Genomic DNA, 243,793 nt, shown 5'->3' on the forward strand with positions numbered 1-243,793 from the left:
TGTGCATAACTGCGTAATCACACAGGCGGTCATGCGCAGTACACAGTGCTTGAAAAAGACCCAAAGCGGGTCGAAACGTTGCAGTTTTATGTCTTGCTGAGGAATAAAGGTATACATAATTTGAAGAACGTTCTGTGTGCTGATACTTTTATTGGAAATCTACGGACTGCAAATCATGTCCTATGAGGAAGTGTTTAATGATCTGGGAATGTTTAGCTTGAAAGAAAGAAGGCTCAGAGGAGACTTAATAACTGTCTACTAGAGATGAGCGAGCATACTCGTCCGAGCTTGATGCTCGTTCGAGTATTAGGGTGCTCGAGATGCTCATTACTCGAGACGAGCACCACGCGGTACTCGTCTCGATTAAACGAGCACTTACCATTGAATTCAATGGAGCTGGCAATACAGCCAGCTCCATTGAAAGCAATGGGCTGCCGGCGAGCGCGGGATGAATTGTCGGGAAGGGCTTAAATATATAAGCCCTTCCCTGCAATTCATCCAGAAATGTGTAAAAAAAAAAAATATATATATACTCACCTTGTCCCGGCATTACGATGTTAGCCCATTGAATTCAATGGAGCCGGCAATACAGCCGGCTCCATTAAAAGCAATGGGCTGCCGGCGATCGCGGGATGAATTGTCGGGAAGGGGTTAAATATATAAGCCCTTCCCTGCAATTCATCCAGAAATGTGTAAAAAAGAAATATATATATATATACTCACCTGGTCCCGGCAGACGGAGTTCAGCGAGGCCAGCGGCAGTCCTCCTGAACTGCTCTGAACAGCTGTGAGTAGTATTCAGCAGCCGGGGATTTAAAATCCCCGCCTGCTGAATGAGCTGCCTCTAATTGGTCACAGCCTGACCAATCAGAGGCAGATCTCACTCACACACCCATTCATAAATTTATGAATGGGTGTGTGACTGCTGCCTCTGATTGGCTCAGCGGGACCAATCAGATGAGAGGCAGCAGAACTCTCGAGCATCACTGAAAGTTCGACTCGAGTAACCAGCACTCGAGCATTTTGGTGCTCGCTCATCTCTACTGTCTACAAATATCTGAAGGGCTGTCATAGTGCAGAGGGATCAGCCCTATTCTCATTTGCACAAGAAATGCTAGAAGCAATGGGATGAAACTGGAAAGGAGGAGACACAGATTTGATATTAGACAGTGAGGGTGATCAATGAGTGGAACAGGTTACCACGGGAGGAGGTGAGTTCTCCTTCATTGGAAGTCTTCAAACAGGCTGGACAGACATCTGTCTGGGGGGATTTAGTGATCCTGCACTGAGCAGGGGGTTGGACCTGGAGGTCACTTCTAACTCTACCATTCTATGGTTCTATACTGTTCAGGGTTGCCAACCTGATTTCGTCTTTTTTCCTGAAGAATGTCTCCAAAAGTTATGGACAGCCAACATTTTTTACAGACACTCTGGAAAATCATAATCTCCAATGTTGATCCAGGGATTACTCTCGCTGCCATTATAGAGTCAGGAAAGAATTTTTCCTCCAAATCAGCAAAATGGCTGCTTGTTTTTTTTTGCCTTCCTCTGGACCAACAAGGATGGGGGTTGAAACAGGCAGAACTAGATGGACATTGTCTTCATTCAGCCTAACATACTATGTTACTATGAAAGCCCTCAGTGACTGACTGACTCACCACTAATTCTCTAACTTCCTGATGTCGTACAAACATGAAAATTGGCACAACCATTCTTTAGGTCCTAAATAGGAAAAGTAAAGGGGGTCTCAACTCCATTATTCAATGCTAATTGCAAAAGTAAGTGCACCCCTATGTAATGTAACTTCCTAGTGTCGTACAAGCATGAAATTTGGCGCGAACATTCTTCAGGTCCTAAGTGAGTAGAGTGGGAAGGGTGGCACATTCTGCAGAGGAACATTGGTACATGCAGCCTGAGGAGAATCTAACGCTGTACCAAATTAACCTCGGGCGAAGCCCGGGTACATCAGCTAGTAATAATATATTTCTTTTCATTTCTAGGAAATCCAGAGTAAGCATACTATGGGGCCCAGTGAGGATGCACCCCGCAGAGGACCTGAGTCATTGCCTGCAGGACACCATGACATCATTACCGACCTTGCCACCTTCCAAACTACACAGGGTTTTATAGTAACTGCATCACGCGATGGCAGTGTGGAAGTGTGGAAGTAAATCAGTCTTAACAGTGGAATGTCTGAATGCAACACTGGAAGCACTCGGCATTCAGTATGGCTTCTCATTCTAGTACCGAGTTGAATGCCTTACTCGCATGACTAAACACTAGGCCATTAGTATGACCCCAGACTGCAGCTTGGACAAACGTTTGACAAGTCTGGTGTGAAAGCTCATAAAAGCACATTTTTTTGTTTTATGGGAAATGTTCTCACATTATTACTCTTGTTCTGCAAAGAACTGTTGCCTCCTTCCCATGTGCACACCAACTGTAAATTCTGGATACATTATATTTATCAATACTTAGCCTATATAGTATTGTAATATCTTGTTTACAAGCACGTATCCTATGCTATGGATATTGCCCTGCTGTTCATAAATTGCTATTAATAAAAAAATAATTTACCTGCCTATCAGATGTATGAAACTTTCATCCACCCGGAGTATCGTGACATGCGGAGCAGTTCAGGGGTCGATGAAGAGAGGATTGTAATAGGCAAATAACCAGTTGTCAAGGAAAACTGATTGCAGATGATCTGGCATGGCACTAGACCTCTTGATTAGAGAATGCATGCTATGCGGCGATTAAATGAGGGGTACAATGTGGGTACATCTGTCACCTTAGGAAAAAAACCTGCATAAATAATGCACGTATACATGTAGCTTTGAAGCCAGAGAGTCAATCGGTAAAGTAAGGGTGCTTTTACATGGAACTATTATCATTCGGATTCCCGCAATCCAGCGAGAAGTTAAACGATTATCGTTCAGTGTAAATGCATGCAGCGACTGCATCACAACTCGTTTGCCTCTTGTTCGTCATTCAGTTTATGCATGCAAGGAAACGGAATGACGGATCGTTCCATGTCAGCAGGTAGTCGGTCACTTATGAACAACTGCCTGCTTACGGTGAATGGAGGCGGGCGGGCCGGAACGATCCTCCTCCATTCAATCAGCGATGCTCAGCCCTCTGGAAAAGCACAGGAACGATTGTCATTGGGCCAACCTGTCCCATATAAAGGAATAAAAGGAAAAGAGGAGAGCGCTTTGGGCAAATTGTTGAGTGCAAAAAAAACTGGCAAGAATTTTCCTTCCCAAAGTGCATATGTAGTGGAGCGAGGCGGGTGCCAGGGTCATGACGTCACTCAGCAGCGACCCTGCACTTTGGGAAGGACTCTAGACCCTGAAACTCTCTTCTTACTTCACGGTTATCCTGGTGTGTTGGATTCTGCCCCGTATAAAGGCACCCTAAGGGTCTTTGGCCGTTGTATAGAAGTTTACTAGATGTTTTTATATTTTAAATAAGCCCCCAGATATGTAGGAACTAAACTGGACCAGGAAAGATGTCAGTCAAAAATGGTGTGCAAGACTGCACAGAATACTAAACTGTTGTGACCTGAGGAGCCAGACTGGTCTTAGTTTATTACTTATTTTGGATATCTTACTTCTTGTATGCAAGGAAAGGTGGGACAATATGCAGATGACACAAAACTCTTTAACAAAGTCGATGAAGCAGATGGAGTAAATTATCACTAGATAAAGTACTAAATGGACTAAAAAGTGGGATTGTTGATACATGAGAGATACAGAATTCTTCCTGCACTTTTGGTGATAATAGAAGAAAAAGAAGTTAAGTCTGTTCATGTGGCCTATTGGGGCATATACACATTATAGAGCAGGGTCCACCATTCGGGAACTCCTCTATGACCCCGAACTGCTGTATGTTCACTGCAGAGCAAATATATGGTTGGCCGCAGCTTCCCCGGCCAATTCGGATGCCAAGAGGTCATTCCCAGTGATCGGGTGTTCGCCCTGGGCCCTGCATACTGGGGGTGGTAGTATATGTAAAGTATGGATGCTAGCAAGCCGTCTAATGAGGATACTAAGTTCAATCCTTGACTTTATAAGTACATGTGTTGAAACCAGCACAATTTATCCAACAATCGGCTTCCCGGACTCCTCCATAAATAAGTATTCGACTGGGCATTTTTATTTGGGGAGGGAATACGTTGCTACAAGGGGTCTCTGGGGGCAAAAAGAATCATTTTGAAACCAAGCTGTACAATCTTTTAGACAATTGTTGGGGAGCAGTCAGGCGGCCCCCGTATATGTTGGATTGTCAGACATTTTGTGTTTACAGATACAGGGTCACAATAATAGCGTCATAAGGTCGGAAAAACCATATTCACCTTCCTGAATGCCAATTTTAGAGCCTCGAGGTTCAGCACAGGAGCAGAAGTAGGGATCGGTCTTCTCAAACAGGAATAAGTGTTAAAAAGAAGTTGCCATCTGAGAAACATCCTACTTAAAGGAGTTGTCCGGCAGATGAAGTTAATTTTTTTTTTGAGATACAACCTGCAAATACAAGCGTATAAAATATACACTAAACCCCCATTTAAGTAGCCCTTTCCGCTTACCTGAACAAGCTTTTTATCTTCTTTGTAAAAATTCTCTTCAAAGATGGCCCGGGGGTCTTCTCCCATGGTGTACCGATGGACTTCTCCTATGGTGCACCACAGTATATGCTCCGACGTGCGCGCTCCCGATGATCAAGGTAGGCGGCAACAGACGAGCGGGTCGGATCCGGCGGAGAATTCTTGCCGCCGCACCCGACCCCAACACATGCAGGCAGGAGCGCGTACTCACCGGCGGCCTCGGCTCTTTCATGTGCCGGCTGCCGGGCAGCCGGCGCATGCGCAGACCGGAGCCGGCGGCCGGGTGAGTGACGTTTCTGTGCGAGGCTCTGCGAGCCGCGCACAGAAATAGGACATGCCGCGGTTTGTTTGCCGCGCGACATTTCGCACGGCCAAACCGCGGCCGCGGGATTTCCGCCCGTCTGCAGACGGGAGGAAGAGCAGGCAGTATACTGCTCCTGCCCGCACTCTCCCTCTTCAGAAGCTGTCAGCAGTGATTTGGGGGATCCCCGAAGGGGTTAGGAAGTAAGGTGGGGGGTCTCCAGGGGGTGGTGCAGTGATTTTGGGGGGTCTCCTGACTGCCAAACCCCTTCGGAGATCCCCCAAATCACTGCATGCCCCCCTTCCTAGAGGCCCCCCCAAACGGACTGCATGAGCCCTTAGGAGACCAGCCAAATCACTGCATGACCCCCTGGAGACCCCCCCCCCCCACCTAAGGGGTCAGGCAGTCAGTTCAGGGTCTCCTAAGGGGTCTGGCAGTCAGCTGGAGGGTCTCCTAAGGGGTCACACTGGTATTTGTGGGGTCTCCCGGCGGTGAAGCATTTATTAGGGGGTTAGGCAGTCCGTTTGGGGTGGTCTCCAGGCATGGGTGCAGTTATTTAAAGGGGTCTCCATGGGTTCCTGAACTTATTTAGGGGTGTCATGCAGTCATTTGCTGTGCTTTTTGAAGGGGAGTGCCAACAATAGGGTGTAGGGTGTGGTCCGCTAAGGTGGAATGAAAAAATTGGGGGTCATCCGCATGGGAAACCCCAAAATAAATGTTGAATACTAATAATTGCATAACTGGGCAATGCATAAACAATGTAGGATACTATAGGGCATGTAAAGAAGGGGAGTTGGGGGGGGTGTTTTCTGCAGCATTCTATGGTCGAAGGGAGGCAATTATTATATTCTATACGTTCAATAAAAATTAAATTTTCATTTTTTTCCGTTTTTTTAGTCCAATCCCAACGCTTACATGGAAAAACAGGAGCGTGAAATGGAATTTGACACAGATTCTTCAAGTGATGCAGTTGGAGTGGTAAGAATTTGCTACAAATTGGATTGTTGTTGTAGAGTTTTGCGTTGAACCAAGCTAACAAAATCTAATGATTATATCGTTCATTGTTTCTGCAGGATAATAATTCGGATGTGGATGAAGCTGAGGATGTACCCCAAACTCGGCAATATTCAGCGGTAGGTGTTAAAATTTAAATCATTGTTTTGTGCGTTATCGAAAAGAAAGGCTGAATGTGTTGTTGTTCCACATCCCTGACGATACATATCACACCTACGTATTTCATGATTTTTATTCACGCTTTGCGCATTCTTTGTGTTTGAAGGTGGTTTCACAATAGCATGTTTTGTGCGTACTTAGGTGTGTACATACGTCTGCACCTAGGTATGAGCAAAAAGCCGGTTGAACACAGCTGCGTGCTTGTTGTCAATGGAGCCGTGGCTGTTGGCGGCAGCTACATTGAAAACAATGCTCTGCCGGCCCATTGCTGTCCTTTTTTAGGGAAGGTCTATACAAGCCCTTCACCTAAAAGGAAACATTTCAGTGCCAAACCAAAAAAAAGGCCCTCCGCCACTGCTGTGACCCACGCGGCCATGAAGAACACATCTGCTGCATGCGGCAGATGTTTCCTTCACTGACGCTAGTTAAAAGAAGTCCCAGCTGCTATATCTGCCACATCTGTGGCAGATGTAGCAAAGGTAATTCTTCCATTCTCCATCGCAGCTATCACACATAACAGCTGTAGTCGAGAATCCTGCTCCCGGCATCCCGTCTATGGCTTTTCAGGGAAGGGCTTCATAAGCCGGTCACTGAAAAGCCATTTAAAATTGTACCAAAAATAAAAAAAAAAAAAATAAAATACTTTCAGCTGACGGGCATTAGCGCTGACTTCTGATGGTGTCCCAGTCTCTGTAGCTCTCAGCTATCATTGGCCGGGGATTTAAAAACCCTGCCTGCTGCTAGCTCCAATTGGGATTAGCTGAAGTGCAAGACATGTGTGAATCATGGCGGTTTAATTTTGTTGACAATTTTCCTTATTATGTGATGGGCTAAATAAAGTAAATTTTCTCTGTCCCACACACAGTAAGGCCGCCTGCAGATGGGCGGAAATCCCGCGGCGGGATTTCCGGCGCTCAAAGCCTGCATAGGATTGCGTTAACAAACGCAATCCTATGCAGACGGCCTTGGTTTGGCCGCGCGATATTTAAATATCGCGCGGCAAACAAACCGCGGCATGTCCTATCTTTGTGCGCGGCTTGCAGAGCCCCGCACAGAAACGTCACTCACCCACCGCCAGCTCCGGTCTGCGCATGCGCCGGCTGCTCGGCAGCCAGCACATGAAATAGCTGGGGCCGCCGGGCGCGGGTGACTACGCGTTCGTTCCTGTAGGCGCTCGGGTCAGGTCCCGCGTCGATAATCCTCGCAGCCGGATCCGACCCGCTCGTCTGCAGGCGGCCTAAATGGAGAAATACATCTTTTTATTATTTCCAAAACTAAAATGATAAGGTGTTCTATTTATGTTATCCTTCCTTAGGTTCAACAACAACTGGCTGACACACTGCATGCTAAGGCGGACATATTTGGTGTGCAGTGCTTCCAAAATGATCCGCAGGGCACACCAGAACACGGTGCATCAGGATCCTCTGAAGATCCAGATGGCAGGCTTTCACATACAAGGTGGTGTCAATGCGGACAGTGCATCGCCATGAATACAGTGGCCGAGTGCTTGTGCTGCAGAGAACAGGAAGTAGTGCTGCAGATATTGCCAGATGACTGCATGTGCGTAACACAGCATCCACTATTTGAGCAGCATGCGCTTTTGCGCGAAAACATTGAACATATTATCAGAGTTTCTTCTATGTTCACACGGAGAGAATATGACATAACCAACAATAGGTATTTATTCAAAGCTTCTGTTACAACCAAAAAGACAAACAGAGTATGATTTTTAAAACGGAAAAAGTTTATTCACGTAAAAATATGTAAGACATGTTCCCAAAAAATTTAGTGTTCATTTTGTGCCATGCGTTAAACTTAAAAACAAGATATTATCCATGTTTCATCCATGTTTGTTTTCTTTATTATTTTCTTTTTAATCAAGACTTTATAAAAAGAGTGAATAACGATAGAAAAGTAACATAGTGCCTTTTTCTTTATTTAGGGTTATGAGAGTGGGCGTGTATCGGTCATATACCGCCTGGATACATGGATTCCTTGGCAAACGCAATAGGATTCCAATACCTGCGTGTGTTATCAATGCAATACGGAATCTTTACCCTGATCCTCAAGGACACTACACAGGTTTCCAATTTTACTTGGACCTCGCGGAAAACAATATGTACTTTGAATTAAATTTATAGTTTTTTTTGGGGGGTGGTCTATTTCCTTTTTAGGTTTAGGCTGGGTTCACACAGGGCGGATTCCCGTCGGAAATGTGACCCTGGTTGACTGCTTTTTATATGTCAAAAGTATTATATTTGAAATAAAGTTTTAAAAGGCATGTGTTTCACGTTTTTTGAACGTCTGATATATTCACATATCTATACTTATATATATCGTATTGCATTTACATACATGTTGTTATATGTATATACAAACGTGTGTGTATATGCAGATAAACATCTTTGTATATACACTGATATTTACGTACTCATTGGTATATACTCACACATATATTCATGTTGAAACACACTAATATATATATAACTATATATATATATATATATATAACTAAATCAGTTTGCAACCAAAGGATTGGCAATAATAACCACCCAGACAACATCTATAACTCTAAGTAATCATTCTGCTGTCACATTTCCATATTTAGGATACCAATATTAGCAAACAATAGCGTAATAAACTGAATATTTTTAGAACTCACAAAGCAGACAAATTTGCTTTGGTGCAAACATACAGAGTGGTGCCGATCAATCAAAATGCATTCATGGTCAAAACACGTTAAACTGTGCCATATAACGCTGAATGTCTTATGCACGTTATTGTAGTCAAAGTCAAAATAGTGTCGATACAGCAGCCGCAGCAGTAAAAGTGTCTAGGTTATCCGGCTTACAAACACCGTGCATCGGAATATCAAAAGTGAGAGGCATAGATCTCTCAGGTGAGCTGATGATTTAAAACCAATTTTTTCTTCCGCTCACCTAGAACAAAACAGTAATGGGATTTGTAACACAGTAAGGTTTCATGACAATGCGGTATTTGGTATGCTTTTGGATACCAAATACCGCATTGTCATTAAACATTACTGTGTTACAAACCGCATTACTGTTTTGTTCAAGGTGTGCAGAAGATTAAAATGTCACAGCTGACCTCCTCCCCTGCCTCCCTGCTGGTGGACGGGATTTCACAAAGCCAGGTGACAAGTCAAGATCTATTGAAGCAGTTCTGTCGCCAGAATCTCACCGTGCTGCTGCAAGGAGGGTAGGAGGTGAGCTGTGACTATCCCGAATCTTGGTTGCAGTGTGAGTGTGTATATATATACACACACAAACACACACGTGTGTACATGATGCAGGATTCATTAATGTCACAGCTGACCTCCTCCACTGCCTCCCTGCTGGTGGATGGGATTTCACAAAGCCAGGTGACAAGTCAAGATCTATCGAAACAGTTCTGCCCCCAGAATCTCACCCTGCAACTGCAGGGAGGGTAGGAGGTGAGCTGTGACTATCTTGAATGTCTGTTGATCCAACATTCAGTAATGACACAGCTGACCACCTCCCCTGCCTGCAGGTGGACACATATTAGCCTTTTACACTGGACTTCTATGAGAGCCAACCTAAACGCACAATGAACCAGAAACAGCCAACTCCAATAACCAAACACCTATAATGAGTACATACATACAAACAATTAGGTTGGATTTTTGAAGTAATATACATATACGGCTGATACATACTGACGGCTTGCACACACCTTAGGGCAGCTGGCATGTAATAGTGGATTGCATGCAGGTTAGGGAGTATAGCTGTCATGTACCGGCGGCTTGCACGCACATTTGGGTGGCTGGCATGTAATGGCGCTTTGCATGCACATTAGGGGAGCTGGCATGTAATGGCGCTTTGCATGTAGGTTAGGGCGTGTGGCTGGCATGTACCGGCGGCTTGCACGCACGTTTGGGTGGGTGGCATGTAATAGCGGCTTGTACGCAATGCTTGCTTTCATGCATGTTAGGGCAGCTGGCACGTACTGCCAGCTTACACTCAGGTTAGGGCAGTTGGCATATAATGGTGGCTTCCTGGCTGGCACGTTAGGGCAGCTGGTTGGTTTTTTACAGTGGCAGGGTTTTTCGTCAGCGCTAATTCTCCCATTTCTCCCCTTCCTCACATTTGTCCCCTTCCTCACATTTGTCCCCTTCCTTACATTTCTCACATTGCTAACATTTCTAACATTTCTCCCCTTCTCCCCTTCCACATACTTTTCAAGCCCCGATGGTGTCTCCTTGGCTCTTCTCCAAGCAGCAGCGGCAGGCAGACACTCACTCCGCTCTGGTATATGAAACCAGGAAGTGAGTGTACTGCGCATGCGCCGACCGGCGGCGCGCGTCCCCTGCAATGATTAGGTAAAGAGCGCGGTCCCGGCGGAAGAACGAAGGACTGCGCATGCGCGGAGGGGAAGAGGCGCGTTCCCACGCCGACGATAGCTGCTGCCGGCCCGACAAGAAAACCAGACGATTTCTTGTCGTAACCAGGGACGACCGAGGGGCAACACAGGGGGGGCAACCCTAAAGGTAAGTGAATAACTTCTGTTTGCAACATTTTCAATGCACAATGTACATTACAAAGTGCATGGAAATGTGCAAACAGAAGTAATGAGATATGATGTTTATGGCCGGACAACCCCTTTAAGCTGCTGCTGCAGGCATCAAGATGTGCGCCTGGGAAAGGGAGGGAAAGCCGTGGACTGCGCCTCTGAGCCTGCGTTGTGACAAGAGAGCAGATTTAATTAGACTGGAATAATATGGACACTTGTGTCTTCTCAGTAGGGCTCTGCCATCTTCATGCGAGGTGCAGCACAATCAGCTTGTACAGTGACCAATATTTCATTGCTCAGTAAACCTCACCTGCAGATGGGTCCATCGTTACTTCTCTACGAACTTCATGAAGGACTCCAATTTCTCATCAAAAACTGCCCTCAAATACATGGTGTGACAATATCAGGCAAAATTTGATACATTCTTGTGCAGACACACAGAGCATAAACAGCGCCCCCCAAGGTAACAGAATTTATTATCCAAAGTGGGTCAGTGCATGTCACTTAGCCAAGAGGAAGGTTAAACATTCCCTCTATAGTTCCAAATGTGCTAAAATCACAAAAGGATTTGTACTTGGCCCTCCTCTGCCCCCACGATCAGCTCTGCCGCCCTGCCATACCCCCAGTGTTTGTTATAGAAGATGTCACCGGATATATCCTGACCGCTGCAGTGCTGTCACCCGTTCCCCTGGCTTCAGCGCTCACATCCTGGGTGCCTTGAGTTCAGAACGGCCCTGCTGCAGCGGTCAGGTGATATCCAGTGACCTCTTCCATAACAAACCCTGGAAGGACAGTGGGGCTGCAGCACTGTATCGACTGTAGTAGTGCAGTACACAGGAGGGTATTCACAGAGATGGAAAAGTCTATAATATTATAATAAAGCCCTTTCACAGTTACAGATTAAAACTTGAAGATTCATAATTAGGGATACTCTAAAAAAACATATATGGGCTGACATACATACACAACGTAGAAAACGAAGGATACACAAATACCCTTTCTCGACAGTAGCCTCCACTTTATTAATATATATATGAAGGAGACTTGATCATGAATGAGTGCTATTAGAAACAGTACTAGGACTTATAGGTTCATTCACCATGCACAGAAGACGTTTTGATGCACGGCCAAACTTTTTTAGGTTTCCTAGCAATCTCAACCCTGGTGGTAATATGATAATGGTAGCAATCAATTACCCTTTCAGAGTGCAATAGATGGAAAATTGCAAATCTATCAGGGTTACTGCTATCTGTTTGATAAAGCAAAATGGTATCCCAGGCTGTTTAAGACAGATGAACACAAGGGGATTTCTCCCACAAGTAAGGATGTCTTATAAGTTTTGAAGAGCTCACAATCGAGGAATCCGTATATGAGAAAAGCTCGACGCGTGGTTCGACTGTGGTTCATCAGGAGCCTAGATAGAGCAGTGAGTCTATGATACAGCACTTGATGATCATAATAGATCCGACATGTATAGAGGATTCAAATACTGTCGTATGGTGGCTCAGATTTGATAGTAAATTTGATAATAAATTCAAATCTTGTATAAACAAGGCGCTATTTGTTCAATAAGAAAGTCACGATAATACGTGGCTGTCGAATAAGAATATATAAAGGTAGTCACTCTTTGTAATCATCTACTTCAGCGGACTATCACCCAAAGGGTCTCTATTTTGTTAGGCTGGAACTGCCCTCTGAGATCAGAGTGTCACAGAGAGTATAAATCGTAGCGTAACCAGATAAATATCCAAAATTGGCTTGGTGGATATATAGCCAAAAATAACCGCTTTGTCCTCTGGTTAAATTTACAGCCCTGGTCCCTGGCTAAATATAAGCCAAGTCGCTTAGGAGTAGCATTTTATGTAGTCACTACTGGACTGCCCCTATGGGAGGTCACAGAGGTACCTAATGACATCTGCTGAACTATTACGATTCTTAATCTAACATTAACGCCTTCTTAATCGTCACTTTAGACACATAATTACTGCGGTCCCGCCTCAGCCCCTTCCGGGTGTCACCCATTGGAGAATCTATCATCCCCCTCCCATAGGGGCAGTCCAGTAGTGACTACATAAGATGCTGACATTCAATCTGGCATTATGCCTATGGTTCACCATCAGAGCCACAGGTCTTAGACCTTTCTGTTCATTTATTTTTTCTTTATTTTGGTGTCTCCTTGGTGCTCTGACCTAATGGCTATTATATATAGCAGATAGATTAGATCAGCGTTTGTTCTCATAGTCTGTCTTCAGCGTAGTATTGGTGCTTAGATATTTAGCTACTACAAATAGAAGCTAGCACTTAGATTACTCCTAAGCGACTTGGCTTATATTTATATATTTTTATTTGGAATGGATGGCAGGTTGGTAGTGGGGCCGTCCAGTGCACCTCCTCCACTCCAGGGTGCGGATAAGCTCAATCAGCCCAGGTGCGGAGGCTGAGCCAATTCTACAAAAGCAGGACGCAAGTGGTGACATATACCAAATTAGATGGTGACCTGGGCACTCCAGGTGAACAGTTTGTAAAGACGTGGACGGTCTGGAAGAAAGACGTCACTTCTGTAAACAAAAGAAAAGTTGTTAAGGTGAGACCTGAGCAAAAGATACAGACTAAACAGACCTCTGAAGTACAAGAAGCCAAGAAGAAGGCAGAAAGTGAAGCTACTGAATCTGAGAAGGTTTCGCAAGTGGCGGCAGAAGTCTTGGAAGAACTGCAGCCAAAGAATTATGACCTAAAGAAGCAAACCCAGAAAGTAAAGAAACAGTTTGTCCAAATGGGAGAAGCCTATCACAAGGATGCTGGCTCCAAGAACCCACTCATCAGGGAACTGCACACTGCCAAGCAAAAGTCAGAGTCAAAGGTAAAGGAACTTCGAAGAATGCTATTCGTTCTAACCGATGACAACACTGTACTAAGAGAAGAAATAGAATTGTTACAAAGGGAGAAAAAGATGATAATTGTAAACCTGAAGGAATTAAAAAACAAAGTGGAGACTGTAATCCGTAGCAAGGCCATGCTGCAGCATAAACTGCAAGAGGAACGGGAAGAATACAGAGATAAGGTTCTTGAACTAGAAAGAGACCCCCGAGCCTGGAGCTTTGACCTGGGAGGTCAACTGGATTGTGAGAAAATCCACCAACATTCATAGATCGGATGAGGCGCTCAAGAACATGTGCAAGCATTGTAGGATCAGCGGTGCTTTCTGGAGACCGTAGATCAAGCCTTCAGGTAAGTCATCTCTTTCCTCGGCTTCCTGCAAATAGAATTCAGAAGATGAAGAATAAATGATTTCTACTAGTCATGGTGTAATTGTCCTACACTTATTCTCCATATGTGGGAATAGCATGCTGTAAGCCGTTAGCTCTGACACCAAAGCTCCATTATATTCAATGAGGGCAGGAAGATGAATGGATGGTATGCACTACTTAGGTTGGTTAGCATCAGGGCCCTATTACACTGAATGATACTCATTAAGTGTAAATGCCTGCAGCGACTGAACAGTGAATGAGAATTCACTCCTCATCCACTTTCTGCAGGCATAAAAATCAAATGACAATTGCCCAGGGGAAACAGTCAGTCATGCATTTATGAATGACTAGTAATTATTGTAAAACTTTAGTACCAGTGTTTCTGGTGGCGCCACACACACACACACACACACACACCTGTGGTACATGGGCGTATGACAGACACACACAGCTGTGCTACATGCCATGCACCCTTACAGACACAGCTCTGCTACATGAGATGCCCATCACAGACACAGCTTTGGTACATGACATGCGCCTGACAAACATGACATGCACATGGTACAAACACAGGTCTGCTACATTATATGCACATGACAGACACAGCTGTGCCACAGTACATGCGCATTTTGCAAACTCAGCTTTTCTACATGACGTCCGTCACAAACACAACTGTGGTACATGACATCCGCATCGTACAAACTCAGCTCTTCTACATGACATGGGCGTCACAGACACAGCTGTGCTACATGACATACATCCATGCTGACTATACACATTACACATACAGCACATAAGACAAACAGCCACTCGCAGCTCTACTACATTTATGCTGACTGAACACATGACACACACAGCTCCTGGAATACAGTGATGAGCCCCTGGTCATGTGATCCTTCACCCACACAGGTGATCACATGATGGTGACCTCATCACAGGTCCTGTACTTTGTCAGCTTATTGCAGTATGGCATCCAGCATACAGTACGACCAAACTCCAAAATGCTCCTCCCACAGCAGTGATATCACCACAGGTCCTTCAGCTCGCCGGATCTCTGTGGTGACGGTAGGTCGGTGTCTCTTGTCAGGACCGCTGAGTTGTGTCTGACATAATAACAGCTTAGTTGTATTCACAGTGTGTTAGGATCTGCCATAACGGCAGCAGGGGGTGGGGCTATAATGGCCCCAGAGGTGCGGCTATGATGTCGCCAGGGGCAGGGCTATGAGACTCACTCACTCATATACAAACAGACAAGTAGTCGTTAGTAGTTTGACTGCCTGTTTACTGTGAATGTAAGTGGGCGGCCAGCGCAATCCCTGACACACTCCACCTCCATTTACTAAGGGAGTCCTGTGTAAAAACAGAAGAATTACACAGATCTGCAACTAAAAAGCTGTTTGATTATTTTCAACTAATTTCCATGTGTTTTGGTGTGCTGAAAAAAAATTGAAAAAAATCCTAGATGTCAGGATTTACCACAAAATGCAAAATTCTCTTCAAATTTAGCACATTTTTCTCAATTTTTGGTATTTTTTTTATCTTAGGTTTTTAACTAAGTTTAAAGTCAAAATTACTATTAATTAATTCACAGTGCATTTAAGATATACAATGACAAAAAACATAATTTAAAAAAAAAAGAACTTTCAGAGTGAGCATTAATGGAAACCAGCATCAACGTGTTGCAAGCTGACCGCGCAGGCTCTGACATACAAAGGCTTGATTCCCTTTTTTTTCTTGGTTCTCGCATGTGGTACTATTGTATCTTGACGCCACTGGAAGTATGGGTGGAGACAAGATACAGAGTCCTCACAGGGCGGTGACGCCCCCAGGAGCTGATTCGCTGCCATGAGCAAGGTCGTAGCACGCCGCAGCTATCGCTCTCCCCGGAGCAGCCATTCCCCTTCCTTCTCCCCGTTGCGTACCTCTAGGCGACACCTGTGTTGACCATGTGATATTGCAGCCGCTCTAGGAATCCCCCTGCTGTGAGGCTGTGCCCTCCCATCTCCCCTGGTGAAGCCTTTGCGCTGTGACTTACGACATCTCCCCTGGCCATCTGCTCCCTCACAGCTCCCTCCGCAGACGTGTCTGTGCCACTATGCCGCCTCTCAGCTCTGTCCCAGACGCTGGCTCTCTGCTGCTGTGGCCGCTGACAGCTCGCTCCCCCGCTCAGTGTCTTCCACTGCTGCCAGTGATGTCGGCTCTCTGCTGCTGTGGCCGCTGACAAACGGAAAGCAAGGGAGTAACTCCCACAATCTCTTCATGTTAGCTCGTCATTCTTAAATCGTGTTTCCCTGAGTTAGCGTTATGGCTCCGCGGAAGTGTATTAATTCGCCTGTTTCTGTTTCATTGGTGGTGAATATACAGTGTTGAAGCAACAGCTGAATATTACGGACTTTGTAAAAAAAGTATACTTTGCATACTTCGGACTAAAACTTGCAGATCAAGATAAAATTTGGGTGTCTCATAAAGTGTGCAAACAATGTGTTGAGGACCTCGGAAATTGGTTCAAGGGTAAGAAAAAAGCTTTTCATTATGGGATTCCTAGGGTAAGGCGAGAGCAAAAGAACCATAGTGAGGACTGTTACTTTTGTTCATGCGATGTGAAAGGGTGTAATTCCAAATGGATTCCATTTCATATCCCAATCTTCACTCAGCAATTCGTCCAATCCCCCATGGCACAGATATACCAGTACCCAAGCCCCCTGCTATCTTGGAAGAGATACCTAGCTCCAATGAAGGTGGAGTCATACCTGAACCAGATAACAAATCAATTTCTGACTTTGAAGATGATACAAGACCAACATTTTTTTCCCAGGAGGAGATGAATGATTTGGTAAGAGACTTGAATCTTCCCAAAGATGACGCTGAGTTATTCGGTTCAAGGCTCAAAAGCAGGAATTTATTATTGCCAGGATTGTCTTTTTCATGGCTCAGACATCGTTAAAAGGAGTTCGTTCCTTACTTTGCCCAGGAAGCAAGTTGGTTTATTGCATCGATGTCGGAGGTTTAATGGGTCAAATCAAAATTCTAAATCCAATAGGATTCAATACAATGGCGTTGTTTCATGGATTCTTCAAAAAGAAGTCTTAAAGCAGTTTTGCTCCACAACAGCGTTTTTTACGCTTCCATCCCTGTAGGTCATTCCGTACACTTGAAGGAAACATACGAGAACTTGGAATTGGTTCTTTGTAAACTTAAATATGAAGACCACGGTTGCAAGTGTGTGGGGATTTAAAGGTCTTGTGCATGCTGATCGGGGCAACAAGCTGGATATACCAAATACCCTTGTTTTCTGTGTCTATAGGACAGTCAAGACTGACAAATCACTGGACCAAGAAGAGTTGGCAGCCGAGGGTGCTCACAGTTGGTGAAAAGAATGTCCTCCGAGAAACTTTGATACTTTGATACTTCCACATAAAGTTCTTCTACCACCTCTCCATATAACATATAACATTGGGATTGATGAAGCAATTGGTGAAATCACTTCCAAGAGATGGAGAATGCTTTAAATATTTGGTCACCAAGTTTCCAGGCCTTTCAGAGGCAAAGTTGATGGAAGGTGTGTTCGTCAGACTAGACATTAGAAGTCTTATAGCTGATCAAACGTTTATCAATACCATGACGGATTCTCAAAAAGAAGGGTGATTTCATTTAAAGAGGTCGTAGAGAAATTTTTAGGCAATAAGATATATCCTGACTACAAAAAAATCGGATGAATGCTGAAAGCATTTCAAGCTTTAGGTTCCCTGATGAGTTTGAAAGTACATTTCCTCCAATCCCACCTTGACTACTTTCCTGAAAATGTGGGAGCTGTGAGTGAAGAACAAGGTTAACGATTCCACCAGTAAAATGGAGCATTACAATGATGGCAGACTACTGTTGGATGCTTCAGAGAGACATTCCAGATGCTTCTCACAAGCGTAAATGTACCAAGAGGAGCCTCACAGGGAAGAAGAAACGATTTTACTGTGTTTTAGTGGCTCATTTCAGTTCAAAAATGATTTTCATGTAAAATTTGTAATTAAAAATAAATTTTATGTCTATTTTCATTTATTTTGATGTATTGCCTTATTTAACATAGATAACTGAATTGTCAGCAAATGTGATGTCCTATGACAAAACGGAGGTCATTTTCGGATTCGGCATACCGAGAAATATAAAGATTATGTGGAATAACCAAAACAGCTCTTACATTTTTTTTCCGCAGACTTATGTTATTGATGACCTATCCTGAGGATCGGTCATCAATAGTTTCTGCCTGGAAAACTCCTTTAAAGGGGTTGTCCCGCGCGAAACGGGTTTTGTTTTTTTTCAAACCCCCCCCCCCCCCCCCCCCGTTCGGCGCGAGACAACCCCGATGCAGGGACTTAAAAAAAAAAAAAACGCACAGCGCTTACCTGAATCCCCGCGCTCCGGTGACTTCTTACTTACCGGTTGAAGATGGCCGCCGGATTCTTCTCCCTCGGTGGACCGCAGGGCTTCTGTGCGGTCCATTGCCGATTCCAGCCTCCTGATTGGCTGGAATCGGCACGTGACGGAGCGGAGCTACACGGAGCTACACGGAGCCCCATTGAGAAAAGAAGAAGACCCGGACTGCACAAGCGCGGCTAATTTGGCCATTAGACGCCGAAAATTAGTCGGCACCATGGAGACGAGGACGCCAGCAACGGAGCAGGTAAGTGAAAAACTTCTTATAACTTCTGTATGGCTCATAATTAATGCACAATGTACATTACAAAGTGCATTAATATGGCCATACAGAAGTGTATAGACCCACTTGCTGCCGCGGGACAACCCCTTTAAGCAAAGTTAGGTTACATTTATTACATTGGATTACAAAGCGAAAATAGCTGTTTTTTTTTCTATTTCTGCCCACTTTTCCAATATAAAATGTAAATGCTGGTTCTGTAAGCCATAAAAAAGAAGTTAAAAGTAGAAAATAATCACCATTAAGATGGATCTTTACAAAAGATATTTACTGAAGAACTTACACTACAAGAAACAACAATACCACAAAACTAATAGAACACGGGGAGCTTTAGATAAAGGACTAAGGAAGACCACATAAGCTTGAGTGTATTACGGGGCGAATGTCCGTCCTCAGCTACAGAATAGGGGGGAATCTTTTTGACTTTTCAGCTGGACATTAGGAATATGATGCTGAATAGTGATGAGCGAGCATACTTGCTAAGGGCAATTGCTCGAGCGAGCATTGCCCTTAGCGAGTACCTGCCCACTCGAGAGAAAAGGTTCAACTGCCGGCATGGGTGACGGGTGAGTGGCGGCAGTGAGCAGGGGGAGCGGGGGGGGGGAGAGAGGGAAAGAGAGATCTCCCCCGCAGCTCCCTGCCGAACCTTTTCGCTCGAGCGGGCAGGAACTCGCTAAGGGTATGCACGCTCGAGCAATTACCCTTAGCGAGTATGCTCGCTCATCACTAATGGAGAAGTATAAACCTGGCAGCAGCGCTGCTAAACCAAAGTCCAAAAGCTTAAGGCTGAATTCACACAAGTGTATGTGCGACGCGTTTTTGCGTATCAGAGATTGCACATTTGAGTGCAGAGCTGCGTTTTCTATTGTATTTTTTGCGCACATAAAAAAACCCGGCAGCCATGGTCCCGTACATCAAAATGGCTAATTATCCTGGTTAGTTTCATATTATCTATTTCCCTGTGCAAATAAGGGGGTCAATCCCGCACCAAAATAAGCAGGATTTTTCAGGATACTTGAAAATATAAGCCCTACTCCAAAAATAAGCCCTAGTTGCAGTTCATGAATAGTGTCCAGGAAACTATACATGGAAAAAAGTAAAATCAATAGGCAAGAGAAAGCAACAAGACAGCCCCTTCACCAAGAAAAGCAACCCCCCCCCCCCCCCGAAAAGAATCCCACTTAAAAGACCCCACGAGTCCCAAACCAATAAGGACTGTCAGGTGCCGGGCTCCCACCCATAGATCAGGTAGTCCTGCTAGCATCACTCCACTCCCGAGCTCATTATATTACAGTGTTATGGCTGCTTCCAGTCACCAGGGGGAGCCAGCCATAACACTTAGCTGCAGTGAAACATGTCAGCAGCCCCTGGAACGCCGAGGGACCGGACCGAACATTGATTGTTTGTTCAAGAATAAATGTAGATTGTTGTTCCTTTAAGATAATACATCCCCTAAAAATAACCCCTAACTCATTTTTGGAGCAAAAATTAATATGGAAGCCTCTCTTATTTTCAGGGAAACAGGGTACGTGATTTACCAACCTACCATAGAAGTCTTTGAGAGGTGCGTAAATATGGGCTTTAAATGTTAAATACACTGCGCAATTTTGTGAAAAACACCACATCTGGAGCTCATTAGGCTAAACAGCCTTTTAACTCAGGGCGGGGGGGGGGGGGGGGTTGCACATGCATGTGAACTGGCCCTGCGTGTGTAAAAAGTACAGTACTTTGCGCCAAAACTGCGCAAATGTACCTCATCAACCTCATTTACTACACAAATTGTGCTGAAGCGTGCAGAATTGCACTTACAGATGTCTGAAGAAGTCCTTATTGCGCATTTTGGCTAGTGCAGTGTTTAAGGCCAGCCTCACGGGATGGGTGCGTTCACATGCACGTAACCCCTGCGCAAAATACAATAGGAAATTAATTCGTGAAACACTGTGTAATTATGCAGGAAAAGGAAACACACCTTGAACTCATTAGACCCATTAGTCTCTTCAATGGCTGGGTGTTTTTCATTCTTGCGTGCACAATTGCGCACAACTTGCACATGCAAAAAGTATAGTAAAATATGCCGATGCGTGCACAAAAAAAAACTAAGTTCCTTCATGCAAATGCGCGTACGGTTGTGTGAAGCCGGCCTAAATGTTACATTGTAGGAAGCAGAACCTTGAAAACTCCAGTTGACGCGCTTCCACAAAGCATTCCTTGGCCTTCGGGTGGCGCTGCAGCTCTTTAGCTTCCGGTTGTCTATATTGCAGTTATGACTCATTGACTTCAATTGGAAAATAAAAGCACAACATGCAAAACCTTCTGTTAAACCACAATCACATTTTCAGGGCGGTCTTCACAGAGGCTCTGTGGTTGGCACAGGGGGCTTGGTTTGGGAATCTAACCAGGGGAACATTAACATGTAGTAAAGGGGTTGTTCCTGCAATTCCTTCCATTACCTACTCTCCTATGTAAAAATCCTGATTGGTCCTAGAACAGGACGCAAAATACATAAATCCACTAATCTACTGCACATTGACTGCCATGGCTCACTCCTGGCTCGCTTATGGAAAAGAAGTTCCTTAACTCTTCATGACCAAGGGGCATCGATGCGCTGCGTCCGGGTCACATTCTGCAGGTCTCGTATCTCTACTTTCAAATATCATCATAAGTCTGACGAAACGACCAGGATGGATTCCGCATGCGGGAGCCCGCAACAGAATCTGACCCAGTGCCCAGCCGGCATCCGCGCATACCTGCTTTTCTTCTTTTGCTGTACTGTGGATGGTCCGCACAGCGAGCCGTTGGACATGTGCAGGACCGTTTTTAAAAAAAATGTGGCTAGGACATGATGTGGAATTTACGACCTTTACGTAATGTCATTGCGGAAGGGCCCCAGATCGGACGGTTTCTATTGACTTCAATGAAAGCCATCCATGCGGAATCTGCACAGAAATAGAGCATGCTGTGATTTCTCCTCCATAAGTGGAAAATCGCAATGGATTTCCGCTCGTGTAGAGGAAACCCTGTTTTGCCATAGCATGCTATGGGCGGTATTTGCTGCAGAATCCGGAGTCGGGCGCCCATACTTTTACAATGTAAATCCGCCCATACACAACCGGCCTAACTTTTTAATTTTTTCAGTAAGAGCTACATGAGGGCTTGTTTTTCTGTGAGATGACTTTTAAACATTTAGGCGAGATGAAAAAATTTCACCATTTCGCCATCTTTGTGGGGGAGGGTCATTTATAGTGCTGTAAAAATGATGTGTTATCTTTATTCTGAGGGTCAGTGGGATTATGACAATACCAAATTTATATAGTTCTTATGTAATATTACTTTAAAAAATAAAATACCTGGTTTAAAAAAAATTGCTTTCTGTAGCCATGTCATTTTTATTTTCCCATTGATGCAGCTGTGTGAGAGTTTTGTTTTCTTGCAAGGTGACCAGGTTGCTGTAGGGGACTTGAACTTGCGATTGTCTGATTGCTCATACAGCATAATGTAATACTATAGTATTGCATATTACTGTATTTTAACAGGCATCCTATTAGAACATGCCACAGACATGTCTTTATAGGCGAACAATCATGGCAGCCCTGGGGGCATTCAGAAGGCCCCAGGCTCTATGACACCCAGACAACACCCCATGATCTCATAGCAGAAGGGCCATTCAAAATAATTAAATGCCACAGGCAGAATTGACAGCCGCATTTTAAAGGGTTAACAGCTGTGATCAGTATTATCTGTGGGTAGGTGTTAGCTGTCAAAATTAGCTGACATCTGCCATGTAGCTTGTGAGCCTGCTCTATACACAGTACATCTTGTAGACATCTATATAGTCCTAATGGCGCGGGGCATTGGCAGGACGTATATGAGAATATGCTGCCTTATTTAAAGTTTTCTAGACTCTTATACCAAACAACAAAAAAAAAATATTGTGCTACTTGGTTAATAGCCACCAAGAAAAAACTGAGTGAAGCCGGATTCACACAAGCTCATTTGCCTGCATTTTTGCATAATGGGCCTTGCATATTTTACCACGGATATCTGCGACATAGACGCCATTGTTCTCTATGGTCCCGGATATACCTGAAGCTCATACGCAATTACATTGCATATGGGCGTTGAGTATCAGCGTCATCGCTAAGCGACGGTGTGGGATATATAAACAAAAGATAAAAAGGTTGTACTGCACATGACCGCCTGCGTGATTACACGGTCAAGCGCAGTACAGTTTTAGAGCTTATTCAGATGAGCATATATCGGTCGGGTTTTCATGTCCGGCAGATATATGCTGCCCCTCTCTGCAAGGGGAGGAGGCAAGCTAGGAGCTTGTGCATTGAGCTTCTGCCCCGTCTACGGCCCTCGCCACTGTTTGCAATGGGAGGTGCCAGAACGGGGCGGAAATTAGCTACGCCTCTGTCCCACCCTCCCATTGTAAGTAGTGGCGAGGGGCAAAGGCAGAGAGGGGGCAGGAGCTCAGTGCAGTAGCTCCCGACCTGGCTCTACTTCTTCCTTTTACAGAGAGGGGCAGCGTATATTGGCCGGGCATGAAAACCCGACCGATATACGCCCATCTGAATAAGCCCTTACGGCTGTGTAAGCCCGGCCTAAAAAAGTTTTTTAAAAATGGCAGAATAGTTTTTTTGTATTACCAATAGAGATGAGCGAACGTACTCGTTAAGGCAATTGCTCGAGCGAGCATCGCTTTTTTCGAGTACCTGCCTACTCGGGCGAAAAGATTCAGGGGGTGCCGGGGGGGGGGGGGGGGGGTGGAGAGGGGGGTAGCAGTGGTGAACAGGGGGGAGCTCTCTCTCCCCCCCCCCACTCCCCTCTGCAACCCCCCGCTCACTGAATCTTTTCCCCTGATTATGCATTTACTCGAAAAAAGCGATGCTCGCTCGAGTAATTGCCCTAAACGATTACGTTCGCTTATCTCTAATTACCATATTTAAATACTAAGCTAAAATGTACAACAAATCTATGTTGTTAAAAAACACCCCCTCCTGCTATAAAACCAGGCCATATATGCAGGGTGTTCATGATTGAAGTACAGCATTCCTATTCAGAGATGTGTAGAGAGACTTCTACTGGGCGTAATTGAATGAAACTTGATAAAACTATCCAGGACGTACTTAGCGCAACAGGGTGAACAGTTATGCCCTGGGGATAGTGCAAGATCATAGGAGATCTCATGCTATCTGGCTGCGGGAGACAGCTGTCACTGATAGCCGGGCTCCCCCTGCAACAGTGGGGGTGCATCGGAGCAGCGACCCCTGCTGTTAACCCCTTCCCTGTAGCTATCTATGTAGATCACGACATGAGAAGGGTTCACAGAGAGAGTGCGCTCCCTCTGTGACGTCATTGGACTCTAGCCATATAATTGCGGAGAGCCCGACGGATTACCATGGCAACAGGACACCAGATATCGGCATCCTGTATTGCCAGTGATTGCTGTAACGAGTGATAAGGCATTGCAGGACCGATGTCAAGCAATGCCTTATCAAAGCGATCAGAGTTGGTATGGTGCAAGTCCCCCACAGGGACATAACACGTGAAAAAAATAAATAATGTACAAAAAAGAAAAATGTAAAAAAAAAAAGTAAAACTGCTTTTTCTCATATTAGCATACATTTTTTTTTAAATTAAAATCCCACATATTTGGGAACATTGTATCCATAACGACGCATACAATAAGTTGAACACGCTTTTTATCCTGCATGTCAAAAAGCGCAATAAAAGTGATTAAAAAAAAAACAGATGTACCCCAAAATGGTAGCAATAAAAACTACAGCTCGTCTCACAAAAAACAAGCCCTCACAAAGCTCCGTCTATGGAAAAATAAAAAAAATTATAGGACTGTGAATGCAGTGATTTAGAACAAAAAAAATCATTTCCAATAAAAAGGGTTTGAGGGTGCGTTCACACGAGCGTGTTTTTGAGCAAAAACACGCATGTACACAGATGCGTGCTTGTGTTCAATGGAGCTGCTCTGCTCTGCTGGCCCCCTGCATTCTTTTTCAGGGAAGGGCTTTACATATAAGCCCTTCCCTGAAAAAGAAACATTTCAGTGTAAAATAAAAATCAAAACCTTACCTCTCCGCCACTGCTGTGACCCCCGCAGGCATGAAGAACACATCTGACGTGTTATTATATCACATCTAAAGTTTCATGCTATAAAGTCCTACAAATAAACAGGAGGCTAAAGGAAAGCAAATTGTAACATCTTCTTACCAGAAGTCCTGGTAGTCCTGATCCAGGTCCTCAGCGTTCTCCAGACTTGGACCTTCCTTCATGTTGGGGGAAGTTCATAGTCCTTCATGGTTGATGACATGTTAAAGCTGATGGTAAAACTAAGGAGAGAACGGCAGGCAGAGATTAAAAAGGGAATTCTGTTTCCAGCTTGGACAATAATGGGGCTTTAGTATTAGTGCAGATCCCTTACCTGGAATGGAAGGTGTTCTTTTTTATTTCCAGCAGCTCTTTTTTAGATGTTTTTAAGCTGTTGCATCAATGGAGGAGATCCTCCGGCACAAGGGGCAGTGAGGGTGCGAGCAGAGCCAGGGATGGATGCATTCGTGATGGAACTCATGATTGCATGGAAGGATGGTGACCTCTTCCCCAATCCCGTATTCGCTCAAGCGGGTGGTACACGACTCGCCCACCTCCTGCGATGTTAATGCCCTCCTTTGCAGGTTCAGTATCTCCATCGCTCTCCAGTACTCCCTCCATCTCTCCTGCAGATATGGATCACGGGCAGGTGACTGAGCCCACGCAGGTGTTACAAAATCTATCCATTCTACCTCGATGACAAAGGAGAGTAGATGGACTTCAGGAGCAAGGTGCACTGCAGGGTGATGTACTGGAGAGCGATGTACAGGAGGGCCGCTTGTACCAGAGGGCTCCATTGGGACGGCTCTTAGAGGGGAGCGGCTTCTATCTTCGATGCGCCTGTGTGGCAAAGAGCCTCTACGCCGTCTCCCTCTCTGCTCAGTGACTCCATCACTGGCAGTAGGTGTTCAATGATTTCTTTGCCATGGCAGATTTATGGTATGACCTATAAAAAAAAAAAGATAAATTATTAATGAAAAATATATAATTTTGGGCTATGGGCCTAGATCCTGCTTAGGTAAAAGAAATGCCAGGCATACATTGTCCTGAAATATTACCCAGCAGACCCCAGGGGTAACTCCTCCCAGAAAAGCGTTTGCAGTAAGAAATGTTGCTCCCCTAATATTTTACTTACCACGATTTTCTGGCCGATTGAGCCATGTATCATTGTCCTCAAGAAGTTGTCTCAACTCACGGGAACTCATGATGCTGTTGTATTCGGAGTCTGTCCTCGATGCAATGGAGCGGCTTTTTTCTCGAATGGCCCTGTGCGGCAAAGAGCCTGTAGGCCGTCTCCCTCTCTGCTGGGTCACTTCATCAGTGGTGGTAGGTCCTCCCGATTTCTCGGCAGAATTATGGTCTGACCTATAAAGAAATTATACATTATTAATAACAAAACATACAATTTTGGGCTTTAGGCCTGGATCCTGCTTTTGCTATGGGGTTTAGGCAGAGGAGTCCGCGTGGCAAGAATAGCAGGTGAAATAAGCAAGAAGTACAACACTAGATGTATAGAACAAGCTAGATGTCTCTTCTGCAACCAAAAATGGCACTGATGTCACGGCGCTCACAGATTACATAGCCGCATAACCTTCTAGAATCATTATGACATGACAGTATGTTTATTTTTTCTTTTTGCCCTGTTTTTTGAATTCATGTCAATAAAGTATCATACAGTTGTGTGTTTAGTTTTTTTTATAGTCTCATAATAAGATCTTTTTAAGGCACGTAAGGGTAAGAAAAGTGAAAAAAGCACATACAGAATGGGAGGAATTGGGCTAAGCAGCACATGTGAAAAAGCCTTGGGTATACTAATAGATCATAGACTGAACATGAGTCAACAATGTGATGCAGAAGCCAAAAAGGCAAACACAATTCTGGGATGTATTTAGAGAAGCATAGAGTCTAGATCACGTGAGGTAATAATCCCCCTCTGCTCTTCCTTAGTCAGAACTCATCTAGAATACTGTGTCCAGTTCTGGGCACCCCAATTTAAAAAAGACAGACAAACTGGAGTAAGTTCAGAGAAGGGCTACCAGGATAGTGATTGGTCTGCAAATCATGTCCTATGAGGAACGGTTAAAGGATCTGGGAATGTTTTGCAAAAAAGAAGGCTGAGAGGAGACTTAATAGCTGCCTACAAATATCTGAAGGGCTGTCACAGTGCAGAGGGATGAGCCCTATTCTCATCTGCACAAGGAAAGACTAGAAGCAATGGGCTAAGCTGAAAGGCAGGAAACAGATTAAATAATAGACAGTGAGGGTGATCAATGAGTGGAACAGGTTACTACGGGAGGTGGGGATTTCTCTTTCAGTGAAAGTCTTCAGAGGATGGACAAATATCTGTCTGGGATTATGTAGTAAATCCTGCATTGAGCAGGGTGTTGGTCCCAATGACCCTGGAGGCTCCTTCCAACTCTACCATTCTATGGTTCTATGATCTATACATACCGCGCTCCTCCCAGTAATCTGTCAAGCTGATCCACGATGTGCTGAATTCGAGCGCTAGACAACACACCATTCGACGATCCCAGTCTTTGTCAGTCATGGAGCACATTCTAAATGGGGATGGTACAGATAGATTAGATAAGAGTAGTATATGCAAAAAGTAAACTAGATAAACAATAAATAAATACAAGTGACTCTTCCAAAGTCCCTGAATCCAAAGCCCCTAATCTCAAGTCACACACTTAAGAAACAATATACTTTAGAAGACAGCTTGCACACTCACTTAGCTCCTACACACTTGCGTTTGCGTTTTTTTCACAACGCGTTTATCAATGGGACTTTCTAATGTTAAAAATGCAACACAACGCAACTGCGTTTTTGGTGCATTGCGTTGTGTTGTGTTTTTAACATTAGAAAGTCCCATTGACAATCGCATTAACAAAAAACGCAAATGCAAGTGTGTGGGAGCCCTTATGGTTGCTTTGTATAGCTCTTATCTGTAATGCTCTGGTCCTCCTCTGTCGGGAAAGGGAAACGTAATAATACATTCATGAGATGTGATTTGCACTGTTATGGGCCATTTAAACAGGACAATTATTGCTCAAAATGCGTTCAACCGTGCAGTGTAAATGCGAAAAAAAAACAAACAAAAAAAAAAACGCTTATTATTCGTTCACAGGTTCTTATTGATGACTTTCAATCAGCATAAAAGCCATCGCTGGATCGCTGACTTGTCGCTCAGTGTATACATTCCGCACGAGCGCTAATAATGACCTTAGCGGTGACGTCACCACTCGTGCAGTCGTTTACCTGACTGACGTCCCGTGTAAAAGGGCCATTACACGCTTGTCAGTTGTTTGCCATGACCCTTTGAATATGTCCTTATTGTCTACAGTAGCCAGGAAGAAGGACTACAGTCAGTTGAGTCTCTTAGCACAGCTGTAAATAGATACTGGAAAGCGTCTCTTCCTTCCACAAGGGTCTCTTCCTTCCACAAGGGTCTCTTCCTTCTGACGTTGCACCTTACTATAGTTGAATTTATAAATATTCACTTTTAGGAGAAAAAGTAAGACAAAGGTATAGTTATCCAGAAAGAGGATTTTGACTGATAAGTCTGCCATCTTGTGGTCACTGAACGTAATTCAGCACATCCAAGTTGGAACCATAATGATAAGACATTAATGGGAAATTCAGTATACCGTATTTTCCGGACTATAAGGCGCACATAAAATGCTGAGAATTTCTCAGAAATAGAAAGTGCGCCTTATAATCCGGTGCGCCTTATATATGATCCCGGTTCATACAGGATCCTTTACCTCTATCGTGGGCGGCATACCACAGCACACACCATGCTCCGCCCCCCCCCCCCCCCCGTTCGCAAGTCAAACAAGTAGTAGTATGGAGCGGGATCGCGGGTGGATCCCGCTCCATACAACGTCGGGTGCCGGCTGTTCTTACAGCGGGCACCCGGCGGCAGCAGTTCCGACGAGCCGTGCCGCTTGTCAGAACTGTTAACACTTTAAATACCGCTCTGACAGCGGTATTTAAAGTGTTAACAGTTCTAACGAGCGGCGCGGCTCATCAGAACTGCTGCCGCCGGGTGGCCGCTGTAAGAAACAGCCGGCACCCGACGTTCAGGGGGCCCGTACAGCGTCCCACGATGAGATCGCGGGACGCTGTGCGGTTGCTAGGCAGCCGGGGACCTCCTGAAAGGCCCCAGGGCTGTCTATGCAGAGTGCCCATCTAGCGCACGACTTGCATATCTGTGCTTTAGCGTTAACTATACCCACTACCCCAAAAAATGCCTCCTGTTAAGAGACATGCTTATGATGCAGGTTTCAAGCTTAAAGCTATAAGTTATGCAGTAGAGCATGGAAATAGGGCAGCTGCAAGAGAATTCAACATTAATGAATCCATGGTGCGCAAGTGGAGAAAACAAGAAGATGTCCTCCGCCAAGTAAAGAAGACCAAAATGAGTTTCCGAGGAAACAAAGCAAGGTGGCCACAGTTGGAGGACAAAATAGAACAGTGGGTTATGGAACAGAGAAACGCAGGTAGAAGCGTCTCCACTGTCTCTATTCGACTCAAAGCCACTGCTTTAGCACGTGACATGGAGATCAAGGACTTTCGAGGAGGTCCTTCATGGTGCTTTCGTTTCATGAAAAGGCGTCATCTCTCCATTCGCACCAGAACTACTGTGTGCCAGCAATTACCAAAGGATTATGAAGAGAAGCTGGCCATTTTTCGCACCTACTGCATAACCAAGATAAATGAAAAAAATATCCAGCCAGAACACATTATTAACATGGATGAGGTTCCCCTCACTTTCGATATCCCCGTAAACCGTACTGTTGAGAAAACAGGGACCAGTACGATATCTATACGTACCACAGGAAATGAGAAGTCATCTTTCACTGTAGTTCTCGCTTGTCAGGCTAATGGCCAGAAACTACCACCCATGGTAATTTTCAAGAGGAAGACTTTGCCTAAAGAAAATTTTCCTGCTGGTGTCATCATTAAGGCTAACCCAAAGGGCTGGATGGATGAGGAGAAGATGAGTGAGTGGCTGAGGGAGGTCTACGTCAAGAGACCGGGTGGCTTTTTTCACAAATTCCCATCCCTATTGGTCTGTGACTCGATGCGCGCCCACGTGACCGATACTGTCAAAGCCCAAGTGAAGAAAACTAATTCGGAGCTTGCTGTCATCCCTGGTGGATTAACCAAAGAGCTCCAGCCACTAGATATCAGCATCAACAGGTCATTTAAAGTTAAATTGCGAGCTGCATGGGAGCATTGGATGACAGAAGGTGACCACACATTCACCAACACAGGGAGGCAACGCCGTGCGAGTTATGCCACTATGTGCCAGTGGATCGTGGATGCCTGGAAGAATGTATCAGTCTCCAGTGTCATCCGAGCTTTCAGGAAGGCTGGAATCACCACTGAAGAGCCTAGCAGCAGCAACGAGACCGACTCGGATAATGAAGAGGAGGACCCCATGCTTGATGCCGAAATCGCCCAACTGTTCAACTCCGACACTGAAGATGACGGATTTGATGGATTTCTGGTGGAGGAATGAACTGAAAAAGTACGGTAAACGTTTTGATTTGCAATTACAGCTGAACCAGTTGCAAGTTATTGTTAAAAAGTGTAATAAATTTTGACTTGCAGTCTGAGCAATGGTTTATTTAACGGTAATGTGCTGCGCCTTATAATCCACTGAAAAGGGCTGTGGAGCCCTTGGAGGGAGAGGGAACAGCTCTGATTGCAGCATCTCTTCACCGTTCCACACACCGGCATTCATACACGGCGGATCAATAAACACTGGACAAGTGTATCGTACCTCGGGTCCTCAGGAGCGGTTGAGGCCCGGTAAAACTTTACCTAGAAAAACTTTTCAAAACAGGTAATTACAGGCACATTTACGGCGGTAGTTAAGGCAGTAGTTACAGGTGGAAGCTCAGAGGTTGGAAGGCAAAAATGACACAGGAGCAATACGGCTCTATAGGCCACGTTATCTATATGTCACCGATCCTGGACATTCTATATATACTCCGGAGGAGGTAAAAACAAGACAAGTACCTCTCTACATACTCTCTGGCAAGACTTAGCTTAAATGCACCCTGCGTATTCTCCGTGTGGGTGTGAAATTCTCATACTTCTGTGTGGTGAGCCTATTGTCAGACGGCCACACAAGAAAAATGAATGCTGTAATATGAACGGGTACCCATTTTCAGTAGCAATTTGGGTTTGATGGGCTCTCTTTCTTTCTGGACTGAACTCACTCCTCTACATCCACACTCCATGCGCTACGGGATGTCTTTCCTTCTCCTCCATCTTCGCCAACATGGAAGCTGATGGTGCTTCCATGCGGCTCTGTATTAGCACTCCAGGCAAAAAACTAGAAGGACCTCTACAGAACTCTCAGATGGAACTCCTTTCCGCTCTCAGACACTCACATTTATCACCTCACTTGTACCACATGACACAGTAAGAAAGATACATTCAGCAGCAGAACTGACAGGCAATGATTGTAGCACCGTTAACCCTTCAGACGCTGCAGCTGTGCAACACACATTCAGCAGCAGAACTGACAGGCAATGATTGTAGCACCGTTAACCCTTCAGACGCTGCAGCTGTGCAACACACATACAGAAAATAGACATGATAGTTTTGCACAGTGCATGTACATAAGACAATACATGTATGACAAATATGGAGGGGACCAGGATGATGTTCTGGGATACTATAGTAGCATTTCCTGTGACCTGCAAAATGATGGTGATTACATTCACAATGACCCACAGAAGCTCCCTCCAGCTTAATAAAAAATGGTCACAACTTTTTTCATAGGCAGTAAAAAAATAGCCTATTTTTCTAGACTGTCCAGTTGTTACGATCGTGTGGGCAAACTAAGCACGGGGCCCACACGATCGCGACCAAAGCGGAGTGGATGCACACACACACACACACACACACACAAAGTTGCAAGCAGCTGGCCCTGGCTATAGAGAGGTTAGCATGGCCCTACCTAAGCGGAAACATTGCCCCAATAAGGGCAGCCCAGTGATCTTCAGATCTGGGCCCTAGCTGATCCTAGGAGCCACGCACCAGAACAGGATGCATTCACATGCCACATGACAGACCCAGAATACACCGCATACAACCACTAGTAACAGATTGGAAGCTGAATATAAATAGCAGGTATTGGTTGATATTTTGTACAAGATGTTGAAAGCTAGCAGGCCACTTCACGGCTCCTGGTTATACTGCTAGTCCCTACATTAACCAGGAGTCCAGCAGAACCGGACACAGTTCACACCGCACGCTGATACAGGACCCAACACAGATTGCAGGACACACAGCAAGCTAACACAAAACTGACAGAATTTAAACGTACAAACGGACATGAACCAAGTCACACTGCAATACTCACCAGGCAAGCATTCATGACTACTCACCTGAGGGCCATACAGAGACTGACCAGGAGCTGGGTTTATATGTGAGCACAGATCCAGGGGATTGGTTAGCAGGAAGTACCACACCCAGCCAGCTCTGTCATTAACCCTGAGAGTGCTGTGCTGCTGGAATCACAATAGTACAACATGTTCCAGCAGCACATGTAACACCAGTGTTACGGATGGTTGGCACCCGTGACACTGTTGTTTGCAGTGTCCACATGTCGGAGAACTACTTCAGCTTTATTTGTATCCGTAGAACTGATATGAAGTGAAAAAGTTTAACTTCATCCTAAATGTTGTCTGTTTGTTCCCATACTTGAGTTGAAGATGCAATAACTTCACTGCAGTGTTCCCCCTTTCGTTTCTGAGATGTGATGTTGCTCAATTTCTTTTCTGTAATCTTAGCATTGTGTTCATGTGCTCACTGTACTCTGCATATTTACTCATTACCAGGAAATGTTTCTTAAACCCTCAGATTCTATATTCCCTGCTTTTAATTCAGCAGTTTAATTGCTGATCTCTCTTGCTAGAACGTTGCAGTTCTCTGAACAAGGCTATTGCAGCAATAAGTTGACCTTACTGATTAGCACCCAGCTGCTTTACCACCATGTATAGTTGCCACCAGTGGTGTAGCTGTACGGGTCACATCAGATGAAAAATGTGGGCAGGTCCCTATGCTGAGGTGGGATTAACAGGCCCTCCTCACAACACCAACTTTTAGTTGGCATAGTTAATGCCAAAAATTGCCCTAAAAGTTAGTGGGATTCATCATAATTTGGCACAACAAGCCCCGTGTTATTAAGGAACACCCCTTTGTCAGACACAGCAAAAAAGTGTCCAAGAGTGTCTAAAACACATAGTAAATGTGGCTTAATGTATGTTTGACAGTTTTCTAGCGCAGTTTGCACCAGAAAACTGTTGAATGTTTAATAGTAAATAAACTCCATTAACTTTAATTGGTCCTCGTTCTAGCCAAGTTTTGTTAGCTTCAAACTCCGATGTTAAAAATCGACCATGTAGGGGTGTGGCCTAAGCATGGCGCTGTGAAGAAACACTGCTAAGGAGCTCCTGATCTGGTCATCGCTGCTTCCCAGCTTATTGTCTAATTATCTCCAAAAGGAAGCATCTCACATCACAAATTTGATAGGGAAAAAAACTGCTCGCAGGGGAACGACCTCCACCAAACCCAGAGAGTGGTATAACAAAATATCTACACTCTCCATGTATCTCCTCACCTCAGGACTCTCAGGAAAAGATGGCGCTTCTGCACCGGTTCACACAATGCTCCACCACACATGAACTAGAAGAGCCCCAGGACAAGCCAACATCCTGCTTCCCAATGGCTGCCTTCCCTAACCAGAGGAAGGAGTCTGAGGCCCGAGGACTTTCACAACTGCCTCAAGCAGAAGCCTAGGGATTTGAGATCAGGTGCCGTGGAGCCCAAGATAGCGCCGATACAGAGCTTACCGGAACAAGCTGCTGGCAACTCGATTCCAGAGTTTTCTGCCAGCCAGTCATCTCGCGGGCCTTGAGGTAGGAAGAGATGACAGCCACATAGAGCCATCACACCCCGCACCTCAGATCCACTCCTGCAGTCAGGAAATGTGCTCGTGTAAGCGTGAGTCCGCACCACTGCAATGACCACTGACTTCCTTCTCCACGGAGGGGGAGGTGGCAGCCCCTAATTTATCGCTGCAGTGATGATCACCAGAGAGACCACGTCTGAACCCAGGGGTCAGAATCGTCATTCGCGGCACTGCACAACGTCGCCAGGCAACAAGCGATGCTGCAGCTCCAGAGGAGGGCATGAGGGAGCACAGTAGAACGCTGCTGCACCATACACTGAAGGTCTCTTTGCTAAGTGAGGGGAAAGGGACAGATGCCTGCAGTACACTAAAGACACTCTGTGTGTGAAAGCCTCTCCCTAGCATTCCCTGTAACGGGAATAGAGAGGACGACCACACCACTGCCTCCACCACCCCTTGACCGGGGATACAGTCCAAAGCTATGCCAGGCGCACGCCAGCTCGCAGCCCCGCATGACAGGGTGTCAGTGCTGGGTCAGGGTCGACAGAGGAGGTGAGGGAGTCAAATGGTTCCTGGACGGGTTTTGGTGGAAGCATCTCTCGATCTCCCAGCGTCCATAAAGGGCCACTGCAGCCAACAGAAGTAGATGGTTATGAGGAACTCCCAATATGGGCCAGTGGCTCTCCTGGCTGACCTGCACAACCCAGAGCCACAGGAACAGATGGCCGAGAAGATTATAGCCTGGGGTCCTACCCACCAGCCCTACAGATACGCTACTAGACTAGGTCATTCCTTCCCAAGCATACCAAGGTTCGACCGGTCCTGCACCTGACTCTGAAGATCTCTGGTCACTTCTGCACACATTACCCACTAAAAAAGACCTAGAGTACTTAATACAACATGTCAAAGCCAAACAAGAAAAAGCTATTGCAACACTCAAAACAGAGCTAAACTCTATAATGCAGAGAGTCTCGACTACTGAACAAACCACGTCGTTGACAGAGACACACGGGATCAGATTAGAGGAAACATTAGCTGCACAAAGTGACTATCCTACTACAAGTCGACAACCAAGAGAATAGAAACAGCAGAAATAATATCAAGCTGTGCGGAGTCCGGGAAACCGTCCTCCCATCAGACCTAATCAAAGTGGTTACAGTCATCTTTAACAAGATCCTTGCATGAGCAGATTCTACAGAGGGTCTGAGTCGTCCCAACTCCACCATTCCAAGAGATGTCTTGTGCAAAGTCCACTTTTTCAGAAAGAAAGAGGATACAATACAGCAGGCCTGGTGTCTGGGACCTATAACCTTTCAAAATACCACCAAACAGATAATGCCAGATGTATCTCGCCGGACCCTTGAGATGAGGTGCCTGCTGAAACGCCTTCTTAACCAACTCTGCAAAATGGGAGCCTCCTACAGATGGGGTCATCTGTTCCACCTTGTGATATGGAAGGGTGGAACCACCTTCAATTTGCACTTCACAGATCAAACAAGAGCACTAGCCCAATTCTGGTGTGGAGAATTCATCAATCCCAGACTGGTTGGAGCAGAACTAATGTTCAAAGGAGTGAACTCTAATCCACCTCTTCTCACTTCCTATCTGCTTTAGGAATTGAAGTAGGACCACGCGTTCTTTGATACTCCTCGATTCAAGTTAGAGGAGACTTTTCTCTCTACTGTAGGTAATCTCTATTCCCCTTATATAGGGAAGCTTACCATGCACTGAAGCTGGGAGGCTCGGGGCTGGCCCAGGGAAGGTCTCTGACTTCGGCTTATCCACTTCGCTAAGTAGTTTGGTGTCTCGTGGGCTGCCTTGGCTATAGCGGAGATGCCTAGGAGTCACTATAGTGAGTGCTCTCCTTTCATTTCTGATATCCCCTCCAGAAAGCCTACCACAGAGGTTACTATAGGACAAAAGGTGTAAGCATACTAATCTCCCGGTGTTTACTATGGGAATAGCTAGTCCAACGCACTGACAGAGAAGGGCAATTCCTATATGTGAAAGGTAGACTGGCAGGCCAACGTATACCTACAAAACTCTAATCATATCATAGCCTTAGATGGTATTCTAGTCAGCTTCTGCAAAAGCAAATAAAGTCTTGGGGTGCATTAAAAGATTTATAGGGGCGAGGGCCAAGAAAATTATTCTTCCAATATATAAGGCCCTTCTCAGGCCTCACATGGAATACTGCGTACAGTTCTGGTCACCGGTGCTCAGGAAAGATGTTACAGTATTTGAGGGGGTTTAAAGAATGGCAAGAAAATTAATAAACAGAATGAAAGTACTGGAATACCCTGAGAGGCTATCAAAATTGGGATTATTCACCTTGGTTAAGGGGCGACCAAATAACTATGTATAAATACATGAGGGGACAATACAAGGATCTCTCCCATGATCTGTTAATATTCAGGACTGCGACGGTAACAAGAGGGCATCCTCTACGTTTAGAGGTACAAAGTTTCATCACCAACATAGAAGGGGGTTCTTTACTGTAAGAGCAGTGAGACTGTGGGACTCTCTGCCTGAAGAAGTGGTGATTGCAAAATCGATGGGGGAGTTTAAGAGGGGACTAGATGTCTTCCTAGAATGCTACTATATTACAGGATATAGACATTAGGTGACCAGCGGGGTTGATGATCTCAAATGTTGATCCAGGGATTACTCTTGCTGCCATTATGGAGTCAGGAAGGAATTTTTCCTCCAAATGAGCAAAATGGCTGCTTCTTTTTTATTTCTCTTCCTTTGGACCAACAAGGGTGGGGGTTGAAACAGGCTGAACTAGATGGACATTGTCTTCATTCAGCCTAACATACCATGGTACTATGAAAGCTCTCACTGACTGACTGACTTGCCACTAATTCTCTAACTTCCCGATGTCGTATAAACATGAAATTTGGCACAACCATTCTTTAGGTCCTAAATAGGAAAAGTAAAGGGGTCTCAACTCGATTATTCAATGCTAATTGCAAAAGTAAGTGCACCTCTATGTAATGTAACTTCCCAAAGTCGTACAAGCGTGAAATTTGGAGCGAGCATTCTTTAGGTCTTAAGTGAGGAGAGTGGGAGGGGTGGCACATTCTGCAGAGGGACATTGGTACATACAGCCTGAGAAGAATCTAACGCTCCTCTATGTGTATACATATTGTATTCCTCGGGTTTCTCTAAAGTAACCACGACTTCATAAAGTTTTTCATGCGAACAACATGTAAACACCTGTACCAAATTAACTCAGATGAAGCCGAGTATATCAGCTAGTAATAATATATTTCTTTTAATTTCTAGATAATTCATAGTAAGCATACTATGGGGCCCAGTGAGAATGCACCCCGCAGAGGACCTGAGTCATTGCCTGCAGGACACCATGACATCATTACTGACCTTGCCCCCTTCTGAACTACACATGGTTTTATAGTAACTGCATCATGCGATGGCATTGTGAAAGTGTGGAAGTAAATTAGTCTTAAAAATGGAATGTTTGAAAGCAACACTGGAAGCACTCGGCATTCAGTATGGCTTCTCATTCTAGTACCGAGTTGAATGCCTTACTCGCATGACTAGACTCTAGGCTATTAGTATGACACCAGACTGCAGCTTGGACGAATGTTTCACAAGTCTGGTGTGAAAGCTCATAAAAGCACATTTTTTTGTTTTATGGAAAATGTTCTCACATAATTAACCCTTTCCAATCTAATTTCCATCCTGTTTTTCCTAGGGGGGTTACTCTTTTTCTGCTGTTATAAAACGGCGCTATCTGCTGGCTAAAACCAGTACTGCATGGGGTGACACATTGGATAGGTTCCAAAAGCAGAGAGGCTGGCAATATACAGTAAGAGAACCCAGACAGATGTCTTCCAACATCGGAGCTGTATAGCCTTGAATCATAATGTCTTCAGAGGTCAGACAGTGGATTGGAAAGAGTTAATCTCTATCTGCAAAGAACTGTTGCCTCCGTCCCATGTGCACACCATCTGTAAATTCTGGATACACTATATTTATCATTAGTTAGCTTATATAGTATTGTAATATCTTGTTTACAAGCACGTATCCTATGCTATGGATATTGCCCTGCTGTTCATAAATTGCTATTAGCCTTTTCCAATCCATTTATTTTTTCTCACCCATTCTCCCCAGCTCCAAATAAATTGGAGCTGGGGAAAATGGGTGAGAAAAAATACATTTTCCCTGCACCCTCCTGAACTGACAGAGTTCAGGAGGGTGCAGGTGCTCACTGCACCGTGGAGGGACCTGCTTACCTGTCAGGTGTCTTCCGCATTCTCCTTCTGCCTCCCGGCTCGGCGATCATGTGACCGCTGGGGTCAGATGGCACATGGCGGTCACATGATCACCGGGCCGGGAGACAGAAGGAGAATGCGCAAGACGCCGGTGAGGTAAGCAGGTCCTCCCACGGTGCAGGCTCCCGGCTCGGCGTTAATGTGACCGCTGGGGTTCAGGTAACTCCGACGGTCACATGATCACCAGCCGGTATCTCTATGCATTACATAGCGCTAATTGAGCGCTATGTAATGTGTAAAGGAGAAGGCAGAAAGGGTTAAAAACCCTTTCTGCCTTCTCCTCGGGGGTCCTCGATGGGGACCAGTGCACAAGTGTATCTGCACCTGATGTGTCTGACAATCGGGTGCAGATCCACTCCTGCCCTGCATTGTCGGGCCTGCCCCGACATCGGAGCTGTGGAGGGAAAAGGGAAAAGGGTTAATAAAAAAATAATTTACCTGCCTATCAGATGTATGTAACTTTCATCCACTCGGAGTATCGTGACAAGCAGTGCAGTTCGGGGGTCAATGAAGAAAGGATTGTAAATAGCAATTAACCAGTTGTCAAAGAAAACTGATTGCTTTATGTAAATATAACGGTAGAAAGAGCCACTTACTCAGATGGGGGTCTCCAAGATAGGAGACCCCTCGCAGGAAACTTGTACACTAGGATGATGGATAATCCAACCAATGCGGCTGTAGTCCAGGAGTAAACATGGACTAGAGTCCTTCCCAAAGTGCAGATGTAGTGGAACGAGGCGAGCGCCAGGGTCATGACGTCACTCAGCAGTGACCCTGCACTTTGGGAAGGACTCTAGCCATTGAAACTCTCTTCTTACTCCACGGTTATCCTGGTGTGTTGGATTCTGCCCCGTATAAAGGCACCCTAAGGGTCTTTGGCCGTTGTATAGAAGTTTACTAGGACATTAGATGTTTTTATATTTTAAATAAGCCCCAGATATGTAGGAACTAAACTGGAGCAGAAAAAATGTCAGTTAAAAATGGTGTGCAAGACTGCACAGAATACTGAACTGTTGTGACCTGAGGAGCCAGATTGGTCTTAGTTTATTACTTATGTTGGATATCTTACTTGTTGTATGCAAGTCGATGAAGCAGATGGAGTAAATTATCACTAGATAAAGTAGTAAATGGACTAAAAAGTGGGATTGTTGATACATGAGAGATACAGAATTCTTCATGCACTTTTGATGATAACAGAAGAAAAGGAAGTTAAGTCTGTTCATGTGGCCTATTGGGGCATATACACATTATAGAGCAGGGTCCACCATTCGGGAACTCCTCTATGACCCCGAACTGCTGTATGTTCACTGCAGAGCAAATATATGGTTGGCCGCAACTTCCCCGGCCAAATCGGATGCCGAGAGGTCATTCCCAGTGATCCAGTGTTCGCCCTGGGCCCTGCATACTTGGGGTGGTAGTGTATCTCAAGTATGGAGGCTAGCAAGCTGTCTAATGAGGATACTAAGTTCAATCCTTGACTTTATAGGTACATGTGTTGAAACCAGCACAATTTATGCGACAATCGGCTTCCCGGACTCCTCCATAAACAAGTATTCGACTGGGCATTTTTATTTGGGGAGGGAATATGTTGCTATAAGGGGTCTCCGGGGGCACAAAGAATCATTTTGAAACCAAGCTGTACAATCCTTTTGACAATTGTTGGGGAGCAGTCAGGCGGCCCCCGTATATGTTGGATTGTCAGACATTTTGTGTTTACAGATACAGGGTAACAATAATAGCGTCATAAGGTCGGAAAAACTATATACAGCTTCCTGAATGTCAATTTTAGTGCCTCCAGGTTCAGCACAGGAGCAGAAGTAGGGATCGGTCTTCTCAAACAGGAAGAATTATTAACAAGAAGTTGCCATCTGAGAAACCTCCTAATTAAGCCGCTGCTGCAGGCATCAAGATGTGCGCCTGGGAAAGGGAGGGAAAGCCGCAGACTGCACCACCGAGCTTTTGTTGTGACTGGAGAGCAGATTTACTTAGCTTGGAATATTGACACTTGTGTCTTCTCAGTAGGGCTCTGCCATCTTCATGGTGCAGCACAATCAGCTGGCACAGTGACCAATATTTCATTGCTCAGTAAACCTCACCTGCAGATGGGTCCATCGTTATTTCTCTTCAAACTTCATGAAGGACTCCAATTTCTCATCAAACAAATTTGATACATTCTTGTGCAGACACACATAGCATAAATAGCGCCCCGCAGTAATGAAATTTGTTATCCAAAGTGGGTCAGTGCATGTCACTTAGCCAAGAGGAAGGTTAAGGATTCCCTCTATAGCTCCACATGTGCTATTGTATAATATCACAAAAGGATCTGTACTTGCCCCTCCTCTGCCCCCACGATCAGCTCTGCCGCCCTGCCATATTCCCAGTGTTTGTTATAGAAGATGTCACCGGATATATCCTGACTACTGCAGCGTTGTCACACGTTCCCCTGGCTTCAGCGCTCAGATCCTGGGTGCCTTGAGATCAGAATGGCGCTTCTGCAGCAGTCAGGTTATATCCAGTGACCTCCTCCTCCAAACAGCGGGAGGACAGTGGGGCTGCAGCACTGGATCGCGTGGGATCGCAGAGCAGAGGCCGCTCCTTTTGTTATATTAGCCCAGTTGTTGTACAACACTTTCTGCACTTGCAGGCATCTTATTTATATGTTTGTTATATAACTATCCTAGAAAACTACTTTTTCCAAAAATGGCGAGAACATTGTTCTTCCTCTTTACAAGTCACTGGTCAGACCACACATGGAATATTGTGGACAGTTTTGGGCACCGGTACTCAAGAAGGATATATCAGAGCCCGAGCGGGTACAAAGGTGGGCAACTAAAGTAATAAATGGAATGGGCAGACTACAATACCCAGAGAGGTTATCAAAATAGGGGTTATTTAGTTTAGAAAAAAGGCAGCTGAGGGGCAACCTAATAACTATGTTTAAATATATTAGGGGACAATACAGAGATCTCTCCCATCATCTATTATACCCAGGACCAGAGGCATTACTTAAAGCCGCTGGGCCCCAGTGAAAAATCTGGAACTGGGCCCCCAACTATAAAGCTTTACTGATAGTATTGGTTTGGAATATGGGGAAGAGAGACTTTATCGGAGACCGCACCCCTTGTACCCACTATTTGTATGCCCATGCCTATTACTGTGACTGTAACAAGGGGGCGCCCTCTACTTCTAGAGGAAAGAATGTTTCTACGGAAACTCTCTGCCTGAGGATGTGGTGATAGTGAACTTACTAAAAGAATTCAAGAGGGGCCAGAAATGCCTGTTTGGGCTGAGTCAGGAATTATTCTGATTGCCAGATTGGAGTTGGGGAGGAGTTTTTTCTTCCTTTTTTGCCTTCCTCTGGATCAACATTGGGGGCTAATAGGCTGACCTGGATGGACATGTGTCTTTTTTTTCAACGTTACTTAATATGTTACAAAAGCAGAACATGAAATGAGGATAGCTCTTTAATATCTGCTGCGGCGGACACACTTATCAATAATGAAGTCCTGGAAAACTCCTTCAATGGTATCATTTGTGGCCGTATACTGCAGTGAAGAGGTCTATGTGAAACTGGGGAGGTGAACGTATGATTACATTTCAGGCTACCTGATCTATACAGATTTAGACCGCCTGCAGACGGCTGGGTTGGATCCCGCTGCAAGAATTCTCGCAGCGGTATGCAGATCCGTGCCCCTGCAGAGACTTGCGGCTCTCCCGCTCCTGGCATCTTCCATATCTGCTATGCGCGAGCTGCCGGCCAGCATGCGCAGAGTGCAGCCGGCCCGTTACTACTGATGTTTCTGTGTGGGCCTCGCAGATAGAACATGCCGTAATTTGTTTTCCGTGCATATTTTCACGCAGACACATCACGGCTATATGCATAGGATTGTATTTTCTAATGCAATCCTATGGCAGCGGGCACAGGCGGAAATTCTGCAGGAAATCCAGTTCCAGAATTTCCGCCCGTGTGCAGCGGGCCGTCATTGTAGTTCAATGAGAGCCGTATAAATCAGTGTGCAATGAGCCCCCCTATTAATGGCTGCAGATAGTCAGAAGTCCGTGTTTAACTCTTTGGCTGGGAGGTTTGTGACTACAATAAGTGTTCTAGAGCTAGACGGGTCCAAGTAACAGGAATACACACAAATTATATATGCCCCTGCACAATGTAAGTTTTATAATTGACTAAAAATGATGCACTTTTAATTAAAGCTTTTTGACAATACGTGTTTTAGAAATACCCACTTGAGAAGTTTTTCCCATTTTTACATTAACTCACATTTAACAGAATTGAGAAATGTCTGGATAAATCTGGTGGCATATGCAAAATTAGGTTTGTAAACTTGACCAAGTTGCAGCAGGTGACTTTCTGTCGGGGTGCTCGGAAGTTCCATCAGTTCAGTATTATTATATGTTCTACCAATGAAAAGTACAAACAGAGCAAAGCCTTGACACTTGGCTTGCAAAGAAACTTCCCTCAGAGTTTCTTTATCCCACTCGCTTGTCTCTCCAGATAATATCATGATGATGGCTTTATTTTTCTTCAGGTCTGATGTTTTAGACATGATGTTTTCTAGCATCAACTTCAATGAAAATCCAAAGATAGGCGGATCTTGCAGTTGATGGGTTTTTGCCCGGAGGTGTCTCTTCATGCGCTCTGGACTATTATATGTTGAGAAATCAAACTCCAGGTAAGGCTTCCCTTCATCACCTGGGCTAAAGCCGGGGGCCGGACTACTGACCACGGCCACTCGCGCACCAGTGTTCGAAATGTCAAGCCCATCAATCACTGTACTGATGACGCTTCTTGATGCTTCATATTCATCAAGGTTCATGTTGTAGGAACTATCCAGTAGAAAACCCACATCCATAGCTGCCTTTTCGGGGGTAGATTTACTTTCTTCACACAATGGTACTGGCTTACACATAAATGGAAGCAGAAGCAAAAGTTTTGGAAGAATAATTGGAAATTGTGGCAAAAAGAGAAATACATAATTGTGCTAAAACTTGTTTTTAAGGAAAAGTCTGGAAAAGAGTCTAACAATGCCCTTTGAAAGCAGCATCTAGTTGCTACAGTGTAGGAACCTCAGTTTGGACCGTGGTCAGACAGCAGTGGTGCGGACGGCAGAACCATTACAAAAACTTACACCATGGCAAATATTTACTCAAAATGAAAATATGTCTCGGCCTTTGTTGGGTTACACATAGAAATAGCTTTTTGATTTAGCTACTTCTTGCCCAACATTGTATTACAGCAGCTTCTGTCTACTGATGGTTGTTTTCTATCCTGTATTGACATCTATGCTTATATGAGGGGCTGTGATCGAATTAAATATATTTGGCGGAATTAATCTAAAACTGGTATAGAAAAGTTGCAAAACTTGGTGCAAGCCTTCATCACACAAAATGTTGTGACTGTTTACATTTATACCAGCATACAGCAGTTTTTTCAGTTTTTTTCTTTAAGCAAGCATGGCTTGTTGGAAGGCGGTGCGGCTGTCGATCTCAACAGATTTAAGTACAATTTATGGCAGAAACTAGCATAAAGTATGCCAGAAATCCACTCCAGCTCATAGATGGCATAGATTTCTTTAGGCGAACGGACCGCCTGAGATGCACCTACATGATGTAGGTTTTCTTTACAGAACAGAAAAGTATCAGATTGTTATTATATATAGTAGTCAGTATGAAAACTGCAGGGTTTTAGGATTTTTTATTTTAAATATTGATCATAATATAAAAAAACATCTTAAAAACGTAATTTAGACAACAGGTGGTTTTGTGATGCCTCAGTCCCCCATTTTATGATTTACGCCCCTGAGATTGTATCTATGTATTATTTTTCCATTGTAAGGCTGGAGTTTGGAGGTTGGAAGTGGGCTCTATTAGCGCTGGATGGGAGGGGGTTGTTTTTTCTCTTAATTGCTATGAAAATGTGAGAAATAATCAAGTATTATCCTGTTAAAGGCAATCTGTCAGCTTGAACATGCAGTCCATTCTGCAAGAACTATGTTATAGAGCAGGAGGAGCTGAGCAGATTGATGTATAGTTTTAAGATTCAGTATAACTTGTACTTTATTCATTTATAGCTCTGCTCATTCTGAGCTGAACAGTCCAATGGGCGGAGCTATCAGTGATTGACAGGATCCTGTGTATGTACAGTCTTGCACAGCTGTCAGTCACTGATAGCTCCACCTATTGGACTCTTCAGCTCAGAATGAGCAGAGGTATAAATGTATAAAATACAAGTTATACTGAATGTTTCCCCATAAAACTATATATCAATCTGCTTAGCTACTCCGGCCCTATAACATCATGCCTGCAGTTTAGACACCATGTTCAAGCTGACAGACTCCCTTTAACACCAAAGGTGCCAATTAAAAGAGAAGACTTTGCTCACAGGAACTTGATAAATGTAAGGTATAGCTCCAGTTATAAATGAAAAGCTATATGCAGCAGTACTTAATATAAGCTTTATGCATTCAGAGCCTCCGTCGCAGATGTGGTCCACAATCAGAGACAATATAGCACAGTGTGCGCTGCAATCTTGTCCAGTACAAACCTAACCAACCCCATTATATTGTAATTAGTGCTGTCCATTGTGCAACTTGCATCTCCAGTCGTGATCCTGATGCAGCAGTTATTTTACAGGTCCTATAGCAGGGCTAAACAATGGAAATACAAAGCGTATATCTGTACAAAGCCTGTAAGGAAATGTATCTGCTAGGGTGGCCCATAGAGATATGGCAAAAAATAAAGTGGCAGCTACACAGCAAGACACCTTCCCACATTGTTCAATCTGCTAACAGTAAAGTTAGGGGAAAGTTTTAGCTTTAAATTCCAACTTTAAGATGGTGCTCAAAACTGATGTATGTTATGAGAAATGGCGCTTACACGCAGGATTTCCACTTACACAAGTTACAGCGTTAATATTAACAATTTGCTGTTACAAAACAACCACTAGACTTTAAAACATTAAGTATTGACAACGGCATTTTGTCCTGACAATCTACACATTTGTGCTGTTCCTACAAAAATACCTCCAAATATATGAGAATAGTCAAAATTACGACACAAATGCTTGTCAGTCAGCGCTTAAGGACTGAACAGCAGACTTCTTGGAAGTTTGTGTTAGAACAGCCTTGCAATTTGCTTCTACGACTTGAGGCAAGTTGCTTTTCTTCTTCGTCATTAGTAAAAAAAGTCTGAAAATTCCTGGTCTTGTAGCGCAACCTTGTGGTAGACAGAAGAACCTGAAACTCTGCCCCAAATAAAGGGTCGTTAAAAGTAAATAAAATGAGAGGGTATCTTGCTTTGTAGTTGAAAGTTTAGTTTTTTGGGCCACCCTCTACCTCTTATGTACTTTTGCAAATCAAAACCAGATACCGACACACATTCTTTTTTTTTAAATGTTTTTATTTTTTTTTGCTACAATGCTCCTTTTAGTTACTTCAGAGGAGGTGAGCTGTGACCAGCAACTACTGTAAATGGTTATCTATATATAGGTGTCACCTCCTGTCATTATAATCCTGCCTGTGATGATAATCAGATGACTTCTGAAAAGAACAGGAATTGCCGGACTGTTATTAGGCTTAGTGGTCAGTGTAAGAATGGCAGGATTTCAGGGTTATTACACGTTGTGCTGAGCTATAGGATAAGCCGACACCTGACAAATGTCTAATAACAAATAATGATGATCATCTATCTTACGGCTCGGTCACACAAGTGATTTTTAAGCGCATGTATGGGCGCGTGTAAAAAAAAAAAATCACACTTCGTGCGTTAAAAAATTGTGTGACTGCGCCCATTGACACCGATATGTTCTATCTTTTGCAGGTGCAAATTTTAGACGCATGTAAAAATCGCACATGACTGCTTCCATTGGCAACCATTGGTTCTATATAGATGCGATTTAAAATCGTACCTATACATACGTGAAAAAAAATCGCTCGTGTGACCAAGCCTTAATGGCGAGAGTAGACCACCAAGCTGCTGTCGTCCAGCTAAATCGTGTCAATCTGTATTGAACTTCAGGTAAAGTACCCTAAAATAACAAAATTATATCATTTTCTCGCTTCCAAATCTTTCTCCAAGTCCGCATAAGTGTTTTCAGAATCACTAGATCTAATTTCTTCTGACTTTTTGGCTTTCCCTAAATCTTAGATAAAAGTAATAATATATATAATAATATAAACTGCGTGGTATGTCACTAAACAGGGGTAATTCCGGAGGCTTGCCAATATCGCACTTGCCAACGTACGTTTTTCATAGCATTTTTGATTAAAAACTGCATTGTTTCTGTGAAAATACAATCTCATGGGCTGGTGAGGATCACAAGTGTTTCCCATTGACTTCAGTGGGAAACATCGCACTTGCATGCACATCGCGCGGCATGTGCTATGTGATGCCTTTTAAGGTCCTATTAAAACCTATTGGCGAGGATTAGATGGAATGTGCAGTGATCCTGCGAGGGTAAGATCACTCTATCAAATCAATTCACGCAAAATAATCTATTTCATATTCATGCGAGTTTTGTCGCAACGCTAAATGAATAAGCCCTAAGGGAAAGCTATCTGCAGCCTCATTCCTGAGCCTAAGGCGTGAGTGAGGTGCCAGATACTACGTTGTATGAGTCTTCCCAGAATCCAGTGGATAACCTTTATAAGCTGGCTGTGGTGTTGTCATAAAGCCATGACCAGAGTGTGGAGCTATATATATATACTATATACTGATGTCATGCAGCTATATAATCTGTGAGTGCCGTGACATCAGTACCATTTTTGGTTGAAGAAGAGTGAGCTGGTTTGTTATACAAATCTAGTGTATTACTTCTTGCATCTTTTACAGAAGCACTATATGATCATCATGAGTTCTCGGGAGTTGCGACAGCTGCTTGATGATAACGATGCATGGCTCAACCGACCAGAAGAGGCCCTCCTGCACATCGCTCTCCTGTACACACCCCTCCTGAAATTCTTCTAGTCTCCATTGACATCGAGGAGCAGAGGACAGATGTGGTACCAACACCTCCACAGGCTGAGCCACCCACCTATGATCCATATCGGCAGGAGAGGTGGAGGGAGTACTCGAGAGCGATGCAAATACAGAGGCTACCAACAAGGGTAACATCGCAGGAGGAAGCCGAGTCATGTGCCATCTGCTTGGCTGAATACGGGATAGAGGAAGAGATCACCATCACCATTAATAATTTATCATTTCTTTATTGGTCATACCATAAATCTGACATGGCTAAGAAATCATTGAACACCTACCACCAGTGATGGAGTCACAGAGCAGAGAGGGAGACGGCGTAGAGGCTCTCCGCTGCACATGCCTATTCAAGATAGAAGCCGCTCCCATCTAAGAGCCGTCCCAATGGAGTCCTCCGGTACAAGCGGCCCTCCTGTAGATCGTCCTCCTGTACATCGCTCTCCAGTACATCGGCCTCCAGTACACCCCTCTCCTAAAGTCCAGCTACTCTCCTTTGTCATCGAGGTGGAATGGATTGATTCTAGAATGTTATGTGGCTATATAATCTGTTAGCGCAGAGACATCAGTGCCATTTTTGATTCCAGCAGAGTGAGCTAGTTTGTTCTGCACATCTAGTCTTCTACCTCTTGTGACTTTTTTCAAAGCACAATAACATCCATGCCCTGTGAGAACTTAGTTCTCAGATATTCTTTCCATACGGACTCCGGAAACAACACCACCATGAGCTCCCGGGAGCTGTAACAGCTGCTTGCTGACAACGATACATGGCTTAACCGACCAGAAAATCACGGTAAGTGAAATATTAGGGGAGCAACATTCCTTGCTTATATACACTTTTCTGGGAGGAGTTACCCCTGGGGTCTGCTGAGTAATATTTTAGGACAATGTATGCCTGGCATCTCTTCTGCCTAAACGGGATCCAGGCCCATAGCCCCAAATTGTATATTTTTTTTATTACTAATTTATAATTTCTTTATAGGTCGGACCATAATTCTGCCGGGGCGGAGAAATCGGGGAGGACCTACCACCAGTGATGTAGTCATCACAAGGAGAGGGAGACGGCCTAGAGGCTCTTCACCACACAGGGTCATCCAAGAACAAAGCTGCTCTAAGAGCCGTCCCAATGGAGTCCTCCGGTACAAGTGGCCCTCCTGTACACCACTGTCCTTAAGTCCATCTAGTCTTCACTGTCATCGAGTTCGAAAGGATAGATGTGGTACCAACAACTCCACAGGCTCAGCCACCACCTGCATATAATTCACATCTGCAGGAGAGATGGATGTGGTACTGGAAAGCAGTGCAGATACAGAGCCTACCAACAAGGGTAACAAGATTGCAGGAGGGCAGGTTGTGTGCCATCTGCTTGAGCGAATACTGGATTGGGGAAGAGGTCACCATCCTTCCATGCAATCATGAGTACCATCAGGATTGCATCCATCCCTGGCTCCACTCGCACCCTCACTGCCCCTTGTGCCGGAGGATCTGCTTCCATTAAAGTAACATCTAAAAAACATCTAAGCTGACTGGAAAAAAAGAACATCTTGTACTCCAAGTAAGGGATCTGCACTAATACTAAAGCCCCATTATTTTATAAGCTGGAAACAGAATTCCCTTTTTAATCTCTGTCTGTTGTTGTCTCCTTAGTTTTACGGTGAGCTTTAACATCTCATCAAGCATGAAGGACCATGAACTTCCCCAACATGAAGGAAGGTCCAAGTCTGGAGAACGCCGAGGACCTGGATCAGGACTACCAGGACTTCTGGTAAGAAGATGTTACAATTTGCTTTACTTTAGCCTCCTGTTTATTTGTAGGACTTTATGGCATGAAACTATAGATGTGATATAATAACATGTCGTCTTCTCTTTCCAAAAATCTGCAAGAAGTTCCAGGTCCTTTGCATCGTGATTCATAGATTCCTCATCTGCTTCATAAGAAGAAAGAGCTAGTTTGTTCTACACATCTAGTGCTTACTTCTTGCGTATTTTACCTATATTCTTTCCATACTGACACCGGATATTACACCATCATGAGTTCCCGGGAGCTGCGACAGCTGCTTGCCAATAATGATACATGGCTCAACCAACCAGAAAATCGCGGTAAGTGAAATATTAGGGGAGCAACATTCCTTGCCTATATACACTTTTCTGAGAGGAGTTACCCCTGGGGTCTGCTGGGTAAAATTTCAGGACAATGTATGCCTGGCATCTCTTCTGCCTAAGCGGGATCCAGGCCCATAGCCCCAAATTGTATATTTTTTTTATTAATAATTTATAATTTCTTTATAGGTCGGATCTAAATTCTGCCGGGGCGGAGAAATCGGGGAGGACCTACCACCAGTGATGTCGTCATCACAAGGAGAGGGAGACGGCCTAGAGGCGCTGCTCTAAGAGCCGTCCCAATGGAGTCCTCCGGTACAAGTGTCCCTCCTGTGTATCGTCCTCCTGTACATCGCTCTCCGGTACACCACCGTCCTTAAGTCCATCTAGTCTCCACTGTCATCGAGTTCGAAAGGATAGATGTGGTACCAACAACTCCACAGGCTCAGCCACCACCTGCATATAATCCACATCTGCAGGAGAGATGGATGCGGTACTGGAGAGTAGTGCAGATACAGAGCCTACCAACAAGGGTAACAAGATCGCAGGAGGAGGGCAGGTTGTGTGCCATCTGCTTGAGCGAATACTGGATTGGGGAAGAGGTCACCATCCTTCCATGCAATCATGAGTACCATCAGGATTGCATCCATCCCTGGCTCCACTCGCACCCTCACTGCCCCTTGTGCCGGAGGATCTGCTTCCATTAAAGTAACATCTAAAAAACATCTAAGCTGACTGGAAAAAAAGAACATCTTGTACTCCAAGTAAGGGATCTGCACTAATACTAAAGCCCCATTATTGTATAAGCTCGAAACAGAATTCCCTTTTTAATCTCTGTCTGTTGTTGTCTCCTTAGTTTTACGGTGAGCTTTAACATCTCATCAAGCATGAAGGACCATGAACTTCACCAACATGAAGGAAGGTCCAAGTCTGGAGAACGCCGAGGACCTGGATCGGGACTACCAGGACTTCCGTTAAGAAGATGTTACAATTTGCTTTACTTTAGCCTCCTGTTTATTTGTAGGACTTTATGGCATAAAACTATAGATGTGACATAATAACATGTCGTCTTCTCTTTCCAAAAATCTGCAAGAAGTTCCAGGTCCTTTGCATCGTGATTCATAGATTCCTCATCTGCTTCATAAGAAGAAAGAGCTAGTTTGTTCTACACATCTAGTGCTTACTTCTTGCGTATTTTACCTATATTCTTTCCATACTGACACCGGATATTGCACCATCATGAGTTCCCGGGAGCTGCGACAGCTGCTTGCCAATAATGATACATGGCTCAACCAACCAGAAAATCGCGGTAAGTGAATTATTAGGGGAGCAACATTCCTTGCCTATATACACTTTTCTGAGAGGAGTTACCCCTGGGGTCTGCTGGGTAAAATTTCAGGACAATGTATGCCTGGCATCTAGAGATGAGCGAACGTGTTCGTCCGAACTTGATATCCGTGCGGATATTAGGGTGTTCGGGATGTTCGTTATTCGTAACGAACACCATGCGTTGTTCGGGTTACTTTCACTTCCTTCCCTGAGACGTTAGCGCGCTTTTCTGGCCAATTGAAAGACAGGGAAGGCATTACAACTTCCCCCTGCGTCGTTCAAGCCCTATACCACCCCCCTGCAGTGAGTGGCTGGGGAGATCAGGTGTCCGCCTAATATAAAAGTCGGCCCCTCCCGCGGCTCGCCTCAGATGCCTTGTGAGTTAGTGAGGGACAGTGCTGTTTGTACCGGAGCTGCTGTAGGGAAAGAATTGGTAGTTAGTGTAGGCTTCAAGACCCCCAAAGGTCCTTATTAGGGCCACTGATAGCTGTGTGTTGGCTGCTGTTAGCAGTGGCAATTTTTTTTTTCTCAAAATCGGCTCTGCAGAGCGTTGCACCCGGCATTAGGGACAGAAGTGTTGTATAGGCAGGGAGAGTGTTAGGAGTGAGTGTAGCCTTCAAGAACCTCAACGGTCCTTTCTAGGGCCATATTTATCCGTGTGCAGTACTGTGCTGGCTGCTGTTAGCTGTGCTGCATATTTTTTTCTTCTCAAAATCGCCTCTGCAGAGCATTGCACCCTCCATTGATACTGCAGGGAAAGAATTGTGTAGGCAGGGCCACAACACAGTTATTATTCATTGAATATACGCAGTGCGGCCTTTTGCTTGTAAAACAAGTGAAAAAAATTCTATTTGTACTGCCTCTGTCCGTCCTAATGCCGGTGGACACGTGTCGGCTGCGTGTGCAACGTTTAAAAATCAGACGCACCCAGCTACGTTTTACTCCTGGCTTCGCCATTTGCTTTCCTTAATTTGGAAAAAAAATACCTGCTCTGCCAGAGTTATAATAACTCTGCTACCCTCACGTTCTGTGCCACATTAGCAGGGCCACAGCACAGTTATTAAACTTCTCATGTTCATTGAATATACGCAGTGCTGCCTTTTGGTGGAAAAAAACTGAAAATAATTCTATTTGTCCTGCCTCTGTCCGTCCTAAGGGCGGTGGACACGTGTCGGCTGCGTGTGCAACGTTTAAAAATCAGACGCACCCAGCTACGGTTTACTGCTGGCTTCGCCATTTGCTTTCCTTAATTGGGAAAAAAAATACCTGCTCTGCCAGAGTTATAATAACTCTGCTACCCTCACGTTCTGTGACACATTAGCAGGGCCACAGCACAGTTATTAAACTTAGATTATTCATTCACTAGAGGCAGTGGGGCCTTTCGTTTTCAAAAAAGGGAAAAAATTATATTTGGCCTGCAGTCTTGCGCCAATTTATTTCCTGCCTGTGAAATCAAATCACTGGTAATACAGCATGCTGAGGGGTAGGGGTAGGCCTAGAGGACGTGGACGCGGCCGAGGACGCGGAGGGCCAAGTCAGGGTGTGGGCACAGGCCGAGCTCCTGATCCAGGTGTGTCGCAGCCGACTGCTGCGCGATTAGGAGAGAGGCACGTTTCTGGCGTCCCCACATTCATCGCCCAATTAATGGGTCCACGCGGGAGACGGTTATTAGAAAATGAGCAGTGTGAGCAGGTCCTGTCCTGGATGGCAGAAAGTGCTTCGAGCAACCTATCGTCAACACGCAGTTCTGCGCCGTCCACTGCTGCAAATCCGAATCCTCTGTCTGCTGCTCCTTCCTCCCAGCCTCCTCACTCCACTACAATGACACCTGCTCAGGAGCGGGAACACTCCCAGGAACTGTTCTCGGGCCCCTGCTTAGATTGGGCAGCAGCGGTTCCTCTCCCACCAGAGGAGTTTATCGTCACTGATGCCCAACCATTCGAAAGTTCCCGGGGTCCGGGGGAAGAGGCTGGGGACTTCCGCCAACTGTCTCAACAACTTTCTGTGGGTGAGGAGGACGATGACGATCAGACACAGTTGTCTTGCAGTGAGGTAGTAGTAAGGGCAGTAAGTCCGAGGGAGCAGCGCACAGAGGATTCGGAGGAAGAGCAGCAGGATGATGAGGTGACTGACCCCACCTGGTGTGCAACGCTTACTCAGGAGGACAGGTCTTCAGAGGGGGAGTCAAGGGCATCAGCAGGGCAGGTTGCAAGAGGCAGTGCGGTGGCCAGGGGTAGAGGCAGGGCCAGACCGAATAATCCACCAACTGTTTCCCAAAGCGCCCCCTCGCGCCATGCCACCCTGCAGAGGCCGAGGTGCTCTAAGGTCTGGCAGTTTTTCACAGAGACGCCTGACGACCGACGAACAGTGGTGTGCAACCTTTGTCGCGCAAAGCTCAGCCGGGGAGCCAACACCAACAGCCTCACCACCACCACCATGCGCAGACATATGATGGCCAAGCACCCCACAAGGTGGGACGAAGGCCGTTCAGCGCCTCCGGTTTGCACCCCTGCATCTCCCCCTGTGCCCCAACCTGCCACTGAGATCCAACCCCCCTCTCAGGACACGGGAACTACCGCCTCATGGCCTGCACCCACACCCTCATCTCCGCTGTCCTCGGCCCCATCCAGCAGTGTAGTTCAGCGCACCGTCCAGCCGTCGCTTGCGCAACTGTTGGAGCGCAAGCGCAAGTACGCCGCCACGCACCCGCACGCTCAAACGTTAACCGTCCGCATAGCAAAATTCATCAGCCTTGAGATGCTGCCGTATAGGGTTGTGGAAACGGAGTCCTTCAAAAGTATCATGGAGGTGGCGACGCCGCGCCACTCAGTTCCCAGTCGCCACTACTTTTCCCGATGTGCCGTCCCAGCCCTGCACGACCACGTCTCCCGCAACAGGCGGGACAAGCACAGGCGGGCAGGGCCACTACATCTCCCTGACGGCACATTGGGTGAATTTAGTGGAGGCTGGGACAGAGTCAGAGCCTGGGACCGCTCACGTCCTACCCACCCCCAGAATTGCGGGCCCCAGCTCGGTGGTGGTATCTGCGGAGGTGTATGCTTCCTCCACTAAAGCACCCTCCTCCTCCTCCTCCTCCTCCTCTGTCTCGCAATCAAGATGTGTTAGCAGCAGCATGTCGCCAGCAGTTGGTGTCGCGCGGTGTGGCAGCACAGCGGTGGGCAAGCGTCAGCAGGCCGTGCTGAAACTACTCAGCTTAGGCGATAAGAGGCACATGGCCCACGAACTGCTGCAGGGTCTGACACAGCAGACCGACCGCTGGCTTGCGCCGCTGAGCCTCCAACCGGGCATGGTCGTGTGTGACAACGGCCGTAACCTGGTGGCGGCTCTGCAGCTCGGCAGCCTCACGCACGTGCCATGCCTGGCCCACGTCTTTAATTTGGTGGTTCAGCGCTTTCTGAAAAGCTACCCACGCTTGTCAGACCTGCTCGTAAAGGCGCGCCGGCTCTGCGCACATTTCCGCAAGTCCCACACGGACGCTGCCACCCTGCGCACCCTGCAACATCACTTTAAGCTGCCAGTGCACCGACTGCTGTGCGACGTGCCCACACGGTGGAACTCTACGCTCCACATGTTGGCCAGGCTCTATGAACAGCGTAGAGCTATAGTCGAATACCAACTCCAACATGGGCGGCGCAGTGAGAGTCAGCCTCCTCAATTCCTTTCAGAAGAGTGGGCCTGGTTGGCAGACATCTGCCATGTCCTTGGTAATTTTGAGGAGTCTACCCAGGTGGTGAGCGGCGATGCTACAATCATTAGCGTCACCATTCCTCTGCTATGCATCTTGAGAAATTCCCTGCAAACCATAAAGGCAGCTGCTTTGCGCTCGGAAACGGGGGCGGTGGAAGACAGTATGCCGCTGGATAGTCAGGGCACCCTCCTGTCTATTTCTCAGCGCGTACAGGAGGAGGAGGAGCATGAGGAGGATGAGGAGGAGGGGGAAGAGACAGCTTGGCCCGCTGCTGACGGTACACCGGCTGATTGCCTGTCATCCTTTCAGCGTGTATGGCCTGAGGAGGAGGAGGAGGAGGAGGAGGATCCTGAAAGTGATCTTCCTAGTGAAGACAGCCATGTGTTGCGTACTGGTACCCTGGCACACATGGCTGACTTCATGTTAGGATGCCTTTCTCGTGACCCTCGCGTTGCACGCATTCTGGCCACGACGATTACTGGGTGTACACACTGCTCGACCCACGCTATAAGGAGAACCTGCCCACTCTCATTCCCGAAGAGGAAAGGGGTTCGAGAGTGTTGCTATACCACAGGACCCTTGCGGACAAGCTCATGGTAAAATTCCCAGCCGACAGCGCTAGTGGCAGAAGGCGCAGTACCGAGGGCAAGGTAGCAGGGGAGGTGCGGAGATCGAGCAGCATGTACATCCCAGGCAGTGCAACAGTCTTTAAGGGCCTGGCCAGCTTTATGGCTCCCCAGCAAGACTGTGTCACCGCTCCCCAGTCAAGGCTGAGTCGGCGGGAGCACTGTAAAAGGATGGTGAGGGAGTACGTAGCCGATCGCACGACCATCCTCGGTGACGCCTCTGCCACCTACAACTACTGGGTGTCGAAGCTGGACACGTGGCCTGAACTAGCGCTGTATGCCCTGGAGGTGCTTGCTTGTCCTGCGGCTAGCGTCTTGTCGGAGAGGGTGTTTAGTGAGGCTGGGGGAATCATCACAGATAAGCGTACCCGCCTGTCAACCGACAGTGCCGACAGGCTAACACTCATCAAGATGAACAAAGCCTGGATTTCCCCAGACTTCTCTTCTCCACCAGCGGACAGCAGCGATACGTAAGCAATACGTAGGCTGCACCCGCGGATGGAAGCATCGTTCTCTATCACCATCCAAAACGGGGACATTTCTGCTTCATCAATCTGTGTCTAATATTCCTCCTCCTCCTCCTGCTCCTCCTCCTGAAACCTCACGTAATCACGCTGAACGGGCAATTTTTCTTAGGGCCACAAGGCTCACTCAAATAATTTTTCTGAACAATTTTTATAAGTTTCAATGCGCTTAAAAGCGTTGGAACTTTAACTTGAACCAATTTTTCGTTACACTGGGCTGCCTCCAGGGCTAGTTACCACTTAAGCCACATTAACCAAAGCGATTCACCTGCCATCTTGGTTGGGCATGGCCAATTTTTACTGAGGTACATTAGTACTGTTGGTACACCAATTTTTTGGGGCCCTCACCTACAGTGTAATCATAGCAATTTGTATGTTCTTCGCCTGCACTCATGGTACAGAAAGGTGTGTGGGGTTGGCCTACACTTTAGCTACATAAATGTAACTTGGGCCTTGGCTATACTAAGGCTACTGAAATGGAACTAAGACTGCGCTCCCGCTATAATGCTGCTTCGGAATTGTTACTGGGGCCTGTCTTGAGTGCTACTATTGCTGACATGGAACGAAGACTGCGCTCCCGCTATACTGCTGCTTCGGAATTGTTACTGGGGCCTGTCTTGAGTGCTACTATTGCTGACATGGAACGAAGACTGCGCTCCCGCTATACTGCTGCTTCAGAATTGTTACTGGGGCCTGTCTTGAGTGCTACTATTGCTGACATGGAACGAAGACTGCGCTCCCGCTATACTGCTGCTTCGGAATTGTTACTGGGGCCTGTCTTGAGTGCTACTATTGCTGACATGGAACGAAGACTGCGCTCCCGCTATACTGCTGCTTCAGAATTGTTACTGGGGCCTGTCTTGAGTGCTACTATTGCTGACATGGAACGAAGACTGCGCTGCCGCTATACTGCTGCTTCGGAATTGTTACTGGGGCCTGTCTTGAGTGCTACTGTTGCTGACATGGAACGAAGACTGCGCTCCCGCTATACTGCTGCTTCGGAATTGTTACTGGGGCCTGTCTTGAGTGCTACTATTGCTGACATGGAACGAAGACTGCGCTCCCGCTATACTGCTGCTTCGGAATTGTTACTGGGGCCTGTCTTGAGTGCTACTATTGCTGACATGGAACGAAGACTGCGCTCCTCCTATAATGCTGCTAGTGATATGTTAGTGGGGCCTGTCCTAATGCTACGGCTGAAATGTTACGAATTCTGGGCTCTGCCTATACCGCTGCTAATGGTATGTCTCTGGGGTGTGGAAACAGAGGCTTCCCAAAGACATGATGGCGGCGAGGCCATTTCCCACCAACGCGGTTACTGTTAAGGTGCATATAACCACGGACACGTGGAGAGGACACGTAGTGCCTCAAAAACATCCCCCTCCTCCTCCAACAGGGAAAACATTCTTGGCAAATGCCTTTGCATTGGTTCGTCTGGTGGCAGTCCAAGAATTTCACCTTTACCGACACAACAAGAGAGCCCCCACACCATCCCCCAGCCACGGCCCACTTAATCCTGGCCGCATTCCGAAAACCAACAAAATACAACCGTGCTACTAGGTCCGCAGTCACCACCACATTACCACCAACGCGGTTACTGTTAAAGTGCATATAACCTCGGACACGTGGAGAGGACACGTGGAGAGGACACGTAGTGCCTCAAAAACATCCCCCTCCTCCTCCAACAGGGAAAACATTCTTGGCAAATGCCTTTGCATTGGTTCGTCTGGTGGCAGTCCAAGAATTTCACCTTTACCGACACAACAAGAGAGCCCCCACACCATCCCCCCGCCACGGCCCACTTAATCCTGGCCGCATTCCGAAAACCAACAAAATACAACCGTGCTACTAGGTCCGCAGTCACCACCACATTACCACCAACGCGGTTACTGTTAAGGTACATATTACCAGTCTGACTGGGGCATGCAGACACCTTGACAGAATGAATAGTGTGTGGCACATAGGTTCCCCATTGCTATGCCTACGTGTGCAGCTCCTGATGGCGGTGGCACAGGATTATATTTCTCATTGCTTCTGTACAGCATTGTGGGCTATCGCCCCGCCCCTTTTAAAGAGGGTCGCTGCCTAGCCGTGCCAACCCTCTGCAGTGTGTGCCTGCGGTTCCTCCTCATAGCAGACGCACTTCTAAATAGACATGAGGGTGGTGTGGCATGAGGGCAGCTGAAGGCTGCGCAGGGACACTTTGGTGTGCGCTGTGGGGGGAGGGGGGGGCGGTTGGTCAGCATGTAACCCAGGAGAAGTGGCAGCGGAGTGTCATCCAGGCAGTGATTGTGCTTTGTTATAGCTAGTGTGGTGCTTAGCAAAGGTATGCCATGCTAATGAGGGCTTTTCAGAAGTAAAAGTTGTTGGGAGGGGGGGGGCCCACTCTTGCCGGTATTGTGGCTTAATAGTGGGACCTGTGAACTTGAGATGCAGCCCAACATGTAGCCCCTCGCCTGCCCTATCCGTTTCTGTGTCATTCCCATCACTTTCTTGAATTGCCCAGATTTTCACACATGAAAACCTTAGCGAGCATCGGCGAAATACAAAAATGCTCTGGTCGCCCATTGACTTCAATGGGGTTCGTTATTCGAAACGAACCCTCGAACATCGCGGGAAGTTCGTTTCGAATAACGAACACCCGAACATTTTGGTGTTCGCTCATCTCTACTGGCATCTCTTCTGCCTAAGCGGGATCCAGGCCCATAGCCCCAAATTGTATATTTTTTTATTAATAATTTATAATTTCTTTATAGGTCGGACCTTAATTCTGCCGGGGCAGAGAAATCGGGGAGGACCTACCACCAGTGATGTAGTCATCACAAGGAGAGGGAGACGGCCTAGAGGCGCAGCTCCAAGAGCCGTCCCAATGGAGTCCTCCGGTACAAGTGGCCCTCCTGTGTATCGTCCTCCTGTACATCGCTCTCCGGTACACTAGCGTCCTTAAGTCCATCTAGTCTCCACTGTCATCGAGTTCGAAAGGATAGATGTGGTACCAACAACTCCACAGGCTCAGCCACCACCTGCATATAATCCACATCTGCAAGAGAGATGGAAGCGGTACTGGAGAGTAGTACAGATACAGAGCCTACCAACAAGGATAACAAGATCGCAGGAGGAGGGCAGGTTGTGTGCCATCTGCTTGAGCGAATACTGGATTGGGGAAGAGGTCACCATCCTTCCATGCAATCATGAGTACCATAAGGATTGCATCCATCCCTGGCTCCACTCGCACCCTCACTGCCCCTTGTGCCGGAGGATCTGCTTCCATTAAAGTAACATCTAAAAAACATCTAAGCTGACTGGAAAAAAAGAACATCTTGTACTCCAAGTAAGGGATCTGCACTAATACTAAAGCCCCATTATTGTATAAGCTCGAAACAGAATTCCCTTTTTAATCTCTGTCTGTTGTTCTCTCCTTAGTTTTACGGTGAGCTTTAACATCTCATCAAGCATGAAGGACCATGAACTTCCCCAACATGAAGGAAGGTCCAAGTCTGGAGAACGCCGAGGACCTGGATCGGGACTACCAGGACTTCCGTTAAGAAGATGTTACAATTTGCTTTACTTTAGCCTCCTGTTTATTTGTAGGACTTTATGGCATAAAACTATAGATGTGACATAATAACATGTCGTCTTCTCTTTCCAGAAATCTGCAAGACGCTCCAGGTCCTTTCCATTGTGATCCGTAGGGCCCAGTGGATAACCTGGATAAGCTGGCCGCGATGATGTTATAAAGCCATGACCAGAGTGTGGGGCTCCTTAGTATAAGAGCTGTCATCACAATCACTTGCATTATGATGTCATAAGGATTCTTGAATGTCATGTGGCTATATAATCTGTGAGCGCCATGACATCTGTGCCATTTTTGGTTCCAGAAGTGTGAGCTAGCTTGTTTTATACAACTAGTCTTCTACTTCTTGCGTATTTTACCTATTCTTTCCATACCGACACCATCATGAGCTCCCGGGAGCTGCGACAGCTGCTTGCTGACAATGATGCATGGCTTAACCGACCAGAAAATCGCAGTAAATATTTGGGGAGCAACATTCCTTGCTGCATACACTTTTCTGGGATGAGTTACCCCCGGGGTCTGCTGGGTAATATTTCAGGACAATGTATGCCTGGCATCTCTTCTGCCTAAGCGGGATCCAGGCCCAGAGCCCAAAATTGTATATTTTTTTTACTAATAACTTATCATTTCTTTATAGGTCAGGCCATATATCTGCCACGGCTTAGAAATGATCGAAGACCTACCGCCAGAGTCACCGAGAGGAGAGGGAGACGGCCTAGGGGCTCTTCGCCACACAGGCCCAACCAACATCGAAGCCGCTCCCCTATTAGAGCCGTGGCAGTGGAGTCCTCCAGTACAAGCGGCCCTCCTGTAGATCACCCTCCTGTACATCGCTCTCCAGTACAGCACCATCCAGTACACCCCTCTCCTGTAGTCGATCTATTCTCCTTTGGCATCGAGGTGGAGTGGATACATTTGGTTACACCTGCACGGGCTCAGTAACCTGAGCGTGATCCACATCTGCAGGAGAGATGGAGGCAGCATTGGAGAGAGATGGAGAGACAGAACCTGCCAAGGAGGCTATTAACATCGCAGGAGGAGGGCGAGTCGTGTACCATCTTTTTAGCCGAATACGGGATTGGGGAAGAGGTCACCATCCTTCCATGCAATCATGAGTTCCATCACGATTGCATCCATCCCTGGCTCCGCTCGCACCCTCACTGCCCCTTGTGCCGGAGGATCTGCCTCCATTGAAGTAACATCATAAAAACATCTAAAAATGAGCTGCTGGAAAAAAAGAACATCTTGTATTCCAAGTAAGGGATCTGCACTAATACTAAAGCCCCATTATTGTATAAGCTGGAAACAGAATTCCCTTTTTAATCTCTGTCTGTTGTTGTCTCCTTAGTTTTACAGTGAGCTTTAACATCTCATCAAGCATGAAGGACCATGAACTTCCCCAACATGAAGGAAGGTCCAAGTCTGGAGAACGCCGAGGACCTGGATCGGGACTACCAGGACTTCCGTTAAGAAGATGTTACAATTTGCTTTCCTTTAGCCTCCTGTTTATTTGTAGGACTTTATGGCATGAAACTATAGATGTGACATAATAACATGTCGTCTTCTCTTTCCAAAAATCTGCAAGAAGTTCCAGGTCCTTTGCATTGTGATTCATAGATTCCTTATCTGCTTCATAAGAAGAGAGAGCTAGTTTGTTCTACACATCTAGTGCTTACTTCTTGCGTATTTTACCTATATTCTTTCCATACTGACACCGGATATTACACCATCATGAGTTCCCGGGAGCTGCGACAGCTGCTTGCCAATAATGATACATGGCTCAACCGACCAGAAAATCGCGGTAAGTGAAATATTAGGGGAGCAACATTCCTTGCCTATATACACTTTTCTGCGAGGAGTTACCCCTGGGGTCTGCTGGGTAATATTTCAGGACAGTGTATGCCTGGCATCTCTTCTGCCTAAGCAGGATCCAGGCCCAGAGCCCAAAATTGTATATTTTTAATTCATAATTTATCCTTTCTTTATAGGTCGAACCATAAATCTGCCACGGCTGAAAAGTTTTGGAAGACCCACCGCCAGTGATGGAGTCACTGAGAGGAAAGGGAGACAGCCTAGAAGCTCTTCGCCACACAGGCCCATCCAAGATCGAAGCCGCTCCCCTCTAAGAGCCGTCCCAATGGTTTCTTCCGGTACAAGCAGCCCTCCTGTACATCGCCCTCCTGTATATCGCTCTCCAGTACACCACCCTCCTGTACAGCACTCTCCTGTAGTCGATCTACTCTCATTTGTCATCGAGGTGGAATGGATATATCTGGTAACACCTGCACGGGCTCAGCCACCTACTCATGATCCAAATCTGCAGAAGAGATGGAGGCAGTACTGGAGAGCGATGGAGATATTGAACCTGCCAAGGGGGGAAACAACATCACAGGAGGAGGGCGAATTGTTGCTTTCTTTACAAACAAGTTTAAAGACAATGAAACATATAGGGATAATTTTACAATCGTTGTTGCACCGGAATTTCAGCATCAATAGCAGCAAAAGTTTCCCTCAAATGATTTCAAATGAAATTTAATAAAGGTATTGTGCCAAGTTATAAAGTTGCCTCTCATCCACAAGATAGGCGATAACATTAGGAAAAGTGGTGGTCTGACCGTTGGGACCCCCACCAATCCTGAGAACATAGGTTCTGCTCGGTCTACAAGTGAATGTAGTGAAAGTCGCCCAGGTACACCACTGTTCCATTCAATGACAGAGCCAGAGATTACTGAGCTCAAGCACTTCAATAATCCTTGGTGCGGTTATTAAAGTGAACTGAGCAGCAGCACACCTACACAAGCTCTGCTCTATTCATTCAGACATAGATTGGACCCCCCTGTCTTTCTCAGGAATGGTGGCGGTCCAAGCAGTCAAACCCTAATCATAAGGTCATCCCCTATCTTATGGATAGGAGATAACGTTATAACTTGGAAAACTCCTTCATGATTTGCTCCAAAGAGAACAGATGGTTGCAGCAAGGCATCCTCTTCAGTTTGGGCAAGGTAAAACTCGTGACAGGTTCCCTTTAAGAAACATTTGGTGGTGGGGGTTACCAAAACTAATTTAATGAAAAGTGGAGTGCCTATTAGAGATGAGAGAGCGTACTTGGCCACACCCCTTTTTCGCCCGAGCGCCGCGATTTTCGAGTACTTCCGTACTCGGGTGAAAAGATTCGGGGGGCGCCGTGGGTGAGTGGGGGGTTGCAGCGGGTAATGGGGGGGGGAGAGGGAGAGAGAGAGGGCTCCCCCCTGTTCCCCACTGCTACCCCCACTCCGCCACGCCTCCCCCCGCCCCCCGGCACCCCCCGAATCTTTTCACCCGAGTACGGAAGTACTCGAAAATCGCGGCGCTCGATCGAGTAATTACTCGAAACGAGTAGGTTCGCTCATCTCTAGTGCTTATCCATGACAACGAATTAGGATGCTGCTCTCCTTTTTCAAAGAATAAGCTGCTATTGGCAACTATTCCACTTCCACTTCACTTTGTGTTAGTTTTATAAATCTCCATTGTGCGCCCGTTGAAAAAAACGTTGTATACAAATTCACCAAACAAACAAGAAAATCACCCTAATGGACTGAAGTAAAGATGTGATGATTGTCTATAGCACAGTTCCTTAACTCCAGTCCTGAATTGCCCCCATCGAGTCAAAGGTATCCCATGGTGAGAACATCCGTGGCAACGTCTGGTGCACTGACATAAATTTCATATATATTATACACAGTACTATTTAGAAGTTTTAGGCAGCTGTGGAAAAAATGTTTGGGAAATGGATTGACAAAAATCAGTAATTCTGACATTTTTTTATGTTCTTTTTTTTTTTTTTAGAGTTTACTATAAGTAAGTGATAATTTTACAGTTTGGGTGGTTACAGATATGGCGATACTAATTATCCATTTTTGTATTATTTCGTTTTTTTCCAAAATAAAGGAATTACATCTGAGCCAAACCAGACTTAATAATTGTCCCAAAGGCACGGATATATACACACACATCTAAACTGTGCCTGAATAGTGACAAGGAGGTGACAAAATGCAGATGTAAATAATAAAAGTTGCCACAATACAATAACCACCAAGTAATAAGTAAAACACCAGACCTATCTGTGAATAAGAGGTCACCAGGAGGATGCAGACCAGAACTCCACCTGGCAGAGGAATAACCGGCGCCCTTTAAGAGGATGGACCAGAATCTACAGTTAGGGCCAGAAATATTTGGACAGTAACACAATTTTCGCGAGTTGGGCTCTGCATGCCACCGCATTGGATTTGAAATGAAGCCTCTACAACAGAATTCAAGTGCAGATTGTAACGTTTAATTTAAAGGGTTGAACAAAAATATCTGATAGAAAATGTAGGAATTGTACACATTTCTTTACAAACACTCCACATTTTAGGAGCTCAAAAGTAATTGGACAAATAAACATAACCCAAACAAAATATTTTTTTTTCAATATTTTGTTGCGAATCCTTTGGAGGCAATCACTGCTTTAAGTCTGGAACCCATGGACATCACCAAACGCTGGGTTTCCTCCTTCTTAATGCTTTGCCAGGCCTTTACAGCCGCAGCCTTCAGGTCTTGCTTGTTTGTGGGTCTTTCCGTCTGAAGTCTGGATTTGAGCAAGTGAAATGCATGCTCAATTGGGTTAAGATCTGGTGATTGACTTGGCCATTGCAGAATGTTCCACTTTTTTGCACTCATGAACTCCTGGGTAGCTTTGGCTGTATGCTTGGGGTCATTGTCCATCTGTACTGTGAAGCACCGTCCGATCAACTTTGCAGCATTTGGCTGAATCTGGCCTGAAAGTATATCCCGGTACACTTCAGAATTCATCCGGCTACTCTTGTCTGCTGTTATGTCATCAATAAACACAAGTGACCCAGTGCCATTGAAAGCCATGCATGCCCATGCCATCACGTTGCCTCCACCATGTTTTACAGAGGATGTGGTGTGCCTTGGATCATGTGCCGTTCGCTTTCTTCTCCAAACTTTTTTCTTCCCATCATTCTGGTACAGGTTGATCTTTGTCTCATCTGTCCATAGAATACTTTTCCAGAACTGGGCTGGCTTCTTGAGGTGTTTTTCGGCAAATTTAACTCTGGCCTGTCTATTTTTGGAATTGATGAATGGTTTGCATCTAGATGTGAACCCTTTGTATTTACTTTCATGGAGTCTTCTCTTTACTGTTGACTTAGAGACAGATACACCTACTTCCCTGAGAGTGTTCTGGACTTCAGTTGATGTTGTGAACGGGTTCTTCTTCACCAAAGAAAGTATGCGGCGATCATCCACCACCGTTGACTTCCGTGGACGCCCAGGCCTTTTTGAGTTCCCAAGCTCACCAGTGAATTCCTTTTTTCTCAGAATGTACCCGACTGTTGATTTTGCTACTCCAAGCATGTCTGCTATCTCTCTGATGGATTTTTTCTTTTTTTTCAGCCTCAGGATGTTCTGCTTCACCTCAATTGAGAGTTCCTTTGACCACATGTTGTCTGGTCACAGCAACAGCTTCCAAATCCAAAACCACACACCTGGAATCAACCCCAGACCTTTTAACTACTTAATTGATTACAGGTTAACGAGGGAGACACCTTCTGAGTTAATTGCAGCCCTTAGAGTCCATTGTCCAATTACTTTTGGTCCCTTGAAAAAGAGGAGGCTATGCATTACAGAGCTATGATTCCTAAACCCTTTCTCCGATTTGGATGTGGAAACTCTCATATTGCAGCTGGGAGTGTGCACTTTCAGCCCATATTATATATATAATTGTATTTCTGAACATGTTTTTGTAAACAGCTAAAATAACAAAACTTGTGTCACTGTCCAAATATTTCTGGCCCTAACTGTATATACTATAATAAAGGCTGATAGGCCAGCTGGGAAATCAACCTCCCTGCCGACCAATCATGCCACACAGAAACTGACTGATGTTATCACATCAGCTCCGAGTGCTGAACGGCAATATGTATGCCCCATTGACATGGTCACATGGGCTGCGCTAAGAACATAATGTCAGCCTTGATCCACTTCAGTGGTACGGCCATCGTACTGTGACAGTATCACGGCCGGCGTGCTGTGTCAAAATGTCTTTGTAATCCAAAAATGTGAGTTTTTCTTTGTTTTGTAGTGGGGAGTTACATATAATTTTTTTTTCATTTTACAAAGCACTGTAACTTTTTAAAAAACTTTTTAGTTAAAGTTTAACTTTTTATTCCCATTAGGGGTTCTTCTGATCATTTATATAATATTATATAATACAGTGCAATACATCTGTACTGCATTGTTTTACAGTTAGGGCCAGAAATATTTGGACAGTAACACAATTTTCGCGAGTTGGGCTCTGCATGCCACCGCATTGGATTTGAAATGAAGCCTCTACAACAGAATTCAAGTGCAGATTGTAACGTTTAATTTAAAGGGTTGAACAAAAATATCTGATAGAAAATGTAGGAATTGTACACATTTCTTTACAAACACTCCACATTTTAGGAGCTCAAAAGTAATTGGACAAATAAACATAACCCAAACAAAATATTTTTTTTTCAATATTTTGTTGCGAATCCATTGGAGGCAATCACTGCCTTAAGTCTGGAACCCATGGACATCACCAAACGCTGGGTTTCCTCCTTCTTAATGCTTTGCCAGGCCTTTACAGCCGCAGCCTTCAGGTCTTGCTTGTTTGTGGGTCTTTCCGTCTGAAGTCTGGATTTGAGCAAGTGAAATGCATGCTCAATTGGGTTAAGATCTGGTGATTGACTTGGCCATTGCAGAATGTTCCACTTTTTTGCACTCATGAACTCCTGGGTAGCTTTGGCTGTATGCTTGGGGTCATTGTCCATCTGTACTGTGAAGCGCCGTCCGATCAACTTTGCAGCATTTGGCTGAATCTGGGCTGAAAGTATATCCCGGTACACTTCAGAATTCATCCGGCTACTCTTGTCTGCTGTTATGTCATCAATAAACACAACTGACCCAGTGCTATTGAAAGCCATGCATGCCCATGCCATCACGTTGCCTCCACCATGTTTTACAGAGGATGTGGTGTGCCTTGGATCATGTGCCGTTCCCTTTCTTTTCCAAACTTTTTTCTTCCCATCATTCTGGTACAGGTTGATCTTTGTCTCATCTGTCCATAGAATACTTTTCCAGAACTGGGCTTGCTTCTTGAGGTGTTTTTCGGCAAATTTAACTCTGGCCTGTCTATTTTTGGAATTGATGAATGGTTTGCATCTAGATGTGAACCCTTCGTATTTACTTTCATGGAGTCTTCTCTTTACTGTTGACTTAGAGACAGATACACCTACTTCCCTGAGAGTGTTCTGGACTTCAGTTGATGTTGTGAACGGGTTCTTCTTCACCAAAGAAAGTATGCGGCGATCATCCACCACCGTTGTCTTCCGTGGACGCCCAGGCCTTTTTGAGTTCCCAAGCTCACCAGTGAATTCCTTTTTTCTCAGAATGTACCCGACTGTTGATTTTGCTACTCCAAGCATGTCTGCTATCTCTCTGATGGATTTTTTCTTTTTTTTCAGCCTCAGGATGTTCTGCTTCACCTCAATTGAGAGTTCCTTTGACCACATGTTGTCTGGTCACAGCAACAGCTTCCAAATCCAAAACCACACACCTGGAATCAACCCCAGACCTTTTAACTACTTAATTGATTACAGGTTAACGAGGGAGACACCTTCTGAGTTAATTGCAGCCCTTAGAGTCCATTGTCCAATTACTTTTGGTCCCTTGAAAAAGAGGAGGCTATGCATTACAGAGCTATGATTCCTAAACCCTTTCTCCGATTTGGATGTGGAAACTCTCATATTGCAGCTGGGAGTGTGCACTTTCAGCCCATATTATATATATAATTGTATTTCTGAACATGTTTTTGTAAACAGCTAAAATAACAAAACTTGTGTCACTGTCCAAATATTTCTGGCCCTAACTGTATGTTTGTCAGTTCTTTAGACTCTACCTCAAGACCTATTAGTCTTCTGTACATGGTAGACCTGAAGGCTATTGTTAGGTCACTGGCCACCATGACAAGCCAACAGCACAAACAGGATCACATTTCTTGGGTGCAGTATGGGTCAAGGTGCCTCTGTCAAACAATTAGATGCTATGGTAACCTCTTAACTGTGGCATCTAAGAGGTTAAACAACTGGGATCAGAGTTATCTTCTATCTTGACAGTTAGAACAGACGCCTGGCAGTCATTAGACAGATGATCACCCGCTATACTAAGCATTGGACACTCATGCCAGGTTTGTGACGCAGTACTGTAAAAAGATGCATGCATCAGAATAAGGATGCTTAGTGACAGCTGTAAAAAGGCATATTGTCAATTGCTAATGAGTGACATTTGTCACTGCACCAGATACATGTTCATCAGAGGGATTATTCTGTTCATTCTGTACATGTTCATCAAAGGGATTACTCTGACTGCCATTATGGCGTCGGGGAAAAACATTTTTCCCCCAAAATGGGCTAATTGGCTTCTGCCTCCTTGGTTTTTTTTTTTCTTCCTCTGGATCGACAAGGGGGTGGGGGGGGGGGGGGGGGTGGAAACAGGCTGAACTAGATGGACATTGTCTCCCTTCAGCCTAACATACTATGTTACAATGTATCACAATAACTCTCTAAGGCAATACTGATAGGAAGTAAATTATCGATGGAAATCCTAGTGTAAGGAATCATTCTTGTGGCCAAATTACAACCTTGTTTTGTATAGGCCTTCCACGGAGGTGTACGCAGCTTATATTGTCCCTCCATTAAGTCTCCAATTTCATACAGATGCATATAGAAGTTTTATTTCCTATTGGATTCTGTGGAAATTTGACAAAAACTTGGCATATTTCCACTGGACTCTGCAGAGATATTCTCTGCACTTACAGGGTTGGATGGCTCTGTGCACAGGGCTCTGCCGTCCAATCCTCCTTGCTAGTGAACTCCTTTAATACCATTCAAGCCAGTTTTGAATCTGGAAGATATTTAGCTGCACCTGATAGTTTTATCTAAGTGAATCGCATCTTAGCTACAGACCAACTCTGGAACCTCCACAAATAAGTTAGATGACATTGTGAATTTCAGGAAGATTTATAGCAGTGTCAGAAGAGAAAGATCTTATTATTGGGGAAAACCAAACAAACCTTTGAGAAAGGTCTAAAATAGGATTACATTTCCCCAATTGAGGAAAGCCTGCTGCCAAGACGAAAGGTGGGAAAGCAGATGTTTCACGAACAAAAAACAAAAGGTAATAGAGACAGGCTGCAAGTCTCGAGCAACATCCTTCTAGTTTCCTGCTGTCACTAACGCTGATCATATACACCAAAGTATCGCCGGCCAGATAGTTTAATTGGCACAAAACCAGTCAGCGAATTTAGAAAGAACATGTTTCCTGGTCATGTTAGGAAGGGTATCGTTTCTCCTTAAGGAGAGCACCTAGGAGGTGTAAGGTGACTTATAAGGCCATGCATGCTCCTCTGGGAGATTTATGCAAATAAGAAGATGGAACAATGCCTATACATCGCCACCTTTAAGAAAGCAGCATTCCTGCAGGTCATTCGCAGACCTTTTTCAAACTTTGCTACAAAATCTAAAGGTTTTTTCTGGATATATCTATGTGTTACCCGAAGATGGTTATAAATGGTCCTTTTAGGGCTACTTCTCTCTTTCAGTTGTTTCCAGTGACAGTAGAAGAATCAAAGGAGTCGCCACACATGTCTCTGGACAAACTTACACCCTTAGGGCTCATGGCCATGACAAGGTTTTCACTGCGTATTACGTGTGTGATCTGTGAGCAATGGAGTCAGTGAAAGTCAAGGGACTTTCATTGACCTATGCAAATGTGCAAGTAGGCGCTGCGTATCGGTACGCACGAGAATTAGTCCCCAGCATCCTCCATTTCTCTGCATACCACGCAGCGTGAGCCATATACATTTGTATAGGCAGCACATGATACGCTGTCCACGCGCAATACATTTCCGTATTTTGTGGGCACATTTTGGTTGGACCAAAAAAAAAAATAGAACATGCTCTATTTTTCTGCGTATTTGTGTATCATAGAAGTCAATGGGGGGTGGGGGGACAAATACATGAGCAATATGCAAGAAGATCTGCTGGAAGAAGAACACATCGAGAATTAGCCATTACAAGCGATGTGTCTGTTTGCCATGCGCAAATGAACATGCCTTGCAGGTGCAAAATATACAGCAAAATATACCAATACATGCACAAAAGAGCATAGTTCATTCCACAAATAAACAGCACCCAGGCGCACACAAAATGCTTCCACTCCTGTGAAGGGGCCCTTAGGGTGCGCCTGCGTACAGGATGGAGATAATGCAGATTTTCTGTCCAGAATGGTTTGCTAAGAAGCAGTTTCACACGCTTGAATGCGGCCGTTTCTGTAATATGTGCGTGGATTTCTGCAAGCCCAATTTAGGCCAATGAGAAAGTTGTAGAATGTCTTCTGCAGGAAATCTGCTGCATGTGAACGTACCCTCAAGTCTACCCAAGGGGAAACTGTAAAGAGTGCGAACAAGGAGGCGTTGCATTTAGAATAAAGCTTATGGGGTTTTCTTTGTAATATTGGGATATTTTACCTTTTCCACAAGAGACAAGAATATAAACCAAGCTGTGGAAAGCATTCTGCGCCATAAGTTATATTTTAGAGCAGCGTGTAAAGCGGATATTATCCAGACATACTCCACCTCACATAATTATCATCCTTAATGAATGGTCAGAATATCTGGGATGTATAACAGAAGGTCACATTGCACTTTGTGGACCTGGAGCCGAAACCAAAGTCATGTAAACCTGCTTGTGGCGGTGTCTTTAATTATATATGCAAACATTAAATGGAGGTTTCCAACATAATCCGACTCAAACTATTAATAACTCTTAATCCAAGGAAAGAAATATGTGGTTCACTTTAAATACAACATTTTCACAGCCTCTTACTTCCTCCTAGAAGCCGACTTTGCTGACAGAAGCATGGATTTGTGTTGTGCAGCCGTGTCTATAAACAACTGTGCGAGCTCCAGACTCGGATCAGATGGGACTAAGCTCATACAGAAACCTCTGATTGACACTAATGGATTTCATTTAAGGTGGACCAGACAGCAAAACCCGAAGATGAAGACCATCTATATACTCCATCATATACAACTCGTAGCATCGACGGATCACTACAAGAGTCATTGGGTTCTGGGAGTTCTTGCTACTCCATGGACGTATTCACACTAGCGATATCCTTGTGCAAGTTTTCTACTTTGCGTATGAATATGAAATCCATTCATTTAGACAATAATCCCAGCACGTTCTATCTGTGGGCATTCGTGGATCGCTTCGCCCGTTGTTTTCAATGGGACCTTATAAGCCATCACATGGCACTTGCATGCAGTGGGATGTGCATACAAGTGTCATGGGATGTTTTTCATTGAAGCCGATAGGAAACGCTTGTGATCCTAACATGCTGTGGGCTTTCTGCAGCGTAAAACCCACAGTAAATACGCAGTGGTCAAATCTGCGCCATTTAGACCACAGATTTAGTTTCTTATAAATTTTATTGAATTTTGTAATAATACATTAAACCAAATATAAACAAAGCAGTCACTGTCTGATAAACATCAGATATAGCGTACATCAATGAAATGTATAATCCCAATAGAAGGTCATGCGTATCAAAATGTACAAAACAAACAATTTCCTTTTCTCCAATTCAGAAATATAATCATTAGAAATAATTATCCAGAATTAAGACTGCCGAAACAATAACAAAAAATGTGGGAAAAGGAAAAAAAGGATGGGGGGGTTATTGAGGATAAGACACAAGGTTTTATGTGGGGAGAGGGGATGGTTAGAGGTTGGGCACCTTCCTATCTGACTGGTCTATAAAGCTCTTCCAATGTCATGTTTCACTTGAGCTACTTCCCGTTAATCATGGGGTGTAGAGGAGGCACTAATAGGCTGCCTCAGATCGCAGGGGTAGTCTGGGCAAGGGCCGTGGGGTTCCAGATCCGCATAGTAAGGGAATATTAGGCCTCCTGTCCGCGGGCGATTTGTCAGTGCGTTGTCCGTGGTGATAATCCGGCCACGGGTAACGAAGTGAACGCTTCACATAGACTTTAATACGGAAAACGCAGCCCAACATCCACAAGCGGAGAATCATAGCGGTTCTCCACTCACGGGATTCAAATCGCGGCATGCTGCAATTTGTCACGATTCTCCGCGGTGAGCCTATTGAGGCACTGTGTTTTGTAAACCATGCAGAAATGTTGAATCAGTGCGATTTAAACTTAAAAATTGATTGATTTTCATAGCCCTTTTTCACGATTAATAAAAATCTCCTTTCTCCCTTGTGTAATCGATATGCAGCATTTACAGTGGTTTATATTAACCCAAAAACACCAACCACCGATCCTGCTGCCGGTTCATTCCCATATTTCTTTTCTGGGTTTGATGGCGCCAATACATTTTGAAGTCTTCTGTTTCTATGGTATACAATCCTAGGTTTTTTGTGAATCTCCTTCTATAAAAATGGGTCTCTTTTGAGTGAACTCCAATTTTTCTTTAGTATTCCTTCAATTGCATTGTATTGGGTGTTATATTTAGGTATAAACTATACATTTTTACTAAAATCATTCTTATTTTCTTTTTTAATTCCAGCTGGATTCATTTCATGGGGAGTGGTTTCAGAAACTGCTTTCTCATATGCTAAATCTATTAAGCTGGATGGGGGTCCCTTCTCTTTAAAACGGTTTTTAAAAAGGAGATTTTTATTAATCGTGAACAAAAAGCTACGAAAATCAATCAATCAATTTTTAAATTGTAGCTCCTCTTTTGTTATTAGAATGTCCTTGCGTGTTACAATACATTGGGCTAATACCCTTAGGGCCCGTATTAACCGGCACCGATCCAACATTTCTGCAGGATTTACAAAACGCAGTGCCTCCTGTCATCTTCTGGAGGAACACCATAAAGTCTATAAACAGTTCTTTACAATGGATTGTCTGCAGATCATTTTCCCGTCTACAAGGGAAATGTTTTGGATATTTAGAATGGATACATTGGCCCCAAAAGGTCTAACGGGATTTGAGAGAAAATTAAAAAAATATATATAATGATGATTTTATATTAGATTATATTCAAATTTAATAACAATTGTTTTCGACCAGGCGGGGGGTTTTGTGTCTATTTATATATTTCATGTTTATATATATGTATTCTTCGTGTCTATGTATATATATTTTATTGGTTAAGATGGTGCAGTAGAAGTAAGATTTCTAATTAGACTGGGTGGAGTGGGTTTGCACTGTGATGTAATGATTTAACAATCTATTAACATACCGACATAGATATCCAGTGCACTATATATATATATATATATATATATATTTAGGATTTTACATAATGGTTCTTTTAAATATCGGGAAATTGATTAGTTTGGAAAATGATAGAGACCGTATGTATTTACAGAATGTAGAATTCTCTACCAGCTAACAGGCAAAGCATTAATTTTGGAGTCGCAGTCTCCTAGGTAACGAACGGGATAACGTCATCACGTTGATAAGTGAGACATCGATATGGAACGCTATGTGCGTCCCAAGTACCAGGTATTAGGTACACGGAGGAGTACGTCGCATCATCAGCGTCATGATGTCATTGCGCTGGCACGCGAGACGTCGACGTGGAATGCTACGTGTGTTCCAACTATGAGACACTCGGACGCAGGGGAGTGTACGTCACACGTTCAGCGCCAGAGCTCTACACAGCCGACACTAAGATGGCGATTCCTCCACAAGGGAACGCATGCTATGTAAAAGGGGTATATATAGATGTATTAATGAGTTAGAACTCATGCTTGATAAGGGCGTATGTTAAGCTGAAACGTGTTGCAGAGTATAGGACTGTTGTGTTTTATCTGTTATGAGAAGCTAGCACGCTTCTATGGATTTTATATTTTCTGGATAATTAATACTGTATTTTGGATTGGATCGACAACCTCTTTATTCATGGATGAACAACACAGAACTGATAGGAGAGCGCTCAGGCTAAAGCTGTCCGTCCTTAAAATATGTATAATATATGAATAAAATATTGCACCATCGGTGTTATCCACTGAAAAATGGAGAGCTGCTAGGCCCAAACAGAAAAAACACCCCTCACTGTACGGTGCCCTGGGTATGTACAATGAATAGTGGTTAGTCCCACACAACTGTTTGGGGTAACTTAAACAACATGCAGTAGGGCCTGCGCTACACCACACCTAGATGCTGAATATCAAACAAAAAAAATGGTATTACATAATGTCTGATGGCATATTTTCTCTGTTCTAGAGTAAATGTGGGTAGGTGGTGTATGGAAAACATACACCATACACTCTAGATATACTTTTGATTATCACCACAAAAATCAAAAGTATATCAAAAGACATTTTGATTATAAAAAAACAGCCTTCTACCCCAGGTGGACTGGAAACACCACCATAGTAGTAAATAGAACTAAAACAACCATCGGTATGGTGGACTCAGTACCAAATATAAATAAAAATATCCCGATAGCAAGGCAAGAAAAAAAAGAGAACATTGTATGCACACCCCACTGAGAAACATCACCAGAATATTTCCTCTAACATCCATCCATCCAAGACACCACCAGTTCACTCACCTAGTTCATCTTCACCACAGCTTTTGTCTCCTAATCATGTTTTCCATACACCACCCATATACTACCCACATTCACTCTAGAATCAGACATTATGCAATAACATTTTTCCCACCACATCTGGGGTCCATACCAGCCCAAGGCAAGATAGAAGTAAAAAACTTTTTTTAGGGTCAAAAAAGTTAGAGACCAACATTGCCTTGGAGAACACACCTCAGGAGGCCACAAACAACATCCAGCTTTAAGTTTAACGCCCTCCTCCCTGAGCAAAGTTCAGCTCACACCATTACCCACGATAAATTCCAAAATCACAAACTTTCATTACCCCATTTTCACCATAACCAAATCGCAAAAAAAGGATGGAAAGGGAAGAAGGGGAAAATGAGGAGGAAGAAGACGAAATACTAAAAACCAAAAAAACTGGAGTCTTTCCCCCCTACAATAATCATTAACAGAGAGGAGTGTCGTGCTCTGGGCATATATAATCTGTCTAAGTATGACCGTAATGAGTTAGAAGTTAAACTGTTATGTAAAGGATTGTCCTTTTGTCCATCCAGAGCCCCTAACTTCTATCAACTATTTGTAGATCCTTATAAGTTTATTAGAAGGTTGACACTCCAACGTCATTTTAAATCGTCAAATATGTTATTACCACCCACAGTACACAATGAGATAGAATTGTTTGTGTTAGAAGACCCCATACCATCGGGCCTAAAACCCACGAGGACTTTCTATCCTGTTGAGAGTAGAGGTAACCACTTAGATGCATTTTATAATCTGGTATTACAAGATTCCACTAAATTATGTAATGATTAGAGCTGAGCGAGCACCCAAATGCTCAGGTCCGCGGTATTCAAGTCGAGCTTTTCGCAAAATTCGAGAGCTCTACACGAGTAACGAACCCCATTGACTACAATGGGAGACTCAAGCATTTTTGTATGTGGAACGCAGGGTCCCGAGCTTTTGTTTTTTTCTTCGTTCATGTCTGTCTGTCTCTCTCTCTCTCTCTCCCCCTCTCCCCCTCCCCCTCCCCCTTCCCCTCCCTGCCAGATCAAAAATTTTCAAATGACACGCGCTGCGGCAGGGAGGGGCCAAAACAGGCACGTCACAGCGGGGAGGAGCCAAAAGCTGTGGCGGGGTCGAACGCGATTTGATGCTCGTTTGAGTAATGAGTATCAAGCTCGCCAGAGTATGTTCGCTCAACTCTAGTAATGATCAGAGTAACACTAATACGAATTTAAATCTAACTTTGAGACAAACCTTGAAAAAATTGTCAGATAATAGGGAAATAGTCATCAAAAATGCTGACAAGGGGGGGAGCAGTAGTTATACTGGACAGATCCTCATATGAAATGGAGTCCCTTAATATTTAATCAAATTAAAAACAGACCCTATAGAGGATATAAAAAGAGGACTACATGAGATGATGAATGTAGCCCTACAAGACAATTGTTTATTAAAAACGCAAAAAAGAATTTGCGTTAAAAATACAAGTACACCATATTTTTATATAGTTCCTAAGTTACATAAGGACCCGGTTTGCCCACCGGGACGCCCGATCATTTCGGGCATAAATTCCATTACAAGCAATTTGTCAGAATTTATTGATTATCATTTACAACGGTATGTCCGGAATTTACCGACCTATTCACGGGATACAGGCCATGTGTTGAATGTTATCAAAGAAGTAGTGTGGAAGGAATCATATATGTGGGTTACACTCGATGTTAAGTCTTTATATACATGTATCCCCCATGAAAAAGGATTAAAGGCAATAGAGATATTCCTTGAAGAGGATCCCCTAATGCCTAAACACCAACCGGAGTTCCTTTTAAGGGCGATTGAATTTACACTAAAGAATAATTATTTCAAGTACCAGAATGATTTTTAACCCCAAATAACTGGTATGGCTTTGGGGGCTAAATTTGCGCCGAGCTTTGCCAACCTATATATGGGGGCCTTTGAAAGACTGATTAAAGATGAGCATATAATATTTTACTGTCGATACACCAACGACATTTTAATGATTTGGGAAGGAAATGAGTTAAGCCTCAATGGCTTTTTACATAACCTCAATGATAATGGGTGGAGTTTAGAGTTCACTAGCACGATAGATAGGGTCAATATAGTCTTTTTGGACTTGGAATTGTATATCCAGAACAATAGCATCCATAGCAAAACACGCTTTAAACAGGTGGATGCTAATAGCTACCTCGAGTTTACTAGTAGTCATGCCTGTAGTTGGAAGACTAATATCCCCTTCGGACAGTTCTCACGTATACGGAAAAATTGCACAGATATAGAAACATATAGGGATCAATCTGTGATTCTAATAAAAACGATTTAAAGAAAAAATCTACCCCAGTGCCCTTGTACAGTCAGCCTTCCATAAGGCCCTGGACATGGGAGGTCAGGAAAAAATAAAATACAATTAAACAAATGAAAATTCCAAAAAAGAAGAAAAGAGTCAAAAATGTAAAACTCCATTTGTCACCCATTTCAATATAGCGCATACCAATATACAAAAAAATGTTAAGAAACATTGGGGTACTCTCAAGAGAGACCCGTTTTTAGGTGAAATACTTCCTGAATACCCAACATTAATTTTTAGAAAAAAATCAGTATTCTGGCACCATCTTGCCCAAAAGAATGGCTAATGAAGAAAAATATAGTGGCATCTGGACCGGTGGGTCCCCATCGTTGCGGATCACAGAAATGTAAGTGCTGTGAGATAATACAGCATGGTCACACAGATATATACATTTTCCCGGGCACTTCTAGTATTAGACTTAGAGAACATTTGAGTTGTGAGTCTAAATACATTATATATCTATTGGAGTGTCCGTGTAATTTACGCTACATAGGCCGAACCACAAGGTGTTTGCGGGAAAGGATAAACCAACATAGGTTTAATATCAAGAAGTGTTACCCCAAACACAGTGTGTCTAAGCATTTCAATATAACACATGATATAAATCCGGATACCCTACGGGTAACTCCAGTGGAGAGAATTCAATATGGAGATTTTAACAGGTTAAAGCAACGTGAAATGTACTGGATATTTAGATTAGACTGTCTGGCACCAAGGGGTTTGAATGAGGTTTTAGAGACATTTTAGTTTGGCATAGAGGTATAGGCTTTCATTTGACACTTATATGAATATGATTTTATAGATAGCAGGACCCAGCTTTATATATATTCAAGCTATTTGGTTTTATCCGTCATTATGTTATATGTCATTATACGGTATATTCATCTTATAATAGCATAGTACACTGTTAGAATTTCATTCAACATATATTGGTAATTAAATATTGCTGATCATCATCTACATTGTGGTAGCACACTGATATATGGATTGTTCATAGCCAGCGATTCCACAGGTATTAGGTTCTATGCGCATGCGTAAGAGGTTGTGCGCAGCATAGGTTTCTAGCAGCGCACCGTTACCTTTTAGAGGAGGCGTACTTTTTTGGCATTCAGTCACGGCCCACCGCCATGACACTCTTGAGCCACTAGGAGGCATGGCCTCCGGTGCTGTATCAAGTTCTGTGTTGGAACGCACATTGCACTCCAACACAGCGAGACAAGTGACTCCCGACGTACAGCGCCCGATACCGGTGACGTCACATCAGCGACCGGTATGGGCAGAGGGAGATGTAAGTGGACTACATATAAATATAGGTTGTAATGGGAAATATGCCTGAAAAAGGCCTCATAGCAGGCCGAAACGCGTTGCAAACAATGGGTTGTTTTACTTGCTCGCACTGTATAGTGCAGGTCTAGTTGCTTGTTTGTTTTATCTGCAATAAAACGTTGGTGAAACTTCTGACAAGCCTGGAGACATCCTTGGGAGGTTCCTACCCGATAGAAGAGTCTCAAGATCTTCTCATTCTATAGGCCATTCACACATATGAGGGATCTCCAGGAAGGGAGGTCCCTCCTCAAGTAAGCAATATTCTTGTCTCTTTGTTTGATATTCAGCATCTAGGTGTGGTGTAGCGCACGCCCTACTGCATGTTTTTAAGTTACCCCAAACAGTTGTGTGGGACTAACCACTATTCATTATTCCTGGATGAGGGATTTTCATGTGAGCGCAGGAAGCTTTTTTTCTTTTATACATATTTGATTTCCCCGTTTATTCGGGGTACTTTTGGACTGCAGCTCTTGTTAAGGTACTAGTGGGGGGCCTCCCTGATCTTCACCCACACCACTGTCCCTTCCTGGAGATAGCCCTTATGGTGGACACGTCCAGGCCACCAACTCTGACCCTACTCTTCCTGGGGGGGGGGGGGGGGGGGGACAGGGAGGGACCGCCGTACCTATGCAAGACAATACTATCCACTAGCACCGACAGGAAAGGCAGAAGACAAGAACCCACACAAGCAGTACAAACAGGACAAAGGCAGATGGTAAAGCCCTGGCTGATAACAGCAGGGTCTAGCGGACAAGCTAGCAGAAGCAGGATACCAAACTAAGGCAGACAAGCTAGCGGACTGAAAAGCTGAACACTGAACACAAAGTACAAGACACTGAAAAAACCACAAAGTACAAGACACTGAAAACTGAACAAAAGGTAGCAGGGCCTGACTAGCTAGCAAACTGAAGACTGAACAATAGGCAATAATTGGCAACTCCCAAGCAGCCAGAGCTGGATCTTATAGGGAGGTGGGAGGAGCCGATAGGTAGATAGACCTCTCAATCACCAGCACACTACTCAGACACATAGCAGGGTAATTAACCTGACTGAAAGGCCCAGGAGCTGTTAACCCTGTCTTGCCTGGACAGAACAAGGTGTGCTGGCAAAATAACTATGAGCTGACAGGCGTAACAGCTCTCCACTTCGGTGGATTATGGAGGACCTCTAAAGAAACCTTAAAAAAGTCTGCCTGGACCTATGGTGCAAGCAGGTTTGTCCTATCTGGAGACCCGCTGAGCACCAGGGGAGCTGAATCTACGGCTTCTCTTTATTTCAGTATAGTATTCACCATAAGGCGCTCTATTGTAAATCATTTTTTTCTCTCTGCTTCTTCTGTGAGCTGTCTGTCTCTTTCTCTCTCTCTCCCTCTCTGCCATCTGTCTCTCTCTCTGCTTCTTCTGTCAGCTGTCTCTCTATCTCTGCTTTTCTCTGTGAGCTGTCTTTTTCTCTCTCTGCTTCTTCTGTCAGCTGTCTCTCTCTCTCTGCTTCTTCTGTCAGCTGTCTCTTTCTTTGCTTCTTCTCTGACAGCTCTCTCTCTCTCCGTGCTTCTTCTCTGACAGCTGTCTCTCTCTCCCTGCTTCTTCTCTGACAGCTGTCTCTCTCTCCCTGCTTCTTCTCTGACAGCTGTCTCTCTCTCCCTGCTTCTTCTTCTGTCAGCTGTCTCTTTCTCTGCTTCTTCTGACAGCTGTCTTTTCCCCTGCTTCTTCTCTGACAGCTGTCTCTCTCTTTGTTTCTTCTCTGACAGCTGTCTCTTTCTCTCTGCTTCTTCTCTGTCAGCTGTCTCTCTGCTTCTTCTGTCAGCTGTTTCTCTCTGCTTCTTCTGTCAGCTGTGTCTCTCTCCGCTTCTTCTCTGTCAGCTGTCCTTTTCTCTGTTTCTGCTGTCTCTCTCTGCTTATTCTGTCAGCTGTCTCTCTCAGCTTCTTCTTTGTCAGCTGTCTCTTTTAGCTTTTTCGTTGTCAGTTGTCTCTCTCAGCTTCTTCTGTGTCAGCTGTCTCTGTCTGCTTCTTCTGTCTGCTTCTTCTGTCAGCTGTCTCGCTTTCTCTCTTTGCTTCATCGCTGTCAGATGTCTCTTTCTTTGCTTCATCACTGTCATTTGTCTCTTTCTTTGCTTTATAACTGTCAGCTGTCTCTTGCTTAGCTTCATCTCTGTCAGCTGTCTATTTCTTTGCTTCATCTCCGTCAGCTGTCTCTTTCTCTGCTTCTTCTGACAGCTGTCTCTCTCTCCCTGCTTCTTCCGTCAGCTGTCTCTCTATCTCTGCTTTTTCTCTCTGCTTCTTCTGTGAGCTGTCTCTCTCTCTTTCTCTGCTTCTTCTCTGTAAGCTGTCTCTCTTTCTGCTTTTTCTGTCAGCTGTCTCTCTATCGCTGCTTCTTCTCTGTGAGCTGTCTCTTTCTCTCTGCTTCTTCTGTCATCTGTCTCTCTCTGCTTCTTCTGTCAGCTGTCTCTTTCTCTGCTTCTTCTCTGACAGCTGTCTCTCTCCCTGCTTCTTCTCTGACAGCTGTCTCTCTCCCTGCTTCTTCTCTGACAGCTGTCTCTCTCCCTGCCTCTTCTGTTAGCTGTCTCTCTCTTTGCTTCTTCTCTGTCAGCTGTTTCTCTCTATGTTTCTTGTCAGCTGTTTCTCTCTCTGCTTCTTCTGTCAGCTGTCTCTCTCTGCTTCTTCTGTCAGCTGTCTCTCTCTCTGCTTTTTCTCTCTCAGCTGTCTCTCTGCTTCTTCTGTCAGCTGTCTAGCTCTGCTTCTCTGCGAGCTGTCTCTTTCTCTCTCTGCTTCTTCTGTCAGCTGTCTCTTTCTCTCTGCTTCTTCTGTCAGCTGTCTCTCTCAGCTTCTTCTTTGTCAGCTGTCTCTTTTAGCTTTTTCGTTGTCAGTTGTCTCTCTCAGCTTCTTCTGTGTCAGCTGTCTCTGTCTGCTTCTTCTGTCAGCTGTCTCTGTCTGCTTCTTCTGTCAGCTGTCTCGCTCTCTCTCTTTGCTTCATCGCTGTCAGATGTCTCTTTATTTGCTTCATCACTGTCGTCTGTCTCTTTCTTTGCTTTATAACTGTCAGCTGTCTCTTTCTTAGCTTCATCTCTGTCAGCTGTCTATTTCTTTGCTTCATCTCTGTCAGCTGTCTCTTTCTCTGCTTCTTCTGACAGCTGTCTCTCTCTCTCTCCCTGCTTCTTCCGTCAGCTGTCTCTTTATCTCTGCTTTTTCTCTCTGCTTCTTCTGTGAGCTGTCTATCTCTCTTTCTCTGCTTCTTCTCTGTAAGCTGTCTCTCTTTCTGTCAGCTGTCTCTCTATCGCTGCTTCTTTTCTGTGAGCTGTCTCTTTCTCTCTGCTTCTTCTGTCAGCTGTCTCTTTCTCTGCTTCTTCTGACAGCTGTCTCTCTCCCTGCTTCTTCTCTGACAGCTGTCTCTCTCCCTGCTTCTTCTCTGACAGCTGTCTCTCTCCCTGCTTCTTCTCTGACAGCTGTCTCTCTCCCTGCTTCTTCTCCGACAGCTGTCTCTCCCTGCTTCTTCTGTCAGCTGTCTCTCTCTTTGCTTCTTCTCTGTCAGCTGTTTCTCTCTCTGCTTCTTCTGTCAGCTGTCTCTCTCTCTGCTTCTTCTGTCAGCTGTCTCTCTCTCTCTGCTTCTTCTGTCAGCTGTCTCTCTCTCTGCTTCTTCTGTCAGCTGTCTCTCTCTCTGCTTCTTCTGTCAGCTGTCTCTCTCTCTGCTTCTTCTGTCAGCTGTCTCTCTCTGCTTCTTCTGTCAGCTGTCTCTCTCTTTGCTTCTTCTCTGTCAGCTGTCTCTCTCTCTGCTTCTTCTGTCAGCTGTCTCTCTATCTCTGCTTTTTCTGATTCGTCTGTGAGCTGTCTCTCTCTGCTTTTTCTCTCTCAGCTGTCTCTCTGCTTCTTCTGTCAGCTGTCTCTCTAGCTCTGCTTCTCTGCGAGCTGTCTCTTTCTCTGCTTCTTCTGTCAGCTGTCTCTTTCTCTCTGCTTCTTCTGTCAGCTGTCTCTCTGCTTCTTCTGTCAGCTGTCCCTTTCTCTCTTTCTTCTGTCTGCTGTCTCTCTCTGCTTATTCTGCAGCTGTCTCTCTCTCAGCTTCTTCTTTGTCAGCCGTCTCTGTTAGCTTTTTCTTTGTCAGTTGTCTCTCTCAGCTTCTTCTGTGTCAGGTGTCTCTGTCTGCTTCTTCTGTCAGCTGTCTCTCTCTGCTTCTTCTGTCAGCTGTCTCTCTCTCTTTGCTTCATCGCTGTCAGATGTCTCTTTCTTTGCTTCATCACTGTCATCTGTCTCTTTCTTTCCTTTATCTCTGTCAGCTGTCTCTTTCTTTGCTTCATCTCTGTCAGCTGTCTCTTTCTTTGCTTCATCTCCGTCAGCTGTCTCTTTCTCTGCTTTTTCTTACAGCTGTCTCTCTCTCCCTGCTTCTTCCATCAGCTGTCTCTCTATCTCTGCTTTTTCTCTCTGCTTCAGCTCTCGCTCTCTCTCTGCTTCTTCTCTGTAAGCTGTCTCTCTTTCTGCTTTTTCTGTCAGCTGTCTCTCTATCTCTTCTTCTTCTCTGTGAGCTGTCTCTCTCTCTGCTTCTTCTGTCATCTGTCTCTCTCTGCTTCTTCTGTCATCTGTCTCTCTCTGCTTCTTCTGTCATCTGTCTCTCTCTGCTTCTTCTGTCATCTGTCTCTCTCTGCTTCTTCTGTGACAGCTGTCTCTTTCCCTGCTTCTTCTCTCTCAGCTGTCTCTCTCTTTGCTTCTTCTCTATCAGCTGTCTCTCTCTTTCCTTCTTCTCTGTCAGCTGTCTCTCTCTTTGCTTCTTCTCTGTCAGCTGTCTCTCTCTTTGCTTCTTCTCTGTCAGCTGTTTCTATCTTTGCTTCTTCTCTGTCAGCTGTTTCTCTCACTGCTTCTTCTGTCAGCTGTCTCTCTCTTTGCTTCTTCTTGGTCAGCTGTCTCTCTCTTTGCTTCTTCTCGGTCAGCTGTCTCTCTGTTTGCTTCTTCTCTGTCAGCTGTCTCTCTCTTTGCTTCTTCTCTGTCAGCTGTCTCTCTCTCTCTGCTTCTTCTGTCAGCTGTCTCTCTATCTTTGCTTTTTCTGATTCTTCTGTCAGCTGTCTCTCTATCTCTGCTTCTTTTCTGTGAGCTGTCTCTTTCTCTCTCTGCTTCTTCTGTCTTCTGTCTCTCTCTGCTTCTTCTGTCAGTTGTCTCTTTCTCTGCTTTTTCTGTCAGCTGTCTCTCTGCTTCTTCTGTCAGCTGTCTCTTTCTCTCTCTGCTTCTTCTGTCTCTCTCTGCTTCTTCTGTCAGCTGTCTCTTTCTCTGCTTCTTCTGTCAGCTGTCTCTCTGCTTCTTCTGTCAGCTGTGTCTCTCTCTGCCTCTTCTCTGTCAGCTGTCCCTTTCTCTCTGCTTATTGTCAGTTGTCTCTCTCAGCTTCTACTGTGTCAGCTGTCTCTTTCTGTTTCTTCTGTATCAGCTGTCTCTTTCTCTCTCTCCTTCCTCTCTGTCAGCTGTCTCTTTCTCTGCATCTTTTGTCAGTTGTCTCTCTCTGCTTCTTCTGTCACCTGTCTCTTTCTCTGCTTCTTCTGTCAGTTGTCTCTCTGCTTCTTCTGTCAGCTGTCTCTCTCTCTCTCTCTCTTTGCTTCATCTCTGTCAGCTGTCTCTTTGCTTCATCCCTGTCAGCTGTCTCTTTCTCTGCTTCTTTGTCAGCTGTCCCTCTAGCTGCCTCTTCTGTCAGCTGTCTCTCTAGCTGCCTCTTTTGTCAGCTGTCTCTCTCGCTGCCTTTTTTTCCTGTCAGCTGTCTCTCCCTCTCTCGCTGTCTGTTTTCCTGTCAACTGTCTCTCTCGCTGCCTCTTCTGCCAGCTGTCTCTCCCTCTCTCGCTGTCTGTTTTCCTGTCAACTGTCTCTCTCGCTGCCTCTTCTGCCAGCTGTCTCTCTAGCTGTCTCTTCTGTCAGCTGTCTGTCTTGCTGCCTCTTTTCCTGTCAGCTGTCTCTCCCTCTCTCGCTGTCTTTTTTCCTGTCAACTGTCTCTCTCGCTGCCTTTTCCTGTCAGCTGTCTGTCTTGCTGCCTCTTTTCCTGTCAGCTTTCTCTCTTTTGCTGTCTCCTCTCCTGTCAGCTGTCTCCTCTCCTGTTAGCTGTCTCTCTCTTTTGCTGTCTCTTTTCCTGTCAGCTGTCTCTCTTGCTGTCTCTTTTCCTATCAGCTGTCTCTCTTTTGCTGTCTCCTCTCCTGTCAGTTGTTGCACTCTGACTCCATCTCCTAACTGACACCGTACGCACACTTAAAATTACTGCCATCACTAGACCCCGCCCCCTGCTCTGACATCACCGGACCCCGCCCCCATGCTCTGCCATCACCAGACCCCGCCTCCTCCAGTTTCACAATGGCCACAGAGCCTAAGATAAACCTAATAGTGGCATAAACCAGGGGCTATTTTGTAGAGCACGTTGCTCTACCAAATAGATGAAGGTATAATGGCGCCATTTATACCCTGATGCACAACATATCCCATTGAACAAGATCATAGGGCTACACGACAAATGTGTTGCATGTGACGTCACATCCAATGATTGTTAATAGTGTCACACTGCGACCTAATGCGACTGCAGCTCAACAGTCCCAACTCAATGGGATTTTAGTCACAGTTCGCAAGCCGCATGCGACTTTCTGCACCATAGACTTCAATGTAAGTCCCATGTGACAATGACTTTCCTGCGATTTAGTTGGTCTTTAACAGCAAAATCGCAGCTCTGAAACAGCTTGACTCTCCGTGTGACCTTTATGCAACTTGCTGTTGTAGCCCCAGCCTACATGATAAACTACACTCCAGTAATCTCTGTAGGGGCTTTTTCTGTAGTACTGGCGCTACTTTTAACCACAGTGCTATGACTTGAGCTTCCCTATGTGTGAACAAGGCCCAACCGCTGTGTATTTAGTAAGACTAGATTCATAAATGAGGTATTGTAGATTCTGCACTGAAAATGAACTATAAAAGTGGAGTACAATTACTTCAATGCAGAATTACAAACCCCCTTCATGCCCTGCGGGAAAGCAGAAGTGGATTGTGTTGTGGATTTAAGGCCACCTCTAGAGCTGAAATTTCTACTGCAAGGGATCCGTACCATTGCTACGCTATAGAATACATCCAGGAATGTTACCCTGTTCCAAAACCGTCCCAGCCTCCATATCTGGATGCTTGGTTAAAAAATTGTGAAAAATAAAAATATAAAACATCTTTTCAAACGTCTCCATCGGAATCTCTGCATCTGGTAAAAGTTAGCCTGATCTCAATAGTACGAATGGCAATTAGATTATTGATGAAGGTATAATGGCACCGTTTATACGCTAATGCACAAAATATCCCATTGAACAGGATCATTACCATGAGGCTAAGCCCAGTTTAAAGTAATGCATTCCAATAAGATTAATTTCTTCTGTTATCCCTTATGCTTTGCATAAACCAAACTTTTTAAACACCAGGGAGCGACCCTCTATGACTGTGAAGAGGTTAACTAGCAGATTTATGATGCTGGCTTTACCTAATGAGCTGATTAATTCATAGTCTAAAAGACTGCAACTGATGCAGTGCTGCGCCCCGGTAACAAATTATACCGCTAACACTAACCAAGGCCACACATTAACCCACCCACTTCCATAGACCACTGCAAGACAACCTTACGGTACTATTGATGCCACCGGAAGTGGTGGGTGTCCCAACATATCCCATTGAAGAAGATCATTACCATGAAGCTAAGCGCAGTTTAAAGTAATGCATTCCAATAAGATTAATTTCTTCTCTTATCCCTTATGCTTTGCATAAACCAAACACCAGGGAGCGACCCTCTATGACCGTGAAGAGGTTAATTGGCAGATTTATGATGCTGACTTTACCTAATGAGCTGTTCAATTTATAGTCTAAAATAAAATACTATAGTCTAGTATAACAGAGACCCGACACAGCGGCCCCTGTATAACAGAGACCCGACACAGCGGCCCCCAGTATAACAGTGACACGACACAGCGGCCCCAAGTATAACAGTGACACGGCACAGCGGCCCCCAGTATAACAGTGACACGACACAGCGGCCCCCAGTATAACAGAGACCCGGCACAGCGGCCCCCAGTATAACAGTGACACGACACAGCGGCCCCCAGTATAACAGTGACACGACAGAGCGGTCCCCAGTATAACCGTAACACGATACAGCGGCCCCCAGTATAACAGAGACCCGACACAGCGGCCCCCAGTATTACAGAGACCCGACACAGCAGTCCCCAGTATAACAGTGACACGACAGAGCAGCCCCCAGTATAACAGTGACACGACACAGCGGCCCCCAGTATAACAGTGAGATGACAGAGCAGCCCCCAGTATAACAGTGACACGACACAGCGGCCCCTAGTATAACACTGACACGACACAGCGGCCCCCAGTATAACAAAGACAAGACACAGCGGCCCCCAGTAATACAGTGACCCGACAAAGTGGCCCCAAGTATAACAGTGACACGACACAGCGGCCCCCAGTATAACAGTGACCCGACACAGCAGCCCCAAGTATAACAGTGACACGACACAGCGGCCCCCAGTATAACAGTGACACGGCACAGCGGCCCCCAGTATAACAGTGACACGACACAGCGGCCCCCAGTATAACAGTGACACGACACAGCGGCCCCCAGTATAACAGTGACACGACACAGCGGCCCCCAGTATAACAGTGACATGACACAGTAGCCCCTAGTATGACAGTGACACGACATAGCGGCCACATACCAGTGACACGACACAACACAGCAGTCCTCAATATAACAGTGACACGACACAGCGGCCCCCAGTATAAAAGTGACACGACACAGCAGCCCCCAGTATAATAGCGACCTGACACAGTGGCCCCCCAGTATAACAGCGACACAACACAGCGGCCCCCAGTATAACAGTGACACGACAAAGAGTCCCTCAATATAACAGTGACACGACACAGCGGCCCCCAGTATAACAGTGACAAGACACAGCGGCCCCAAGTATAACAGTGACATGACACAGCGGCCCCCAGTATAACAGTGACACGACACAGCGGCCCCCAGTATAACCGCGACCTGACACAGTGGCCCCCAGTATAACAGCGACACAACACAGCGGCCCCCAGTATAACAGTGACACCACACAGCGCCCCCTAGTATAACAGTGACACGACACAGCAGCCCCCAGTATAACAGTGACAAGACACAGCGGCCCCCAGTATAACAGAGACAAGACACAGTGGCCCCCAGTATAACAGTGACACGACACAGCGGCCCCCAGTATAACAGTGACATGACACAGTAGCCCCTAGTATGACAGTGACACGACATAGCGGCCACATACCAGTGACACGACACAACACAGCAGTCCTCAATATAACAGTGACACGACACAGCGGCCCCCAGTATAAAAGTGACACGACACAGCAGCCCCCAGTATAATAGCGACCTGACACAGTGGCCCCCAGTATAACAGCGACACAACACAGCGGCCCCCAGTATAACAGTGACACGACAAAGAGTCCCTCAATATAACAGTGACACGGCACAGCGGCCCCCAGTATAACAGTGACAAGACACAGCGGCCCCAAGTATAACAGTGACATGACACAGCGGCCCCCAGTATAACAGTGACACGACACAGCGGCCCCCAGTATAACCGCGACCTGACACAGTGGCCCCCAGTATAACAGCGACACAACACAGCGGCCCCCAGTATAACAGTGACACGACACAGCGCCCCCTAGTATAACAGTGACACGACACAGCAGCCCCCAGTATAACAGTGACAAGACACAGCGGCCCCCAGTATAACAGAGACAAGACACAGCGGCCCCCAGTAATACAGTGACCCGACACAGTGGCCCCAAGTATAACAGTGACACGACACAGCGGCCCCCAGTATACCAGTGACCCGACACAGCAGCCCCAAGTATAACAGTGGCCCGACACAGCGGCCCCCAGTATAACAGTAACACGATACAGCGGCCCCCAGTATAACAGTGACCCGACACAGCGGCTCTCGGTATAACAGTGACATGACACAGCGACACCCAGTATAACAGTAACACGACACAGCGGCCCCCAGTATAACAGTAACACGATACAGCGGCCCCCAGTATAACAGTGACACTACACAGCGGCCCCCAGTATAACAGTGACACGACACAGCGGCCCCCAGTATAACCGCGACCTGACACAGTGGCCCCCAGTATAACAGCGACACAACACAGCGGCCCCCAGTATAACAGTGACACGACACAGCGCCCCCAGTATAACCGTAACACGATACAGCGGCCCCCAGTATAACAGTGACAAGACACAGCGCCCCCAGTATAACCGTAACACGATACAGCGGCCCCCAGTATAACAGTGACACGACACAGCAGCCCCCAGTATAACAGTGACAAGACACAGCGGCCCCCAGTATAACAGAGACACGACACAGCGGCCCCCAGTATAACAGCGACATGACACAGCGGCCCCAGTATAACAGCGACACAACACAACGGCCCCCAGTATAACAGCAACACAAGACAACGGCCCCCAGTATAACAGTGACACGACACAGCGGCTCTCGGTATAACAGTGACACGACACAGTGGCTCTCGGTATAACAGTGGCACGACACAGTGGCCACCAGTATAACAGTGACACGACACAGCGGCCACCAGTATAACAGTGACACGACACAGTGGCTCTCGGTATAATAGTGACAAGACACAGCGCCCCCAGTATAACAGAGACACGACACAGCGGCCACAAGTATAACAGTGACACGACACAGCGGCCCCCAGTATAACAGTGACACGATACAGTGGCCCCCAGTATAACAGTGAGAAGACACAGCGCCCCCCAGTATAACAGTGAGAAGACACAGCGGCCCCCAGTATAACAGTGACACGACACAGCGCCCCCCAGTATAACAGTGAGATGACACAGTGGCCCCTAGTATAACAGTGACATGACACAGCGGCCCCCAGTATAACAGTGACACAACACAACGGCCCCCAGTATAACAGCGACATGACACAGCGGCCCCCAGTATAACAGCAACACAACACAACGGCCCCCAGTATAACAGTGACACGACACAACGGCCCCCAGTATAACAGTGACACAAGACAACGGCCCCCAGTACAACAGCGACACGACACAGCGGCCCCCAGTATAACAGCAACACAACACAACGGCCCCCAGTATAACAGTGACACGACACAGCGGCCCCCAGTATAACAGTGACACGATACAGCGGCCCCCAGTATAACAGTGACCCGACACAGCGGCCCACAGTATAACAGTGACACGACACAGCGGCCCCCAGTATAACAGTGACACGACACAGCGGCCCCCAGTATAACAGTGACACGACACAGCGGCCCCCAGTATAACAGTGACACGACACAGCGGCCCCCAGTATAACAGTGACACGACACAGCCGCCCCCAGTATAACAGTGACACGATACAGTGGCCCCCAGTATAACAGTGAGATGACACAGTGGCCCCCAGTATAACAGCGACACAACACAACGGCCCCCAGTATAACAGTGACACTACACAGCGGCCCCCAGTATAACAGTGACACGATACAGCGGCCCCCAGTATAACAGTGAGATGACACAGTGGCCCCCAGTATAACAGTGACACAACACAGCGGCCCCCAGTATAACAGTGACACGATACAGCGCCCCCCAGTATAACAGTGAGATGACACAACGGCCCCCAGTATAACAGTGACACGACAAAGAGTCTCTCAATATAACAGTGACACGACACAGCGGCCCCCAGTATAACAGTGACCCGACACAGTGGCCCCCAGTATAACAGTGACACGATACAGTGGCCCCCAGTATACCAGTGAGATGACACAGTGGCCCCCAGTATAACAGCGACACAACACAACGGCCCCCAGTATAACAGTGACACGACACAGTGGCCCCCAGTATAACAGTGACACTACACAGCGGCCCCCAGTATAACAGTGACCCGATACAGCGGCCCCCAGTATAACAGTGACACTACACAGTGGCCCCCAGTATAACAGCGACACAACACAACGGCCCCCAGTATAACAGTGACACTACACAGCGGCCCCCAGTATAACAGTGACACTACACAGTGGCCCCCAGTATAACAGCGACACAACGGCCCCCAGTATAACAGTGACACGACACAGCGGCCCCCAGTATAACAGTGACACTACACAGCGGCCCCCAGTATAACAGTGACACGACACAGCGGCCCCCAGTATAACCGCGACCTGACACAGTGGCCCCCAGTATAACAGCGACACAACACAGCGGCCCCCAGTATAACAGTGACACGACACAGCGCCCCCAGTATAACCGTAACACGATACAGCGGCCCCCAGTATAACAGTGACAAGACACAGCGCCCCCAGTATAACCGTAACACGATACAGCGGCCCCCAGTATAACAGTGACACGACACAGCAGCCCCCAGTATAACAGTGACAAGACACAGCGGCCCCCAGTATAACAGAGACAAGACACAGCGGCCCCCAGTAATACAGTGACCCGACACAGTGGCCCCAAGTATAACAGTGACACGACACAGCGGCCCCCAGTATACCAGTGACCCGACACAGCAGCCCCAAGTATAACAGTGACCCGACACAGCGGCCCCCAGTATAACAGTGACCCGACACAGCGGCTCTCGGTATAACAGTGACATGACACAGCGACACCCAGTATAACAGTAACACGACACAGCGGCCCCCAGTATAACAGTAACACGATACAGCGGCCCCCAGTATAACAGTAACACGATACAGCGGCCCCCAGTATAACAGTGACCCGACACAGCGGCCCCCAGTATAACAGTAACACGATACAGCGGCCCCCAGTATAACAGTGACCCGACACAGCGGCTCTCGGTATAACAGTGACATGACACAGCGACACCCAGTATAACAGTAACACGATACAGCGGCCCCCAGTATAACAGTAACACGATACAGCGGCCCCCAGTATAACAGTGACACGACACAGCGGCCCCCAGTATAACAGCGACATGACACAGCGGCCCCAGTATAACAGCGACACAACACAACGGCCCCCAGTATAACAGTGACACGATACAGCGGACCCCAGTATAACAGTGACACGACACAGCGGCTCTCGGTATAACAGTGACACGACACAGTGGCTCTCGGTATAACAGTGGCACGACACAGTGGCCACCAGTATAACAGTGACACGACACAGCGGCCACCAGTATAACAGTGACACGACACAGTGGCTCTCGGTATAATAGTGACAAGACACAGCGCCCCCAGTATAACAGAGACACGACACAGCGGCCACAAGTATAACAGTGACACGACACAGCGGCCCCCAGTATAACAGTGACACGATACAGTGGCCCCCAGTATAACAGTGAGAAGACACAGCGCCCCCCAGTATAACAGTGAGAAGACACAGCGGCCCCCAGTATAACAGTGACACGACACAGCGCCCCCCAGTATAACAGTGAGATGACACAGTGGCCCCTAGTATAACAGTGACATGACACAGCGGCCCCCAGTATAACAGTGACACAACACAACGGCCCCCAGTATAACAGCGACATGACACAGCGGCCCCCAGTATAACAGCAACACAACACAACGGCCCCCAGTATAACAGTGACACGACACAACGGCCCCCAGTATAACAGTGACACAAGACAACGGCCCCCAGTATAACAGCGACACGACACAGCGGCCCCCAGTATAACAGCGACACGACACAACGGCCCCCAGTATAACAGTGACACGACACAGCGGCCCCCAGTATAACAGTGACACGATAGAGCGGCCCCCAGTATAACAGTGACCCGACACAGCGGCCCCCAGTATAACAGTGACCCGACACAGCGGCCCCCAGTATAACAGTGACACGACACAGCGGCCCCCAGTATAACAGTGACACGACACAGCCGCCCCCAGTATAACAGTGACACGATACAGTGGCCGGCCCCCAGTATAACAGTGAGATGACACAGTGGCCCCCAGTATAACAGCGACACAACACAACGGCCCCAAGTATAACAGTGACACTACACAGCGGCCCCCAGTATAACAGTGACACGATACAGCGGCCCCCAGTATAACAGTGAGATGACACAGTGGCCCCCAGTATAACAGTGACACAACACAGCGGCCCCCAGTATAACAGTGACACGATACAGCGGCCCCCAGTATAACAGTGACACTACACAGCGGCCCCCAGTATAACAGTGACACGATACAGCGGCCCCCAGTATAACAGTGAGATGACATAGTGGCCCCCAGTATAACAGTGACACAACACAGCGGCCCCCAGTATAACAGTGACACGACACAGCGGCCCCCAGTATAACAGTGACACGATACAGCGGCCCCCAGTATAACAGTGAGATGACATAGTGGCCCCCAGTATAACAGTGACACAACACAGCGGCCCCCAGTATAACAGTGACACGATACAGCGCCCCCCAGTATAACAGTGAGATGACACAACGGCCCCCAGTATAACAGTGACACGACAAAGAGTCTCTCAATATAACAGTGACACGACACAGCGGCCCCCAGTATAACAGTGAGATGACACAGTGGCCCCCAGTATAACAGCGACACAACACAACGGCCCCAAGTATAACAGTGACACTACACAGCGGCCCCCAGTATAACAGTGACACGATACAGCGGCCCCCAGTATAACAGTGAGATGACACAGTTGCCCCCAGTATAACAGTGACACAACACAGCGGCCCCCAGTATAACAGTGACACGATACAGCGGCCCCCAGTATAACAGTGACACTACACAGCGGCCCCCAGTATAACAGTGACACGATACAGCGGCCCCCAGTATAACAGTGAGATGACATAGTGGCCCCCAGTATAACAGTGACACAACACAGCGGCCCCCAGTATAACAGTGACACGACACAGCGGCCCCCAGTATAACAGTGACACGATACAGCGGCCCCCAGTATAACAGTGAGATGACATAGTGGCCCCCAGTATAACAGTGACACAACACAGCGGCCCCCAGTATAACAGTGACACGATACAGCGCCCCCCAGTATAACAGTGAGATGACACAACGGCCCCCAGTATAACAGTGACACGACAAAGAGTCTCTCAATATAACAGTGACACGACACAGCGGCCCCCAGTATAACAGTGACACGATACAGCGGCCCCCAGTATAACAGTGAGATGACATAGTGGCCCCCAGTATAACAGTGACACAACACAGCGGCCCCCAGTATAACAGTGACACGATACAGCGCCCCCCAGTATAACAGTGAGATGACACAGCGGCCCCCAGTATAACAGTGACACGACACAGCGGCCCCCAGTATAACAGTGACCCGACACAGTGGCCCCCAGTATAACAGTGACACGATACAGTGGCCCCCAGTATAACAGTGAGATGACACAGTGGCCCCCAGTATAACAGCGACACGACACAACGGCCCCCAGTATAACAGTGACACGACACAGCGGCCCCCAGTATAACAGTGACACGATACAGCGGCCCCCAGTATAACAGTGACCCAATACAGCGGCCCCCAGTATAACAGTGACACGACACAGCGGCCCCCAGTATAACAGTGACACTACACAGCGGCCCCCAGTATAACAGTGACCCGATACAGCGGCCCCCAGTATAACAGTGACACTACACAACGGCCCCCAGTATAACAGTGACACTACACAGCGGCCCCCAGTATAACAGCGACACAACGGCCCCCAGTATAACAGTGACACGACACAGCGGCCACAAGTATAACAGTGACACTACACAGCGGCCACAAGTATAACAGTGACACTACACAGTGGCCCCCAGTATAACAGTGACACTACACAGCGGCCCCCAGTATAACAGTGACACTACACAGTGGCCCCCAGTATAACAGCGACACAACGGCCCCCAGTATAACAGTGACACGACACAGTGGCCCCCAGTATAACAGTGACACTACACAGCGGCCCCCAGTATAATAGTGACACTACACAGCGGCCCCCAGTATAACAGTGACACGATACAGCGGCCCCCAGTATAACAGTGAGATGACACAGTGGCCCCCAGTATAACAGTGACACAACACAGCGGCCCCCAGTATAACAGTGACACGACAAAGAGTCTCTCAATATAACAGTGACACGACACAGCGGCCCCCAGTATAACAGTGACACGACACAGCAGCCCCCAGTCTGAGTGCGCAAAATTTGCCTCTTGCAAAATGCGATTGAATACGCCAATGCAAATCAGTTGGTCCGCTGCGCCGCTTGTTCTACCTGTAAAACGCAGCGAAATGCGCTCCTGGGAATTAGCTCTTGCGGTACGCTCACACTACTGATCCCTCTGTCCTTAAAAATTGGGCCGGAATCAGGTGGAAATTAGGCGCATTATTTCACGTGGTTTTATTTAGACACGCGTTTTTTTTAATCGCACGAACAGCAAGTCATATTTTGTTGCAGTTTTCGGACACAAACTACCGATTCGGTGCTACGGCCGCGATGTAAATAAGCGAATTACACGCGTTGGATGGTCTGATTACAATTAATTTTTACTGCATGTAACCAAGGTAACCGTAAAAGAAAAAAAAAGTTTGCAGAATCAGGAAGTTGGTAGAACCCATCATACATATTTTTTACGCAGATTGAATGCAATAAGTATAAAAATTGTACAAAAACTCCACAAAAAACTACTCAGAAATGTGTAAAATATTCACACATAAAATTGGTCTGTTTTTTTTCTGGACTTAATAAACTTGGCAGTGGGAGAATATGCAGAATAGAGATGAGCGAGCATTGTCCTTAGTGAGTATCTCCCCGCTCGGGAGCGAAGATTTGGGTGCCGGCGCGGGTGACTGGTGAGTTGCGGCAGTCGGCAGGGGGGAGCGAGAAATCTCCCCTCCGCTCCTCCCCGCTCTCCCCCGCCGCCGGCTGTCGGCAGCCGAATTTTTGCTCCCGAGCGGACAGGTACTCGAGCTACGAGAAAACCTACGGAAAAACGAAATGCTAAATGGGCATGCTGGGTCTTGTAGTACCACAAGAAGTTACGATGCCAGCCATAGCTACATAATGGCATTTAAAGTTATAGTTCAGTCATGGCTTACGCTGGGGCTTGTTGTACTACAGTACTGAAGTAACCGGGAGGTAAGGAAAGTTACGGTACTGTTATTAACTGAGCAAGTAATGCTGGGGCTTGTAGTACTACAAGAAAGTTACGAGGATACTTGTCGTCCCAATGGTGTGCAAAGCTGTAGTTTAGTAATGTCTGAAAAGGCAGGCTGGGTTTTGTAGTACTACATCAGGTGCAAGAGCTAGGCCAGGCTCACACAAACGTGTGGTAAAATGCGTATAAAACGCAGTGTTTTACCGCGGTGTGGACCGGAGTGTCGCTGCATATCCAGCGTTTTTTTGCCTGCGCAGGACCGTATATCTCGCGCACGCTGTCGCACGCAGTTTTCGTGGTTTGATTTTTTTTCTTATTTTTAATTTCACGCTCTGTTGCTTGCCAACGATGCAGATACACAATTAATTGCGCATGTACAGTGTTTAGTACGCACCCGCAGAGAACAATAGGGCTCTATAGCGTGTGATATGCGGTAAAATAGAACATGCTGCAGCCTTCTTTACACGTGTATTATGTGTGATGAATAATCACTAGTGTAACAGCGAAAACCAATGCATTTTAATTGGCGCGATGTATCAGGTGTGAGCCCGGCCTTAGAGCCGCACAACAGCAAGAAATATGGAAACTAGAGACTTTAAATGATAAGCAGGGCATGCTGGGTCTTGTACTTACAGAACAGCATGCAGCAATTAGAAATCAGGTAAGTTCTAGTACTGCGATAGCTGAGCAGGGCATGCTAGGACTTGTAGTACTACAACAGCTTATCATGAGCGTTCCAGTCTTACAGTAGCATGCAAGAAGGAATAAGCAACCTAGAGTTATTTAATCCTTAAAGGGGTTGTCCCGCGAAAGCAAGTGGGGGTATACACTTCTGTATGGCCATATTAATGCACTTTGTAATGTACATCGTGCATTAATTATGAGCCATACAGAAGTTATTTACTTACCTGTTCCGTTGCTGGCGTCCTCGTCTCCATGGTGCCGTCTAATTTCAGCGTCTAATCGCCCGATTAGACGCGCTTGCGCAGTCTGGTCTTCTCCCTTCCGAACGGGGCCGCTCGTGCCGGAGAGCTGCTCCTTGTAGCTCCGCCCCGTCACGTGTGCCGATTCCAGCCAATCAGGAGGCTGGAATCGGCAATGGAACGCACAGAGCCCACGGTGCACCATGGGAGAAGACCCGCGGTGCATCGTGGGTGAAGATCCCGGCGGCCATCTTAGCAAGGTAAGTAAGAAGTCGCGGGAGCGCGGGGATTCGGGTAAGTACTTGACGGCTGTTTTTTTTAACACATGCATCGGGTTTGTCTCGCGCCGAACGGGGGGCCTATTGAATAAAAAAAAACAACGTTTCGGCGCGGGACAACCCCTTTAAATGGGTTTTTCTTAGGACCCCTAAATATTGGTGGTGGGAGGGAGGACAGGCATCTCCTGCTGCGCACTGCTCCCCCCGTTGTTTACCCACATGAGCCAATGGGAGGCTGGCAGGGATGTCATCGGTGACTTCTCGTAAATGTGCCTACACTATAGGTTTACTGGACATCCCCTCTTCTTCTGGCTGGGTGACGTCACCTGTCAGACGCCATGGCGGCGGTCCGGTGCCATAGGGAGTATATTACTTTTACATAGTTTTGGGCATATGAAGGGGACGAAACTATAGAAAAGAAATAACTCTGAAAGCCCCGTAAAGGACGCGGCTCTCTTCTCTTCTTTCATTTTCGTTTTGTCCTCCCCACTCTTTTGCAGGAAGGGTTGTATTTGTTAATAGTAATATTTAATGTACTATATATTGTACTGAAAAAATATCAACATAGAGTGAAACGGAAAAAAAAAAAGTTTTTTGCCATCTTTTTGGAGGGGTCTTGTTTTTTCAACGTTCGCACTGTAGCAAAAGTGATATGTAAACTTTATTCTGTGGGTTAGTAGAGTCGCAATTCTGGTGTTTGTGTATTTTTTTCTAACGGCGTTTACTCAGAGGGATAAATAATGAGTTACTTTTATAGATTGCACTTTTTAAAGTTCGGGGGGGGGGGGGTATTTAGATTTTTTAATTATACAGCAAGAGGTGTTTGTTTTTACACTTTTATTACTTTACATTTTTGTCTAATAAGTAAAGGGGGTTGTCTGAGCTATGTAAAGTGCTTTACAGGCTGCTAAACACTGTCATTGGCTGCAATGGACGTCAACATTGCAGGTCTCTTCTGCATAGTGTTAGAAACGTGTGTCGGAACTTATCCGATAGCAGAGGTATGCAGGGAAATCTTAATGTTGGATGAGGTCCAAGACTGGATTGGAAAAGGTTAAAACAGGCCCACCGGTAACTTACCGACTTCTCGGTCAGCACCCTCTCATTGGCCTTATCTGGTATAATTAGTAGCTTCTATTTTTTAACACAAAATAATGATTATATTGCAACCCAAAAAGAGACAGACACAAGGCTTGACATTTTTTTTTCCCCTAAAAGGTTAATGACGTATTGGTTTATATCATATGCAAACAATTTATAATTAATTTAAACACGTATTTAAAACAACAAGAAATATTAGGAACATAGAAGTTCATCCATTGAATATTTTGGTCAAACTTTATAAGCTTGCAGGCCACGTTGAAGGTCCTTATTGTCTTACGAGTCCCTATCTAAAAAAGAAAATACTATTCATAAAAAAGAAAAAGCAAATTAAAAGAAAAAATGACAAGGCTGGAGAGCCCAGATCATCGGACATAATATCAGGACCCTGAGTGCAGCAGCTTCTTCACATAAGTGTGTTTACACTCCAGTGCCCCTATGCAACCTGGAAACTGCGCGGCAGTATGGAATGTGCAGCCAGCCTCAATGAAGAGGCGAAGCCACAACCATCATTTTCGGAGGCTGCCAAATGACACTGCAGGTCTTCCCGATGATCCCCGTTATCATGCAGATTTGAAACAGGAAATCAAAATGTAGCAATGCAAAAGAATTAGCGATGGCGAGGAACCTAAAAAGAAAGATATGCAAAAAAAGATTAGAATAAAGACCCCATACTACCCCTTTAATGAGCCCTAGTGGAAGGACACAGCGGTGAAAAAGCCAAAACTACACTACAGGAGAAATATATCAACACATGTATTGGTGATCGCACCTCCTCCAGAAGCATATCGAATAAGCTGGCTGACCATCAACAGAAGGCGGTGAACTTCTCCAGATGGTGTCTCAAGTCTGTGTAAACGCTATGGAAATGGCCCTTATGTGCACGCTACAACACCAAGGGTGAACCAGAGGCATGACTTGAAACGTCTGCAAAATCTCTAACAGGGCCCCCTAATATAATGCTTTATTCATAGTATTGGGCTCCCTATACAGAGAAGAGAGGCCTTATGGACCCCCTATGGCTCCTTGGCCCGGGTGCAACCGCATCCCCTGCATCCCTTATAGTTACACCCCTGCCCCAGAACCTTCTCCTCTTCCTCCTAGGTCCCTCCTTCAGCATCTCACATGGCTCTCCAAATCTGTGAGACAGCAGCCAAGAATATCATCCTTATCAGAAGACATGTCCCAAAGCTCAAGAACTCTCACATAAATCTAGAAAGCACTAGAAGCACCACAGAATGACGTCTGGCTGCTCACGTGACCATTTTTAGTAGTGTGTTCTGTGGGTTGGGACATTTCTGACATCCTTTGGGCCTGCTTACATTTTTTGCATGTGTAAACATGCACTGCATATGCGCGTGCAAAAGAATGCATACACAATAAAGTACGCAAGAAAAATGCAAGACGCAGGCCGTAACAGCGCTGCGTATTTATGTGACCGCATACGTCAGTGTGAATGAGGCCTTACGTTGAGAACACATGAAACTTAAATAGAGTTGGTCAGCATTGAGATCACATGATCAACGGAGGAATAAGAGGCCAAGAGGTTCAGACCATCGTCTTTGTCTTTCACCATAGACTGTTCCTGTATAAATCAGTTAAGGTGATTCTGTGACACTTTGAGATTCTGGACTGCGGATGCTGGTTATTAAGCTTGCAGCATTTTTACTGATATGCAGCAGCTGAGGTGTGCATTATAATGTTCTGTCGTAGCTGAGTTGTGTACTATGGTATCCCACTACAGCTGAAATGTGTATTATGAGGTTCTGCAGCAGCTGAGTTCCCGAATCAGGATGTTCCGCAGCAGCTGAGGTGTGTATTACAAGGTTCTGCAGCTGCAGATGTTGTGTACTATGATGTTCCGCAGCCGTATTACAGTTCTACAGCACCTGATTTGTATGCTATAACGTTCTGCAGCAGCTAAGTTGTGTAATATGATGTTCCACAGCATCTGAGTTGTGTACTATGATGTTACGTGGCAGCTAAGTCATGCATTATGATGTTCTTCAATGTTATTGGAGGTGATGGTGGGGGCGGCAGACTAGTGGTTAGCACCCGTTGACCTACAGTTGTGAGGTCTCAGCTTCAAATTACCATCAAGGTCAGATTTGAATCTTCAGCTCCATTTCTGCAAGGCAGCAGCAGTAAGCCAACACATTAGTTCTTTCTTCGCCAAGCTGATATTTTTTGGTAATTTTTGATAAAAAGTGTTTTAGACTTATCTAATTTGGTGAAAATTGGCCCAAATTTATCGATCAAGTCGACCCAGTCGATCAAGACGAGCAACACTAATCACATGACCAGAAAAAAAACAATGACAATTTTTTTTGCAGTTTTTAAACCAAAGTCAGAAGTGGATTCCAAGGATGCAGTAAATATGAAGGAAGGACTTCTACTTCTCCTTCCTGTTGGATCCACTTTTAACTTTTGGTCAAAATCTCATAAAAAAGATTGCAGCTTAAAAAATTAAAAATCCTGTGTGAAGCGACCCTAAGAGCTGACACCCACTGGTGTTTTTTGATTCTCTCTTGCGCTGCAAGAGCAAGTGAAAACACTCGCCTCGCGGCGCAAGAAAAATGCTGTAATATCACCAGTGTTTTCAATGGGGCCAGCGGCAGCAGTGCTAACCCCATTGAAAACATAGGGAGAATACTGTGGACTTCTGTCACAGCTGTGACAGCTGTGGCAGAAGTCCTGCATGCTAGCCCATTGCTTTCAATGAGATCGGCGCTGTTGCCGACACCATTGAAAGCAGTGGTGTGTGGCAACCCCCGCAGTATGATTTTCGGGGAAGGGCTTGAAATATAAGCCCTTCCCTGAAAATCATCATTAGCTGGATTTAAAAAAAAAAAAAAATACTCACCTCTCCGCCGCTCAGACGCGTCCTCCGGCTGGCTTCCCGACACTGCTGTCCAGCAGTTTCAGCAGGCGGGGATTTAAAAATTAGCTTAGCTCTTCATGAATGAATTAGTCCTTATTGGAAGTCCTTATTGTGCATTTTGGCTAGTGCAGTGTTTAAGGCCGGCTTCACTGGATGGGTTCGTTCACATGCACGTAATTCCTGCGCAAAACACGACAGGAAATTCATTCGTGAAACACTGTGTAATTATGCAGGAAAAGGAAACACACCTTGAACTCATTACACCAATTAGTCTTTTCAATGGCTGGGTGTTTTTCATTCTTGCGTGCACAATTGCGCACAACTTGCACACGCAAAAAGTATAGTAAAATATGCCGATGCGTGAACAAAAAAAAACAAAGTTCATTCTGCAAAAACTCTGCATATATGTACGGTTGTGTGAAGCCGGCCTTAAAGGGGTTGTCCCGCGCCGAAACGGGTTTTTTTTTTTTTCAACCCCCCCCCCCGGTCGGCGCGAGACAACCCCGATGCAGGGAGGTAAAGGAAGCTTACCGGAGCGCTTACCTTAATCCCCGCGCTCCGGTGACTTCAATACTTACCGCTGAAGATGGCCGCCGGGATCCTCTGTCTTCGTGGACCGCAGCTCTTCTGTGCGGTCCATTGCCGATTCCAGCCTCCTGATTGGCTGGAATCGGCACGTGACGGGGCGGAGCTACACGGAGCCTGCATTCTGCACGAGCGGCTCCATAGAAGACAGGAGAAGACCCGGACTGCGCAAGCGCGGCTAATTTGGCCATCGGAGGGCGAAAATTAGTCGGCACCATGGAGACGAGGACGCCAGCAACGGAGCAGGTAAGTAAAAAACTTTTTATAACTTCTGTATGGCTCATAATTAATGCACAATGTACATTACAAAGTGCATTAATATGGCCATACAGAAGTGTATAGACCCACTTGCTGCCGCGGGACAACCCCTTTAATGTTACATTGTAGGAAGCAGAACTTTGAAAACTCCAGTTGACGCACTTCCATAAAGCATTCCTTGGCCTTCGGGTGGCGCTGCAGCTCTTTAGCTTCAGGTTGTCTATATTGCAGTTATGTCTCATTGACTTCAATTGGAAAATAAAAGCACACTGTGCAAAACCTTCTGTTAAACCACAATCACATTTACATATAATTCACAGAGGCAGAGGGATACAAAGGAAAGGCTTTTTCAACAAATATTCACTGGGTATATCCCTTAAAATATAACTTTTATTAACAAATATATATAAAATGTTTGGGCCTCACAAAAAACAGACAAAACAAAACAGAAACAGAGCAGGAGATAGAACCCTGGAAAAGAACCGAGAAAAAATCTACGAAGCTGATCCCTCCAAGGTAGTACGGGAGTGTACTGATGGATAAGACACTACCGACTCACTATATCAACCGCTCCAAAATCAATTCAAATCTATTTAGAGGACCATATCGAGGTCTACCCTTATAGAAAAGATGGAAGCGGAAAAAATTCCACCAAATGGGTGGTTTACAGTCAGCTTCTAGTGGTGGCGAGCCCCTGGGTTCGCCCTATGTCCCATAGGCTAGACCAGGAGCAAAAATGAGCAAGTGACCCAGTAGAAGCCCCAGAGCTCTGAAAATGACGTCTCGGTAGGAGACAAGTACGGTTCTATCCAGAGGAATGCCCTGTTTAAGTAATAGTAGCGGGCAAGAAATAATCCCAGAACGAGAAACCAGCAGAAGTCTATGATTGGCTTCTATCCGCAGAACTAGATGAAAATTAGTTCTGAATACAAGGACACCAATCAATGCTTCCGCTGAGTACCTCCGAGAGATAAACACAAGTGGCTGATAGACTATAAGCCACAGGTTATCAATCCAGAAATACAATAGATTCTAATGAAACAGCAGGAGAACCCCATTCAAAGATATGATGGGTTCTCATGCAATGTGTGGTTTCAAAGACCAAAAAGACAAGTTCAGAACACCAGTGGACAATCAGACTGGGTTCTCCTAGCAAAAAAAGGATATTTTGAAAAATTGTTTCAAGATTGGTTCAGACTGGTTCAACGCGTTTCTGTCTCATACAGACTCATCAGGAACCTTAATGCTTGATAGTGTCATAAGACACGGAAAAAGAATAGTTGTCCTTGATAGTAAAAATATCTATCTCATGTATAATTGGATTAACCTAAGCAGATGCCCTATGCTGTGAGCTATGCTGTTATATGGTAAAATAGGTGGTACCTATCCGTATGGGCAAATAAAAAGATGATAAATTGCCCATAGCAGAACAAATGTACCAAAATACCACTTCCCCCAATAATAGAAAAACTCCCAGAAAAATAAGGAGTATGCTCATAAAAATAAAAACTAACCAGGCTGATTGAAACACCTATGGAGAAATGAGCGTTACAAATGTTGCACTGATTCCTCACTAGAAGGTGCTAGGATAAAGTAATATCCTGGGAACAATATCCCAAACAGAACAGAGTCTCCACAATACATGGAGAGTGCTTCAAAACAAAAGGTTAAAAAAAAAACAATCCGGTTAGAGATAGAGCAAAGTGGGAAGAAGAGAGAAAGAACAGCAACTCCTGTCTTGATGGTAGACAGGAGGGAAATGAAGACTCACAGGAGTAGTACGTCTTAAATGAGGCAAAGAGGCTAACGCCCCACTTAGGGGTATGTCCCTGTTAACCAATGAGAAAACATGTTTGAAAAAATCCAACCACTGTCACCATAGTGGGGAGGGGGGAGGGAGGGATCTGTAACACCTCCCACCAGCCGTCCGTTCATTCGTGTTCCCCAAAGAGAGGGAAGTATGGAAAATGGCTTTTAAAACTTTTAAAACGTCTGGCCGGCATACAAATGAATAGTAGTGCCTATCTGCGGGTAGGATCGCTAAAAAGATTGGTGATGATAATACTCCTCGCAAGGCACATCAGCTTCCCTGTGTTGCCAGGGTGACGTGACGCCCACTGGAGGAGTGGCCGGATAGTGCCATGATGACGTCACTGAATTAGGTGGAGCCGAGGGCGGCAGTGCCGGGTAGCGCTGCCACGCCCACCCAACATGTGACAGAGCGTCGATGTAATGACGTAGGGGGGAGGAGTTATCCCACAGAGAGGAATTCATCCTACCAGCTGATTGACTGTCAAGTATCCGTAGCCATGGAGACCTGGACGTTATATATGTTGGTTACTAGGTGCCAATAGACTATATGATGAAAGTCAAATAGGCAGCAGTTCATGCCGGTCGAGGTAATAGATGATTAAGATATTAGATAAGTAATTACTTATGATAGGTGACAAAGATGCCAAATGTGAAAAATATGCATTGAATAAATTAATGGCTGCAAATACTGCAATGATTTTAATAAAACAGTTGATTATATTTGATGCTGTGGATAGTATTGCAACAATACATATAAAGATCGATGTCAACTGCATCAGTAATCTGATGTAATGCATAGCTCAAAAGATGACAGATGGAAAGTAGGGAGAATGCCTAAATTCATAGAAAAAGCTGCCTAATGCATATTTAACAATTCATTGAGTTACCATGTAAAAACAGGGACAGCGGATAAGACCAAAACAGAAAGCTGAATCGACAAAGGTAAAGAATGTATAATTGAATAGGTTCAAAGGAAACATCCAAAGGGTAGCACCTCGTTTATACCCCTTGGCGACACAGAATCCATCCGATAAATCCACTGTGATTCCTTCTGTAAGACTTTACGGTTGACGTTACCCCTTCTTCCATAGGAGCGTATACATTCCACCCCTTGGAACTAAATACTGAGTTCATCACCCGCATGTACCTCACGCATGTGGTTTGCCACCGGGGTGCTCTCTCCCCTGCTGATATTGCCCACATGCCCCAAGATACGTCTGCGAAATTGCTGGATTGTCTTACCAACGTAATTCTTGGGGCATGGGCATGTGGCAACATAAACCAAATGAGAGGATTTACAGTTTATGAAATCCTTAATCACATACGAGGTACCTGTTGACACGCTATGGAATTTGTCGCCTTTTCCAATAAATGTGCATGCTTCACATCTTCCACACGGAAAGGTGCCTCTAGGTCGGGCCTGGCCTAACCAAGTGCGTGTATTGAGAGAGGAGTCCAAATGGCTTTTGACCAAGTGATCTTTGAGGTTCCTTCCCCTCCTAAAAGTGAAGAGGGGCCTGTCTGGAATGATGTCTCTAATGTCTGGATCTTCTTTCAGGATGTACCAATATTTTTGCAGCAAACCTTGCATAAATGGTACTCCGTCATCATATGTTCCGATTACCCGTACTTTGTTGTCTGGTGTTTTAATTCGTCGTTTAAGAAGGACTGTTCTGTCTTGTTTTGCAGCGAAATCGAAGGCTTGATCAACCACGTTTTTGGGATAGCCTCTCTGGAGGAATCTGTCTTTTAGGTTGTCGCTTTCCCTCCGAAAATCAGACTCCGAAGAGCAGTTTCTTCTTAATCTTAAGAACTGCCCTTTCGGAATTCCCCGACGTAGGGGAAAGGGATGATAACTCTGCCACGACAAAAGGCTATTAGTAGCCGTTTGCTTCCTAAAAAGTGTCGTGGAGAGATATCCCTGTGGGGATTTGGAGATACTGATGTCGAGGAAAGCCAGGGATTGCTCCTGTAATTCAGAAGTGACTTTCAAATTGATGTCATTATCATTTAATCGCTGGACAAAGACAGAAAAATCGGTTTTGGTCCCGGACCACAGCAAAAAAACATCGCCGATGTATACCAGACTAGTATGTCTTTTGTCCAGTTGCTGTTGCCCTCCGAAAAGACAAGATGTTCTTCCCACCAGCCCAGGAACAGGTTTGCGTAAGATGGGGCAGCTGGACTCCCCATCGCGGTGCCCCTGAGCTGGTGGAAGATCTTGCCATTAAACAAAAAGAAATTATGGGTAAGAACATAATGAAGAAGATCCAGAATGAACTGGTTGTGTCTGATGAAATCACACCCCCTTTGTTGGAGGAAATGAAAAACCGCCTTAAGACCAATGTCGTGTAAGATGGAACTGTACAACGACTCTATGTCCAGGGAAGCTAGAAAAACTCCTTCAATTTGTATGCCCTCGATGTGACGAAGAACGTCAGGAGTATCCTGAACAAATGAGGGTAAAGATAGAACAAACGGGCGCAGTACTTTATCTAAATAGATGCCACAGTTCTGTGATAAGTTGTCCACCCCGGAAACTATGGGCCTTCCCTTGAGGGGGTGCAGGCCCTTATGCACCTTCGGTAGAGAATAAAAGGTGGCTACCTGTGGACTCGAGGGGAGGAGGAAATCGTATTCAATTTGATCAATGCAATGATTATTTAGAGCTTGGTCCAGGAGGGATCTCAAAGAGTTTTTGAATGGATCTGTCGGATCATGGGGTAAGATTCTATATGTGTCCCTGTCATTTAATATTCTATTACACATAGCAATATAGTCATCTCACGATAGGACGACTATATTCCCCCCTTTGTCCGATGACTTGATTATTAGTTCATTGTTAGTCTCGAGATTTTTTAGAGCTCTCAGTTCATTGGAGGACAGATTGTTCTTTTTTATCGGAGATACCGAACTATTTTTTATTTCGTTCTGAATAATTTTCTCGAAAATATCGATGTGTGGCGACTGTCCCTGTGGTGGAAATTTCTCATTGGTTAACAGGGACATACCCCTAAGTGGGGCGTTAGCCTCTTTGCCTCATTTAAGACGTACTACTCCTGTGAGTCTTCATTTCCCTCCTGTCTACCATCAAGACAGGAGTTGCTGTTCTTTCTCTCTTCTTCCCACTTTGCTCTATCTCTAACCGGATTGGTTTTTTTTTAACCTTTTGTTTTGGAGCACTCTCCATGTATTGTGGAGACTCTGTTCTGTTTGGGATATTGTTCCCAGGATATTACTTTATCCTAGCACCTTCTAGTGAGGAATCAGTGCAACATTTGTAACGCTCATTTCTCCATAGGTGTTTCAATCAGCCTGGTTAGTTTTTATTTTTATGAGCATACTCCTTATTTTTCTGGGAGTTTTTCTATTATTGGGGGAAGTGGTATTTTGGTACATTTGTTCTGCTATGGGCAATTTATCATCTTTTTATTTGCCCATACGGATAGGTACCACCCATTTTACCATATAACAGCATAGCTCACAGCATAGGGCATCTGCTTAGGTTAATCCAATTATACATGAGATAGATATTTTTACTATCAAGGACAACTATTCTTTTTCCGTGTCTTATGACACTATCAAGCATTAAGGTTCCTGATGAGTCTGTATGAGACAGAAACGCGTTGAACCAGTCTGAACCAATCTTGAAACAATTTTTCAAAATATCCTTTTTTTGCTAGGAGAACCCAGTCTGATTGTCCACTGGTGTTCTGAACTTGTCTTTTTGGTCTTTGAAACCACACATTGCATGAGAACCCATCATATCTTTGAATGGGGTTCTCCTGCTGTTTCATTAACTCCAAGGTAAGAATGAGAGGAGGGGCGGGCTCTCGTGGGGGGGGAGGGGGGAGGATGGATGGATGGATGTATGCAAGTGGCTGTCAGAAGTCCCGGGGGGGGGGGGAGGGGTGGGAGGGGGTGGGGGGGCGCTGCAGTGATGTGTGTGTGTGTGTGTGCAATGTCAGGAGACCCGGCTGTCAGAAATCCCGGGGGGAGGGGGCAGGGGGGAGGGGGGGTGCTGTTAGTGTACTTGTGTGTGGGCACTGTAAAGGGGGACTCTGTGGGGGAGGTCACAGGGGGGGGGGCACTGTATAGGGACGCTGTGGATGGGGTGGCATGTGTAGGGGGCGTACTGTGGAGGGCACTGTGGGGGGGGAATACTGGGGGGGCACTGTTGAGGGGGGACTGTGGAGAATGCTGTGGTTGGGGGGAATGAGGGGGGCTACTTTGGAGGGCACTGTAGGGGTGACACTGGGGGGCATGTGTAGGGGGTACTGTAGAGGGCACTGTTTGTGGCACTGTGGGGGATCATTAGGGGGGCACTGTGGGAGAGTGCACTGTGGGGGGGGGGTCATTGTGAGGGGGGGTCGCTGTGGGAGGGGCACTATGGGGGCATGTGTGTGTGGGGAAATGTTTTGCTTCACTTTAGCAGGGTGGGGGGGCAGTAGGTAGCCTTGCAGTGGGGGGCTGCAGGAGAGTTGTCTCTGGGCTCTCCCCTGCCCCTCTCCATTCACTATCTACACTGTGCTGCTATTTACACTCATGCCAGGATTTCATCCTAACATGAGTGTATAACGCAGTCTCCCCTGGCCACACCCCCTCTGAGTATAGTATGCAGCAGGGGGCGGGGCCTGGGCGGGGAGAGACTGTAGAGCAGTTCAATAGAGGTGGGCGTGTCGTGGGCGGGGCTAGGACGTGAGCTGAGGGAAATCCTGCCTTTTCATGTCTCTTACTACCATCGGGAGCGCGCACACAGAGGAGGGAGAGCGCAGAGCATGTGAGAAGGCAGCACAGAGGCGCCATCTTTGAAAGCTGCAGTGAAGATCAGATTCTAAGGTAAGAAACTGACATTGCAGCTGATCTGCCGGCCGGTTTGAGCCCCTGTATGCTGTCTGTTACTATCCTTACTGAAAGGAAAGCAGCAGCATTATAAAAATTTTTACCCTGTGTGGCCGGACAACTCCTTTAACTCTTCATGACCAAGGGGCATCTATGCGCTGCGTCCGGGTCACATTCTGCAGGTCTCGTATCTCTACTTTCAAATATTATCATAAGTCTGCCGAAACGACCAGGATGGATTCCGCATGTGGGAGCCCGCAACAGAATCCAACCCAGTGCCCAGCCGGCATCCACACATACCTACTTTTCTTCTCCTTTTGCTGTACTGTGGATGGTCCACACAGTGAGCCGTTGGACATGTGCAGGACAGTTTTTCTTTTTTAAACCCGGCTTTTCCCAGTCGTCGCTAGGCGATGATGTGGAATTTGCAACCTTTCCGTAATGTCATTGCGGAAGGGCTGCAGGTCGGACGGCTTCCATTGACTTCAATTAAAGCCATTCATGTGGAATCGGCACAGAAATAGAGTATGCTGTGATTTCTCCTACGTGAGCAGAAAATCGCAATTGATTTCCGCTCGTGCAGAGGAAGCCACGTTTTGCCATAGCATGCTATGGGCGGTATTTGCTGCAGAATCCAGAGTTGGACACCCACTCCACATTCCGCAATGTACATCCGCCAATATGCCGCCGGACTAACTTTTTAATTTTTCCAGTAGGAGCTACATGAGGGCTTGTTTTTCTGTGCTTTTCAGTGGTACCATTTAATATACCATATACTGTATTGCAAGACTTTTAAACATTTCTAATTGGGGCAGGTAAAAAAAATTGACATGTTTGCCATCTTTGTGGGCATGGGAGAGGGTCATTCATAGTGCAGTAAAAATGATGCGTTATCTTGAGGGCTTATTCAGACGATCGTATATTGGCCGTGTATTCACGCCAGCCGATATACGGCATCCCTCTCTGCAGGGGGAGGAGGCTGGAAGAGCTGGTAGCAGTGCTCTGAGCTCCCACCCCCTCTCCACCCCCGCCCTGCCTCCTCTTATTGCAAATAGTGTCGAGGGGTGGATAGGAGAGAGAGAGGCGCGGGAGCTCAGTGCAAATTCGCAAACGCTAGTGGGTAGTCACCCTAAAGCCGGATTCACACAAGCTCATTTGCCTGCGTTTTTGCATAATGGGCCTTGCGTATTTTACCACGGATATCTGCAACATAGAGCCCATTGTTCTCTATGGTCTCGGATATACCAGCAGCTCATACGCAATGAAAACCCGACCGATATACGCCCATCTGAATAAGACCTTATGGCTGTGTAAGCCCGGCCTAAAAAAGTTTTTTAGAAAAGGCAGAATAGTTTTTTTTTTGTATTACCAAATTTAAATACTGAGCTAAAATATACCGCAAATCTATGCTGTTAAAAAACACCCCATCCTGCTATAAAACCAGGCCATATATGTAGGGTGGTCATGATTGAAGTACCGTATTCCTATTCAGAGATGTGTAGAGAGTAGAGATGAGCGAGCGTACTCGGTTCGGGTGTTTTTGCACTCGAGTACCGCTTTTTCCGAGTAACTGACTACTCGGTCGAAAAGATTCGGGGGGCGTCGGGAGTGAGCGGGGGGTTGCAGAGAGGAGTGGGGGGGGGGGAGAGAGAGCTCCCCCCTGTTCCCCACTGCTACCCACCGCTCCACCACGCCGCCCCCTGAATCTTTTTGTCCGAGTAGTCAGTAACTCGGGAAAAGCGGTGCTCGAGTGCAAAAACACCAGAACCGAGTACGCTCGCTCATCTCTAGTAGAGAGCCATCTACTGGGCGTAATTGAACCAAACTTGGTAATAATACTATCCAGGACATGCGAATGTGATCCATGTGAAAAAAAAAAAAAAACAAACACAAGAGGTCACTACAGCGCTGCGGAATAAGTTGGCGCTATACAAATAAAGATTATTATGTTATTATTATTACAGCTGTTGGGGAGAGGTCTGTAGAGAATCTACAATGCACAAGCAAAGCACATGCTGTTTCAAGAGAGTCATGGCCCTTTTACACGGGCACTGACGTCACTGCTAAAGTCGTTAGCACTCGTGCAGAGCATTTACACTGACAGACTTCACTGCTGGATCGCGGACTTCTCACTGGTCTCCTGCTCAGCGTTCTTAAGCAGACTGAAAAGTCAACTTCAAAACCTATGAAGGGATGGTGAGCGATAATCTTCCTGTGTAAATGGCCCAGTTGACAGTGCTGAAAATCTTGTTAGAAGATCCATAACAAATCTTTGTGTCCCATGGATCACTTCCTCATGTCCTGGATATTATTATTACCAAGTTTGTTTCAATTACGCCCAGTAGATGCCCCTCTAAATATCTCTAAATAGGGATTCTTAAACCCCTTCCCGCAACAGAGCGTAACTGTATGTCCTGGCAGGTAGGTACTTAGTGCAACTGGGCAAACAGTTATGCCCTGGGGATAGCGCAAGATCATAAGAGCTCTCAGGCTATCCGGCAGCGGGAGCCCGCTGTTACTGATAGACCCCTGCTGTTAACCCCTTCCCTGTCGCGATCTATGTATTTATGTAAAAACTACAGCTTGTCGTGCAAAAAACAAGCCCTCACAGAACTCCGTCCATGGAAAAAAAAATAGGACGTTGAATGCAGTGATTTAAAAAAAAGAGATTTTCAAATAAAGGGTTTTTTTTGTGGAAAAGTGGAAAAACCTAAAAAAAAAAAATTTTGCTATCATTGTAATTGTGCCGGCCTGCAGAAAAAATATATTGTGTCATTTATGCTGCATGATTAATGCTGTTAAAAAAAAAAATTACGGCAGAATTGATGCGTTTTCTCTTCCTGCGATCATAAAAAAATGTATAAAGTTTTAGAATATAGTTTATGTAGCCAAAAATGGAACCAATAAAAACTACAGTTTGCCACGCAAAAACAAGCCCTTATACGGCTGCGTCGATGGAAAAATAAAAAGGTTATGGCTATTGAAAAATGGAGGGGAATATCTGCCAAAAATCGTTGCGTCCTTAAGCCCAAAATAGGCCATGTCATTAAGGGGTTAATTAAGATCACCATGCTAAAATTATTATCCTTAAGGAATTAAAGAACTGCAGCACAAAACCAGTTGATAGCGTAAGGGGGGTTTCTTATGTAGTCTGTTGTTTAAAAAGCTCTTTTTTTCTGGTTTTAATGCTGATCTATTTGCCACTTTTTTTGTGACAAAAGCGTTACAAGCGAATTATGAAATGCGCTACGAATGGTGCGACTTTAAGGTACGTTTACATATAGCCGAAAATGGTGTAGATTTCTCAAAGTGTGAAATCTGCACCGGAATTTTCTGCATTAAAAACTGCATTAAAATCTGCACCATTTTTATGCGGAATTTGGTGCGGATCTGCAGCAGAATTTGCCACTACTGAAAGGATGAATTCTGCTGCGGATCTGCAACAATAGTGCAGGTTTTGAAGTGTTTTTTGACACTAATAATTTGCAAATTTGGTGCAAATTTTATGGTACGTATAAATATATCCCCAGGTGCGTTTTTTGGCTTCATGACATTTTTTTTTAATTTCAGCATGCTTTGGGGATGCAGCTTTTTCCCCCCATAGGGTTTCTATAGGAAAAATATGCAATGTGTGCGTAAGAAGAAATTCTACCCAATAAAGGCCTCTAAAAAATGCGTGTACAAGTTAAAAGACCTTTGGCTTTTTTAACGTATCTTTTTTAGGGGTAATAAACACTAAAAAAGTATGTGTGAAAGAAGACTTAAGGTTTCACAGAAAGTTCTAGCCTATTGTTAACAAATGCCAACCACTTTATGATTGGTGGAGGCGCAACTACTGAAAACCGATCCTAAGAATAAAGCATTGCCACTAGAGATGAGCGAATGTACTCGTTTCGAGTAATTACTCGATCGAGCACCGCAATTTTCGATGGCTTCAGTACTCGGGTGAAAAGATTCGGGGGGCGAGGGGAGTCGTGGCGGCGCGGGGGGTAGCAGCGGGGAACAGGGGGGAGCCCTCTCTCTCTCGCTCTCCCCCCCACTCCCCGCTGCAACCCCCCACTCACCCACGGCGCCCCACGAATTTTTTCGCCCGAGTTCAGAAGTACTCGAAAATCGCGGTATTCGGGCGAAAAAGGGGCGTGGCCGAGTACGTTTGCTCATCTCTAATTGCCGCCCTTCACAGCCTTCTAGTAAAAATATCGGCCAGGCCAGTAACTTACCGGCCTTGCAACCCTACACCGAACCACCAATGTTATTTTCTGTCATATCTCAAACTCACAAGATGGCCACGAGTAGAAATTCCATATAATTATACAGGGTGGGCCACACCAGACAAAATTACCTGTGGCAAAGCATTTTTCTATTCACTGACACAATATACAACATATAAGAGTTATTATACTTAGGCCGCCTGCAGACGGGCGGGTCAGATCCGGCGGCGAGAATTCTCGCTGCGGGACCCGACCCCAGCGCCTGCAGGCAGGAGCGCGTACTCACCCGCGCCTGGCGGCCCCGGCTCTTTCATGTGCCGGCTGCCGGCGCATGCGCAGACCGGAGCCGGCGGCCGGGTGAGTGACATTTCTGTGCGAGGCTCTGCGAGTCCCGCACAGAAATAGGACATGCCGCGGTTTGTTTGCCGCGCGACATTTCGCGCGGCCAAACCGCGGCCGTCTGCATTGGAGTGCGTATTGTAATGCACTCCTATGCAGGCTTTTAGTGGTGGAACTCCCGCGGATAATCCCGCCGCGGGATTTCCGCCCGTGTGCAGGCGGCCTAAAAGACAATTTTAAGTTCCAGCGTCACATAAGGATTTGGGAGTATAAGTTTATAACCATCTTTGATGCTATTAGAATCGGTGTGACTGTCGGAGGGGGGTTGTACATTAGTGGGGATTATGAGATATGAGAAACTCGGAGCAAAGGTAACACGTTAGCCTGGTGTTAAGCCCCTAACATCAATTTAGAGACTATAAAACAGAGGCTGGATTAATATCTGTCTGGGATGATTTAGTGATCCTGCACTGAGCAGGGGGTTGGACCCGAAGACCCTGGAGGTCACTTCCAACTCTACCATTCTATAATTGTATACTGTTCAGGGTTGTCAACCTGATTTCTGCTTTTTCCTGAAGAATGTCTCCAAAAGTTATGGACAGCCAGCATTTTTTACAGACACACTGGAAATGCATAATGTAAAATGAAGACTATAAATAATAATAATATTAATAGATGGAATGGGAGGACTGGAATACCCAGAGGGGCTAACAAAACTGGGATTACTTACCCTGGAAAAAGGACGGCTAAGGGGTGATCAAATAACTATGTATAAATACATGAGGGGACGATACAAGGATCTCTCCCATCATCTGTTTATACCCAGGACCGCAATGATAACAAGGGGGCATCCTCTACGTCTAGAGGAAAGTAGGTTTCATCACCAACATAGAAAAGGGTTCTTTACTGTAAGAGCAGTGAGACTGTGGAACTCTCTGTGAAAGACATCTGAGGGACTAGATGTCTTTCTAGAACGCTATGATAATACAGGATATAGACATTAGGTGACCAGTGGGGTTGATGATCAAATCTTGATCCAGGGATTACTCTGGCTGCTATTATGGAGTCAGGAAGGAATTTTTCCTCCAAATGAGCAAAATGGCTGCTTGTTTTTTGTTTTTTACCTTCCTCTGGACCAACAAGGGTGGTGGTTAAAACAGGCTGAACTAGATGGACATTGTCTTCATTCAGCCCCACATACTACATTACTATCTTTGACTCAAAACACTGATATGAACACATTAGTAGTGTAATACACACACATTTATCCTGTGAGTGACTCCAAAAAATAGCAACACCCACGCGTGGGATATTGCAGGGAATGGCTCTCTACCCAAGCATACGGCTGGAGTTGAGAGGGTGTAGTGCATGGACCCGTCACGGTAGCACTTACCAACTCCTGGTCCTGAAAGGAGTTACTGCAGCTGAGGATAGGCCAGTAGTCCTCAGGATGAGGGGGGTAGTTGTTGTCAGGTTCGTGACACCACCATTCCACACACCGGCATTCATACACGGCGGGTCAATAAACACTGGACAAGTGTATCGTACCTCGGGTCCTCAGGAGCGGTTGAGGCCCAGTAAAACTTTACCTAGAAAAACTTTTCAAACAGGTAATTACAGGCACATTTACGGCGGTAGTTAAGGCAGTAGTTACAGGTAGAAGCTCAGAGGTTGGGAGGCGAAAATTACACAGGAGCAATACGTCCCTATAGTCCATGTTATCTATATGTCACCGGTCCTGGACATTCTATATATACTCAGGAGGAGGTAAAAAAAGACAAGTACCTCCAGGTTCAGCACAGGAGAAGAAGTAGGGATCGGTCTTCTCAAACAGGAAGAAGTATCAGCAAGAAGTTGCCATCTGAGAAACATCCTACTTAAGCCGCTGCTGCAGGCGTCAAGACGTGCGCCTGGGAAAGGGAGGGAAAGCCGCAGACTGCGCCTCCGAGCCTGCGTTGTGACCGGAGAGCAGATTTACTTAGACTGGAATAATATGGACACTTGTGTCTTCTCAGTAGGGCTCTGCCATCTTCATGCGAGGTGCAGCACAATCAGCTGGCACGGTGACCAATATTTCATTGCTCAGTAAACCTCACCTGCAGATGGGTCCATCGTTACCTCTCTACAAACTTCATGAAGGACTCCAATTTTGATACATTCTTGTGCAGACACATATAGCATAAACAGCGCCTCCGCAGTAATGGAGTTTATTATCCAAAGTGGGTCAGTGCATGTCATTTAGCCAAGGCGAAGGTTAAATATTCCCTCTATAGCTCCAAATGTGCTAAAATCACAAATGGATCTGTACTTGCCCCTCCTCTGCCCCCACGATCAGCTCTGCCGCCCTGCCATACCCCCAGTGTTTGTTATAGAAGATGTCACCGGATATATCCTGACCGCTGCAGTGCTGTCACCCGTTCCCCTGGCTTCAGCGCTCACATCCTGGGTGCCTTGAGATCAGATTGGCGCTTCTGCAGCGGTCAGGTGATATCCAGTGACCTCTTCCATAACAAACCCTGGAAGGACAGTGGGGCTACAGCACTGGATCACCGTGGGATCGCAGAGCAGAGGAGCTATAGCCCAGTTGGAGCTATAGGGGCAATGTTGTCCAGTAACCGGACAACCCCTTTAAGGAAGGACACATGTACTGCTGTCTTTGGTTCTCCGGCCAGAGTCTGTCTAGTTACACACATACACATCCCTCTCTGTCCATCTTACTCCTACACAGAACTTCTTTCTTGCTCCGTACACGGGATCAGATCACTGCATATCTGCGGTCCGTGCCTACTGAAGGAATCTTTCTTTCTGCTAAAGGGATGAAGATCAGCAGTTCCATATAGATAGTATTGTTTTTTTTCAAAGTTGCAAGTTTTTATTCCGTAGGACATTGTATGTGTTTAATCTAAATACTAAAAGCATTATCCAATTAGCATGCTCCTTAACAAGATCTCCCAGTATAAACCAGTTCTAATAATCCCCCCCCCCCATGTCACTCAGACACAACAAAAAAGACAAATAATAATTCTTAATCCGTTTATTCCAAATATTTGTGAATACTTTTTTTTGTAAAGATGAGCATAAATATCTCCAAGTGCATGATGGGGATTGTCCTCTGCAGGAAATCCACACCAATTCTGTAATATGTGAATGTACTATAAGGCATTTTTTAAATTAAACATTTATGCTTTAATGAACATTTTTAAAGACCTCGCTGTCACATACTGTGCATTACAACCGCAAAGCTTTATGTTAATAGATATTGTGTAAGTCTGTTTGATGGGATTCTCGCTGCTGAAATCCCCACCGATCCTCCTCACCGCTTGATTGCTACATTCCCCGCAGAGAGTAAATGGAATGGTAATTACATGCGGCCTCCACTCCTTTCATGCGGGCTGACGGAAATGGCCAAGTACATGTATTCGGCTATCCCCAGCAGTCCCATTGAAGATGAATGGACTGGCAGTGTGCATGCTCGACCGCCGCACTATTGAATCTCCCTCTCGCTACAGGTGTACAGAGCCAGCAGTGAGGAGGAGAGAGGGACCTGTCCTAGGGATCGGAGGGGATGTGAGAGAGAGGGGTAGGGGTCTCAATTTGGAGATAACTATTAAAAGGGCAATGGGATTATGAGAAAATCCACCAACATTCATACATTCATAGATCGGATAAGGTGCTGAAGAACATGTGCAAGCAGTCAAGGATCAGCGGTGCTTTCCGGAGACCGTAGATCAAGCCTTCAGGTAAGTCATCTCTTTCCTCGGCTTCCTGCAAATAGAATTCAGCAGATGAAGAATAAATGATTTCTACTAGTCATGGTGTAATTGTCCTACACTTATTCTCCATATGTGGGAATAGCATGCTGTAAGCCGTTAGCTCTGACACCAAAGCTCCATTATATTCAATGAGGGCAGGAAGATGAATGGATGGTATAAATATGAATTCTATTCATATGATTGGGGTCATACGCATGAGCGATGTTTTCCTGCATGGCACCATGATGCTATGCGGGAAACAAATCGCAGCATGTCCTATCTTTCTGCATGCCCTCGCATCGCAGCGCCCACTGTTTTCAATAGAGCCAGCACCAGCATTGCACCACACGCGATGACTCCCATTGAAAACAATGGGAGAAACTCCACGAACCTTTGCCACGGCGGAGGATTGCTACTTCCCCGTAATGATGCGAGGCTGTTGACTGATTATCGTTCAAAATCACATGATCCAGAAACATACTTAGTAGCAACATAATTGCAAACAACAACTTTGATCCCAGCATGCCGTGCTCCCGCACATGCCCCAGACGTAGTCCCTCTACCTGAACTGCTCTCCGGCTTCTACACTGAGCTGCTCCACAGCGCCTTCCCATGGCTCTGGTGGCCGTAGCATCCAGTTCAGAGACTAATACAGCCTCACTCAGAGCAGGGAGCGGGAGCAAGCCATGCCAGGATCAAAATTCTCTATTAGGGTTCAATTAGGCAGGTAATTTTCCTGTCTGCGCGCTGTCCGTATATTTCACGGACCGTACTCGGACCTATTAGGCTATACAAATGGTCGGGGTGTAAAAAATTGCAGCACAACATGGCCTATTTTGGTCCAATGCACAAATCAATATCGTACATGCCCCGTCACGGGGTGTTGGGCAGCAGACGGATGAGAGTATTGAGCACAATTTGCACTCGGCCATCTTAAAATGATGTCGCTAACAGCATGCTTACAAGTATTTTCAAAAAGCCTTCTCCTGCTTCTACCTAGCACGGTCAGCAATTAGCAGGGGCAAAACTGCTACCTTAAAATACATGTCTGTGCAGGGGTTTGGGGTTCTGTATGAGAAAAACTGCTCCAACTGCTATTATGACACATGAAGAAATTTAAAGGGCTTTTAGAATATTTTTTTTAAAGTAGCCAGGAACAGATACAACTATAAAAGAAAGTAAGTCCCACCGCTCTGGTCTCAGAATCTCCTGCAGCATTCCAAGCTACTCATTATACATGTGGCTGCTGCAGCTAATCATTGACCTCAGTAGTCACCTGCTGTTCAATGCACACATGACTACTGAGCTCAGTGATTGGGTGCAGAAGTCATGTGATCAACGAATGGCACATGATCGCTGCAGGAGTTTCCAGCACTGAAGCAGTAAGCCCACTGTAAGGTGAGCTATAAGTTTTGGCTTTTTTGTAGTTTTTTTTTTCTAAATATATATATACCCTGGCAAATAAAAAAAAAATAAATAAATAAATAAATATATATATATATATATATATATACACATATAGGAAAATCCCTTTAATGGGCTTATTAATAGAGGTTTAAACCTAAAACCAAATAATTGAAAGGTGGCAATACACTTTAATGTTCACCAATGCTAGGAAACCTTAGTCGCTAGTACATTGCAAGGTGTAAACCTAGCGTATCCGCTTACCAGCAAAGGTATCCTCTTCATTATAAAACTTGACGGAACCTGTTGTCAGTAGGACATTCTTCGAAGTAGCAGCCAGCTTTCCAGTAACGCTGGCACTCTTATTTTGGGGTTTCCGACTTGACATTTTGGAAGGAGCTGAGTTTTTGTTTTTTTGACTTAATCTATAAAATGAAACCACAAATAGAAAAAGATGTAAAGTCATTGTGTGGTGTGCGCCTTATGGGAAGTATGTAGGAGTCATTAATGGACGTCTGTACAGTGTATGCATACAAACCGTATACACAAAGATACTGGATTAAAAACTAGACAATTTCAATATAAATGTCATTATTCCCTCAGCTAGTGGGTAGAGACCAGCTGCTATGATGTCTCTCATATACAGGCAGGCACACATGGTAACAGCACTCAAATACATAACTCTAATGTATATACTAGTCACAATAGGTTCTTAGTATATAGTTTGATCAAAGTATATTGGCCCATCCACCAAAGTCCAGATGACTATTCTTTCAGATGGGTTATAATAGTAAGGGCTCATGTTTGAATTCCGGGATCCACGTGGGGCAGCCACCACCCCCACCCCCACCCAATCAACTATTGAGCTGGGTCATCAATAGTAAATTCCTGGAAAACCCCTTTAAGGAATGAATACTCACATCAGTCGTTTCTTTCTGCTTTTTAAACTGGAACATATGGCTTGGAGCTCTGGCGGTGGATATTTGTTTATTGATACTGCCAAGATACAAAATGAAACATATGATAGGAGTATACAATGGTATATGTATGCTCTACTACTCATTCATTCCAACACACCCCTAAATTTGGGGATTACTCCCTAAAGGATGAACAGGATCCGTGTGTTTTGCATAGAATGGGTGTAGCTGGTGTTTTACAACACTTTCCGCACTTGCAGGCATCTTATTTATATGTTGGTTATATAACAGCCCTAGAAAACTACTTTTTGCAAAAATGAGGCCATGAAAGCTGTGTAAAAGAGAAACTGTGTTTTTTCCCCCAAAAGCAACCAGTCACAGTGTTCATTTTTCACTAAATGGGAAAGGTCATGGGGTGCATTAAAAGAGGTCTAGGGGCACACCTCTTTACAAGTCACTGGTCAGATCACACATGGAATATTGTGGACAGTTTTGGGCACCGGTACTCAAGAAGGGCATATCAGAGCTTGATCGGGTACAAAGAGGGCAATAAAGGTAATAAATGGAATGGGCGGACTACAATACCCAGAGATGTTATCAAAATAGGGGTTATTTAGTTTAGAAAAAAGGCAGCTGAGTGACAATACAGAGATCTCTCCCATCATCGATTTATACTCAGGACCAGAGGCATTACTTGAAGCTGCTGAGCCCTAGTGCAAAATCTGGAACTGGGCCCCCAACTATAAAGCTTCATTGATAGTATTGGTTTGCAATATGGGGAAGAGAGCCTTTATGGGCCCCCCAGGGCTCCTGAGCCCAGGTGCGACCGCATCCCCAGTACACACTATACATACGCCCATGCCCAGTACTGTGACTGTAACAAAAGGGCACCCTCTACTTCTAGAGGAAAGAAGGTTTCCACACTGACATAGAAGTGGGTTCTTTACTGTAAGAGCAGTGAGATTATGGAACTCTCTGCCTGAGGATGTGGTGATGGTGAACGCACTGAAAGAGTTCAAGAGGAGCCAGAAATGCCTTTTTAAGTGGTTCAATATTACATTTAACATCACTGATTACTTCAAAAGGGTTGGTGATCCAGGACTCATTCTGATTGCCCGATTGGAGTCAGGGAGGAGTTTTTTTTTTCTTCCTTTTTTGCCTTCCTCTGGATCAACATTGGGGCCTAATAAGCTTAATGGATGGACATGTGTCTTTTTTTAACCTTACATACTATGTTACAAGAGCAGAATATGATATGAGGATAGGTCTTTAATATATGCTGCGGTGGCCACACTTATCAATAATGAAGTCCTGGAAAACTCCTTCAATGGTATCATTTGTGGTCGTATACTGCAGTGAAGAGGTCTATGTGAAACTGGGGAGGTGAAAGTATGATTACATTTCAGGCTACCTGATCTATACAGATTTATTGTAGTTCAATGAGAGCCGTATAAATCAGTGTGCAATGAGCCCCCCTATTAATGGCTGCAGATAGTCAGAAGTCCGTGTTTAACTCTTTGGCTGGGAAGTTTGTGACTTCCATAAGTGTTCTAGAGCTAGACGGGTCCAAGTAACAGGAATACACACAAATTATATATGCCCCTGCACAATGTAAGTTTTATAATTGACTAAAAATGATGCACTTTTAATTAAAGCTTTTTGACAATACGTGTTTTAGAAATACCCACTTGAGAAGTTTTTCCCATTTTTACATTAACTCACATTTAACAGAATTGAGAAATGTCTGGATAAATCTGGTGGCATATCCAAAATTTGGCTTGTGAACTTGACCAAGTTGCAGCAGGTGACTTTCTGTCGGGGTGCTTGGAAGTTCCATCAGTTCAGTATTATTATATGTTCTACCAATGAAAAGTACAAACAGAGCAAAGCCTTGACACTTGGCTTGCAAAGAAACTTCCCTCAGAGTTTCTTTATCCCACTCGCTTGTCTCTCCAGATAATATCATGATGATGGCTTTATTTTTCTTCAGGTCTGATGTTTTAGACATGATGTTTTCTAGCATCAACTTCAATGAAAATCCAAAGATAGGCGGATCTTGCAGTTGATGGGTTTTTGCCCGGAGGTGTCTCTTCATGCGCTCTGGACTATTATATGTTGAGAAATCAAACTCCAGGTAAGGCTTCCCTTCATCACCTGGGCTAAAGCCGGGGGCCGGACTACTGACCACGGCCACTCGCGCACCAGTGTTCGAAATGTCAAGCCCATCAATCACTGTACTGATGACGCCTCTTGATGCTTCATATTCATCAAGGTTCATGTTGTAGGAACTATCCAGTAGAAAACCCACATCCATAGCTGCCTTTTCGGGGGTAGATTTACTTTCTTCACACAATGTGACTGGCCTACACATATCTGTAAGCAGAAGCAAAAGTTTTAGAAAAATAATTGGAAATTGTGGCAAAAAGAGAAATACATAATTGTGCTAAAACTTGTTTTTAAGGAAAAGTCTGGAAAGGAGTCCAACAATGCCCTTTGAAAGCAGCATCTAGTTGCTACAGTGTAGGAACCTCAGTTTGGACCGTGGTCAGACAGCAGTGGTGCGGACCGCAGAACCATTACAAAAACTTATGTCAAGCTAAATATTTACTCAAAATGAAAATATGTTTCGGCCTTTGTTGGGTTATACATAGAGATAGCTTTTTGATTTAGCTACTTCTTGCCCTACATTGTATTACAGCAGCTTCTGTCTACTGATGGTTGTTTTCTATCCGGTATTGACATCTATGCTTATATGAGGGGCTATGATCGAATTAAATATATTTGGCGGAATTAATCTAAAACCGGTATACAAAAGTTGCAAAACTTGGTGCAAGCCTGAAGGCTCAGTCACACGGGCATAGATCCGCCCGTGTTTCTGGACGATCAGATGGCCTGCACTGCAGGTGTGGACAACACCGGATGGAAAAAAGAACATATGGCTAGCAATGGAGCCGGTTATGCAGGGATTCTTCCACACGCGGCGTGGCCGTCTTATCGTCCAGAAACACGGGTGGATCGTCACCCGCGTGACTGAGCCCTAAGGCGACAGGCACACAGCCGGGTCAGATTCTGGATGCAGGATCCCGCACCAGAATCGTCACCTGTGCCCCGCCAGCGACCCCTGCACACCTGTCATTTTTCTCTTCTTCTGTGCTGCGGATGTGCCAGCCGTTGTGCCACTGTACATGCGCAGTACAGATTTACCCTTGCTGTCTCTGACACGGATCCTGCGACCCTTCTGCAGTGCTCAATGCGGAAGGCCATAGGATGGACGGCTTCTACTGATTTTAATGTAAGCTGTCTACACAAGGCCCACACTAGACTAGAGCATGCTTTCCCCCGCGAGTGGAAAATTGCAGTTGATTACCGCTCGTGGGCAGGAAAAAGCGTTTTTGTATAGCATGCTAGGGCAGACACCGGCCCCGAATTCTGCACTGCAAATACAGCCGTGTGCATTGGGCCTTACTCGCACAAAATGTTGTGACTGTTTACATTTATGCCTTCATGCAGCAGTTTTGTTTTTTTAAAGCAAGCATGGCTTGTTAGAAGGCGGTGCGGCTGCCCATCTCAACAGATGTAAGCACAATTTATGCAAGAAACTGACATAAAACATGCTAGAAATCGACTCCAGCTCATAGTTGGCATAGATTTTTTTTTTTTTAGGCTAACAGACCGCCTGAGATGCACCTAAATGATGGATCCTGTATTATCTAGACATAGGCGTCAGCGTTCGTTGTCATCCTGCTTGTGATGATTATGAGATGACTGCTAGGTTTTCTCTACAGAAGAGAAAAGTATCAGATTATTATTATTATGCATAGTAGTTAGTATGAAAACTGCAGGGTTTTAGAATTTTTTTTTATATCAATCATGATATATAAAAAAAATCTTAAAAACTATGCTTTTAACATAAAAACGTGATTTATACAACAGGTCATTTTCTGATGACCCAGCGCAACCTTATCGTAGACATAAGAACCTGAAACTCTGCCCCAAATAAAGGGTGGTTAAAGGGAAAAAAATGAGAGGGTGTCTTGCTTTGTACTTGAGATTTTTTGGGGTCACCCTGTATCCCCTATACACTTTTGCAAATTAAAACCAGATACCGACAAATATACTTTTTTTAAAATGTTTTTATTTTCTGATTTGTAGTTTTTTTTTGTTTTTTTGCTGCAATGCCCCGTTTAATTACTGCAGTAGCAGCATACGGATGGCTAGGAGGCAGAACACGGGGCTCTATCTGCTGCTGGAGCTGTTCTGCAATCAATCAGTATTGACACTTTTTCATTATAGCTTAAATGGCATTAATCTGTTCTGGAATAATCCTTATTTTCATATGCTCAGACACATTCCTAGCGGCACTTTTGGACTCACCATAACAAAGCATGCATGTAAGGAAGGGTTGCACTTGTGTTTTAAAATCATTTCCCGAAATCTCAAGTAATCGAAATGTTCCTGAGTCATCAATCTGTTGAAACATTAAACAGATGATTTCAATGTCAAAGCTGATGTTTAAGGGCTCTTTTACATATAATACCGTGTATCAACCTGCCATAGGCTCCCATGTTGCAGCATATTGTGCAAAATATGTGCGCAGGAAAGATTGCAGCATGTTCTATCTTGGTGCGTATTACCCGCACATACATGCCAAGATAGTGCACAGCCAAGTGGCGGCCAACAGCAAGTATGCAATGTCATTGCGTACTTGCTGCGTGCCGCACGCTGGACTCTCGCTGATGTGAATTACGCTGATGTGAGTCAGGCCTAAGAGGGCACGGGGTATCTGTTTGAACAGCAATTTACACTTAATGTTTAGTATCCTCCAGAAGTTTGGAAATGGCAAGTCACTAGTCAGAAACAACTCTGGGAGGTTTTCCACTGAGAATGGAAACGTATCCCGACTGAAATACTTAAACGCTGAGAATATACAAGGCTGTCATACAGACAGTGGGTGGAGACTTCAAGGAGTCCAAAATTTGAAGTTCTTTCCAGATTCCAAGCTCTGAGCTTCAGTCCAACAAACATCTATATTCCAAAGCATCAAACTTTTTGCTATTTTTTCCCCCAATTTCACACTTTTAAGTGGTGTTTCCAAACTTATGGATGGTACTGTATGGTAATTACAGTCTGTATTATTACGTAGAACTTCATTTACAGTTGCTGGTTGCCATAAAATATCACAATAGCGTTCCTATAATGTAATAAGAGGTTTAACTACATTAGATTGTACTTTTAAATAACGTAAAGAGGACACCCAAATAAAAAAAAAGACGCAAGATGAAGCTCTGTGCATACATGGAGTAAGAAAGGATATGGCTTTCCACTCTCAGCACCCCCACTGATCTTCAGAATGAAATGGCCACCATGCTGGTTACACTTTGAGGCCCCTTTTAAACTTTTTGTTCTTCCACAACTCTCCTGATCATTGGCTGTGTAAACACTGCAACATAGGTCATCAATATCAGATTGGTGGGGTCCGTAGCTTGATCAGCTATTTAAAGTGGCCGTGGTGCTCAGGTTAGCACTGCTGTTGCTTCAGTGTTCTACAGACACAGTGCCATACATTGTATAGTGGCTGTGCTTGGCATAGCAGCTCAGTCTCATTCTCTTGAATGGGACTGAGCTACTCCTAGGTCATGTGGCAGATGAACGTGAGGTCACCAGCCTGGGAAGAGGCCGCTGTACTCTTGTTAGCACCATGGCCTCTTCAAAAAGTTGACTATTTGGGTCCCAAGCAGTTAGTCCCTCATTGATATGATAATGATGGATGACCTGCGCTGATGATAGGCCATCAATATCTTAGTTATGAAAAATCCCTTTAACCATTTCCAATCCAGTGTCAGACCTTGTCCGACATTGAGGTTTCCCTGCATATCCCCCATGTCAGGCGAGGTCCAATACATGTTTCTAACACTATGCAGATGAGAGCTCCGATGTTGTACCTCTCTTCTTCATAGTGTAAGATACATATGCAATATATATATTACATATTAACTTGCGTTTAATTGTCAAAAAATTGCTAATAAAATCATCATGACGGGTTAAGTACTTCTGTTGAGTAATTCCAAGGAATCCACAACACGCCTTCCCATCCAAAATAAGTAAGCAGGGTAGTGTGTGGGTGGCAGGGAAATTGGATTGGAAAAGGTTAATTGTAGCACTGCAGTTGGCAATTATGGATAAAGCAATGCATGGATCTTATGGATTGATCATCCCTAAAATAATAAGAAGATACATCCTTACCGAAAAGGCCCGTTTGATTGCAGGTGCGGCAGAGAAGGCAATAACTGCAGGTATAATCCCAAGAGCATTATATTCCATGGCAGCGGTGCTGATCGCAGCAGGGTCATCGGTACGACCATTGATGAAGAATACTGCAATTCTCCTCACAGTGGCTCCTTGCAGAGATCTTTTGTAGACATTTCTGGCTACAAATCTCATAGCCGCTCCAATGTCCCGACCTTTACTAGAACTTTCCAGAGATATGTTCTTCACTGCACTCAGCAATTTTTCTTTATTTTGGAAGTCGGAAAATCTCACCAAATAATTAGTATGTTTGTTAAAGGACATCACAGTCACTCTTGCCCCAATAGGACAGTTACCTCCCCTGATGGTCACATTGGTCAGAATATATGTGACAATATTGATCATTCGTTTGAACATTGGTGGTTTTACATCGCTTGACATATCCAATGCAAACACCAATTCCGTTGGGTAGACTGGGCAGGTGGTTTGTCCTAGGATAGCAAAAGTTTGGTCTTGATAAATGCGGATTCATACAAGCATTAGAGATGTTCAGTCATCTTTATATTGCTTCTTAACCAAAAATGAGAACAAAAACATCCCAAGCAGAGCTTCCCTATCCAGGAAACAATCTCAGATGGTAAAAATATACATGGTGCATATGGAGTTAAATGTTGTAGACCCTTCAGAGTTTGTCAGATTTCTACTTAGGCTTGACCTTAGACTACATCACATATTCACACAAGTCCTACAAGTAGATAAAGAGAACCAAATCAAACCAGTCCAAAATATTAGACTTGGTCATTTATTTATTGAGGAAAATGATTGAGCACCACATGATTATTGGGCGCAACTAGCATTGGACAGCAGTCGGACCTCCCACTAAGTGTGCTGTCCGATGTGCTGAGCACGGCACATTGACATGATATTCTCAGCCGAAAATCAGGCAAGAAGAGGACATGCTGTGATATTATTTTTGCACTTGGACTATTCATTCAAGTAAAAAAAAGCCTGTGTGTATACTCCCATTCAAATAGCCGGGGGGCTATTTTTGTCGGATTTTTGGACCAAATTAGCTAAATTTCCTGCAAGATGATGTGCAGGTTTAATCAACAGCTACCGGAAATGTTTAGATGCAGTTAGTGCTACACAAAAGGGTCACACCAGATACTGAAAGCAAAGGTTCACATACTTTTGCCACTAACAGACATGTGATATTGGATCATTTTCCTCAATAAATAAATGACAAAGTCTAATAGCCTTTGTTTGAGTTGGTTCTTTGTATTTACTTTTAGGATTTGTGCAAAAATGTCATATAGTTTTAGGTCAAATATAAGCAGAATTATGAAAACATTCTGAAGGGTTCACAAACTTTCAAGCACCACTGTATTTCTACCCATGGGGGAAAAAAAGAATGGGTAGGGGATTTTTGTAAGTACTAACCGAAGAATATGGATTCTAAATAATGCTATTGAGTATTGATTATTTTTACACCTATCCTTTATTGAATGCTATTTTTTCATTTTTTTGTATAATATAATCTAAGAAAAGGAGGTGTATCTAAACACACAGCATCCATGCGTTGCCTGCTGAGATAGACAATTACCGACCAATAGTGATATTGCTAGTTGATTTTATGGTACATAATGCTACAAACAGTAGTGAAGCTGTAGAGCAGGGGTACGAGGCTACTTTTTGTAAAGGTCAACTTACCTGGGTTTGCGTTTAGGTGAAGGTCCAGCAAACTCGGGTAATGAGTGTTAAAAAAAGGCAATTAAATTAAAGCATTTCAATATGAGCGATACCAAATATCTTTGGGTTTTTTCTTACTACTTTAACCCTCCCTATAGAATAGTTCAATAGCAACCCTCTTTGCCCCTGTTTTTTCCTAATAATGGTCCTCTGTGTTCCTGCTTCGTAACAATAATGACCCTCTGAGTCCCTGCTCCCCCCTCCCCAAAAAAAACAAAAAAACTGTGGCCCTCCATGCTCCTGCACCTCCTCATCCTCAAAAATGGTCCTGTGCAGTCCTGCTCCTCCCCCAATAGTGGACATCTGTGCCCCAGCTCCCTCCCCCAATAGTGGTCCTTTGTGTCCCTTTTCTCCAGTACGGGTCCCTGTTTCTCTAATAGTGGTCCTCTTTGTCCCAGCTTCTCCAATAGTGGCCCTCTATTCCCCTAATTCCCCCCCCCCCCCAAAACATTGATCCTTTGTGCCCCTGTCCCAACAATCCCCCCCAAAAACTGTGGCCCTCCATGCTTCTGCACCCGCTCATCTCCAGTAATGATGGTCCTGTGTGCTCCTACTTCCGCCTCCCCAGTAATAATTGTCTACTGTACCTCTAACTTATATAGTAGTGCTACCTTTAGATCTGTACAGTTCCTCATGTTCTTTACACAATGTGCAGATGCCACTGGATGCCACACTTGTGCAGCATGTATCCTCTTTCGCTGCCTCCTCCACTCAAGCACCGATAGATTAAAAAACTTATGGAACCAAGTGGATGAGTAAGGTGAAGATTATCTAGGCTGCACACAATCGCCATGTGCCAGCGGCAGCTAGGCGCTACGTAAAGAAAAGGCAGCAGTGCCAGTATGGCGGTGAGGGCTCCTTCTACAGGTCTGGACAACTGGTGGCTGTGGTCCTCCTGTTGAGTACCCCTGCTGGAGGGGATGCAGAGGTAGTAGTTACCTCCAGGCACTGGTCACTGAGGGGGCCTGAAGGGGGAGGGGGCTGTTATAGATTTAACATTGAGTCAAGGGGCTTGCAGTTACACTTCTGACTTGAAAGTAGACTACTGTAATATAATATTGTGCTTTTTTGATACCATACTGCTAGTTTTTAGCTTACATCACATATATTTTCACTGTTGCAACTATTCCATCAACAGCAAGATTCATCTTACCTTGGCAGCATGCTGTAAGGGAAGGCATAAAAGTGTATTAGTACAGAGAAGATGCTTCATTACAATATGGTCTACAGTTATTATTCATAGACTGTATAACAGTCTACAAGTAGAGCTCCATTGTTACTTTTGGTTGTAGTGAGGTTTTAGATAACCACCAGTGAAACACAACCTCAATGATCCCCTAGGATAAAAGAATGTCACATGTCTCCTGATGACCAACAATGTTGGACTTGTTGTGATTATCGTGTAACTGTTTTCTCCATAGGAAAAAAAATGAGGTTGCATTAACCTGTGATTTTACCGCCACCCAAAAGTCACCCTGAAGCCTTATTATGACATACTGTATATAATGGCCTAGTCCTAATGGATCAGAAAAACACTGCCTTAAGTTTAGGAAGTGCGGTAGCATGCAGACCTTCCGTTCAGCTTGAGTTTTCTTTTAGATTGGAAAGATGACCCAAGAGTCCAATTGCCATCATTTTGCTGAAATGCACATGGACCTGCTTGTAATGCGAGGACAGGCCCCTACTGATGCCTTTTGCAGACATGCTTCAAAAATTAGGGACTTCTATATATGTATAAAACCTGGAGGAGTTTCCTGTAGCTTTCTTGTTTTCATCTACATAAGGGGTGCACAACTTGTTTTGGTCTGATGGCTACATTGCCATACTGAACCTCTTCCAAAGGCTGCAAGAGTATTCCCATCTGATACATTTATCGTATATCATAGGTATATACCATATTAAATTAAAGTACATCCCACTTCCAGGACTCCCACCTACTGGGAGAATGGGGGTCACCTTCCCCTCAATCAGCACTCCAGAGAGGAGACAATTCATGTGGCTCTCTCCATTGTAGATGATGGATGTCAAGGTAACGGCCTGGCACTTCATAAGTCCTATAAACTACAGTGGAGAGAGCTGCATGTATATACAATGCCTCTAACTCATATACTCATTTCTGGAGTGCCAAATGGGTAAAGAGACTTTATTCTGCCAATACTTAGGGGACCCAGACATTGCTTCACAGTGCACCCTTAGCAATTATCCTAATATATAGGGGGCAGACATGGGTACACAGTGCACCCTTAGTACTTGTTCTAATATATAGATGGCCAGACATGGGCTACACAGCTCACCCTTATTACTTGTCCTAATATATAGGGGACCCAGGCATGGCTACACAGTGAACTCTTTGTACTTGTTCTAATATATAGGGGGTCCTGACATGGCTACACAGTGCACCCTTAGTACTTGGCCTTAAATATAGGAGATCCAGACATGGCATCACAGTGCACCCTTAATACCTGTCCTAATATATAGGGGACCCTGACATGGCTACACAGTACACCATTAGTACTTGCCCTAATATATTTGGGACCCAGACATGCCTACACAGTGCACCCTTAGTACTTATCCTAATATGTAAGGGGTCCAGACATAGCTACACAGTGCACCCTTAGTACCTGTCCTAATATTAGGGGGGGGGGGGGCAGACATGGCTACACAGTGCACCCTTGGTACTTGTCCTAATATATAGAGGGTCCAGACATGGCTACACAGTGCACCCTTAGTACTTGTCCTAATGTATAGGGGACCCAGACATGACTACACAGTGCACCCTTAGTACTTGTCCTAATGTATAGGGGACCCAGACATGGCTACACAGTGCACCCTTGGTACTTGTCCTAATATATAGAGGGTCCAGACATGGCTACACAGTGCACCCTTAGTACTTGTCCTAATGTATAGGGGACCCAGACATGACTACACAGTGCACCCTTAGTACTTGTCCTAATATATAGGGGGGCCCAGACATGGCTACACAGGACACCCTTAGTACTTGTCCTAATATATAGAGGGTCCAGACATGGCTACACAGTGCACCCTTAGTACTTGTCCTAATATGTAAGGGGTCCAGACATAGCTACACAGTTCAGCCTTATTACTTGTCCTAATATATAGGGGGTCCAGACATGGCTACACAGTGCACCATTAGTACTTGTCCTAATATGTAGAGGACCCAGACTTGGCTACACAGTGCACCCTTAGTACTTGTCCTAATATATAGGGGACCCAGACATGGCTACACAGTGCACCCTTAGTACTTGTCCTAATATGTAGGGGACCCAGACATGACTACACAGGGCACCCTTAGTACTTGTCCTAATATATAGTAGACCCAGACATGACTACACAGTGCACCCTTAGTACTTGTCCTAATATATAGGGGACTAGACATGACTACACAGTGCACCATTAGTACTTGTCCTAATATATAGGAGACCCAGACATGGCTACACAGGGCACCCTTAGTACTTGTCCTAATATATAGGAGACCCAGACATGGCTACACAGTGCACCCTTAGTACTTGTCCTAATATGTAAAGGACCCAGACATGGCTACACAGTGCACCCTTAGTACTTGTTCTAATATATAGAGGACCAGACATGGCTACACAGGGCACCCTTAGTACTTGTCCTAATATGTAAAGGACCCAGGCATGGCTACACAGTGCACCCTTAGTACTTGTTCTAATATATAGAGGACCAGACATGGCTACACAGGGCACCCTTAGTACTTGTCCTAATATATAGGAGACCCAGACATGGCTACACAGTGCACCCTTAGTACTTGTTCTAATATATAGAGGACCAGACATGGCTACACAGGGCACCCTTAGTACTTGTCCTAATATATAGGAGACCCAGACATGGCTACACAGTGCACCCTTAGTACTTGTCCTAATATATAGGGGGTCCTGACATGGCTACACAGTGCACCCTTAGTACTTGTCCTAATATATAGGAGACCCAGACATGGCTACACAGTGCACCCTTAGTACTTGTCCTAATATATAGGAGACCCAGACATGGCTACACAGTGCACCCTTAGTACTTGTCCTAATATATAGGAGACCCAGATATGGCTACACAGTGCACCCTTAGTACTTGTCCTAATATATAGGAGACCAGACAAAGCTACACAGGGCACCCTTAGTACTTGTCCTATTATGTAGAGGACCCAGACATGGCTACACAGTGCACCCTTAGTACTTGGCCTAATATATAGGGGTTCCAGATATGGCTACACAGTGCACCCTTAGTACTTGTCCTAATATATAGGAGACCCAGACATGGCTACACAGTGCACCCTTAGTACTTGTCCTAATATATAGGGGGTCCTGACATGGCTACACAGTGCACCCTTAGTACTTGTCCTAATATATAGGAGACCCAGACATGGCTACACAGTGCACCCTTAGTACTTGTCCTAATATATAGGAGACCCAGACATGGCTACACAGTGCACCCTTAGTACTTGTCCTAATATATAGGAGACCCAGATATGGCTACACAGTGCACCCTTAGTACTTGTCCTAATATATAGGAGACCAGACAAAGCTACACAGGGCACCCTTAGTACTTGTCCTATTATGTAGAGGACCCAGACATGGCTACACAGTGCACCCTTAGTACTTGGCCTAATATATAGGGGTTCCAGATATGGCTACACAGTGCACCCTTAGTACTTGTCCTAATATATAGGAGACCCAGACATGGCTACACAGTGCACCCTTAGTACTTGTCCTAATATATAGGGGGTCCTGACATGGCTACACAGTGCACCCTTAGTACTTGTCCTAATATATAGGAGACCCAGACATGGCTACACAGTGCACCCTTAGTACTTGTCCTAATATATAGGAGACCCAGACATGGCTACACAGTGCACCCTTAGTACTTGTCCTAATATATAGGAGACCAGACAAAGCTACACAGGGCACCCTTAGTACTTGTCCTATTATGTAGAGGACCCAGACATGGCTACACAGTGCACCCTTAGTACTTGGCCTAATATATAGGGGTTCCAGATATGGCTATAACAGTTGAAGAGCTCACGGAATGAATAATCAAAGTCCACTTTTACTAAAAGTTGATCATTTTGATTTATAAGTTTCACAACTCACTAAGTCTAAAGTATACGATGGACTGGACTTTTGCACATTAGTACATGCATGGAATATTTCTAAAGCTGAAAACATGGCTTTAATCATCATCCGGAACATTGCCTGATTGTGGAAAATTGTCATAGTAATCATTGGTATTCCGTTGGCACAAATTGTTTTAGAACCTGCAAATCATTGCATCTCTCCAGATGTCATGGGAGACGAATAGAGTACAGATTATTCAGTGTTCCAACATCTTTGCAATTATGTTTTATGAGTTTTGACAATGTTCAAGGTCCACAGTACGCATTGTATAGGAGTGTAGAAAACAAAATAAAATAAAATCCAGCACTCAATATGGTTAGAATTCACTGCTATGATCCAATTAGTAAACTATGAGATACTCACTTGAAAGGGAGGAAGGTTCTGGAAGTCATCGAACCCACCCTCCCTGGTATCCAGAAATGCCAAACAATTAAAAGTCTTCTCTAGAATCACTAGACTTGATCCAGCGACGTATGAATTAAAATAATTTATTACAGTAAACACAATTGGTAAAAATATGGTGCAACGAGTTTCGGAGATATAGTTCTCCTTTTTTAAACACAAGTTCATGGACTCAATGCGTGCACCATCTTTTTACCTATTTTGTTTTGTTTACTATAATAAATTACTTTAATTTATACATCACTGGATCAAGCTTAGTGTTTCCAGAGAAGACTTTTAATTGTTTGGCATTCCTGTGTAGTGGCCCGAAACACCTATTTCTGGCCCCTTCATAATTGTCATAAATGTCATGTCTTTTATGTGGATGCACTGTGCAAAGTGTCTTGTCTCCTGTTATGTGTATTGCACAGCTGCAGCATGTAAGAGGTTAATGTCTGAAAGTGGCTGGGATATGTCTGGGAAAGTATCAAGTCCGTCTAGTCATGTGGTGTCGTGAGTATAAATATGAGTGACTGAGAGCTAGATGTGGTCTTCCGTCTTCTGTCTTTGGTCTTCTGCCTTCTTCTACGTTTGTGAGAGGAGTGAGAGTGCCGGCCACATGGGGGTATCTTCAACCCCATGTGGTGATCAGATGGAAGAAGAAGAGAGGTATCTTGAGGTCCCCTATTCCAGGGATCACCTGTGAGGAGAGTGGGAGAGAGAGAGCGAGAGAGAGGAGCAAGAGTCCGCAGTGCAGAAATTTACCTTCTAAGTCTCAAGTGAGTGTCTGCGGAGTGTTGTGTCCCCCTCTGGTGTTATTCTGTATCCCGGAGTGTGTGTGTCCAGGAGCGGAGCCATACAGAAAGCAATTGTAGGCCCGGGTTCATCCCGTGTCCTTCCTCCCTGACTGTCTGCTCAAACTGTCTTTACCTGCATGAGTGAGTAAGCTGTATTCTACAAAGCCTGAAGTAAAGTTTGCCAGTCACTGCCGGTTCCCAGTGATTTGAGTTTCTCAAGTTTAACCATGTGTGGACTCTCTTTATTTCTACCGCTGAAGAGATCGCCGGTGAGAAGGAACGGTGGGGTCACGAGTGACAACTTTTACAGTCCACTACACATCTATACAGGTAATTGCTGACTTAATATTGCCTGGAAGAGGCCTAGCAGTGCCTTGGCCGACGCTCCATGCATCCCTCTGAGGAGAAGTCTAGTAGAGCCAGCATGACAAGTGCCATCTCTACCCCCGCCAGCTCCTCAGCCGTGTGTTTCGATCACTGCACCTGGATGCCAGAGGAAGGTTTTTTGATGACTTCCAGTCCACCCTCTTCCTTCTAGTGAGTATCTCAAAGTTTACTAATTGGATCATAGCACTGAATTCTAAGCACTTCGAGCTCAATTTTATTTGATCTTATTTCTACACTCCTATGCTTTTATAACCAAGTCTTTCAAAAGTCTTGGCCACGTCCATTGCTCTCTCCTCTTGGGATGTTCTAGTAACGAAGTGTTGTTGTTTAGACCTATATGTCTTTGTGGACCACGGGTGTGACGGCCAGCCAGAAGGCTAGGCCATTTATACCAGGTGAGTCCTTTCTTTTTTATTTGTCTTTTTTATCTCCTTATGCGCTGTCCTGCTTTTACATGATTGTAGGCATTGTGGGGCTGCACTATAATGGGGTGCTACAGACATCATTTTCAATTGCCTTGTTCTTTGAATGTGTAAAGGACACTGACACAGGGCCAGTGTGAAAGTTCAGCTTGGTGCCCCCCTTTGCAACTGCCCTTTGTGGCTGCTGAAAAAACCCTGCTGAGAACTTTATGCTGCATCACTGGGGCTTTTAAGTGACATATCGATGCAGCAATAGCAGCCACAGATGGTGCTAGTAGTATGTCTTGCACCACCTGTCCCTCCTAAAAAAAAAAAAATTCTATATACATACACATGAGGCCTCCACCACACTTCCCGTGAGTGCAAGTAACTCACAGCAGACAGCACACAGACAACTGTCCATCTGCTATCCGATTTACACCAAGAAGGCATGTTTCTTATCTCTGAAATGGACAGCAATAGGCCATGCAGTGAGTTTCTTTTCGGCGAACCATCCGTCCGAATGAAATAATGTCAGTGTGCAGGTCCCCATAGCCCTATAATGGGACCACGTGCAGTCAGTCGATTAACATGGACAGCTCATGGCCTGAAATATGCCAGTGTTCCAGGGGCCTAAGATGGCTTTTATAACACGGCGCACTAAGATACAGAGGTTCCGCCCTAGTATACCTCTAAAAAATGCAGTGACAGTATAATAGTCAGACACTACTTCTGCACAGTGATAGTGATTACAGTGCAGTTACCTCCAGCGATCACAAGTGACGTCTCCTCTGACTGGTGTCATTAACTTTCCCTCTTATTTTTTATCCAGGTTCTGACTTTTAGCAGTGCTAGAAATTGGGCTAGCAGAAGCATGATGAGACTTGTAGTTCTACAACTAATTATCGTTGAACATGAAGCTCTAGCATACCCTGTCATTTACTGTACATTTAATACTGCAAGAAATTGAACACGCTGATACTTGTAGTTGCACCAGCTGCATGTTGCCCCAGTCCTTCTTAGCTGGTGCATAGCACATACACTGTACTGAGAGCAGGGGCTGGTCTGTGCTATGTTTCTACCAATGCTGTGATAGGCTGCCGCAAAACTGCTGGAACTTCATGGGGAACAGCAATTGTGGCGAGGGGAGCCTTTGGGCCCCCCAGGCTTAGGGGCCTGGTCACAATTGTGACCCACTATAGCTACTCCCCTGCTATAACATCAGTCTACAAAATCCCAGGTTTTGTTTAAAAATGGAAAAAACTGACTTTGATTATTCTTTCACCAAGCCCTTCAGTTATACTATTGAAACCTTTAGAGAATAGGATCATACTTACGGCAATTCTCCCGAATAAGCCCAATAAATTCACATGGCTGTACAGCAAATACAAGAAAGGGTATTTTTTTTATTGGGAAAATTGTAATTTTATGGATTTAGCAGTGTTGAGTTTGTTTTATATAAGAAAGGATTTGTTCACATTAGACCTCATGCACACAGTCACATTATAAATCTGTGTTGTGTTGTACTGTACGTAGTTGTATCACAGCACCCATAGCTTGCTATGAGCCCATACTGTACTGCTGTATGCCTACAATTTGTTACTATTAGGGTTCTTTCCCACGAGCATATATCGGCCGTCGTTTTCACAGTCAACCGATATACGCTACCATCTGTGGCGTTTAAGCTCATGAACGGGCTCACAAATCTAACGTTTGTGTGCCCATTCACACGGCATGGGCCCCGGCGCATATATGCCAAGGTCACCATGCCGTCGCCCCTTACCTCTCCCCCCTCACAGGTTCACCTCTGCTCTCCTCCCTGCTCGCTCTTTGCATTTGGAGGGGCAGTGGCAGAGCTAAGCACCACCCCATCCCGCCTACTCCCATTTCTGGCTGTGAGCAAGGGGTGGGGAGTTGTGGAGCATAGCTCCACCCCAATCCCAGCCCTTGTCCATAGCCCGCAATAAGAGGAGGCTGGACTGGGTGACACTTAGCTCCGCCCTTGCCCTGCCCCCTCAAATTGCAAAGAGTGAGCGGGAAGGAGAGTAGAGGGAGAGAGTTTAGCAGCCACATTGCTAAACTCCTTTCCACCGCCGGACGCAGCCACGGGCTCCCATAGGAGCCCATTCAGCGGCAGACGTATCCCTGCCCAAAAGATAGTTCCAGGACTATCTTTCGGGTCCGACGTAAAAACGCCCGGAGATATATTGGCCTGGCCAGGCGCTTTTACATTTCAGGAATACGGCCATGTGATCTGATGCATTGGAATCCAATGCATCAGACCACGGCGTATATTGAACGGCCGTGAAAATGGCCAGCCGATATATGCTCATGGGAAAGAAGCCTTAGTATAAGGTTTTCTGCTGCTCCATTATCTCCTAATTTATATGTAAGCTATGCAACTGCTCCCTCAGTTGACCTGTTGTAAGAGATCAGTTGACCACACTACTTAGTTGAAGCCTCGTTCATAGAGGAGTGTCTGATTGATTAGGCTCTCTTTAAGTAGTTATGGTTTCAGCAGTGTGGTACTGTTGATAGCTGTGACAATGTGTGTTTAATCCTATATTCCTTGTTCGAGTTTTAAGTACCAGTCAATTTGTCTTGTCCTTTGAGCTACCTTTACCAGGGATGACTGTCAGGAGCATAAGCGCCGGACAGCCACCCCATGGACTACCGGACGACTATTACTCCTGTGTTTTACATAGGAGTGATAGCCGTACAAGTGAATAGAAGCAGAGTGGCCAGGGTTTGAGCAGCTCCTGTTTTTACAGCTGAACAATCGCTTGATTTTTAGTTCTGCTCAAAAACAAGCAATTTCCACAGGTGAGCGATTTCTTGCTCAGTGCCCTGTCGGCGGCCGTGTGGACACAAGATGATTATTACGCATATTCGCGGTTTCCAGCAAGAATTTGGGTGATAATTGCCCTGTGTAAAGGTACCATGTTACATGAGTAGTTGCTGCTTATCTAAAATTCCCATAGCCTATATTGGTGCATATTAAGCGCCAAAATAGGACATGTCGTGTTTTTATTCATGCTAGTAAAAAAACGCAGGTGTGAGTGGCCTAAAAGAAATCAATGGGATTTTAGTACCGCAAATTACATGCGTAAAAAATGCACACGTAGTATGTAGGCCAAATATGCTTTGTAAGTGAGCCATTAATGCAAGCTTTATATCAATATTTCTTGGGATTTTTGGTTGTTACACTATTTAGCATCACTGTAATTCCTGGGGGTATCTGGGTATTGGAAGGCACAGTACCCAGGGTCGATAACTGCTAAAAGTGATGTTGAGTTTTGTTTAACGTCCACCCAGAGTGGATATATTATTAACTACATCACACTGCCGAAACCATAAATACTTAGAGAGGCTACCCAATTGGGCGCTCCTCTCTTAATGAAGCTTAGGCTGAGCAGTGTGGTCAGCTGATCCTCTCCATTTTGTCATAAGTGGTACAGCAACTGTCCCAACAACAAACTAAGGGCGCTTTTTACCACCTACAGTTAGGGCCAGAAATATTTGGACAGTGACACAAGTTTTGTTATTTTAGCTGTTTACAAAAGCATGTTCAGAAATACAATTATATATATAATATGGGCTGAAAGTGCACACTCCCAGCTGCAATATGAGAGTTTCCACATCCAAATCGGAGAAAGGGTTTAGGAATCATAGCTCTGTAATGCATAGCCTCCTCTTTTTCAAGGGACCAAAAGTGATTGGACAATGGACTCTAAGGGCTGCAATTAACTCAGAAGGCGTCTCCCTCGTTAACCTGTAATCAATTAAGTAGTTAAAAGGTCTGGGGTTGATTCCAGGTGTGTGGTTTTGGATTTGGAAGCTGTTGCTGTGACCAGACAACATGCGGTCAAAGGAACTCTCAATTGAGGTGAAGCAGAACATCCTGAGGCTGAAAAAAAAAGAAAAAATCCATCAGAGAGATAGCAGACATGCTTGGAGTAGCAAAATCAACAGTCGGGTACATTCTGAGAAAAAAGGAATTCACTGGTGAGCTTGGGAACTCAAAAAGGCCTGGGCGTCCACGGAAGACAACGGTGGTGGATGATCGCCGCATACTTTCTTTGGTGAAGAAGAACCCGTTCACAACATCAACTGAAGTCCAGAACACTCTCAGGGAAGTAGGTGTATCTGTCTCTAAGTCAACAGTAAAGAGAAGACTCCATGAAAGTAAATACAAAGGGTTCACATATAGATGCAAACCATTCATCAATTCCAAAAATAGACAGGCCAGAGTTAAATTTGCCGAAAAACACCTCAAGAAGCCAGCCCAGTTCTGGAAAAGTATTCTATGGACAGATGAGACAAAGATCAACCTGTACCAGAATGATGGGAAGAAAAAAGTTTGGAGAAGAAAGGGAACGGCACATGATCCAAGGCACACCACATCCTCTGTAAAACATGGTGGAGGCAACGTGATGGCATGGGCATGCATGGCTTTCAATGGCACTGGGTCACTTGTGTTTATTGATGACATAACAGCAGACAAGAGTAGCCGGATGAATTCTGAAGTGTACTGGGATATACTTTCAGCCCAGATTCAGCCAAATGCTGCAAAGTTGATCGGACGGCGCTTCACAGTACAGATGGACAATGACCCCAAGCATACAGCCAAAGCTACCCAGGAGTTCATGAGTGCAAAAAAGTGGAACATTCTGCAATGGCCAAGTCAATCACCAGATCTTAACCCAATTGAGCATGCATTTCACTTGCTCAAATCCAGACTTCAGACGGAAAGACCCACAAACAAGCAAGACCTGAAGGCTGCGGCTGTAAAGGCCTGGCAAAGCATTAAGAAGGAGGAAACCCAGCGTTTGGTGATGTCCATGGGTTCCAGACTTAAGGCAGTGATTGCCTCCAAAGGATTCGCAACAAAATATTGAAAAAAAAATATTTTGTTTGGGTTATGTTTATTTGTCCAATTACTTTTGAGCTCCTAAAATGTGGAGTGTTTGTAAAGAAATGTGTACAATTCCTACATTTTCTATCAGATATTTTTGTTCAACCCTTTAAATTAAACGTTACAATCTGCACTTGAATTCTGTTGTAGAGGCTTCATTTCAAATCCAATGCGGTGGCATGCAGAGCCCAACTCGCGAAAATTGTGTTACTGTCCAAATATTTCTGGCCCTAACTGTATTTTACGATTGTGCTTTTCCAAGTATTTCTTTTTGCATTCACTAAACTTATACAACAAATTATTCAAATGAGCAAAAGTGAACGATAATCATTTGGTCTAAACGAAAGCCATCGACTGAATGCCGAACAATAATCGTTCATTTTTCATTCGTCCATTCTAGTCAGGTATAAAAAACGTTGGCTCGTTCACTTATTGTTCTGTTTAAGCTGTGCTCATTCAGTCCTTCTCATTCACTTATACAGCTGAACGATTCTGAATGATTTCTCATTTGAACGAGTCAACGATGTATCTGCCTATCTAGACAGACTGCATGAGTGAATGAGCAAGCGATGACGTCACTCGCTCGTTCAAACGATAAATCGACTCGTCTAAAGGGGCCCTTAGAAAGCAGGAGATAACGATGCAGCATGAGATCTCCTCCTGATCGTAACTTTATTAATTTATTTAATCATTTAAATAGTACATACGGATTGCTCAGTTTTGCCTTCATTTCCTTTTCGCCCCTGACAGTGGAATAAAGAATATTTAGATACATGATTAAGCATTCTACAAAATGGAAATATCTGTTCAGTATTCATCTCTCATTATAGTATTGTAGCCTATAGTTAAACATTAAAGAGGCTATCCAGCCTTTAAAACTTGATGGCTCATCCTTAGGATAGGTCATCAATAACTGATCGGTGGAGGTCTGTTGCTCAGGATCCCTGCCGATCAGATGATTGAAGGGACCATTGTGTTTTTGTGAATGCCACAGTCTCTTCAATGGTTTCATCTGAGCATGATCTTTTTTTTACTTAGAACGCCATATAATTTATGATGACCATTGACCATTCTAAGTACTACTGTCGAGACTTGAATCTGGGACTTCCTGCGTTTCAGGCGACGGCTCTCCCTAGTCATCTATTAGCCTGTTGAACAGCTCCTCTGCTGAATCTTATCCTTGTTCCCTGCTCCTGTTCCTGTTTGCCTTATTAGCTCCACCCTGTAGCTTGATTGGACTCACTATAAAAACCTGGTCTTGTCCCTTCTTCCAGTGCATGTTTATTGTGCTCTGAGCCCTCAGCCTTCAAACCAGCTCCTACCTCTACCTGCTCCCTTATAAGAAGATTGTTCTTGTGTACCGAGTACTAGCTAGTTCCCGACTACATCACCCTCTGTTCTGCATCACCCTCTTTGTGTACTAACCCCCAGCTTGCCTGACCACATTACCCACCCTTGCAGGCTACCACCTAAAAGTCCATTCCAGTACCAGAACATGACAACTACAGGTATGTCCCATTGAAGTTTGTAGTACTCAGAACGGCTGCTATAAATTATATGGCATTCTGACCAGAAAACATTGAAGGGGCTGCAGCCTCTTTATTCAGCTGATCTTAGAGGACCCGTGTGTTAGACCTACACGACCAGATATAGATGGACTATCCTGAGAATAGCCCATCAATTTTTAAAGACTGCATAACCTCTTTAAACATATAAGTACAAATTTTAAGGTAAGTTTGGAAAAAGAACAGTTAATATTCTCACATATGTATGTAAATGTTTCTAAGAAGTGGAGAAAAATGAAGGCCATGGCTTAGAGGGTTAGATATGCCAAAAGGGATGCCAACACGGTACTCTGACTTGGCCAGGATATTTAGATACAGGGCTAGAACAGCAAAACTGAATCTTTGCCCACGAAGAAGGAAAGCTTTGGTACAACTCTGGATACAACAGTGCTCATGGCATCAGACATTTTTCTGGACTTCCTGTCCATTCAACTCCATGATAAATGGAGATAAGATAAAATTAATGCATCAGTCAAAATGATAACATCCAATGTGGTTGGCCTATATGAAGATAACTTTTTAAGGTTTACTTAATGTAAAAGCAATATTTATGTACACCAACTGTAAGCCCCTTCTGCCTCAAATTGCCCCCCATCGCCCCAAAAAACTGTCACAAATGCCTAATTGTAATTTTTATAAAATTCACCTTTATGGTTCAGACTGTAGGATAGTATGTTGAAAAATTGGCATGTTAGTAAGGATTAACAGTAAGCTCCCTTTTACTGTATATTATACGCACATTCTAGCACTCTAGTTGTGCAGCATCAGAGATTATGATGCCGCTATATAAATCATTCATAATAATGAGAGAAGACTGGAATACCTATTAGAAGTGACGGTCGTAACTAAAACTTACCCTGCGACCAGGGCCTCCTGGTGTTCCTGGATCTCCAATTGTACCTTTATCTGGAATGAACTATGGGAAAATAATAAGTCAGGTATGTTTATGTGAAATGGTAGCTAGCTTTTATATTAACCCTTTAGCAACCCTTATATTTCAAATGTATATGTGCATTAATTGACCTTTCTGCATATTATTTATGAATGTCATTAAGGGTGTGCAAGATACCTGGGGAAATTGTCTAAGCAGATCCCAAGTGGATGTCATGAATTTAACGATCCTATTTCCTCCAACCTTGCTCCAACACCAGCAAATTTAGCCCCTTACCCCATTGAGCATGAAAAGACGTAACTCTAGGTAATTTAAGCTGTTGACCACCATTGTAAACTAAGAAACCCCACTGAACACCAGGGATTTAAAAAAAATTTTCCCACCTTGAATCCAAAGATTATAAGCCATTTTCTCACTCTTCCACTGGACACTAGTAGTATATTCAACTTCCAACCCTAGATAATTAATAGAGATGAGCGAGCATACTCGTCCGAGCTTGATGCTCGTTCGAGTATTAGTGTGCTCGAGATGCTCGTTACTCGAGACGAGCACCATGCGGTACTCGTCTTGATTAAACAAGCACTGACCATTAAATTCAATGGAGATGGCAATACAGCCGGCTCCATTGAAAGCAATGGGCTGCCGGCGAGCGTGGGATGAATTTTCGGGAAGGGCTTAAAAATATAAGCCCTTACCTGAAAATCATCCTAAAATGTGTAAAAATAAAAATTTATGTCAGCATAAAGGTCATTCTCCTCTGCCATAGCTGTAACAGCTGTGGCAGAGAAGAACGATGTTAGCCCATTGAATTCAATGGAGCCGGCAATACAGCTGGCTCCATTGAAAGCAATGGGCTGCTGGCGAGCGCGGGATGAATTTTCGGGAAGGGCTTAAAAATATAAGCCCTTACCTGAAAATCATCCTAAAATGTGTAAAAATAAAAAAAAAATGTATACTCACCTTTCCGCTGCAGCCGGAGTTCAGCCGCGTCTGGCCGGCAGTTCTCCTGAACTACTTTCTGGAGTATTCAGCAGGTGAAGAACGATGTTAGCCCATTGAATTCAATGGAGCCGGCAATACAGTAGTATACAGTAGTATTCAGCAGCTGGGGATTTAAAATCCCCGCCTGCTGAATGAGCTGCCTCTGATTGGTCACAGCCTCACCAATCAGAGGCAGCTCTCACTCACACCCATTCATGAATGGGTGAGTGCTCCTCTGATTGACTCAGCGCAGGGACCAATCAGGGGCAGCTCTCACTCACACCCATTCATGAATTCATGAATGGGTGTGAGTGAGAGCTGCCTCTGATTGGTGAGGCTGGGACCAATCAGAGGCAGCTCATTCAGCAGGCGGGGATTTTAAATCCCCAGCTGCTGAATACTACTGTATACTACTGTATTGCCGGCTCCATTGAATTCAATGGGCTAACATCGTTCTTCTCTGCCACAGCTGTTACAGCTGTGGCAGAGGAGAACGATCTTTATGCTGACAGTGCAGGGGGGGGGGGGGGGGGATCTCACTCCTGCGCTCGCCGGCAGCCCATTGCTTTATGCTGACATAAATTTTTAGTTTTATTTTTACACATTTTAGGATGATTTTCAGGTAAGAGCTTATATTTTTAAGCCCTTCCCGAAAATTCATCCCACGCTCGCCGGCAGCCCATTGCTTTCAATGGAGCCGGCTGTATTGCTGGCTCCATTGAATTCAATGGGCTAACATCGTTCTTCTCTGCCACAGCTGTTACAGCTGTGGCAGAGGAGAACGATCTTTATGCTGACAGTGCGGGGGGGGGGGGGGGGCGGGGGCACTCTTGCCGCTATTGTGGCTTAATAGTGGGACCTGTGAACTTGAGATGCAGCCCAACATGTAGCCCCTCGCCTGCCCTATCTGTTTCTGTGTCGTTTCCACCACTTTCGTGAATTTCCCAGATTTTCACAAATGAAAACCTTAGCGAGCATCGGCGATATACAAAAATGCTCGAGTCGCCCATTGACTTTAATGGGGTTCGTTACTCGAAACGAACCCTCGAGCATCGCGGAAAGTTCGACTCGAGTAACGAGCACCCGAGCATTTTGGTGCTCGCTCATCTCTAATAATTAAGTAACATACTCTTCCTTAACTATTTGCTGATGGACGTTTTCCAGCCATCTGTATGCCAGGTCCAAACAGACTGCCAACAAAAATGGTTAGTTTCCCTTTATGTAGGACACCGTTGGCATTAGCAAGAACCACCGCCAATCATGCTTATTAAAAGTTTCCTTCTACCACTTGCTCATAACTGCAGAGTGTATAAACTTCCATATGATAAAAAGAAAAAAAGGTTTGGTACCTTTGTAGCCAGTGAAGAAAAGCTATTGCTCTCAGTGAGAGAAGCAAAATTCTACCCTGATGAAGAGGCTTAAGTAGTCCCGAAAGCTTGCACTATTAACATCATTTTATCTGCTAGGGGCTCACCACAGTGTTTTATGTTGCCTCCGTTTTATATACAGAATTTGCTAGTGTGTTTTGGACTGACCGAGAGTCTTCTGAACTGAACGTCAAGCATATCAGACGAGCATAGGATACTCGGAGTTCGGGTCAGGAGACCCGCAGTCAGGTCGGGACACACTTTTGAATTTCATACTTAAAATGGAGACAACATAAGACCGTGTGGTTAGTCCCTTAGCCATTAACAGATACCCTATCTACAAGATGATTTTGCTTCTCTTACTGTGACTAATAACATTTTGTATTGAAGAAACATTCAATGTTTGATACTTACGCTTTGCCCCTTTTCACCATTTTTCCCACGTTCTCCTACCACACCAGGTTCTCCATGCTCTCCCTGCAGAACAGTGTGCATATTATTAAAACTAAAACCATATAAATTTGAGAGTTATAAGATAAGATTGATCATTTTTCTTTTTGCCCCCTATTTTTTTTATTTGTGCTTTTCCAAGATATTTAGTGTGTTTTTGTATTCACTGAACTTAATATAATTATACTGTGAAATTACTTGTCTTGTTTATCATTATAAAAAAGACTGCTAACTAGAGATGAGCGAGCGTACTCGCTAAGCCAAATTACTTGAGCGAGTATTGCCATTTTCGAGTACATGCCCGCTCGTCTCAAAAGATATGGGGGGTGGCGGGGGAGAGCGGGGAGGAACAGGGGGAGATCTCTCTCCCCCCGACTCCCCCATGCTCACTCCTGCAACTCACCGCTCATCTTCGCAGGCCCCCGAATCTTTTGAGACGAGCGGGCATGTACTTGAAAATGGCAATACTCGCTCGAGTAATTTGCCTTAGCGAGTACGCTCGCTCATCACTGCTGCTAACATAAAATAGATAGACTATAATTTAGGAAATTCACCAATCCTGGAATTGCAAACCAGAACTCATACTTTATGGGCTTCATAGCCAACATGAAGTGATCGGTGCTCCATCACTATGGAGAGTGACATCACTGGAGCTTCCCGAAGCACATGTTTAACGGAAGACTGTGGCATATATGGAATAGTGTAGTTTGCTTTGTTTTGCTATTCCATACCTTGTAGCCTTAAGGCTCTCTCACATGGGCATATGTCACATGCATATGTTTCATGTACGTAATACGCAGTGCTGAAAGTCCATAGATTTCTACTGGGGCATTCAAACCTACATTTTTTTCAAGCGCATGAAAAAAAAGGGCAGCATGTCCTATTTTGGTGCGTAATATTACGGGTAATATGTAGCATAGAGCTGACAGGTGAGTCGGCACTTGCTGTCCTATCTTTTTTTGCCAGCACAGATTCTACGCTGGTAAAAAAGCTCTGTGTGAGCGCTTCCATAGCAACTAGAGTTGAGCGAACATACTCTGTCGAGCTTGATGCTCGTTCGAGTATTAGCGTACTCGATGGTGCTAGTTACTCGAATGAGCATCAAGGAGAGAGAGAGAGAGATTTTTGCAGGATGGACTCTAGTCTTTATTTATCCAATTTTTTGGACCATATAACATTTTGATAGCTTTTTATTATTTTTTTAGAGGGCAGATTAACAACATTTTCAATCCTAGCATGTTTTTTAGGGTGACTTCACAACAGCGTGTTTTTGAGCGTGCATACGCGCGCACAAAGACACGCTTCTATTTAAACCAATGCATTCCCTATGGTGTGTGCAGATGTGTGCCTGTAAAGATAGGACATGTGTGCACCATAGGGAATGCACGCATTGTCTTTAATGGAGCAGCGGCTCCTGTCAGTGGCTCCATTGAAGACAATGGTCTGCCGGCACCCCTGAATTGTTTTTCAGGGAAGGGCTTTACATATAAGCCCTTCCCAAAAAAAAAAGAATTTAAGTGTAAAAAAAAGACTAAAAAAAAAAACTTACCTGTCCGCCACTGCTGTGTCCCCGCAGAGATGAGGAACACATCTGCCGCATGCGGCAGATGTTTTCTTCATTCCCGCAAGGAAAAATAATTCCCTGCTGCACCTGCCACATCTGTGACAGATGCAGCAAACGAATTCTTCATCCCTGCGGGGAATAAAGAATTCCCTACCACAGCTGTCACAGATGACAGCTACGGTATGGGATTCAGCTGCCGGCATCCAGTAAATGTTTTTCAGGGAAGGGCTTTAAATATAAGCCCTTCGCTAAAAAACAAGAAAAAATGGTGATTAAAAGAAATAATTTTAAATAAATAATAATAAATAATTCATAAATGGGTGAGTGCTGCCTTAGTCTTTCTGATCTTAATGCTAAAGCCCATGGGAAGTCAATGACTATGTGTAATCAGCCGAACAGCAGTAGTTCCCTTTGGCATTGGTCATCCCTACTTTTTATTAATATGTTGGAGTCACAATGTGAACTCAATATTAAAGGAAATCAGTCTGGTCCAGAATGGTGTCCAATCTGCAGACAGCATATCGTAGAGCCAGAGGAGCTGAACAGACTAAAAATGCAGCATGTCCAATTTTTGTGCGGATTACGTGGGTAATACGCACCAATATAGGAAATGAAAATTTTACATATGTAACAAATGTGCATGTTACATGCGCATTTACTATGTACCACTTATCCTGTGGGTGTGAAAAAATGTGCGTAATACGCGGGTGACATACGGCCGTGTGAGTAAGCCCTTATATGGATAAGATCCAGTATAACTTGTATTCTATTCATTTAAACCTCTGCACATTCTGAGCTGAACAGTCTAGTGGGCGGAGCTATCACTGTTGGGTAGCTGCGTAAGATTGTATACACAGATAGCTGTCAATCACTGATAACTCCACCCACTGGACTGCTGCTCAGGATGAGCAGAGATATCTATATATATAAAGACGAAAGCCCTCACTGACTCACTCATTGACTCACTCACTGACTGACTGACTGACTCGCCAAAAGTTCTCCAACTTCCCGATGTCGTAGAAACATGAATTTTGGCACAAGCATAGATTATCTCCAAAATAGGAAAAGTAATTGGGTCCCAACTCGATTATTCAATTCTAGCGAAAAAGAATTAGTGTCCAAATTTTACGTACGGAATCTAATTCTCTTACTTCCTGGTGTCATAGAAACTCGAAATTTGGTAGGAGCATTGATTATGTCATAAATAGGAAAAGCTAATGGGTCCCAACTCGATTATTCAATTCTATGCACAAAAAAATTAGCGTCCAAATTTTACGTACGGAATGTAATTTTCTCACTTTCCGGTGTCATAGAAACATAAAAGTTGGCACAAGCATTGATTATGTCATAAATAGGAAAAGCTAATGGATCCCAACTCGATTATTCAATTCTATGCGCAAAAGAATTAGCATCCAAATTTTACGTACGGAATGTAATTTTCTCACTTTCTGGTGTCGTAGAAACGTGAAACTTGGCACGAGCATTGAGTATGTCATAAATAGGAAAAGCTAATGGGTCCCAACTCATTATTCAATTCTATGCGCAAAAGAATTAGCGTCCAAATTTTACGTACAGAATGTAATTTTCTCACTTTCCGGTGTCATAGAAACGTGAAATTTAGCACGAGCATTGAGTGTGTCATAAATAGGAAAAGCTAATGGGTCCCAAACCCATTATTCAATTCTATGCGCAAAAGAATTAGTGTCTAAATTTTACATACGGAATCTAATTTTCTCACTTTCCGGTGTCATAGAAACGTGAAATTTGGCACGAGCATTGACTATGTCATAAACAGGAAAAGCTAATGGGTCCCAACTCCATTATTCAATTCTATGCGCAAAAGAATTAGCGTCCAAATTTTACGTGCGGAATGTAATTTTCTCACTTTCCGGTGTCATAGAAACGTGAAATTTGGCACGAGCATTGATTATGTCATACATAGGAAAAGTTAATGGGTCCCAACTTGATTATTCAATTCTATGCGCAAAAAAATTAGTGTCCAAATTTTACGTACGGAATCTAATTCTCTCACTTCCCCATGTCATTTTATATGAAGGAAACGTCGCATGGTTACCTCCACGTGGTGTTTCCTGGGTAACGCAGAGAACTATGCAAAATGGTGAACATATGTTTTTCCTCAGTATCTCTAAAGTAACCACGACTTCATAAGCTTTTCCGTGTGAACACCAGATAAACACCAGTACCAAATTAACTCGGGCAAAGCCGGGTATATCAGCTAGTAAATGTATAAAATACAAGTTCTACTGAATCTTTCCCCATAAAGCTATATATCATTCTGCTTGGCTCCTCCTGCTCTATAACAGGTTGCTGGCAGTTTGGACACCTTGTTTGACCTGAAAAACTCCCTTTATCTTTAAAATTCTTTAAGCAATTTTTGCGCTATGAATAATTATTGCAGCTTATAGCATAAAATTACAGATTGCCAACCTTAATTTAGTTAAAAACTGCAATTTCTCATTAAACCAATTCAGGACAATATTGTGACATGTCGCTAATAGAATCACAACCACTCGGTGGTCCTAACAGACACACATAGGATGGACATCTGTTGACAGAGTATGGCTAAATCAAAAAGTTGGTCATCTTGTGACTCACACATCTCAACATATCTGGCCAAGATGTAAGGAAGAACACATCTGTAGCTCAAACCATTAGATCAGTGTTTCCCAACTCCAGTCCTTAAGACCCCCAACAGATCATGTTTCCAGGGTATTCTATAGCGAGAACACTTGTAGAAACTCCTAAGTCTTTGACAATTATGTTACCTTATGTCATGCTAAGGAAATCCCAAAGACATGACCTGTTGGGGAGTCTTGAGGACCGGAGGTTGGAAACACTATATTAGATGGACCATAATTATGAATACCTTCAAACCAGTAACTCCTTGTCGTCCTTGAGGCCCCTGTGGACAAAAATGAACAAGACATTAGATTTCACTATACCAGTAATGTATATAGTAGACGGTCTGATATTAAAAACAACTGGACGTTTTTTACCGCAGAAACGTATGCAAACCATTGAACAAGTATTTGTTGTCTTATGGTCCGAATGGCAAATGGTATTAACTTGCAAGGTGCTGGACAGCTCACATATTCAAAGGGGTATTCGAGGTATTGGGATTTCAGTTATTAACTGTATAATGAAATGGTATACAATTTTCTAGTGTGATTGCTGTTTCAATTCTTTGCCATTCTCAAGATATTTGCTTGCTCTTATTTTATAAGAATCTTCATTGCTTACTTTCAGGAGAAGCATATCCATCGTGCTCGTGTGATGATCGCACAGTTGCATGGCTTGCTATGGTTATAGCGCAGTTACCTGGACAGATATGTCTCTCCTGTAAGTAAACAATGGGGGTTCCCATGGGGCTCCTTTTACGCAATGATGTAAATTCTAGCTGCTCAACAGTCCTGAGTCGCCTTTGCTGGATTTTTCATTTCATAATGCACCAAATGCTCTTTTATACACAGTCATGTGACTTACTAAAAAAAATGACCCTCTAGCTGTTTTTCATTAGTACCCTTTAGTTTTCCAACTTTTTGTTACCCTTGTCCCAACTTTTTTGAGATGTGTTGTTGCCATCAGTTTCTAAATGAATTTTTTTAATGAAATGGAAAAATATCTAATTTTGAACTTTGGATTTGTGTTCCAGTATGACTAAAATATGGTTATACTGTATGAGATTTCCAAATCATTGCATTCTTAACGTTTTCGTTACGTTTTACACAACGTCCCAACTCTTTTGGAATATGCGTTGTATGTGATTTCAGGCTTGTGAGATTCATGGAGACTTTAAGAATAACTATATTCATTAAATGTTGCAAGAGTCAGCGCACAAATCAAAAAGACGACATTTCCCTTTAAGAATTATTTACTTGACTTTATTTCATATAAGTTGAACAAACTCACTTTTACTCCTTTTCTGCCAGGTACTCCAGGGGCGTTTTTACCACTTTGACCCTAAAATGTATTTAGGAAGATTGGAGGCATTATGCACTTATAAAAGTTGTTTTTCAAAATTTTAAACCCTCACTATACCTGGGAATATATATGGTATAAATTCATAATACCGGTGACATATCAAGCACTCTTAATTACAGCTTTCTTAATACCACTATATATTCCCAACATAAAATTGTCCTAAACAGCCCCAAAAAGCCATCATAATACAGTTCCTTCATAACACCTCAGTTCTTGATTACTACTATAATACACCACTGAATAAAACTGTGTGGCTTTAGTTTGCTCTTCAGGTTCCATACCCTGAAACTGCACCTTGTTACAGTCTTGGGGCTTATTCAGATGTCTGTATATCGGCTGGGTTTTCACGCCTGGCCAATATACAGTCTCTCTTTCTGCAGAAGGAGACCGGCTGGGCCTGGAGTAGTGCACTAAGTTCCCGCCTCCTCTTTACTGTAGAATAGGGAATCTACCCGAAAAATCAGAAACTTACTTTAGAGTAGTTTTTAGGCAATGACGACTGTTCATCTGTTTTCTTTCATTTATTTATTTTTTCATTATGGTGGGAGCAAGAAGAGTCTTTCTAATTCCTGATGATTATCTCTTACGAAGACACCTTCGTTAGGTCTAATCTGCCAGTATACTACAGACGATTTTACAGCTAGTTATAACGATAACTATGGGATGTGTATACAAATGGCTATTTTAGAACACAGCGATGGAAAAACAAATCACTTGGTCACTATGGGGTTAAACATTCACAAAGATTGTTGCAAATGGCATTTTGATATTGAGTTACTCATTAGTCGAGTATTTGAGTATATATGCAAACACAGAATATAAAGGGCCTCTTTTATCAAAACTGTCTGAAAGGAAAACTTTGTTGTCCACAGCAACCAATCAGGGTTCAGCTTTTAGTTTTAAACTACTCTGGTAAAATTAAAGCTGAGCTGTGATTGGTTGCTACAACAAAAAAGAATGTTTTCCTTTCAGACAATTTTGATAAATGAGGCCCAAAATATCTTAAGCTTAAGATAGCATTAGAAAAATGTTTGAAAAGGGGCATTTCAAAGAAATTAAAAGGAGCTGAAGAAAACCAGTGAACTTTGAATAGTTTGTAACATAGTAACATAGTTCGTAAGGCTGAATGAAGACAGTGTCCATCTAGTCTAGCCTGTTTATCCTCCTATTTTGTTGATCCAGAGGAAGGCAAAAAACCCCAAGAGCAGAAGCCAATTAGCCCTTTTGGGGAAAAAATTCCTTCCCGACTCCCTAATGGCAATCAGACTGTTCCCTGGATCAACCCCTAATAGTTCCTACCTGCCTGTATACCCGGATTACCAAATAACCTTAGATTTATAGACTATAATATCCTTCCTCTCCAGAAAGACATCAAGTCCCCTTTTAAATTCCTCTAAGGATTTTGCCATCACTACGTCCTCAGGCAGAGAGTTCCACAGTCTAACTGCTCTTACCGTAAAGAACCCTTTTCTATGTTGGTGATGAAACCTGCTTTCCTCTAGACGTAGCGGATGCCCTCTCGTTACCGTCGCAGTCCTGGGTGTAAACAGATCATGGGAGAGATCCTTGTATTGTCCCCTCACGTATTTATACATGGTTATTTGGTCGCCTCTTAACCTTCTTTTTTCTAGAGTAAATAATCCCAATTTTGATGCCTCTCTGGGTATTCCAGTCCCGTCATTCCATGTATTAGTTTAGTTGCCCTTCTTTGAACCCCCTCAAGCACTGTGACATCTTTCCTGAGCGCCGGTATCCAGAACTATACACAGTATTCCATGTGAGGCCTGACAAGTGCCTTATATAGTGGAAGGATAATGTTCTCGTTCTTCGCCCCTATACCTCTTTTAATGCATCCCAAAACTTTATTTGCCTTTGCAGCAGCTGATTGGCATTGGTTACTCCAGTTTAGTCTACAATCCACTAGTACCCCCAGGTACTAGAAATAGTACATATTTACAAAAAAATTGGGCCTGTGCTATATTTTTGCACCTAACTGATTTTAGTTTTCTAAACACGGCTATTACAAATCATCTTCTCAGTGTCAAACCCTCATAACACACATTTAATGACACTCAGATACATAAATGTGATATCAATGGAAACAGAAACTCAAAATTTTTCATTTATCCAAACTGTCTAACAGTAGGGTGTCCTTGTTGCCCATAGCAACCAATGATAATGCAGCTTTCATTTCTCAAGTTGCGGAGGTACAATGAAAGCTTCACTGTGATTGGTTGCTATGGGCAGCAAGGACATCTTACTGTTAGACAATTTAGAAAAATGGATGCCCAAAAAGTTTTATTTTGCCGTAGTCGTCGCTAAAGGGATATGAGACAAAATAGCTGCCAACAAGGACAGGAAAATTGTTGTGTCTTTGATTTTCACGCCTACCTGTCTGTTATTAAGGTGCAATGTTATTTTCAAACACATTTTGTTGAAGATCCACGCACGATCGTAAGCGGTACTCCAGTTTTAAGGGAGAAGGTTGCATTTGTAAGTGAAAATCATCCGTCTCTCTACCAGTAAGCATGGAAATGGTGGAGCATGTTTTGTGCGAGAACCTGTAGGAAAGCGTACTTCCCTTCTTGTTCCATGAGTAAACAATCCCGGTGGATTTTGTACCCAGACGCTACAGATATGGCTTCTCTGCAGCCGGAACAGGAAATCCCACATTTCATCTTCCATCAGGATGCCCCCCACATTTTCACAATGAAGTCAGATGGACTGGCCTTGCAGGTGGTGATGAAAGTGAACTTCTTCACTGGCCTCCACATTGCCCGAACCTTATGCCTTGTGATGTTTTTCTCTTGGGAAGGGACGGGGTGTTGGAGTCTACATGTCCCCCTCACCATGCATGATCTGCTGGTACACATCACAGTAGCCATCGCATCAGTGAATCATGATATGTTACATATATGGCAGGAGCGTGACTACAGGCTCGATGTGTGTGGAGTGATAAAGGGGGTCACACTGATAGCCTCTGATGTGGAGAACATTTTTGATGTTCTGCAACAAAATTTTTGATTTTCTGTTTCCATTCATATCAAGTATATGTATCTGAGTGCCATTAAACAGGAGTTATGGGGGTTTCAAATCAGGAAGATCATTGGTAATAACCCAGTATATAAAACACCTCTGTATGTTTCGAATAAACTTATATGCAGATAAATATCCCATTTCTAACCATAGGTCCTCTTTTTCCCAAATCTCCAGAGTTTCCTTTCTCTCCAGAATCTCCAGGTTCACCCTGCAGAAGAACAGAAAAACATTTTTATTTGCATGTTATACATATTTATCATTTGTACTTTTTTAAAGTCACTTTAGCTGCAGACCACATTGCCTTTATTTGCAACAAATTTATTAAACTAGATTGGCCTGATGGATGCTACATGAACAGAAAATGTTTGGAAAAATGGTTGAAAATGCTTTAAGAACTGTCCAGTGTTACTGTGGAGCCATCGGTATATTCAGTGTATCCTGCAGTAATATCTTGTATCTCTGGTATGCTCTACAGATGGTATCTACTACACAGACAGAATACAGTCGTTCAGTTGTAGACCACTATATATTTGCATTTAGCAGAGCTGAGTATTTACCTGAGTGCAGCAGAGCTGAGTGTATATACCTGAGTGTAGCAGAGCTGATTGTATATACCTGAGTGTAGCAGAGCTGAGTGTATATAGCTGCGTGTAGCAGGGCTGAGTGTGTATAGCAGAGCTTAGTGCCACAGATATGTCCTGTGAGCATTCCAGTCCTACAAGTCAGGCTTGCTCAGTAGGAACAACCTGAAGGCTTTTTTTCTCTTCAGCTATCAGGACCTCATTGCTGACCAATAGCTGGGCAATGCACAGTGGGGACGCAAACAGGAAGAAAGTACAAAGCAGAAAAGTGGCTGTATGTCAGCAGGGATGCTGCAGCCATCTTGGAAAATAGGAATGCAAGGACACATCAGAAATGGAGGACAAGAAGGTACTAGTTGTATGATGTATACCCATAGACAGCTGTGCATAAACATGACACAAGCACCTTTCACATCTGGAATTTTTGAAAATTTGCTTCACAACCAGAATGCTCCTTTAAATTTATCTAAAACCCTCATTCCACTCAAACCACTTACCCTTTTTTTAGACAATTGGGAAATGTTGAGTGAGAGGCATGAAACAGCAAAAAGCCACAACATTTTGGAGCAAAATGATGGTTCTCTTGCAAATGTGAACCTGTCCTTACAGGGGTGTAGTCTTCCAAAAAAGTCTTTGAGCTCTATAGTCTGAGGCAGCGTAGGCTGAGTTTTTAAATTAGCGCAAAATAGGCTGTAATCATGCAAACAAAGGGCGTGATTATATAAATATAGACTGTGGTAAGGTATTTTACAAGTCCTACACTGCGTGTTCATACAGAAAAAGAAAATGACCAAATCTGATGTCATGGTTACAAACAGGTAGGATGTCTGGGATGACATGATGCCAGCAATTTTACAATCCAAGTGAAAAGGAATCAGGAGAGCTCAACTTGTAGAAAACAAATATGGATATTTGGGAGAGAAAAAAACTGGGGAGAATTTTGGAGGAGGACAGAGGTGGAGGAGTGTTTAAGAGGGAGAGGTAGACACCAGCTGGTAGTGGAGGGGAAAGTAAGGAGAAAGGAGAGGAGAAAGTAGTTAAAAAAAAAACTCTAGGCCCTTAAAAATCCCCAAAATAGGCTAAAAATAGCAAAGATAATCATTCTTCTTCAGCTGTTGAACAGGATAAAAGTTTGGAGGAGGAATTATTTAGAAAAGAAAGAAGTTTGGAGGATGGTTTGAGGGGGAGAGGCAGAAGCAAATTGATGTTGGAGAGACAATTCAGGATGGAAAGGAGAAAGTAGTTGTTTAAAAAATCTTGGCCCTTAGAAATACGAGGGGCTAAACATAGCCGCCAACTGTATCCTATCTCAGATGTTAAAGGTTTATGGCAATTACTCTTATGGAGCCTGTGTCATCTTTGAGGATATGTCTGGAGTTGCCTAATTACTGAAAGAAAAGCTGTTATACTGTTGATGTTGATTTGTTCCATCTGGATGAAGAATTTCCCAATTCCTGAGAAACGGATTGCATTTAATCATCATTATCATGGCAAGATAATGCTTTGATTCTACCATGCTGAAGCAACTGGATTCCAAATTATTGGCAAAACTAGTCAGGAAATGTAGCAAAGTTTCATCATAAGTCACCTGGGAACAGATTGTCCAAATTACTTTATCTACTTGAGTAACTGCAAGTTCTGTCTTGTAGCAGTAAAGATATTTTATGGTTACAAGACAGGGGGGGGGGGGGGGGATTAATCATATATGACTTTAATGTGCAACTTTTGGTCTAAGTAGCAATCTATTATGAGACAAATGCATCAAAAGTCACATACTGTATGTTAAATTAGGAGCAAATACCTTCTGTCTGTGTGATGTGAAAGTTGTTGCTGGAAATATGCCTAGTCAGCACTAAAGTAGCTTTGCGACTTTTTAAAAAAAGTCGCACAATATAAATCAGGTCCACACCTTTGCAGAAATAGTAAAAAAAAGTCTCACAGCTTTCATAAATCTGGCATATGTCACTTATACTGAAAAAAGTTACATTATAGACCAAAATCTAGGCGAATGAGCTTTCATAAATCTCCCCCAAAGTTTTCACAGAAAGAATGGACAGTTCTTTAAGAGGAATATACATTTAAGCAATTAAGTGAAGGCACTCATAAAGGCTAGTGTATTTTGATTACTCACTTGCCTTCTGCTTTACATCTTGGAAAGCCTCTCTATAATGTGCAGATAAGGCAAGGCAGGGCAGTAACAATTCCATAAAGCCTTTGTAGTTCGAAAACTGCTCAATACCTATCAAATATCTAATATTCGATCAGCTTTTGTCAACTGAACATTTAAAGAATCAGCAATTGTGTTTAAAGTGTAGAGACATGTCAAAGGTTTTGATCACTGGGGTCTGGCTGCTGAGACCTACTGATTGCTAGAAAGAGCCAACTGAAGCGCTTGTCACTCCTCAAGCCCATAGACTTTCAATGGAGTCCCTCTTCAGCTCAAGATCAGTGACACTGCTCAGGCAAACATAGCATGGCGACAGAAAGCAATGTTTGCTTGCTTTTTAACTTATTCTCAATTTATTGGGTTTATATAATATACAGCAAAAGAAAACATTGGAAGGGAGGGAAAAACACAGAGTTAGGCCTTAGTCAGACGGGCGTTTTTTCGCGCGATTTGCGGATCGCATGATGGATGCGCATCCGCAAATCGCGTGACCGGTGCCCGAAAATCGCCCCAAAATCTGCTCCTAGCCACGTTTCATTAGAAACGGGCCGGAGCTGTCCAGCGCATTGCATTCAATGGAGCCGGCAATACAGCGGCTCCATTGAAAGCAATGCAATGCTGCGGGCGAGTGTGGGATGAATTGTCGGGAAGGGCTTAAATATATAAGCCCTTCCCTGCAATTCATCCAGAAAAGTGTTAAAATAAAAAAAATATACATACTCACCTGCCCCATCAGTCGGAGTTCCCCGCGGCTGGCCTGCAGTGGGTGTGAAGGGGGTGTGAGTCAGACCTGCCCCCTGATTGGCTCATCCCGCGCACGCCGGCAGCCCATTGCTTTCAATGGAGCCAGCTGTATTGCTGGCTCCATTGAATTCAATGGGCAAACATCGTTCTTCTCTGCCACAGCTGTTACAGCTGTGGCAGAGAAGAATGATTTGTCTTCTATATGTTCTCAATGGGGTCGGCGCTGCTGCCGCCGGCCCCATTGAGCGCATATAGAGAAGAGAACAGGAATCGCAGATCGCAGATAGGTGCGATCTGCGATTTCTGTTCTGTAATTTATCGGACGAGCGCATAAAAAGCGCTCATGTGTCCGATACCATTGCAAAGCAATGGTTTTAAAAAATCGCCGGACTCATGCGCATGCGCAAATTGCGCAAAAGAACGCCCGTCTGACTAAGGCCTTACAAAGTACTTGTGTAGACATTCACCATCTGTCACAGCAATAGCAGAACAATCCAAATCTACAACATATAAGGTCAAAGACAGTAGCTGGAACTTAGAAGAAACATGAATGTCCTTCTGTAAAAATACAAAATATGACAACTGAATTACATCTAAATAACAAGTTATCAAAATCTTTGAGTTAAAGCCAAAACAAAGGAACAAAGGGTCCGGGACACTGAGGAATGCTGGACGTCGCCTCTGTACAAATAGAGTATTTAGTAGAGCATTACCATCTGGGACTAAGAAAGGCAAAATTATTGCACAAGTACATGTAAGAACCGAAGCCTCCATTAGAGGTAGGTTCTATAGTCTGGTGACTTTGTAAACTTCAGTCATGGATGCCTTATAGAACAAAAAGACTCAGTGGACAGTTGAGAATCAGAAATCAGCTCTTCCATTGTCTGTATGTCTTCAAACCACTCAGTTATAGATGATGGTCTGTTGGTTTCCCAAAGAGGTAGGATCACTTTATGGACTACCAGTAGAAGAAATTTCCACAGACTCTGTTGTTTTAGTGTACCCAATAATATAGACAGGAGAAGGGCAGCAGGGCACAAGATACCCATGATTCTACTACTGGTAGTAACATCAATAACTTTGACCCAAAAGGTTTTCAGACCCGGACACTCCCACCAAATATGAACCATCGAACCCCGTGCTTACGAGCAACTGTCAGGAACTGCAGGGTAAGATGCATGCAGTACAATGGGAATTCTGTACCAGTGAGTTAATATTTTATAGTTAGGTTACTTGTACACAGGATAGAATTGGATGGAAATAGCACCCATTCATTTGAATAAGTGTATGCACATCGGCTTTTGATAGTCTCAGTAAAAAAATCAGAGCATGTCCTATTGTTGTCCAGGTTTTGAACAAGAATAGTTCATGTCACTGTGCTGTGTTCAGCACATTGGACAGCACATGGACAGGATGTCCGAGTGCTGTCCAATGTGAGTTGCACCCAACATCAGGGCCGCAACGTTTTAATCACCTGTGTTCAAGTAGCCTAAGTTTCTTGAAACTTACAGGAAATGGACATTTTTTCATCCAGTCATGCCCACAGAAGGACTGACCAAGTTCCTTTCCCAACTCGCGATCATATATAATGGAAATCACTTTGAGTGATGGTGTGGAGAGCATATATGGAGACTCAAGGGGTGTTAGAGACCAATGATGATGCAGTTGGGTTTTGTACTTCTCATAAAAGTTGTTTAATTGCATGTACTGCAGATGGCTGCAGAGAGAGCGGGCCGCCTCAGGAAACGACGCTTACTTGGTCTGGATGGATCAGGGTTCCAAAAAGGCTATCCAGACGAACATCCAATCATTTAGCATATATCTTGGTGTCTGTATTGATAAGGTAGATAGGCGTATAACTGAAGCACAGCAGAGGGTCCATGCCCTCCTTTGGGATCAATATTATATGGGCATGCAAAAATGTCATGTTGGAGATACTATTGAAGGAGTGAAGCTGGGGTGGCAGTAATTCAGTCTGTGGGGCCTTATAAAATTTGGCAGTGCAGCCATCTGGGCTGGGCTCTTTCCCAGAGGCAAAGATTTAAAGGGGTTGTCCCGCGGCAGCAAGTGGGTCTATACACTTCTGTATGGCCATAATAATGCACTTTGTAATGTACATTGTGCATTAATTATGAGCCATACAGAAGTTATAAAAAGTTTTATACTTACCTGCTCCGTTGCTAGCGTCCTCGTTCCCATGGAGCCGACTAATTTTCGCCCTCCGATGGCCAAATTAGCCGCGCTTGCGCAGTCCGGGTCTTCTCATCTTCTCAATGGGGCTCCGTGTAGCTCCGTGTAGCTCCGCCCCGTCACGTGCCGATTCCAGCCAATCAGGAGGCTGGAATCGGCAATGGACCGCACAGAAGCCCTGCGGTCCACGGAGACAGAGGATCCCGGCGGCCATCTTCAGCAGGTAAGTATGAAGACGCCGGACCGCCGGGATTCAGGTAAGCGCTGTGCGGGTTGTTTTTTTTAACCCCTGCATCGGGATTGTCTCGCGCCGAACGGGGGGGGGGGGGTTAAAAAAAAAAAAAACCCCGTTTCGGCGCGGGACAACCCCTTTAATTACTGTTGAGAGCTCCTCAGAAGTAAAGGCTCTTCAAGAGTCCCGACTGTCTTGCAGACAACTGCAGTAAAGCAGTATCCTTGAGATATTGTGATAAAGTATGTGTCCGGCGGTTGAAAGCAACGGGGAGGGGTGAGAAAATAAAGTAAAGTATAATAACTGTGGAATGAAAAAAGTATATCTTTTTGCTAGATACATGCAGGTATAAATGTCACTACATGTTTATTTTGGAGCGCCCGTGCACAAGTAGTTTACCTGACTTATCCCCCCCACTCATAGAAAGAACGTGAGCACATCTGTTTATAACAGTTTATAGTATCCCGTATCTCGTGGCGGGCCTGAGTGAGTTCTCAGAGAGTGGCCTCTTGCAATGTTTACTTATATAACGTCGCCAACAATGCAGTGAGGTTAAAAAGTTGTGAAGCTTGAAGCCCTGCTCATGTTTTATGCATGACCCATGCTTAATCAGTATTTCCCGCATAACACACTTTAGAGCCTGATCAATTACATGATCTTGCAGGAAGTGCAATATAGTCTCCCTGAAGTCCGTCAGGCATAGAGAGTCTGAAAATAAGGACTCATTTAACCTCCATGTAAGGGTGACTACCCACTAGCATTTTTTTTCTGCTGCGAATTCGCTGTGTTTTTTTTCTCCAATTGTCAATTTAGGTAGTCACCCTAAGGCCTCAGTCACACGGGCGCATCGGCACCCGTACACTGGCACCGATGCGCCCCTGTAACTGACAGAAGACGGCCGTACCTGAAGACGGCCGTCTCTCTCCAGCGCTGCTGAAAGAACACATGACCGGCAATGAAGCCGGTCACATGTTTTTTCCTCCGGCGCTGCAGAGAGACGGCCGTCTGCAGGTGCGTCCGTCTCCTTCCTGCAGTCACACGGGCGCATCGGCGCTGGTGTACGGGTGCCGATGCGCCCGTGTGACTGAGACCTAAAGGCGCTGCGATGGGAGGCATGCTTCACAGCGAACAGGAGCATGATCAGAGTTGATTATTAACCCAAATGCAGCAAATCTAAAGGATGGGGGAAGGAACGGGGAAGAAAGATATAATCAAGTCCACTGTAAGTTTTGTGGGCCCCGGTGTATTAGGTATAGCCCCTTTGGTGACTTAAGCGCCAAATAGCACAAAGATGCGTAGAATAGAGTTGCTTTCAGAGTTTGTTGAGTTTATTTTTTATGCAATAAGTGAGCGACCAGAATATTTGTCTAATAAGGGCTGAAGTGCAAGATTTGGGTCTCCATAAAAGATTATAGAGCCCTTCGCAAAACAAATGAGTTCAGCTAACACCTTGAGGAGAAACTGAACCTGTTGCATGTTTGGAGCATATACATCCGCAATTGTACTACACCTCTTAATCACCTCCCCCTCATGAAAACACTCCCTCTCTAATTTATATTAAGTCTTCAGGTTAAAACTTGCGGCATTCAAAGGCTCATCAATACTTAAAAAATGATCAAAAGAAATCAATTAATCAAAAATTGAACAGAAAATCACGAATTGGCTGGACAGCAATGCGCAAAGACATCTCCAATGAAAGATGGAGAGAAACTCAGTTTAAAATCATACATAAGGCCACAAATCCCACCACATCCCAATGCACCCAACAGACTGTTCCCAGCCCTGAATGTAACAAGCCAAAAACAAACATGTTCCATAGCTTATGGAACGGTCCCCAAAAAATATTGGGCAGAGATAAGATTACTAATACACAAAGTCAAAAATGTTTTACTACCATTGACACCCCAGGTCTTTATATTCCATTTTCTCCCTGCTGAAATACAATCAAGACATTTGAACCATGCTGCCCTTATAATAACTCTGGGCTGCCATCTTATCTCACTGAGCATTGTAGGAGTATTAGTACTAGTGTGATCATTGTCTATCATACTTGTACATGTACTTGAATTTTCTGTTTTTGGAACTGGTGCGGCTTTCACCACACATATCACACATTTATTATGTTCCGTAATGGCACTATCTGTGTCATGTTCGTTGGCTTGCTTATTGACATTTACCCCAGCATCTGACATCTTTGTACTTTTATATAAACTTGTGTTAATATTTTTTTCTGATTGCTTCTACAGTACTAGTAGTACTGCGTCTTAGCCCCGCTGACCACGGGCGTTGCGGTATCCCGCGGTGGAGAGCCGCCACCCGGGAGCAGGAGCCGCAGACGGATCTCAGCTGTCAGCCTATTCTGACAGATAGGCTGACCGCGGAGAATTGCGGCAATTCACAGCATGCTGTGGATTGCCGGACGCAAGCGGAGAATCGCAATGATTCTCTGCTCGTGGACACGGGTCCGGCGCTTTCCATAGCAATGCTATGGTCTAATTTTCTGATGATTTTGCTCATTTTTGGCTAGGAAATAGCGGATAAATGGGTGTTATGTCCCATTTACACAGGATAAACTGCGGGGCAAATGATGCCCAACCTCACATCCCAATGATGCTCGCTCCTGTGCTGTTACACAGGAGCGAGTAACACTGGCATAGCTGAATGCGCTACTAGTATGGACGCGGGGTGGCTAGGGAGCGTTCCCCCTCTGCCCACCTCCATTCACTTTAAACAGTTGTTCAGAATTGAACGACTGCTGTTTATACTGTACGGCTCGCTGTTCAGCTTTCTGCATGTAGAAACTGAACGACTTTCGTTCAGTTGTTGCATGCATTTACACGGGAGACTGTTGTTCAAAATCCTGCGGCAGCATGGGAATTTGAACAATTCTAAATGATCATCGTCCCATGTAAATGAGCCTTTAGTGAAGTGGTGTAACCTAATGAACTTTGTGTCCTACTGAAGACAATGCAAGGGGGGGCATGTCCTACTACCGCAAGTTGTCTCACCGTCAGACATAAGAATACAAGGAGATTGAGGAGGAAATGGCTGATCTCTGATAGGATTGATAGAGATAGCAGATCAAAGGTCCTTTTACATGGGTGGATTCTCAGCTTGACATAATGAAGGTCGATCCATAGAGGTTGTTGATCACATTTCTTTTAAATGGGCAGAGATTCACTAGTATGGGGACAAATGATTCTTACTACTGTTTTATGCCCATAGATCTGTCATTGATTGGCTGCACATTTCCCTGTACACTTGAGGACATGTACAGATGACCAGTGATTGCCAAAAAGCTGATCAATATCCTTTTTAAGGGGAAAAGCTCGATAAATGGGGAAATAAACATTTGGGCAAACATATGTGCTCGATCACTGTAATCAGTGTAAAAAGGTTTTAACTAGAGATGAGCGAGCGTACTCGGAAAAGCACTACTCGCTCGAGTAATGTGCTTTATCCGAGTATCGCTGTGCTCGGGTCTGAAGATTCGGGTGCTGCTGCGGCTGACAGGTGAGTCGCAGCGGGGAGCAGGGGAGAGCGGGCGGGAGAGAGGGAGAGAGAGATCTTACCTCCGTTCCTCAGCGCTCTCCCCTGCAGCTCCCCGCCCTGCAGCGGCACCCGAATCTTTAGCCCCGAGCACAGCGATACTCGGATAAAGCAAATTACTCGAGCAAGTAGTGCTTTTCCGAGTACGCTCGCTCATCTCTAGTTTTAACCCCTTTAGTGGCACGCCCCAAAAATCTCCGGGGCTTGCTGCACTGACCATGCGGTTCCCGGGAGATTTCCGTGGACAGCTCTAGTGCTTACATACTGGCTAGGAAACAGTTATTGTGCCACTGTACACGTTTGCCACTTCAAATTACCACAGGAAAATCTCCGGGGCTTGCTGCACTGACATGGTAATAATAAATCCGCCACTGAAGGGGTTAATGGAGGAATTGCGGTGATCCAAAAGACGTAACTTCAAGTTACTTCTGCAACAGGCATGCAAGTCATAACGAGTAGGTTCTTTGGAAATTTTACATCAGTGGCCAATAGCTTAGTATGGTGCATTAAAGAAGTTAGTGGATAAATATATACGTGGCTTTAAATGGTTTGTGTGCTCATGATTAATATCAGCAGAGATACAAGCTTGTAGACTGGATGCTGGGTTCTACCGGCACATGTGTATGGAATATCAAAGCATACATTTGGGTGGGTTTCCCCACTAACATTAGTTTGCAAGCTATGCTTTTCTTAAAATACACAACTTACCTTTTTCCCTCTTTTCCCTGGATTTCCACGATCTCCTACACTTCCTGGAGTACCAAACGCGCCCTGTGTAAAAGAGAAGCTGTTACTCAGTAATGCCAATCCTATTTCATTTATCCACTATGAACCAAAATAACTCAGATTACATTCATTTTAGGTGCTCTCTGATTTCTTACCGGAAGACCATCTAGTCCGTTTATTCCTCTGTCTCCTTTAATCCCTGGGATTCCTGGCTGCCCCTATAGAAAGAATGTGTTAGTTTAGTTGAGTTAGTTTAATTTTGTATCCACAGATATTTAAAAGGAGACCCCCGATCACTGGCCATAAAGAAAATATAATGTTACTCTCCCACCAAATATTTAACATTCCCATTTTCTTATTCCGGCTGGTTAGCGCATCTAGAAGATTGAGAAATTGTTAAGAAAAAGTCTTTCCATTGATAGAAAAAAAATTATCCAGCCTAAGGGTACTTTTAAACAAGGTGATTATTATTTCTCCTCTCCATTAACATGGGAGGTATAGTTATCCAGTAAACAGAGGCAAATCTCTTCCCGTTCAGAGATAAATGACTACCTGTTTACACTGAGTGAGAAGCCGTTCAATACTACCATGTTTCCCTGAAAATAAGACCCTGTCTTATATTAATTTTCCCTCGAAAGAGGCACTAGGTCTTATTTTTGGAGGATGTCTTATTATACTTACCTAGCAGGCTGGGTCCATGTCACTCCTGCTGCTCTCCACAACCCCGATGTTCTTCTGCAGTCCTTGGCCTCTCATGATTGGTGATTGGTTCTTTGACCACTGCTCAGCCAATCAATGCAATGGCTGTGATTGGTTTATCCAGCACAGTATTGATTGGCTAAGCATTGGTCAAAGAACCAGTCACAGCCATCGCTTCCTGGAGGTGGGATTTATGAATCCCGTAACCAGGAAGTTATGTACGAGCGGCTGAGGACTGCGGGAACCATGCCGAACCATGTTGAACCTCTAGAGAGCAGTGGGAGGGACCTGGACCGAGCTTGCTAGGTAATGTATTTTCTTATGTAGTGTAGCTAGGGCTTATTTTTGGGGGTAGGGCTTATATTTCAAGCCTGTCTGAAAAGTAGGCTAGGGCTTATTTTCAGGGTAGGTCTTATTTTTAGAGGAAACGGTATAAGAACTCCAGATTTATAGAACATCAATCAGTGCTGTCAAAAAACAGCAATCCTGGCTTTTCTCAGGGTACAGGGTTCTTCATACTATGCTGAACTCAAAGGTTGCCAGCAAAGCTTATATTTTAAAGTAATGAAATTTAGAGGAGTTGTACAGTTTTATGTATAGCAGTATGATCTGCAGCTTAAAGAAGTCGTCTCATGAAGACAATTCCATTTCAAAAATAAGTTGGCTGTTGTGATCCGTGGTGATCAGTTTGTTATTGGTAGAATAGCCTGCGGCCAAACTCACATTTATGTATTGGCCATTCAAATAATTGCTTATCCATGTAATGCAAGGACATTTTAGGTCCACCAGAGTTGGACGCACTCTTAAAGAGCAGGTCTCCACACAGAGATTTGGTCACAGTGCTCAGCCAATCACAGGCAGCACTTGGCCATTCATCTGACGCAGCCCTTTCAGCAGGCGGGAATTTAAATCCCTGCCTGCTGATAGAACTTCTTTACAGTGACGGGACCCAAGAAGCTAGACGCGCCTGAGCCCCAGCAGCGGCGGGGAGGTAAGTATAGATTTTTTTTATTTTTTATTACAACTAGGGATAATTTTCATGGAAGGGCTTATATTTAAAGTCCTTCCCCAAAAATCACTGCAGCATGTGTCGGGACCCAAGCGGCTAGACACACCTGAGCCCTGGCAGCGGCGGAGGGGTAAGTATAGATTTTTTTTATGTTTTACTACAATTTGGGATGAATTTCATGGAGGGGCTTATATTTAAAGCCCTTCCCCGAAAAATCACTGTGGGGGTGCCGGCTTATACTCAAGGCACCTAGGTTTTCCCAGTTTTTTGTGGTAAACTTAGGTGACTCGGCTTATATTTGGGTCGGCTTACACTCGAGTATATACAATATATTTAAAAAATGACCCAACACCCACACCAACCTACACCGTCACCATATACATCCTATAATCCAATACCATACAAATTATATATCAAAACATCCAAATCAAAATGGTGGTCCCATTCCTGTACTTTTTTTTACATAAATAAAATGATTTTTAAAATTAAGAACTATTAGAGATGAGCGAACACCAAAATGTTCGGGTGTTCGTTATTCGGAACGAACTTCCCGTGATGCTCGAGGGTTCGTTTCGAACAACGAACCCCATTGAAGTCAATGGGCGACCAGAACATTTTTGTATTTCGCCGATGCTCGCTAAGGTTTTCATGTGTGAAAATCTGGGCAATTCAGGAAAGTGATGGGAATGACACAGTGACGGATAGGGCAGGCGAGGGGCTACATGTTGGGCTGCATCTCAAGTTCACAGGTCCCACTATTAAGCCACAATACCGGCAAGAGTGGGCCCCCCCCCCCCTCCCAACAACTTTTACTTCTGAAAAGCCCTCATTAGCATGGCATACATTTGCTAAGCACCACACTACCTCCAACAAAGCACAATCACTGCCTGCATGACACTCCACTGACACTTCTCCTGGGTTACATGCTGCCCAACCGCCCCCCCTCCCCCCCCACAGCGCACACCAAAGTGTCCCTGGGCAGCCTTCAGCTGCCCTCATGCCACACCACGCTCATGTCTATTTAGAATTGCGTCTGCCATGACGAGGGACCGCAGGCACACACTGCAGAGGTTGGCACGGCTAGGCAGCGACCCTCTTTAAAAGTGGCGGAGCGATAGCCCACAATGCTGTACAGAAGCAATGAGAAATAGAATCCTGTGCCACCGCCATCAGGAGCTGCACACGTGGGCATAGCAATGGGGAACCTATGTGCCACACACTATTCATTCTGTCAAGGTGTCTGCATGCCCCAGTCAGACCGGGCTTTTTAATTCATAGACACAGGCAGGTACAACTCCCTATTGTGAAGTCCCTGTCGACCCACAGCATGGGTGGCTCCCTGGAACCCACCGGCGGTACACAGAAATATCCCATTGCATTGCCCAACACAGCTGAGGTAGTAATGTTGTGCTTAACCCTTTCCAATCCAATTTGTATATGGTTTTCCTAGGGGGCTTACTCTTTTTCTGCCGTTATACAACGGCGTTATATGCTGGCTAAAGCCAGTACTGCATGAGCTGACACGTAGGATAGGCTCCGACAGCAGAGAGGCTGGCAATATACAGTAAGAGAACCCCGACGGACGTCTACCAACAACGGAGCTGTACAGCCTTAAACCCTAATGTCTTCACAGGTCACACAGTGGACTGGAAAGGGTTAATGCAGGTGGGTTTCGGCCCACACTGCATGCCCCAGTCAGACTGGGGTTCTTTACAAGTGGACACATGTAGGTTAAACTCCCTGTGGACCCACTGCCTAGGTGGGTGCCAGGAAGCCACCGGCGGTACATAGAAATATCCCATTGCATTGCCCAACACAGCTGAGGTAGTAATGTCGTGCGTAATACAGGTGGCCTTCGGCCCACACTGCATGCCCCAGTCAGACGGGTTCTTTAGAAGTGTACAGATGTATTAAAAACTCAGTGTGCACCTACAGCATGGGTGGCTCCCTGGAACCCACCGGCGGTACATAAAAATATCCCATTGCATTGCCCAACACAGCGGATGTAACGTCAGCTGTAATGCAGGTGGGCTAAAAATTAATTTGATTACACTGTAGGCGAGGGCCCACAAAAATTGCTGTATCAACAGTACTAATGTACATCCCAAAAATTGGCCATGGCCAGCCAAGAGGGCAGGTGAAACCCATTAATCGCTTTGGTTAATGTGGCTTAAGTGGTAACTAGGCCTGGAGGCAGCCCAGTGTAACGAAAAATTGGTTCAAGTTAAAGTTCCAATGCTTTTAAGCGCATTGAAACTTATAAAAATTGTTCTGAAAAATTATTTGAGTGAGCCTTGTGGCCCTAAGAAAAATTGCCCGTTCAGCGTGATTACGTGAGGTTTCAGGAGGAGGAGCAGGAGGAGGAGGAGGAGGAATATTAGACACAGATTGATGAAGCAGAAATGTCCCCGTTTTGGATGGTGAGAGAGAACGTAGCTTCCATCCGTGGGTGCAGCCTACGTATTGCTTACGTATCGCTGCTGTCCGCTGGTGGAGAACAGAAGTCTGGGGAAATCCAGCCTTTGTTCATCTTGATGAGTGTTAGCCTGTCGGCACTGTCGGTTGACAAGCGGCTACGCTTATCTGTGATGATTCCCCCAGCCGCACTAAACACCCTTTCCGACAAGACGCTAGCCGCAGGACAAGCAAGCACCTCAAGGGCATACAGGGCTAGTTCAGGCCACGTGTCCAGCTTCGACACCCAGTAGTTGTAGGGGGCAGAGGCGTCACCAAGGATGGTCGTGCGATCCGCTACGTACTCCCTCACCATCCTTTTACAGTGCTCCCGCCGACTCAGCCGTGACTGGGGAGCGGTGACACAGTCTTGGTGGGGAGCCATAAAGCTGGCCAGGCCCTTAAAGACTGTTGCACTGCCTGGGATGTACATGCTGCTCGATCTACGCACATCCCCTGCTACCTTGCCCTCGGTACTGCGCCTTCTGCCACTAGCGCTGTCGGCTGGGAATTTTACCATCAGCTTGTCCGCAAGGGTCCTGTGGTATAGCAACACTCTCGAACCCCTTTCCTCTTCGGGAATCAGAGTGGCCAGGTTCTCCTTATACCGTGGATCGAGCAGTGTGTACACCCAGTAATCCGTCGTGGCCAGAATGCGTGCAACGCGAGGGTCACGAGAAAGGCATCCTAACATGAAGTCAGCCATGTGTGCCAGGGTACCAGTACGCAACACATGGCTGTCCTCACTAGGAAGATCACTTTCAGGATCCTCCTCCTCCTCCTCCTCAGGCCATACACGCTGAAAGGATGACAGGCAATCAGCCGGTGTACCGTCAGCAGCGGCCCAAGCTGTCTCTTCCCCCTCCTCCTCATCCTCCTCATGCTCCTCCTCCTCCTCCTGTACGCGCTGAGAAATAGACAGGAGGGTGCCCTGACTATCCAGCGGCATACTGTCTTCCCCCGCCCCCGTTTCCGAGCGCAAAGCAGCTGCCTTTATGGTTTGCAGGGAATTTCTCAAGATGCATAGCAGAGGAATGGTGACGCTAATGATTGTAGCATCGCCGCTCACCACCTGGGTAGACTCCTCAAAATTACCAAGGACATGGCAGATGTCTGCCAACCAGGCCCACTCTTCTGAAAGGAATTGAGGAGGCTGACTCCCACTGCGCCGCCCATGTTGGAGTTGGTATTCGACTATAGCTCTCCGTTGTTCATAGAGCCTGGCCAACATGTGGAGCGTAGAGTTCCACCGTGTGGGCACGTCGCACAGCAGTCGGTGCACTGGCAGCTTAAAGTGATGTTGCAGGGTGCGCAGGGTGGCAGCGTCCGTGTGGGACTTGCGGAAATGTGCACAGAGCCGGCGCGCCTTTACGAGCAGGTCTGACAAGCGTGGGTAGCTTTTCAGAAAGCGCTGAACCACCAAATTAAAGACGTGGGCCAGGCATGGCACGTGCGTGAGGCTGCCGAGCTGCAGAGCCGCCACCAGGTTACGGCCGTTGTCACACACGACCATGCCCGGTTGGAGGCTCAGCGGCGCAAGCCAGCGGTCGGTCTGCTGTGTCAGACCCTGCAACAGTTCGTGGGCCGTGTGCCTCTTATCGCCTAAGCTGAGTAGTTTCAGCACGGCCTGCTGACGCTTGCCCACCGCTGTGCTGCCACACCGCGCGACACCGACTGCTGGCGACATGCTGCTGCTAACACATCTTGATTGTGAGACAGAGGAGGAGGAGGAGGAGGAGGGTGCTTTAGTGGAGGAAGCATACACCTCCGCAGATACCAGCACCGAGCTGGGGCCCGCAATTCTGGGGGTGGGTAGGACGTGAGTGGTCCCAGGCTCTGACTCTGTCCCAGCCTCCACTAAATTCACCCAATGTGCCGTCAGGGAGATGTAGTGGCCCTGCCCGCCTGTGCTTGTCCACGTGTCCGTAGTTAAGTGGACCGTGGCAGTAACCGCGTTGGTGAGGGCGCGCACAATGTTGCGGGAGACGTGGTCGTGCAGGGCTGGGACGGCACATCGGGAAAAGTAGTGGCGACTGGGAACTGAGTAGCGCGGGGCCGCCGCCTCCATGATACTTTTGAAGGACTCAGTTTCCACAACCCTATACGGCAGCATCTCAAGGCTGATGAATTTTGCTATGCGGACGGTTAACGTTTGAGCGTGCGGGTGCGTGGCGGCGTACTTGCGCTTGCGCTCGAACACTTGCGCAAGCGATGGCTGAATGGTGCGCTGAACTACACTGCTGGATGGGGCCGAGGACAGCGGAGATGAGGGTGTGGGTGCAGGCCATGAGGCGGTAGTGCCTGTGTCCTGAGAGGGGGGTTGCATCTCAGTGGCAGGTTGGGGCACAGGGGGAGAGGCAGGGGTGCAAACCGGAGGCGGTGAACGGCCTTTGTCCCACCTTGCGGGGTGCTTGGCCATCATATGTCTGCGCATGGTGGTGGTGGTGAGGCTGTTGGTGTTGGCTCCCCGGCTGAGCTTTGCGCGACAAAGGTTGCACACCACTGTTCGTCGGTCGTCAGGCGTCTCTGTGAAAAACTGCCAGACCTTAGAGCACCTCGGCCTCCGCAGGGTGGCATGGCGCGAGGGGGCGCTTTGGGAAACACTTGGTGGATTATTCGGTCTGGCCCTGCCTCTACCCCTGGCCACTGCACTGCCTCTTGCAACCTGCCCTGCTGATGCCCTTGACTCCCCCTCTGAAGACCTGTCCTCCTGAGTAAGCGTTGCACACCAGGTGGGGTCAGTCACCTCATCGTCCTGCTGCTCTTCCTCCGAATCCTCTGTGCGCTGCTCCCTGGGACTTACTGCCCTTACTACTACCTCACTGCAAGACAACTGTGTCTGATCGTCATCGTCCTCCTCACCCACAGAAAGTTGTTGAGACAGTTGGCGGAAGTCCCCAGCCTCTTCCCCCGGACCCCGGGAACTTTCGAATGGTTGGGCATCAGTGACGATAAACTCCTCTGGTGGGAGAGGAACCGCTGCTGCCCAATCTAAGCAGGGGCCCGAGAACAGTTCCTGGGAGTGCTCCCGCTCCTGAGCAGGTGTTATTGTAGTGGAGTGAGGAGGCTGGGAGGAAGGAGGAGCAGCAGACAGAGGATTCGGATTGGCAGCAGTGGACGGCGCAGAACTGCGGGTAGACGATAGGTTGCTCGAAGCACTTTCTGCCATCCAGGACAGGACCTGCTCACACTGCTCATTTTCTAATAACCGTCTCCCGCGTGGACCCATTAATTGGGCGATGAATGTGGGGACGCCAGAAACGTGCCTCTCTCCTAATCGCGCAGCAGTCGGCTGCGACACACCTGGATCAGGAGCTTGGCCTGTGCCCACACCCTGACTTGGCCCTCCGCGTCCTCGGCCGCGTCCACGTCCTCTAGGCCTACCCCTACCCCTCAGCATGCTGTATTACCAGTGATTTGATTTCACAGGCAGGAAATAAATTGGCGCAAGACTGCAGGCCAAATATAATTTTTGCCCTTTTTGGAAAACGAAAGGCCCCACTGCCTCTAGTGAATGAATTATCTAAGTTTAATAACTGTGCTGTGTCCCTGCTTATGTGTCACAGAACGTGAGGGTAGCAGAGTTATTATAACTCTGGCAGAGCAGGTATTTTTTTTCCCAATTAAGGAAAGCAAATGGCGAAGCCAGCAGTAAAGCGTAGCTGGGTGCGTATGATTTAGCACTGTTCTTCACGCAGCTCACACGTGTCCACCGCCCGTAAGGACGGACAGAGGCTGGACAAATAGATTTGTTTTCACTTGTTTTTCCACCAAAAGGCAGCACTGCGTATATTCTATGAACATGAGAAGTTTAATAACTGTGCTGTGTCCCTGCTTATGTGTCACAGAACGTGAGGGTAGCAGAGTTATTATAACTCTGGCAGAGCAGGTATTTTTTTTCCCAATTAAGGAAAGCAAATGGCGAAGCCAGCAGTAAAGCGTAGCTGGGTGCGTATTATTTAGCACTGTTCTTCACGCAGCTCACACGTCTCCACCGCCCGTAAGGACGGACAGAGGCTGGACAAATAGATTTGTTTTCACTTGTTTTTCCACCAAAAGGCAGCACTGCGTATATTCTATGAACATGAGAAGTTTAATAACTGTGCTGTGTCCCTGCTTATGTGTCACAGAACGTGAGGGTAGCAGAGTTATTATAACTCTGGCAGAGCAGGTATTTTTTTTCCCAATTAAGGAAAGCAAATGGCGAAGCCAGCAGTAAAGCGTAGCTGGGTGCGTCTGATTTAGCAATGTTTTTCACGCAGCTCACACGTGTCCACCGCCCGTAAGGACGGACAGAGGCTGGACAAATAGATTTGTTTTCACTTATTTTTCCACCAAAAGGCAGCACTGCGTATATTCTATGAATAATAACTGTGTTGTGGCCCTGCCTATACAATTCTTTCCCTGCAGTATCAATGGAGGGTGGAATGCTCTGCAGAGGCGATTTTGAGAAGCCCAAAAAAAATGCAGCACAGCTAACAGCAGCCTGGACAGTACTGCACACGGATAAATATGGCCCTAGAAAGGACCGTTGAGGTTCTTGAAGGCTACACTCACTCCTAACACTCTCCCTGCCTATGCAGCACTTCTGTCCCTAATGCCAGGTGCAACGGTCTGCAGAGGCGACTTTGAGAAAAAAAAAAATCCCACTGCTAACAGCAGCCAACACACAGCTATCAGTGGCCCTAATAAGGACCTTTGGGGGTCTTGAAGCCTACACTAACTACCAATTCTTTCCCTACAGCAGCTCCGGTATAAACAGCACTGTCCCTCATCTAACTCACACCGCATCTGAGGCGAGCCGCGGGAGGGGCCGACTTTTATATTAGGCGAACACCTGATCTCGCCAGCCACTCACAGCAGGGGGGTGGTATAGGGCTTAAACGTTGCAGGGGGAAGTTGTAATGCCTTCCCTGTCTTTCAATTGGCCAGAAAAGCGCGCTAACGTCTCAGGGAAGGAAGTGAAAGTAACCAGAACACCGCATGGTGTTCGTTACAAATAACGAACATCCCGAACACCCTAATATTCGCACGAATATCAAGCTCGGACGAACGCGTTCGCTCATCTCTAAGAACTATACATTAATTTTTTTTTTTTAAGTTTTGTATGCATGACCCCTAATAAAACAAACAATTCTGTGAAAAAATAGCTATGAAAAATAGCCCTAAATGTCATGAAAAAAAATGCAGCAAAAATAATTTCGGCAGCCTAAGAAAAAAATAGGGCCATAAAGCCCCCACATGCGTACAATCACTAAAAATTGTCTGGTCCTTAACCCTTTAATGCTCCATGGTGTAGCGTTACGTCACGGAGGTTCAGGGTTTGTATGGAGGGGGATTGATCCAACTTCATGCAATGCAGGTGCCGTCTGTTTCTTACAGCTGACATCCATCCAAAACAGCTGCAATCAGCTCTCCTGCTGATCACAGCTGTTAACCTCTCAAATTTCTCTGTCAATTCTGACAACAGCATTTAAAAACCCGGATTAGAAATTGAGGGCCTTGAACAGCCCCCAATTTGATTGCAGGGTGCCATTTGGCTGACATACCAGTTGGAGGCCTTAAGAAAGTCCCCAGGGTTAGGGCGCCCACCCACTGGCGTTTTTTTTCCCTGCGAAATTCGCAGCATTTTTTTCTCTGCAGGGGTCTATGGGACTTGTAATGTTAAAATCGCGATCGCGCAAAATCGCGATTTCGCGGTAAATTGCGATTTTGCGCGATCGCGATTTTAACATTACAAGTCCCATAGACCCCTGCAGAGAAAAAAATGCTGCGAATCTCGCAGGGAAAAAAAACGCCAGTGGGTGGGCGCCCTTACCTTTGCAGATTGCCTTTCAAGCATGCCTATGGCGTGACATGATGGATTATCTGTCAGACCGCGATATAATGTACTATGTATGGTATTACGTCATACTGCAGGAGCGATCAAACTCTCGCAAGATCATGTCCCCCATGGAAACTAAAAAAATTGAAATAGTTTAAACTTTATTTAAAGTTAAAAAAAAATCCTTTGGCCATATTTATAATAAAAAATCCAAATAAAGCCCCCAAAACATACTTGATTTCACTGCGCCCATAAATATCTGATCTATTAAAATAACACATTTATTATGTTTTTCAGTACATTATTTGGTACATTAAGTAGTACTACCCTGTTTCCCTGAAAATAAGACATCCCCTGAAAATAAGACATAGCATGATTTTCCAGAATTCCAGAGGATGCAAAATGATTTTTCAGGCTTTTTGAGGATGCTTGAAATATAAGCCCTACTCCAAAATTAAGCCCTGCTAACAGTTAATTAAAAAAAGTCAATTTAAATAGTGTCCAGGCAGCTATACATGTAAAAAAGCTAAACCTTTTTGAACAAAAATTAATATAAGACACTGTCTTATTTTCGGGGAAACACGGTAGTAAAAAATACAACTCATCCTGCAAAAAGCAAGCGCTCAGACAGCTACGTTTACGGATAAATAAGAGTTCTGATTTATCAAAGGTGGGGAGGAATAACAAAAATGGAGAAAAGAAAGAGCCGCGTCCCTACGGGGTTAAGGACTGAAACACCCTGTCCTTTATTGAGTTATAAAGTATTAATTTAAATAAAAGGACTATCAGCACAGACTGCTTCCCAGTAAACGTGGCAGGAATTGTTGAAATGTGAAACAGATTTTTTAATATTTGTTGGTGACATTCTGTGAATAACCTTGGACACAAAACTTTGCTGATTGGCTTCTCCAAGTTATTCGTTTTCTTTGGAAACAGAGGACAGACAGTAAAAAACCGAGGTGCTATCTGTACTGTGCGAACAAACTGTGTCTGGGTCTGATTTCCTGTTTGGTGCCATAATTTAAAATAAATATAACCATGTGCCTTTGTGTGAACTTGTATCTGTTCTTTGACTCAGTTTCTTGAGAACGCACACCATCATTCTTCCCTCCATGTACCTTCCAAGCCTTGTAACAGAGCATCAATTGTGAGATAACTGTCACTTGAAAAGCAAGGATTTATAAGACACTCCTGGGGCCACAGGTCATTCCTTCTGCATGGACCAGTCCTTGTCAAACTCTTACTATTTTCTCTTACGTAAATCAGATAAGGGAACTGGGAAACATTTCTAGATTAGGGAGACCCAGAAACAGTATTGAAACAAGCTTACAAACATGCATTAAACCAGAAAAGAGAAAATTTACTGATTGCAAGACCAAAAAATAAAAAAACACAACTAATATGATTGATAGGGCCAAAGTCCATGTAGTAATCAGGGATGCACTACTGGTCAAAAGTTTTAGAACACCTAAATGTTTTCAGTTATTTTTTCACATCAACACTGTCCAAGTCCAGCAAACAAAGTGAAATGATTCAGAGGTTCAAAAGTAAGTTAAAAACATGAAAACATTATGACATTTTAACCTGAAACACAACAATAGTCTGAATTTATGATTTTTGCCAAAGGGCTTCTTATAGGGAACACATCAAGTGCAGCTGCTCTGCAGCACAGAGAGCAAATTATGGTTTGAAATTGGATGTAAACTATTCCTACAGGTGCCTAAACTTTTGTAGATTACTTTCAAACCTTCTGAAAGTAGTGTTTGAACATGGACTGCATTATAAAAGCCTCTAGGGTAGGATAGAGCACACTATCTTCAGGATAGGGCACACTGCTATTGTAATGGCAAGAAAAAGGCAATTAATCAAATATGACACACAGACAATTATAATTATTAGAAGTGTAGGGAATTCTTCTCAAGGCTCATACTTACCAGGAATTATTATATTTTTCTGTAAATTAACCAAATGGTCCAAAAAATTAAAACATGTTTTATTAAGAGTCGACCCATATGACATGAATTTATTTACCTGAGGACCCATAAATCCTCGTTCTCCTGCATTCCCCGGGGCACCAGGATCCCCTTTAATTCCCTGCAGATAAATTTTGAGGTTATTTACATGTTTATTCACACAAATATCAAAGAATGAATTCATCTCTAAATACTTCACAAGGAATGGGCTACATTTATGATAGTATTTTTTGCTCATGATTAACTTTGTTGACACATGAATACATTATATAAATTCCAAAAAAGTTGGGACACAAAGAAAAGAGAAAATGCAGTGATTTGAAAATCTAATCTAACATATTTTATTTACAATAGTACATAGAACACATATCAGAAGGTGACAGTGAGGCATTTTTCTATTTCATTTAAAAAAATAAACCCATTTAGATATGGTTGGCAGCAACACATCTCAAAAAAGTTGGGCCCCGGCCATGTCTACCATTGTGCAGCACAGGGGCGTAACTATAGGGGTTGCAGGGGATGCGGTTGCACCCGGGCCCAGGAGCCTTAGGGGGCCCATAAAGCCTCTTCTCTCCATATAGGGAGCCCAGTACTATGAATAAAGCATTATAGTTGGGGGCCCTGTTACAGGTTTTGCATTGGGGCCCAAAAACATCTAGTTACACCTCTGGTGCAGCATTCCCTCTTCTTTTTACAGCAGTCTATAAACATCTGGGAAGTGAGGACACAAATTGCTAGAGTTTTGGGAGAGAAATGTTGTTTCATTCTTGTCTGATGTAGGATTCTAGCTGTTCCGCAGTCCTGGGTCATCGTTGCTAGATTTTTAGTTTCCTAATGCTCCAAATATTTTCTGTTGGTGAAGGGTCCGGACTGCAAGTGGCTAGTTGAGCACCCAAACTCTTCTGCAAAGCCATGCTGCTGTGATGGATGCAGTATGTGGTTTAGCATTGTCTTGCTGAAATATGCAAGGTCTTCTCTGAAAGATGGGAGCATGTGTTGTTCTAAAACCTCTATATACTGCTCAGCATTAATGGTGCCTTTCAAGATGTGTAAGCTGCCCATGCCATATACACTAATGCAACCCCATACAATCAGAGATGCAGGTTTTTGAACTGTGTGCTAATAACAAGCTGGATGGTCCCTCTCTTCTTGAGTCCACAGGACATGGTGTCCATTGTTTCCCAAAAAAATGACACATTTTGATTCATCTGACCACAAAACAGTTTTCTATTTTGCTTCAGTCAATTTTAAATGATCTTTAGCCCAGAGAAGATGCCAGTGTATCTCGATTGTGTTGATATATGCCTGCTTCTTTGCATGATGCTACTTTAACTTACAATTATGGATTCCATGGCGAACTACGTTCAAAGACAATGATTTCTGGAAGTATTCCTGAGCCCATGTTATGAGTTCCCTTAGGCCTCATGTCCACTGGGAAAATCAGGCCCGCTACGGATTCTCCATGTAGAATCTGTAGCGGGTCCCTCCTGCTCCGCGGACATGAGGCATAAAAATCAGAATAAACTCACCCCTCGCCCGCTCCGGATCTTCCCTTCGCCGCGGCGTCATCTTCTCTGCGTCGCGGCCGGATCTTCTTTCTTCGGCTCGGCGGATGCGCAGGGCACGTCGGTGACGTGCCCCGCGCATGCGCCGGCCCGAAGAAAAAAGATCCGGCCGCGACGGAGAGAAGATGGAGCCGCGGCGAAGGGAAGAACCGGAGCGGGTGAGTAAATTCCGATTTTTGTCTCCCGCGGATCCGGACAGCTTCCATAGGCTTCAATAGAAGCCCGCGGGAGCCGTCCCGCATGAAAATGGAGCATGGTCCAGGTTTTTTCATGCTCCATTTTTAAAAAAAATCACTTTTATTGACCATCCGCGGGTATTTATCTACCCGCGTGTGGTCAATACATCCCTATGGGATGCGGATCCGCGGGCAGGAGAAGAGTTAAAATCTGCTGCGGATTTTAATTCTTCTTTTTCCGTGGACATGAGGCCTTACAGAATCATGCCTGTTTTTAATGCAGTGAAGCCTGAGTGCCCATAGATCTCGAACATCCAATATTTCTCCAGATTCTCTGAATATTTTGATGACATTGTGCACTATAGATGGTGAGATAGTCAAGTGTTACACAATTTTACAAAGTGTTACAGAGGAACACTTTTCTGAAATTGTGGAACAATTTTTAGGCATAGTTTTTCACAGATTGGTGAACCTCTGACCATCTTTGCTTCGGAGAGACTCTGCCTAACATGCTCTTTTTATACACAGTCATAGGACTTAATAAAAAATTGACCTTCCAGCTGTTTTTCATTACTACCACTTACTTTTCGAGCCTTTTGTTACCCCTGTCCCGACTTTTTCGAGCTGTGTTGATGCCATCAATTTCTAAATACAATTTTTTAAAGTAGATGGAAAAATGTTTCCCTTTCACCTTCCGTTAAGGATTCTACATTCTATTGTGACTAAAATATGGTTATTCTTTTTTCTTCAAATTTACATTGCCCCAATTTTTTTGGAGTTGGGGGTTGCAGATATTCATGATATTTCAGCTATCCTTTTGCATAATGCAATGAATTGAAGTATTTACAGTATATCTTGATACATAGAGAGGCATGTTATTTTAGTTTTTAGTTGTTTTGAAGGTATGAATGTGTGCTTTGTCTGTGTTAGGGCTCCTTCACACGAGCATGGTTTTAGCGCAGTATAGGCACGTGAAAAGATCGTGGCTATACTGCACTAAAAATATTGTGAATGGGCGATTTCCAGCTATTACGTCTCGAGCTTAATTAGCAGTGAAATTGCCCGTTCATACGAACGGGAGCTGCGTGGTGCATGTTATCCAGCTCCCATAGGAGTCTATGGAAACTCCTGCGCAGCTTGCATCAAAGATAGGTCAGTTCCTATCTTTTCTCACAGCATGGACCTTTGATTTCAAAAGAAATCTTAAACATTGTGTTACTGAAAATGGCTAAGAGCTAAAATTATTGCTGCTATTTGAGTGATTAGATTCCACCTTTAGCAAGTTTTAATACATTTTCTAATTACATTGGAATAAATGGCTGACTGTCCACAGCTTTCCACAGCAATGTCAGTTGACTGTGAGGGGTTTAAAGGGGTTGTGTGAGATTTATTTTTTTTTATACCATGCTCCTCCACAAAATACACACAGTCATATACTTTCCAGGATCTCAGCATCTACTGTGCTGTTACTCGGTCATCCCTGGCCGTTTTTTGTTAATAGGCTGCAATAAACTGTGTACAGTATGTCAAAGGTAGCTGCACTGAATGACAGAGCTCAACAATCGAGCGTTGAACTCTGCCATTGTCTGCAGTAGCCTGCGACGTCCCAAAAACAGGCTGTTGCAGTCTGTAAATAAACATTGGCCAGGGAGGACCGAGCTGATAACACGAAAGATGCTAGAAGCCGAGAGAAGTAAGTATACGTATGACTGTTTGTTATGTTGTGGCATGATGAGCATGGTTTAAAAAAAACAAAAACATCTCGAACAACCCCTTTAAACAGTATGATCATGGCTCAAAAGGATGTTGCTGCAGATTTTCTGCAATGGAAAAACCTTCAGCAAAATCCATGTCAAAATCCCCACCATTTGGTGGGGATTTTGATGCAGAACTGCAGCCATTCAGTTGAAAAGGAGAGCTCTTCTGCAGATCAGTGTCAAACTCCACACCAAAACCCGCCATTTGTAAACAAATCATACAGAAACAATGAAAAAAGCATTTAAAGAAGTTGTCCAGGGTTAGAAAAACATGGCTGCTTTCTTCCAAGCACAATGCCACCCTTGTTCGTAGGTTGTGTCTAGTATTGCAACTCAGCTCCTTTGAACTGAATTCATTCTTAAAGCATGGAGAAATGCAGTACACAGAAAGGCCGGCAGAAGGCTACAGACAGGCATTCTAGTATCAGAGAGAGGAAACACCTGTGATTGTCACAGGAACTAGATAAAAAGATCAGTTCCTACCACACTCAGAGGAAAACAGCAGAGCTGGAAGAGCTGCAAGCCTCGAGTCTGATAGGAAGGATGACCCTAGACGCTTACCTCCACTATGGGTCTCCCTTGCTTCTGTGCAAACCACTCTCTGTTGTTAGGAACAGAGTTTCCTTAGTAACAATGGCACATGGACATTTCCCTTGCAACAAGGCAGGAGCTATTTTCATAGGCGGCTCCCATGCACTTACAGGCCTTAGTCAGATGGGCGTTTTTAGCCGCGATTTGCGGATCGCATGACGGATGCGCATCCGCAAATCGCATGACCAGTGCGCGCAAGTCGCCCGCAAATCGCCCGAAAATCTGCTCCTAGCCGCGTTTCATTAGAAACGGGCCGGGGCTGTCCAGCGCATTGCATTCAATGGAGACGGCAATACAGCCGTCTCCATTGAAAGCAATGCGCTGCGGGCGAGCCCGAGATGAATTGTCGGTAAGGGCTTAAATATATAAGCCCTTCCCTGCAATGCATCCTAAAATGTGTTAAAATGAAAAAAAATTGTATACTCACCTTCTGCCGGGAGCCGGAGTTCCGAGCGGCCGTCCTGCAGTGGGTGTGAAGGGGGTGTGAGTCAGACCTGCCCCCTGGTTGGCTCAGCGCTGAGCCAATCAGAGGCATGCCTCACTCACACCCATTCATGAATTCATGAATGGATGTGAGTCAGACCTGCCCCTGATTGGCTCAGCGCTGAGAGGCAGCAGTCACTCACCCATTCATGAATTCATGAATGGGTGTGTGAGTGTTTTCAGCCTCTGATTGGTCAGGGCTGTGACCAATCAGAGGCAGATCATTCAGCAGGCGGGGATTTTAAAGCCCCGCCAGCTGAATAGTGCCGAGAAGCAGTTCAGGAGAACTGACAGCGGCCGCGGCTGGACTCCGGCTGCAGCGGAAAGGTGAGTATACAATTTTTTTTTATTTTAACACATTTTAGGATCAATTGCAGGGAAGGGTTTATATATTTAACCCCTTCCCGACAATTCACCCCGCGCACGCTGGCAGCCCATTGCTTTCAATGGGCAAACATCGTTCTTCTCTGCCACAGCTGTTACAGCTGTGGCAGAGAAGAATGATTTGTCTTCTATATGTTCTCAATGGGGTCGGCGCTGCTGCCGCCGGCCCCATTGAGCGCATATACAGAAGAGAACAGGAATCGCAGATCGCAGATAGGTGTGATCTGCGATTTTTTGTTCTATAATTTATCGGACGAGCGCATAAAAAGCGCTCATGTGTCCGATACCATTGCAAAGCAATGGTTTTAAAAAATTGCCGGACGCATGCGCATGCGCAAATCGCGGCTAAAAACGCCCGTCTGACTAAGGCCACAGACAGACAGATTTGCAGACACTGTGATAATAATCTGCACATATTATAGTGAGTTGACTATGCATTTGGCCAGAATATCTCTAAATGCCTGATTATCCTGAAAAAATAGCAGACGGGTGGGCATTCAGATACTGCCTCCCTGCTGATTGGACCGAAGAATGTGCAATGCTGCATGAGAAGTAACGGGAAGGAAGTACAGGACAGTGAACTGCTGGCAGAATGCTAGGCTTACTACATGCCCCCTCCATCAGAGTGGATTGCAAACAGCAGGGCAACAGAAAGATGGGGAAGACCACCTGAAAATCAGAAGTTACAGACATGAAGTATGGTACAAACAGCAGCAAATGAGTTGGTAAGGAGAACCTGTTGTACTTTAGAAAACTTGTTGAAAACTCAGGTAATCTTCAATTCTGATTAAAAAAATTAAAGATTAGAAAGTGATTGTGAAGAATTATTGACAAACTAAAATGTTGACTGGTAAAATGCTAATTATGATAAATTAAAGTTTCTCCTGACTTAATAAGTTGCTATAATCATACCGGTGGTCCGTAATTGCTTCTTCTACCAGGAAGACCCTGAAATATAGAATACGTAATTAATTATACTACTAGACAATAATGAACATATTTGTTGGTCTTTCTTATATTCATGCTAGAGTGTAACAAGTAACCATAGAGCCCTGTAGTCAAACTTGGAGTTGTGCCTGCTTCATCAGGGCAGGAAGGCTTTTATGGTCTCCTGTGGCCTTTTTTGATCTCCCAGTGATCTGCAGTAATTGTTCAGCTCTCTACTTACATCATCCACAGTTACTAATCACTTCTAATCTACTAGGCCCTACAGCTGCTAGTATGTTTACTACAATATCTATTACCCTGGTAGTTATACTCATGATGGACCCCTACTTTTATTTTTTTTACATATTCTGTGATTTGATCGCACCTGCTATAAAATAAGTCAGCACTAAATACATAAGAGCTAGTAATGGAAATAATAATAATAATTAGAGATGAGCGAACACCAAAATGTTCGGGTGTTCGTTATCCGGAACGAACTTCCCGCGATGTCCGGGTGTTCGTTTCGAGTAACGAACCCCATTGAAGTCAATGGGCGACCCGAGCATTTTTGTATATCGCCGATGCTCGCTAAGGTTTTCATGTGTGAAAATCTGGGCAATTCAAGAAAGTGATGGGAATGACACAGTGACGGATAGGGCAGGCGAGGGGCTACATGTTGGGCTGCATCTCAAGTTCCCAGGTCCCACTATTAAGCCACAATAGCGGCAAGAGTGCCCCCCCCCCCACTGTCAGCATAAAGATCGTTCTCCTCTGCCACAGCTGTAACAGCTGTAGCAGAGAAGAACGATGTTTGCCCATTGAATTCAATGGAGCGGCAATACAGCAGGTTCCACTGAATGCAATGGGCTGCCCGCGATCGCAGGATGAATGGTCGGAAAGGGGTTAAATATATAACCCCTTTCCTGCAATTCATCCAGAAATGTGTTACACTAAAAATATATACCGGCGTATAAGGCGACCGGGCGTATAAGACGACCCCCCAACTGTCACCTTATACGCCGGTAATACAGTGGAGCAAAGAATAAAAAGCATTACTTACGTTTTTAGATGATCTGCGGCGCTCCTGCAGGCTGTCACTCCCTCCTAATCCACGGCAGACAAGCTTTCTCTATGAAAGGCTTTAAATCCCTGCCTCCAGAAAGACACGTGCCTTCAGCCAATCACAGCCAATGACAATGATGTCATTGAATGGCTGTGATTGGCTGTGTTTCTGGAGGTGGGGATTTCAAGCCTTTCGTGGAGAAAGGAATACTTTGCCGTGGATTAGGAGGGAGCGACAGCCTGCAGGAGCGCCGCAGATCATCTAAAAACGTAAGTAATGCTTTTTATTCTTTGCTCCACTGTATTACCGGCGTATAAGGTGACAGTTGGGGGGTCGTCTTATACACCCGGTCGCCTTATACGCCGGTATATATTTTTAGTGTAACACATTTCTGGATGAATTGCAGGAAAGGGGTTATATATTTAACCCCTTTCCGACCATTCATCCTGCGATCGCCGGCAGCCCATTGCATTCAGTGGAACATGCTGTATTGCCGCTCCATTGAATTCAATGGGCAAACATCGTTCTTCTCTGCTACAGCTGTTACAGCTATGGCAGAGAAGAAGGATTTGTCTTCTATATGTTCTCAATGGGGTCAGCGCTGCTGCCGCTGGCCCCATTGAGCGCATATAGAATGCATCCATAGCGAACCGCGGGAGGGGCAGACTTTTATATCAGGCGGACACCTTATCTCCCCAGCCACTCACTGCAGGGGGGTGGTATAGGGCTTAAACGTTGCAGGGGGAAGTTGTAATGCCTTCCCTGTCTTTATATTGGCCAAAAAAAAGCGCTAACGTCTCAGGGAAGAAAGTTAAAGTAACCCGGACACCGCATGGTGTTCGTTACGGATAACGAACATACCGAACACCCTAATATTCGCACGAATATCAAGCTCGGACGAACACGTTCGCTCATCTCTAATAATAATGCCACACCAGTTATAGAGATAACATAATAAACAGTTTGATAAATGTCCATATGGAAATATATCAGATTCTTTCTTGTTCCCAGAAGTCAATGCTGTTAAAATCTTACATTATTTCCAGCAGCACCAGGTTCTCCAGGTTTTCCTTCCAGTCCAGGATCACCCTAGAGAAGTGACAGAATAAAACATAATGTATAGGACTCTTATCCAGTCATTATAAGAGTTCTGTAGGGATGTTATTAGTAAAATCAACATAGACTATGGAAGATAATGGCTACTATGGGCCATTTCAGAAATATATGATGCTCTTCTAATCTTTGTTAGTTTATGTAAAGTAATGGCAACATGCTATAGTATTTTTATTCTCATTGTCCAAAACCTCTCTCCCATAGAAGCTGTTGGAATCAAATGAAACTTTCTCTGTGTGATTGTAAAGTTGATATACGTAAGTGATTACAATATCAGAGCAAAAGGAGAATTTATTGCTGAAAACTGACCCCTTGAAGGGAGGCTCTAGTATCCTGTTGTACTGCCTCTAGCTTGGATACAAGATGTGATACATATAATAAGAGAGACGTCAGGCAGCAGATTTGGTGCGGTTGTATTTTATGCATTCATAGGAATACACAGACAATAATGCCTCCTCAGCACACAAGATGGCGACGTTTCGACTCTAAAGAATGAGTCTTTGTCAAGCTTGACAAAGACTCCTTCTTTAGAGTCGAAACGTCGCCATCTTGTGTGCTGAGGAGGCATTATTGTCTGTGTATTCCTATGAATGCATAAAATACAACCGCACCAAATCTGCTGCCTGACGTCTCTCTTATTATATGTATACTTTTGGGAATTTGGACTCGTTCCCGGTCTGGGCTGGCAGACAAGGCTGAAGGATATAGTTTAGGATTTTTTCTCCCCCCCAGACTGGTAGTGGTGAGTGCTGCTGTTTAACTTTATCTACACTCGATGAGATACGGCTCAGCATGGAGGCTCTAGTACCCTGTTGTACCACCTCTAACTTGGATACAAGATGTGATATGGGCGGGCATGGAAGTTTTAGTACCCTGTTGTACCACCTCTAGCTTGGATACAAGATGTGATACAGACAGGCATGGAGGCATACAGGCTGTCAACATTGGTGTTCCAGATGGTCATATGTGTTCCATTGGTGATAAATCTGACAACCGGGCAGGCCATGGAAGTGTGGCAATATTTTGGAGACATTCCTGTGACACCCTTTGCTGTGTTCAGCTAAGCATTATTTTGCTGGAAAATGTCTCTTGGAAGCCGCCATGAGAGGAACACGTGTGGCTCCAGGATGTCCTGAACATATCACTGAGTTGTCATTGTATCTCATAGCATTATTAGGGGTGACAATTGCCCCCCAGACCATCACACCAGCAGCGGGGGCAATGTGCCACTCCACAGCAATGGAAGGATTGAGGCGCTTAACCCCAGATCTCCAAACACAGCCATCAGTGCCCAAACTAAACCTGCATTTATCGCTGAAGGCAACCTGGTTTGACTCTCTAACAGTCCAGTTTCACTGTTCACCACACCACTGCAAAAAGAGAAGATGGTGGGTGGGTGTTAAAGACCTTACACATAATAGTCATCATGAGACCAAATGTCCTTCCGCCAAGTGCCTGGAAATGGTTCCGAGAGACACAGGGGTGTAACAATGGAGCTTCCTGTCTCTTTATGGTGGACAACAAAACAATTGGAGCTGCTTAAGCTTGTCAGACGATCAGAGAATCCTCTTTTCTGGTGGTCTGTCGAGGGCGTCCTGAGCCTGGTCACCTTGTGTGCCCTCACGCATCCACTGGTCCCTCCCACCTCCTAACAGTCTGGCTAGAATGGCCGATGGGGGACAATTCATGGATACAACCATCCAGCTTCTCACATCCCAATAATGCGCCCCTCTCAAACTCTGGTAACGGGGTGAAATCTCTTCTCTGCATCGTAGAGGCGTCTAGTGGCCAACAAGCTCTACACAAACGGAAGAAACACTACACACAAGGAGCCTCCAAGAGCCTTTTATAGGCCAAGGGGGAGAACCACTTTCAGGGCCTCCGGTGACAAGACCGTTCATCTAATCACCACAAGTCTCATCATTTGTATATCTGCCTGGGATGTAGCTGCACACTGAGTTTTGCAGCAAAGCGACAACAGTTTTTAGGGGCCGGATTTCCTTTTACAAAGAGTGCATATTTAAGGGGTTACAGTTGGCATAAACCCTACATTTGTTAAAGTTTCACTTCTTTGGGATCTATGTATGAATCTATGATATACCAGTAAATTGGGGAATATGTTATTCATTGCAAATAATCTTTCAACAACAATAACCAATATTGGCTCCTGGTTTCTTAGCTCCCCTCATTCTCTTGATTGATGTTATAAAGGGCAAATAGATTTATCTAGAATTCAATGTTGTCACAGAATTAAAAAGTCATTTTTACAAGCACTATATATTCTACAACTCTGAAGGAAGCTAAAGGGAAAAATAAAATACAGCTAGAAAGTGGATAATCACCTCCATGCCTAAATCTCCTTTACGCCCTGGGGGTCCTTGGATTGTGCTTTGTTTTCCAGGATCACCCTGTTCACAAAACAAGGTATTAGTATTAGTTCAATGAGGACATCATCATTGACATTTTTATGCAGTTCAGAGGCTGTTTTGCATGAATAATGCACCTCACTTCATAGTATGATACATTTACTATATGGTGGGATATTTGCTGAAAGAAGACTTGTCACTGGATGAAGGCAAGGGGGCCCTGGCTGCAACGCTCTACATCTGCAGTCCCACCGACTCTATCCTCATATTTTTTCCCATACTCCCCTTCTGTTGCCTGGATGGCTCTTCTTTGATCTGGGTCCTAGTGCTCTCAGTTTGTCTAGTGGGCGACCCCCACCATTTACTCTCAATGGGTGATGTTGGACTTGATTGACAGTTTATGGGAACAAGCCTGTGTGACTCATACAGGTACCATAAACTTCCTGTATGATATAATTACATGGATGTTCTCGCACACTTAGTGATGATTAGACAGATACCTGCCACAATTGTCCAATTAAGGACCAAGCACCATAAATTTACAACACTAGGTCCTGGGCTTTAATCCCAGCCAATGATTAAAATACGGAGCAGGATTAAAGCTGCTGCTTCTGCAATCTAGCAGGAGAAAGTCGGTTCTTCGGCTGTGACTAAGGCCTCTTTTACACAGGTGACAGTGATATCGCCACGAGAAACTCGCAGCGATATCGCAGCTGTGTTCCTGCGATTTCTGTACGACATCACTGCGTTTTTTCACGGCTATATCCCAATTTTTTCACGCTATGAAGTCGCATGACTTTGTAGAGCTCTTTTGCCTGGATTTTCGGGGGGCTTGAATTATGAGTCCTACCCTAAAAATAAGCCCTAGTTGCATAAAAAAACGCAAAAAACAATACATTACCTAACAAGTGCTGTCCTCTCCTCTGGACTTCTTCTCCCTAAGCCTCGCCGCACTTGTTTGCAGTCTTCAGCCTCCGCTTCCTATTTAGGGGGTTCATAAATTCTGCCTCCAGGAAGCACTGACTCTGATTGGTTTTCGAGCACTGTGGCTCGGCCAATCAATGCAGTGCTTGATGAACCAATCACAGCCATTTAATGTGATGGCTGTGATTGGTTCATCAAACGCTGCCCTGATTGGCTGAGCTGTGGCACCCGAGAACCAATCAGAGCCAGTGCTTTTGTGATAAAATTACATGATTTCCGCACGATGTGAGAGTGGAATTATGAAACCAATGCTTTTCAATGGTTTTCTTCACGTCTTTCACTCATGCGATGTTGCGAAAAAAAAATCATGGCATGCCCTATCTTTCTGCATTTTGCTTTTTTTAATCTCCCATGTTACCCTATGGAGTTTCCTTTTTATTGCATCGCAAGGCATGAACTTGAGATTTTTGTGCGATGTGATGCGTTTTAACACACAGACCTAAGGTCTTTCTCATGAGAAAATCACGGCAAAATTGGTGAGTGTAGGGACTAGCGGTATTGCCAAGAGCCATGACGTGGTCTTCCCAGGTGTGAATGTGTTCAGCTGTCTCTGTTCTCATTCTCTCTCTGTGTTGGGTGAGCAGGTTCTATGTGTGGTGGCTGCAAGAAAGGTTTCTGTCTTGTTTTTTTCTTTTGGTTATGTCGCTGGACTCCCGGTTAGTGTAGGGACTAGCGGTATTGCCGGGAGCTGTAACGTGGCCCGCTAGCTTCCACATTGGGGCCAAAATGTCAACAAATACCTGGCATTTATAGCATTAACATCTGCTACTAGTGTTTGTGTATTGGCTGCTGTATGGTGTTATTATGGCTCTGTGTGTCTTCTTATCCTGTCCAGTTGTCCCTGTTGGTCTTGGCATGAGTTTGCGACCTAGCCTGGGAGCGTGGGTTAATAGGGGCAGCAAGGGCCCAGATCCGAAGACCTCTGGGCCGCCCACTATTGGGGCGATGTCCCCGCTTAGGTAGGTCCTTGGTCATCTTCCTTTGTAGAAGATAGGGAGAGGTGTTAATTGGTGGTTATTTCACCTGGTGTTCCCTATCCTTGGTAACGTTCATGTGGGCCCAGTTCTCACATCCCACACAAACATAACAACGCCCATGTGAAGAAGTCCTTAAAACGTATACATGTGATGAATGGTAAAATCCTATTGTGAACTTTTGGCAGTGAAACTGTAAGTGAGAATCTGTAAGATCGGCTCTTCTCAAACACTAATAACACTTCTGCTTTAATTATTACATGTCACCAATATTCTCCAACTTATATATTGTATGCGAAATACCCATCTTAGGGTTTATTCACATCACAGTTGGATGTTCTGGAATCTCCGTTGCTTATTTCCGCTGCAAAGCAGGACATAATAGCACCATTTTTTTATCCTGTAAATTCCATCAAAATGCTGGACTGCTAGCCAGAAATTGAATGGACCTTATTATAGTCATGAGGGGTCCCTTTGGCGATGTTCGGTTTGGTCATGGGTGCCATTTTCCTGATATCCCTAATAGAGCAGGAAAATAGAACCCCCAAATGCTGGTGTGAAGCAACCATTACCTCGTCTGTATTCTATGCTGGAACATTCCATCATTTCCTTTCACTATATCTTAATAAGTGCATGTTTGCAGTATTCACATCGGCTACTTGTGGACTATTTTTCAGACCATCTGTGACCGGACATCTAGACCTGCCAGCTCTGAAGTAGAGTAGACTGTAAAATTCAATATGGTGCGTTATCTGAAGCACGCAAGAGGCTAGATTTTTGGCCAGTACATACGACACTGCATACATAAAAGAAACCCAGCGTTTGATAGACAACGGTGGGAAGACCTACATTCGGAAAGTTGTGTGTCTACTGGAAGTGTTCTCCAAACAATTAAGAAGAACAATTATTCATTTTTAATTCTATATACTTACGGTAGCGCCATTGTGGCCTTCATAGCCTTTATGCCCTTTAGCTCCTCTTATTCCAGATTTACCCTATGAAAAGTGAACAAAATTTCAGTCACACCCAGGGATAGGCCGGACAACCCATTGTAAAACGCTGGCATTGAAAGCCATACACTTTCGAATTTTCCTTCACGCTCGCAATTATGAATTGTGTATTCCACAAGTGGAAGAAAAATTGCAGCATGCTCTATTTTACTGCAGAATCTGCGCAGATGGACTCGATTGACTCAATGGAGGCGTGTGACCCGTAGCCCATATGCAATTAACATTGTATATGAGCTGTGGGCACCCACATCATCACGAAGCTACAGTGCGGGATATACAAACAAATAAAAACCTGTGCAGTGCATGACTTCCTGCGAGGCTCCGTGGTCATATGCAATACAGTTAAGTGCCGTACGCAGGGCCACGGCCGGGGTCACAGCCAGAATTTGCTGTGGGCCTACTACATGTGGGCCCGGCCTTAGACTGACTTTTTAGGTATTAGGCCTCATTCACGCGGGCATAAACACACTCTGTATTCGAGTATAATATGGAGTACTAAATCACCATTGATTTGCGTTGAGGCGTTCAGACCTATGCAGCATGTCTTATTTTGGTCAGTATCCTGGGCCAAAATAGCCCATTGCAGTCAATGGGACTGTACAAACACATAGTGAATATGCATGCTACATGCATATTCACTGTGCATTTGCAGATACAGTAAATGGAACCTGCTTGCATTTTTTTGAGTATGTGAAACACGCGCAAAAAAATGCTATCAGGGCCAGATGCACGTGAAATATGCACTGTTTCAGTCTATTAATATGCCGCGTATTCACGGACCGAAAGCTGCATACACCCATGTGAACGAGCCGTTACTGCAGTTTCCAAAGTCTCATGACAAGAGTAAGTCCACAGCTATTGTATAATGGCAGAAAGAAAAAGCCCCCTAGGAAACCCTGAATCCAAAATTGGAATGCAAAGGGTTAAATCAATTGAAATCAGTGGTTTCGTTTTGTCCCATTATGCGGCCATGATTATCACGGCAGGATGACGGGACTAAACCATGTTTGTCCAGGTTAAGGGTGCGGGCAGACGAGCGCATAAACGGCGCGTTTTTGCGACCAAACGTATATACGTGACCATCTGAGGCAATGGTTTCGAATGTATTCGTTCACATGGGCGATTTTACGGCGCGTAAAAACGGCAATTCGAAAAAAAACGGAACATATGCGACCGAAATACGCGCCAACGCATATTCGATCGCCGAAAAGACCGTTTGCAAAGTAGGAACAAACGAAAATACGCTTTCTAGCTCTGGTCGTAATCGGTGAAAAACGATCGCTCGGGCGATTATACGTTGCGCTCGTGCGAACGTAAATACGCCTACGCTCGTCTGCCCGCACCCTAAGCCTATAGGCCTCACACATATTTGCACGATGAGCGTTGCATTTTTGCATGTGTTTCTGTGTATTTTATTGTATTTTTTACTCACAGGTGCCCTGCCTATTTGTGCATGCAAAAAGCATCCCAATATGCTCCCTTTGATTTCAATGGCCAATTAAATTTAATATGGGCTAATAGTTGCACCCAGATAGGACAAGCTGCATTTTTGTTTGCGCAACCGAAATGCATGCACATAAAAATGCACATGTGACCAAACCATTGAAATCAATGGATTCTATTCACCATTTATTGCATGTGCAAATTTTGGAAGCACTGTATGTGTAGTTATAAGCATATTCATAGCTATTAGTATAACCTACTACAAATATCTTACTTGCTCTCCTTTTTCACCTCTTTCCCCCTTTACCCCTGGATATCCAGATCTGCCCTATAAAAAGAATGAGAAAAAAATATATATGAGAACTGAAACTTGTTATTAGAACGAAATGACAAATGAATCTGTATGTTACACAGTATACCTCTTCTCCGTTAAGTCCGTCAAGCCCAGGTTCTCCAGTTTCACTCTGTTAAAACACAAGAAAATACATTTTGTTCCATACCGTTAACTAAGATACAGTGTATGTAACCATTTAAATTATACATAATAGTCACAAAAAAACCTTAATGTGACTGTAATAAGGTATCCTGTGTTCTCTTAGGCCTTAGTCAGACGGGCGTTTTTTCGCGCGATTTGCGGATCGCATGACGGATGCGCATCCGCAAATCGCGTGACCGGTGCACGCAAGTCGCCCGCAAATCGCCCGAAAATCTGCTCCTAGCCGCGTTTCATTAGAAACAGGCCGGAGCTGTCCAGCGCATTGCATTCAATGGAGACGGCAATAGAGCCGCCTCCATTTAAAGCAATGCGCTGCGGGCGAGCCCGGGATGAATTGTCGGTAAGGGCTTAAATATATAAGCCCTTCCCTGCAATTCATCCTAAAATGTGTTAAAATAAAAAAAAATTGTATACTCACCTTCTCCCGGTAGCCAGAGCTCCGCGCGGCCGTCCTGCAGTGGGTGTGAGTCAGACCTGCCCCCTGATTGGCTCAGCGCTGAGAGGCAGCAGTCACTCACCCATTCATGAATTCATGAATGGGTGTGTGAGTAAAACCGGCCTCTGATTGGTCAGGGCTGTGACCAATCAGAGGCAAATCATTCAGCAGGCGGGGATTTTAAAGCCCCGCCGGCTGAATAGTGCCGAGAAGCAGTTCAGGAGAACTGACAGTGGCCGCGGCTGGACTCCGGCTGCAGCGGAAAGGTGAGTATACAATTTTTTTTTATTTTAACACATTTTAGGATGAATTGCAGGGAAGGGCTTATATATTTAACCCCTTCCCGACAATTCACCCTGCGCACGCCAGCAGCCCATTGCTTTCAATGGAGCGGCTGAATTGCCGGCTCCATTGAATTCAATGGGCAAACATCGTTCTTCTCTGCCACAGCTGTTACAGCTGTGGCAGAGAAGAATGATTTGTCTTCTATATGTTCTCAATAGGGTCGGCGCTGCTGCCGCCGGCCCCATTGAGCGCATATAGAGAAGAGAACAGGAATCGCAGATCGCAGATAGGTGCGATCTGCGATTTTTTTGTTCTATAATTTATCGGACGAGCGCATAAAAAGCGCTCATGTGTCCGATACCATTGCAAAGCAATGGTTTTATAAAATTGCCGGACGCATGCGCAAATCGCGGCTAAAAACGCCCGTCTGACTAAGGCCTAATGGTACAAAAGCAAAATATGAGCAGTAAGTTAAAAGTTTCCTTCAAAGTTTTTACACAAAGGACCTTAATCGTCATTACTAATATGTGCAGTGACACTAGCATAGAGTAGTATGCAAATAAAGGGGACAAGGAATTGTTCTTAACAGATAGAGGGAAAAAGCTTGGAATAATATTTTACGGTAGGTTCAAAGTACTGCAACATCGAGTTTTTACAACTAACATCTAGATGTTATTGGCAAAAGAATATTTTAGTTAAAGGGTTGGTTCCAAGAAAAATATTGCTTTTAGTTATAGTTCAGTCCGGCCCATAATTATAAACTATTTTTTAGTAAGTGTAAATACAAAAAAAATTTTTTAGAATTATGGGCTGGACTTAACGATAACCATTTTTTGGTGTTGTTGGACGACCCCTTTAAAAAGACAGTGTACAAAGATATACAGACCTGGTCTCCTGTAAAACCTCTGTCCCCCTGAGGAAAAAAAAATACAAAACACTAAGTAAATGGGTAAAACTGTATTAACAAAAATAATGATTCATTTCTATAGACCATAAGGACATTTGGAAATAGACCATATTTCCCCATTTTGGCCATATCTCCACAGGAGATCCTCCGATTGGGAATATACGCATGACATATTTCTGGTTATGATTTTATCTATTCAGCGATACCAAACATGACACATAAATTTTAGCCAGTATTAGTGAAATAGAATTTGTAGACAATAGTAGATGATGTCTGGTGAATTTGCAAGCAATAGGGAATGATGTCTACTTAATTAATTACAACTAAACGCGGTCTTCCGACCAGGAGACGTAATTATCAGCATCCTGATAATAATGTAGTAAGGATAGTTATAATATTAGAAGGACTCATGTAGCTTTTAATCCTTTTAGAACCCATACTGTACATTTTAATTTAAAATTTTAATTAGTAAAGAACGCTATATAAGCTGATAAACTCCCTTTAAGTCATATGCACTATGGTCTTCAAAGTGGGGATGGGGGATAAAAAATACACATGTAAAGTTTAATGCCTCAAAGGCCGAAGTGTTTTAATCCTAAAAGAATAGACACTTTTTAGCGATTTAACGTATGTGGTGGTTTTATGGCCCTATTTTTTTCTTGGTCTGCCAAAATTATTTTTGAAGTGTTTTTGTTAAATAGGGGGCAATGTAAAAAATGTGAAAAAAAAAGATTTTCTTAAAATTTATAGTTCTTTATTTTTTTAAATTAGTATATTTATGCTAAAATAAAGTACAGAAATGGTTTTGGCATTTTGTTTGGATGTGATGGGTTAGGTTGACGTGGGCAATGGATTTTTTTCAAACATATATTTTATTTTATAATTTTTTTTTACCTTACTTCTGTAATTACATTTTAACATATGTCCCCGTGACCTGTGGGTCTTACTGTCGCATTGTCATTTTTTTCCTTATTTCACATTTTTCCACTGAAACTGGGCAATCTATAGGAGCAACATCCATTGGAATCCCATTTACAGGGGGAAAAAATCCCCCTAATGGGAGTATAGTCACTGGCAGAGTTGGGTTGGGATCTGCTAAGACTCTACAACTCTGTCCCAGTGGGAGTCACTGGTGATCACATAATTTCCGGGTTCCAGAAAGAAAATGGGATTTCGGCTCCTTGTATTCAGCTACATAGCACTCATTGAACTCCATGTAGCCGGCAAAAGAGAAGGCAGAAGCTGTTATAAACTGCCTGTGTCTTCTCCTCTGGGTCCTCGACTGTCTTTGATATTCGAGCACCTGACCTGCTCCTGCTAGCTTGCAAGAGCAGGAGCTTTCAACCCACACCGTATTATTACAGCACAGGATTAAAGCTCAGGACCAAGCGCCATGTATTTATGTTCATAACTTTCGAATGCCATTATATTTTTTAGGTTTCATCTGCCAGTAATTTACTTGATGTCATGTATTACCTTGGAGCCTTGGATTCCTGCACATCCTTTGTCACCACGCAGACCAGGTAAACCAGGCAATCCTCTATTGCCCTTTAGAAAAAAAATACAAAACCAAAGTTTACTCTCTGTACTTATCTTACTGCTTAACCATCATCAAATGATCTTCTAGCAACATACTGTATGTAGATCTTAATAAAAAGGACTGTTACAGAGAGATGGGGTGACCCCGATCGCTCCTGCCTCTATCACCAATTGTCACAGATCGACTATTCTGGGCGCTCTCACCGCTGCAAACACCTGTCACAGCAGAGCCTTGATCGATCACTCTGGAATTGCAACCACCCAATCATTAGAATGCAGGAAGATTTGTACCCAGTTTTTCCAGGCTTCTGCACACATGCAAAACGAAATCTCAATACACCACCTGATCGAGTCTAACAGCTCCAGCACTCTACAATACCAACTCACACTCACTGCCACCACCAGCTTTTTGTTTCCTCAGGTAAGCTGGAACCCACACTTATAAATTATTACCACAATTTTCAGAGTTATGATTTGCTTTGAAATGGATGGGGTTTGACTAATAAATTGCAGAATTATGAAAAAAATAATAATAGCAGTGCTAAATATTGACATATACAAAAAAAATACAGAAAAGGATGTTGCAGTGGAGGTAAGGTTTACAGGTATATACAACAGGCAGCATTTAAAATAAAAGAAGGCTAAAATAAAACACAGATACCAGATTTGAAATATTTTCACCCAAAGTTCTGATTGTGCAGAGTCACTGGAAGAAAAAGGGAAAGTCCTCACACTGACATGTATCTCTGAACATCTGACCACTGGGTCTCTATGAGCCCCTAGTTTTAAAAGTTTCCTTAAACACACACCTCCACCCACCCCCTCTGAGGTCATTCAGAAAAAGGAGGGGTAAATCTGTATGTACCTGTGAAAACCCATAATTCCCCATTTCTGCCAAATCTCCGCAGGAGATCCGCCAATCTGGAAAATATGCCTGGCACCAATAATAACACATAAATTATTACCAGGTACACGGGTACGCCATTTAGGGGTGTTCTGGGCCCCGCACGCCAATAGACACATATATGAGTTTAGACGCATTTTGTTCAGCTGGCCCACCCAATTCTGAAAATACAATTTCTATCAGGCTAGGACCTTCACATGACCAATTATCCTTATTAAAATATTTTTCCTTAATTTGAATGTTGGAGCCAGCATGTCTGCGAGAATCCAGCTCCTAGGTGAATGATTTTCCTTGGACTTCTGTTACCATACAGCATGGCGTGGGGTCCCGCGGTCGGCGCGCGCCGCTCCAGCTTCGGCTCTGGCGTCCCGGAGCTGTGACATCTGGGCTCTCCCGGCGACGTGGGGCGGTCGGTGTGCGGCGGTGTGGGCGGTTCTGCCCTTAGGGAGCCGCCCGCACCCCTTCCTCTCTCTTGTATTGTGAATGGGGGTTGGCTCCTCCCACTCTCCGCCCATGGGCGGAGTTTTGCAGTTATAAGGCTGGCAGTGACCTGAGCTCACTGCCAGTTATTGGTTCAGTCTGCGGCTACTCTGTCCTGTCTGTTGGGTCCCCTCAGTCAGCTCGCTAGGTGGCTAGTCAGTTCCTTTCTCTAAGCTTTGTCTTTGCTCAGCACTTTCTGTTGGTAACTTCATCTGCCTCCTTTGTCGGTACTCGGCCCCCTGTTAGGTAGTTCCATCTGTGTAGTCGCCAGGTCCCTAGCCAAGGGTAGGGACCGCCGTTCAGTTGTCCGCCTGGGGTTAGCCAGGGCCGAGGCAAGTAGGCAGGGACAGTGGGGTGCGGGAAGTTCAGGGCACCCCGCTTGGCGCTCAGGGGGTCAGAGTGCCGTAACAACTTCATTAACAAGTAAATAGTCACAAAATTTGGTATCCTCATGCTAATTCTAAACTAAACAGACCGGTGAAGACAGGAGCAAAGAAGAAAGGAAGGGGCTTATGTACATCACAGCTCTTATCCAAGGAAAGGTGCCTTTCTAAATGTGAATATTCAACAGGAAGGAGTGAGGAGATGAGTGAAATGTCGACTAAAAAGCTACAAATGCAATCTAATTACACACAAAATGGATGACACATGCAGCACAATGGCTGACGCCCCACCAGTTTCTATATTACAACAGAGACTCACCTCCATTCCTTGTTCTCCAGGATACCCTTGTTGTCCTTTAAATCCAGTAGCTCCCTAGTAAATTGACAAATATACAGACTTTTAGTTCAGTTAATACACATGAGGGCTCAGTCACACGGGCGCTGATCCGCCCGTGTTTCTGCACGATAAGACGGGCACACTACAAGTGCGGATGACTCTCCGCACCGCCGGAAGAAGGAACACATGACGGCTAATGCTTACAACCCTTTTTTGTACTTGTGCTGAGTCTCAAATACCTGTTTTTAACAGACACCAGTGAAGTTACCTTTAGCACAACAGTTTGTATAACGTGCTATGTCTCAAAACTGAATTTTATTTTTAGAGACTACAGAAATTGAAAATTTAGATAAAAAATGATATTGTGGTAAAGACTGTATGAAAAATATACATTACAAGTGGTTGTGCTTCGATCTGAAGTTACCAATTGGAGGAGCTGACTGCATTCTCAGTATACATTGAACTGAGTAATAAAATAGTATGCATTTATCTCCACCTAGTGGTGACCGCAGGCAATCAGAATTTTCACATTTAACTCTATGTCTCTGAGGAGGATTGGGTGTTTTGTGTCGGAAAAACTGTTGTAACCAGTGTAAAGATGTGTTACAAAAATAACTAGTACTAAACTTTGGACCTGAAATGAGGGGGTGTGAAAAGATGGAAATTGTTAACTATATGAAAATATAATAAGAGTTTCTGGGAGGACATTATATGAATGAAATAAGCAGTAGCCAACCTTCTACATAATATACTGTAAAGTCGCTTCATTATTTGCATACTCCTGGCAGTACTTAATTGGCAGATATTATGTGTTCAGGCCTAGAGGAGCAAATTGACACTTTGGAGTAAGATACAGGGTGATCATTATTAAAGTAGAGGTATTCAAAGATCTCTAGTGAAGAAACTATGGGGCAGAACCCAATGTAAAATGCTGTGCATACTCTGTGTATTTATCAAATAAATAAAAATTACCAAATGTTTGCACCAGAGAAATATTTGGCACTGTATGTGAATGGTAGATAAAGGTAAAGGTCCCTGGTGCAACTACCAAGTCATGACTGCCTCCTATGGTGATGTCACATCAGGACATTTTCTTGGCAGACTGTTCTTGTGAGGTGGTTTGCCATTGCCTTCCCCAGTCACCCTTTACGGCCCAGCAAGCTGGGTACTCATTTTACAGACCTCGGAAGGATGGAAGGCTGAGCCAATCTTGAGCCGGCTACCTGAGCCCCGCAAGAAATGTGAATGGTATGGCGTATATAATGTAGCTGGTAAAACGTTTTGGTCAATCTATTATTCAGATCGTTACACTACGACAGCAATGCTATGACTCTCACATTACCTGAACATGCCTTGCTGGTTAAACTGTATTATCAATGAGGTGCTAGACAATTCATTGAACATGTGCAAGCAGCACACATTGAACCATATGTATAGGTTTTTCCAACTTGACAAGTCACCGATCTATCAACCTAATGGTGTCCCAAACCATAATGGATGGTTCTTAGCTATTAATTGTGACAAACTTTTATAACTTCAACAGCACCAAATATTTCCTTGCTGGCAACATTTGATACTTTTTTTTTCTTCCATAAATCTAAAGCCCATACTCCACTGATTATACACACCAACGTTTATGGGGTTCTGTCCCATAGTTTTTCGCTAGAGGTCTCTGAACACCTCTACTTTAATTATGATCACCCTGTATATACTACTTCTATGTATCATAGAATCATAGAGTTGGAAGGGATCTCCAGGGTCACCTGCTCCAAACCCCTGCTCAATGTACAAATGTAGTGCACTGGAGGGGCTAGGATCACATGTGACAGATTGATTTTCACTGGTTAATCCAAAGAATCTAAACTAAATTTTCACCAGCTCCAAAGAATCTAAACTTTAAATTCTCAGGCTTGATTTACCATTACTGAGAATTATTTAAAACATTACTGAATATACAGTGCATATAATACATAATAATGTAGTGCAGGGTTCCCCAACCAATGGCTGTCCACATGTTTGATATCACTGATATGTTGGAAAAGCTGGGGAACCCATATAAGGCCTCATCTAATATAAAAAAGCCTACAGGTTTTTTCTTGCACCACACTAAGGCCTCATGTCCACGGGCAAAAGAAGAATTAAAATCCGCAGCGGATTTTAACTCTTCTCCCGCAAGCGGATTCGCACCCCATAGGGATTCCCGGTCCGCTGCGGGTGAGTAAATTCTTTTAAATTCCTATTTTAAGCGCTCATGTCCCCGGGGCAGGAGGGACCCGCTGCAGATTGTCCATGGAGAATCCGTAGCGGGCCTGATTTTCCCCGTGGACATGAGGCCTAAAGGTCACCCCTTTGCGTAACCTTTAGAGGATGATTTTGGTGTCATTAGATTTGTGACATCCTCACCACCTCCATAAAATTTGAGTTTAATACATTGAGTGACCTGTCAAGCCAGGTCAATGTTCCTATGTTAAGTCTATGGGTGCGCGCTGCTAGGGAGAGTGAAGCGTTGCTAAGCGAGCACGAGAGCAGTGAACGGCGAGTGGTGGAAGCGGTGAGCAAGGAAGAAAGAAGCAACGAGAGAAAGAAGCGGCAAAAGGGAGAGAGAGAAATTGGTGAGAGAGAATCATTGAGAGATAAAGAAGTGGCGAGAGAGACAGAGAGAAAGAGAAGGGGAGAGAGAGAAGCAGAAAGAGAATCGGCTAGAGAGAAAGAAGCGGCAAGAGAGAGAGAAGCGGTGAGAGAGAGAGAAGCGTAGAAAGGGAGAGAAAAGCATCAAACAAGAGAGAAGCAGTGAGAGAAAGAGAGAAAAGCGTAAAGAGAGATAGAGAGAGAAAAGGGGAGCAAAAGAGAGAAGTGGCAAGAGAGAACCGTTGTGAGAGAGAAGCAGCAAGAGAGAGAGAGAGAGATACACTCCAAATACAAAGTGATACTCTGAATAATCACCTAACCAAGCAGACTTAGAAGTTCACAAAAATCATTTCTACAAACATTTATGTTCACGTAGCAAACATCGGCTCAATCTAGTTAATCTAAATTGTTCTTCAATTGTGTAGTGCAATTCAGTCCAAACTAGGAAGTCTGTGAATTTGAACCCACTTATTCTGTATTATAGTAACACTGAATATTATTAAATGTGTTATTGCACATTATGTAATTTAGATTCAGTTCAGCCTGTCATACCAGACCACCATAATTCATGCAGGACACTATAAAGACGTATATAATAAAATGACATATTACAATTAAAGATGAGCTAACCTACTCGGCCACGCCCCTTTTTCGCCCGAGCGCCGCGATTTTCGAGTACTTCCGTACTCGGGCGAAAAGATTCGGTGGGCACCGTGGGTGAGTGGGGGGTTGCAGCGGGGAGTGGGGGGGAGAGGGAGAGAGAGAGGGCTCCCCCCTATTCGCCGCTGCTACCCCCGCTCCGCCACGCCTCCCCCCGCCCCCCGGCACCCCCGAATCTTTTCACCCGAGTACGGAAGTAATCGAAAATCGCGGTGCTCAATCGAGTAATTACTCGAAACTAGTACGTTCGCTCATCTCTAATTACAATGTAATAACTTTTGAGAAGCTGGGAAACCATTGTTAGACCTCAACAGTTGTGCTAATTTAGTTTTTACAGATGAAAAAAGCAGTTTGTGTCTCCCTTTTAATCTATATCCTCCCGTGTGATACAAACATTGCTGCTTGATGTGATGGGACTTTTGCTGTAGACCGTTGGCCATTATTGGCATAAGCGAGCAATTACAAAGATGTAACACTTGGTAGAATAATATCCACATTAGTTTTCAGGAACTAACTCTACTAGAGGTAACTTCACTTTCGATAATCTTGGTTCATTTTAAATTCCATTTGAGGTACATACCTGCCTTCCCGGATCTCCATACTTTCCAGGTGGGCCACTTTGTCCAATGCAATCACAAAACACACAACAACATGACTTCTCATTAACATGGGTCTAAAAAAAGACAAAATATGTTATAATACTCTTACACAAGTGTAATAATTATTGCTGTGTCTAGGAACGTAATATTAAGGCTATCATTCTGGACCCGTAGAACCATACTCACCACTTGTCGGGCAAGTCTAAATCCAATATCATACATCCCAATATGCAACTGATAGTTGTAGTCAAAGCCTCTGCCAAATTCTATATATTGCATCTTATCATATCCTTTTGCTCCTTCCAAAGCAACAGCAACTAAGGCATTTAACCCTGAAAGTTGCAGAAATTGATATATAGTTAATGGTTATATTTATAGTATATATTGATAAGCTGTAGGCATAAATTCTGCCCACCCAAGGAAATCCTAGAATAACTATTTGCTCTTAGGACTAAAGCAAAGCAGGAACCCTGTATAGAGTCACACACAGTAGATGTTGTTCCCTTACTAACACAGTCCCGCAATGATAGCAGAAGTCCTAGATTGCACAGTTAAACGGCTCCATGCATTTATCATAGCAGAAGGAGGTCACTTGGAGCACACTTTCCTTACTTCAGCCTTGGCAGTGGTCCCACAAGAAATAAAGATCCATGGAAAGTGGTTTTTTGTCTTCTCGCATGTGACTCTTCAACTTTGCAATTGGGTTTTACTTTCTCTCCCTTACAGGGCCACAACACCAAATTGAAATCCATATTTTGTGTCCCCCAGTGCACCATACCATCATGTAGTGCATCCAGTGGTTACACCCTGTATACATGAGGTTTTGCAGATAACTGATTAAATTAATACTATAATGAGATGATCATTGCTGTGATTAGATTTTCTTACTCAACATAGGAAGCAGTAATATATAATACTGAACATAACTTATGTGTTTACTTCTTTTAGCCCGTATATGTTACCACTGGACGTGGAGCTCACTTTTTTGTACTGTAAATCATAAATGATTTTCTTTGCACGTGGGATCCTTATTTGGTGCTTTTTAGTTTTCTCAAGTGTATTACAAACTCTGCAAAACCTCCAGTTTATATGACACCATAATATGGCAACCATGGGAGTCTATGGGGCCATAGGGAATCTCAGTATGCCTTTCTATAAAATCTAATTAAAAAAAAATCACAATTTCATCGGATTTGTATTGTGGAGTTATCATATCCTAAAATCATTGCTCTAAGGGTGAAGTCACACGAACGTATATCGGCTCGGTTTTCACGCCGAGCCGATATACGTTGTCCTCGTGTGCAGGGGGGGAAGGATGGAAGAGCCAAGTGCAGGAACTGAGCTCCCGCCCCCCTCTCTGCCTCCTCTCCGCCCCTCTGCACTATTTGCAATGGGGAGAGGTGGGACAGGGGCGGGGCTAATTCTTAGAACTTAGCCCCACCCCTGCCCCGCCTCTTCCCATTACAAATAGTGCAGAGGGGCGGAGAGGAGACGGAGAGGGGGCCGGGAGCTTAGTTCCTGCTCCTGGCTCTTCCATCCTCCCCCCCTGCACACGAGGACAACGTATATCGGCTCGGCGTAAAAAACGAGCCGATATACGTTCGCGTGACTTCACCCTTAATGATGAACTAACAATTTAGTGCAAATGCAATGCAAAGTACTAGTTAGAGCATGACCCAATCAGGTTGGAACTTGGTAGGATCATCTCGTTGGACCTGTATTCATTACAGGGACTCTGAATGCAGATCGGTATTTAAATCGCCTGCAGACGACGGTGGATGATGTCCGGGAGGATCTGCCCCTATCGTAGCAGATTGAGGCCACTTCAAGAACTCTTTCTTACTTTAGTCGTAGCAGCAATTTCATGGGATTAAGGCCTCATGTCCACGGGTGGATCAGATTCCGCATTCAGGAGCCTGCAGCGGAATCCGACCATGCCCGGGACCGGGACCTTGCAGCTCTTCTACTCACCCGTCCGGGTCTTCCATCTCCTTCCCTGTGGATGTGTTTGGAAGCTCCGGCCAGCCAGCGCGCCACTGCACATGCGCAGTTTTTTTTTCTTAAACTCCTGCTTTCCTGCAATTGAATTGTGGACCTGCCGAGCATTGGACAGCTTCCAATGACTTCAATGGAAGCCGCCTGTGTAGGATCTGCACTGAAATGGAGCATGCTGCAATTCTTTTTCAAAAAAGGTCCGCAAATCAAATCTGCATGCTTTATTTCATTTGCGTTCGTGGGCGGCTTGTTTGCGGATTCCGCAAATCAGATCCGTACGTGCACATTGGGCCTTAGAGAGATGCAGAAAGTGGAATTATACCTTTCGCATGCTACTCTTCAACTTTGACCCACAGGGGCCCATGTGTCATACTACTATGTGGCACATCCATCCCTTCTTATTCAAGTATGCTATTCTTATTTCAATGTAGGCTACCAGTGTGGACATAAAGCACTGGATTAGTCTTTTTGACTACACTATGAATAACTTGATGTCATCCCACAGTACTTGCACTACATACCTTGCATTCGAAGATATTCTGCCGTTTGCTCAATATCTTCTACATTTTCATCTAGGCCGTCAGTGAAGATTAGCATCATCTATATAGAATAGGGAAGGCAAAAAAAATGAAGATGAATGGAGATAATATGAATCGTGTAGCGATAACTGGTACATACCTTTGCTTTTCTTGCATCGTCTTTTTGGAATATCTTCCACATAGACTGAAGAGTGGATGTTGTTAGAGTGGAAGGACCTTTGACAGAAATAGCTTTGAGGGTCTGAGCTAAATCCGTACTGTAGGTGTGGAAGCGAGGAGTAGTGGATGCACTTGATTGTGGGACATAAAAGGCTACACTGATTTGTGGTACGGTACCAGGGGTGCAGCTTAAGCTTCTCTGATTCATGATGCTGTTTAAGATATTAGCAATACGAACTTCCAATAGCTTTTGACCATGGAATATCTTGGCACCATTGGGATAAGTTGAAATGTCAAAGCCAACTATAATATCAAGTGAACAATCTACAAGGAAACGGATAGAAAAGACACATGTATAAGACTATATTCAGGAGTACATTCACATTTACGAAATTGGCATCTTATTTGTAGGAGAGGGGCGATAAAATACCATGCAAATAAATGATTTCACAGAGATAAGCTAACGTGATGTAAACCCACAAACCAGGGGCACCGGCGTGACAGAGAAGTACACTTATTTATTCTTCTAAAATTCAGGAAAGAGATGGAAACCAAAATGGTCACACATTAAAGGGTATGGTTCTTTCCAGGTTTCCATATCAATACCCTCTTCAGCATGTGAAATGGAACCTCTGGATGGGGAGCAGGGGCAGAGGTAAATGTGCAATGTGAAAAGATCCCAAAAAGGTAACTACTAATGAAATAAAATATGCATCCTTATTACAGATTAGTATAATATTTAAGCAACATGAGGGTTTGGTTATGGAAACAGGAGAAGAATCCTACCTTGTTTCCCCCAAAATAAGTCCTACCCCAATTTTTCGGGGAGTCTTGAAATGTAAGCTATATCCTGAAAATAAGCCCTAGCTGCATTAAATTAAAAAAGGGAATTCTTACCTAGCAGACACAGTCCAGGTCCTCCTGCTGCTGTCTGGAGCTCCACAGTGAGTCCTGCAGTCCTCATTCGCTCACAGAAGATCACTTCCTGGTTAGGGGATTCATAAATCCCACTTTCAGGAAGCCATGGCTTTGATTGGCTGATCAGCACTCAAGAACCAATCAATGCAGCGCTTGATGAACCAATACAACGGCCGTGATTGGTTTATTGAGCACTGCATTGATTGGCTGAGCATCGGTAGAAGAACCAATCACAGCCATCATGTTGTGGAGGCAGGATTTATGAATTGGCCAATCAATGCCGCGGCTCAGCACATTGGAGCTCCGGAAAACAGCGGAAGGGACCTGGACCAAGCCTGCTAGGTAAGTATAACAAGATATCCCCCGAAAATAAGATCTACCGCCTCTTTTGGGGCAAAATTGATATAAGACAGGGTCTTATTTTGGGGGAAAATGGTACTATGAATGTTGTCACTTGTAATCTTTGCTGTAGTGGATGAATATTAGACAAGACTGACACAAACTTAATGTCCACCATGACACCAATTTACCAAGTGTCAAATTGCATAAGTTAACCACCAGTTTATCTGATAAACTAAAAGTCTGAATCTGTTTATGTAATGTACTGAATGATAGTTTTGTGCTTTGCGTTATTTGCATAACCATTAAGGGCTCAGTCACATGACCGTTTTAACGCGTATCGGTCAGTGGCTTTTGCGGTCCACATCTATATAGAACCAATGCTTTTCAATGGGAACGATCACATGTGTGAATTTTATATGCGCAAAAACGTCTGCGGTGAAAATTATAGGACACGGTTTTTTTTAAAACGCAGGTAACTGCGGCATCGGTGTTTCTTGAATGTAAAACCCCTGGATGTGAAAGTATCTAGGGGTTTTACCTTGTGCTTAATGGGGTCGGCAGCAGTTGATCGGCCAGGGTACGTCGCTCGGGATCCCGGCCTATCAGCTGAGCGGGCGCATGCTGTCAGTGGCACAAATAAAGCCTCCGCGCCGACCTCTATGTAGTGGCTGGTGCTTGTAACTGCAGGCACGGCTCTTACTCCCACGGCTCAACTATTAATGACCTATCCTAAGATTAGGTCAATAGTATTCCCCTGGAAAGCCCCTTTAAGACCATTGGTCCTTTCAATAATGAACTTGCCCACAAAATGTCTAATTGTTATATGTTTGGATATGCTTCACATAAGTAAAGTAGTTTTTTTCTAGAGGAATTTTTTTTTTTTTTTGTTATTGAGTCTTTGAGATCCATAAGCATTAAAAAGTTTGTGCAGATATGCTGACAACTAATCCAAAGTATTTCTCACATGTGACACAGATTACCGTACAAGTACCGAGCCAATGACTAAGCATAAAGCATTAATTGTATAATTGCTCTGCATGGACATTATATAACAAAGCTTGCATAAGATGTCATACAAATAAACAACATAATCAATAAAGTAGGAAGAGGGAATATCTTGGTAAATGAACTTCAAGACGTTTCTGTAGTTCATCCTTGCTGGAAACTGGTATTCATGTTAAGGATCCAGGTTGCCCTCCATTGAAAAACCAGAGATTTCTAATCCCCATCTCTGATGGGTCTCAAAACATTATCTAAACCAAAAAAACGGAAAGTGCTAAGATTGTTTTGATGAGCCTTAGGCCGCTTTTACACGGGTCACAAAATTGCGCAATGTTTTCACAATGCAACAGCACTACAAATAGCATGTATGTGAAGCCCATGCTTTCCAATGGGTTCCTTCACATTAGCCATGTTTTGTAGGCTGCTACTAAATTGCGGCATGCTGAATATTGCCGCAATTTTCTATGTTTTGTAGTCCATGTTTTCCTATGGAGCCTTCCTTTCTGTTGCATCGCACGAAAACGCAGTTTTTGTGCAGTGTGATGCAACTTTTACAGTAGGAAGTCCTACTATTTCCCCTAAAATAACCCTTAAAAAAAGACCAGGGAGTGATAGCTGAAGACTTCATGCATGTGTGCCGGAGCTGTGGAGGAGACGTGCGGCAGAGTGGTCAGCGCCTGTTAGGTCATGTATTGTGTTTTTTTTTTTTTAAATGCAGCCAGAGCTTATTTTTGGGGTAAGGCTTTCAAGCCCCCCAAAATTCCCGGCAAAAGAGCGCTACAAAGTCGCACGACATTGTAGCACCACAAAATCACAATATCGCCACTAGAACATGCAGCGATATCGCACACAGCTGCAATTTTCTTGCGCCAATATTGCTGTCGCCCGTGTGAAAGAGGCTTTAATAAAATGTCTCACCACACCAGACATGTTGGGGTGACTTTTTTCAACATGTCTAAGTTTACAAAAACTGCCTTCCAGCACATACACCGCATGATCTGATGCACCACGGATAACATGTCGAATGAAATATGATTCTCCATCAGGCATCAAAATGTCTTTAGTCTTCAAGGCATATTCACATGCCCCACATCCTCCAGTACCGCAATGAATTAGAACCAGACCTTGGGTGTTAGCTTCTTATGAAAGCCATACGGAGATAATAAATCAGCAAGTGTTTTCCCTTGTTGAAGGACACAATGACAGCTTGCATTAAGGATGTTTTTAAGGCTCAACCGTGATGTAGTAATGGCACATACTATAAAATTATTGTTTTTATGTAATAAAAATGATTACTTTTTAGTATTGATGACAGTATTTGATTCACCCGATATCGAACATACAGAGTTAACTTCTTGCAAAGATCTCTTGCATAAATTTGAAAAAGTTCCTATTGTTGAGCAGGAAGTGTGGTGGGATCACCGTTCATTAAAAAATGATGTTACAAAATCAATGATCCCAAGAGGCTTGCGGATTAAGTAACCGCCTACAACTGTTTATTCTCCAGAGTCTTTGAGTCAATGGAATTTCATCCAGTTGTTCTCTGAAATTAGTGAATTTTATTATTTCATATGAAGAACAAAAATTACAACAGATTAAGGAGGACATTATGGATTTGTAAAATACTCTACGTGGCCAGATTATACGGGGTTAATGCAAAGAGTTTCTAACAATCTTGCTAAACTGGAAAAGAACTTTGTTGTAACCAAAAAAAGAAAATGTGAAAGGAGCACTAAGGACTATTTCCGGGAAATGTATATGTGTGGGGAAGGAAGAATTATGGTGGAAAGAAAAGAAGCAAATTTTTTTTAAAAAAAGGGCAAAATGCTGCTCAGGATGATTTACGGGTCGCTCTCTCTCCGTCTGAGGTCAACTCTTTGGATTCTCATTGAGATAGTCAACGTTCTACTTCCCGTTACAGAACCGCATAGTGTGTATAGGTCTCATAGTGCTGGTTCAAAAAATTGACTCTCGGAGGAGGGCAAAAGACACAGAGGGAGCCAGATATTTTATCAGAAGAATTAAGAAATAGCTGAGGACTTTTAGGAGATGTTAGTTAATGTTATTTTAACTCCTAATATCCTGACAATCACAAATTGAGGTTTTATCTAAAGGAATTGAAGGGGTTTTCCAAGCAGTGTTGGCTGTCAGTGCTGGGATACAACGGGGTTGGAGTGGAAGCCACTGCTCCGACCCCTGTGTAGTGGCCAGAGCTGGTAACTGCAGGCGTAGCTCTCTTTGACATCTACGAGAGCTGTGCTTGGTATTGCAGTCGCCGGCCACAACGCAGGGGTCAGAGCAGCAGCTTCCACTCCAACCCCGGTGTATCTCATCACTGACAGCGGGCACTGCCTGGAAAACCCCAATAATTTAGTTCCTTTCTTGTTGTTGGATTTATTGCAGAACTGTTAGAGCACCAATATACGAGCTCTAAGAATGGAACTCATTCTCCCACCCTTTCTAGCATTAAACTGCCGAGACTAGAGAGGGAAAGGTCATTGCTCTGCTCCTCTCCAGTAATAGCCCATCAAAACGCCAGATGGTAAGCAAATGTACAATTAGTTCAAATGGACAGCGCCTCACGGAATGGTATTGGAATACTTTAGTGATTAAATTGGACTCACTTGGTGTGAGCAGCCCGACACAGATAGGCTGCCATACCGCTGAGCCTAGTTCACCTATAAGTACAGTTGCCATTGTCGGCTCCACCAATAATCCCCATCTGTATCTGCAACGAATGGGAGAGCGTCTGATAGAATACCCAAGGTACATTTGTAACTCGGCCACAGACCCAGGAACAGAAAAAAAGTTATAAAAATCCCGTGCTCTATGGTGTATGAAGAGGCAAAATGAGAGTGAATAAAGTTTAAAATTTAAACTAACTCGGTGAGGGGTTCATGCCCATAAAGTGAGGAGGTCCGTTAAAGAATGGATGAGCCCCGACTCTCCTAAAGATACCAGAACCACCCGTGCTTGACTTATTAGGCTATCTTGGCTTTGGCAGGAGGTTCGTTGTGGGCATGAAGCCCTCGCCTAAGTCAGTTTAAATTTTAAACTTTAGTCCCCTTCATTTTGTCTGGTCAGCACAGACCATAGGGTGTGGGATTTTTACAATTTTGTGCTCTTCCTGGGATGGTAAGCAAAAGATGTTCCCAACGGTAATTTAATTATCAGAGCACTTTCTGTCCTAAAGCTATTAAACCCAATCGGTACACATTATTAAATAATTAATAATTAATTAAATAATCACTAAAATATGTTCCTTGTGAAATACGTGTCCTGTTTTTACGGAAATGTGTTTTAATTGTATTAACTAATAAATTGATGTTTTTTATATCTAAATTTTACATGTTCCATTTTCCTTTCTTTATTTTTTATGGCCATTTCAGCAAAGTCCAGTGTTCAACAAAACATGCATAATATGCACTTTTAAAACGAAATATAATGGATTGTTTATATGTGTATACTTAGCCAAATACACATAAATGGATGCTGATTTACTATGCATTACCATCAAGGGCTAATGCCCACGGCCAGATTTCTGCAACGTAAAACATGGCGGAAATCCGCGGCATTTCACTACAGCTATTAGGTTCTACTGAACCTAATAGCTCAATGTACACATTAGTATATGTGCGGACGTCTTCCATTGTAGTCAATGGAAGCTGCCCGTCACGCTATAAATCTGCTGTAGCACAGCAGAAGTATAGCGTGAATACGTGCCCCGCCCACCACCGGGCACGTCATATGACACTGCCGCCATGTCATGGGACAATGCTGGCTCGTCATGCACTGTACTGCGCATGCGCGACGGCAGTGTCATTTGGGAGCTATGCAGCGGATCCGGAGGTGAGTATGGGGTCTTTGGGGGGGCGCTGTAACAGACTCCGCTGTGGTATTCTGCTTGCGGAGCCCGTCACTGCCGTGTGCATGAGGCCATAGTGGCCCAGTACAACTGGGCCCCTCCTGAATGGTGTGTATGCTCAGTATTGTGTTGTCATTGTCTTTCTTGTTGCAAGAATGGTGTGCATTGCATAGCTGTGGCACTGAAAGAGTTAGGTGTCTGGTATGTGCATGACTGTCTGGTTTTGTATCTTTTTGTCCATCACGTGATGATGCTTGATATATGTGTCTGCAAGCTGTGATATGGGGAGAGTTGTTGGGGAGTCAGCAGAGAAGAGTGCAAGGCAGCTGTCTGTGGGTACCTTCTCCCCACAGACATGGAATGGAGGAGGCAGTCATCAAGACACTGCTGAAATTGTTTCTGTTCATGAAGTTAAGTAAAACAACCTGCCGTTTCCGGAGGCTGCGTCTTAGGCTGCATTCCCCCGAACATATATCGGCTCGGTTTTCACGCCGAGCCGATATACGTCGTCCTCATGTGCAGGGTGGGGGAGGATGGAAGAGCCAGGAGCAGGAACTGAGCTCCCGCCCCCTCTCGGCCTCCTCTCCGCCCCTCTGCACTATTTGCAATGGGGAGAGGCGGGACGGGGGGCAGGGCTAATTATCGGAACTTAGCCCCACCCCCGTCCCACCTCCTTTCATTGCAAATAGTGCAGAGGGGCGGAGAGGGGGCGGGAGCTCAGTTCCTGCTCCTGGCTCTGCCATCCTCTCCCCCCCCTGTACATGAGGACGACTTATATCGGCTCGGCGTGAAAACCGAGCCGATATACGTTCGTGGGAATGCAGCCTTAAACTGTACTTGTGTGTGTGTGGATTTACTCCGTCACCCAGGAATCCCCCATAGAAGCTACCTGGGATAGGATTTACTCAACCATCCAGAAATCCCCTGCTGTGGAAGAAACGGTGGCGTCACGAGACAAAACAGGACTAAAGGTAATCCAATATTTGGGTTCCCCTTTATTAACCTGCCCTCGGCTCTTGGATATGTCACCGTTTACCCTCAGGGTGGGAGACGGGAGAGCCACCGTGACAAACTCTACCCTACTGCATCACGCATCATTTATTATTTATATTTATTTCTTTGTTTTTTCTTTATTTTTCCCTTATATTCATTCTCTTGACATTAATTTATTTTGACATTAATTAATTTTCATGCAATTATCACATCATGATGTGCAATAATCCCACCCCCTTCCGACTCCATCCATCCTATTCTCCAATTTTATACTGTATTACCCATTCATGCTTAAATGTATTCCCAGCAAAATACTGAGGAAGGGGCGCCACGGCCCCTGAAATGCTTTTATGTATGCTGGTCTGAAATAAAAACAGGAGTTGAGCTAAAAAGCACATCTCGTGCTTCTCGTCTAAAAGGTCTCGCTTATACCCATTTATTTACCCTTGTCTACCCAATCCTAAATATTATCGGATCTAATCCTGAGTAGTCGCCTTAGATACATTCCAACAGCTTGTAGAAGAGGAGCTGAAAAAGCTAAAGAAAAATGTTTCTCCTACTGGTAATAGTGCCAGAAATAATTAGTCTCAAACACAATTAAAGGCTGTTCGTGAATTTACAGATAAGATAATATTGTTATTCGTAAATCTAATAAGGGTGGTGTAGTAACTGCATTAGATGCTGCACTCTATATTCGAGCCGCAACCCCCATTTTAGATGACACGACTACTTTGAGAAAATTGTCTTGTTATCCTATGGTGACTTTTAAAACAGCACTTGTGGATTAATTTAAAGAGTATCTGAACTTTCACCTTAAGGGTGCGTTCACACGAACGTATATCGGCTCGGTTTTCACGCCGAGCCAATATACGTTGTCCTCATGTGCAGGGGGGGGGAGGCTGGAAGAGCCCAGGAGCAGAAACTCAGCTCCCGCCCCCTCTCTGCCTCCTCTCCACCCCTCTGCACTATTTGCAATGGGGAGAGGCGGAACGGGGGTGGGGCTAATTCCCGGAACTTAGCCCCGCCCCGTTCCGCCTCCTCTCATTGCAAATAGTGCAGAGGGGCGGAGAGGAGACAGAGAGGGGGCGGGAGCTCAGTTCCTGCTCCTGGGCTCTTCCAGCCTCCCCCCCCCCTGCACATGAGGACAACGTATATCGGCTCGGCGTGAAAACCGAGCCGATATACGTTCGTGTGAATGCACCCTTAGAGTATTTCTGCTCCATCAGCCATTTTTGGCTCCTTCCAGTAACTGAAGGGCTATATAGGTGCTATATGGGGCTACGTTAATGAATTATGAAAAAAATCAGCTCAACGATTTGATGTTCAGCTACTAAGATATTCCCTTTTTCTACTATTTATTAGTTGATCACTATATTATTATTGACTCGTTATGTATGACATCCTATGGCAGTTTTGTTGTATAATGTCAGTGCAGGACAATTATACAGTTAATGTTTAATGCGCAGTCATTGGTTTGGTATTTGTATTTTAATCTGTGTCACATGTGCATTTGTTTAGCAATGACTAAGGATGGGCTTCCTGTTGGAAACTCGTTGGTTAGTTCTCAGCATTTCTGCTCAATCTTTTTAATGCTTATGGAACTCAAAAAAGAATTCAAATATTATTTTCATGGTCAAGTTGCTGAATTTGTCCTACTATCTCTGCAATATACATTATGTCACAGTGTAAATTACTCTACCAGTCCACCAGGGATAATATATTAACCCTCTTCTGTACCCTAGTACCCCATACTCAAATAAATTCCATCAAAATACCCCCAAGGCTACCATACACTGTGCTGCTGCACTACAATTGCATCGGTAATCTGAATGTTCTTCACGTCACGGTATTTGAGTCCAGGATGACATTCTCTTATGACTGGCTTCAAGTTTACTTGGGCCCTCCGGTGGCAGAGTCACAGTGGACCCCTTTTGTAATTTATAGGCCCCACTGTGCCACATTAGTAATTTAGAAGTCCTGCTGTGCTGTGCCCCCTTGGTAATTTATAAGCACTACTGTGCCCCCTTATTCATTAATAAAGGTCTACCGTGCTCCCTGAGTCATTTATAGGCCCAACTGCGCCCCCCTGAGTCATTAATAAGGCCCCACTGTGCCCCCTGAGTTATTAATAAGCCCCACTGTGTCCCCTGAGTCATTAATAAGGCCCCATTGTGTCCTCTGAGTCATTACTAAGGCCCCACTGTGTTTCCTAAGTCATTACTAAGGCCCCACTGTGCTCTGACAATAAAGTAAAATAATAGACTCAGCTCCATCACATGTTCACAGTGTCCTCCAACCTCTGCTTTGACTTTTTCAGAATTGTACAAAATGATACAGGTGGTTCGATGAGAACGTAGTGCCACCTGCGTGACGCAGAAGGTGGCAGAGCAGGAAGTGCTTGGCTCCTGCAGTGCCACTGTCACTGTCAATTGTATCTATGTCTTTAGGACATGGATACAATTAATTTCAAATATGAGGACTAAATTGATCCCACCCCTGAGTAGACTCCCTAGGCACATTTACAAGTGATATCGTTGGATGTTCAGATGACGTAATTACCCAGACATACTGTATATTTAATGGTTTTTTCAATGTTATATGGGAAACTAGGTCAAACTCACTGTCAGCAGGCCGCTGGATGCATATTTCTTCGACCAGTCGTTTTTTAATGTTTTTTAATGCATCAAAATTGTGAACGGAAAATCGTCTATCTGGTCTTCCAGCAATCTGAAGAAGCTGCGTCTCAGACACCTGTCCCACTCCCACAGCATAGGTAACGACACCTTTACTTCTTAGAGCTTCTGCAGGTGCTGCAACTTTATCCTGTGAGTCTCCGTCTGTTATGACGATCAATATCTGCTGGATATTTTCATTAATTTGACTATTATTTGACTGAATGAATAGGGAAGAATAGGTCTCCCTGAGAGCATGTCCAATAAGGGTGCTTCCATCCATCCAGGTAATGTTTTTAATCCTGTCGATTAGGGTTGTCTTATCCAGATATGCTGTTAGCTGAAACTCTGGTCTGAATTTGTGACTGTATTGAGCAACACCGACACGAACCTTGCCGGGACCAATGCCAAAATCATCGATAGTCGATACCATGAATGTTTTCATTTTTTCGAACTCTGTAGGTCCAATACTTCCACTACCATCAATCAGAAAACTTATGTCTGCTTCTTTTTCACATACTACAAAATATCAAAGACATACAGCAATTAGCAAGAATGGGATTACAACTCATTACAAGTCTGGGGTCACTCAAGGACACATCATGATAGGAAACCTCTATAATACATACAGTATAATTATGAAATATGGGTCAAATTCATAAATATTCCAAATTTATTTCTATCACATAGACAATCATTTCAGTAATGCATTTCAGATATGAACAGAGAAAAAGTAGTTGGCGCAATGTATTGACAGGACAAGATGAAATATGTTTACACAATAAAGACATGAGATTAAAATATTATTATTATTTGCCTTTCCTGCATTTAATGGCCAACAACATTATGTACAAATAATTAGGCTATATGAGTTTATAGAGACAAGGCTTAGCGCTTGTTCACATCAGTAGTGTTCAATTCTCTTTCAATAGATTTTCTCCATAATATTACTAGGATTATGTTGCATGTTCTACACTTGCTATTGTCCCTTTTTATCAGTTAATTGTGAGTTATTTGTTGGCCTACTTATGTCTATGTAAAACCTGAATAAAAAGTGATTCAATTAAAAATAACACAAAATGCTGCATTAGGGTGGCTTCACACAAGCATGTGTTGTGTGTACATAGGTGCATACATATGTGAGCACCCATAGGCGTACTGGCAGGGGGTGCCGGGGTCGCAATGGCGACCCGGCCCCTGCGCTTGAGGGGGCCCAGAGGCCGCCCTCCACCATACACTTCGCACTGCACTATCGGCTGCCACGTGCTTAGTGCGGTCCGGCCAACAGCATGAGCCAGAGAGGAGAGTAGGAGAAGGGAGGGGGGAGGACTTGGAGAGACGACAGGGGAAGAGGCGGGGGTGGGGAGGGGGAAGGAGCAGAGAGGACACAGACACAGACTAACCGGCTCAGCACAGCACAGCATCGAGTGGACCAGGAATGATGATGTCATCTCCCTGCTGCTGACACAGCTGCTCTCCTCACCAAAGAAGTAGTCCGGCCACTGGCGGTATGTATCTATCTATCTGCTTGTCTGCCTGTCTGTATGTCTTTCTATGTGTCTGTCTGTCTATCTCACATCTATCTATCTATCTATCTATCTATCTATCTATCTATCTATCTATCTATCTATCTATCTATCTCCTATCTATCTGTCTATCTATCTCATATCTATCTTTCTATCTATCTCATATCCATCTATCTATCTTTCTATCTATCTATCTGCCTCATATCTATCTGCCTCATATCTATCTGCCTCATATCTATCTATCTATCTATCTATCTATCTATCTATCTCATATCTATCTATCTATCTCTGAATCTCTCTCATATCTATGTATCAATCTATCTCTCTCTCTTAGGCCTCATGCCCACTTGCACGCATGGATTTCACTGCTGAATCCCGCAGTGAAATCCGTGCATGCCCGCGGACATAGAGAGGGAAAATACATTATACTCACCTCTCCGGACGCTGCGGGGCTCCCTCTGTGCTGACCGGATTTTCTTTCTTCCAGTCGGCGGATGTGCTCGGCACGCCGGCAGCGTGCCGCGTGCATGCGCACCAATATTTAAAAAAATCTCCTGCTCCCTCGCATATCTGCGGCACAGCACAAAACAGCTGCGGCTGTTAAACAATTACGTGGTGCCGACAGCTGGATCCCCTACCACAGCTGTCATCTGTGACAGCTGCGGTAGGGAATTCTTTATTTCCCACATGCGGCAAATGTGTTCTTCATCCCCACGGGGGACACGGCAGCGGTGGACAGGTAAGTTTTTTGTTTTTTTTTGTATACTAAAATTGTGTTTTTCAGGGAAGAGCTTATATTTAAAGCTCTTCCCTGAAAACAATTGAGGGGTGCTGGCAGACTATTGCCTTTAATGGAGCCGCCGGTAGCAGCCACGGCTCCATTGAAGGCAATGAGTGCATTTCCTATGGTGCACGCATGTCCTATCTTTACAGGCGCACACCTGTAAAACACTGACATGTGAACACAACATAGGGAATTCATTGGTTTAATAGATGCGTGTGTTTGTGCGTGTGTATGCACTCACAAAAACACGCTCGTGTGAAGCCACCCTTATTTTGTCCTGTAAAAAACCAGAAGCCCAGCCTAAAATGGTACGGGCCCCATTATTATCAATGGGTTCTCTTCAACACCATTTGGTTTCGTCATGAGACGGATCCATTCAGTTAGCGGGTGTCATTTTCCCCAAATGAAGCAAGAAAACAGAATCCAAATACTGATGTGAGAAAGCCCTAAACTAGTTGAGCACACAGAATGTTTTAACTTTCTAATACAGACTATCAAAGCTTGGCCTTGGACCAAAGACAACAACTACGGAGAGGAACTATATATTTATGTAGGATTTTCAAGTAGGCTGCTTTATGGGCATGCTACTTAATGGCTTTATCCACCTTTTCAAGCAATTTTCAATGGTCCCATGCAACTAAGTAATAAATGAAGCCACTTTGTAAATAGTTTTGATTAGTACTTTGCATCCGCACTACCAAAAGTGCAAACCAGCCTGAAACTAATGTAAATATTGTAGAGGCTGCAGAGTTCGGATGAGCATTGGACTCTTTCGAACAAGTGGTGCTAACCACTTTAATAGTACTAAAGTGATTAATGTACATATAAAGTATAACACTACTATTTGCTTAATTCAATGATACCAGTAAAATAGAAAGTAGATATTAACATTACATATTTTATGATAAGTGTTGCAGAATGTCACTCACCTGATTTATCACATATAGCATTAGATATCTGCTGAAAAATGTCCATTAATTTATCAAACTCCTCAACAAAGAACCATTTGCCCTTGGTTCCTGCCATTTGTACTAACTCAGTCTTACTGGCATTCTTTACTCCAACTGCAAGTACTGTGATTCCAGCTTTTTCAAGCAATTCTGAAGTTTTATTGAGATCCTTTTTGTCATGAGAGTCACCATCAGTTATAATAATCAGATACTGAGGGACCCCTCTTGGTTGACGACCACCATTCTGCTCACTAAAGTATCCCTTTGAAAATTGCAGGGCCTTGGCAGTATATGTATTTCCTCCGCTTCGTGTATCCTGTTCAATAGCTTTAACAATGTCATTTTTATTGCTGTATGTATTTAAGTAGAACATGTCATAATGGTCAGTTGCATAACCGAGGGCTCCAATTTGAACTTTATTTGGTGCTATATCTGATTTATTGACAAAAGATATAACGAAAGATTTCATTATCTTCGCTTGTTCAGGCTGGATACTAGTTGATGTATCAATCACAAAAACAATGTCTGCCTGTTGTATTCGAGGACAGTCTGTGAACAAACAAACATAAAATGTTATGTATTTTTCACTTACAACACAGTTACCATAAAGGCAAAAGTATCTTTTTTGCAACTTTCTGTATGCTAGATTTAATTATCACATATCCTGATGATTTACTTTGGTTCAAGACAAAGTTTAAAAAAAGAGATACAAAAAGTTAAAGCATTGACCAAAATGTACTCTTCGTCACTCAGACATTAATGGCTTATAGCTAAAGTACCAACAAAACCAACAACAACCATTTGTAATAAACTTTTCTCAGAAGGAACTGAAAGTGCAGTTTGGAAAATGCCTTCAAATATTTTTATTATTATTTTTTTTTACATTTTATTTTACATGCCACTGTGTTTAGTATATAGTATATACAAATCCTAATATCTTGCAATTATCACCAAGGCTATTAAAGGGCTTGTCCCGCGAAAGCAAGTGGGGTTATACACTTCTGTATGGCCATATTAATGCACTTTGTAATGTACATTGTGCATTAATTATGAGCCATACAGAAGTTATTCACTTACCTGCTCCGTTGCTAGCGTCCCCGTCTCCATGGTGCCGTCTAATCTTCAGCGTCTAATCGCCCGATTAGACGCGCTTGCGCAGTCCGGTCTTCTCCCTTCTGAATGGGGCCGCTCGTGCCGGAGAGCGGCTCCTCGTAGCTCCGCCCCGTCACGTGTGCAGATTCCAGCCAATCAGGAGGCTGGAATCAGCAATGGACCGCACAGAAGACCTGCGGTCCACCGAGGGTGAAGATCCCGGCGGCCATCTTCACAAGGTAAGTAAGAAGTCACCGGAGCGCGGGGATTCGGGTAAGTACTATCCGTTTTTTTTTTAACGTCTGCATCGGGTTTGTCTCGCGCCGAACAGGGGGGCTATTGAAAAAAAAAAAACCCGTTTCGGCGCGGGACAACCCCTTTAAGCTTAATAATATAGGGTGGGCAGCAGAAAATTAGTTCAGCCTCTCACTCTTATTAAAGCTGTCTAAAAGAAAATCTTTGTTGCCCATAGCAACCAATCACTGCCCACCTTTCATTTTACCTCATCATTTTAATAAATGACAGCTGCATTGTAATTGGTCACTATAGGCAACAAAGACAGATTTTCTTTTAAACAGCTTCCATAAGAGCATGGTACGGGGCTGCTTTTCTGTGGCCCACCCTGTTATATGACACTATCTATTTTGCATACCAAACATATGGAACTGGAGGGGATTTATTGACTTCTATGGGAGAGTGTTCTAGTCATGCTCTGTGACCTATACAGAGGTGATTGTGTAGGGAGGGGGAGGAGGTGAGCTGTGACCTACTGTGGATTCTGTGTAATCTATACAGTCTATAGGTATTCCCTTTCACGGTAATCCTGCCTGTGATGATAATGAGAAAACTGTGTTGCAATATTGGTTGATGGCTTCTCCCCCTTTGTGCATATCTATTTTGTATTATTTGTATGTGTATGATTATTTTTGTAAAAAAAACAACTTACAGCAATTATTACTTTTAGCTATTTTGAGGCTATGTATTCTTCAATTTGCTGTGGTAGTTTTTAAATTAGAATATACAGTACTATCTAGTTCTTATGCTATGATCTTAAAATATTCAAAACATCAATCATCTACTTTTTTAAAAATGACTAATAACACTGCCCAACAACTATTATAATATGTTAATTTCGGGACTTTAAAAGGGGTATTCCTATCATCCTATTGTATTCTGCAATGATCCTTCTGCTCCTGGCCATTCACCCATGTTAGCTCTTCTGCACAATCTTTCTGCTCCACTCTGTATGATCCCATCTCCTTTCTTTAGTGCACCAAGAAATGTAGCAAAAAAATAAAAATAGTATGCATGCTTATGTACTGGTGTAACTTTAAAAACAGCATTCTGCAGGAAGGAAAGAACTCCCATGCCACCGGAAATGAAGGATGTCCAAGGTCAGAAGTGTAGACTGCTATCTCTAATTTACATACAGAGATAGCAGTCCAAAAAACTAGTATCCACTTACAGCTAAATCACAATGAAGAGCAATTCAGCACAGTATAGGCCCATTTACATGCAAAGATCATTTTCAGATGATTGAAAGATTTTGTGACCTATTTGCATAAAGTGTTAATGGCCATTAACACTTTATCATCTTCATTTGCATGTAAAAGGCCCTCCAGGAGCTGTTTGTAGAGTCCAGCATTGTTCTCTTCGCGGCTCCTGGGAGGTTACAATGTTATCTGCGAACTCCCGTGGAGATAACAGCATGTGATCTATTGAGAGATACTTTATCTCTCTGCGGCTGAACAATGGATTTTAAGTTCACCTTAAAATCGTCCTACCTGCGAAAAGTGCACAATGCCCTTGTTTACATGTAATGATTATCGCTCATTTTTCGTCATTAGAATAAATTTTGAGTGATAATCGTTACGTGTAAATGGGCCTTAAGACAGCTTCTGTCCTAATTAACATGTCCAGAAACTAGTCTATTGAAATGAATAGGCAAGCAGAGAGGTGGCTGGGCAGGGAGCTTCCACCTGTGCTCAACCAGATATGCTCCTGAGATCCCGACCACAGTTACACAGAATGATCAGTAAGAAATGAGCAACCGTCGGCCACTACTCCTGGATCACAGCGGTGGCCGGTACCATGGCAATTACATGTCTACAAGCAAAAAAGAAGAATGACGACGATATCTTGAGAATGAAAGACGTTTCAAAACAAAAGTATACTGGTAAGATTCTTATTATAGTATGAACATTAAATATGAGTGGGATTAACGAGATGCGAATACCCCTTTATTAACCCTTTAAGTTTACATTGAGTTACTATTAACTGAAGATAAAAAATCAATAGTTGACTGTGATACATAAATAGAACTACTATGTATACTGACCTTCTTTACAGATATCTACAACCAAATCTTCTTCTTTGAATCTCAATGTTTCAAAAGACTCCACGTAATGTACTTGTCCTGTAGGCCCACTTATTTCTTCTAGTTGAGTTTTATTTGCATTGAATATGCCCACGGAGATAATATTCACACCACTATTTCTCAAAGACTCAGATGGAAGTTTAACTTCATCATGTGCTTTTCCATCTGTTATAAGGATAAGGAGTTTTTTCACGTTGGGTCTAGCACCTTTGTTTCCTGTGAAGTACTGGGACACAAATGTCAAGGCTTTCCCAGTGTATGTAGTGTTCTTTATGTATCCCATTTTGTCAATAGCTTCCCATATAATCTCTTTGGTTCCATCCTTATTTAGCTGTAACTCCTCCTTGGGGTTGTCACTGAATTGGACAATGCCAAACTGTACATTATTCGGCCCAACCTCTGTGCTGTTAACCAGGCTTTTCATAAACGCCTTCATTTTATTAAACCCATCTATGCCTATACTACCAGAGCCGTCAACCAGGAACATCACGTCAGCCTGCACTTTATGGCACACTACAAAGGCAAAAACAAAATATTTAATTAAAACAAGTTTCAGTTGAGTATTTCGTAGACATTTTACAGTATTTGGTTATATATTGCGTATTTTACCTTCTTTAGAGCAGATTTGATGGGCTACCAAATTTTTTATGTCTTTTAAAGCATTAAAATTGTTTACGAAATGGACCCTTTTGGGATCTCCGGCGATTTCCAGCAACTGAGTTTGGTTGGCCTCTTTAACTCCAATTGCATACATGTTTACTCTGTTTTTCCTGAGGATCAAGGAAGCCTCCTTCACACTATCAGTAGATTCTCCATCTGTAAGAACAATAAAATATACAGGCACATTCCCCGGCCTGGCATTGCGGGGATCTAAGATTTGTGTACTAGTGAAATTTATTGCTTCCCCTGTGTAGGTTCCTTTCCTTAACTGCCTGATGTTCTGAATGGCCTGTTTCAATTGTAATTTAGTGTAGTTATTACCAATACCAAACTCCAGTTGATGGCCAGCAGAGTACTGTACAGCTGCAATGCGAATATTCTGGGGCCCAATTTCAAACATATCTACTAGCTCCACCAGAAATGTCTTCATCTCTGTAAACTCTGTGGTTTCAATACTGAAAGAACCATCGATGAGCAGATAAATATCCGCTAACTCCGTCTTCTGACAACCTACAAAGAATTAATATTGCATTTAACAAAAATGAGAAAATAATATGTTTTATCACATAACTGAATAAGATGATTGAATTTACAGTCAATTGTCAACTTTCAGATTCATAATAGATTGAAATACAAAAATATCAGCACATAAGGTGATAAGGGAGCTCAGATGCATTATGTTTCTCAAGATAGAACTCATTATACCATTCAATCACTTTGTCAGGAAAGTCCTCGGTTTTGAATATGTGTTGTTACATCAGGAAAACTCCTTTCCCCATGTGGAAGAGTGTCTGCTATATCGAAAATGTACATATGAAATTCCTGTACAATGTGTATTCATATGCAAATGATATGTATTTATATCTAATTAAGACTCTTCACTCATGCCAGACTGAGAAGAGAACAAAAGTAAAGGCCTATTTACACATAACGATTATAGCTCAAAATTAGTTCAAACGACTGAAAATGAGTGATAATCGTTACATGTACACTTTTTGTCTGAACGATGATTTTAAAGTGAACTTAAAATCCATTGTTCAGCCACAGAGAGATAAAGTGTCTCTCAATAGACCGCATGCTGTGTTCTCCACGGGAGTCAGGAGATTACATTGTAACCTGCCAGCTGCCCCGACGAGAGCAATGCAGAAGAATACAAGTATTTAATAAAACAGACAAGTCAGAAGAGGAAACAGGTCCTCTTTAAGGATATACATAAGGCCTACGGATGCTTGGAGCCCAAGGCACCAGATAGTCCGTGCCTATAAGCTCCTGAAATGTAGATCTTATACTGACTATTACTATTCTTTAACTGAAAGATACTCCCTATTCTTCAAAAATAAGAGCTGTCAGCCCACAATAATGTACCATCTAAGAACATCTGTATCATCTAAACAGAATTTCTCTCTCATTATATATCATAATCTTACCTAGTTTTATCTGACGGGTGCGTGTTTGCGAGTGGATAATATGTCTTTCAACACTGTTGACAATCATTTTCAGTAAAAAGTCAGCTTTGTTTGAAAAATCAGAAAATGTCTTCACTTTAATCTGATAATTGTACTTTGGATGTGATGCGATTTCATCCATTTGTGTTTCATTAGCTTGAGAAACGCCCACAGTAAAAACTCTGACATTTTCTCGTTGAAGTAGATGGGCGGCCTCACTTACGCTATCTGCAGAGGACTTATGAGTGACCAGGATTGCTACTTGTTGCATTCCCTGGTTCTTCCTGCTTCCCAGAGTGTCACCAAACACCTGACTTCTTGTATAATTAATTGCACTTCCAACATTTGCAATCTTTTGATTTGAAGGTTGAAGGTCTCCAATATGTTTTTCCACAATAGATTTGTTGACTCCAATATTGAGGGAGACAATTACTTTTGCTTCGCTGCTGAATGCCACCAGGGCCACATGGATGCAGTAATCACTTATCTCTAGACTGGATACGACGTTCATTAAGAAATCTTTCAAGTCTTTGTTTTCCGCCAAGCTATGTTGAGAAGTATCCACCATTACCACCAGATCTATTGCTATACCTTTGCCACACACTGAAAAGGAACAGAAATATTGCTGGTTAGGAAGCAAATAAAATACCAACACAAACATGCAAGTATAGGAAATATGAAAGTCAAATAGCTTATATAAAAACCAGGCTTAGCTCTACCCAGAATTATTTTAAAACTTTAGGCTGTGTCGTACAGTGTATCCTAACCAGAATTTCCTATATATCTGGAGTTCTTCAGAACCTGGTCAAGGGTTCTTCAGAAGATGGCAGCAAGAACTGTTACTTTCAAAGAAAACATAGGAGATTAATTTCAACCGATTCAAAGATGGGCACACAGAAGGCTTTACCTGCACCTACAACAAGCTTGTATAAAGCAGGAATGGTAGTAGGTATTACCCGGCTGTCAAAAAAACTTCAAGGATTCCCTCATGGGTCCTCCTATTGAGAATCACTGTTATAGCAAACATTTTAAGATCATGCCAAGTCTCTAGAGAAGTAATGTCCAAGCCAAAACATCTGTAAGCACCCAACAGTGTTAAAATTGATGCTACATTTTTGATGTGGGAACTTTAAATGTTTTGGGTTTTTTCAATTTTATTTTTATGGCCCTTGTGTGTGCGGACCAGCATTATCCTACTGGACAATGCCTCTTGGAAGCCGCCATGAGAGGCAACTCATATGGCTGCAGGATGTCCTGGATATATTGCTGAGCTGTCATTGTCCCTCATACCACTACTGCGGGAGACCAACTGTCATGTGCGATGGCCCCCCAGACCATCACACAGTGGGGGAAGTGTGCCGCTCCACAGCAAAGGCAAGCAATTCGTCGATATGACCTTCCAGCTTCTTGCATTCCAATAATGCTCCCATTCTCAAACTCGTTAACTAGACAAAATCCCTTTGTTTGCATCATAGATGCATCTAGTGGTCAACAAGCTCTACACAAGCCGAAAGAAAGGTCACTACACACAAGGAGCCTCTGAGAGCACATTAGATCCTCTAGTGGCAAAATATGTTCATCTAATCACGCTACAATTCTCATCATTTGTATATCTGCCTGAGATGGAACTGCAGGATGAGTTTTGCAGCAAATCGACAAGTTCTAGGTGCTCGATTTTTTTGGCAAAGAGTCTAAATGTCTAAAATAAATATAACATATATTTATTTATATTATATTATATATTTTACCAAGACTGATATGAAATATCATTTAGGTACAAAATCAAATACTAACTGAAATAATTATGCCTTTAAGGAGGCTTACCTGCAGATGCATTACTCATTGGTTGTACTGTAGTGGGTGGGATGGTTCCTAAGAAAACAAAGTCAATTTAAAAAAAGGTAAAACAATTTAGAAATTTAGGCTAAACATTGTTCCTAGATAGAAATAAGCCTCATATAGCCAAAAATGAATGGAGTAATTATGAACAGGGAATATTCCTTAAAGGATTCTATCACCAGGTTAATGTTGCCATTACGGCACCATACAATAGTGACAAAAGACCATGATTCCACCACTGACTCTCCTCCTTTGTTTCTTGCGGTGGTTTTCATAAAATCACTCTTCATCAACTGCAACACGGGCATTGATTAAGCAGCCGATTGACAGTCTCACCTTACAGATGTAAAGTTGAATTACCTATCACTCGTGCTGGAGTGTTCAAATTGATCTTCCCTTCCAAATAGCCTTCTCCCTGGATAATACGCTGGCTTGGGCGCAGCACTCAAAAGATAAGGATGAAAAAGTTCCAGGACAGAAAGTAAAATCCACAGATGTATTAGATATGTATTAAAAACATGAATAGCAGTTGGCAGACTCTTGTTCAAGTATGGCCAACGCGTTTCAAACTTTTTCGGTTCTTAGTTGGCTATTCATGATTTTAATACATATCTAATAAACTTGTAGGTTGTACTTACTGTCCTGGGACATATCCTTCTTATAGTTTCACCTTCTGCTGCCCATAACGAGAAAGCTGCCAATCAGCGGTGGGCGGATAAGAGAACTCGCAGCTCATGAATATCAAGGACTCTGGAAGGTACACACATGAGAAGGTAAGCCTCAGGTGTGATCTCAAACTGGTGAATACTTCAAGGGAACTCAGAAACTGCAAGGAAAATTACATCCCCAGTTGCTTCCTTGCTTTATCATTGGAATGCTTCTGTTTGTTAAAGGGATTGTCCCGCGAAAACAAGTGGGGTTATACACTTCTGTATGGCCATATTAATGCACTTTGTAATGTACATCGTGCATTAATTATGAGCCATACAGAAGTTATTCACTTACCTGTTCCGTTGCTAGCGTCCTCGTCTCCATGGTGCCGTCTAATTTCAGCATCTAATAGCCCGATTAGACGCGCTTGCGCAGTCCGGTCTTCTCCCTGGTGAATGGGGCCGCTCGTGCCGGAGAGCTGGTCCTCGTAGCTCCGCCCCGTCACGTGTGCCGATTCCAGCCAATCAGGAGGCTGGAATCGGCAATGGACCGCACAGAGCCCACGGTGCACCATGGGAGAAGACCCGCGGTGCATCGTGGGTGAAGATCCCGGCGGCCATCTTGCTAAGGTAAGAAAGAAGTCGCCGCAGAGCGGGGATTCAGGTAAGTACTAAACAGTTTTTTTTTTAACCCATCCCTTGTGTTTGTCTCGCGCCGAACGGGGGGCCTATTGAAGAAAAAAAAACCCGTTTCGGCGCGGGACAACCCCTTTAAGTAACTGATTGTGACACTTATTTTATCTTAAGGAACTTTTGTGAAATTAAAAAAAATTGTAATTTAGGCTTAATAACACAAATTTTCAATCAGTAGGCTTACCAGTTTGTTGAGCAGGTAACAGCTCCAACCAGATAACCGCCACAAATAAACCAAGTAGAAATTTCATTTTCAGACCACAACTAGGTAGTCGCTGAAGGAGTCTAGAGGTAAAACTTCACAGTGAGCAGAAATATCAGTTATTTATAGCCAGAGCAAAGAATTCACCAAAAATACAGTTTCTGTGATTAAAATGCATTTTCTTCAACAACAGAGGGGTTACTCCCTGATGAGGCTTTATGGACAGTATACATGGGAAATGTTAATAGAGTGCAAATAACATTTCTTCTCTCGCGTCATACATATGGACAAGTAGCATGAAACTAAAAACCTCTGCAGTCCCCAGGATCAATTATTGGTACTTGAATTTTAACAATTCAGCAAGTCTGAGCAATGTATATGCTCCGTCATTTGAAAAAGTTGCTTTGGAATTCGATAAGGCACCGTTCACACTTACATTTAGGGATTTCTATGACATTTTTCAGCTTTTTTTTAAAGCTGGATAGACTAGCGCAGGCTGCATTACTATTCTTGCCATCAAAGCTATCAGAAGCCCAATTGATGTATATAAGACTCTGTTCTACTCAATGGGTGCATGTAGGTGTCAGTTTGAGTTGGTTGGAAAATGGATGCTTGTAAGAACAGACCCTTAATGTCAACTGTTTGCATTTGTACATTTGTCTTTTTCAAAGAGGAATTCAAAACCGCGGCATGTCAATTGTATCGTCATTTCTGCTGCCGGCTCTCTCCTCTCTATGGGAGAGATTCCCGCAGTGGAATACAGGCGGTCAAGCCGAACAGCAAGGGTTTTGAAGCTGCCTTTTCACTGTGGAGATCTCATGGATTTTCTGTGCGGTCACGCTGCAGACATTTTGCAAGATTTCCAGGATTTCTGTCCCCATGTGAACCAAGCCTTAATGGGTTTTTCCAACTCTTAGGCCCCCTGCACACAGCAGAGCTGGATTCTGCATTCGGAATTCTGCATACCTGCTGTCTTTTCTTTTCATCTGTATTGTGGATAGTCCGCATGGCTCGACATGCTCAATACAGTTTTTTTTTTTAACTCCTGCCTTTCCTGCGGAAGGGCCGGGGATCGGATGGCTTCCATTGACTTCAATGGAAGTCATCCACTGGGAATTCGCGGAAAAAAGGAGCATGCTGCGATTTTTCATGCGCTCGCAATTGGTTTCCGCAACTGTGCAGTAAGAATCGATTTCCCATAGCATGCTATGGGTGCTATTTGCTGCAGATCCACGGTGCAGATTCCACAACTAAAATTTCTGTCAGTGAGCAGGAGCTCATAAAAAATTATGACCTATTCGCAGCATCCAGAAGATAGGTCATCAATAGCTGATTGGTGAGATTCCACCATACGAGACCCTGGCTGATCTGCTATTTGCTAGGGTGCTGCCATCTTGTACAGTCATCTGTCGTGGTATTGCAGGCACAGCTATCTGCTTCTTGCTCTGAACAGGGTTACAGCTGCCCTGGTGAACAGTTGATCAGCCAGGGTCCTGGGTGGATGATGCCTGCCAATCAGTTAATGATGACCTAAAAATTGGTCACCAATTTTCAAAAGCTGAAAAACCCCTTAGAGGGTAAGGAAAGCGGTGATTCCTTAGACTTCACACCCCACGTCCACTGTTTATTAGATTTCAAATTGGCAGCAGATTGCAAGGAAGAAGAAAAAGTATTATATGTAGAGGTGAGCGAGCACGCTCGGTTAAGGCAGTTACTCAAGCGAGAACCGCTCTTCTCGAGTAACTGCATACTCGTCCAAGAAAATTCGGGGGTGGGGGTGAGGTGGCCGGGGTGAGCGGAGGGTTGCGGGGGGAGTGGGGGAGAGAGAGAGATATCTCTCTCACTCTCCCTCCCGTTCCCCCCCCCAAAAAAAAATTTTCACGGATGAGTATGCTCACTCGGGAAACTGCCTTGACCGAATGTGCTCGCTCATCTCTAATTATATGCAATTCGCAAACACTAATCTGCAATAAGCCTGCCCCAGATCTGTTCAAGGCAGTAATTGATTTACGATATTTTCTGAAGCTCTTCATAAGAAATATAACTTATAATGTTCTTTGAAAACAAAAAGAAAATATTTTAAAGCCAAATAATGAAGTAATCATACACATTGTTCCTTTCACCACTTTAATGAGTCAAAATAATCCCTCACAGATGACAGTGTGGGATCCACGCAGTTTAAAGGACTTGAAATGACAATTGTACAAAAGCCAAATAATGAGCTAAGCAATGGCACAAAATACAATGTCGCTAAGGACGCAAACAACTAACGCTTTACATGCCCGCTTTTTGTTTCTGTGTTTCTTACTTCATATCAGAAGAAAATGTTTATTGTAAAGTAAGGAGTTTGGTTTGAGTCCATTCACAGTATGGGAAAATCTTCTAAGTTGTAAAGGTGGCTGGAGATGAGTGGTCTAGAATAGTGTTGCTCGTCATGATCGGCCGGGAGATTTTTACTTAATTAGATTGGATCATCCCTTTCCAATTGTTAGCAAAAATTGGCAAAAATATCAGCTTTCTGCTTGGAGCAGAGAGGACAAGTCTGTTGGCTCGGCACTGCTGCCCTGCAGTGTTGGAGTTCTAGGTTCAAATCAGACCTTGATGGGGATTTGAGCCTGGCACGCCACCACTGCAAGGTAGCCGTGCTAACCACTAGGCCACCACCACCAGTTTTGTTCAAGGAACATTTTGGAGGCCAAATTAGAGAATCTGATGTTTATTCCCATTACTTCTAATGGAAGTCGGAATCTGAAGTCTCCATTCACAATTCTTTTCAAAATCGGGTCGGTCACTCTCGACTCGATTTATTTTAACAATTGCTTAACACAATGTGATATTAAGTTCTGTAATCACATGGTCACTCTTTGCCAGACAGGAACTTTAGAATAGGCCATTAGTGTTTGATAGGCAAGGGTCCAACACCCATAACCTCTGCTAATCACTATAAGGAAGTACAACATCCACTTCACTGACACAGATACAGCACTTTACCCAAAAGTGTGATTGTGTTTGCTACAGCAGCTCCCTCTTATTCACTAATTAGGCATCACATTGTGTGGGGTGACTATGGGGGCATCACTAGGGGCATCTTTACTGTGCGGGGACATCACTACTGTGAAGGAGGACTAAGAGGGCATCACACTGTGTTGGGAGAACTAATGGGGCTTCAGTAGGGACATCTTACTGTGTCGGAGGTATAACTACTGTGAGAGGGCACTAAGAGGGCATTATGCTGTGCATCTCTAGAGACACTTTCAGTGTGGTGGAACTAAGGGGGCATTATTTCTGTGAAGGGGCACTAAGTAACATAATATTATGAAGGCACTAAGGGGTATTGCTAAGGGCACATTTTCTGTTTGAGGGCACTAAGGATTTTCTTTACTGTGTGAGGAGCACCACTACTATAAGGGAGCACTAGGGGGATTTCATTGTAGTGGGGAACCTAGGGAGGTACTGATGGGGCATCTCTACTGTGATGAGGCACTAAGGATGCATCCTTTGTGGGAGGCCACTAAGAAGGTAGCCTTACTGTGTGGTTTTCATGAATTTGGACGTTCATGAACGTTTTATTGACGATATTTTATTAATATGGGATGGTGAGATAGAAGCTCTTAGATTACTTATTTCCAAGATTAACCACAGTGATTGTAATTTGGAGTTTATCAGTAATATTAGTCCAGTAGAAGTTGTTTTTTTTAGATTTGGTATTGTCCTCTGTTGATGAGGTCATTAGCACAAAAACATACTTCAAAGGGGGCGTGGCTTGACAGGGCACCGGAACGGCAGCAAGCTTCTAGGCTCCGTTCGGCCAAGGCACTTATACCGACAACAAAGCTTACCGGAGATTTCACCGCTTTCCCAGAGCAGCAGGAAGGTCCCAGGACACCAGCGATGCCTAGGAGGAAGGATTCCAGGCAGACTCCGGTGAGACTGGAGTCATTCTTTGCAGCGCGCGGCCCCGCTCCTGTAATGGCCGCCGGAGAAGCGCTGGCACCTGCAATACCGGAGCCAGAGCTGGGAGAGAGCAGCGGAGCCTCAGCGGAGGAGGAAATAACAGAGAGACAGCTGCTGATGTCGGGAGAAGCAAGCGACGGCTCCCAGCACACTATCGGTCCTGATGAAGCTGCAAGGTCAGTACAGGGGGGGAAGAATAGCATAAAGGTGCCCCCACCTAAAATGGCGCCGGCCACGCCACTCTCCAACAGCAGATCTCCCACTAGCAGTCCTGCCAAACAAAAGCAGAGAATGTCTGCAGAAATAGAGGGAACAGAAGATGTGGCTACTGTTAATGAGAATGCAGCAGAGGGAGGGTTAAGTAACCTTGCAGCAGCTAACAGACCAGTCACTGAAATTTACATAAAGGAAGCAATAATGGCCCTCAGGGACACCATACAGACTGACATGCTCATGCTAACAACAAAAGTAAACTCCTCTGTCCAAGAAATTAATGACAAACTAGAGAAAAATGACAAGAAGATGGGGGAAATTGTCGCGTCACACAACTCCCTAATTGATGCGCATAATGATCTAGAAGACAAAGTAAACAAGCTCCAACTCAAGTTGACAGACTTAGAGGATCGTAACAGGCGCAACAATGTGAAGATAAGAGGCATACCAGAAAAAGTATCTAACGCAGAACTAGCAAACTATATTATGCACTTCATGCAAGCCCTGCTTCCTAACACGCCAGAACATGATCTAAGAATCGACAGGGCCCACAGATTGCCGCGCCCGAAATTTTTGGATGAGAATATCCCCAGAGATGCGATAGCTCGTATCCATTTTTTTAAAACAAAAGAAGAACTTATGAATGCGGCAAGAAAAGCCCAACCATTTCCACATCCGTATTCCGAATTGCGCCTGTTTATAGATCTCTCGCAAGCTACACTAGAAGAAAGAAGAAAATATGCAGAAATAACTTCAGCCATGAGGAAAGCAAAAATACCCTATAAGTGGGGATTTCCAACCAAAATAATAACAAATAAAGATGGCAAATACCATATCTTCCTCAACCCTAAAGCCGCCACAGAAACTTTAGCTTCATGGGGAATACCCCTCCAAGCATCACCAAAGCCACAACCCAAGCGGGACCCTAAAGCTCGCCACCACTCCACCAAACAAGATTCTTACGCTGTGAAATGAAACAACCACAAGAAATCGCCGGTAATTACAACTTACTACTCATAGTAGTGCCTGCCTATTGTAGCTGGACTTTCACCCCCACGAAATATGCAAGTCCAGACTTGCAGTAACTTGTTCGTACTGTTACATATTTGGGTTCTCCACGTTGCGGCACACAGCTGCTTTCTGCGGCTGCTCAGAAGAATGTCATATATGGAGGACCTCGTTTTGTTTTTCCGTTTTGTTTTTACAGGCATCTCTCGATTTATGGATCTCCCGTACCCACAGCAATCTCTCCAGATTCCAATATCATGACTGTGAAAATACTATCGTTAAATGTCAACGGTTTGAACTCGCCCTTCAAAAGAAGAAGCGTCTGGAAAGAAGCGTTCACCCACGACGCCGAAATAGTATGTATACAGGAGACGCACCTGCTAGACAGCGATTGTAGTAGAATGTCACATGGCTCTTACCCTCAGGTCATTTTTGCATGTGCGCAGAAAAAACACGCGGGAGTGATGATAGCGGTTAAAGAGGGCACATCGTTCATCATAGAAAAACAAATTTGTGACCCGAGGGGGCGCTTTATAATTTTAACGGGAACCCTTAAAAACCAAAAAATAACTCTGGTTAACACATATGTCCCTAACACGAAACAGATAAGCTTCCTCAACAAACTAAAAAAAAAAACAAATAAAATTGCGCAAGGGCCAATACTCATGATTGGGGACTTTAATTTAATCCCAGACAAGGATATGGACACCACCAGTCCCACACTTAAAAGAAATGCCACGTTGAGCAATTGGATATATAAGAATGCGCTTTACGACTCATTTAGATGCTTTAACGCCTCGGCGAGAGAGTACTCGTACTACTCGCCGAGACACAGGACCTTCTCCAGAATAGATCTGTGTCTGGTGGAGAAACCACTGCTCCCATCAATCGCAAAGGTGGACATTGGCACTGCCACGTGGACAGATCATGCCCCACTTACCGTACAGCTAAAAATAGATGGCCCTAACATATCAAATAAAACATGGAGGAATAATGTATACTTGATGGCAATCCCGTCGTATAAGAAGGAAATTCAAGAAGCCATATTGGAGTTTTTTAAATTTAATGACACCCCTCAGATAGACCCAATTGTTCTATGGAATGCCCATAAAGCGTTCATAAGGGGTATTCTGATAAAGCTGGGATCAAAGTATAAAAAAGACAAGTCAAGAAAAATAGATGAGCTACTTACAAATCTACATCTCAAAGAAAGAGAACTCCAATCTAACCCTTCTAAAAAAACACACGATGATATGCATAAAATAAGACTAGACCTTCGGAGACAGCTGTTGGGAGACTTTGAGAAGGAGGTAAACGCTCAAAGAGCAAACGTGTATACCTCAATAAATAGACCCTCAAGATGGATGGCCAACTTGTTAAGGAGAAAAACTATAAAAGCCAACATCCCCTATATTTGGAGCCACCACAACGAAAAAATTAAATTGACACACCCAACACAAATAGCAAACGCATTTGCGACGTACTATAGCAGTTTATACAACTTAAAAGAGGATGCCCAAACGGTCCAGCCAAACAATACCTCAATTCAAAATTTTCTCAAATTGGTGAATCTACCGTCTTTAAACCAAAAACAGGTGGAGATGGTGGACGAACCAATTTCTATCGCCGAAGTATCCAAAACATTAAACTCATTAAAAAACAATAAAGCACCCGGCCCGGATGGATATTCGGCAGAGTATTATAAGAATTTTCCCAAACCATTAACAGAATATATGACGAACATGTTTGAAGCCGCCATGCAAAGAGGCAATTTCCCCCAAGAAATGTTACAGGCCACGATTGTAGTGTTACCAAAACCCGGGAAAGAACCGAACTCTCCAAAAAACTTTAGACCCATATCCCTGTTAAATACTGATATTAAAATTTATGCCAAGACCCTCGCACAACGTATTCTTCAGGTACTCCCGCATATAATACATTCGGATCAGATGGGATTTGTGAAGGGGAGACAGGCCTCGGACAGCACCCGGAAAATTCTAAATTTATTACATTTGATAGAAAAAACACAAACCCCAACTATCATGTTAACTTTAGATGCCGAAAAGGCTTTCGATAGGGTTCATTGGGGATACATTTTTAAAACGCTGGAAAAATTCGGATTTGGAGAAAGAGTTATTGGTGCTGTCCGGGCTTTATATTCCTCTCCAACTGCAAGGGTCCTGGTGGATGGTGTGTTATCAGACCCACTGTTGATAACCAATGGTACACGACAAGGATGTCCATTATCCCCGCTTCTATATGTAATGGCTATAGAGCCTCTGGCGGAAATGATCCGTGTCGACCCGAATGTGAGGGGTGTTCCGGTGAACCACAGGCAGTACAAACTGGGACTGTTCGCGGATGATGTAATATTGACATTGACTCATCCCTTGGGATCACTGAGGGCTGCCTGTGCGACACTGGAGTACTTCAGTGGGGTCTCTATGTATAAATTGAATGTAGACAAGTCACTCATAATGGGTATGAATGTGTCAAAAAAGCTGAAAGAGGCAGTACAAGCGGAATTTCCATTTGTGTGGCGAGAAAAAAATATCCCGTACTTGGGAATAGTCTTAACACCGCTCCTCAAAAATATAGAAAATGAAAATTACCCTAAATTACTAAACACAACACAAAAAGAAATAGACCATCTTGCTAAGCTGAACTTGACATGGTTTGGTAAGATTATGGCCTACAAGATGAAAATCCTCCCTTTAATATTGTATTACTTCAGAGTCCTGCCCATATTTATATCTAATCCCACTTTAAGTAAGCTTCAGAAACAACTTAACATGTTCATATGGAGCGGAAAGAAACCTCGCATAGCCCTATCAATTCTCTCCTTGCACAGAAGAAATGGTGGTGCGGATATACCTAACATACATGCATACTACAAGGCCATTATTTTGAATCAATCTAAACAGCTACTACCCAACAGTGGCGACTTGGGTTGGCCCACCATAGAGAGAGGTTTCATGAAAAGCATCTCCGGCCAGGCAATAATGTATGCCATCTCAGTTAAGAAACACATGCATCCAAAAAAAATAAAGCTACAAACCTCCGAGGTACCCGTAACTTTGCAGACCTCGATTGACCTGTGGGGAGAACTAGTGGACAAATTTGGGCCGGAAGAAAACACGAGCAAACCTGTCCTACCCATAGAAATACTATACTTATACTTGCCTGATATGGACTTGAAACCTTGGATAGTTAGGGGCATCAGGCAAATTGATGACCTTGTGGGGTCAAATAAAGTTAAGAATTTTAATGAGCTACAAATTAAGTACGACCTCCCAAGAAGTGAATTCTTTAATCACTTAAAGATAAGCTCTTTCCTGAATGACACATCATTACACAAAATTGTGCTTCCAACAATACTGATAAACAAAATAAATCCAGTAGGCTTAAAAAGTAAATCCGAAACAAGATTTTTTTATGACATTATGACCAACAATACATCATTGAAAAAAAAATCATTTATGTTAAGCTGGGAAAAAGAGTTGAAAGCAGACATATCAGAAAGCTCATGGGCTAGAGCATTGTCACTAGCCTCCAAGTCTACAAAAGGCCTGGGAATATTGGAGACCCAGACCAAACTATCATTGAGATGGTACTATACCCCTTCTTTAATCTATAATAGATCCAAGATAGGCGATGGCCTGTGTTGGAGGGAATGCGGTCAGAAGGGAACGCTTTCTCACATTTTCTGGACTTGCCCCAAATTAAAATTGTACTGGGACAGGGTATTCGCCTTCCTGGACCATACACTTGCAAGCATCATACCTAGAAGGGCAGCATTAGTCTTGCTACTGGTGGGTATCGAAGATCTCCCACGACAAATAAGACCTTTGCTGGCACACTCACTTATGACAGCTAAAACCATAATAGCAAAACATTGGAGGAAACCAGACCCCCCAGAATGAGAGGAGTTCAAATACCGTCTGGCAGAACAGTATGCTAGCGAAAGATGGCTAGCAATTCGAAACAATACGACTAAATTATTTGAAGCACAGTGGGATTTGTGGAGATCCAAATATGACCATTGACAAGATATCACAATCGTAGATGCCATGTTCATTGTTTAATGTTCAATGTTTATTGTTTAAAACTTACAGTAATAAAAGAGTTCATATGAATCAGCATAATATGTATATCCCAAGGTGCTCTGCCAAGCAATATATTGTTGAGTCAGTTAATATATTATCTAACAACTCTCTCACAGACAGAATTGCCAATAACATACAGTGTTGTATCAGAGTTTCTTTGTTAACCACACTCTCGTTAGGATGTATTGCAAAAAGATACAATACAATGTACTGTATATATTTTCTTGTTATTCTATCATTGCTGATTGTACACAATTTTATATTATAACTCAATAAAAAAACTATTACAATAAAAAAAAAAACATACTTCAAACATACGGATTGCAATAGCCACTTGAAGTTTTCAAGTTGCCATAAGCAAAGTTGGAAGATAAATATTCCATACGGACAATTTAAACGTGTCTGAAGAAATTGTTCCTCGATAGAGAGTTTTAAACAACTGGCATTGGTTTTAAAAAATCGTTTTAAAGAGAAAGGTTATCCATCGAGCTTGTTGGATTCTGCGTATGACAGACACTCTCTGAGCCTACCCCCCAAGGAAAATATCCGATTATGGATAATAAAGAGAAAAAGAAGGATTTTAGCAATAAATTATTGTTTATAACAAAATATAATACTCAATACAAGGCCATTGAAGGGATTTTAAGAAAAAATTGGGTATTTTAAAAAGGGACTAGAGATGAGCGAGCACACTTGCTAAGGCAAACTACTCGAGTGAGTAGTGCCTTATTCGAGTACCTGCCCGCTCATCTCTAAAGATTCGGCTGCCGGCAGGGGGTGGGGAGCGGCAGGGGAGAGCGGGGACGAACGGGGGGGGGGGGGGGAGATCTCTCTCTCCCTCTCTCCTCCCGGCTCCCCCCTGCTCACCGCCACAACTCACCGCTCTCCCCCGCCGGCAGCCGAATCTTTAGAGACGAGCGGGCAGGTACTCGAATAAGGCACTACTCGCTCGAGTAGTTTGCCTTAGTGAGTACGCTCGCTCATCTCTAAAAGTGACCCTTTTTTATTTGACGCACTCCAGGACTAACCGAGAATCATATATCATAGAAATAAAACACTCCAGAATATGGTGGCACCATCAAATCTAGATAAGAGGTTTTCAGTACAGGAAAAAAAAACCCACAGAAGAATTAGTGGTTGGGGTTTTCAAGTGCAATAGAAAACATTGCAAAAGTTGTACATCTATTACACAAGGCAGGAAGGAGATCTACATAAAGCATGAACAAAAAACCATGAAAATGAATCCGTTTTTAAATTGTAGTTCCACATTTGTTATTTATTCATTGGAATGCCTTGTGGGTTACAGTATATTGGCATACAACAAATTCCCTGAGGACACGCATTCATCAGCATCGATTCAATATCTCTGCGGGTTTCCCAAAACATAGTGTTTCTCGCCATTTTTTGGAAGAACATCATAAAGATCACACCAAGTTGAAAGTAACCCCCGCTTGAGTGCATAACCTCCAGATCATTTTACCATCTGCGAGCGAGGGAAAGGTTCTGGATATTCAGGACGGAAACATGGGCCCTTAAAAGTTTTAACAAGACCTTAGAGAAAATATAATAAATATATATATGTGTCCGGAGTGTTGCATATTTATGATAATGATTTTATGCACACATATTATAGTGATCTTGTATACTATTCTGAGGATATATGTGTCCTCAATGTTGCATATTCATTATAATGATGTTTTTATTGCACATTTATTGTAATGCTTTCATGCACTACTAAGAAAGGGCTTAATTTATTAATTAGGATGATTCTATTTAAAGATAAAGGCTGGGAAAGCTAAATAGTAATGATGATATGTGAAGGTCTGACCCATGTTGGTACCTATGGCAACCGTGATGCGGTCGCTCAGGCTATCGGCAGTGTGATCGCGTCGTCACGTCTACACGTCACACGCAATTGTGGAACGTAACGTGCGTTCCAACCAGTGGAAATCACGTTACCATTCAATTACGTCATCACGTTGACATGTGATTTGATGTTTGAGACATGTGTTCCATACAGGGGCAAACACGTCACATGTGAGTGGACGTCAGCTGGCCAGCGCCGGGAGTGCATCTGACACAGCGGGCTGGAAGATGGCGACTCACCCACAAGATAGACACTTGGTATGTAATGTAGCTGTATATAAGCATGCTCATGGATTTGTAATGTATGCTTGAAGAAGGCGCATGTTGCGCCGAAACCCATTGCATAGTAGTGGAACTTTATAGTGACATTTTTGTGACATATTCTGCTTTTATAAAATAAGCCTGCAGGCTTCTAGGAATTTTATGTTCTTTGCAAAATAAATAGTACTTATTTTGGATTGGAGGATCCACTGTCTATATGTTCCTGGACGAGGCGACCCTAAACAGCGCAGAAGTTTTTTTCTTTTTCTATTGTTCTTTATTTTTTCCCGTTTTTTAATGCAAAATCCGGGTTTTACTTGGGCTGCAGCTCTCCAAATCATTGGATGCCTTGAAAAGGCTTATCTGAATTCATGGTGCTAACAGATAACCTGCCCAGCACCAGGTGAGTTGAATTCACATTATATGTATTTGATTGACTCTACAGTGACCGCCAGGCACTCTCCTATTTATTTGTTACCGACCTTGGAAGGATGGAAGGCTGAATCAACCTTGGGCTGGCTACCTGAACCAAGCAGGGATTGAACCTGTAACCTTCAGGTTGTGAGCGAGAGCTTAGGACTGCATTTCTGCTGCCTTAACACTCTGCTCCACATGAAGCTCTATGTGACTTTTATTAAGGGGGCATCCTTATTGTGTTGGGGCCACTATAGGGCAATGTTACTGCGTGTGGGGGTTCCAAGGGAGCATTTTTAATTTGAGGTGGCACTAAGGAGAGGCATCTTCACTATATAAGTGCACTATTACCGTGTGCCATACATAGAGGGCACTATTACTGTGTGTTACTCAAAGAATGGCATTATTATTGTTTGGTGGCACAAAAACACTGGACAGGATTGGTAGGATTAGAGATGTGGCTTAATATTAATAACATTTGTTATAAAAGGCTACGTGCACTTCAGGGGTTGTCTCTTCTTCATTTTTGAAAGTTGGCGGTGTGCTGTTAAATTGTAGCTGGACAGCCGGGTGTTTCCTTAGTATTTTTAGCACTGTTTGTGTGAAGGGTTTTGTGATGTGCTTGGTGAATACAGCTGGCCAAGATCAGTTTAAAATAACTTCCTTTTTGTAGGACTGAATTTGTACATGTGCCAAATAGGTTAACTGAGAAGACAGCGATCCCATGAGCTAGTGAACTTATCGCTAAGTTGTCACATTATATACATTTACGACTATACAAGAAAGCATCAAATAACTCAAAATGAGTAGAAAGCAATGAAAGGTTACTTGTAGAGATGAGCGAACCTACTCGTTTCTAGTAATTACTCGATCAAGCACCGCGATTTTCGAGTACTTCCGTACTCGGGTGAAAAGATTCGGGGGGCGGTGGGAGGTGTGGCAGAGCGGGGGGTAGCAATGGGGAACAGGGGGGAGCCCTCTCTCCCTCTCCCCCCCCCACTCCCCGCTGCAACCCCCCACTCACCCACGGCGCCCCCTGAATCTTTTTGCCCGAGTACGGAAGTACTCTAAAATCACGGCGCTCGGGCGAAAAAGGGGCGTGGCCGAGTAGGTTCACTCATCTCTAGTTACTTGACATTCTATGTAGAAAACCTGTGAAACGTTATCGGGTTGTCCTGTTGTTGTATTATGGCAGGTATGTATATATATATATATATATATGTGTTCATTGTTTCCAGGAATTTTGTCTTCGATTTGGAAGACGGAATTCTATAATACTTTGAAACTATAGGACAGATTCATTTTGTATTTACTTGCCAGACTTGTACTTTATAGCGTGACCTATTCTCTGTCCATGGTTCTGATTTAAATAGTGTCATTGTTGGCCATGTTTTCATCTTACTTTTGTATTAAAACATGCAACTTGTGTTTTTGAAGCTCTCGCCAGTCATACGCAGAAGAACAGAAGGTCTGAGATCTAAGCCAACTAGACCAGGTGCCAATAAAGAAGGGCTATTTTTCATTTTAAATCAAATAACAAGGACTATACAAAGTGCTGTGAGTCACAAACAGCGTGCTGCTGGAGACTAAAAATGGAATCGAAATTCGCTAAATCTGTCGTTTTTATGTTCTTTAAATACTGAAGTGTTTTCTGGGAGTAAGTCAACTTTTCAGCTCCTTCCTAAGGGCTCATTCACACCAACATAGATATGCTGTGAATTAAAGCACGCTTTCTTTGTGTGTAATTCCCGTGTATAGAACCCATTCATTTCAATGGATTCATTCATTTGCGTATTTTGTGGTACATTTCGGTTGCGTAAAAATAATCGTACCTTTTGCGTATTTATGTACCAAAATACTCCTGTGTGAATGCACCCTAAAACTACAACATACATACAAATAACCTACTTGGAAGCTTTTTAATTTCACCCAGCACAGTGTTCTTATACGTCATGTGATAATATTACTGAATTGCTGGCAGACACTTTGATGCTTTATCCACCGTTAGCGAAAGGTTAAAAAAGTATTTATATGCTAAAGTCTTACCTCAGAAAATAACAGAATATCTGCCAAACAAATATATATATATATATATATATATATATATATATAGCAAAAGTTATATACTGGAAAGCTATAGGGAAGTTATGAAAAAATCCCCACACTCAGACAAGCCTTTTAATGTCAGTCAGCAGACAAATGAAACAACTCAAGTGCAAGTGTATATATTACAGGTTAGCCCAGCGATCTGAGTCGGGAGGGGTATTGTCTCTCCTTGAGGAGAGTACTTGGAAGGTGAGGGATGAGACTTATAAGGCCATGCATGCTCCTTTGGGTAATATGCAAATAAGGAAGATGGAACAATACCTCTGCAGCGCCACCTATTGGATCTGTAACTTGTGATTCTCCAGACACAATTCTAGCACACCATGAAAGCTGCACATTATATTAAGATGCTGTAGCTCGTAGTTTAACAAGAACCATGGGTTGCTGAACTTAGATACTTGTCAATTCTAATATTTGAGGAGAAATAGGCAAGTAAGCACAAGTTTATAACCTAAAGAGTAAATGTAGGATCATAACTGATTAATAATCAATATAAATTTACTTTAAATCATTCATCAATCAATATGCTGATAATTGAAACAAAATTCTACTCTCAATATAATAATTGAATAGTTATACCCCGTTTTCCTGAAAATAAGCCCTAGCATGATTTTTAAATTGTGTCCAGGCAGCTATATATGTAAAAAAGTAATATTTTGTAACAACAATTAATATAAGACCCTGTCTTATTTTAAGGGAGACACAATGCCTAATAATCTAGTTTAGTAAATATATTTTTGTCATTGATAACAGTGCTTGAAGGGCTATTCCGATCTTAAGCTTTAAGGGCATATTCACTGCATATGCAATAAGTACTTGATCGGTGGGGTATAACCTGCTGTCATCTGAATATCACTTTTAGAGGGATGGGGAAGATAGATCTGAAGTATGAGAACAGGAAGGTAAATTATAGAAATTGGCTAGAAACGAGACAGGCTGTGTAGGATTGAAAATGAATGCAATTAATGACAGCTAAACACTTCTGGGCTCATTCAGCTAAAATATAACCCGCCATATATCTTGGCAACGACTCGTGTTATTGATGTGTGCCAGCCAATGGCAACCCTTCACCAACTCTTGTTTTTTTTTTTTTGAGCTCCACTCGAATGCAAATATTGATACGGAAATTCCACAACAAAATCCATGACTTGGTTTGCATGAAATACACAGATTTTGAACTGAATTTTGTCAAGGATTCGGGCTACTTAATAGTAGAAAGACGGAAAATATTACAGTCAATGGGAACCTAACTGCATCTTTTGGGTCGAAGGATCTGGCACTTCCTGAAAATGACATTGCAGGTTAGCAGTATTGTGAAAAAACCCATAATGCCCCATGGTGTGTTCCTCCTCTACGTATCCGATGATGATATGTAACTTTTTTTTCTAATTTTGTAATATTATGCCCAGGAAAATACAGTTTAGATGGCTCTCCATTGTAGACTAGGAGGAGATGTGCTAGATTCTCCAATTTTTGGGGTTACCAATACCACTTTAAGGGCTCACACCCACTGACATTTTTATTTCTTGCACTGCGAGAGTGAGTGAAAACACTTGTCTCGCAGCGCAAAAAAACTGCTACGATATTGCCAGTGTTTTCAATGGGGCCAGCAGCAGCGCTAGCCCCATTAAAAACATGGAGTATATAGCTGACTTCTGCCACAGCTGTGGCAGGAGTTTCCTTCACCCCCGTGGGGACCACAGGGATGAAGGAATCCTCTGCCACAGCTGTGGCAGAAGTCCAGGATGCTATCCTATTGCTTTCAATGGGGTCGGCGCTGCTGCCGCGCCATTGAAACCAGTGGTTTTGTGGCAACACCCGCAGCATGATTTTTGGGGAAGGGCTTGAAATATAAGCCCTTCCCTGAAAATCATCCCTAGCTGGTTAAAAAAACAAAACAAATCTTTACTCAACTCTCCGCCGTTCAGACGCGTCCTCTGCCTGGTTCCACTGCACTGCTGTCCAGCACTTTCAGCAGCCTCCTGAAAGGGCTGTGCTGACTGGCTGAGCGCTGAGCCAATTACAGCCAGTGCTTAGCACTTCAGCCAATCGGCACAGGCCTTTCAGGAGGCGGGGGTTTTAAATCCCCAAAAATCATGCTGTGGGTGTTGCCACAAAACCACTGCTTTCAATGGGGCTGGCAGCAGCGCCGACCCCATTGAAAGCAATGGGATAGCATCCTGGACTTCTGTCACAGCTGTGGCAGAGGATTGCTTCATCCCCGCGGTCCCCACAGGGGTTAAGGAAACTCCTGTCACAGCTGTGACAGAAGTCCGCAATATACTCCCTATATGCTGGCCCCATTGAAAACACTGAGCGATAATGCAGATTTCTTCTCTGCAATGCGAAGCTCTGCTGAAATATGGCAAATGAGTATAAAGCCATTGAAAATCATTGGTTTCATAATCATCGCTGTCGCATCACAGGGAAAAAAATCGCAAGTGGGTGTCCACCCCAAGGGAGGTTTTAGACACAGATTCTTTTGGCAGTATTTTATGCAGTTTTTTGAGCCAAAGCTAGAAGTATATTCAAAAGGAAAAGAAAACATAAAAAGAAAGATTTATAATTCTTCCTTCTGGTTTCACTTCTGGCTTTGGCTAAAAAACTGCAACAAAAACTCAAAAGAGTTTGCACAAGATATTAAGTATAAAATACAATATAAAACGCAAATTCCAGTAAAAGCTAACCAAAAATATATTTATAATTTAGCCATTATGTGGTATAAAAATCCAACTATCTCGTGTCCCTCCGCCTTGTAGGCTGAATGGTCTCCCCCTTCCCTGCCTGTTCTGTGTCCAGCCAAGTACAGAGGGGTGATAACGTGGCTCTTCAATCATCAGTGGAGCTGAGCTTTCACTTTAAATAACCCTTGAGTGACTGACCCTAGCTTACCCGAGCTGCAGGTATTGCCTAAACTTTTCTCTCTATCTTTCTTCTTACTCTTCTCTCCATACTCAGCCTGCTGATCCTGTTTCTTCCCTGCAGCCCACCAGCAATCTGCCACAGTGATATGAGACTGCTTAATAATGTGCAGTTATTGTAGCTGAAGCATTACTAAGTAGATGACGTGCCAATGAATGGAGAGTGAGTGGACAGAGGACATCATTGCTACTATATGTCAGGAATGCAGGTGTGCAGTTTTTACAGTGAACTCTTGGTGCACAGAGATGGCAGGAGAGAACATATAAATGTGCAGGAAGAGACATACTAGTATGGCCTCTTGCAGACGGCCGGGTCAGATCTGCTGGGTGAATTCTCGCAGCAGGATGCGAGCCGTGCCCCTGCAGTGACCCGGCGCTCTCCTCCTCCGGGCGTCCCACTCTGCGCCGGCTCTTGCACAACCGTGCATGCGCAGGCCAGAGCCGGCTCCTCACCAGTGATGTTTCTGTGCGAGCTTCTGCAAGGCTCTCACAGAAATAGGACATGTCGCTATTTGTTTCACACGGTCAAATCGCGGCTCTCTGCATAGGATTGCATTATCTAATGAAATCCTATGGCAGCGGGCACAGGCGGAAATTCTGTGGGAAATCCCTCTGCAGAATTTCCTCCCGTGTGCATTTGACCTATGTAGTACTCCAGCACCACTAAAGTTTAAAAACAAGCATTTATTAGAACACCTGGCTAAAACACAAGATTGCCATGTTTTCATGTGGACACTTCATCAATGCTGGACTACTACATAGGGATCATTCTGTTGTGCCCCTCCCATCAGCTTTATTATTACAGGTTTTAATACTGTTAGAATAAAATATTAACCCCTTTCTACCTTACAACACCAAAATAATATTATACTACTCTGGACACATTAGTGACATTAGCATAACATTTTTTCCCCTATTTCTGTTGTCTAAAGCCCAAGTGCATCTTATAGTCTGAAAATGCAGTAAATCCTACAGCAAAAAGATGCAAAATATGATATATACCAAAAACTTGTCATTCTGGGAAAACAACATTTTTTGAGAAAATGATAACATGAATTTTTGTATTTAAATGCCTATTGCAATTACAAAGTCATAAAGTTAAACATATCAGACTATACATTGATTTTTAACATGCGTTCAGAAATGTTACATCTTGTCATTTATCATCCTTAAATTTTAATTAATGGCTATGCCAGAAATCTAGATTAACAGCGGTAATGTGCCAAATATTAATTATCATTTCAGAATTTAATACTGAGAACCAACAGCTCCATCTGGCATCAAATAACCCTGATCTGTAATAATAGTACTTTAGCTAGAAGTAAAAATAGTAACAGAAATTAATTTGGGTCTCTACTTGTGGTAGCATATAATACAGAAATACAATAAAGAAATAACCCACATCTGACAGCAGTATTGGATTACTTACAAAGTACATGAAGAAAGTCCAATTCATTCAAGTATCGGGGTTTTCAGAACGTTCTTGCAGGTTATAAAGCAGATAATGAAGTATCCTATTTAAATGCTGAAGAGCCCATCCCCTCTACTGTGCATGTAACTCCCCTTAGATATGACAGGAACAGATGGATTTAATGGAATTTTTAGTTATTCTGCTCTGTGTTGTGCAAGGCAATAAGATGATCATTGATTTATCATTTAGATATTTACTGTACATATCGTATATACTCAACTATAGGCCAAGTTTTTCAGCACATTTTTCTATGCTGAAAAAGCCCCCCTTGGCATATACTCGAGTGAGGTAAAAAAAAAACTTGCTCGGCTTTGAATTCCCCCGCCGTCAGCACTGTGTAAGTAAGAGCTGTGATTGGATCAAAGCCGGCACTCGATCATTCACAGCCATTCAGTGAATGACATCACTGAATGGCTGTGATTGCTTTATCGAGCGCCGGCTATGATTGGCGCACCGAAGGGACAAAGGGTTTCAATAATGACTTATGAAAAACCCTATGAACCCTCCGTGTAGCTGGCAAATCAAGTTCATAAGCCAGCGGATTTACTACCCACGTGATGACAAAGGGACCCACGTAACATGGCGACAGTTTCAAAGACAGAACCTTCAATTTGAGATTTCTAGAAGACAAATATACCTTCTGTCCCACCCTGTATGGTTCAGATACTGACAGACTCCTCCCACTACACAACTGCATACGAGCCCCCGTTGCTTCCAGGTTCTTCTGTACTTATTTTCATACCCCCTGCAGCGTATCTGTGGCGACATCAGCTGCAGGACAGGCAGACAGAATAGAAATAGCTGTAAGGAAGTGAGGATGCTGACCATATACGCAAAGGAATGGAGATACCCCAGTGGAAGAACAAGTACGGTTGTTAAGCGCAAACTCTGCCAATAGCAGGAATTCTGCCCCCTGATGAGCCTTTTCGCTAGCAAACAACCGTAAATATTGCACTAAATCCTGGTTCTTCTGCTCAGTCTGACCATTAGTTTGCAGGTGGAATGCTGATGAGAAAGAAAGTGACATTCCCAAGTTTCTACAGAAGGCTCGCCAAAATTGCGTGACAAACTGAACACCGCGATCAGACACAATGTTCTCGGGAACCCCATGTAGACGAATGATTTCTTTTACAAAAGTCTTGGTAGAAAGTAGGAAGCTTCTTTAACCCCACGAAATGTGCCATCCTTGAAAAACGGTCTACAACAACTAGGATAGTGGTGAACTTCTGAGACTAAGGTAGATCGGTGATAAAATTTACCGATAAATGCGACCACGGACGAGAAGGCACCGGTAACGGTCTCAGAGGCCCCTCCAGACGACGACGCTGACTTTTACTGCGTGCACAGACAGAGCATCCCTTAACAAAAGTCGCGGATCTCCCGAGACATGCCTGGCCACCAGTAGTGTCTAGTACAAAGATCCAGAGTCCCCTGGACCCCCGTATGGCCTGCAAGAACAGATGAGTGAGACTCTTCAATGACTCTGAGATGCAAGGTCTCTGGCACAAACCATCTGCCCTCCGGCACCCTTGGGGAAGAGTCCTGCCGACAATTTTGTAGATGAGGAACAAGATCACATTCTACAGCTGCCACCACCACCCTAGGTGCCAAGATATTCTCGGGATCCACTGTGTCACTTTCCGGCGAACCGAAACTTCATGAGAGGGCATCTGCCATCATGTTTTTCTCCCTTGGAATATATGTAACGACGATGTTAAACCTGGCGAAAAACAACGCCCACCTGGCTTGATGAGCTGTGAGTCTCTTAGCATTGGCGAGATATACCAAGTTTTTATGATCAGCATACACAGTAATGGGATGCCTAGCCCCCTCCAGATGGTGACGCCACTCTTCTAGAGACCACTTAGGCCAGTTATGTTACGGTATACTACCCTTGATACGCCAGCCCGGGTGCCCTAGATCTACCCCACAACCCCTGTCCCTGCCTGCTTGTCTCCACTCCTGGCTAAACCTAGGCGAGCAAGTGGGCAGCAGTCCCTACTTTCACTAGGGACTGAAAAAAAGGGACGCTGGCGTACCTGGATGAAAAGGGTAGAATACCGACAGAAAAGGCAGATGTAAATAACCAACATGAACAATACTAAGCAGAAGTGAGGCAGATGGAAAAACCTGGCGGACAATAGCAAAGCATAGCAGACCAGATGACAGAAGCAGGAGACCAACAGAGGCAGACTAGCTAGCACACTGAGGGAAACCAATAACTGGCAGTGACTGCAAGTCTCTGCCTGACCTTTAAACAAAAGCCTCTGCTCAGGGGTGGAGAGAGGAAGACAGCCAACTTCCAACAGAACATAATAAAAGGGAGCTCATGCACGGCAGCTGCACTCACAGGTGCGTGCGCGCACAGTGCTGTGTGCCACCGGCACCGCGCCGCCCACGCCGACCAGGCACGCGTGCCCGCGGCAGCCGGACAACAAGCCGGGGGGACACGTCCCGACCGCGGGACCCCACACACCTATGCCTCGGGAGGACCAGCAACTGCCGCATGGTAACAATTACTCTTTTATTATCAACAACATATTAAAGGCCATTCTCTACAATACAGATTAAAATAAATTAATACAACCTGGCGCTCCAGGAAGTACAGCTTCAGAGTTCGGTAAGCCAAGCGATTTTTTTTTGCGCGTCTATGTGTGCAAAAAAAATTTGCGTCTATTAGAACCATTGTTTTCCTATAAAGTG

At 44.2% G+C, this 243,793-nt stretch overlaps 1 protein-coding gene across 1 annotated transcript; it reads right to left on the reverse strand.

The window, feature by feature from the left end:
• Positions 1-114,489: 114,489 nt before the first annotated feature.
• LOC136586937 (collagen alpha-6(VI) chain-like) lies at positions 114,490-241,163 on the reverse strand. The gene is made up of 38 exons (XM_066585279.1): positions 241,049-241,163; positions 222,753-222,853; positions 221,211-221,258; positions 219,369-219,989; positions 217,891-218,451; positions 217,243-217,794; positions 213,792-214,361; positions 210,502-211,071; positions 200,741-201,084; positions 200,584-200,662; positions 198,254-198,399; positions 198,049-198,141; positions 194,163-194,216; positions 192,014-192,085; positions 190,517-190,543; positions 188,833-188,877; positions 188,688-188,741; positions 186,893-186,955; positions 183,979-184,044; positions 181,559-181,612; positions 179,446-179,481; positions 173,636-173,698; positions 161,774-161,836; positions 161,601-161,663; positions 151,575-151,637; positions 148,319-148,369; positions 147,276-147,311; positions 142,789-142,851; positions 139,991-140,050; positions 138,277-138,312; positions 133,992-134,028; positions 126,692-126,703; positions 123,787-124,280; positions 121,918-122,011; positions 119,266-119,916; positions 117,547-117,622; positions 116,891-117,051; positions 114,490-115,235 (listed from the first exon to the last, which is right to left on the reverse strand). The coding sequence occupies exons 2-38, from the start codon at positions 222,817-222,819 to the stop codon at positions 115,216-115,218; spliced, it is 6,165 nt and encodes a 2,054-aa protein (XP_066441376.1). The 5' UTR covers positions 222,820-222,853; positions 241,049-241,163; the 3' UTR covers positions 114,490-115,215.
• Between the last annotated feature and the right edge of the window lie 2,630 nt (positions 241,164-243,793).

This window comes from Eleutherodactylus coqui, chromosome 12 (assembly GCF_035609145.1).
Source record: "Eleutherodactylus coqui strain aEleCoq1 chromosome 12, aEleCoq1.hap1, whole genome shotgun sequence".
In the NCBI taxonomy this organism is placed as follows: domain Eukaryota; kingdom Metazoa; phylum Chordata; class Amphibia; order Anura; family Eleutherodactylidae; genus Eleutherodactylus; species Eleutherodactylus coqui.

Bases quoted from the DNA above. Each gene is read 5' to 3' on its own strand.
- LOC136586937 (XM_066585279.1), bottom strand. From the start codon at position 222,819: ATGAAATTTCTACTTGGTTTATTTGTGGCGGTTATCTGGTTGGAGCTG. The intron at 214,362-217,242 runs GTCAGTATACAT...GTTTGTTCACAG, and splicing joins TGTAGATATCTGTAAAGAAG to ACTGTCCTCGAATACAACAG. The intron at 161,664-161,773 runs GTAAGAAATCAG...TCTTTTACACAG, and splicing joins ACGGACTAGATGGTCTTCCG to GGCGCGTTTGGTACTCCAGG.